The 226,817-nt window shown below is 45.6% G+C and overlaps 8 protein-coding genes across 13 annotated transcripts; 3 read left to right on the forward strand and 5 right to left on the reverse strand.

Annotated features, from left to right (window-relative positions):
- Positions 1 to 1,373: 1,373 nt before the first annotated feature.
- LOC141971006 (uncharacterized) lies at positions 1,374 to 9,572 on the forward strand. Its single transcript, XM_074928047.1, has 5 exons — positions 1,374 to 1,425; positions 1,507 to 1,609; positions 5,357 to 5,800; positions 8,180 to 8,320; positions 8,833 to 9,572. Exons 2-5 carry the CDS (start codon positions 1,543 to 1,545, stop codon positions 8,889 to 8,891), a joined length of 711 nt encoding a protein of 236 aa, XP_074784148.1. The 5' UTR covers positions 1,374 to 1,425; positions 1,507 to 1,542; the 3' UTR covers positions 8,892 to 9,572.
- A 1,433-nt stretch (positions 9,573 to 11,005) lies between these two features.
- On the reverse strand, positions 11,006 to 24,250 carry LOC141971013 (phospholipase A2-like). Its single transcript, XM_074928062.1, has 4 exons — positions 24,151 to 24,250; positions 19,924 to 20,089; positions 14,280 to 14,386; positions 11,006 to 11,169 (listed from the first exon to the last, which is right to left on the reverse strand). The coding sequence occupies exons 1-4, from the start codon at positions 24,194 to 24,196 to the stop codon at positions 11,006 to 11,008; spliced, it is 483 nt and encodes a 160-aa protein (XP_074784163.1). The 5' UTR covers positions 24,197 to 24,250.
- Positions 24,251 to 41,104: 16,854 nt separating this feature from the next.
- CLDND1 (claudin domain containing 1) lies at positions 41,105 to 48,983 on the reverse strand. 3 transcript variants are annotated; one of them, XM_074897551.1, is made up of 6 exons: positions 48,899 to 48,983; positions 48,224 to 48,395; positions 44,162 to 44,463; positions 42,867 to 42,974; positions 42,449 to 42,586; positions 41,105 to 42,347 (listed from the first exon to the last, which is right to left on the reverse strand). In XM_074897551.1, exons 3-6 carry the CDS (start codon positions 44,448 to 44,450, stop codon positions 42,127 to 42,129), a joined length of 756 nt encoding a protein of 251 aa, XP_074753652.1. In that variant the 5' UTR covers positions 44,451 to 44,463; positions 48,224 to 48,395; positions 48,899 to 48,983; the 3' UTR covers positions 41,105 to 42,126. The 3 variants fall into 3 exon arrangements, with proteins under 3 accessions (XP_074753652.1, XP_074753659.1, XP_074753643.1); XM_074897558.1 differs by having other exon boundaries at positions 44,162 to 44,460; positions 48,823 to 48,962; XM_074897542.1 differs by having other exon boundaries at positions 48,823 to 48,960.
- A 7,152-nt stretch (positions 48,984 to 56,135) lies between these two features.
- Positions 56,136 to 57,245, forward strand: GPR15 (G protein-coupled receptor 15). The gene has a single exon (XM_074928073.1). The coding sequence runs from the start codon at positions 56,136 to 56,138 to the stop codon at positions 57,243 to 57,245; it is 1,110 nt and encodes a 369-aa protein (XP_074784174.1).
- Positions 57,246 to 76,700: 19,455 nt separating this feature from the next.
- LOC141971024 (apovitellenin-1) lies at positions 76,701 to 78,131 on the reverse strand. Its single transcript, XM_074928086.1, has 3 exons — positions 78,017 to 78,131; positions 77,453 to 77,612; positions 76,701 to 76,800 (listed from the first exon to the last, which is right to left on the reverse strand). The coding sequence occupies exons 1-3, from the start codon at positions 78,075 to 78,077 to the stop codon at positions 76,701 to 76,703; spliced, it is 321 nt and encodes a 106-aa protein (XP_074784187.1). The 5' UTR covers positions 78,078 to 78,131.
- A 3,340-nt stretch (positions 78,132 to 81,471) lies between these two features.
- ILDR1 (immunoglobulin like domain containing receptor 1) lies at positions 81,472 to 101,058 on the reverse strand. The gene is made up of 8 exons (XM_074928098.1): positions 100,986 to 101,058; positions 97,953 to 98,123; positions 95,618 to 95,767; positions 94,797 to 94,916; positions 94,498 to 94,644; positions 89,366 to 89,497; positions 86,801 to 87,609; positions 81,472 to 85,605 (listed from the first exon to the last, which is right to left on the reverse strand). The coding sequence occupies exons 1-8, from the start codon at positions 101,044 to 101,046 to the stop codon at positions 85,564 to 85,566; spliced, it is 1,632 nt and encodes a 543-aa protein (XP_074784199.1). The 5' UTR covers positions 101,047 to 101,058; the 3' UTR covers positions 81,472 to 85,563.
- Positions 101,059 to 101,937: 879 nt separating this feature from the next.
- CFAP44 (cilia and flagella associated protein 44) lies at positions 101,938 to 147,718 on the forward strand. The gene is made up of 34 exons (XM_074928110.1): positions 101,938 to 101,953; positions 107,468 to 107,560; positions 108,421 to 108,598; positions 109,633 to 109,795; positions 110,817 to 110,919; positions 111,234 to 111,450; positions 113,002 to 113,116; positions 113,624 to 113,788; positions 115,031 to 115,186; positions 115,732 to 115,779; positions 116,839 to 116,938; positions 118,169 to 118,263; positions 120,736 to 120,945; positions 121,898 to 122,008; positions 124,455 to 124,607; positions 126,410 to 126,631; positions 127,110 to 127,252; positions 128,138 to 128,408; positions 130,360 to 130,415; positions 130,836 to 130,998; positions 131,354 to 131,484; positions 132,430 to 132,623; positions 132,977 to 133,142; positions 134,070 to 134,247; positions 137,550 to 138,041; positions 139,375 to 139,578; positions 139,999 to 140,194; positions 141,135 to 141,242; positions 142,760 to 142,890; positions 144,044 to 144,160; positions 145,053 to 145,254; positions 145,956 to 146,116; positions 146,393 to 146,527; positions 147,678 to 147,718. The coding sequence occupies exons 1-34, from the start codon at positions 101,938 to 101,940 to the stop codon at positions 147,708 to 147,710; spliced, it is 5,226 nt and encodes a 1,741-aa protein (XP_074784211.1). The 3' UTR covers positions 147,711 to 147,718.
- A 1,571-nt stretch (positions 147,719 to 149,289) lies between these two features.
- On the reverse strand, positions 149,290 to 210,939 carry BOC (BOC cell adhesion associated, oncogene regulated). 4 transcript variants are annotated; one of them, XM_074928148.1, is made up of 19 exons: positions 210,834 to 210,939; positions 177,898 to 178,065; positions 176,602 to 176,880; positions 167,433 to 167,579; positions 166,182 to 166,325; positions 165,514 to 165,807; positions 164,460 to 164,732; positions 163,163 to 163,461; positions 160,357 to 160,516; positions 159,471 to 159,581; positions 157,011 to 157,217; positions 156,048 to 156,229; positions 154,856 to 154,961; positions 153,755 to 153,877; positions 152,901 to 153,122; positions 152,289 to 152,515; positions 151,267 to 151,346; positions 150,467 to 150,660; positions 149,290 to 149,891 (listed from the first exon to the last, which is right to left on the reverse strand). In XM_074928148.1, exons 2-19 carry the CDS (start codon positions 177,980 to 177,982, stop codon positions 149,707 to 149,709), a joined length of 3,318 nt encoding a protein of 1,105 aa, XP_074784249.1. In that variant the 5' UTR covers positions 177,983 to 178,065; positions 210,834 to 210,939; the 3' UTR covers positions 149,290 to 149,706. The 4 variants fall into 4 exon arrangements, with proteins under 4 accessions (XP_074784249.1, XP_074784233.1, XP_074784240.1 ...); XM_074928132.1 differs by having other exon boundaries at positions 160,351 to 160,516; XM_074928139.1 differs by having other exon boundaries at positions 160,357 to 160,519.
- Between the last annotated feature and the right edge of the window lie 15,878 nt (positions 210,940 to 226,817).

Raw genomic sequence — 226,817 nt, forward strand, 5'->3', positions numbered from 1 at the left:
AGATATTTCGGTTTTGCTCACTAACACAATGGCAGTACCTCCTTCAGGAGACACAATCTATTTTCCTGCTTTCTACTGAAGTGCTATGTTTCTCTGAACTGGATCCCAGTTCCCGTCTTAATGTATAATCTACTTTGGAGTGATTCCTTCCTGGTAGTCCCAGGTATTCCCATTCTCCCAACCCATTTCAGAGAAGAAATATTTGCCCTTCGGGTTCCTTTAGCCATACTCCCTCTAGCCTGTCCTGCTTTCACTGATACAGGTGTACCACACCAAAGCTAGAGCCACAAGTGGTCTCTCAAGGAATGTGTTTCTCCTGACATTGTTTGATCACCAGAGTTTTGCAAGTCAGATGTGGAATTTCTTGAAGCAATTACTACAGAGCATCCACATGCAAAGATGCAAAGATGCAGATCACATTATTTATTGAAAGAGTATTCAAGAAAGCCATATGACAGTAGCATGATGACAGATTTCCTCATGCTATGATGGGAGCTTTTTTGGGGTCCTTTTTGCTTTCAAATATTAAAGCAGAAATACTCGTGCCTCTCTCAGCTGAATTGTGCTTTGTGTTTTAACAGGTGTGGAATCGAGTCTTTGCTGGATACTCAAGTACAATTCTGTTATCTGAAGAGTCTTAAAGATAAGAAAAACCATTAGATAAAACCAGCAGGCTTCTGGAAAGGTGTGCCATGATCCCTAATCCCACAGATGAGGGAAAAGGAGTCAGAGAGTCAGCGAGAGTGGCATGTGCTTGCTACAGCAGTAGCACTGCTGGCAGGCCTGGATGCTACAGCTGAAGGTTCGGGGCTGCTGGAGCTCTTTCTACAAGGCAGTGCTGTGTATGTACCTTGGTGTAAACCCACACCTTCCGTTCTAGAGTGCACCTGCCAGTTTTGCAGATAGGCCACCCGCTTTCACAGTTTCCCCCTCCACCCTGGTGGCGTAGATGAGCTTTAACTAAATGAAGTTTAAGTAATCAACTTTTGGTGAAGAAGGGTTTGCTCTGCACTGGAAAAAAAAGTACTTTGGGGAATACGTTTTACTTATAAACACCATGGGCATATAGCCACAAAGATACTGAATTCCTAGAACTTCCTTTCATGGTGAATTAGGATGATAGGAGTCTGGATGCTCAGAAAATCAAGCCAGTACTTTCTCTTCTCACCTCCACTAGGAGGGGTTCAGCAGAAGAGAAATCTCCTTTTGCATATCTGGATATTCTGTACTCAGCCCAAAGTTCTGGTTTATACAAGGACAAAGTGAGAAACAACAGATTATCTTCCCTCTGCTCTCAGAGCATTTTCAGAATCTTCTCTGAGAGAGACCAGAACACCCTCCGGGAACTCATTGTTGTCACTTCAAACATGGCTGTCAGCCAGGCAGCAGGCAGAGCTCTGTGAGCTCAAAGCTGTGGTAACTTTAGTAAGTGTGACATTTGCTGGGCAGAATGTGAGGTCCTGTTGCAATAACACTTTTTTTTTTTTTTTTCCCCCCATATTACAGGAGGGAGAGACAGTGAGGCCATATACTTCAGCAACTATGAGCCAGCACATAGGGAAGCTCTATAGATCTGCAGTGTCTTCATTCCTCCTCTTCTTGCTGGTGGGTGAGTACTAAACCACCTTCCTTAATTAGAAGAAATATTGCTTATTCCCAAAGTTTGGCTTGAGAGGTTCTCTTCTTGTTTTCAAAAAGCAACTTTCCACTGTGGTCTTCCTCAGGATGCAGGAACACTGTATCTAGTGTACGTGGCATTAAAACATGCTTTTCTTTATAGATGCATTCCTGTTTAGCTAATATAAATGTTCAGAAAGAGTATGTTTGCCTGTCTTTTTCAAGAAGAAAGACTGTGTATTATCATTGCTAGAAGCTTCATTTCTATTTTGGTTCTCTGATGTATTAGCAACCGGTTATTGTCACAAGGTAGTTATTCATATCCATTTGCGAAAGCCAACCTCAGCCCAGGGCAAAAGATATATAAATTAAGATGACCAATGTGCAGTCATTGATCATTTAATCATAGACAACTGGGAACTGGGTACAGTTTGTATAGCACCCTCATGACACCAGCTGAGTGTGAAGTTGAGCTCTAAAGCCAACAAAGCCATCTGAAAGCATTCCAGCATGAGAGGATTTTTATGTGGGTTGGAATTCAAGTCCTATTTGCCCTCAACCTCTTCTCCATCTACCGAGTGTGAAGAAATGTGAGGAGGCTCAACTAGAAAGGTCAAATTTTGCACTGACCTCCAGCCACCATTTTGGTTCCCCTGTGCTGTTGGCAGCTGGCAGAAGCAGCTTGCAGGGCTGCCTGGTTTTACTCCAGGCACCAAGAGTAAGTTAGAGGCTCTGGGACTGGAAGAGAGCACAGGTGTGTTTTATTCTTTCCTTTTGGCACCCCGCCTCCTCTAGCCTGCCTTGTGTCTTTCTCATTCACAGCCAACGACATGGACTTACATGGGAAAGTATCAACCTGCAGATTATGTAAAGGGAAAGCTGATGGCTTAGTAGGTGCCCTATTAGTCCTGGCAAATGTGGAGCACACTGTCACATTGCAGGGAGTCCCAGAGAGCTTTCTCCCCACATGGTTGAAAACTGGCCGTGAACTGCCGACTTCATATGACAATGACCTATTAGATCATCTAATCATTTTTCCCGGTCAAGACAAGATCATCTATGCTGTATTTCTCTGTCTAGCTCAAGTGCTTTCACCAAAAAGCCTTGCATTCCTCTCCATCGGGGATTGAGCCCTGCAACCCGCATGGCAGAGGGCCTACACATCACTCTGCTAATGAAGTGATTGACTTAAAAAGAGCTTTGAAGCAGAATCAACAAGGCATTTGGCATGCTATGCTCCCAAATGCCAATATGATAAGGGCATTGTTTATTTGAATACCAGTGAACTAGTATGTTCCAGTTTTGCAACCTAAGGAAGGAAGGAAGGAAGGAAGGAAGGAAGGAAGGGAGGGAGGGAATAGATGCTGTGGTGTGACCTTCTCAGTGAAACCCCCAAACAGAGCTGTGGCGAAACAATACAGCCTACTCTTCTTGCGTTTTGATTTTTCTAATTAACTTTAAGTGACATGATCTGTACTGAATCAAAGATGTGGGATAACACAGATGACAAGGCCAGTTATTTCATGACAGGAGGGGCAAATAAAACCCATGATGAACAGATGCAACATCAAAGCACATTGTTCCTGCTCAGTTCTGTTCTTTATGTCACTAAGTGTCTGTGTAAAAATGATACCTTTTACATCACCAAAAGAAATAAAAACTACAGTTGTGTTGCAGGGGGTGCGTATGGAATGGAATGCTGGAATACTTGTAGTGGAGAAGAAATTCAAGGAGAAGAAAAGCAAGGTAGCAATAGCACTGCTTTAGCTAAAGCAGCAGTATCCCATGGAGATAATGGTTAATGAACAGAGATTTTAAAAGAGTACTCATAATGAAACTGCTCAAATTCACTCTAACAAATAACCAAATATATCCCATCAGAATATTGGATGCACAGACTGTAATATGTCAAGCTCCTGTCGGCTTAGTCAAGTATTTCAACTATACTTTGTACTTCAATGATACTTTCAACTTTGCCAAGATACTTAAACTTTTATGACTGATGCATCAATACATTGTAATCTAACTAGAAAGTGAAAATCTGGACCTCAGATTCTCCTGAGAACCTGCAGTGGTCTCATTGGTAAGATGATGTAGGAACACGAGGATAGTATCTCATCCAGCATCTTTACTACTCATTTTAGGGGACCGGATCCAAAACTACAGTAATATTTGGGTACCTAATTCTCAGGCATCCAATTCCCATAGATCGGTGTTCCAAACACAAGGCCAAAATTTTCACTTTGAGGTAAAAGCACGGAGCACCCAACAGCTCTGAAGGTTTTTCACATGCTTTGTTGTTGCCTAGTTTCATAGCGAGCTTGTATTTTCTCTATTTTTGCATCCATGAGTTATCTGACATTTAAACTGTAAGCTCTATACCCCATCCTTTTATAAGGCACCTAGAACAACAGGGCCTTGCTGTCTGACAGAAATTGTCAGTGCTACTCCCACACAAGTCATAAATAATAATAACTATGAATACAACTGTGATTTTGTGTACAAGCACTCCAGGAGGAGCCTTTCAAGTAATAATCTCAAACCAATAATCAAGAAGTTTGGTTTTCCACTGCCTCGAGACTTTCGTCCCTGAGCTTAGACAGGCCATTGTCATTGTGAAGTTTTACCAGACTCAGACTATAGAGTTTCACACCCTTTGGATGGCAATGAAAGACTCAAGACAATGGAAAATCAAGACCTTTGTTGTGGAATGGTCTGCAGTCCTTGAGAGAGCACCCACTAGTACGAAGGGAGACTATCTCACTCAAAGAAAATAAAAAAAAAAAAGAAGAAACTAAAACAACAGAAGAAACTTTTCAAAAAATTGGTCTGAACTCTTTCTTGGTGACAGCCATTGGCTTATTTTTAAGAGTTGTTTTTTCCCTTATTTTTGAGACAGCAACTATTCCTCTCATCTTCTGAGCCCAGGCTTGTTCCCAGAAATGAGATCCACTCACACTACTCTTAGCTCAAGGCTGTTTGATACTATGATTAGCAGCTGAGTGAGAGAAGGCAGGTTTAATCCTCTACTATAGGCATGTTGTCCATATTCTTCTAACAAAGGGCAGCAGGACAATGTGGTCCCTTCACAGAGAATACACGTCACCCTCAGTATCAATGCCCACAGAATACTAAGGTGCTATCCCCCATGTCACGGATAGGATCTGCAGGGAGTTCAGTCTCTGGCAATGAAGATTCTTCCCACAATTTCAAGATTTCCTATTCTGAAACTCAAAGTGCATGCCAAAACTTCTAAGAAGGTCACATTATGTTTTTGGACGCAGGCAGTTGCATTAGGATCTGCACATATTCACTGTATTTGTCAGAACAGAACTGCCTGTGTGTAAGGTTAAGTACATTTTTTGCTTTGCCTCAAAAGTAGTTGAGGCAGGAACATCAGATCCCGAGACTTTTTGGGGTGGGAAGAAAGAGGTGAACGTTCCAGGTGGAAATGTGGCTGAAGAGGCTCTAAATTTCACCAAAAGCATTGGGCAATGGCATCAATCTTCCTCTAGTATGGCAGTAGAAAGGAACTGAGGATCAGGAAAAGACCTGTCTGTACACGAGTGTAATCTAAGCAGGATCTAGGGAGAAAAAAATCCCTATTATCATAATAGTGAGTACCTCAAGTCCTAATTCCAGGAGGCATTCTTTGTGCTGGTTGGAGGTGGGGAGCAGCTGGTAGGTTTATCATCCTATCACCCTCAGCCTTCCTCTTCTTTCTTTTTTCCTGTTATAGATGTTGGTGTTAGTGGTGGAGGTGCAAGCAAGGAGAATGCAGCTGTAACTCATATAACAGCACAGCCTTCATTGTGGACAACACCCAAGCCGTGGCACCTTTTGGTGACTCAAACACCAGCCAAGCAAAAAGCCAAAGAGGGTGAAACTGTGATCTTAAATTGCCACTTTAACAGTGCACGACCTCCCTCCCTGCCTGACCTGATGGTGAAATGGTACAAAGAAGATGAAAAGGGGCAGATGGACCTGCTTGAAAACAATGTGACCATCCTGCCAAATAACTCTAGGATTTTCATGAGTGGAGACTTGTCCCATGGGAATGCCTCCCTGGTGATCCTCAATGTGACAACCAGTGACCACGGTATTTATTTCTGTGAGGTTACACTGCCGGATGGGAAGGTGGTGACAGGAGATGGCACAAAGCTCAGGATCAGGAAGGCTCTGGGTAATATTTGATGTAATTTACTTCTTTTCTTCTTCTTTCTCCTCCAAAGCTGGTCTACACCCTTGCAGAAGGAGGGAAGTTGGCCTGTTTGGCCTCTAGCAGTTAAGGCCTGGTGTCATGGATTGTGATTGCTCTGTAATATTTCTCACTATTTTCTTTAGGCCAGCTAATTTTGATTGGCTTGCCTCTATAAACAGTCACACAGGTACTATTATAAGGATTTACAACCAAAAAAAGAAGGAATAATTTTATCACTAAAATCAAAGTCAGTGCCAAGGATGAAACAGATAAGTTCTTATGTACTCACAGCTCTTTTTGACAGAACCCCCATGAGTGACAGGTGTCAAGATATCAGCTCAGGGAACAGCTGCAAACTACTTTTTTTTGGACATTATTTCTCTTCAGCCCACTAACTTGCATATTCTTTCCTTAACTCTGGATGACATAGGTAATCCCACAATAAACACGAGGATCATGTTATATCATTTCTGCTTAACTTCATTCAAATTAAAATCAAAGTAGCATTAAAAGTGCCATGCTATGTTTTCTTAGCCTCACAAATAGACACTAGACATACTAAGTAAGGAGATAACTTGCTTTGCCTTTACCAGCTGAAAATGTCAAAGCAGTTTTCCTTTCTATGTAGGCTAAATGCATTCCAGTCCCAGCATATCAACACATCAGAAGGTGTATTATCTTATTATCTGATTACCAAAATGTAGCACCTTCTGTGTCAAGAGTAAATTATGCAAGTGCCATTTTCCCCTTATTCGTTACCAAAGCTTACAGCTCACTGAGATTCACTAAACCTTTGCCCTCTTCAGCCTGAGTTCTTCCATTACTAATTTTTATAAAACTACTTAAACTGTAGCACTAACAAGGCAAGAAAACCGTGTCCCACTGCAAAGGCTTGGTGATGTGTCTAATGAGGTCTCCCATCAGCTTCATCTCATAGTCTCAGCAGCACAGGTTACTCTTGCAGTGTCTGCCCCCCGGCCTGGGTAATTGCCTTTCTGTGTTCCTGAGAAGATGAAATACATAATTTCTGCACTATGCCTGAATTAAAGGGACAAGAGAATATGAGAAATACAATTCATAAAGTAATGTTACGTGCCACAAATCCAGCCTGTCCAAAAACTTCTCTAAAATTGAAAAGATAAATTAGCTGCCTCTGTTAACTTATCCATTACGAAGAAGCAAATTACATATTTTGGAGTAAATGGTTCTACAGCACCTTCACTGCCCTCACTTTCCTGGTGAAATGAACAGCCCCACAAAAGCATTTAAACTACAGGATACTGCCCTGTATGTGGGAGAAGGGAGTGGGTTTTTACTGGTGAGCTACAACTGCTTTACTGGTTGTCCATCCATTCCTCTAGGTAGCACAGAGTAGTGGCTGCTGCTGTGAACAGCTGGCCCGATGCTTGGAAATCTGCATGTGAATATAGTAGCAAAACCATACGTTTTTTAGTGTAGCTTAAAGATAACCACATAGATATACGTAGTGAATGCCTGATCATACTGTAATTCTAGATAAAACTGGAAGGTTTTTAATCATTCTTTTATGACCTTTTCTGTGTGAGTCATGTGGCAAAACGACTACCATGAGCATGAAGCGGTCACTTAAAATCTGATCAGATCAGTGGTGTGTATTGCCCTGTGTATTGCCAGTTTCCCTCTCTCTAAAGAGACATTTGTACTTTAGCAGACTTGAAGCTACAAGGCAGATGCTCTCCATGCTGCATTCCATAACCCTTGTAACAGCCCATCCTACTGTCCTCACCTGACCAAAGGCTTTTCCTGAATCATCCTTCAGCCCCAACAAATAATAAAGCCACAATGCCAATGTGTTCTTATCTCAAAGAAAATGGAATCATCCCATCAAACTGCAACAGTCCCAAGGAGCGACAAATCAGAGAAAGAACTTCAGCAGAGCTCTGCCCACCTTCTGGTGCTGTCTCCTTTGGAGATCAGGGAGACTGATGACTTTCTCAAAATTGTCAGAGTATTTTTTTCTGTTTGAAAATAAAGCATACAGGCAGAAGTCCCATTAATTCAGGCAGCAGCATGTCTTGCCATCCCATAGCATTCAGTTCTTAAGGGAGATTGCCAGGGAGATGGGGCTGTCCTATCTCTAAATCCCCAGAAAGCGTAGCAGCTTCCTACATAGTAATGAAAAAAGAAAAAAAAAATCAATAACTCTGTAGTGCAATACACTCTCTCCCCTGTAGAAGCCCATGATTTCATGTCAGACAAGACAATGACATAATCAATACCACAGTTAAGTAGCTTCCTCTGCAGAAAATGTGCTGGCTGTGTTGCATATGCTTTCCTGGATGATTTCTTACCTTACTCTCTCTGCCTTCCCTTCCTCCCCAGGATTGTTTGGTATAGAAGAATCCATTGGAACCATCATTGGGGTTGTGGCAGCTGGTATTGGGGGCATAGTGGTTCTGATCATTGTTTTCACTCCGCAGCTGAGGAGATGCATACTCTGCATGAGACAAGGCTCTCGCCAAGGTAAGGAACACAAACAAAATCCTGGAGTCCCTTGCTTGGAAGATGAATGCAATCGCCTATTTCCAAAGCTTGCCTTTTTTTTTTTTTTTAATTTAAGAAGGAATTGGCCATTTACTTACCTCTGGTCAGGCATGGGATCTGATTCAGGAAGTAGTGTGGATGAAACTCTCACAGGGCTGGCTCTATATTCCATCTCTTTTTCAAATAATTCTTTGTTTATGTTGGGTAGAGCTTCATACATAGGCCTAATGAGTTACCTATGAACAAAATGATAGGATCTTCTTTAATTGCCACTTTTGGCAAAGAGTTGTTCAGTGAGATGCTGCTGCTTCTTTTAACAAAGCCCTGGGTCTTTTTTGGTTCTTTTAGGTTTATGCTGAAGGATGGGTCTTCCTCCCACCAACCACCTGCTTACATCTGTATTCTTGTAATGCTTGTGTAGAGAAAGCCTATGATGGCTAAAGTGTCTGTGTGAGGTGTGGTTTGTTAAGCCCAGTAATATATTTTATTAGATCAGCTGATTGAGTTGGGAAAACTAGACCTTTTCATCACACATGAGCCAAAGAAATGACCCAAGAAGAGGCTGATGTACCCGAAGGCTCACCTGCTTCTTCCAGCTCTTACGGCTGGTCTAATTAGAGCCGACTGACACTGGAAGCTGGATTTGGAGACAAGCTTCGTTCCCATTTTGTGCAACTCAAGATGTGATCTGCGTTTCAGACCGAGCTCAGCTGACTTTTTGATTTCAGTGGGGAGCCGTGTGATTTGCGCCTCCCGACGCTCAAAAATCTTGCTCGGTCCGCTGAAAAAAAAAAAAAAAAAAAGAAAAAAAATCCCCTGCCTGAAGGGATGAAGGCAGAGCTGCTCTTGCCGTTCGCTGGAGCGCTGCCGCCACCCGATGGCCATCCTGACGGGGACAGGCACACGGCCAGGGGCTCTGCCCCGTTTACCGGGGGGGAATCTTCCAGCCGCACCCCTAGGCTGATGCTGCCCACACAGCAGCATCCATTTGCATCCCTCTGCATGAACAGAGCTCACAACTTTACTTGCCAGAAAGCCTTGGAAGAGTTTTTTGTGTTGGACTAACTTGGTATTGCTCACTCTCTCCCTCTCCTTTCCGTCTTGCTCAGTGTAGTTTGAGGTGCACCGTTATAGGAGTCGCAGGAAGATGTGAAACCTACAGGTGGAACAACTTCTGATGCCCTGTAAGCCAAAAGTGGAGCTTTAGATGGAATAAAAACCTTTGCTTCTATACGTGTTGCCTTTGGCATTTTAATTTTTGTTAGCCTGTCTCTTTTTTCCCGCAGCTTTGATGGCCACAGGGGCATCCTCCTGCAGCAAGGAATAAAATAGCCTTCTGTGAAGAAATCTGTGTTATCACCTGCCAGTACCCCACTTGGTCTCTGAATCTAGACTCTGATGAGGTACCTTGGGTCTTTCCCTGCCATTACTTCTTATTTTTGGTACTCAAAGTTTGTCAGCTGTGCTTCAGAAGAGACAGAAGGAGCCTGACCTGCCCAGGCCCCTCAGCTCCCCACCTGAAGAAAACAAACCTGTGACTTCTCGGGGTGCAACTGTGGCTCCCATCTGTCTGCACCTCTCAGTATAGAGGCTCCTGTCCTGTTGTCTCGCTCCAGCCTACAAGCTTGGAAAAAAGAGGCAAAGAAGGCCCACTTGAACATAGCTGGAAGAATGGGATTTTGTTTTACTCTTGCCAGAAGGAAACATAGTGTTTCAATAAAAGCCTCCAGTACCCTTAAAAAAAAAGGAGCTATGAAAGATTTGCTTGACGTGACTAATGTTCTCCATAGCCCATGTTTCCTGACACAACAATAACTGATTCCCAGGCAGTCAGTGACTGGGGATATGCCAATATAGGAGAGCATCTCCTGTAAGCACATCAGCTCTGAAGCATGTATAGCAGGTGAGGAGTGTGTTCTTTTGCCTACTAGTAAGTAGAAGTCAGAGATTCTTGCTGGCTTTGCAACAGCAATAGCCTGGTGTAACTCCACTTACCTTTGAAAACACCTCAGAAGTGTCTCTGGTGCTGTGAGGCAGGAATGTGAGGGATAAGACATCTGGCTATATAAGCTAAGAAAAAAACCCCCACACACAAAAGAAAGGGTGGAGCCCTGCCTTGGGCCAGACTTTGCTTTTCCTTCTGGTAGGAATTCTGCTTCCTACCTCTAAGCACAAAAAAGGAATAAGGAGACATCATCCCTCTTTGTTGTTTCCTCTCCTCCTGCAGGTCCAGGAAAATAAAATGAGTCACTCCAGACTGGCATGCCTCAGGTCTTCAAAGTCCACTGTATCTTTTCACAGAGATGGAATATTTTTTTTTGTTTGTTTTGACAAATCAGTCTAGCAGAAGCCTCTACATATTTTCCAGATCATGTGCAAATGTGTGGGAGTTGAAGGGTTGAAGGTCAGGCAATGTGAAAGGACAAAAAAGCCATTTGGTGACGTATGATGTGTTCCCACGGCACTGCAGACCAAACCCTCTGTTTCTGCACAGTCAGAGCAGGATCTTATCCTTACTTCAGCATTGTGTTACCCTGTCTCTCTTCCCCATAAACACTGGCCTGATAGAAATTCTCTCACACCATTGATAGCTCTGGTAAAACAGGTAAAATTTTATTCCAGCACCTTCAGATTCAAAGGGTTGGAAGAAAGGTCCTAAAAAGACTATTCTGCTCCCTCATATCTGAAATGGCAGGTGGGATGAGTCTGTCCACATAAAAAGTCTGGCCACAGGATGAAGTGTGGGTTGTATGGGGCTGCTCCCCAACACTTGGCTGCTTCTTGGTCACACAGGCACACCATTTTTTCACACTGGTCTGTCAGGTTATCTGCAAAAGAAAATGTGGGTGGAGGATGACAGATTCTGTATGGGATGAAGGCGAGAAACAGTTTTAAGAGGAACAATTCCCTAATAAAGCAATTCTTAAGGAACAGGTGCTGTGGAAGCATGAAGAGAGAAGCATCAACATGTTGTGTTGTGTGTGGATCTGACCCTCCCCTCTCCTGTCCCTGTCAACTGACCTTAGCTGTGACCAAGAGCATCAGAAAGTAGCAGCTAAATGTCAAGAGACAATAGTTACAAAAATTTGCCTGGCACAGACTACTCTCCACCTCTAGAGATGTGTGAACAATGAGGCTTTAGTTCAGTGGCCGAAGATAAGGAAGAAAATTATTTTAGTTTAGCATGAGCTAAAAATATTCCATCTTCCCTCAGTCAGTCAACTTTTCTTTTACCTCCTCCCTCTTCACATCAGACCAATTTCAAAAGAAAAAAAATGTTGCTTTGAAAGGAACAATCTCCTGTAGGAACATTTGGAAACCTGAGTGTACATAAGCACCCACCGGGCATCCTTCACTGGTGCTCTGTGAGTTGCTCTTACATCTCTCTCATGATGGCAGAGGAGCCAAGGAACTCCACAGCAGGGTCAAGTACCTGATTTTTATGAATCAGAAGCTAATGAAGCTGATCAAAACCATACATATGGCACTATTTCTAATGCAATTATATGACTATGTGACTAGGTAAGGACCACAAGGAACATCAAAGCAACAGGCTCAGGTGGCTACATTGCAAATGACTGATTTGGGGTTAATAAGCCCCATCCCACCTACAGGCAGCTTAAATGCAGTCATTGGGCTAGTATTATTTCAAAGCACAGTGCCTTATTTACTTGAGGATTGTCTAACATCCACCAAACCCTGCACTAGGCAAAGTTTAAGGTATGACTTCATACCAGTGCACATGGGCTTTGCTCCAAAACTAACTGCAAAGAGGACAGGAATCTTTCCATATTTCAGTGGACTTTGCTGGATCAACCCTGTGTCTGATAAATAAGAAGAGACCATATTTCTTAAGCTTTGCTGAAGAGAGTCACATGTTTCCCAGTGAAAAGTGTTTCAAGGGTCCCACCGATGAGGACTCAGCACTAAGTCAATTTTTTTCTTATCTACCAGTCTTGCCTGATTTTCTCATTGCCCTCTAATCCTTGAGTTCTTCCTGTGCTGTGCCAACCACTGTCAGTTTACTGTGAGTACAAGAGTCTGGGCTGGCAGTCATTTCTGTTAGAGCAGAATGAGTTTTTTGACCAGCTCCCACAACTTACAGCCTTTTCTATATTCCAGATATTTATCAAATGGAATTCACTTACATGTGATGGCATATCTGGACTGAAATACATGGTTTTGCCAATTTTTTTCATTCCACAAACAAAACTGCCTAATAGTAGCAAAAGGAGAAGTCCCGGGTAAAATAAGTTTCTGTTTCATTTACCTGAAAATATCCGTGTTTATGATACAGTGCCAGGCAACAGGCATTTATTTCCTTTTGCATAGAAAGGACAGTTCAAGCAGTTCTGCTTCTGATGTTTCCGGACATCACTACCCTAGGCCCAGCAAGCATGCCTGGAAATTTAATTCTTCATCCCTTTTGTTTGAATGGATCAGACATTAGACCTTCACACCTCAGTAAAACCTGCTGTGCTGTAGCCCAGGGTAGGACATTTGCCTTCAGAACCCATTCTATTGTTCTTCCTCATGGGGGATGTCAGGGGAAGTGAAGCCTGCTGAAGGCTTTCAAAGAACAGTTGATGGATGCTCCTCAGGCCTTGCCTGGACATTAGTTAAGGAATTAATGGCATTGGTTTAACTAATGCTTGTTAGCCAGGTTGGAATAACTGCAGCCCAGTGCACTCTGCAGGATATATATTGTCCATGTCTCCTGGACTCAGTGGTACCCCTCACATCCACAACTAGGATTGTTCCTTCACAACAAAAAGAAACAGGATTTTTTTTTTCTCATATCAAAATAGCTAGCAGAAAATATCAGCCAGCTATGGAAATACGGGTAGGAGGGATGGAGAGCAGTTACACGTTAAAGCAATACATTCCTCAGCCAGTGCTTTGTATATAATACGTTGTTCTGGCACTTGGAAAAGAGCAACTGAAGATGTGTTGTGCCACATCCTGTATCTGCTGGCACATTCTCAGCTGCTGGAGAGGCTGAGGACTGCACCAGTAGAACATGGTCTTCTGACAAGGTAGACATAGTTTTTTAATGTTTAAGCAAGTAGCGTTGATGGTATGGGGACAACTTTCACTCTCACACGTTGCTTTTCAAACTTTCAAAGTGTTCTACAATGGATTTTACCATCAGGGACTTTTTGGAGACATAGCAATAGAAGTGACAAATTTGAAAACTCATGTCATCTGGTGTATGTCAAAACAAACTGGTGTGAGCCACTGATGGGTTGTGACTGCAATTCCAGACCTTCCTGACTGTGTACCAGCTGTAGAGCTGAGCACAGCTTACACTTGCTGTATGCCTGTGGCACTTGAGAGCATTCGACTCTGCAAGTTTCAAAATCTCTGCTGGAGCCCTCAGGCTTTAGGCTGGAGTCCCACATGAGGCAAAGATTCAGACTGGCACCCTATTTAACCTGTCTCAAAGACATGTATAATAGCATGGCCCTTCTCTAGCGTACAATGGTAAGTAAATCACTGAAGGGAGGGCTTAAACTGCCACGGGAAGACCACGCCTGCAGCAATGGCCACAAGCAGACCAGGACTTTGGGAAAGGTGTCAGCAAAGAGCAGGTGTGCTTAATGTGGGTGGCACCTGCACCCCTGCCAAACTGAGATGGCTTGTTGGCTCCATGGCCCCTGCTCCCGCTCTTCAGCATGGGGAGGACTCAGGTTGCCTGAGACAAATGGTGCTGGGGCTCCAGCCTTCCTCCCAGCTCCAACTGGGGCCTCCTGGTGAGCCTAGTGACCCAGGCAAAGCATGGAAAGACAGCTCGGAGAACAAACATTACCCAAAGCAGCTTTAAAACCATCTCAGCGTACACAGATCTATTTCTGAAGCCCACAAAACTCTTAGGTCAGCCTATGCCCCTGCAGAGGAGGGAGTGGAACGAACCCAAGGCGAGCATTTATTTCCTTACCACACCGCACGGCATTCTGCTCACATGCCCACTGGTACCGCTGCGCCTTGGGGCTGCAGCCTGCCTTCTCTGCCTTGTCATAGCAGCAGTCGTGCCTGTGGCAGCACCTGGGACAGAATAAAAGGCAGAGTTTGGACTCAGGCATCCTGCATATTCTGCTCAGGGGTGTTTGCACATACCCCAGGAGCTCTCCACTCACGCACCACTTACAACAGCAATGTTTGCCCCAGCCTGTTGATGAACCAAGCATTGTGCCATCTCTTTGAAAGCTCATATGGCTCTGGAGCTCATTAATGTTGTATCTTCTCCCATGACCACTGTGCTGCTTCCTGTGAGCTTTTGCCCTCAGAAAGGCAGGTGTGGTCCACACATGGTAACCCCATGTGCTGAAACGGAATTGAAGTGTTACTATGAGGTGCATGACCATGGCTTAGACTTAGACCCATCTCAGAATTTGCAGTGGGAATGGGTTTTGTCTTCCTCAGCAACACCAAACAGCTTCATCTCTTCAGTTCACCTGGATCTGCCACGTGCTCTTTGGCTCATCCAGTTTCTGAGAGCTGGCTACAGACTCATCAGCCTCAATGGTGGGATTCATACCAATTAACTTCAGATCCTTAAATATAAACATCTCCATCTCAGATATTGATCTATACTGCCTTTATGCATGTCTGCAACACAGCTCATATTATGGTGCTGCAGAGATCTAACATGGGTGAAAAACATTGCATTTGAACATGCAATTGCTCTTCATTTACCATAGAGGGAGCTGAGGGTGACAAGCCCAGCTGATGATACCTGTCCTGTAGATTAACCAGTGAGATAAGCCCCACTGTCTATTACTTCAGAAAACTTGATAGAAAACTTGGTCCCACTTGAATTTTATTCTGGTAGTTTATGACTCAAAATACAATGAGAGAAGATTCAGGACTTAGAAAGTTTCTCTTCCAGATAACCAAGGTTGGTTGAGCAAAGATATGAGGTCAGAGGCTGGAGGCAGAGAGAAATGAGGTCTTGCATTTCTGGAACTTGTCCCTGCAAGATCACTGGGACTCTACAGAGAAATGGTTCTACTAATCGTGAAGCATTGAGGCAGGCTGATCTGAGGGGTAAATGAAGAGCAGACAGCTTTTAGAGAAGCTCTTGAGTCCTAGATGTGAATGTCTTCAAGAAGTGGAGGAGCAGGCCAAAAGGGAGCATGGCTGATCATCATCATCAAGGCCTAAGGCCAGTGTACCTGAAAAGCCAATAAAAGTCTGTGATCCACCCTGGAACCCACTATCCCTCTGGAAAAGTGGAAAAACCCTGCAAGAATGATAAAGGTCGCTTGTGCAGGAAGTGGGGCTTCTCCAGAGACCCACTGGGAGCTGTCACTACCTTACCCAAGAGGTCAGGAACAGCATGAACTTCATCACCCTCTGCTGCATAAGGATTTTGCTATTTTAGAAATTGGTTTATGGATATGAGTGCTGGTGGGCTGTGTGAGGTATAAAGCCCAGGAAAAAAAAAAAATTTTTGAAGTGCAAAGAAGAAATTTCACCACTGATGCAAATTCTGAAAAAATGAACTGGAACTAGATCAGGTGAATCATGTGAAAGAGACAACAGAATCAGACCGGTCAGATCAAATTCAGCCTTCTAGTAACCCCTGTGATTACACAGAAGCTGAATTTAGTCCAGTGTGCTTTCCCTACCGACTGAGCTCCCAGTTTAGTAGTTAAAGTAGCAATTTCATCCCACAGATGAGTCTGCAAACTAAATGCCTTTTTTTTTCTCAGCTTGCCAAGATGAAACCTGTGTGATGATTATGACCACACTACTCACTGCTCTGTGAAACCTAGAAATGTAAGTTAGCATTAACAAGAGTAGTATCTCCCTCCATGTTGACTCCTCAGAAGAACTTCAGAATGGGACTAAATGCTATGGGATATAGGTATCTAAAAGATGCTTTCCCATGAGGAGTTACAGCAATTGCTGTAATTGAGGAGACCTTATTCAGCTCATGGAACCGGTTCTGTTGGACATGATGGCAGTAACAGGTTGTAGGTCAGATCTTTGTTGGTTCAGTAACACCTCACTCCTGCACTTGTCCTGAAGATGTTAGACATGAAGGGCCAAAGGAAAGAAGAATTCACAGCCTTGGGGAAAGTGTGAAAGTCCCAGCTTTCTCAACGTATGAGTCTATGCAACGTGCCATGGGATGGACTATGGCACTGAGCTACAACTGGGGCACGTGTCATCTGGAGGAGTTGCTGTAGCCAAGAGCTTCCTGGCTAGCATACCTGAAGCTGCAGCACAACCTCGTCCGTCCTCAGGGAGGTAGATAGCAGAGCAGCCCCATCATGGGTGTCTCATATACGGGACAAAGAGCACAAGAGGCCACGGTGGAGAGCCACGAATCAGGCTGATTTGAGGCAGAGGGGCAGATGTAGAAATTATAGGGCTTATGAGGTCTGAAGAGTGACTCCGCAGTCAAATCAGTTGGCATCAACAGTGGAGAGTGTGGGGAGGAGGAAAACACAAAGGTAGACAGACAAAGGGAGGAGTTAGCAGCCTGCGGGCCAAGGGAATGAAATTGCTCTTTAGAGAGACCCAGAGGGAACAAATACAAAAAGAGATAGGAAAAGAAGTGAGAAAAAATCTTGGAGGGGACGAAAGATGGTCTGTGAATCAGGCAGGACAAGCAAATAAGTACTAGAGAGGTGTGATAGCTAGCGGTGAGAACTCACTGCTCCTTAGCTGGCTTGGCAAAACCAGGGGAATTGCATAAATTCTGCAGGGCTGAGGGATTTGGGGCACAATTCTGCTTCCCCTTACACCACCAGTTCCTCCTGATGACACCCATGACTGCAGAGGGGTGATATGTAGCTTACACCAACAAAAAGCAAGACGACTTTGGCTCACATGTTACAAACATCTCTTTCAGGTGCTCTGAAAGAACTGCCAAGGATTGAAAAGTGAGGAAACCTATCGTTGTCCTTTGCCACCTCTGATGGTCCCATCCTGTTTGGAAATGCCTTTCTCTGCACCTGGGTCAGAGCATGGTGTTAAGCTTTTAATAAGCGGCTAATACTGAGTTAGACCAACCCAAACAGTCAACCAACACTGGCAAAGCACTGGTCAACAGGTATGGAAAAAAAATACAACCCTGTCCTCTCACTAGTAAGCAACCTATTCATCACATCTGGGCTACTGAGACAGCCCTAATGGCTACAGACAGCTCCAGCTGGCCCTCAGGGTCCAGCTGGCCAGACCCCTGCCGTTGAGCAAATGCCATTAATGTAAGAACTTGTCACGTTGCGTTTGTCACAATGTGTTACCAGCACAGCCACCACTGTCTGTCTTTTTGTTTTGATTTAACTCAGCAACTGAGGGGAAATCTTACTCTTCCTCAGGAGTTTGCCAGGACTGAGCCATATATGCCACCTTGCCTTTGATGGCATTTGGTGTTTTCAGGGAGATGCTAAGCACCTTCCAGTCCTGCCTTAAAAAAATGGGTTCTGCAGCAATCCAGGGAAACAGAAAGGGGAAGGAGAAACAAATCTACTGACTTTATGTGGAAGAGGTGCATTTATGAATTGAAGTGATGGGCCTGTGAGCGTGGAACAAAGGGAAAAGGTAATTACTGACAACTCCACATCAAAGACAGTGTGTGAAATAAACCTTATAAAAGGATTACCCACTCCACAGCTTTTTTTTTTTTTTCTCTTCCCATAAAAGAGAGGTCCTTAGAAGCACTCTAGCCCTGTCTAGACAGATTGAATTACTCATAAGAAAATTACTCCTTTTGTAGGGGTCTCAGTAACAAACACAGAGGTGTCAAGGGGGTGTCATTTCAAACAGTGTTTGTCACTCAGGGCCAGTAGTTTTGCCACTCTGCTTCTCTGTTTTTTAGAATGGCAAATATAGAAAATAATGTGGTCACTTTGATGGGCATAGGGTACTCAACCACACTGATTTTTGCATCAGTTCTCAGTAACAGATATCAGGAGATTCCTTTAGGAAACATAAATTGGGAAATTTTAGGGTTAAATCTATAGTAGGGGCATTCTTCCTACCTAAGAACCTAACTGAAAATGTTTCTGGGGAGCTTTATTGCAGCTAAGGAATATTAATGAAAGCACTTAAAGGATCAAGCTTCCTCTTTGCAAACTATCTGGTATTGTGAGGCATTTCCAGTTGCAGAGTCTCATTTTCTGCCATTAGGATAAAATCCACATCCCATGGAAACAAAATGGTGGTAGAAACACGTGGCCATATTTTACTCTCTGTCTCTTTTTCAGCAGTGCTGACCACTCATATCTCTCAGAGTCACTTAAAATTGGGGGTCACCCAATATCTATGGAAAACAGCTTTTAGGTGACTCTTCCATCCAGCCCTTTGGTAAAAGAAGTACTCCAAATTAGTGAAGTCGTGTTTTACTTCAAAGATCTGATTACCAGAGTTGATGAAGGGCTAACAAAAGTAATAAATGCATTTACAGACACTGCTGTAGGTGGTGATAAGCAGATCAAGAAGTATTACTAAAAATTAAAAGTCTCTACACCTGAAAGCTGTGGCCCTTTGGAGGCAGTTACTCATTATTTGTAAGTCCTGTATTGACTATTCCACAGACTAAATGTTTCATAGGTACAAACCAGGGATGTGACAAAGGGCTTTGGGTGAAATGTCTCGCTACATTAATGAAGACATCTCTGCTAGTTTTAGGGGACACTTGTTCCTTTATGCCCACAGAGGAGCTGGCTTTTAACGTTGGCATCTTTTCCTCCTTTTTTTTTCCTTTTTCTGTCCTGCCAATGCAGCAAAAGTTTGGTTTTGTAGCAATGCAAAATGTCTCCAACAGCTGGATACTCTGGAAAGCTCAGTTCCCTTCCCAGTGAGCTGCACGCTGCCTTCACTCCTGCCTCTCGGTAGCACCTGGCCTGCTGACTGTAGATAAACAAATAGACTTGTGTGCTCTGTCTTTGATGTTTAAAACCAGACAAGTCTGCAAATAAAAGGCTCAGGAGCACACAAAAGTCCATCATGCTCAAGATTTACAAGTATGCTAACTGCAAAATACAAGAAAGAAACCTTTGATTGCAACACTTCCTAGAACTAATTGCTTTCAGCCTTGGGAATAACAAGCACAGCATCTTCCCCACTAACAAAGAAGAGGGGAAATAACACCACACTCTTCCCTGTTGCTGTTCTTCTTGATTCAATGTGAACTAACAGGCAATGAGGGCAACAGGTTTGATTACTCCTTGCAACGGTCTGAATGTCTTCCACAGGATAAACAGTGATATTCCCATCGCTGCCATTTTCAGGACCTGAGTGAAATAACTCTCCAAATGCTGCGGTCAGTCCCCTTTTTCTCAGGCAGGGCTTGCTATCCATGAAATCATACCCTGATTCCTCCTTCTCCCTCCACCGTACAGACTACCAGGTCCCAAGAGCTCTGCTCTCATCCAGAAGGTGGTTAAACCCTCACTGAAGCCCCAAGTGATACCTGAGTCCTCACTCACAGTTCCCCAGTGCTGTTCATACAGACTAAATTCCCCCTCCTCAAGGCAGTAACGGGCCCATGGAGGCACAAGACTATGAACAGGGAAGAGTGGGGAGATCTGCATCACTTCTGGATGCATAGCTGATGTTCTTCTTACCAGTCTGTTTTATCTTTAGGCCAGCCTTGTCCTCCCAGCCCGCAGTAGCATCCATAGCCAATATATGCCAATGGAGACCGTCCTGTGCCACACGATATGGCTCCTGCCAATTCAACGATTCCTCGGGTGTGCAGTGAATGGGATTTTCCTGGAGCACCCTTCCAAACTGCGAAGACAGGACAGGATTAAACACACCTGAGACTAAACTCCTTAAATGGGGACTTTTTTGGTTTAGACTGGTTGGTTGGAGCAGCCTTAACAATCGAATTAGACATGAGATTTGGCCTGCAAAGGGGACTCTCTGCAGGGGTCTTACCTGAGGCCTGAGATGACCAGGAGGCAGATTCAGAAATACCGAGTGCACCCTCAGTAAGTTTGCAGATGACACTGAGTTGGGTGGGAGTGTTGATCTGCTCAAGGGTAAGGAGGCTCTGCAGAGAGACCTGGACAGGCTGGAGCCATGGGCTGAGCCCAAATGGAGGAGTTTCACTAAGGGCAAATGCCAGGGGCTGCCCTTGGGCCACAACAACCCCCAGCAGCACTACAGGCTTGGGGAGGAGTGGCTGGAGAGCTGCCAGTCAGAGAGGGACCTGGGGGGGATTGATAATGAGCCAGCAGTGTGCCCAGGGGGCCAAGAAGACCAATGGCATCCTGGCTTGTGTCAGCAATAGCGTGGCCAGTAGGGACAGGGATGGGATCTGACCCCTGTGCTCAGCACTGATGAGGCCACCCCTTAATGAGTGGGTTCAGTTTTGGGCCCCTCACCCCAAAAATGACATTGAATGACTCAAGCACGTCCAGAGAAGGGCAACGGAGCTGGTGCTGGGTCTGGAGCACAGGTCTGATGGGGAGCGGCTGAGGGAACTGGGTGGGGTTTAGTCTGGAGAAGAGGAGGCTGAGGGGAGACCTCCTGGCCCTCTACAGCTCCCTGAAAGGAGGGTGCGGAGAGGGGGGATGAGTCTCTTGAGCCAAGGAACCAGCGCCAGGCCAAGAGGGAATGGCCTCAAGCTGCGCCAGGGAAGGTTTAGACTAGATGTCAGGAAGTATTTCATTGCAGAAGGGGTTGTTGGGCATTGGAATGGGCTGCCCAGGGAGGTGGTGGAGTCCCCATCCCTGGAGGTGTTTAAGAGTAGGGTCAATTTAGTGCTTAAGGACATGGTGTAGTTGGGAACTGTCAGTGCTAGGTGAACAGTTGGACTGGATGATCTTCAAGGTCCTTTTCCACCTAGATGATTCTGTAATTCTGTGATACTCAAGCAGGCTATTTCTGCAGAGAGTGCTTGATTTAACTAGCTCTGGTGCACTAATGGGTGATGGTGGCCTGGAAGAAGGTTGCCTGGTTTTGTACGTCGTGGAGCCTGAGCTGTTAAGCTTTGCAGGGCCTATGCCAGCACCGAGCAGAGCCAGCTGGGCTTCACTGCACCCCAGAGTTCCCAAACCTGGGAAAGCTGACAGCTATGCTGTGCTCCCAAGTGAGATGTGAAGCAGCAGAGGACAACCAGACCTAACCTGGGCTCTACAGAAAAAAATAACGCTTCCATATTGCCCAAGATGTCTTATATTATCCATGTTTCTCCTGTTATTCAGGGTATTTTAACCCATGCTCCAGATGGCAAAAAGCTGACAGTGTTATTAATTTGTGTAGAGGGATAGCCACGGGTCCCTGAACATGTAAGGTTTACTTTGGCAAGGATAGGATGCCTATGTTAGCCAAGATGTATGTGTATCAGCTTTCTTTTGAGTGTTTGGAAATGCTGGCAACACTTACAACCATTTCTGTTATTACATTCCATTTAAGTCATAACATCAGGTTGGCTGCATAATTTGATAAAAAAAAAAAAAAAAGAAAGGAGCTCTGTGTCAGCTGAAACAGGTGGATGGCCACCCAAACCCATCTGGGGTTTTTTGAGTTACAAGTCTTCCAAACAATGTTGTGATTTCACTTTGATTTGCTTTTTTTTAGAAACCACACCCTCTACCTTTAGTAACTGTTACAGAAACCAAGAGCACCCTACCGCTAATAGTGCAACCCCTGTGATGCTCAGCTGCAAACACTGATGCTCACCATGTTAACGATGGTGACAGGTCAGAGTATTTCTTGCCTGGGTTTACTGTGAAGGACGAAGCATGCTTTGCACTGCTCTATGGGCCATGGCAAAGCTACTCAGCCATAGCACCAAACCCCTCGGAGCAACTCTCTAACCCATCTGTTCATCCCAGCCGTGCTCAGCCGAAAAGAAAAGCCTGCAGAAACAGGGACACTTTGTGGCACACTTGGATGGAGAGGGAGGTGACTCCTGGGAGCTGGGAACCCGCCACTGAAGTTGCCACCTGCCCCTGGCTATTGCAGCACGCTTGACCTCCTCAAAGTGCTGTGTAAACACAGACTAATTAATCTTCTAAACCACCCGAGGACTCAATACTACTGTTAAAACAGTTGCTTTCCTTTTAGAACCTAATCCCCTTGCTCGGGCCTCTCCCTGCATCTCCTGGGCCGGCTCCTGCTCCTAGGCTGATCCAAACCCCAAAGCAAAGACAAGGAGGATCTCTCCCCATGAAGGACAAGGCTGGGCTTTGCTCCTTCTCTGCACCCCGAGCCCCCAGCAGGAGAGTGTTGCCCTCCACCATTTCCTCCCACCCCAAGTGATCGGCACCTCGGGCTGTCCTGGCAGTTGGGGTTTCCTCACAGCCTTCTTATGCTTCCCGGGGCATTCCTCGGGGATTAAATGCACATTCCTGAGAAAGTAACCTCACTGTTCACCTAAACACTACTTGAGTGTTCGGGTTTTGTGCTAAAAACACATTAGAGGGGTGTTATTCGAAACTAAAGAGACGACCTATTTCCCTTCTCTAAACAGTGGGGCTCTGGAGTTAGAAAGGGGCTCTGCTCTCAGGTACCCCTGGGGAAATCACAAGCAGCGAGCTGCTCTGGATTTTGGGTTAAAAATCATGCTTTTTCAACCTGTTGCAGTATGCAGACCCTGAAAATGTTCCAATGAAGACAAAAACGTCTTTGTAGGCATCCAGGCCTCCCAATGAGCAGCTTTCTGCTTTTTGCTGTCTCTCATTGACCTCTTAAACCAGGACTCAGCTGGACTTCGTCTGCTGGCCCCTGGCTGAAAGCAGACGAGGGTGGTGTAAGGTAACTGCACCTCACCCAGAAGAAGAAAGGCCATTCTTCTTTTGGGGATATCTCTGAGGATCAAGGAACTGTAATTACAGCTCAGATCTGCTCGTGAAAGCAGAGAGAAAGCCCCAAAGGGAATCGAGCCCCAAAGAATCAATTAGTGTGCTTAGGGCTGCGGGCTCTGCAAGAGCTTGAATTAACGTGGACATCCAGGCAGCCTCTGATGTTCCTGTTTCATTCTTTGAAAGCTGGCTGGGTTTTGAGCTGATGGTGAAGCACTGCAGCTGAAACATCAGCCCCAGCAAGCACATTTCAATATGCAGGGGCTCAGCTAATAATTTGACCAAGAACTGAAATTGCTTTTTTTACACCAGGCAGCCAAGCCAACGCAGCTGGGAAAGCCTTGGAAAAGCCTGAGTCTCCACAGCAGCCAGCACTTAGCCACATCTCCCTTTAGGAGCATGTTCAATCATTAGTTATATTACTAATGGGGCACCTTAGCAGAGAACATACCTGCAGGGAGTTGAGTGGAGGTGGATCTGACAACCTCCACTTTCTATTTCCTGCTTAAAGGAGCTGCCTTTGCTGTAGGTTAAGGTGAGGGTTTGGGGTTTATTTTAAAACTGTACAGCAAGTATAACCTCAGACCTGCCAGTTTAGTGTCATGTTGCTGCTGTGTGTAGGGGCTCTATGTTAGCAGGTATTTATGGGGGTTTTAAAAATTATTTTATTTTTTTAATTGAAAACTGCTTAATCCACGGTCCTGTTAGAAAAAAAAATAGTATTTAAGAAGGTATTTTTATGAAGAAACACAGACGCCAACAACTTTGTAGTAGAAAGCTATTCAAAAAGAAAATCTCTCGTGTTTATAGAGCCCCAGCTATGTGCACTACCAGGGAAGTGAAGCGGGCAGGCAGCTCACTTGCACAGCCCCCCACCATTAAGTTGAAAAGAGTTGAGCGGTGCTTTTTTTTTCCTCACTTGGCCAAACCACACCGAGGTGACTGCCACGAAGCCCACAAGGCTGATGGCGAGGGGAGAAGCCGTCCTGGGCTGGGGTGAGGCATGGGGAGGTAAAGGGACCGAGAGGTGTTACTCACCTGCCTGGAGCAGCAGCAGCAGCAGCAGCAGCAGGTGGGAGCCCATGGGCAGATCGCTCCGTGCTCCCTCCCGTAGGCTGGGGTTCAGCTGCCAAGCGAGCCGAGGTGTGGTGTGTGCTCAACAATCCTCCCGGGCGGCTGCTCCAGGGTTTATATATACATGGCTCTGAGCCCATGTGAAATGAAACACCCTCTCCCACGACGCCCCCGAGCCCCAGCCCGTGTCCAGTCCGTCCCCACAGCGGGCTCCTTGCTGCGCGGGGAGAGGGCGAGGGCTGGCTCTGTTTGCTGAGCATCACCTTTGGGAGGGAGGGAGGGGCTGCTGGAAGGGCATTAGGCTGGCGGTCCCGAGACATCCAGGCACTAAGCTGGGCTCCTTCTTTAAGGTGTTTGCTTACAGACCCTGGTTAACCTCTGAGGAGATGTGGAAAAGGGAAGCCTGCGACTGGGTTTTCTGTGGCTTGGGCTCGCTGCTGTGGCAATAATTTTCTCTTTTTATAGATCACTCTTTCCAGGGTAATTATTTAAAAAAAAATATTTTAAGACTGATTATTTTTCATATTTAAAAAAGAAGAGACAAAACTATAAAAATCCAACAGAAAGAATACTGTTAGCTGCAAGTATCTAAACTGACCAACAGAACTAATTCTGCACCACTCCCAAGGGGAAAAAAATACCCTCTCAGCCTGTTGCTGCACCTGACCGAGACCTGATGTCTTGAAGATTCATCAGCATGAGAGCCCCAGCCATGGCAAGAGACCAGGGGTTGTCACCCCGGGGGCCAGTCGTGCTCTGATCACACAGGGCAGAGGGATTAGTGAGGTGACCACCCTGTCAGGTAGCCTGTGCTTGTACGGAGCAGCAGGCAATGGCTGTTTGGCCTTTGGGGTTGAAACAACCTCACCCAGCACTCCAGGGCTTTAAACACCTGCCTTTCTTGGTACAGCAGCCATCCGGGCTCTAAGCAGCTGCCCCTTCCCCAGCGTGGGCCTGATGGGCAGGGTGAGCTACTCTGTTGGGAGAGGGAGAGGAGGGGATGAAGGCTGCTCGCCCCTTCCCCTTGCCCAACCTGGCTCCTCCTCAGCAGCAGCACCCCTTTGCCCGAGTTCCCCATGGTAAAGTTGTGCCTCCCTTCTTAACAGCGTGGGTTTAAATATTTGCTTGCTAAATATTGGTACTCAAAGGTCAGCAGCAAGTCATTTATGGGGCTGCCTTCTGCTGAGACCAGCCCCGCCGCAGCAGCTAGCACTGTTCACCGAGCAAGTTTTCAAGACAGAGCATATATCAGGTGCCTTTGATACAGGGCAGAACTGGGTAAATCTCATGACAAGGGTGAGCCCCAAATCCCATGTGCTGGCAGAAGGGGAAGGAGGAGGGCGAGGGGAACACAGCTCACCCAGGTGCTCCAGCCCCAGCTCCTCCGCAGCATCAGAGGGGCTCAGGAAGAGCTGCACAGCTGACACCGCCTCCCTAGGAAACTCCCTTCAGTAATAATACATTTACTCAAGTAATAATGTCAAATCCTATGTACGTAAGCCGGCTAATATTTAACCTGAAGAATATAAGTTTGTGGAAGGAGGGTGCTGGAGAGTGGGTGTGCTGTATTCAAGGGCTCTGTGGATGCAGGGCCTCAAAATTGGAAGGGCAAAGAAGGAGGCAGGCCCTGAAGCACGGTGGGGGGCCTGGCTGAACAAGGCACTTTGTTAGAGTAAGCTCCTTGATAGGTACCTGGTGGGCCCCGTTCTTAAGTGGGGACCAAAGGGAAGTTGTAAGGAACCTCTGCAGATCCTTTACAGGATTCTCGGGGTCCCCAAGGGAACTGCCTTCAAGTACCAAAAGTGTCTACTCTATGACTTGGATTTATCAGTCCTTTGGGTTTAAAAACCTATGTTTAATCTTGTTCTTTCAGAACCACTCCAACAGTAATATACAGACTCATTCAAGTTGGAAAAGCCCCTCAGGATCATGGAGTCCAACCCTCAGCCTGACTCTACAAAGTTCTCCCCTACCCCACATCCTCCAACAGCTCATCCAAACGACCCTTAAACACACCCAGGGATGGGGACTCCACCCCCTCCCTGGGCAGCCTGTTCCACTCTCTGACCACTCTTTCTGGGAAATATTTTCTCCTCATGTCCAGTCTGACCCTCCCCTGTTGCAGTTTAAAGCCGTTCCCCCTTGTTCTGTCACTAATCCCCTGTGAGAAGAGACCAGCACCAACCTCTCTACAATGTCCTTTCAGGGAGCTGTAGAGAGTGATGAGGTCTCCCCTCAGCCTTCTCTTCCTCAAGCTAAATAGTCCCTTTCAAAGTCTTCCTGAATTACAAACTTAATCAAAAAAGGCATTACACATTTCCAGACCATGAATTAATTCTGCTCTACCCTTTCTCACAGCCCCCTGTCACCTCAGTAATACATGAAGGTTTTGTCCCCAGTTCAGCAATAAACACAAAATAAATACATACTCCTTTGACAGCCAAATGTATCTGTAACGTTTGAAGAAGACTTCTGCAGGATATCAGGGAAGGATGCCCAAATTCAGCCTTAAAATTCAGCAGAACAAATGTATTGTTTCCTTATGATTGTTTCACACTACTGACTGGTCAAGTCTGTCATTTATCTCTGCAACTACTGTTGCCTAAATGAATCAGCATATGTATTAAATAGTATTAAGTGACAATTCTGGTCTTACTATGTTATGGCAAGGGCACTGGGGTCATGAGGGCATTTTTACTACTCTTTAGGGAAACAAAATCAATTTTCTGATCCCGCCCCTTCACATGCATATGCATGTTACCTGCTTGAGCTCCATTTCTCACCAGTAGCACGAGGGTGTTTCATATTTTCTCAGCAAACTCAGCTGTACAGACTACTGGTTCCCCAAAACTTCAGGCACAATAAACTGACTTTGAGCCTTCCTGTTGTTGAAAGACACCAGTAGGGAAAAGCTTTCAGTTGAAGGAGAGAAGAATTTTATAAGGACTCCAGAGTTTTTAACGGCATTTACCCTATGAGGTTCAGGATGTCAGATCTCCCTGTAGAAGCTGGGCTGTCCTTCATCCCATAGAGGCTGTTCTTTCTCAAATGAAACACCCAGCCATCGCTGTGGATGTCATCACCAACCACAAGAAGAGGTCTCTGCTCAGCACCAGCAGATTCAGTGATGCTTTTGCTGCCCAGGCCAAGGGTTTTCCCAGTGAGAGGCAGAGGAAGCTTTCTTGCAAAGCCATGGGTGTTAGGGTGCCCTAAAGGAACTGCCCCCAACACCCCCCCACCCCCACCCCCCCCAAATGGTTTCTAGGAGAATGACTAAAGGGATTCAAGGATGGCAGTTTGGGTAGCGGGAGTTAGAAGAGAAAAACAGTTCTAAAAAGAAACTCCACATTACCTGACCAGAGGGAAAAAAAAATAAATCTAAGACTGTCACATGATTTGTGGTGACATAATCAGTTACAGAAACAATAGAGTTCATATAGCAACATAATAAGAAGCAGTCTAATTTAATACTGTCTTGCATGAAGGGTCTGTCTGTGCTTTAGTGATGATTTTCAAGACTGCAATAGCCCTTGGCCACAGGTAGGCAGGACATCAGGAGCACAGCATGCCCTGGTACTCTGGAGAAAACGCTGCCATCACCACTTTAGGTTATGAGACCCACCAAGAGGCTGGGCTGCTTCATCTCACAGGAAGCCCAGGGATCAGGAAGCCCATTCTATTCCCCAGCAGCCTACAGGCTTGGGGAGGAGTGGCTGGAGAGCTGCCAGTCAGAGAGGGACCTGGGGGGGATTGACAATGAGCCAGCAGTGTGCCCAGGGGGCCAAGAAGGCCAACGGCATCCTGGCTTGTGTCAGCAATAGCGTGGCCAGCAGGGACAGGGAAGGGATCTTACCTCTGTGCTTGGCACGGGTGAGGCCGCACCTCGATTCCTGGTTCAGTTTTGGGCCCCTCACCCCAAAAATGACATTGAATGACTCAAGCACGTCCAGAGAAGGGCAACAGAGCTGGTGCTGGGTCTGGAGCACAGGTCTGATGGGGAGCGGCTGAGGGAACTGGGTGGGGTTTAGTCTGGAGAAGAGGAGGCTGAGGGGAGACCTCATGACCCTCTACAGCTCCCTGAAAGGAGGGTGCAGAGAGGGGGGATGAGCCTCTTGAGCCAAGGAACCAGCACCAGGACAAGAGGGAATGGCCTCAAGCTGTGCCAGGGCAGGGTCAGACTGGCTCTTCTGAAGTATTTCTTTGCAGAAGGGGTTGTTGGGCGTTGGAATGGGCTGCCCAGGGCAGGGGGGGAGTCCCCATCCCTGGAGGGGTTGAAGAGTCGGGTTGACCCAGCACTGAGGGATCTGGTGGAGTTGGGAACTGTCAATACTAGGTTAACTGTTGGGCTGGATGATCTTCAAGGTGCTTCCCAACTGAGATGATTCTGTGATTCTGAACACACACACACACACACACAAATTCTAAAGTGTATGTTCATCTTCAAGACAAGTTCCTGAAATGCCTCTGAGTTTCCTGAAAAAGGATGGCTAAAATAAATGCCTGTGTCCATTTAACAAGAACCCCTGTCACGGACAAACCTGGAAAACCCATGATACCAGACACCAAGATTCATGATCCTCCTGAAGACTCTGAAGCCCACAAAAATACTTGTTTTGATGTGTTGGTGTTTTGAAGTCTGTTTTTTAAATTAATAGGCAGTCCTCAACGGAGCAAAATCACATTTTCCGTTTCTAGTTGTAAAGATAAAATGTAAATAGAGGTGTGTTCACAGCTCTTTCTGGGAGACAAAGGAAGGGATGGCTGGGGTGGGGAAGGTGTAAAATTCTCAGTCCACCTTTACAAGTGAGTAAACCCTGAGTACTCTAACCCACCACCTTCACACAGCTCTGCCAGTACATTCCAGTGCTGCCTACCCATGCAGCGCCTGTACGCACTGAGCCATCTCCTCCAAACGCTGTCTGCTTCAGCTTCTCATTTCCCCACTGCTCAGGCTTCATTTGCCTCTTTTCAGTTGCTTCTGTACTTGCCATCTCACATCTCTCTCCTTCCACCTTTTTTCCCAACCTACCGCTTTCACCGACAACATCATCAATAGCTTGAAGACTCACACCGGTATTGTCTCAAGCCTCAGGTACCAACAGAGACAGAAAAGTGCTTTTTATTTAAGGCCTCTATTCACAACACCAGTTGGTCCTGTCTAGATCATGGAGCACTTGGGAGCTCTGAATATTCCAATTCTAAGAGGACAGGCAATTAGAGACTCCCTAAAAAACCTGAGGATATATGCTCCATTATCCAGACTGCTTTCTTAGGATGCAGCCAGGTACAGACTAGTGTCCTTTTACGCTTGATATCAGAATATATAAAGACAACAATGGGCTAAATTTTAGATGGTGTTGCTCCTCCTACAGGAAATCAAGCATTCCTTGAAGGTACTACTGGGATGATTCATAACCTGCTTGTCTGTAGCCCTGTTGAAGGTTGGCCATGAGCTAAAGGTTACTGCTGCAGATTTATTAGAAGAGAGACTGGAGAACAAGGGTTTAGCTCCTCTCTTCTCTTGACATCAATCAGCACTGCGCAGGGCAAGTTTTTAAGCATTCCTGGAATCCCTCTGCTCTTCATCAGACTAGAATTTTGTTAACCACACAGAGACATACGACCAAGCTTATATTGACTATTGGGAAACTCTTCTTTACTATTTCCTCAATCACAATCTGAATTACCAAGCCTAAATGCAAATACTACAATTTAAGACAGCTAATATCCTTCCACAGCCCTTCAAAACCATTCTCTTTGTATACATGTATACACCCCTGCTCCAACACTCCTATTTGCTACCACTGCTTTGTTTTTGTTTCATGACTCATCACCTCTTCACTGCTGTGGAAACTGTCTTCTGGGTTTTGTACTTGTTATATTAAAAGGTTTGGCAAAAAAAAAGAAAAGGTAAAAACATCAGGACAGAGAAAAGAGCTCTACCTTTCAGGAAGACGAGAGGAAACAGCTCCGCAATTTGTACTACTGGAGTGGCAATACTCTGAGCTGGTTGTTATGGTCACCAAGCTGGTTTGTGCTTCTTTCTCCTGTCTGCCCAGCCCCCAGCTGAGGGCACACTGTGTGTCGTACATCTCATCTTCAGGCTTTGTGCTTGTCGTGGGTAAATTACCACATTTGTGGTTCCAGTGCCAGTCTTTTTCTTCCTTACATGACACGGATTTATCTGATCAAAGCCTGTACCTTTGCTCCTGAGGACAGGTTAGGTGAGGGCTGGATGCTGCTGTGCTCTGAATGCTGAATAGCTTAGTGCCTTGTGTGACCAACAGCCCTCAAGCCACAGTGAAGAACACGGGAAGCTCTTTTACCCCCCAGTAAACTGCCTCTTTTGTGTTCACCAAATAATCCTGATGAGACGTTTTTGTTATGATTTCATGTAGCCTTCCTCTTACAAGCACAGGAAAATTTCAACCTCTACCTGCCTGTTTCTTGTATCAGTCCCAGTACCAACAGGACCATGCTGAAGGAGAAAGATAGCATAATTATGAGTGTTAATTTATCATTAGAATGTTGTGGTTGTGGAATGAGATATCATGCCTTATCACTTCATGGATGACAGTTACCGCTTGGGAGTTCAGGAGTTTACCCAGTTCCCAGCACACTAAGAAATCATCTACAGTAAGAATATTCATGTAGTGAGCAGGAAAAAGATCTGCAATGATAAAGAAGTGGGTAAATTCATGTAGGGTGTTTGGCCTTCTAGTCTGGGCAGCAAAGAGCAGGTCAACTCTGTATAGCCTTAGTTTAAATGGCTACATTCAACTTCAGTGCATTTTCCCACAGTTAAGCCACTTTGCTCCATTGTACACTTGGAAGTTTTGTATTTAAACCATCTCGTTTTGTATCTTGTCCCTGTGCACATATCCCACTGGACATCAAGTCCCTGATCTCTGCCACAGCCCTATTTGCACAATAAGCAGCATGCATCTCTGCCTGAAGACATTCTTCTCATTCTGTGTTGCAACCAGCTCCTGAACTCTCTAACGTATGATTTATTGAAGGTTTTAATATCTTCATAAGTGATGCTATATTGGACACTAATCCACAGTGGTATTTTGGGACACAAGAGAAGATGAAGCTTCTCTTTTCTCCAGTCAGAAGAACAAGCGTGATCACTGGTAAAGCTCACACCACTTCTTTGCCTACTCACAGTTTCTTCCTGGCTTCGGCCTGGAAATCAGCTCACAGGGGGCTCAACTGATATTTATTCCTACTTCTGTTGGAGTGAGGACAGGGACTTGTTTGGTTCTCAAACTCTGCTGTTGGGCAGGCAACATCTGACAAGAGCTACAGACACATGGGCTTTTCGTGGTGACTTTTCCAGACTTGTGTCACAGGCCCTGGTGATGCGCAGGTCTGCCACGTGTGGTTTCATTTTTTCCTCAAACATTGTAGTTTTGCTTTGTTGTTTGCTTTTTCTAGGAGACAAAAGAGTCATTCAACCAGTTGCCCTCAGAGTCATACAAATTTTCATGGTAGGTGAGATTCTAATGTAACAGCCACTGTGCTGTGAGGGTTCATACAGTCCCTAAATCAAGTCCCCAGGGGCATTTTCACCCCTCTGTCCTGTTACTAGTGTTCTTAACATGATAAGGGAGCATTCTATCCAAACTGCTGATGCTAATTTTTGGCACTAAATTGTAAGAATATTGTGGCTTTTCCCCAAATCAGATCATATTTCTTTCGTTTCATGCATCCAGCAGTCAACTCTTTAGGGTGTTTTGTTTAAATTTTTTGGGTCTTTGCAGCAAACATGCATCTTGGCTGAGTTTCCCAGGTCTATCCTGGCTTTATGTATTTCAGGACAAGGATTCTGTCTATTTGCTTATTTTTTTCCATCACTTTGGTTATTGTTTTTTTTTCTTCAGTAAGTACTATGCAAAGCTCTGCTGGACTGAGTGACACGAGCAGTCTACTTCTTGGAGTAGCTCATCCAGAAGGTATTACTCGCTTTCTTTCCAAAACATTTTTTTGCAGCTTTGATACAGAAAAGCCAAAATTGCAGACATGCTCCTCCAGAAGCACTTGTTTTGTTTGCAGATCTACTGAGGGCATCACTTGACACTAGTTTAGAAAGTTTAACTGTAAATAAATAGATCCATCAATCAAAATGTATTTCTCAGTAATCTCTACAATTCCTGGTATTTTAACCTTTACACTTTTCCTTGGTATTACAGCTTGGCTTTCCCTGGCAGAGTGATAGTTAGGCCACACATTTGGCTTAGCAAGTTTGTTACCCTCTTGCACAGTGCTAAGCACATCTTCACACATTCAACCACTGCCAAATTGCATGTTTGGGGCTTTGTTTCTTGTTTTGCCCAGGGAGTGTTTTTTCTGAGACTACTACTGAATTAATTTTTGCTTATCTGCACTATGTTAATGCCAAACATGACCAAAATATTGTTTTCCGAGTCACTACTTACTTTCTATTTTTAAAAAAAAAAAGTTTTTCTTTCATATTTTTTTCTCCTGCTACAATTACTGTACTTGGCTAGCAAAAGCACATTTCTGAATCTGCATTTCTTGCTACTTACATGTGGGACCAGGGATAGGGCATCAGGTCTGAGTTTTTGCCCATAGCTGTAGTTCAGTACTTGTGCATTTATCTTCCCTTGTATATTCAGAGCTCCTTTATGCTATTTGCTCAAGTTATGAGCTATAGCTATGCCATTACACACAGCTTTAACTGGAAGACTGATATTAACCCTCTAATGGCAGGGTGCTTTGTGAAAAAAGTAAGGACTGGAAATGTTCAACTGACTGACACTTTCCCTTCACCAATATTTTTGGAAGTCTTCACAGGATAAAGCCTCAGACAAAATAAATTTGTCAACCTCAATGCACTATGGCAATCTACAAAGCAATGTGATCCTAGAGATTAAACACGCTGGTGCAGTGATCTCTGGGGAGACATTTCTCTTACTTAGAATTACATACTAAGATTTTCTTTGCCTCAAAACCAAACAAAAACTCAAAACAAAACAAACTCCATCAACTGAAAACCACAACATGGTTTCAAAACAGCATTTCCTTGTAACTTCTGGATATGAGAGCTACTATATCAGCTGCATATAACCCACAGAGCACATTGTCCACTGCACAGAGATGCTAGAAACCCTCTTCAAATTTGATTATTTCTAGTTGGACCTGGCTATTCTCTCTCTGGGCTTATTTGCTCATGATTTTGATGTTCTCTTCTCATTTGTTAAATTTTGTGACTAAGAGATTTGTGTTCAATAACATGAGCTGTAAAGAGTTCAAAGAACTCATCTGACAGAAGCCAGTCGTAGGTTAGAAAGAATTTTACTTAAAAATAAAGACACAGAGAACAAAGGATTGAGGCACCTCTGGTAAGACACAATGAATTCAGAAATGGCAGAATCTATTGTTAGAGGAATAGTACGATGAGAAACAAATATTTCCAATTTGAAAGAGAATTAATTCTGTCTTAGAAATCAGAATCAAGGAAAAGATCTTGCTTAACTAACCTCATTCTCAGGGACAACTTTCAAAGAATTTTTTTGAGGAACCATCTGATAAGCACTTCTGTGTGAACAAGCTCAGAACAGATATTCATGTATCACTAATAAGAAGCTGTCTTCTTTTCTGCAAGGCCAGAAGGAACATCAGCTTTATTATTTGCAGTTCAGACTTATGTTCTAAGCCTTGCTTTTGTCAAGTTCTCTGCCATTTCTAATTTCTGATGCTTTCCTTTGATCCCTTCCATTTAACCTGACTCAGCCTAACAAACATCAAAAAGAAGTCTCACGCCATACCAAACATCTGCCCTTATTCTCCTATTTATGACAAATTTTCAGTGTCCCTCCATATGAACTAATTCATCAATGTCTAAAAGACAGCCATTCTGGGCTACAAATAAGATGTGTGGTTTCATGTTGCCCCAGGAAATGCCATAAACGGGACAGGCATCTAACGCAAGATGTACTGTGAAGAGTGAATTGGTGCTTCTTTGTTGCATCAACTGACAGACTTAAAATGCTGCACCAAGGTTCAAAACAGTTACATGTACATGACTCCAAGCTTTACAGACTGGATCTGCACGACATCATGCAAGTGTCTGCAAGATTTCAAGGCTAGTCTTCTGTTTGTTCTAAAACCAGAAGTCCCAATGCATTTCACTCATCCCTTGCAAAATCACCTAAAAAAGTCCCGATACATAATACCTCTCATTCATTGTAAAACGGTGACATCAATGATTTAAAAAAAAAAAAAAAAAGGTGAGGTGGCTATGAACTGTAATCTAGAAAAAGGATTATGTCTGTTTAGTGAACACTGAGGTGACGATGCTTCCTTCAGTGGAAGCACTAACAGAGTCCCTGTCATCTATAAGGTCTCTTTACAGGAAACTTGTAAAAATGAGAATTTCAGCAGCTCTGGCTTGAACTGGCCACTAGATTCTGAAGTTATAAAGGGGAAGGAAGGACAGTATTCATAAACACATAGACATAGTTTCCTCAGGCTTGTCTCACTGAGAAACTAGATTAAATAAGCCTCAAACTAAATATACCTCAAACAAATACAATAAATGAAAATTTTAGGAAGATCTACATAAGTGACTTTCTGGAACATCTTGAGCCACTATCTCAGGTAAAATAACTGGATCTTCACCAAATTCCACAATACTCCTTTAAGAGTCCATGTTCAATTACCTTTTTTTTGGTATTTGTATTTCATAAATAATTCTGTGAGAGAACAAGCCAAGAAAGTCCCGCAGAAATAGTGTCTCTTGGTAACACTCAGTAGGTGAGCCCTTGGGTAGGTGAAATTTTTTCTTGAAGATGGTTTGGATGAGGAAGATAAGTGTAGGGCTGAAGGGACAAATAATCATCTAGCTCGGGATCAAGCATACCCAGACCAAGATATTTTTTTTCTCCTGTCAGTCAGCTTAGTTCTCCTCTTCTACAAGCTAAGCTGGTTACCTCTGGTCCTATCACCAGTGGATGTAGAGAACTAGACACTAGTTACTACTAGCCATTGTCTGTATCAATTTCTTTTGTAAAAAAAAGTTACTTGCCCCACCCAGAGTCCTTCTTTCTACATAATGGCTCCACTGCTCCCTATCTTGTAGGTTATCGTTTCTAGACATTGTAGAGGTGCTGTTCTCTCAGGATACCCCCAATTATCTACAGCTTCAACACACAATGTCAGCTAAGGCTGAACACTGTCAAGCGAAGAAGAACAATTATTTCCTGCATCTTTTATTCATATCTCAAGTTACTACATCCCAGAATAGGAAACCTACAGAAAACATTAACTTTGTCTGAAATTCATCTTCCTGAATCTTCATTAATCGGTGACTTTCTGCTTCAAATAACCCTCAGGACCTTCTGCTTTGTCAGGGAGCTTGAAATCAGTGAAATCTATGTTAAAAATCTTCCTTTTCAGTTAGAAGACAAAGGTGACTGCTCTTATTTCTAGCACTTAATCTAAAAATTACCAACAATAAAGGAAAAACTTGAGCTGAATATTTGACAGTTTCTGAAAAATAGGGAAGAATATTCCCCCAAAACTGTCTTTACCTATAGACTAGAATCTTTGTATCGTGCATGATGCCACCACAGGCGTTTTCTTTACTGGTTGATCCCCGTTTCCTTGCCAGCTTGTTGAACATGAACAATGCCCAACTATCAAGAAGCTATCAGTTCCCCTACTGGCATCTCCTGGGGTGAAGATGACCCAGGGTAGGGAGCATAACAGAAGCAGACAGCTGGCAGGAACAAGAGCTCCTTTAGCCCAGACTACTACGATAAATCTTCTACTGCAAATTAAGCTCTTATTTCTCATTCTGTACACACTGGATACAGAGAATTTAAACCATAAGCTGAGCACATGGCAAAGCAGAGCCAACAGCATCCAGGCCACGTTAAAAAGGGTGCTGATGTCTTAAAGGCATTCACAGCCATAGCTGCATGCCCCAGCAAATGTTCCTGTGCCCAGCATTTCCAATTAGCCAGCTTTAGGCTTCCAGACGCACCCAACTGGGTGTGTAACAGGGATGGGGACAGACTGAAGGTCCTCTGAGTATGGCCCAACATATACCTCTGAAGTAGCTGGTTTATTTTGTGGTAAAAGAGGCTAGGAAAGAGTGAACAGAGAGGGGAGAATCAGTGCAGGAGCTGAGAGAAGGAAGCAAGGAGACACAGAAGGGGAATAACAAGGCTGTGGCCTGTATGATGACACTCCTGTCAGCTCACAAAGGTGGCTGGAGGTAAAACACACCTGTCTGCTCCAGAATAGGTTTTCTGTGGAAAGATGCAAATCAAAGTTAGCTACTTAAATACGCCGCTTGAGTGCAAGACAAAAGGGATCTGTTGCAAAAGGAACTACTGCAGCAGCCCCAGAAAGCAAAGCTTATTTCTGGTGAAGTCGAACCCCACTCCTTTCTCTACCAAAACAATTTAATAAGGGTTGGAGAAATGATTTAAGTCACTGGGATCACACAATCACCCACACAGGTAGTTTGTTTAAATGAGGAAATCAGCAGTGGTAAGGGAGCACAGTCCAGTGCAGGGCTGAGACCCAGGAAGGATTTGGAGAGGCTGTGGAACCAGTTCTCCAGCATCTGCTATCAGTACCACCTGTAGGCAGGAAGGCTCAGGCAGAGCTGAGGGATCACAGAAAATTATCACTCGCTTTGCACTGCACACTCCTGCTCTCACCCAGCCAGCACTCCAAAACACACATCAATTTAGTGATTAGCTAGTGGATTTACTAAATGACTAAATCAACATCAGTGTAGATATATCGGATGGTCAGCTTTGATGCTCTTTACATGTGTTTCTCACAGACAAATCCTCTGAAAACAAGGGAAGTTTCTCCGTGAATTTACATAGAAACCATTTAGTGTAAAAAGGGATTGCCATGGTCACTTGGCCAACAGCATCAGACTCTGCAGGGAAATCTCCCAAAGAATCAAATCAGCTAAAGGTACTTGGCCTCAGAGGAAGGAAAAACCCTGTATTCAGTGCAGTACTGATTTGGTGGCTTAGCCCAACAGCATACTCATGGCACATCATGGTTGGACACTGCTGGGAAAGGCTCCACTCACACTCACTTAACACAGTGCAAGGGACACTGATCGTGAAGGTCCAGACACATGATAGGTCATAACATAGGGTAGAAAGAGTCCTTGCTAAGGAAGTGCTCTGGAAACACTTCCTGATTATTTACTTTTTTGAAAGGCTATTAAAAACCAAGGCTGATCCAAACATTCTAAGAGATACTCCAAATTTTTTAAAAAATATGCATGTCTAATATTGAGAACTAGCCCAAACAAGAGATGCAATGGGTAGGTCCATTGAAAAGTTACATATGTAAAGGCTTCTTCTTCAGAGACAGTGATATAAAATACAACAGTATATCATCTTCTTTGCAAACATCAATTTAAAGACAATATTCTAAAACCATTTAATGTAAGGGACACTTTAAAAGAGGCAGATGAAAGACTTGAGAAAGCTGAAAAAACAAAGAAGGTTATAGGGCAAAATCACTAACTTTTTTTTAAGGAGGATTCTGATTAAGTAATAATTTTCATTAAATGAAAGATTATAATTTTCTTGAAAATTTCCAATCTTCACCTCAGAAAACCTAAGACTAGAAAGATGCTTGGATCCTCTGCAAAAATCAATTATCATCTTCACCTTGTCTGTACACAGAAAGCATGGAGCAGAGAGATATCTCACACTCATTGCTCTAACCTGGTCAATAAGTAAAACACTGTCCCTATGGTTATTTTAAAAACTGGTAATTTTAGAAGGGAAAAGGAGGGAGAGGCATGGAACACATTACAGTCATCAGGTTTTTTAGTGGTCATCCATTTGTATAAATGTTTGGCACTTATTCTACAGCAATAGAGTTAGTAGTAAACACACAAACTTTTTGACCCTTTCCTATTAGAAACCAGGTTATAAAGAAAGTCTTAAGAGCACAAATCTCTAGCTATTCCTGAGGAAATGGGGAGGTTAAAAAAAAAAAAAAAGGCAGCTTCAAGATGTTATCCCCTCTCTGTTGAGATACACAATCTACTCAAGCAGGAAATACACACAGATAGAGGTAGACAATCAGCCCAAGATATAATGATAAGCTGCTGACATTTCAGAATTTCTCTTTGAATAGCAGGTGCTGTCTGAGTACACACAGTGCTGGTGAGCAGGAAAGAGCTTTTCAGAAGTCATTGACTTGAATCACAAAACTAAGACAGCGCTGCAAGAGACTAGGGGCTGGGACAGAACTTGGTGCCAAAGTGACAAAGAACAGGGGAAAAAAAAAAATATTCCACAAGCCTGAATCCCTTTCTCAAAACACACTTCAGAGCCTTTTAGATGAGGGGAGAGGAGGCATTCCCTATCACCACAACAAAAAGACTGCAGCAGACCTTCCATGAGGAAAGGACCATGGGGCCAGCACACAATCCAGAAGGAAAACTAGACCACCACATGGTTTCTGGTATGACAACAGATTAGGAGGGTCTCTTGGGTCATTCAAGGCTCTGCTATCACTTGCACCCACAACATATTATTCCTTTCGTAAGTGGCAAACTGTCCCCTTTACACAAAGCTATTTTTTTGTGTCTACTCTGTACTGCTTTTTTATTGAAGTAAGGACATGGGCTTGACTATTCTCCTGTTTTCAGCACTCTAACACCAGCAGGAGAGGTCTTTACAGCCACAATAATAACACCCCCCCCCTCTTCACAGCTTCATTGACCAGACCCTTCTCAGAGCTGTCTGAAGCAGGGGGAGAAGACAGGGAAAATGCCACTCTGAGGAAAAAATAAGAGGCTGCTACCTAAACACTTCATTGATCTCGTGCAGCTTTCTGTTAGTCCTGCTTTCCTAGAGTGTTGGCAGAAAAACACACCTGAGCCTGTGGAGAAGAAACAGTCATATAGGGGCATGTTTGAAGGACAAATGCAGCTTGCCACTTTCTTCCAGAGTTGGAGCACTCTTCAGTTTTTTGAGCAAGGGTATCCACATTTGCATATATGTACGTGATCAAACATACACACATGCCTTGGGCCTCTCTGGAATGCAGCTAGCCTCTGACTGTGGCATGAGGATTTGCCAGTGAAGGGCCTGTACCACACACTCCAGGTTACTCCTCATTATCTGTTGGTGTGCTTAACCATCTCTCTAATAGAATTACTCCATCCTCAGTGTCTACTCTGCTTTTCCTTCCTGCAACACCATTTATGGACCCAAGCAAGCAGTGCAAGAACACTTCTTGCTCCCTTGACACCTTGAGCAAAGCACAGTTACAAAGCAAGATAGTTAACACGCAGATCCATCACCCCAGACAACGCAGAGGGATAGTTATTTTCCTATATGAAATCTGCCTCTCTCTGAAATCCATACTGATGAAGAAATCTTAACACAAGAGTGAAGAAGAGAAAAAAAACCCTGAAAGTGACCCTCATTTTAATTAAATGGTCAAAAACAAGGATAAATTAAAGCCTGTTTTCTTCAGGGCAGAGAAAATCAGCAGCATTTATCTGCTGCTGATAAAAGCAGACAATCTTGGTTTTGCTGATACTTAAAGTGATCAAGAAAGGACTGACAGCACCTCTAACATTCCCTTTTTTCTCCATAAAAATCCTTCTTTTGGAAGCAAGAATATTATCATTTGAAAGCTGAGATTTACACTTCAGAAAAATAGGTGTCTGATACAAGAGGAGAAAGCAAGTGCACAGGATTCCTATTGCTCAGATTAAAATCACACAATATGATTATTCTGTCAGCTCCTGAATGAAGGAAAAAAAACACCCTACCCCAAACTGTACTAGATAAAATAAACTGCAGTGTTTCCTCTCAAAATTCAGAATAGCCCCTTCCAATCCTTTTGACTGGAGCTGAGGCTTGCATGCCCTAGTATTTCTGACAAATGAAGAACAAGACAAGCTGAGCAGTTAGGCCTTTATCTACCTAAGTCAGAGATAAGTGATGACTCTGAAAAAGCACCATAACAGTACATATCAGCAGCACAGATTTTCATTTACTCTCAGATACTGCTCAGAAGTACCACATGCCCTCACACAGGGTTAGAATTGGCCCAGATTTTGTAGAGAAGGAAAGAAGTTGTTTTAAGAGGAAAACTCAACAGCAGGAGAAAGAGGTTTATCTTGAACAGCCCACTGCTGCTTCTTCAGTGATCCTGGTTTTCATCATCCTTGTTTCATTTTGTAAAGATTCCCATGATGACAACAAAAGGAGAAGTAGGTTGCTCCCTATCACACATGATTAAAAGAACACTGATCCTAGCAGATATCCCCAGTCTTCAGGGAACTAGTGACTAAGGCTGTTTGCTGACCCAGCAGAGACCGCCTGGGTAGAAGAAGCACCTACTGAAAAAAAAGCAAGCAAGCACAAAACAAAATTTAAAAAAAAAACCAAACAGCTGTGACAAAAATTCCTGTTTCTGTGTCATTCTCTTCAATAGTATCTCACAGAATCCCTACCATCAGAGACTTACTCATTTTGTCAGGACTTACTTCTTCTAAGACATACTTCTATTAAGCATGGAGTAAGGAAACGAGGGGAGTTAAGGCTTCAGAATTAAACAATTTAGTCTTGAAAGACTGTTTTCTAGATAAGACACGCCACCCAGTCTGGCTAGAGTTGCCAAGTTTAGAAGAAATATATGCAGAAGCTGTGAACTACAGAAATTATGGGGTGTTGCGCCCCCCAATGACGAGGAGCAGAAAATTTAAAGTTAGTAGGAGCCCAAGAATTTAAAAAAAAAAAATCTAACCAAACGTCCTTGTTTCTTGTGACATCCCTGAAAACAGAGAACAATCTAGACACTGGCTTTTCTTTCCCCAAGTAAAATTCGCTTTAGACCATTCCCTCACCCTCCCATCAGATTCACGCAACACTGAGAATTTATGAGCTTTTTTTTATTATTTCATTGAAACCATAGGTTTTGGGCAAGATGGGAAAAGAGCAGCACCTTTGAAGAAAACCCTGTTGTGTGCTATATAGGATAAACAGGTGAGCTTTAAAAAAGCCCCTAAGTTTATATATGTACATATACACATATACACTAAACCAAATTAAAAAAGGGTCATTTTCAACACCAGAGAGAGAAAAAGTCTTATTTCACAGCAAGCAAAAGCACCACAAGTTAAGATTAGAGTGCACAACCACATGTAGTGCAGATACCAAACTAGCCTGGGTCCTGGAAGCAGCGTAGCTAGAGCAGCACAGAGCTCCACAGGGGCCAACTTATCCCACTCCTCAGCAAATGCAAGCACAGAGCCCACTTTGGGATGGTGTGCTGTGCAGGCCCGCCCACAGCCAGCTGCTCTGCCTGCATCAATTTTGGCAGATGCCACAAAAAGTAGCAAACGAGCGAGAAGAGAGCCAAGCGAAGCTACAGGACTGATTTAGCTACTCTATTTCCGTAACAGACGTTTCTGAGTTCCCTCATGTCTCTTGGGGGCTCTCTGTAGGTATTACCTGCTTGGGTCACACAGAAGAGAGCTCCTGATTAATTTGTGCACTAAAGTTCTCCTTCTTGCCTACCTGCATCTTTCCTTTTTCTGTCTCTTTTCCACACCACAACACCAATCCTATTTCCTCCAGGCTGACAGGGTAATAAAATTAAGAGGGGGCATGTACATCTAACCAAGGGGACAGTCAACAACCAAATGTAGCTTAAAAAATAATTAATAATAATTCTTAAAAAACCCAAACCAATTAAAAAACCTGTTCAAGTTCTACAGACTTCTGGCACAGTTGGGTCATTTAGCCCAGAGGTCTTTGTCTTCAGCGCCTACAGGCTAAATTGTCTCAGCTGGCAAGAAGCACGCAGTACAGGGTAAAATTCTGACTAAAAGAAAAAAGTAGTAAGGGTTAGGGATAGAAGAGGCTCTAACAGGGAAATACAATACTTCAGCAGCAGCACTTATGCTACACGGTAGGCTTTCAGGAGAGTGAATTCCTTTCTGTTGGTGCGAGCTGCCCAGATGAAGAGAGCAGCTGCCATAAACTGCAAAGGTGCTGAAACACAGGCCAGGCAGAAGGACCAGCCAAATTCTCCCCTCACATCATCAGGCAGGGGCAGCTTCTTATGGAGCAGCTCAATCCCAGCTACATAGCAGCCAACCAGGCCCAGCGTACAAAGCCCTGGGGAAGGAAGGAAGAGCAAAGCCCAGTGAGATGTGCTCTGGCTGTCACTGTCAGCTTCTGGAGGAGGAAGGGTAAGGGGTGGATGGCAGGAGACCTACCTGCTAGGAAATGGAGGACTCCGGTGGCAATGGCAGGGTAAAGGCTGCGGCAGGCACAAGCACAGAGCCCAATCAGAGCCCCAAAGCACATGAGGCCAAGGCTGACAAAGGGCAGGAGGAACTGTAATCGCCAGAGATCTGCACGTGAAAAACACACAAGTTCGTTGCAAGAGTGCTAGAAACTGATCCTCTCCCACCATCGTATATTCCCTTCTACACACACTGCTTCTACTTTATCAGACACTCCATATTCACAGCTAAAAAGGACCAAAGGCCTCACTAAAGTAAGAAGAACTTCATTTATTAACTCCCAAATTCCTGTACTGCATTCATGGGCAAAACCTTTGCTAAAGCACTTAAGTCTCCCTTTTATACTGCGCTACTGTGAATAAAGAAGGAGAAAAGAAAAGACACTTACAAGTTCGATTCAAATCCGTGCCACTATTGTGATTTCCAGGCTCTATATACTTCTCCATAAACTGATCAGAGAGGGAAAAACTGATGCAGTTTGTAGTCATATCAGTTTCTAGGGGAAAAAAAAAAAAAAAAAAAAAAAAAATTACTGTTAGGTGTCTCCCTCCCATCCCTCCCCTCCAATTTCACCTTTCCGAGCCATTTAAGCTGGGAAGCTCCTCAGAGCAAAAAAACATTCTAGATAAAAAATTATCTCTCAGAACAGGTCTGTAGGATGCCTTATAATAGTGCAGTTAGCATCATGTAGCTACTACAATGAGGGGCAGCATTCAAACATGCAGAATCTTCAACCCTACCTGGGTTACCCATGGAGGACTGACTGGGCCACGCTTGACAGACTGGGAAAGAAATGTGTCATATGATGCTCAACTATGTTGTTACATATTTTTGTACTCAGAGTCGCTTAACTGAGCTGTGTTTATCTCCATGTGCAGAATGTGGTATCATACTAAACACCTCATTCAAAAATGGGATAGAAAGGACTATTTAAATAACAGAAAATATTTGCCTCTTTACACTAAATTTCTCCCCTTTTATGCCACAGTTATATTTTGTTTTGAGAATACTATTGAGCAGAGCTGGTTTAAGCATCTTTCCAAATAAGTATTTTCATTAAAGAAAAAAAAAAAAAGTATTTCATGTAATGTTTTTTCTCCAGAAAAAGAGGGTGAAAGTACATTTTTTTTAAGAGGGTTCAAAACAAATGGCTTCACACACACAATGTGTCCAAAATCTACTTTGAAGCAACTAAAATAACTGCTCACCACACTTTTTTAGCCCCCAACCATTGTGAAAAGGAACATAAATATTTAATTCTGTATCCAGCACTACAGTACAAGGAGTCTGAAATGTGTGGATGCAACAGTGACATGTGAGCAAAACAAATGACTGGGTAAAAAGGAGGGAGTGTCTCCTTGATAAAATAGTATTTTTATTCTATTGCTGGATCACAGGATCTCTCCTAAAAAGACAGCAACTGGCAGAGCAACTATAACTGTATCCCCAGTTGGACAGCAGATGCAAAAGAAAATCAAGTTATACCAGACTAAATTTAGATGAAGTATGATGTGTCAAATTCAGATTCTGTAGCACTTACAGCCACAGAGCATTTTGCCTTCCGCTTCTTTAAAAATTTAGACTGTCTGTGAAAAAACATCACATAAGCTAGAAATAAGCCTTCTGGAGGAACAAAGTGGCATGAATGTGAAGCCAGGGAAGTGTTAATTGCTCTAGAGATACCTGGTGGGCTGTACCAGTGAGAGTTTTTGGGTACGGTGATACACCTCCGCCACAATCCAACCGTGCCATTGCAGCGGAAGAGCGCGTCCGTGTAGGTCTTCTCATCCGCCTCTTCACTGACAAATTCCTCCCAGATGCTCCTACCAGCTTCACTAACATTCTCAGCTGGGGACAGGGTGTGGTATTCGTACCAAAAGTCAGTGCCAATGGAAGCTGCCATATAGATGGTGGAGATGAGGCTGAGCACACAAGCAATCACTAGCGCCGTAGCAAAACGGTTATCCATCATTGCGCCCTCGCTGCTGTGAGGAAAGAGAGGGACAAGTAACTCCTCTGGCAGTAAACACAAAGTGATCCTAGCAGTGTCAAACTTGTGACATTCCTCCTACACAACCTCAGGATACACGTATCTTCCTTTTCCAACATGCTGGAATCAAAGGAATGCTGAACAAGCCTACAGTACTGGTCAGCATCCATGGACCCACGAGTTCCAGGCATAGATATCACCCTTCTCTCAACCACGCTGCACTAGCTGCTCTCTCCAAGACAACAACTGACAGAGCAACAGCAACTCTATCCCTGAAGCAGATGGCACAGCTCGCTGCCATTTGTGATCCTGATTGTAGGGAACTGCAGAGAATCCATCCACAGCGCCCAGGCAGAAGACTTATCTTTCCTTAAGAGATTACCAAGAGTGGAAGTTATTTTTAGCCTCTCATCCCATAAGGTTTTCACAGCTTGTGTTTACAGCAAAGGTAAGAACCACAAGCATGTCAAAAAAGCTCTTCCAGGCTGTTCACAAAGGGCAGCCATGCCAAGGTGCTGGAATGCCTTTAGGGAGGCAGAGAAACCTATCTGGGCACTGGAGACAGAACACAAAAGAAGCACTGAAAGACAAATTCAGAAATGATGATAAATGCTGCAATGCCACAATACAGACAGTGGTAATTCTGAAACACTAAAACAATGCAAGGGGAGGTGCCCTGTTCCATGGGAAGATGGTAAGAGCTTCCAAAACTGAAAGGCCTTCATGTACTGGCATGAGGACTTTGCTCTGGCTCCCTGTATTAGGGGTCATTTATGCCCTCCTTTGCAGGTAGTGCTCACAAATGGCATAAATTCAGGGTGAAAGGAGGCATGGGAAAATACTGATACCACATATGCTTACACTTTGCGACAATACTGTGACTTTAATGAGTAATTGATTGCTAATACATGGAATGTTTTGCAGATAGTGCAATATGTCAGAGGACTCTCAGATGCCTGTTGTTCTCAGGTGTTTTCTGTGCTTGATTAAATTTATGGATTATGATGAATCAGGCTTGATGCACTTGCCGAAAAAAAAAAAAAAAAAATCGACTGAAGTTAACTCAGCAGCTAGAGCTAGTCTGGTGACATGAGCTACTATCTAATCAGCTCTTGCCTACTGCCTGCTCTGCCACTCTTCTCCCACATACTTGGATCAAAATATTTTGGTCTAGTTTCTTTGCAACTGAGTGGAACCACAACTGGAAACAGAAAATGCCTTAAAACACAACATTCACAAGGAAAAACATGAGTGTTCAAGTCAGACCTGCCGGCAAAAAACTCTGAACTATGAAACAAGGTGCAAACTAAAGCAGGGAGTTTCAAAGGCACTGATATTTGCTGCTAACAATGCCATTCTTATTTCTTTTCCCTCCCATCTGTTCCTCTACTTGGTTGAAACTGGCTAACAGGGTTGAGGAGGAGATATTATGTGTACCCATATCATTCCCTGTGCTTAATTTCTATATTAAACAAAGCACGCTTTCTGTAATGTCCATCCCTGAACTGCATCCTTAGCAACGAGCAAGAATACAACTGATTTTTGGTGAACTGATAAGCAACACCTATTTAAACGATGTGGTTATGTACTTCCATTCTCCTTTGATATCCAGCATCTCGAGGTACACAGGACACTGGATGAGCAGAATAGGGAGAGAACAAGTTGCCGTATAGATGTGACCTCAGTATTCCTCCCCACTGAGTTCACTGAGGGATCCCCTCCCTTTCACAAACAGGACAAGTAGCAGCTCAGAGCTGAGCAGATCCTCTGGGAACTCACTCTCACTCAGGGCAAGCAGCAGAACAGGCTGGCGAGCAGGCTGGTCTGGATTTTCCACTATATTGCAGTCACATTCACTGCAAGAGGAACCCTCTGCAACAGACTCCTCTCTTTAGAAAGGGCTCTCTCTGCAAGGAGGAACTGTGAGAACCTACAAGTTCCATTCTCAAAGTAACATCTGGCAAAAAAGAACGTAAGCAGGATGTTATTGGGCCACCCAGTTTGCTACCACTGCCCTTTAATACAAATGCTTACAATAACAAGGTCTGATCAACTTTGTACCTAACATACAGAAAGAAAAGAACTGGCCCAAAAGTCCTACTTTCAGATACAACATCCCAGGTGCAGAACACTGGTGCTGGAAATACTCCTATCAGAGCATCATTAAAACACAACCAAACACTTCTGGCCAGTCTTCTGCACGTTGGCATACAATGAACTTGGCAGAGTTGATGCCAGCTGGCAACCAAGTGCAGCTCATAATCAAAGTGAAGGGTTAAACATCAAATGGTAAATTAAAGCACTGCCCTGTGTTCATTACTCGCTGGCTATCTAGTGACATTCAATCCTGTAAAGTACAGCTGCAGGGATAGGCAGAAAGCAGCCGAGGTGGTTACAAGTCCCAAAAATTTAGGCTTTGCGTGGCATTTGTCCCAGAAAAAACACACGTGGGTTTTCAGTGTGGACAAGACAGTGCCAAGGCAAGAGCACACCCCCGATTCCTTATAATAAAGGTCCCCTCAATGCTTGTGCCTAACACTTCAACTACTTACAGAAAAGATGAAGAACTCCACAAGACTGTAGGCAAAATTTGATGTTCTTCCTGCCACAGCATAGTAGACTTGACTACCCTGCCCATGCACTGTGTATACCCAATGCATCTTCATTTACAGTAGACACACCCCAACTTAAACAAGGTGTCCTCCACTCTGTTAAAGAGAGAACCATCCTTCCAGCCCCAGGCAGAGCTCAATGGGAGCAGTAAGTATAGTCAGCAAGAAATAGTTACCAGAGAAGACCATGAAATAAAGACACCGCATGTTCAAGATTATGACGCACTTTGCAAAAGGTTGTATGCAGAACAGTATGTAGGAGGTGCCTTAGAATAAGCTTACTGACCAAAAAAAATAAATTACTACTACCAAAGATAACGTTGATTATAAAGACATAAAGGTTGATCACAAATAGAAACACTTTGCTTTTACAGGCTGTCAGCAAGAACCTTCACTGTTTTTACAAAAGGTTTGTTCATGTGGCACTGCCAACACATTTTATTCTAACAGTAGAAGCTATTTCAAACAAGTTATGGCTGAAACTAAGCTACAAAACGAATGTAAGGCAACACAAGGCAGTAGTAAACAGGCACTCAACCAGAAGTGCTTTACAGGATATTGTAGTTGTACTCATTTTTGAAAGAAGTGAAAGACATAAAAATTTCAAAGCACCAGCTCATAAAAGAGAAGGCAAAGGCCAAACTAGCAGCAACATTCAAAGGAATGACTAGATGCATGTACTTCATAGAACAGGGGCAAGTCAGTAAAGTTGAAAAAAGGGCAAGTCAGTAAAGTTGAAAAAGAAAAAACACAGAACAGCACAAAAGCAAATATTCTGGCAAAAAATCAACTGTAAGACTAAAGAATGGATAAGCATTTTAAGAAACCACTGTACCACGGCAGAAAAGAATATGGATACTTTTATTTTGTTACAGTGATCACTGCTTTCAGCCAGCAGTGGGCCACCACATTTAAGAAACTCCTTTTACCTGACATCACAAAAAAGGAAGGATGCTTTTGCTGGCATTTTCTAAAAAAACATCCTTGAGATCTGACTACTCTTTGGGAAAACAGAACAGGCAGGAGGCCTGAAAGAATGTGTGAGTGTGGGGAGAGGGCTGGCGACACTAGCAAACTGGATCCTCTTTATCATACTCAGGGTCACGGAGGGTTAGGAAAGAATGTTACCAAATGCTTTTTTACCTTCAGAGGTCCTCAGACCCCTCAGGACACACAGCTCCAGTGATTCCAGGTCACTTCAGAGACACGGCGTTGTTGGTGTCTTGCGGTCAGCCGAGAGCATGAAACACAAACTTCCCATCTGCCCTGTTCCATTCATTCAGTTCTTCAACGCCACCGGTTCACAAAAAGCGATCTGGAAGCAGAAAGCAAACCAAACCGTTTGAGATCATAATTTCACTTTGAAATTATTTAAACCCACCAAAAAAAAAAATTGAAAAAAATAGAAAAAAGTATTTTAAAAGGGGGGTAAAAAAACAGAACGCTGGAGCCCTCTGGCTCCAACCCGGCACACAGGCGGACACCAGTGGCCGTGCGAACGCGGAGCCCCGCGGCCGGTCAGCTCCCCGGGCCGCGCTCCGGCACCGGGCGCCCAGGCGGCGCCGCCACGCTTCACCCCCCGCCGCCAGGCCGAAACAGGGGCCAGGCCGACCTCGGCCGCGGTGTCTCAGGCGCCAGCCCTGCGAGGGAGGGAGGCGGCGGGGATGGGGGGGGAGGGACCGCGCGCCCCGCGGGGGCACCGGGGCCGCTGTAAGGCAGCACAACCGAGGAGAGCGCCTCACCCCTCTACGCCCTCCCACACTCGGCCACCGCCCCCTTCAAGGGTTACGACAGGCGCGGCGGCGCCGCCGCACCCACCGCCCGTCACCAGCGCCTCCGCCGCCTGGCAGCCCCAGCACACCCCGGCCCGGCCCCGCCGCTTCCGTCCCGCCGTGCCCAGGGCAGCGCCCGGCCCCGCCCCCTCCGCCGCGCGGGGCACCCTGGGGGATGGAGTTTTCCCGCCGGCGCCGTGCCCGATGGGAGTTGTAGTTTCCCGCCGCCTCCGGGAGGCCGCCTTTCGACGCCCAGAATCATCTTGGTTGGAAAAGGCCTTGAAGCTCCTCCAGCCCAACTATGAGCCTCACCCTGACTGCTCCCAACTCCGCCAGATCCCTCAGCGCTGGGTCAACCCAACTCTTCAACCCCTCCAGGGATGGGGATTCCCCCCCCTGCCCTGGGCAGCCCATTCCAACGCCCAACAACCCCTTCTGCAAAGAAATGCTTCCCAATATCCAGTCACACCTCACACCCACAGGCATCCCCAGCACCAGGCAGCACACCTCACCCTCTCCCCTCAGCCACTGATGTGGCCACTTGCACTCCGGCTTGGCCCAAACCACAGCAGTGCAGCCTCCTCCACACCTCGTGAGGCGTGAGGCACAGCGCTGATTAACACCAAAATCACACACCTGCAAGATGTTGTTGTCCCAAGGTCCCATGCCTGCTGCAACAGCCACGAGTTTTTACAGGAACGCAAAAAAACCCGCTTTGCAAACTCTTGTTTCTGAAATTTCAATTATTTGGTCTCCCCCAGCAGCTATAAGGCTCACATTTCTTTCTTTTTTGCTTGCTTGCTTGTAAAAATGGGGATGCGATACCCTGGCTGAATGGCTTGGGAAAATACTAAGTAAGGAAAAAAAAAAAAGATTTAGTAAAAATTGCAAAAATCAGCTCCGCTCCCCAAATCGGACATTTCTCCCCATCCCTGGAACACATACCCACACAAACCAGGAGGACTCTTAACAGTGGTTAACAACTCCCTAGTTGAGAGACCACCACACCCAGTTTTGATTTTACCAACCTCTCAACTAGCAAATACTCAGAAAAAACAGAATCATGTCTGAGGTTTTCATGTCTCTGAGGATTTCTGGGGAACAATCCTGTCCAATTCCTTTTCCAGAGCATCCAGGAAGACTTTTGCAACCAGGTAAGAAGCTAGGATGGCAAAGGTAAAAGTGATATAAGAAACTTCTCTGACTTTGTGCGACAAAATGGGTTTTTCCATTTCGAAAAATAATTAGAAATTATAATTTAATTAAGTAACCTCTGCCTATATGCATCTCATATAGGCATGGAATGATCATGGAACCATCATGGAACCATCTCACCAACACCTCATAATGTAACTGCCTGCAAGACGTATTTTGGGATTTATGCTAGACTCCAAAATATTTAAAATCCTTATCAATGGCCTGGAAGAAAGCAGAGTATTGCTGATAAACTTCACAGATGACATGAGGCCCAAAGGAAGGGTAAATAATGACATGGAGAGGGCATTGGTACAGGGTGACCTGATCATTTGGCAGCCAGGGGCAAACAAACATGCATTTCAATAAGGTCATTGATGAGCTCTTTCATGTAAGAGCAAAGAGTGGAGGCTACACTTACCTGACATAAAACTTCATCCTGGGAAGCATAACATGAAAAAGACAAATGGGTCACAGTGGGTTAGCGACTGCCAAGATGGTGCTGTGGCCAAAAAAAACAACTTTCCTGCAACCTCTGATGTATAAACAGAGAAATCACAAGAAGGAAAGAAGTTGTATCACATCTGGAGTTGCTGCTGGCTGCTGAAACACTGTGTCTTGTTTTGACATGTTGGTAAAGTGGAGAGAAACCTGAAAAGGGACATGAAAATCACTGAGTAATAAGAAAAACCTCTCTCAGTAAAATATATCGCAGAAGGTCAGTCAATTTGATTTACTGAAGAGAGAGCTAAGGAGTTGCAAGACCACAAATTACATATAATGGCAATAAGGAACAAAAAAATCAGGAATAGTTTTTCTAGTATACCTGGCAAAACTAGAAAATGTTAAAAGAAAAAAAACAAAACCAACAAAACCTCTCTATATTCTAAATCATGGGATAAGCAGAATTGGAACCATTTAAGTTGTAGTGAATTATCTAACACTGGCATGTCTACAGGTTTTTCTCCTTAAAGATCTAATCTCGTAAAAATTAGAATCAATTGCGGAAAATTTTGCAGCCATTGTTACTTCCATTATTGAATTACACTACAGTGGCCTCTTCTTCTTCATGATCTGACCTGATCAATATGATATGTGCAGCTGCTTGAAAACACCCAGAGGGAAGAGATGTGTTTTTATTTTATTTATTTAATTTCAAATATTCTCTACAGATTTCACCTGGATATTTCTTTTTCTGGAAAATCACTCCTCCGAATAATGAGTGACCCAATAAAAACGTTATAAACACACAGTCATTCATTGCTAACACCCATCTTATTTAGTTTTCTCTCCCTTTCACACCTCCTCAGTGTGCCTCAGCAGAACCACTGGGTTGATCAGTTTAGTTACAGAACAGTATCTTTCTGGAAGGTTTTCAAAGTAAAAGTTTATTTTACTGTGCAGAAACTGTGACAGTTTGCAAGCACAAAGGGACTAACACCAATGGCTTAAACGTTGCTTCTGCTCCTTGCAAAAGTGAAGTTTCTTCAGTAGCAGACCTGGACCATGTGCATTAGCACCTCTAACAGAAGTTCTCAGGCGCTGTGAGTTTAATGTCAACATTTGCAAACAAAACAAACAAAAAACGCCACACCCTAGCATGTTGCAAAAAATTTCTGTCATACAAAATTTCTGTCTTTGTAGCTCTCACAGTCTAAGGAAATAAGGGAGCATTTGTAGCAGGCAGCATACCATCTGTATTAAATGAAGCTGATACAGGATGAGAAATTAAATAAACCTTCTCCATATATCACATTCGCTTCAGGAGTAGACCTGAAAAAGGTGTTCAAAAATCCAATATTCTTCCAATACCACTAGTTAATTGACTACAAGATATTGCCTCTCCCAACAAATAATAAAACACTTCGTAATAATAAAACAGGCAGGTTTAGTTTTTGTGTTTTAGGCACCATCTATGAGCATTTCACACAGCCAGAATGAGCAGAAAATCCCATAGATTCCCCTCAGACCTCTTGTATAAAACCAGTCTCCCTGGTTTTATTTCTTCTTTCTTTATTTTTCCGTCTGTGGCACAGAACATGGCAGGCTAAGAAAACTTACCCTAATCAGTAGTTTTCAGAGGGAAGACCTTCTAGATGTGCTTCTTCCAAATATCATGAATAGCACAGGTTTGCTTTAATGATACCCACTTGACCTCTATGTCAGTGGTTTCCAAACCTTTTTATCATGCACCCCATCAGTGAAAACATTTTTGAGCATGCACCCCTATTATATGTATTTTTTTTAATTATATACATGTACTACTGTACTAATATATTATGTACATTATAAAACATACACCAAAAAAAAATTAAAAGGATGAGATAAAGAGGAAAAAACCCCACTATTTTAAAAATATTTATTTCATTAAGTGCACAACAAATGTTCTTCCTGCACCACACTTTGTAGACCACTGCTCTCAGTATGAAACTATCTCAACCTATCCCAATGCATTGTCTCAGTGTCTACAATTTTACCTGAATCAGTTCTACCCTCTCCTCTTTGTTCAGGGGTGAAAATTCTGTTGGTCAGCATTCATCTGGTTACCTCCGAGCCTGCCTTCTCTTAGGTTATAGCACAATAGGGCAGTTTCAGCCGATTTGGTGGGGTTTTTTTGATCTTTTTTAAATTAGATCTGCAAATCTCTATTCCTTAGAGTAGGTTTTTAAAGCACAATCATTCAGAAACTACTACACTTTCTTTTACAGCCAAATGAACCTCTGTTCCGTCTCAGCATTTATCATCATTAATAATTTACAGATACTGAGCTTATTTTATCTAGATGCTTGAGCTTATATAAAAGCACACATACAAGTTGGAATAAAACCACATTTAAACTATCAGTAAAAGGGAGAATATAAAAAAATCTTAAAAAACCACAAACCCACCCCTTGCTACCAGAAATGCTTCAATCGGAGAAATTTGCAAGGGGGTGTGTGTGTGTGTAACAAACTAAATCAACAACCCTGCATATTTCCTGTGCAGATATTTCTGCTGAGCATCTCTTTCACTGATTTTTGCCACAAAATGAGGCAGCTACCGTACTAGGTGTATCACAAGCATGACGGAACCGTGAACAAAGACATGAAACCTTTTCCCTTGCTACTGTTGGAAATACCTCAGCATTTCCTATGAGGAAGACTTAAGGAATGGTACAAACTTCACAAGTGCATTTGAGAAAGGCAGGACTATCAGAGAAAAGTAGGCTCTAAGTGCACGGCCATGGTTACAGTATCTGCCGTGAGCATGTGGTTACCAAAGCTTTAGGTTCACTCACAGGTTCAAAACTACTCAGCACCCAGCAGCTGCATTTTTTCCAGAGCTGTGTCAAGGGCTGGACAAGATGGGTACCCTGAATGGAAGAACATACACCCCAGCCAAGCCAGGAGCTGTTGCTTCAGTGGGAAATTTTTTTCGGGAAAAGGGTTTAGATGTATCTGGCGAGGTCTGTGAGGAGGAAAGTGCTGTGGAAATCTAGGAGGGGGGTGAGGAGAGGGTGGAGGCTGTCCTCCTGGTGACAAAACATGTCACCTCAGCTCTTGGATCTTAGCACATCACGTGCTGAGCTTTCTGGAATATTTATGCAGATGTGTTATGAGGGGAATGTTATGAGTGTTATGTGCTGACAATTTTTGAGAGCTTGGCTCTACCTCAGGGAAGTGGGCTCTGGGAAGAGTAAGACCCTACATGACACCCTAAATGAATCAATACCATATTTTAAAAAAAAAATCACAAGGCTTACAGACTACCAGCAAATACAGCTCCTGCTACTTCTCTTGGATAATTACAGATCGATTCATTATTCATTACAATGCTTCATACTATCTTTGCAAATCTTCTGTCCAGATAAAGAAGTATCACATCTGTAATAAAACACACAGTGACATCCATAAGTCTATTTAGAACATTCAAGAAATACAGAGCGAATTCAAGAGAACAGAGTTGATCCCTGCTGGAAAAGGTTCTATCTAATTTTTTTATTCTAGTAAGTAAGGCTATTAAACTACAGGGAGACAACAAAGTGAGGAAGCCCACAGAAGAATGCACAAACATGCTTATCTTTATGGTTCCTTTAAGCTTTTTAAAACTTTTTTGTCTGCTCTGAGATGGGGAGAAGGAGGGAGTGAATTTCAAGAAGGAGTATGCAGTAATGTGACATGGAGGGAGAAAAGTTAGTGTCTGATTTCTAATGCTTGCAACTGCATGTAAGCTGTTAGGATCTAAGTGCAGAGTAAAATAACATGTAGGTTCATCTTTGCAAGACAGGCAGAACTACTGTATCGCAGACTGTAGTGTTCAGCTGATCTACTCTACTGCTGATGGAAACAGAATGCCTCTATTTCTGAGTGCTTCTTGGAGGAAAAAAAATGAAACACATTCTTTGAAGCAGAAATAAGCAAAGATGACACAAAACTCACCTCTGCACTGAAGTAATCAAAAATCATTTCTGTAAACTGTAAGACACTTGGGCATTTTACCACAACTCTTAGCTGAAAAGTAGGTATATTTTTTGTAATCTTCAGATGGTGAGAAGATAACTTTTAGCCTGTGCTTTCTTACAGGTTCACACTTAACATCTGTGTCAATTTCATAATCTAAACCAGGGTGGTTTTATACCCCTTTATCTTTTTTCAGAGTTTGTGATGGCTGAATTACACCCACTAAGATAATTAAATCCTTACACATTTCCATGAAAAATAGTCAGTCAGAGTCCACTAGTGCCCTGCTGAGAGGAAGGCAGTTGCCTATAACTAGCTCCTTATCAGACATCAGCATGTCCCCAGAGGGACTAATTTGCTGTCCATGCAATTTGGAGTTGCTCTTTGCCTGTGGAGATGTGATCTATCTGCCCCAGGCTCGATCACACTCCGAATTTGCTTAAAGCTTTGAGGATCCCGAAGACTCGTCAGGTCTGTGAACATGCAGGTGGGAGGGAGGGGAAGAAGAAAATCGATTTATCTGCAGAAGAGAGGAAGGATGATGAAGACCAGTAGTAGAAGTTTCAAATTTGTATGAACCGACAAAGCTGCAATGAATTCCGTAGTTTAAAAAGTGAGAATTTTCATTCGATTTATGCAATGCTGAAAGGGCTGTCTGTAAGGTAAGCCCCAGCTGGAGCAATACTGATATTGTGAATGAAAGATGAAGGAAATCAGAGTTGTTTAAGAGCAGTAAGCACTGTACATAACAATGGCTCAAGAGCCATGTGGGCTGCTCAGTCAGAAGGAGAAGGAACAAACAACAGCTCTGGAGACCAGGACTGTGACTGGTAAGAGAGCCTGCGCAGGGATGGGACCATCAAGTCAAGGTTCAAATTGAAGACTATCTGACATGCTGGAAAACTGTCCTCTGAGTTTCTAATCCCTTCATAAAGCTGGGTGTGGGTAGCCCAGGGGTAGGGGAAGTGGAGGGGCTGCAAGGCAGGAGGTGGGCACTGGCAGAGCAGTGGAGAGCCTGGGACTGATACAGAACAACTGACTGCAGGGCAGAATGGAGATGGGGGTTTTAAACGTTTTTCCCTAAATATTTTTGTATGAGAGAATTACTCTCAATGGAAAACAACAATCACAAATGGACAAAGAAAGTAAAAACTTCCAAGCCTCAGAAAAGTTGAACTTGCCCCTAAAAGCAATTTATACAAAACGTTTTGATAAAGAATGTGGCACCTGAATTCACCATTCTCAGACTTTTTCTGAGCTGGTACAATCTCAAACCTCTGCAAACTAGCAATATCCTGTCCTAAAAAAGTTCAGAATCTTGAAAACTACCTTCCCTCCCCGCCAAATAAAGCAAAACCTAAACTTGGTTCTCTTATACAGGCAAATGTGAAATGAAGATAAAATCAGTAAAACTAAACCTGATTTTAAAAAAAAGCAAGTGTTTATTCTGAAGACAGGGCTTTGACTAATCAGAGACTCTCGTCGCTTGTTCGTTGCTTATGTGATTGGCTAAAAGTATATAGATTACCCTCCCCAAACCACTTTTTCCTCCTCCCTCCCCCCACTCCTCCCTCCTCACTCGATAAGTGTCTTTAAAGAAGAGCTGGAGGGGAAGGGTAGGGGAAGCTCAGAGCCTTCCTCAGAGCGGGGATGAGGACCGCTGGGCCAGAAATGGAACTCACTGAGCTTTCTCCTGTGACTACAGTCACTTTCAACTATGAGTACTACTACGATGACAACTGCCAGTATCAGCATCTGCAACATATGGCTACCTTCCTCCCTGTCCTGTACACTGCAGTGTTCCTGGTGGGCATCATTGGCAACTCCATCCTGATAGTGGCCTTGGTATTCAAGCAACGGGTCCAGAGGCTGATCGACGTCTTTATCATCAACCTCGCTGCATCTGACTTCATCTTCCTCATCACGCTGCCACTCTGGGTGGACATGGAGGCGTCGGATGGGAGCTGGAGGGTAGGATCTTTCCTCTGTAAGGCTAGTTCCTACATCATCTCAGTCAACATGTACTGCAGCATCCTCCTCCTCACTTGTATGAGTGCTGACCGGTACCTCGCTATCATGTATCCCTCTATCGCTAGACGGGTCAGAACAAGGTCCTATTCCACTGGACTCTGCATCTGTGTCTGGTTATTATCCTGCTGCTTAGGGATGCCAACCCTTTTGTCCAGAGAACTGAAGAAGCAATATGGAAAGACTTACTGCACAGACAAAGCCATGACAGAAGCCAAACAGATCATGTCACTGATGCTTTTAATCCTGGCCTTCTTCTTCCCGCTGTTGAGTATCTTAACCTTTTACTGCTCCATCACCAGGAGACTCTGTCTGCATTATCAGAGAGCTGGGAAACACGATAAGAAACTGAGAAAATCCATCAAGATCGTCTTCATTGTAGTGGTGGCTTTTGTTATCTCCTGGGTTCCCTTCAATCTTTTCAAGCTTATGGCCGTCCTTTTGGGGCTCCTGAAGCAGCCTGACTGTTTTCCCAACATGGTTGCCCATCTGGGTATGAAGGTGAGCAGCCCTTTTGCTTTTGCCAACAGCTGTGCCAACCCTTTCATTTACTATTGCTTTGACAACTACATCCGCAGAGCCATGCTCCGGTGCCTGTGGCCACGGGTGAAAATCAGCAGCAGCAGCAGCAACAACTCTGATACTCTGGACACTCGCCTGAGCCACTCCTTATCCAATTTTGTGGTGGGGGAGTATGCAGCTAGGAAGAGGAAGCGCTCTCTGTCCCTCTGACTGGGAGCCAGGACTGCGGAGGAAGGAACTTCTCTCTCCAAAGATGGCAGGAAAAGGATAAAGCGAGAGAAGCTGAAAAACTGAAACGAGCAGCAGAGGTGCAAGTGTAACGCAGCCAGCACTTCATGTGGGAGGAACCCTGCTTCCCTTTAAATGCAGATAGATGGAATTGGAAACCTTAACCACAGCATTACTGTTCACAATGATTGTTGTGTCACTGCACAGTATAAATCTGAAACCATCCTGCCGAGAAATATCCACAACGCTTACACTGGAATCCCAGTACAAGTGCTACAAACTACAGAAAAGAATCACATGATTCAGTCAAAGCCGCTTCAAGGCAAGCTTTGAACTTAAATGTATATAGATTTTTATTCTGTGCAGAGTAAGAAAAACAACGCAACAGAAGTGTTTCTTCTCTTTGGTTCCTCACTTACCCACAAACATGGCACAGTGTCCTCAAACCAACCTGATCAATTATGGTTTTTTGGAGGTTTTCTGAATTTAGAAATCCAGCATTTTAATGAATTTGTGTTACCAGTTCTCATAACTTGAGTCTTGTGCATTTTCCTTGATGTCTCAGCTTCTTATTACGGCATTAAATCTTAGTTTTAATCATGATAATTAAAGCAAGTTTCTAGCCCCTGTGATTTTAGAAGAATAACTTGAAGGCAGAGAAACAAGAAGACAAGCAGAAGAAATCCTGCATTTAACCTTTCTCTTAAAGGAAAAAAAACCAACAAAAACAACAAAAAAACCCACTCATGTTTTTTAAGTCTTTTTTGAGGGTCTGACACAATTTCTTACTGCTTGGGTGGTTGTATAATGGAATAACATTGTGTGCCATTCAAAGTCCAGGTCTGCTTTGTTTAGCTGCAACCAGTTTATGTAAAGACACATGCAGTATGTCTACTTTTTTTGTGGGAATTAAGAATTGGTGGTTAGCAAAATGTAAGGTGACCTTGAAGTTAGAAGAATGATTGTGAGAAACTGAGGCAGAATTACGTAACACTATGTTGTGTGAAAAACAGCAGTAAAAACTACCCCCTGCAGAGTGTGGTGAGCGTGTAAGCAATAAACAGGCAAAAACTGAAGGTCAGTAGGATGTAAAAGTAAAAATGAACCAGTGTAAACAGGGGGTAATAAATTGGGAGCTTGCACACAGTGCAGCAGCATTTGCTCTTGGCAATGCTCCCCCTTCAACAAACTGGAGTGGGTTTGTCATGATTCAGTGCATCACCCTGATCCCAGCTGGTCCAAGATCAGCACTTTTTCTCAGTGGAGTCAAATGCAGGTGTGCCTGAAAAGCAAAATTACCCAGAATTTCCCAAATATTCTCATGGAGAATCATGGAGAATGCTGAGAAAACCTGGATGCGGGGATGCTCACAGAAAAGGAATTCAAAAGGATCAATGTTTTTATTTACAGACTTGAACTCGGTAAATAAAACAGCTCTATGAAGTTGGCTCATTCCTATCCTGCAATCTTTGGGAAACGCACAGGCCTTGCATTCAATATGCTGTGGGGAAGATATCATTTGCCCAACTGGTGTCAAGTGTGACAGCAAATGGGGTGGGGAAATAGAGAAAGCTCCATATTTCTAATAGCTCTAGTATCTCTTAGACTTACAATCTGAAAAAATGTGGGGCAAGGAGTTAAGCAGCTCGTCAGAAAACTGGTACTGGACTTTTATAAAGCTAACTACATTGGTTTTATTAAATCTTTTCAGGTTCTTCTAAATGCCAATGATTGATAGAAATGTTTTCTTAAAACAATGTTTTAAATTGCACAGTTAAAAAAAGTATTAAACTTCCAACAGCACAGAGGTATCCCGGCTGTGTTGCAGTATCTCATATTCTGTTGTCTCTCTCATTAAATGTTTAGCTTAATATAATACTGCTTGCCACAAATCTAATAAATCAGTATCACAAAGCATCCAGGATGTGTAATGTGACTATGTCAAATGACTGTTAGAAACTTTCCTTCTATATTTCCTGATTTTTAAAGATTTTTATCTCTCTTCTCTTTTGCACTTCGCCTTTGAAGCTTTTGAACTAGCTTTCACAAAACCCACAAAGGTGTTGACTACAGGCAGAAGGCATCTTGCCACTAAGTGATAAGACGAAGTACATGGAAAAAAATCTTGAATTGCAATAAGTAAACGATTTTTAATGGTATTTACAGTCCTGTAAGATAAAGCCAGGTCAACTCTGCCAACAAAAGAAAGAGTCAGCAAATATACATCTTTGGGTCTACTTGTTAAGAAGTAAAATAAGCTGGTAGCAACGTGCATGCAATCTGTTATACAGCAAACCCGGTATCATTTCACTGGGCAACAGTGTTTCAAGTTAAGTTTTAAGAGTTTGGTTCTGTGTTCCCTTCTCCTGGCTTTGAATAAACCGGCAAACAAATCGACCTGAGGGACAGATTCTTATAAACAAGACCTGCAGCAATAGTCCCTGCATCACTTTGATCACCAGAGAAGAGACTTTTACATTTCACTGAAGCTAAGAATTGTCTTCTAGGCAATCAGATGCAGGAGATTACTCCTAGAATAACAAGGAGGCATTTTACAAATCTATGGAAAGGTACTTTTATTCTAATTAGGGAGTGGTCTAGCTAAAAAGAGTGACTGTCTCCTACTTAAGAAGGGGACACAGTGAGTTTTAGGGTGAATGGTTACACCCCTGCAGACCTGCTAAAAGGCTTCGAATGGAAAACAGCTATACCAGCTAACAAAATTCATGAGAAACAGAGACAAACAGTTCTTCATTGCTGAAGAAAGGTCTTCAGCAATGCCGGAAAACCTGACTCCTGTCTGTACAGGGGAAAAAATGTGTCAATGACAGAAGTATCCCTCTGATGTAACTGCAGCAAGAGTACATTCACTATAGTTTGTCTTTTCACACCTCTGTATTTTCTAAATAAACGGGGATGACTGTTTTGGGTGCAAAAAAATCCTGGTATTTGCATTTCTTACTGAACCCTGCGGTAGGCAGAGAAACAAAACCACACCTCACCCAAGGGCAGTGCAACCCAAGAAAGCAAGGCATGGGCGCCTTGCCCACCTCCCCAGCAGTGCCCAACTGCACCCCCGGGCTAAGGGAGCAAGTCCTCATGTGAGCAGGTGAGAACCTGCCACTACAGGGTCAGTGGAGGCACAAGTGCCTTGCGCAATTCCTGGTGACACCCTGTGCTCTCTGGCACACAGGAGTAAGATACTGGGTTTTGTGCCTGGGCGACAAGGGGAGCATCACAGAGACACACACTAGCTTTTTGCTCTCCCCTCCCTTCACTGCATGCATTTTTTTTTCTTCCCCTCTACCTCTTCTAAAAGATTTGTTTTTTCTTCTTCCACGTGACAGACTTTTCTCCCCACACCTAACGGCCAGACTCCTTTTTCAGGCTTACAAATGCATCAAGAGGATCAACTGCAGTTTCAGACCTTCCAGTGTCTGAAAATCAGAAGTGTCATTTCAAAATTTTCATCTTATTTGCAGTGACCTTCAAAAACTACTCTTAACAGTCTCAATCTCTTATCCTCCCTCTACCTTTACTAGTACATAACAAGAGATTTTTAATTTTAATTACAAAAAGAAGCCTGAGACTTCTATTTCAACTATGATTTTTATTACAGAAAAAATTCCCATCTTGTTTTAAAGAGGGTTTTCTTAGGAAGTCAGACTCATTATTTCCTCAATCCTCACCCAAAGCAGAACAGTATCTCTGGAATATCATCTACAAGACTTTAAACAAATTTAAGTTACAGCTGCCACTATTTTAAAAAAAACCCCCAAACTTCAAAATACCATATCAAATTGGAACATTGACCAAGGAAATCTACCAAGATCTCCTTCCCTTGCCTGAAGCTTTAGTACTGATATCTGGGGAAAAAAAAAAAAAAAGTAAACTTGCTAAATATTGCCAGGCTTCAAGGGAATCACACATAAATGCCACAGCAAATGCTCCACATGAGCAAAAAAAAAAAAAACCAAACCAGAAAGAGGCAATTAGTTCAACAAAGCAAAACTCTCTGGATTCTTTTAGGCTTTTATCAAAAAGACTGTATCCTGTGAAGGTGCTTATTTTACTCTTGTAAACTGCAAATCTATTTGACATTTTCACGACAGTGTAAACAGTATTTTCAATTATTTCTTTCGAAGAAAAGGCAACCTATGTTTGAACAAACTTACTTCTGGAAATGTTACTAGTCCAAGTAATATTAGTTATTTGTTTGGTGGCACTAATACAGTTTAGGATGATACCAAAATTATTGTGATTTTAAGTATTTAACCTGGTAGATTTGAGTAATATAACAGGATGCCTGTTTTATCTGTGTTAAAATAACTTAATGACTGTAAAGTGGTTTGCTATGTGAAATGGAAATGGTGCAATTCTGATATGACACCTGTCAAAGATCTTGGTAGGTAATTTGGACTAGGTTTTTTCCCCCCACTTATTATTTTAAAATAAATCCGATATGATTGCAGCTAAGAAATACAATTTGGTGTTTTGTAATTTAAGTTCTTTCATTGGTCATGAAAAGATAGAAAAGCATTAATAGAAAAATCTGTCAGCAGATCTGGATGGGAACATTGATCTGCCTATCCCACAAACCTTTTAATGATTTCAGAGATGCTTTTGTACTGCCTCAGAACAAAATCAAGCCCTTTTGAGGTTTTTCATGAAAACAGCTACACCACCAGCACCACCCCCAACAATCTAGAGGTTGGTGCACCTCCCTGAGATATGCACAATCAAAGTTGAAGTGCCTCTGCTTCTTGATATAAATCAGGACCTGGTTAGATGCATCTCTTGGTCTCCATTTTGGCTTTAATGAATCAGCATTTTTTTCCAAAATCAAGTATTTGATCTCAACATAAAGAAAAATTGTATTCAAATATGATGCTTAAGTGGGCAAAGAATTTTTGCAACCTTCATTTCAGCACCAGATTTGCCAACATTGACAACTGCACCGCTGATAAATGGTTCTTGGAGTTGCAGAGGGCTGAGGAGAAAGTCACACAGGGAATATCTTCAGATCCAAAATGAGCAGGGCCCAACCTACTGCCCTCAAACAAATAAGGCAAGTGGTGTAGTCACTGCACTGGACTGACCCTCCACAAGTACTGCAGTAGAGGTTGGCTCTCGGAAGCCAAGAGGAAAACTTTCACTGGCTAAGGTGTGTTAGGCTTTCATCTGCAGCTTCTTGTCCTGGGTCTGTCAGACTGGTGGGATGAAAAGCCCCTCACAGAAAGTCTGTGCCTCAAGTTTCAAACAGGCTGAATTATAATAATAAGAACATTTCCTGATTTTGCAAAGATGTTGCAGCCGTACATTTGTTGACTGCTGCACAGGAACAGTAAGGTTGTTGACAAAGGAAGGGTTTTTTACAGGTGTTTGTAAGACATACAGTATGAAGAGATGTCAGCTCATCGGTGGGGATGCACTTAGGTGCATTTTTAGCAGTTACATGCTCCTGGAATACTGATTTGTTATCCCTGTATGATCACTTATATTCATGAGTTCAACAGGGACCTGTGAGTAGCTTTGCAAGAAGCTGTGAGCACAAATCATTACATGTCCCAAAATTTCTAACTGGAACACAGTTCCAGTTCTTCTCCTGTCTCACAGGCTTCACCCAGTTAAGGAGCACATTTCATGGCAAGTGAAAAACAGGAAGCAGTGTCCACAAATGGCCTAAAGACAATCCTGCAATGGGAAATCCATCCACTCAGGCTATTTACCAAATATGTCAGCATTCTGCATATCACCAGAAAGGTAGATCTGTTCATGAACAGGAACAAAGAGCTACCTAAATTCATAACCGACAGAACCACATACTGACAATGTATCAAATGGACTCAGAAGTACTGAATGTCACACACAGAAGGGGCTGGATAGCCTAGAAAACCAGAAAAAGCCCATTATTATCTCATATAACATGTTAATACTATACCACAAAGCCTGCAATTAGTGCACTCTAGGTTTCAATACCAACCAAAGCACCTGCTCAGTTTGCAGGTGTGGGTGTTCAGTATCCTATTGCAGTCTTGCTCCAAGTGACAGGAGGTTTTGGAGTACTCCACTCCCAGTAAAAGCCAGAGGGAGTTTGGCACCAAACATCTAGGCAGCTAAGACTGAAGTTCATAATACAGTAAAAGAATGCAAAATATGGGAGATGAGAAAGCAAGAGCATCGGAAACCAACAGCCTTCAAAGAGAAAGGCAGCCTTCCACGTGTCACCCAGTAAAAAAGCCCTGCCAAAGGCCAGGCTGCTGTGGTTGATACTTAATTTTATGTATGAAATGAATTGTGGGTTTTATTTTCCCAATTCACTTCTCCTAGGTTTTTGTAACAGATTGCAGCAGCTTTGGAAATAAAGGTCACACGTTATGGTTTGAGAGCACGCAATGTTAGGAGTATGAATCATCTAAATAATGCATTGTGACCAAATATCAAAACTTCAAAACAGTTTCCTTATTAGTAAGAGAGCATATTCTTAGTCAGAAGCTCACACTAAGTCTAGTTAGTGAACATATTTCCTCTACTGTTTCCTTTTCACATTTTCTAGAGTGCATGGGATTTTACAAGAGGCATCTCAACAACAGATCCCAGAAAAGAAGAGAAAAATATTTCTCTTGTAATTTAGAGTACATTTTGCTGCTTTGGGGACTAGAATCAGGCACAGAGGAGGTAAGGTAAGAATCTGTGCTCAAAGAAAATGCTTCCTACAACGTGATTATTAAATTCAGAGGCTTTAATTTGTAAATGCCTAGCTTCAGATCCTTTGCAAAGCACTGATTCGAGAAAGGGCTGAGTACTCACTTTCTAAACAGCAAGTTCATCATAAATAAAGGAATAAATATCAGGAATTAACTGGATGCATCCAAAAGTCACTAGTCAATTTTGGAAAAAAAAAAAATCACCTCTGTCTTTTACTGTGCAACGGAGATCCCAGAATCTGATGCCCTATTTTCTTTTTAAACTGATAAACTAGTTAATGTGAATATAAAAGAACAGCTGTTCCCCAAACGATGCCCTTTCTTTTACCCTCAATTTAAGGCAAAGAAAACCAGACTGTGAAACTGTGTGGCACTCTGTTAGAGAACGAAACGTGGTCAGCGGTTTTTAAATCAATCCAAAATTTCAGTCTAGCTTTAAAACTGGTATGCAAAATGACCAGAAAGTCAGAGTTAAAAGGCAAAAAGCAGTTTTTCCACTGAGGAACCCCATGTATAAATAAATACACAGCAAATATTTGAACTATATAGTGCCATGCACCTAACTTGACCACTCACTTGACTTCCCTCTACACACCTGCATGACCACACCACCCATTTCCCCTGTCACCCACTCCTCACCCTCCCACCTCTGGGAACCACAGAAATATCTACCCACGCCTCAGACACAGCAAAACACTCAAACCATTACAAAAAGATTAAAAAAAAAAAAAGACAGGAGGGGGAGAGGTGCATATTCTGTTTTGCATAGCTTTGAACCCTGTGGTAGTTACCACCATGGGTGCAATCACGCCACCTAAGGAAATGCTGCAGGTAAGAGTAGAAGCTTGATGGCTTTCAAGAAACATATATGTATATAAATGCCCACTCTCCTAACCAACCAGGACATTATGGATGGAGAGGTGCTAAGAAGCAAAGAGAGGGCAGACAAATGCCCTGGAAAGTGCAATGGCATGCCCAAGATCTCACAGCAGCTCAGCTGTAGATAAGATGCCAGATATTCTGATTTCTAGGCAAGAACATGGTACTTCAGACCACTTAGGTATACTCAAGTAATTGAAAAACCCATGTGGGTATCTCGACAGGAGAGATAAAAAAGCCCAGGGAAAAATCAAGAGTATAAAGGCAACGAGAGGCCTGCAGAGCACCCTTTTCTTTTTTTTTTTTTTTTTTTGGCAAGAGTAGGATAAAGTATACGGCGGATATGAAATGTTCTAAACCAAGGTACCCATGAGACACTTGAGAAGAGAGAACATTTCAGAGCAGAGTTGCTGCATCAAAAACAGACTAGATCTAACTAGAGAAACCTTGAACAACCTTATAATCCGACAGCTTCTAGGGACAATATTTTGGCAGCATGAATCAGTGGTGCTGTGGCACACTCACATTTGCATGGCCACTTCAGAGGCTCCAACTATCCTGAGGCTATTAAAAATGTCTCAACTCCCTGCTGACTCGAAAGGAGATGTAACCCTCCTACTATTTCAATTTTTAAGAACCCGTGCAACTCAACTAATGATGCTTATAGGTCCTTACCTATACCACTACCACTGTCACCCAAATAAACACCAATTAAAGTCAGTGAGGAAACTGCTGTTTTCATTGAAATCAACTGGAGTTTTATATGATTAACTTCAAGAGAGTTGGGGCTGAATGAGAAGACTGAAAACCTAACCAACAGACTGCCTCCCCAGTAATGAACCCAGATGGATTTGTGTGCCCTCTTTCAGAGTTCATGCTAATGATTCACCTCCAAGAAGTCTGAAGATCCATAAAACTCCTATAATTACATGGCCTCACTCATCCATATAGAGAGGAACCATCTGAACAGATGCTCCCAGCTGTGCTGCTGGACTACATTTCCTGATACTATTAGCTGCACCTTCCTTAAATTTCCTTGAAGCAATTTGGATAAAACTTGGATAAAGTGTAGGGCAAGATCACACCAATTTAGGCACCTGTGTTCTCTGCTAAGGCTCACATGCTCTTCTCTTCTCTTTTAAGAAGGTGAGCCCTCACTGTGAGAGAGCAATGTCAGACACAGGGATCTCCCCCGAGGAAAGGGTAGATCCCTCTGCAGTTTGTGTCTGGTTTAGATTTCATTTGCAAATGTAGTGGTCACAGGCAAGGACAGCAAAGATGGGAATATCAATACGGGATGAACAAGCCTCAGGGGACTGAGACTGTATGGCTGGGTTGCAAGCTGGCACCGAAGTGCATGCTGGCATTTCTCCAGCTGTGAACCAGTCAAACAAAAGTAGCTTGGGTGTCCTAACTCACATGGCTAAAACCAAGCCTGCCACCCTCAAGCGTGAGGTTCAGGGTGGGACAAGGTTTCTGCCATGGAAGGGGACCCAGCTGGGAGGGTGCTGGAGGGAGTGAGCCCCAGGAAGGCAAGCTTGCCACTCTGCTTGCTGGAAGGCCATCCTTCCCCAGCAGCATCTCCATCCCTGCACACCCAGCCCTCCCGCAGCAGTCAGCCACAGGCCTGGCTCTCCAGGGCTCTGGCACAGGCAAAACAGGCAGTGGGGCTACAGCTAATGTGCTGCTCTACCCCTGGATGCATCCCTAGGCCATGTACCCAGACAGTGCCCACTTCAGCCATACTTGAAAGTCAGAGGTGAAGAGTGAGGCTAAGAGACTCAGAAAAAGGAAAACCCCAAAATTTAAAAAACATTCTGTATTTACCTTAAGACCAGATAGGAAAGCATGTGCCCTAAATCAAGTCTTGTGAAAAGGTCCAGAGGAAGCGAAAAAGGAAGATTACAACAAAAACAGGATTTCCAAAATGCTGCACATAGTGAACAAAGAACAAAGTATATATTTTCAGTCTTGCAATTAAACTAAAACAACAAAAAACAACTGTCAGTTCATCTTATGCTGAATTCAGCATTTGCATGGAAATCTCCCCATTTTTATCAGACAGAAAAACAAACCAAGGGCTCCTGCCACACAATGGGCATGATTCGATTAGTGTGTGTGAAACACACACAGAGTGAAGGGGATGAATTGTAGTGTAAAACCACAAAGGCTGAGGTGTCTGCTTAGAGCTGTTACCACTGAGTTTTGACATAGAGTGTCTCGTGTTCACAGAAAGGACAAATAGTGACATGCAACCTTCTTCCTTTTTATTTTAAGAAAGTAAACTTGTATTCTGACTCATGCTTTAACACAAGTGGCATTACCAGTGCAGCACAGCTGGAGGAGACCTCAGGTGATCATCTAGGTCACTAATAGAAAGTACATATAGATGATCCTTGACATGTATCTGTCAAAAACTATAAGGGTAGTCCATCATTTATCCTCAGAATTCACTGAAAGTCATGAGATGCCATGCAAATATATTCAGAGGATCCTTTTAATTGATTTTGAACTTGTAGGTTTACCCATTAACCACATGCTTTCCTTGCAAACAGGAGGAGAAACAAAACATTTAAAAAGAAAGCTGATGGGCTTTGAGGATTATTAGCATCACCAAATTGTCAGTTCACTCAGGGAATGGACACGCTCCCACATACCAGTTTAGATGCTTCAAAAACAGGTTTTTGATTTACTCAGTTATTTAAGTCAGGTCTGTGGTTTACTCATTCAAAGGAGTCAATCATAAACCATGTGGGAGCAAGTGCTTGTGGAGTACTGAAGAACTTTCTGCATTCATGCTCCGTATTTTGGTTTTATGTGTTGTGACATAACATGAGTTAGAATGTCTGCACTACTTGTCAGCCCTCTGTGGTGGATAGCTGTCAACAAGTCACCCAAAAGACTTGTAACAGTGCCCTGGTATTCTTGTCTTTTGTCTTTTGCCACAAGCATTTTTCTCCAGGTTGACAGATGACAATTGCCTGCAGCGTATTTCTAACACTGCACATGAGCTGGCAAAAATTACTGACTTACACCGAGTCAATTCAATACAGAAATACTTCTTTTTCTCCCTCATTCAGTCACCCAGTGCACCCTCCATGATAATATTGAAGTGGAAAATTTTTAAACTTAGCTACTAATAAGAAGTCCTCAGAGGAAGGACAGAGTTTATATGGGCAAAGGATGTTTTTACAAATACAGAAGTTAATCTGGTGAATGACTATTTTGCATGAAGCATTGCTTCTTAATAAATATTAAAGTATTACATGTCATGTATGTGTGTGCATTGATTTAATATAGCAGATCTTTATTTTTCTGAGGTATCAAAGTACTATTTGGGAAAATGGATAATTCTAAATAAAATTATCATTCTCTCCTTCTAGCAATATCTACCAGAGTTGTTTTTACAAAATATGACTTCTATCAGGCCAATCTTATTATCAGAATACTAAAAGCTCCTTTTAAATCTAAAAATCACTGCAAGCTTTTACCTGTCAAAAGAGACTTAATAAGTTATGTAAATTGCTAAAATAGCTGTATAGGTATGTAACTCCAACCATTTTTAACACAAAAAAAGGAAAAATAGGAGACCCCACTTTCACACCAAGCAAAGCAGCTCAGCAGCACAGGAAACCTAAAATGCTGAATTAGCTAACAGCTACAGTGGTAGTTTAACTGACAAAAGACAGTATTAAACTAAGGATAAAATGCCCTGCAACTATTACCAACGTTTCATTTGTGTGGAATTTTTTTTTCCTTTTAAAAAAAGACCTTTGTGTTTGACTGACCACAACTGAAAACAGATTAGTCCTGCAGATCATGCAGCCACGCTGGCTCTTTGCTGCACTCTGTGAGCAGCAAAGCTGACCCAAGCACACCATTTTGAAGACGTCTCTGCGGGGAAGGTTACCTGGGAGGGTCTAGTCCACTCCAAAGGCAGTGATCCTCCATGAGAAGGGCTTTTAACATCATCACCCCAGAGAAAGGCAAGAGACAAAGGAACCTTTGGAGAGAAGAGAAAATGTTACAATTAGGAAAAAGAATAATCTTGAAGTGGTTGTTCTAAACAGAGAACTTAATCCACTTGTTTTCAAACACCGAATTACACATTTTCTCTTGCACCTGCAGCTTTCACCTCTTAAGTGGACTCTGAATAAAGCAGCCTCAAACCCAATATGTGAGCCTGTTTAACAAGGACACTACTGTAAGCCTGGAGATATGAAGCTGTGAAAATAAAAAAATCAGCACTCTTCACTGACCTGTATCACAGCTGTACTTGTAAATATTTATTCTGTTAAGATCTTCAGTAATCAGTGCAACTCGGGGTTGATAGCAACTTATCTTATAAACCATTTCCAGATACCCTGCTGGCACAGCAGTGAGCACATCAGTGCATCTCCCATGATACATGGACGGTACTTGATGATGTGGCACACAAACGCCACGTTTATGGCAACGGGAAGCTTTAATACAGCAGTTTTATCAATCACAGCTACCATCAAGACAGTTAGCTTGCATTTCACAGAATCCCAGAATCACCTAGGTTGGAAAGGACCTTGAAGATCATCTAGTCCAGCCGTTCACCTAGCACTGACAGTTCCCAACTACACCAAATACTTAAGTGCTAAATCGACCCTACTCTTAAACACCTCCAGGGATGGGGACTCCACAATCTCCCTGGGCAGTCCATTCCAACGCCCAACAACCCCTTCTGTAAAGAAATAATTCCTGACATCCAGTGTAAACTTTCCCTGGCGCAACTTGAGGCCATTGCCTCTTGTCCTATCGCTTACTACTAGATTAAAGAGGCTCATCCCCAGCTCTCTGCAGCTTCCTTTCAGGTTCCTTTCATTCCTCTGTAGCTTCTGTTCATTTGTGTTGGAATCTTCTATGTTTATGAATAGCAGAAGCAGAAATGTTCCTTAAAGCATTTTTTGATATGTAACCTAGTGCACTATCACCCCCAAAATCAAAGTGTAAAGAGTAATTCTGTAATATGGCATCATTTGATTTGGCATGCCCTCACTACCCACCAAAAACTAACGTCTGCAAAGCACCCAAGTAACAGGGACTCCCACCTCAGTAATAAAGCATGCATGTAAGCAGTCAAACGTGTGTGAAAAACGGTCTTTCTACATATTACAGAAAGAACATTCAAACCCTCCCCACCCAACACCGCCCAGCCGCAGCCTCTCAACCCCACCTCGGCCCGTGCCAAAACACCCTTCCAGGGATCCCTGGCTGGGCCCTCACTGGCCAGGAGGGAGCGATGTGCCTGTCCCAGCCACATCAAAAAGTGGGTTTATGGCTCTAAATCCGCTCCTCCCTTCTTACAGCCACCTCTGCCCGACTCCTGCCCCCCTCAAGCTTGGGGCTGGGGACCCCCCTGGCCTTCCCAGGCAGGGTTTGTGGCCCCCGGTGCCCGGGGCCTGCAGCAGGACCCCGGTGCTGGCCAAGCCCTGCGGCGCCTGCCCGAGCTCCCCGGTGCGGGCCCGGCGCGGGGGTGTGTGTGTGTCTTGGCTTTCCAAAAACTACTAGCCCCCCCAAATACTTAAGTAAATTTGAGGAGGGGGGGATGCGTCCCAGCGCTCCCGCTGCCCCCGCCGCCCGAGCCTACCTTCGTGCCAGGCCGCTCTCGGCCGTGCCGCCGCCCCGGCCCCGAGCAGAGCGGGAGTGCGGCAGGAGTGGGGCCGGGAGCGAGACGGGGGTGGGTTGTTGCTTTTTTTATTATTATTTTTGGTGATGGGGGAAAGCCGGCGGCATCGCGTGCGAAGCGGGTGGCGGCGGCGGCGCTACTCTGAGTCAGTGCTCGCCGCGGCGGCGGGGTGAGCGAAAGGGAGACAGACGCTGAGTGATCTCTGCCGCCTCGCCTGGCACGCAAGTCTTGCTGTCAGCAGCCACGACACGGCACAACCCTCCGACCGGCCGCCTTCACTCTCCTCGCCCCAGGGGGTCTCCCAAACACCCCGCCTGAAGTGATTCTCCTGCCCTCGCCAGGCGGTGGCCGGTGGAGAGCGGCCGCCGCGGGGCCTCACCTGGAGCCACCTGCTTTTTCCAGGTGCCTGTTTTACCACATCACACACACAGAGAGCGTTTGTGATTATGGTGTTTACTTTTTAAAATTGGAAAAAGCTGCTTTGCTAAAAGTCCGTGGAAAGCGCAGAACCCTCTTGACTGAAGGCCCTGGCAGCTCTGTGCCTCATGGCACGGCCGCCATCTCTGTCCGCTCCCCTCATGGCGGCGGCCTCACCTCTCTGGCCCTTGCCTGTACAGCCGTGCACTGCCCTCACCAGAGCACAAAAAATACCTTCACGTGGAAATAAATGTGCGTGTGTGTAGGGGAAATCACAGTCTCCAAGTGTGACTACCAGCCATAAATTTCAAATATTTTATGTGACGTTTTCCAGTCCTCACCATCTCTTCTTTGGAGGAACAAAACATCTCGCATTGGGGTTTCTGCTACTGAAGGACTTGAGTTCTTTGTTGACAATGATAGCCACCACGGCCCACAGCAGCACAGGTGTGTGTGCGTTAGCATTAATTAATTATTTTTCTGTTAAAAGTGAGGTGAGGGGAAAGTGTAAAAGCTAAACCATTCTGTGCCATCAACACTCTGAGTCACTGAAAACGGTGTCGTTCACCATAATAAATAATTTTTGAAAAAGTGTGGTTTTTCAGAAATCAGGAACATAGGAGGTGTTATTAATCCATCTCAGAAACAACAGAAAACTGATGTTTCTTAAGATTTCATCTCAATGGACTCAGTTGAACCAGTTACACCACAAGCTTTCTCAAAGCTGCCAAATGAATGATGCTTACTCACAGAGAAAGTTTCTGTGACATGAATCTCATCAAAATGAACACTCCACTTACGAAGCCTCTCCACGGATCTTGAAGCACTCAGTGAACTTCCACAGAGACCACTTAGTAAGTGATTTCCATCCCTATTTTACAAAGAAATTACAGATTAAGTTAATTTCCTCTGAAAAGAGGAAGTAGATGTAAAATATTTTAACTCTGAGAGTAAAACGTACGGTCCTCTCATTACCTGTCCCATGAATTTGACCCAGGATTCCTTTTGGGATGAAATGCTTTTTTTACTACTTGATCCTAGCCTGAATGCTGCCTCCGCTGCTGGTTTCTGCCTTTAAGGAACTCACTAAAGAGTGGTGCCAGTAACATCAGGGTCAGAAGTGGCACTGGGAGATTGTCTCTATTGCTCTTTGTAGGTTGCTCTCTTTTGTAGATTGTACAGCAGATTAACCATCTGGAAGGTCTTCTGTTTACTTCTTTTAAATCGTAAAAAAGCATAGATACCTACATGATCGGGAGATTCAGTACAGAGATCTATGAGCTGATTCAGTTTTGCCTGTATACTAAAATTAGTCAGATATTAGACAGCTAATCAGCATGTGGCTGGCTCGGATTTTCTGGAGGTTACGTTGCAGAAGAACAAAAGGGTTATAATTAAGTGCCTTTAACAAAATATCAAAACTTTGTTAAGTTTTAGCATGGAATTTGTACTGCTCCAGCTGTGCAGTGATGCAATACAGGAATGCTGCTGTATTGCACTGATGAAGCCACACAACAGGCTCTAAATACAACATGAGCCCCCTACACTTTCCAACCTTTTTCCTACCCTTTTTGGCAGTGCATACAAATAAAATGAAAAGGCTGAAGCAACGATTTCCAGGACACCAAACTCTTAAAGGCACATTCAGGGTCTTTCATATGACTCATGACTTCCACTCTTTCAGAAGGAAATAGTGCCAAAAGAACAACCTCTATCCTGAGAAAACTCAGAATGCTGAATTATTCCTTGGGGCAAGGTGGGATTTAAGCTGCAGGGCTTCTCCCACAAAGGTTATATTTGGGACAAAAGAAAGATTGAGCAGACATATGCAAAACAAGCAGGTAGAAAATTGTCTCTGTAGCAGAGAAAGATGAAGTTTCTGGCTTTTTCATGTGGCAAACTCTCTTATCAGCCCAAACTGCACTTTTCTAAACCTTCTTCTAAATGTGCACATTCATTGTGACTAGGGAAGCACAGATAGTCTAAGCAAAACCTGGCAGCAATAAAGAAATCTGCAAAAGAGCTCTGCAGAAGTGGTGTGGCAGCTGGAGATGGAAGAACTTGCTCCTCTGCATGGGAACACTCATTTCATTCTGATTGCACATGGTACCAAGCAGCTGTTGAGACACAGAAACTGCAAAATGAGATTTTTTTTATTCCAGGCAAATGATAAGTGCAAGTTTATGTTGATAGCTCATCTGACTGATAATTATAAAACCAAAACAAAACACTGAAATAACCAACCCCAAAACATAGGCAACTAATTTCTGTGAATTTGAGCAATTTGATAGCCTACCAAATTGCTCCAACAGGACAACAGCTACATGTTCACGGTTGTACTGAAGCAAACTGTTCTCAGTAGAAAAGATCCTGGAAGATTAAATTCAGACTGGGGCAGTAGGAAGCTTTGGAGAATCAAGCACTGCTGGAGGTAACTCCTTCAGATCATGGAGAAAGAAAGTGGACACACACATTTTCAGTACCCAGCACTTCAGGCTGGAGAAAGAGCCTTTCTCTTAGCTTAGGGCATTCTTCTCCCACCCCCATAGCTGCCCAAGCAATAGGAGTACTGAAGCTCAAAAATGGCAAAGCCTGCTCTCCTGAGATCGTCAAATACTGTTGTAAAATGTGGAGAATAAGTTAAAGTAAAGGCCTGGAACTGTGTACCTGGGGTCAGGGCAGTTCTCTCACCAATGCTAGTGGATGTTGGCACAAAAATACCAGATGAAGTATAACCTTAATCTGTTAGCTAGGCTTTTGCCAGTTATTTGTGTAATTTCCATAGTTAAACCCAGGTGGGGAGTGGGAGGGGAAGCGATAGCCTTGAGGAAATACATTCAGGTTTCAGAGCAACAGCTGCTGATTCTTTTATTTCCTTCAAACTTTACTGCCTCACCCTTGTCCCTGTCACCCCCCATCTCTCCCTTTGCTCTCTTGCACACCTCCATGGGAAGGGCCAAACACTGACATCCCCAATTCCTCCTTGGGCTTCTCTGCTTTTCCTGCTTCCCCTACTCGATTGTTAATTACCTGATAAGCTAGAAATAGAGTCAGGGGGCAGCAAGAGCTGGGATATTCCAAGAGGGAGGGCAAGCCAGGAGCCAGCAGAGACCACAGCACAGGTCATGTCACAGTCCCACTGTACCCAAGCAGAGGCAAGGTAGTATCATAGAACCACAGAATGGTTTGGGTTGGAAGGGACCTTAAAGATCATCTAGTTGCAACCCCCCTGCCATGGACAGGGACACCTTCCACTAGCCCAGGTTGCCCAAAGTCCTGTCCAACCTGGCCTTGAACACTGCCAGGGAGTGGGCAGCCACAGCTTCTCTGGGCAGCCTGTGCCAGTGCCTCACCACCTGCACAGGAAAGATTTTTTTCCTTATATCTAATCTAAAGCTCCCTTCTGTCAGTTTAAAACTGTTATCCTCATCCTATTCCTACAACCCTGATCGAGTCCCTCCCCACCTTTCCTGTAGCCCCTTTTAAGTCCTGGGAGGCCGCTCTAAGGTCTCCGCAGAGCCTTCTCTTCTCCAGCTGAACCCGCCAACTCTCTCAGCCTGTTCTCACAAGGGAGGGCCTCCAGCCCCCCAAGCATCTTCGTGGCCTCCTCTGGACACTCTCAAGCAGGTCTGTGTCCTTCTTGTGTTGGGGGCCCCTGAGCTGGACACAGCACTGCAGGGGGGTCTCACAAGAGCGGAGCAGAGCGGGAGAATCCCCCCCCTCGCCCTGCTGCCCACATTGCTCTGGGTGCAGCCCAGCACACAGGTGGTTTCTGGGCTGTGAGCACACATTGGTGGCTCATAGTGAGTTTCCATCCACTGATACCCCCAGGCCCTTCTCCTCAGGGCTGCTCTCATCCCCCAGCCCGTATTTGTGCTTGGGATTGCCCCGACCCATGGGCAGGACCTTGCCCTTGGCCCTGTTGGATTCCATGAGGTTCACATGGTCCCCCCTCTCCAGCCTGTCCAGGTCCCTCTGGATGGCACATCCCTTCCCTCCAGCGTGTCTCCGCACCACACAGCTCGGTGTCATCGGCAAACTGCTGAGGGTGCCTCGATCCCACTGTCCATGTCCCCAACAGAGATGTTAAACAGCGCCGGTCCCAACACCCACCCCTGAGAAACAGCACTCCTCACTGCTCAACACTGGGACATATTGCTCTTGGTAGCAACTCTTGGAGTGTGATCATCCAGCCAATTCCTTCTCCATGGAGTGGTCCACCCGTCAAATCCGTGTCTCTCCAATTTAGAGATAAGGATGTCAAGGGGGCCAGTGTCAAATGCTTTGCATAAATCCAGTGCAAAGTCACTAGTAACTATGACAGGGTCCATCAGCCATGCCAGGGAGCCCACACAGGACAGCAGGAGGCAGACCTGGAGGCAAGGCTACAGCACAGGTCCAAGGTCCATCCAGGAAGCACAGCCAAGGATAGATTGAGGCTACCTACAATGTAGGTCCAGCATCCACACAAGGAAACCCACCAGTAAGCCAAGAGAGCAGGGAGCAGCCACAGGTCTAGGTGCCCAGAACCTGAGCTTAGATGTGGCTCCTGGGTCCACTGGGTGCATGGATGAGGGCCCCAGGTGAGGGCCATTACAGATAGTTAAGGGTAATGCTGAAGCAGAACAAAGATTTAGGTATAAGACCCCAATGAGGGGAAAGTAAATGGATATGCACCTTAAAAGACAGTAGTGTTGCTTTTCAGTTATTAGGCAAATCTCCTTTTGCCACCTGTAGGAGATCCTAAGCAGTAGCTCTGCCCATGTGCACGTGACTCAGGCTAGCAGGGTTTTTGTTTAGCCTCTGCCACAGTCTCCCGTTGTGATATCAGACAAATTGCCTAATTGTTTCTGCTTGCTTAATTATAAAGTAGATGGATTTTTTTATCCAATGTGGGCATCTTTGATGAGGCAGTTACACAGGGCTGACAACGACCTCCCAGGTTTTCACAGACAGTCCTGTGCATAGGTGCCCCTCTCATAAGCTGGTCACCCTCCATCTTGAAAATAGTGAGAAATTTTCCCCTTGTTTCTCCTTTTGAAAGGCTATTCTGTAGCCTCACTGGTTGGCTGATGAAACACACTTTCAAAGTCCTCAGATTGATGGGCAGTTCAGTTTACTGGCACTTGTTTTCCCAAGTGATCTGAAATCTTCAGACACTTGATGTAGGTGCACCTGCTTGCTTCTTACCTAACCAAGGAGCACAATCAGTAGGACTTAGATTTCATGGCCTTTCCTAATGTGAGGTTACGGTTGCCATGTTGTGGGTACCCTGAAAGGGGCTTTGGTAGTGCCCCCTCCACCCAAGAAAAACCTGAGCTTAGTTAGAAGTGCCTGAACAGTCAGGGTTGGTTGGCATTGCAACTTCCTGCAAATCACAGCTACTTTCTCAGCAGAATGGGATGCTGAGGTGAGTATGATTTTGTAACAGTCAATACAAACAAGAAACTTAAGGAACTGTAACAACCAACATTTTTTTATTAGAGGGGTGGTGGCCAAGCCATTCAGGAGGAATCAATTTTCAGGATTTGGCTACAGAAGAGCTCTACAATCTCATTGCCTTCCCCGTGCCCAGCTGCGGGTATTTTTTTCGGGGGAGACTTCAGCAGATGCTTTCCATCGTTTGGTCTTTGAAGCTGGGTTCCCTCTAGTGGCATTAAGAGGAGCATCGATTCTGTCTTATTGACTGATCTTGGTCCGTAGTAGGGGCAGGGGGAAAAAGGACACTGCAGGGTGTTACCAGCTCACATCAGGAAATGTTGACTTGTCTTCATTTGGCTAGTAGCCTAGGACTTTTGTGTACCACAGGTTCTTTATTTTTTCCATCAGCTGTTCAGCCAGTATACTGAGTTTAGTTGTTTCTCTGATGAGGAAGTTCCTGCAGGAGACGACAGTGTGTGTGGTAAGATACACAAATATGTGAGGGTAATTCCGTCTGCTGTAGTTATCACACTGCCTGTCACTGAGGGTGCAAAGCTCCTCAGCAGTCCTGAAGGGGTTTTCCTCAGAGACAAGAATAGGCAGTATGTGTTTGCCATGAGTTACGTGAAATTGTAACTCTAGGGTCATCGTGTTTTTCCTTTTGGGAGGAAATTCATTCTGCTTCTTTGAGGAATATGTATTCACAGCTAGAGCCAGTTCTGTGATTTGCATCAGGTGACAGCAGTGTTTCCCAGTACCTTCAGTACTCAGCTCCTCACAGACAGCACTGCAGCACCCTTCCAGGCAGGCTGATCCCCCACCAGCCAGAGGCCCCCTCCCTCCCCAGCCACATAAAAAGAGCAATACCTGCTATTCCCACAGGCACTGTCGTGTTCAGTGTGCATCCCTGGGAAGACCTTGCACTTCCACGTGAAACCATATTGTCCCACCCCGCCTCTATTGTCGTCACATCAGGCTTTGGTTGCTGATTTATTTCCCATTGGATCTCTCCATGTAGCCACTGGATTAATCTCTTCTTTTTTCCCACTCCTCCCTCTCCCTTTTCACCCATGGCTCTTGCAGTGTTAGCACAGAGGATCTTTCCATACCTGGTCACAACAACTACTGGAGTCTGGGCAGCGTCCGCCAAGAACTGACCGACTTTAGGAGACATCTTGTTCACAGTTTCATAGATGTAAGCTGCAATTGCATCGGGGATGACCAACCAGTCACGACGGTCTCTCTCAAAAATGGACTTTGAGTGCACTTCTGAGAAAGAGGAGGCAAAAAACCATGAGGCTTCTCCAGTCACTTGTGTCTCTGATATCTTCCCCCTGGCACAGTGGGAAGAGACTTGTGATTCTGAGATTCAAAGCCTCCCCCAGAATTTGCTTGAGCAGCACCCAGTAGCACCTCATCATTCATTCTGGGGCATCTAGGTCATAGGCCTTACATGGCAGCAGGTACAGACAATACCCATGCCAAGCCCCTACCAACTTGTTTCATGCTGGCAAGCACTACGTGTATATATATATATATATATATATATAGTCTCAAACTGTGTTATTTGGCTTCACTCCTATTTTATGGATGAGTTAGACTTCTCTAAGGCAAGTGAGAACCCATAGAGCTGAGCCTTGTCTCAGGCAGCCAGAAAGGCTTTTCAGACTTACCAGGGGGAGTGGTGCTAAGGAGCAGAATCAGAGCTATCAGCAGTGCCCTGGATTGCAGCATGGCTTGCAGCACCAGTTCCACTCTCTACACCAAGAGACCTGCTGGAATCACCATACAATGTTTTGTTTGTTTTCAGAGAAATAAAACATGTCTGTTAAACACTGGAATTTTGCAACAAACCTAACCAATAAATGAAGAGAACAGGAAAGATCACAGTGCATTTCCTCTGAAGAAGTGAGGAAAAGATAGTGGAAAAATGAAGGTGTCCTTTTATTTGTATAATCACAAATATCCACAATGAATGATAGCTTTCAGAGCTCCAAGAAATATGAGACAATTAAACATACTTCTTTTATATGAAAGCTAAATTTCCTTGTTTCAACACATGATCAAACCACTAAAACTGGCAGAGGTCAGAATAGGTTCCCGCTACATGTACTTACAACTGAAAAATTCATAATGTCGCATTTTTTGTTGAATTTTTTTTTTTTGGTAAATTGCTCTAAAGAACATTGTGCCAGCGAGGTCATCACATACAATGATCATCTTAGTGACCCAGTGATCTGAGTATTTTGTCTTGCTCTAGTTGAGGAAAGATCCAACTACCCAGCTAGGTTCTCTTGTCTTTTCCACACTGAGATTAACAAAGCAGATAGCAGCCCAGACAGAACAAGTTCTCAAAAGGGAGTAAGTGCAAACTTTAGTTTCATCCCCTCTCCTTTATTTTGTCTATTAAAAAAGCCAGAATTGGAGGAACATTTGAAAATTTGGTACTTGGTCCATTGAAAAGATGACTTTATATCTAAACAAGCTTTTCAAACATGCTGCATTAAAAAAGGTGTTTAGAAGTTAAAACTGATTTATGCCCTGAATTAGAGGGCTGCATCACTCAGGGCAACCATGAACAAAACATTGCAGTGTTAAGAATCACAATGGCAAAAAAGGCTGCAAGTCTGTTACTTGTGAACGCTTTGCTAAATCTTGTGCTAGACAGCTACAAGTCAATACTCCTTCTTATCCCATGGTAAAGAAATTTCTATTCATTTTTATTTCCTTCTGTGCACAGATTACCTTCAAAAGCTACCACTCCATTCACTAGAGATTTGCTGACCAGCAGCAGTTGTTCTGTTACCACTCTTCCTTGATTTTTAATCCTAGAGCCAGTTTCTCCCTCTCTAGACAAAAGGTATAATAAATTTGCTTCCCAAGAGCATGAAGAGGTGATCTTACCTACTTTAGAACATGTAGGGGTGAAGGCAGCCGGGGAAAGGTTATGTATCTTCCAACACTGAAACTCTGCAATCCCTACTATGGGCTTGACTCCTATGAGTGTCCTATGGAGCATCCATCACTTAGCCTCCATCCAGGTCACCTCAGGCACTCCCACCCTCCTCCATTTCAGCAATATTCCAGGCTATAGAGTGAGAGAAGGGCTCACACTTTGGCTTGTAATAAGAAATGGGGCAAAACAGAAGACCATCTCCACTCACTTCTTTATGTCCTAGATATATCAGTCATGAAGTCCATACCACCCAGAGCACAGAGTTCAGCTCTTACCTGTCCTGCTTTCTCTCTTTCTCAGGCCGAAGATGAGGTAGATGCTCATCTGAGACACCGGCATTTATGCAGAGCTAATATAGTGATAGCAAGGGGTCAAAGGTCCTGCTTTGAATGCCCATTTGCTCTTTTGCAAGCACAGGCAGCTCAGTGGGACAGGCAAGAAGCTGTGGAGGACTCTGGACCTGTTATTGAGATTTGGTAATGGAGGGTCAGTCTGACCTGAGCCTAAGAGACGTGGAAGGCAGCTCCTGGGTCACTGAGTCCCCCACTTTTGCAGGCAACCATGTCATAGGGGCCCCTTTCATAAGTTGACCAAATTCCACATTAACAATAGCTAGAGCGGGGCTGAATTTTGCTCCCACTGTTCCTGTGGGAAGGCCTGTGCTGTAACCTCTCTGCTCTGACAGTTGGAACTTGTGGCTATTATGCCCATTGGTATTTTATCCTCCATTTCCAACAAATGCATTAACCAAATGGTGCACAGGGATAAGGGTGCGCCCCTCTCACATTTCTTCTTTCCCCAGAAAGACTATGCCCGTCTTTTTGCACAGGCTGACAAGATAAGCATACGTCTGAGACAGCTGTCAAAACTTACTCAGGGGAAACATCCAGTTCTGGGGCCCCCAGCCAAAGAAAGACATGGACCTGTTAGAGCAGGCCCAGAGGGCCGTGAAAAATGATCAGAGGGCTGGAACACCTTTCCCATGAAGAAAGGCTGAAAGAACTGGGATTCTTCAGCCTGGAGAGGAGAATGCTCCAGCTCGACCTTATTGCAGCCTTTCAATACTTAAAGGGGGCTTATAAGAAAGCCAAAGACTGTTTACCAAGGCCTGCAGTGACAGAACAAGGGAAAATGGTTTTAAACTGAAAGAGGGTAGATTTGGATCAGATATAAGGAAGAATTCTTTACCATGAGACACTGGTTGCCCAGAGAAGCTGTGGACACCCTACCATTGGAAGTGTTCAAGGCCAGGTTGGACAGGGCTTTGCACAACCTGATCTAGTGAAAGATGTCCCTGGCCAAGGCAGATGATCTTTAAAGGTCCCTTCCAACCCAACCCATTCTATGATTCTGTGATAACTTCTCCCCAGGCTCCCTGGGGACATGGTCACAGTCAGAAGGTGTCTGCATTGCTGCTGTAGGGCGTGTTTTCCCACAGCTCAAATTCCAAAAGCCCGTTGGGTCCTCAGTCAGGCCAACCATCTGTATTTGGCACGTGCAGTCACTGAGCAGTAGGGGGAAGAGATTGAAAGGCTGCAACGCTGAGCAACAAAGGTCATTAGCTAAGGGGAATGGGGAGGACAAGAGGTATAAATGAGGCCTATTGTGTGAGACCCAACAGACCTTCATTCTTAGGTCAGCCACTTACTTATTAGGTGACTGTCACATGTGGAAAATGTGAAAAGCTCAATCAGTATCTTCATTTACCAACCAGATAAAATTTCTAGAAGACTTTTCTTCTCATGGAGCTCAAAGTACTTTAGAACCAAACAGTAAGCGTTCTCATTTTACAGACGTGGTAGCCAAGTCAGCAATTGATACAGTGGGTCACATCATTAAAGAGGGCTGCCAATGGTTTTCCAGACATTTTTCCACTCTTTTGTTTTTATTATAATTATCTTCTTTCTTAGAAAAACAATGAAAAAAGTCTCACAAAATAAGAACAAAAAAAAAAATCCCCTGTGCAAGCAAACCATTTTGCATTTTTAACCCAAAAATAACAACAAAAAACTCTTACTAACATATAACAAGATTAAATCCAGAAGTAAGAACAGAGGATATTCAGTTCCATTTCTGGTGCAAACACTAAAAAGAAATTTATGGTCTAGGAAGAATACACAAGAGCAACTGGTTGAAAGTTTTCTTATATTTTAATATATATTTGACAGTCATTAAAAGGAATCTCCACATTTACTATCTGCTTTTACAGCTGTAATAATATTCAGAAGACCAGCACAAGGCACATTATAGGCATTAAACTTAGCAGAAATAGCAACAAGCAGTCATTACTTGGGGGGGGTTAATTTAGTATAACCCCAAGTATTATCTCTCTCATGTCAAGCCAACAGATGGAAGGCTTTCACCATATTAAGTGGGTGTTTTAAGCTGGTGTGCTGCTGGAGGTAGTAACACAGAGGGGACTTAGCTACCCTATGTAGTAATAGGTATCACTGAAGAGCTTTGCATTGTGGTTGTTATCACACAAGGTTAACTTTCCCCTCTCTGAAGTTAGCCTAACTTTTAGCTAGTGCTATCATGAATACAATCCCAGAGATAGCAACTGGGCATTTCAGCACTTTCTACTGCCAAACAGGCACTTGCCAAGACCAGATCAATGATTGCACAAGAAGCAGCCCTTCCCCTCCATTCCTGGAACAGCATTCCAGAATGGCAGGGTGCTCTGCAAATAAGCAAGAAAGCCAGATATTGCAAGTCCTTTCTTAATCAAAGAAAATTTACATGATTATTTTAATCTCTTATGAATCTCTGGTCTGAGGTAGAAAGCAGCTGACAGGAGCCGCACAGGCATCCTTATCTGCCCCATGTGGCATGGTCACTCATTACATTATTATTTTAAATTAGGGTAACTCCAGTGGCTATCAAGGCACTTTATCCGAGACAGAAAATTCATTATTGGGGGTATATTCCTTCAACTGCATGACAGGAAGAACAAAAGTCTAGAATGGTAATAAGTCCCATATGTGAAATATATTCAACTTTTTTTTATCACAAATGACATATGAATATCAGCTCTTTTGAATGGCTGAAAAATTAAGCATGAATAAATTGCAACATAGAAAGAATGAGGCTAGGCTATTTCCTACTGTTACTTCTTTCAGTGTGCAGTATTTGAGCTGCTCCATGCTCCCTTTTAAAAAAATCAAAGACTCTGTAATCATACTGGAAAAAAGAGTCCACATAGTATTGTGCAGTGCTGTCACAATGGCTTTCATTTATAGTCAATTAAAAATAGAAATAAGCATTCAAAGCAGAGCCTATTCTCACTTTTCTGTCTTCTTGCAGTTGTAAAGTATGCATATATAGATTTCCTTTGTCATTATTTCACAGTCCACCAACTAGTGTTTTATGAACCTCAGCTGTCTGTGGACCAGTAAACTTGCTGCCATTTCTGCTTCCCTGCTGGATAACCTAATCTACTTCTATCACAGTTTAAAAAGTTACAGAAATAAGACTGAGATACAATAAATTTTCCCCGAAGAGTTTTGTTTAATGTTTCTGTAAATATGAACAAAGTGACTGAAGAAGAGCGCAAGTATGATAAAGATAAAGCTCTTCAGGCTTCACACAGCACAAATTGTATTCACACAATCTACAGTTAGTTGCCCTTGCTCAGTTATGGGGACTAGAGGAACAAATAAAGATGGAGGACTACTGCATAGGATTTAGATTAAAAAGTGCAACCTCTGCAGTTAGTGTGCTCATACCACAGCAGCAAGCTTCAACAGCTGGAGGCATCTGAGTTTTCTTGCTGTGTGAGGGGGTTCTTGCTCTTAAGAAAACTTGCTGGACACATGTTGGCTTATACACACTTGAACGTGAAGGAAAGTGAACTCTCTCCCGTGCTACCATCTTGGGATCTCACCTGTAGCTTCAACAGCCTCTACTCTTGATAGAGAAAGGGGAAGCCCTTCCCTGAAGCCTGGATATTTGGGCTGAGATGGCAGGAAGAAGTTGTCCTGCATGATGTATGAACCTGTTGGAAGCATAAGGAGTCAGATTCCAAGCCAGCAATTCAGCTTCCAAGGGTAGAATCTGCTACCCAGGGCCCTGGGTATCTGCTAAAAGTTGCCACAGGGCAATGCAAAAGTCAAAAGAGGATGCCAGGTTTGGAAGAAGGAGCCCCGTATTTATTTTCTGTCATTGCAGTCACCCTAAACTCCTCTTAACTAATAAAAATACTAGCCTATCATAGAAAATGAGGTGTATAAAATCCTCAGAATGTCATTAAATAAGACTAAAAATGATTCACAGCCAGTGGCTGAGAACCAGAATCAAGGGTGATACTGGCTTTGCAAGTTCTACACACTTACTGCAAGTTCTACACACACTTAATTCCCTATGTTTCAGATGTAACTCACGGGTCAGTTCACAATATTCACAGTTTGGGTCTAATTCAGACAAGAACTATGCTTAATCCAGCCTTCCTTTCTGAATTCACACTTTAGAGTTAGTCTTTTAGCTCTTTTTTGTGCTAGCTGTCAACTGCTAGCAAACAGCTGTCTTCAAAAAGTAGGCCTCCAATTCTGGAGCAAAGTCAATCAGAGAAGCTAGTGGGTCCTCCTGCTTTATCTCCATACACAGGAATTGGAAATCAGCACTGTCAGCCAAGAAACTGTAGGAAAATGAACTCTGTGGTAGCCTTCAGTCAACCAGTAACTGCATCGGATATCCAGATAGGAGCATTTGCTCCAAGTGTGATGTTTCCCATCATTGTCCAAAGAAAAGAAAAAAAGGGAGGTGGGCAAAGTGAAAGCCTCTCCAAGTCAGTCTTGCAAGGGAAAGCGTAGGCACAGCAGTAATTAGGACATTAAAGAACAAATAGTAGCAAGTGTCCCATGCGGCACTGGCTGGGAAATAAACTGGGCAATAGAGCCATTGATACTGGCCAGACTCTAGTGCCTCTAGGTTACAAAATAATTCACAAGATGCTCTGAAAGCTCCCTGACAACAGAAATCCAAGAAGGGCCTTTGGCAAGCCAGTTTCTCATGGAAGCAGCCAGCATCCAGAGAACCTCTCTTTTCCCAGCACATTTTAAATGAAAACAGTGCATGAATCACATCAAGGATAAATGTCGAGTTCTTCTTTGCAACGGGTCTCAGAGCATAGAGAAATTATGTGTTCTAGCTGCAAGGTGAGAGATGAGAAAACCCTGCAATATAGATCAGACGTGCTACATATGCACGTCAGGTTAAAGATCAAGGACAACAGTAAAAATGGTGACTGTAAGATTTCTTCAGAGTCCTTTATCCCATCCCATGTATATGATGCATGGCACAGAATGCAAAGGGAGAATATAAAATGCATGGAAAAGAGTACACGGCTTAGGAAAGCTATATCCACCAAAGCCATGCTTCCTAGAGTTGAAGGAAATTCTGGTTCGTGGTGTGAGGGGCAGTAGTCATACCTTTCTCAGTCTCTGGAGGAGTGGCCAAATCTTGGGAAATTTAGACCTTTAAGTTTACAAATTCAAGTCTGGGTTAAAGGCTAGCACAAGTATCTTTTAAGGCACTAAGGTCTAACTTTGAAGTAGTGTAGGTTGTTTCAGTCAGTATTGGGTAGAGAAGCTGGCAGTTTGCAGATGTGCTAGTGAGCCCTTATTAAGGCAGTCAAATGTCCTTCCAACATTGTGACCCTTCTGTTTGGGAGAGAGGCTTAGTGGGGACAAAGGGAAGCAACTGCCCCAACTATGCTGAGCAGCCAGGCAGAAGCAGGAAACATTACACACACTGAAGCACAACAGAGGGCTTTAAAAAGGAGATGCTGTGCCTCCCTCCACCAAACTCCCACGGGACAGGGTCAGATGACCTCCGGAGGTCTCTTCCAACCTAAATTATTCTACTGTTCTGTGACTTTACAACTCTGATCTCTGGAATCCTTCTCCAGTAACTGGTGTGCAAAGGACCAATATTCTACGGACTGGGCGCCTTGCAGTGCCAGGGCACCTAACAAAGACAGCTGGTTATCTCTCTTTAAAGATTAGGAATATACCATTTACTGAAAAAATCTGCTGTTTCCAATAGAACGTGTTCAACAGACCACAGCCTGTTGCAAACCTAAGTTTCCAAATCACAGTAAGAAAAAAAATGGGTTCTGTATTGCTTTCATGGGCACTAGACATAGATTCTTCAGAGTTGTAAGTCTAAGGGGAAGCTGCTTCCTCTGTTTTTTTCCTGGTTGTCTGTTCAATCAAAAGCAGCCGTCCCAACCTACACAGTAGAAAAGCTAAGAGTCCAGTACTGGCATTAAATGACTATGCTTCTTCCACTGTGGGAACTTCCTCTGTCCTGCAAGAGAAAATAAAAGACTCAGGAACATGGAAGGATGAATGGAAATCATATGACTTCCTACCTGCTCTGAGAATCATAACAAAACTATTCATACATATGACACACATCCCAGATGGGACTAGAACTGCACTTTCTTCCAAACCTTGGAAAGGGAAATGGTGATGTGCACAATACAGCCCTTTGAGAGGACTCCGCACCCTGGTAAAATTCTGCGTATCTGTGATACAGGACACTTAACATTTTTTTTTAATTGTTTAAAAAAAGCCCTTCATTTTTTAAGGGGGAATACACTAATTTTCAAACTAGGAATTGGATATGAAGCTTTTCACACTTAGGTTGCTACCTGAAATCTAGTCCTAGTGTAACCTGACAAGATGAGCTGTGAACAAGAGCTGTTCACTGCCTGTATAATACATGTCCAGTTCTCAGGAGTCCCAACAAGCAAGTCATCCTCTTCCACCTGGCCTGGAGGATCACACATTTCACAGAATCATTCAGGTTGGAAAAGACCCTTGGGATCATCAATTCCAACCCTCAACCCTACTGTACGAGTTCTCCCCTATCCCACATCCCCCAACTGCTCATCTAAACAACCCTTAAACACACCCCGGGATGGGGACTCCACCACTACAGCCAGCCAAGATCTTAAAGCTTATTTCACATAGCTTTAGCCATCTCACCTGGATGCTTTCCCATATGAACCATCTTAAAAATATTTCCAAGATACTATAAAAATTAAAAGTTGGAGATCGATAATAGGAGAATCATGCACATGTTAAAAGAAATCAGAAGTAAACCAACAGCAGAGAGGGTTGCAGAGGGATACTCAGTACTGCTGCCTACTCTGGAAGTGCTTTTTCCCCAGGCAGGGCCAGCAGGACAGCCATTCTAACACCAACACATCCCTAGAGTCCCAAATGCCCTCGGTGGGGACAGGAGTGAGAAGGTGTGACATGTCACCCAGTGTGGGACGTGATAGGGGACCTTCTTTACTGGACTGCTCACTTTGCCCCTGAACACACTAGAGCCAGGCAACCCATGTCTGAAGGCAGGGACCTCAGCAGCCTCTTCCGTTTGGAGTTGCCCTCCGTTTGGAAGACAACAAACTGCAGAAAGCAACAAACCTTCACTCTCACTCCCCAAAACCCACCTCTTCCCTTAGATGGGAAAGCAAAAAAGGCAGTTGACTCACCGAGCGTGGCCCTGCGCTGCCTTTGTGCTTCTTGTCCTGACCCGAGGTGATTTCTAATGAGCGATAACTGGGGGGTTTATCTTCTGGCCATTCCCGAGACCGGTGCTGCCGCCTGCGGTTTGTCGCTGGGAGAGGGACTGGCTCTTCTGAGGAGCTCCACGACCCCCGGCGAGAAGGGGGAGAGTAGCTGTGCCGCCGCTGACCTGAGTTATTGCTCCTTCTGGTGTGGTGCTGGTATTCTCGCCTCCCTGCGGGCTCCTGTCTCCAGCCATGGTGGTGGCTGGAGCGTTCCTTGGCCTCCTCTGGGTAGAAACTGCAGCTGCTGCTGCTGGTCTTGACCCTCTCCACCTGGTGTGGGGGTGACACATCCCGTCTGGAGTGCTGGGGCCTGCCATTGTAACCCGCTGTCCTCTGCCTCTGAGGATGATCCTCTTGCTGCCTGTCCCAGGGCTCCCGATTGTAGCTGGACTGAGAATCCCCACTAGAAGGCAAGGGCCACCTCCGGTTTTGCCTCCTGTCCTCTGCTGCAGAGTCCCAGGCTCTGGGGTTGCGGGCAGCTCTCTGTGGCCGTGAGGAGTTGCTGCTCCCATGGATGGAGGAGATGTGATCAGCGAGAGGAGGTGGCATGATCTCGGAGCCCAGGGAGGACAGCAAGCTGGGCTGCACGGCCTGCCGCTGCTGGGAGGGTGGCCGGAGCTGGGACATGTTCATGTTTTGGATTTCAGACTCCAGATAATCCAAAACACCCTTGTTAGGGGAAAACTGAGCTTGTGGCTGCACCAGTGGAAGACTGTTCTGCAGAGACACATCTAAGGATAAAAGCACAGGAGAATGCAGCAAGTCAAGAAGGAACAATAAAGAGAGGGCCCTCTGCACTAGTGATTCTGGCTGAGCCCCTTCTGAGTCTCTCTTCTCCTGCTGCTCCTCACTGCAAGAGCTGTGCAAGCCTCAAGCACCATAACCAGCACATCCAGACCTCACAAGATAAGGTGCAAAGAGTAGTAACTAATAAATTGCAGCGTTATCTGTGTTTTGGGCAGCACAGAGAGGTAAGAAATCAAAGCCATCCAGCACACCTGGAAATATAGTTTCTATTATTTAGAGAGGAACATTTTTTTCCTACAGCATAGATAACAAATTTTATTAAAAAAATCAGAAAAAGCTCATAGTGTTTCCTCTTGTATCTCATTGAAGAAATATGAATCAATACTGCAAAAGAAAAATACATTTTTCTATATATGCACACATACACACACATGTATGTATAGATGTTAAGTAGAAAATTGAGAAGTTTCTTCACTAGGACATTGGTCCAACTCTGGAACAGTTACCCAGAGAAGTCATGGAACCTCCATCCTTGTAGGTTTCCAAGGATCATCTGGACAAAGCCACAGCTAATGTGACCGAGGTTGGTGCCAGTCCTGCTTTGAGCCAGAGGTAGAACTAGATGACCTTAGAGGTCCCTTCTACCCAACACCTCTAAAAAGCTGGCCTAAACCAAACTTAAGGGAAACTTAAGCACAGGAGGTTTAAGGACTGTGAAAACACAAGCTAAGAAACTGCTTGAGGAACTTATTGCCCATTTTCTGCCAGCATGCACATGGATTTATTTGAGAAAACTCCATGTATTTTGTCTTTAATTGTGGTGGCTCAGTCACCAGATCTTCTTAAGGAAAACTGCTGCCCTGGCTAGGAAAAATGGTAAATGTAGAATTAACTAGCAAGCTGAAAAAGTATATGCTCAAACATCTTGAATGTAGCATTTAAGATGTTTGCAAACTATTTCTTCAAACAATAGTTAAGACTCATCAGAGACAGAGTAAACTTGTGTCTGCTGTATAGAGATCAAAAGCTAATTTCAGATAAAAACTATGTTCTATTTATTTGAGAAGTCATGATGTCAAATTCCCCTATTTTCCTTGGGCGATTAAATAATATTACTGGTAATAAGTTATTTTATTACTTATTTCTCTAGGACTTCAGAGACTCCATCTTCCCTCCTCCATTAAAGTTACAAATAAATACCACTAATACAAGAGATTTTGGGGCAGAACAACTGAAAAATCCTTCCCGGTTCATTAAAGAGTCCTTCGTTTTTTGCTGCACGCAGGCTAGATCTATTGCACAGAAGGCAGTTTACCCTTAATCATTTGAAGACTAGACATTTGATAAGAACTCAAACAAATTGCACCTCACTTGTCATGTCAGTTTTGGCTATAAGGAGTTGACCGTGACCAGCACAGCAGAACAAAGAGACAGTACCCTCTCTACCACATGAGATAAGCTGGATATATTTACCCTGCAGTCACTGGGGTGTAGCACAGATACACTTTAGTTAGCATTAAACTACTAAACCCAGCACTGAGCCTAGCAGAACACTTAAGATGGATAGGCTGTATTTATCCACCCAGGCAAGTCTGTAGTAGCTGGAGATGTAGCAGAGCTGTCATGCTAGAACACCTTTCTCTCTTGTAGTAGAGCAGCTAAAGCCTCACTGATGAACCTCCTGAGAAGTTACCTGTTTCTCATCCTGATTTCCCTCGGAAATGATGCCCGTGGTCTCACCTTGTTGCAGTAGAGGGTTCAGCTGGTAAGAGGAAAGTTGTGAGTTCCTATCGCCACCTCCATAGAACATGTTGGGTGCCATCCAAGGTGCAAACGCCTGAGCCTGCTTCATGAACCGATGCCGTTCCAGTACTGTAAAAGAAGATGATGAAAGCTTACAGCAGCTACCCAGAGAGCACAGCTTGCAGACCACACACCGCTTTGCTTGTTAGACTGTAGCCTTTGGATGTGATCAGACATAGGAAAATTCACAGAATGAAAAACTCTCTTCGCCCTGGAATTTCCGGAGCCATGGAAATTCCAATATGAAGTTGTACAACTTCAAAAAGATACCTACAAGAGAAGAAAAGGGTTACGGCCTGACATTTCAGCTACAGTTCCAGTTACTGGGAACAAATGGCACTGTGATTAAGTCCACAGCACATAACTAAATGCAAGACTTCCACCTGCCCTGTCATTATGAGTACAGCTGCAGAAAGGTGGGAAATAATGTTTCATACAGCAAGACATACCACACTGTTTTCTCTCTTAAAACTCTTTCAGCTCATCATTGGTCCTTTTGGCTTTGATTTACAGCTAAATGAGATCTTTTTTTGCCACTTTCATGTAGGCTCTGTCCAGATCATATTTTCCACACCGTACTCCATCATTTCCTCTCTGTTCCACAAATAGGGCACTTAGAGATGCACTGTCCAGCTTCTCCCTTTCTAGACCTCCAACCACTCTTGTTGTCTCTCTCTGTAGTTTACCTCAGCATGACTGCTAAAATTAAATCCCTTAGGAGAGTGTGGTCAAACTGGTGAACAAACTAAATCTCCTGTTCTCAACAGCAATGTCCAGTGGGCCAAAAGAGCAAACTCAGTGGAAAAACTCCCTCAGTTTTCCCATCACTGTTAAACTCCAGACCCCTACTCATGGGGTCAGGCTCCAATTTCACTTCAATTTTTTCAGCTCTTCCATCTCACTTCTACACAGACAACCTCACCATCCTTGTCTTCAAAAGCATTGCTCATTGCTGCTGCCTTTTTGGGAATACTTAAAAACATCTTACAGAAACTTACTCCTTCTACCACAAACAATCAGATCTTCAGTTTACGAGCAAGTAAATTCTGCAGGCTCCAGACCTTACAAAGCCTGACTCTGCATGGTTTGTCTGTCATTACTGGGTGAAGCTTTTTTGCAACATTTTTATCTAAGGCCTTTGCAAAATTTCTCTCATATGGCTTCTCGGGAGTTTCAGAAGTGGCAGACTTTTACTGCAGCCTCTTCTCTGGTCAGACATGAACAGAACATTCCTGGCTATACACATCAGGAGACAGATAGGAACGTAATTGCCTTTGAGACTTTTACCCCGCTGATAAATCTGGCTGAAGTTGGCTGATGAAATTAAAAGCTATTGGAGAGAAAGAGATAGGGGATAGACAGACAAGTTAACTGCATAAGCCTTGCTTCTTTAAGAAACCAGGCTACAGCTAAGCTCCAATTAATTCTGTCTCCTGGGTTCATCTGCAGCAGGCAGCATTTAGACTGCATGCTCTTTGGGACTGAGCTCTCCATTTCACTCCAGTTATTAAACATGTCCTCCTCTAGCTGTTTCACTGAATTTACAGAGTACCACTTCCAGCAAAACATGGACTGACCATGCCTCTCAACACATCCTTCCCTTTCCCCACAGTTCATATAGCGCCATTTTGTTCTCCACTTCAAACTCCCTCCCACTCCCCAGCCTGGCTCCAACCAGAGGGAACTACAAAGCTGGAAACCTCAGTGTTTTTAATCATAATACTCTGACTCTTCTTCAGAGGTGTGTGGCCTGAGATAGCAGCTTTCAAGCATTTTATGTCAAACTTGCCTCTTCTTCCCCCCCCCCCTCCCCCCCACCAAAGGGATTTTCCTCCAGTTTAGGTTTCAAATGTAGAGGAAGAGAGAAAGAGGAAAAGAAAAAGGATCAAAAGAAAGGAAAGGCCTTATCTCTTCACAGAATCACAGAATCAGCTAGGTTGGAAAGGACCCTGGAGATCATGTAGTCCAACCGTTCACCTAGCACAGTTCCCACCTACAGCATATCCTTAAGTTCTAAATCGACCCTACTCTTGAACACCTCCAGGGATGGGGACTCCACCACCTCCCTGGGCAGCCCATTCCAACGCCTAACAACCCGTTCTGTAAAGAAATACTTCCAAATATCTAGTCCCTGGCGCAACTTGAGGCCATTACTTCTTGTCCTGTTGCTTTCTACTAGGCTAAAGAGGCTCATCCCCAGCTCTCTGCAGCTTCCTTTCAGGTTGCTGTAGAGGGTGATAAGGTCTCCCCTCAGCCTCCTCTTCTCCAGACTAAACAATCCCAGTTCCCTCAGCCACTCCTCATAGGACATGTGTTTCAGACCCTTGACCAGCTCCGCTGCCCTTCTCTGGACATGTCCGAGTAACTCAATGTCCTTTTTGTAGTGAGGGTCCCAAAACTGAACACAGTAATCAAGGTGCGGCCTCACCAGCGCCAAGTACAGGGGCAAGATCACTTCCCTGTCCCTGCTGGCAACACTAATCCCGATACAAGCCAGGATGCCATTGGCCTTCTTGGTCACCTGAGCACACTGCTGGCTCATCAACACCCCCAGGTCCCTCTCTGATTTGCAGCTCTCCAGACACTCCTCCCATTCTTCCAGTTATCACCTTGAGAATGTTCTAGAACCTGCTGAATGTGCATCCCTGGGTTTTGACTACAGTCTTTGTCTGAGGAGTGAAAGGCCCAGCAGCTGTGGGCATACTTACTTAGGGTTCCCCTCCTTAGGGTATAAACAGTAACTAGGACCAAAGTCACCCTGTCATTGTAATTCTCTGATCTCTCCCTACAGCTGAACAAATGCAGAATTACCCTTGGACTTCCTTCATCCCCTCTTTCTTCCCCAGATACTTTGCCTTCCAGTTTGAACCCAATATATAGTCTGGTTCCCCAGCTGCAAAATGGAAGTAAAGTTACATGTCTCTCTTTAAAGTGAACATATTTACCTGAGGAAGGTCAGATTCACCCTAATTCTAAAACTCAGACCTGCTGTAAAGCTTTGGCAGAATGTTGTGTTGTTCCCTTCACATACTGAGAAAGGTTGTTCTTCCCCTTTGACAGACTCTACAGCTGCTGGGCCAGTTATCCAATTATAAAAAAAAAATATTTTCCAACCTAGTCAGAGCCAGGTGTAAGTATATCCTATTTTGCACCAATTCATTAGTGGAAGAAGTCCACAGCAGAAAAGGAACTCATGGCAACAGAAGGAGGTCATATGTATATTTACCCTGGTGAGCTTTTCTCGGAGTTTTCCACGGAGAATGTAATTGGCTTGCTCCTGGAGCATGTTTCTGTACACCAATTCTGAATTACTCAAACAATGCACTTCTTTTATTACTCAGTTCAAAATCATGTTAGTTAATGACCTGACTTAGAACACCTAGAATTACTTTGCCTCAATGACTGTTCAGCAGATCTAGGCTACCCTCTAGTGGCCAACAATTGGGCAGAAATCACCGGTACCCAGCTTGCTCTGTAACTCCTAAGGTTTAGTTGAGGATTTCTGCCTTCTCTTCAGCTGTATGGAACTGTAATTTCTCAGGACTGTTTTTTAAGATGCCCTTTGTATCTATCTCCTTGTGGTTTTTAAGGCCTCCAATTCAGCTGGAGTTCACAAAAGTAAGTCAGAGGCAGGATGAAGTGAAGCTGTGCTACAGGAGGGGAGCAGGCACAAAGATCCCTTGCAAAGTGGGTAAAGAGGGCAGGCAGCTGGGATGGAAATCACAGCCACAGAATTCAGCAGGGATTCAAGGAAGCTGGACTTGTACCTTCTCTTGTGAGCAGAGAGAGGTTTTGGAAACCCCACAAGAATCCCTCCTAACAGTCCTCAACAGGAGGCAGGAAAGACAGCAGCAGTCTGGTGTGTGCTATCATCTTCTACAGCACAGAAAAACAAAAAAGAGCTCACACATATTCTGAATCCCTATTTTGAAACGAACTAGGAAGTCTGGAGGTGTCAGTCTTCCATCTCCATCACCTCTTTCTCCCTTCATGGAAACTAACTTTTCTGCCAAATTTCTATAGCCTCCTCCACACCACGCATTTTACTTGACAGCCTGTAAAGCCCCCAGAAAGTGTTTTGTTTTTAGAAGCAAGAGGGATGCTCTGTTCGCTCTTTGCAAGGGCTAAGCAAATTAAGTTTAAATCTAAAACTCTCACAGCTTACTAACACCTAAGGTATACCAAATAGCTCTTTTGCAAGCAAGGGGAAACTAGAAACACAGCTCCTTGTTCATAAATCCTCTCCTTGTAGCATCTGGGGAAGAAACTGGTAATTTCAGTGATAAATAAATGTATTTGTTGCACTTTGTTCCTGTCAGATTGTGTAAACTGCCTTGTGTTGCCACTAACTTTCAGTTACAGGAAGATAGAGGTTATATGACCTTAGCAGCCAAAATTCAAACAGTGGCCTTATATTATGAGAATACAGCCTGGCTGCAAAATCTTTATTACTGCTAAAACCAACACACAACAAAGTTTCTCTTGACCCAGAAAAACCTCAGAATGCATTTGGATGGCTGACCACCAAGAGAGATGATCTTTCTCCTTTCTTTCTTCTCACTTCCCTCCGCAAAGGAAAACAAAAGCTTTTTATTGTGGAAGAAGCGGCTCTGAAAATAACTTGAAGATAGAAAGTTCCAATTTTTACATAATTACCTGTCAGAACAACACACTTGAAGGTTAAGCCAGTTTGGAGAGTAGTACCAAGGCATTTGCTTGCCTTCCTCAATGCACAGGCATATGAACCACAAGACAGGGAAGATAAGTCCCGAGCTACTCATACAAGGGAGCTGATGGTGTCCTGGTTGACATGAGAGAAGTTGGTATCAAGGTGTGAGTGAGGAGGTACTTCTGAAAGTAGGACACAGAGGAGCAAGATGGGCTCCACATATCTTAGCTCGCCTCCTCTGAACTCAGATAAGCTGGTCACAGAGGTCACACTGGCCAAAGAAACGTCTCAGTCTGTAGGGATTCTGAACTGGAGGGAGAAAGCAGAGCTCAGCAAGCTCCCAGTCAAACTTTTGTCTTGACAGAAGCCACGAATGGATGCACGTTTGCTTGAATCTCACCTTCCTCATTACAGCAGCACCGGGTGGGGCAGCAGACACATGGGACATGGCAGCAGCAATACTGGGGGCAGCACTGGCACCAGCATACTCCAATCAGCAGAAGGAGGAGGAGGCTACCCAGAACGATGAGGAGTACTGTGAGCCAGTCTATGGGAAAAACAGAGAGAGCAAGAGGATCCTGATGTACCTGGGTAAGTTACTGAGCACCTCTCCACTGCTGGAGACATCTTGTGGGGGTGGAGAGGGAAGAGAACAAGAGGAGACATCTGCCACCCAGGCAACAAACCACAGGCACTTACGGAGAACAATCAGCTTAACTTCTTTGTCCGCGTCACCTGAGGTATCTCCTGGTGCTTCCACAGTGCAGTAGTACACGCCATGGTCCCACCACATGACCTCACTGATGACAAGGTCTGCTCCTGTAGACAGATGCTACTTTCAGGCCCCACTCTAAGAGGGCCCTCGGCTTGCAGGTGACATGTGGTACTGCATCTCTCCTCCTCCCAAGCCATCCCCTTCAAACAATCCTATTTGACTCCACTGACAGGTCCTGTAAACAGCATTAACCACCAGTCCCTTTTTTGTGTGTGTTGCTGGAAGGTGATGCTACTTAGAAGCGGGACTAGTTCTGTGTGGAGTGAAATAACCAGCATGCTGCTGGGTGATGGATGTTAACAGATACCAGCTGCTGCCAACTGCAAACCTGACTGGTTTTGGAACACAGATCACTGTCCCCGTTAGGCCAGCCATCCCAACAACTCTTCTGGCAGGAGCAACAGCTATTGCTCTAGGGACAGCAGGGAGCATATAATACACCTGGACAATTATGCAGTATTTCTTAGAAGAACAAACTGTTCTCTAGCCTCTGGGCTCCTCAGTTTCGTCTATGCTCTTCTGCAAAAGGTTCAGGCATCCTCAGCTCAGCCTTAGCTTGTAGCACCTCTAACACCCTCAGGCCAGCTGGGGACAGGGCTCTTCACAGCCCTTACTCCATTGCCAACTCACAGAAGATGTAAGCTACAGAAGACAATAGCCACGTTTATGTTTCTCTTCACTTAGTAGGCCCAGATATTTGATAGTTACTGAGTTCACTGCATTCCTGGGAGGTCAGGTCACTCACGGTTCTGAATGGTGATCTTTCGTTGCTGGTAGTCAATACCCAGCACAGGCTCCTTCTGCCCAGACTTCTGGATGACAATGCGCACCCTTCGCTGGCTGTCATTGCAGTCGTCAGATGGGTCCTGGCCAAGAGCTAAACCAGCCTGGTATGCTACAAACACATATCATCAAATAAGATGCCAAAAGTTATTCCAAAGAACCAATTTCTATCCCCTCGTGAGCCGCAGAGAAACTCTTGAATGCCTGTGTGCATTTGCTTTGGTTTAGTAATAGAAAGCATGGCTCCAAACCAGCAAGGACAAGTTGCTTTGGAGTACTCAAAAGCAAACAGGGGTAGAGCTACAGGAATGGCAGAGATTTTGGGAATGCAGGAGCTGCACAGGAGATGCCTCACAACTGAAAGAACGACAGTAGAAAGAAGCTAATGCTGTTAGCCTGGAGGGCAGCTTCCAGAATGAAGATAAACTGCAAGGAAAAAAGGTCATAAAACTCCCAGGACTGCTGGAACTAAAACAAAAGTGTTTATTTACCAAATCTCCAGGCATACATGAACTGCTGTAGGGATTGTCTCCCTTTCCCTCCTGTATCCCATTAGATGTCATGGAGCTCATAAAAACAGAGAAGAATCCATCATCCTATTCCAGATAAGGATTATGTGTAGAGACACCAGACTGAACTAAGGGAGGACTAGAGACAATTTTCTGTGCAATACTCTTATGACAGACTCACAGACTAACAATGAATTGCCAGGTCTTTGGGATTTGAGATTTGGGGAGACAAATGACATAGTCAGCATTGTCTGTAAAGGGCTTGCAGTGAGGAGAGCAGAGGACTAAGCTTGTCAGAGGCTTCTCCACCACTGTACCTACTATGGATCATGAACAGAAGACCCAACTAAGCAACCACTGTGACCACGCTTTTTGTCCCTGTTGGGGACTATTAGCTTGAGCCTGGGCTCAAAGCACTCACGTTATGCTGGGATCAGCAGAGCCAGGGACCCACCTGCTTGTGGACTAGGCTGTAGAGCACTTGGTAACCTGCCTACCCAACCCATCCAGACTGCATAAAGGAGAGTTTGGGCACTAAGACACCATAGAAGCCCAGGTTCCCCACTCTGAGCTCAGTTGTCAGTGTGCAATTAAGGTAAGGTTGGCCAGCTTAACCGGCCATACTGCAGGGTTTATACAGAATGGGAATAGAAATAGAAATAGAAATTAGGAATAGAAATAGGAAAGGAATAGAAATAGCTCAGTTGGAAGGGAAGTACATCTAGATCACTTTAGGACTGAGCAAAAGTTAAAGCATATTATCAAGAGCATTGTACAAATGCCTCCTGAACACTGACAGACTTGGGGCATCAACATCCTCTCTAGGGAGCTGTTCCAGTGTTTGACCACCCTCTCTGTAGAGAAATGCTGCGTAATGTCCAGTCTAAACCTCTCCTGACACAGCTTTAAACCATTCCCACACATCCCATTGCTGGATACCAGGGAGAAGCACTCAGCACCTCCCTCTCCACTTCTCATCCCCAGGAAGCTGTAGAGAGCGTGAGGATGTCCCTCGGCCTCCTTTTTTTCAAACTAGACAAGCCCGAAGTCCTTAGTCACTCCTCAGAGGACATGCCTGCCAGCCCTTTCACCAGCTTTGTTGCCTTCCTCTGGAAGCATTCAAGGACCTTCATAACCTTCTTAAATTGTGGGGTCCAGAACTGTACCCAGCACTCAAGCTGAGCCTGCACGAATGCTAAATATAGTGGGATCATCACCTCTTTTGACAAGATGGTTATACTGTGTTTTGATGCACCCCAGGATATAGTTTTCATACGATCTTAAACACTCCTGAATGAAGGCTGCACATGACAGAATGTCTGCACATGAAGTGTGCAGAGTGTTACTACTTAGAAGTCCTTCTGCCCTCCAAAATGCACATGTTTCTTCTGCTTCCTAAAATCAATAACAAACTAGCTCTAACCATGGGGTCCCCCATGGAATCATAAAGTCCACTTGTCGCAGAGCCCTTGCTTTCAAACATGCTGAACCTTAAGATGAGGCTGCCAAGATTGACATGTGTCAAACATGGCTGAGCTTCTCTGCCTTCTTAGTTGATGACAAGGACAAATGAGGTGCTTTGGCTGGGATTTCTACAATATCATATCATAAAGCCTTGACACTGTAAAGGAAATCACAGACATGACCTATTTTTTCTTGGAGCACAGGGAAATACCACCACCTGACCTGGTTTGTGGGGAGGAAGAGGTCAAAAGCCTGTATTACACAGTAAGTCTACCTTCCTTTCCATTAGAAGAGGGATTCCTTGGAGGACACTCTGACACTTACGGGCTGAGTAGTAGTCAAAGATGGGGTCCTTGCAGAAGGATTTGAAGCGCCAGGTCACCACCACGTCCTGCAGCTGAGCTGAGGTGCTGTAGTCACACTTGAGGACAACAGTGGCAAATAAGGTGGTGTAACGCTCAACATCCTGCACTGTCACCAGGAGGGAGAGGCAACCTGCAAGCAAGAACACAGAAGGCAGTCAGCCCACAGGAAAAGACCTCACTTTACAACTTTCACTCAGCCCCAGACCAACACTGAAGTACACCTCACTCCGCCTCATCCAGAACCTGCACCTAAGGACCTCACCAGCCCCTCTGGTGAAGCCATCCAGAGCTACAAACCCTGGTGAGTCCCATCTTTCCTTGACAGAAGGCATCTTGAGCCAGCTGTGCTGTCCTGCTTTATAGACTAAATTATTTTCTCCAAAGCAACCATTTGTAGCCATTATATAGCAATCACTCTGTTCTTCTGGCCTGGGGAAAACTGTCCCTCCAAGCTGAGGGATATAATTCATTGGCCCCAGAAGCACAGATGGTGGGATTGCCTTCATCTGTCAAGCTGAAAGTTCTGCAGCGCCATCCATTCATATAAACACCAAATTAATTTTATCAAGGTCTTGCTTAGTCATCAGAATGTCGTTTAGTGGTGACCAGGATTAAGACAATACAACTTTCGAGCTATAGCATCATAGTTAATCTGTTTGTTGCCACTTCAGAACAGCACACATCCATTACCCCTTTTTTCCTTTTTAATGAAGTTCTTGTTATGTATGTTTAGAACTCATTTGTAACAACCTCCACAGCACTTTCTATCCAAGCAGCTGCACCCATTGATGAAGGTTTTACAAAGTTTCTCACAAACCAAGATTTATTTTAGCCACACTCCAGAGACATCTGTATCTTATTTAAACTTTGATAATACAGTAAGTTGTGCTTGTCATTAACAATAGTGAAGTTATCACCAGTTGCCTTCGATAAGGGAATACAAACAGTGCGGAGCAAGTGTGGGATGCCCTTTCTGGAATACAGCCTGGAGAACAGGGCAGGGGCTGCAGTGCTGTGCCAGTTGCTTCTTAACCAGGGAGCACGACAGCAAGAAAGGAAAGAAGGAAAAGGGGAGGCTTGGAAGGTACCAACTGAAAGGGTCTGCATGAGCCAACACTCAATTTTTATTGCATATTCAAAGACTTTCCCTCTACTCCATGTTTTCAAGACAAAAGCAAGGGAACGAGGGACTATGTAGGAGCATCTGGATCACAACTGCAAGCATCATTCTTTCTGTGTCCTCTTAGGTTGCACCTCCACAGTATGTTCCAGGCAAATACGAATTCACCCAGTTTCCCCCCAGTGAGAAACATGCTGCAGAAGTGCAACACCACTTCAACAAGTAATTCTGCTGTAGGATATTCTCAAAGCAGTACTTGCTCAGTTTCTGGTTTGAAACGGACTCCAGGTCAGCCAACTCAAAACGAAGGCAGAGTGAACTCATTTGCCTTAAAAATACCACACAGACACAGAGAGAAGCACGGTAAACTCTGAGTCTGAGGCTTTTTTGAAAAATAAAACATGCACACATGCACTTAAACACAGAAATACCAGCAGCTGTGCAAACCTCTAGCAAAACCAAGGATCTCTAGTTTTTACAATGTTGTAGCAAAGCAAAGTCCGGACTGGTGACAGGTAGTCACAGTTGCTCTTATTTAAGAGCACTGTACTTCAACACATCTTGTCTCGGCTTTCATTGTGAAACAGGATCTTACTGCAGGAAATCATAAGAAACCAACCCCAAATCCAAATTCTCAAGATTGGCAAAACCTTGATCTCATTGTCAATCAAATGAATTCTTGCACAAATTCTGACCTGCTAAGGCTTGTGGAAACACATCAGAATTTCCATGTGTTTCCTACAGCAGCATCTCTCCAGTAAGAATAAAATACTCAAAATCACTACGTGCTTTTCACCTACAGAAACCAAGCTCTTTGTGAAAGGGATCCTTTCTCATTACTTCTGTTCTGAGAAAGAGTCAGAGTTGATAGAGAAGTTCCTTATTTTCTAAAGAGTAGGTTAAAAACCTACTGTTTCCACTGGAGGACAGTTGGATGTCTCTGCACATCCCATGTTTCATACTGACCTCCTCCAAGAAAAGTTGTGAAATTAAGGCTGGTTCCTGAACTCGGACTGCATTAGTCCACTGCATGCTGCCATCCTTCTTATCCTGGTTAGAAAAAACAAATCTGGACACTACCAACCTCAGGCCTCCAGCTTTGTGTTGAAGACACTAACCTTCAGAGGCAGTGAAACCAAGTTTTAGCTAGAACATCACACAGTAACACAGCTGCCAAGCAAGACCATCAACAAGTATACCTCTATTTTTTTGCTTTTTTTAGAACTAGTTCTCTGGAAAACTGAACGAAACTGAACTGTAGCATTTAAAACTACATCATCGGCGAAGACCCAAGCATCCAAGAAGCAAAATGATCGTGAGATTTCCTACAGGAGATCAGAGGCTGTCGGGCAACCCGCAGAGCTTGGCAGGGAGGGTTCTGCTGGCGGAAGGTCGCCCGCGGGCACGGAGGTGAGCTCCCGTTTTCCACACAAGCAGGTCTCTAGCAGGTGCGGCTCCCCGAAGAGGCCGGCTGTGGCCTCAAAGTCTGGGGCGGGCGCTTGTGGCAAACCAAAGGGCAACTCCCCTCCGTGTCTGTAGCCCCTGCTCGTGTCCAAGCCAAACTGGTCGCCCACGACCGATACTGGAGGCTGCCAGGAAGCGGGCGGCCACTTCCTCCTGGGAGAGCAGCTACTCGCACCTCTGGGTAACGAAACTCCTGCAGCCCCGTTCTCCCGCCCGGCCGGGGAGGACACCAAGGTGTTGGGGGGTGGGAACGGCGCTAGTCCGGCCTAGGCCAAACTTTTATCTCCTGGCCGTGGGGCCGCCGCCGCTCCCCCCGCGCAAAACCCGGGGGGGTCCCGCGGGGCGGGGAGGTAGCTCCGAGGGGAGAGAGAGGGGAGGCCGGGACCCCGCTGCCGCCGCCCCACTCACCGCCCGGCTGCCAGGCCAGCAGCAGCAGCAGCGCCCACCGGCAGCGCCCTCGCGGAGCCATGGCGCGGCCTCCTCCGCCCGTCCCGCCGGGCCACCGCGCCGCGCCCACAGGCCCTCCCCTTCCCGTGGCACCTGTCCCAGGGCCGGGCTCTGCCGCCGGCTGCAGTCCCCTCCCTCCGCCGCAAAACCAGACAAAATACACGCCGCCAGCTTCACGAATTGCTTTAATGTACATATAGATAGATGTAAAAAAAGTGCGCACAGGTGTGTGTGTGTGAGGATACGGACACAGAGACGAGGTTTCGCCCGGGCTCTGCCCTCTCCAACTCCCTGAAACGAGGGTGCAGAGAGGGGGGATGAGTCTCCTGAGCCAAGGAACCAGCGTCAGGACAAGAGGGAATGGCCTCAAGCTGCACCAGGCCAGGGTCAGAGTGGCTCTTAGGAAGTATTTCTTTGCAGAAGGGGTTGTTGGGCGTTGGAATGGGCTGCCCAGGGCAGGGGGGGAGTCCCCATTCCTGGAGGGGTTGAAGAGTCGGGTTGACCCAGCGCTGAGGGATCTGGTGGAGTTGGGAACGGTCAGGGTGAGGTTCATGGTTGGACTGGAGGAGCTTCAAGGGATTTTCCAACCCAGATGATTCCGGGATTCTGTGCCCGGCGCACGGGAACACCTGCTTCGCCGTGAGGGCAGAAACTTTAGGGAATTCATTTAACTAAAATTCTTTCATCTCAAAAGAGATGTTACCTTTTAAAAAAAGGCAAAGATGTTACCTTTTAAGAAACAACTATGAACACGCGCCCCCCCCGGCTCTCTAATTCAGGCCGGAAAGGGGATTTTGCGGTGCCCCCCGGCCCCCGCCATCACATCGGGTAGCGGCCGCGCATGCGCATCCCGCGGCTCCCGGAGCGCTCTGCGCTCCGCGGGACCAGTTGCCGGGAAACCGGTAACGCCGCGATGGAGGCGGCTCCAGGTACCGGGTGGTGGGGAGGGGATAAGAGCCCGCTTCGGCTCCCACCGCCCCTCGGGGCGGCCCGCACCCCCCCCCGGGTGGGGTCCCCGCCGATGGCATCCAGCCCGCTCCTCGCGCGCCCTCAGCCTCAGGGCGCCCCGCCGGGTCCCCTCAGGATCCCGCCCTCGCTTCTCCCTGAGGAGTTCCAGGGGTCTGCCCTTCGATGTCCCCCGACAAACAGCTTGTGTCGGGGCGCCGGTGCCTCGCCGCGGCCCTTTCTCGATGTCCGAGCGGCCGTGGGGCAGCGCCGGGCTGAGGCAGGGCTAGGCCCACACCCTCACCTTGGCTTGCCGAGGCCTGTGTGGGACCAGTGACCCACTGGCCTTTTAATCTCACGCTGATTCTTAGCTTCGAAAAAATCAGACAAGGAATGAATGTTCTGCAGCTGAGACAGACCACCCCCTACTTCCTCTGGAGTGTGGGTCTTGTTGCTTTTGCTTTACCGTGTGTGAGGCAGTTAATTTTATTACCCATTGCGTTCGTGGCATTGTTCTCATGTCCATTTTTATGATTTTCCTTTATAAGTTAATGAGTAGCTGTGGTGATGTCACCTGTTCCAGTTTCTGCTTAATAAAAACCTGGTAACCTTTATTCACGGGGCCAACTTTAAGAGACCTGAAACTTTTGCTTTCATCAGACAGAGCTAGGACGTCTTAATCACACAGAGGACTACTTTAGTTGTAAGGTTGGCATTCAGTTAGATTTTATTTCTCCTAATTTTATAGGAAAATATTTTGAATGTGTGCAACAGCAATAGTAAGGTTCTAAGCAGGACTTCCCACTTCTTTTCCCTCACTGATGGGGAGCAAAAGAAACAATGGGGCTATGATAAACAGACATGTCTAGATCCTGCTTTGTAGCTTTATCCTTGATCTTAGTCTCTGATTAGTAAATATTTTATAAATGTAATCTTAACTGCTGTGAGAATTTATATCTTCTGTTGTTCTCCTTGCTCTCAAGTCTTCTAGCTAATGTAAGAGAGACAGCAATATTCTCCAGTGCAAAAAATTTCTTCCTTGAGATTTTGGGTTGATTGCCTAAAATTACTTTTATTACTAATTTTGTAATAATGCTGACTGATAGTGACACACAGCACTGTATAGCGATGCCAAATTTACATTTAGATGTTTTTCTTTGTGTATATAAGCACTAAAAGGCTTTAAATTTTTTCGAATTAAATTAAGTTTTGCAAAACTCCGCTGCTTGCATGTTGCACTCGGCAGCAGCCCAGTAAATTGCTGATGTAGTCTGATGTGGTCTGAAGGCTAGAAGGAGTGCTGCAAGAGTTGTTCAGTGCTGTGCTGTTTTTTGTAAAGAAATGGAAGATTCAGAAAAAGCTGCTGAGGGGACTGTGTCTGGAGATGAGTTAAACAAGCAGGACTTGGCAGATGGGAAGAAATCCAACACATCCAATAGCAGAGCTAGACTGGAGGAAGATGCCTCAAGCTTGGAACAAATGATTAGTGTGTAATTCCCTGTGGCAGAGACCTCTCATGATAGCTGAACGTTGCAGTCATTTTAGGCCAGTGTTACACCCAGGCCAGGAAGTCAGTGGAGAGGAGCCCGTAAGGCTCTTAGTACAGTGCAAAGAGGATTCAGGATTGACAAAAATAAAGGAAAACAAAGTCTTGGGACAAACTGAGTTCCTTCATGTGAAGTAAAGACAGGTAAAGGAAAACACACAAGACAATCCCCCATAAAAGAAAGAACAAGTGACTTTGTTTGTTTGTTTTTTCCAAAGCCCACTGGTGGCCGAAGCTTTTCTACAGAAAATTGCAGATGTTGGAATGCACCGAAAAATGAAATCCTGCAGAAGTAGCACAGTGTAGAGAATTTTTTATCTCTTCCTTATTACTGGTACTAACAGCACCACAGTTATGTTCTGCAGTAATAATTCCCTATTTCTACATATCCTGAATTAGTGGACAAAGCTGATTATCACTCTTCTGTAGGTGATGTCTTTTAAGGACAATCACACAGTTAATGGTGGTGCAGAGACAGCTTAAAATAATAACTACTAGATAGGTTCAGTTTCTAAAATAAAACTATAGGCTGCATTTTGATCATTATTTAACTTGATATATTTTATGCAGTTGAAGCGTCAGTCATGGGATTTATGAAGGCAAGCACTGCATTTATGAAGTTTACACATTTAAACACACTTTTTTTCCTGGAAAGAGGAAAAAGGTAGGATGAGAAAATACAAAGAAAGTGGTATCACCTCAGCGAATTTGTTTACATGTTACCAAATAAACATCCATTTGATTTAATTATCCTGTATTTTGAATAAGTGAGACAATTGTCTGAGATGAGAAATCTTTCAGTGACCAAAATTTAGTGAGATTTTTTGAGAAGTTCCTATATATAAGGATTCTGTGCAGCAGCAAAATTGCCAAGAAACATCTTAGTTTTGAAATAACTCAAAGAATATGCTCAGATGAACACATTTCTCCATTCTGAGTTGATCTGTGGCTTTTGAGAACATAGCTAAGAGAAAGGCAATTTGAAAGAAAATGGAGCTTGGCTGAAATTCACAGCTTATAGCAGTGGCCACTGAAACAAAGAAAACCTGAATTCATTCCTGAGTCAGTTCTTAGAAAGCTAAATGATGGGACTGGTGTGGATCTGTATAGTGTTTCAGGTCAGAATCTTGAATTACTAGGACTAGGGGAAAAGAAATAATACTCTCTTGGTCAGGCATGGTAGCAAAAATGTCTGGTTGCCAACTTGGGGTTTTTTTTCCCACTTCACACCAGTTCTACTTGCCACTATCTCAGTTTTCAGTATGAAAAGCACTAATTCTAGTTTATTGAGGAAAACTGCAGGAAAAAAAAAAAAAAAAAGAACAAAAAACCAGGATAAGAAAATCAGCAGAGAGATGCATACCTTTGTCACAGTGAACCTACACAGAAGTTTGCTGGAGCAGTCAACCCATGAAACCTAGAACCTGCAACCAAAGTAAACGTGTCCCCCCACTGAGTCTCCTGGGTGTCTTTAAATTCAGGATTTTTTGTGCTTGAACACCATCACAGTAATATTCACAGTGAATATTGCAATAGCTTTCTTTAACTAGAACCCAGATATAAGTGCAGGCAGAAATGTTCATACCCTCTTTCAGCCTAAAGCATTTTCCAGATAGGAATTAATTTATAATGAAAACTATGATAGTCTTAATTTTTAGAAGATAAATGATTGCTAATTAGTTACAATAATTTGAAATTTTATAGCACTTTTCTCTGTGGATATCAAAACACTTTGCTAAGATGGGTAAGTATTATTATCTCATTTTTCACAAGAGATAACTGAGACAGGTGGAGGTGAAATGGCTGATACAAACTGTACACGTCATTACTGGATTTGGAATTAGAATTCAGGTCTCTGAATACCCCACTATATATTTATGCAACCTGTCTGTAACCATTTCTTCAACTTCAGTGATATCGGTTCTGTTACCCCGTTAAAACCTCATGGATTCCATTTAAGTATATTGAGATGTATTGCAATTGTTTTCTTTTTATTTGTTTTCTGAATGCAAAGCTTTTTGCATGTCTATTTTCAAGTCTTTCTCAGCACTCCTGAGGGGTAAAAGCTCATTTTAATTTTTAAATTAAATTACGCAGGAAAGCCAGAACCTTTGGATGAAGACTGAGTAGGGCAGGATGACTGTATATACCTAAAATACCTGAGAAGTCTGAAATGCCTCAGAAGATCTTTTCTCAAATGACCCAAAGCCAGAAAGAGGAAATGCATTTTTAGGGACTTTTTCTTGGTATCAGAGTCAGGCTCACACATAAAAAGAGACTTGTTTGCATCCTGCCTGTATTTGTTTCTGAATATTTAGGTTTCTTTACGTTCTACTTGTGAATTTTCTGATTTTGGACAGGATTTTATAGCTGTAGTATTTGTACAAAATTGCATCAATGTTCCTTTTAAGGTGCTTTATTTGGAAATGGACACCATGTTTGAAATCAAAAGGCAGAACAAATATAGGATAAGAGCAATGCTTGTGCTTTTTTGCTTCTTTCAGAGATGTTTATGTAAATGATCAATGTGGTTTTTATATGAAAAAATGTTGATCTTTCCTGCTCCAGAGGACAGTGGTGACTAGTGAAATTGTAGCACTCTGAAAATTATAGTCTCAAAGCTGAAAAAATGCTGAGGGGTGTTACTGAAGCTGTTTAAAGGTTGTTTGTTTTTTAATTCACTTTCCATGAACATAGAGCATTTTGAAGAAAGTCCTTTTTTTCTTAAGGTTCATCTCTCCTGCTTCTCCATTCAAGATGTTAGATGGTCTCAGAATGTCTATCTCCTGGTATTTTTGTGAAGTCCACTAGAAAGGTGGAAGAATAGCCTTGTCTCAAAAACAAAAATTAAAGAGAAGCCCAAAACATGTAAATCTGTCTTCAGCTTCCCCTGTTTAATGTTTAGTCTTTCTATAGCAATGTACACAGAACTTGGAGTCCTAAAACCTCAACCAATGAATTCACCCTGGAAATTGGGACATGTCTTGGGGTTATCCATATTTGTAGTTTACAGGCAGAAGACAAATATTATCTGTGGGAATCTCAAAGTGTTTGGGAGGAAATGAAAAGGGTCTAAATGGCAGATGAAGGCAAAAATACTAAAAGTTCCTCTTCACCACCACCAGGTAAAGATGACGTGCCATCTTCTCCAAGGGAAAAGGAGGGAGATGATGAGAAGCCAGCAGAAGGTGCACAGGCAGATCACAGTGGTGTCCGTGAGTATTTCCTACCATTTTATTGTGATTTCAATACTGAACCTACAGTAAGTTCTGTCTTCTCCCACCACTCTTCCTTACTAGTATGTGTTCATCTTCAGTTGCTGCTCATGGTGTTGCCAAAGTTCATTTTGACTCTGGTCAAAGATGACCCCTTCCAGTGAAGTTCTGGGCTGACCACCGTGTCTGCAGTTCCTGCTGTCCCTCAGCCCACAAAGTCTCTCCCCTGAAAATTTTTGCTGCTTAGACCTGTCTCTGTAGCCAGTACTGCAATCAATTTGTTAACTCCACCAGTGTCTTTCAGTCAGAGACCTGTATTTCTCTTTTTAACACTGTTTTCACCTTGAAATGCCTGTCCAGTGTCTATTAAGAGAGGTCATGTCATCTAACTGCTCGATCTAGGTAGCATGGGTAAAATCCACTAGTGAGTCTCCTGTGAAACTTTGGAAGGATTTTTGATGCTTATATTGCAATACTTTCAGCATTTGTTTGATCTTCCTATTATACCTTTTTCCTGTTATAGGATGTGTTTCTTTCCTTCCCTTAAGTTTTAAAATATGTTTTTTTGAAAGCAAATTTCTCCCCACACTTAATGCTAACTGGCAGGAAGTCCGGTGTTGGGCAGAAGGGATTTTTTTTTTTTTCTTACTGCTACAGAACTATGTGTTTATTTAACATGGCATATATGAGCAAATTAGTCAAAGGAATAAGAGAGTAATCCCAGTTGTCCCTTGCAGAAGAAAGCAAAACTAGTCTTCCAAAGGAATCACCAACTGCAGAGGAAGAAGATGAAGAAGTGGAGCAAGTGGAGTCAGACGCTGAGAGCACTGGTGAGTACTGCTTTCCACTGAGGAGATGTGGGCATGACCTTAAAAATGCCGCTACTTTCTAGTTTTCATTTTTTTACTGTTATTGTTATGAACAGCATCTCAGACAAGTGCCATCGAGTTGCAGTTATTGCTCTGTAGTTGACACTGCTCCCTTTCAGTTGGCTTACCTTGAGGACTTCATTTTGCTCTTTCCCATGGCTGGTGTCTGACCCCTTTGGTTGTTTTTTGTCCAACACCTCAGAGAGAAAAAAATCAAGACAAGGTGTAAAGCTTACAAAGTAGGTAATGGGGATTTGATTTGAGGGATCAAACTGAAAAGTACTTTTTACAAGTGCATATGGCTAGTTGGAAGTCAAGCTGATAGTATTTTGCATTGCTGTCCAGCAAGGAACTACACTGGGTCACACACTAGCAGTATGCCATTTTGAGTACAACGGTGTCTTATGGTGGTCTGTTATATGTGTTTTTATTAATTGTTTTGTGTAATGATGTGCATTCAATAGCTACTGAAAAAAGACACTTAAACTATTTGGATTCTAAAGCTGAGACGCAGACACCAAACAAAGCTGAACTGGACTACTTTGGTAGGCCTTGAGTTTTAAAACACTCTCAAAATTTTTCTTCTTTAAATTCTTCAGTTTTGAATATTCACAGTAAAGTTTTTAAAAGCTTGAGGGAGGGCTTGTTACAGGCTGTTCCAGGACATGGTACTCCTGGTTTGAGTTATGGAGTGCCTATTAACTCTGTTGAAGGAGTTAAGGAACATGTGAATCCTTCCCTTTTGCAGTTAGGTGCAAATATCAGCAAGGAGCCTAAAATTTATGGTGAATATAAATTTCTTTCATGTTCCCACTTCTGAGATGCAGAAGGTGATTTGGAAGAGCAAGATAATAGTGAAGTACCCTTGGAGGCACAAAAAAGGCCTGAGAAGGTAGAAGAGAAAATCTCAGACACTTTCTTCTATAACTATGAAGATATATATTCACGGCCACTTGTCACTGAAGACTCTGGGATACCAATTAACCTCCTTACTTTTAAGTATCCTTTCTGTTGAGGCTGTGCAAATTTAAAGCTAAGGATATTTAATATACGTTCTTAAAATTGTACTTGTCTAATTTGGAGTAGCCTATGTGGCATTAGTGGGATACCTTTGGTTGAGACACAGATAAGAACCAGTTATGGTTCTGCATTAATTTAATTTTAAACATTGCCTTGACCTCATAAGCATTTCTTATTGGACATAATTCTTACTGTTATAAGTACTCTTGTAGAACTAGATTGTGGCCAAGTTAATGTGACCAGGCAGAAGACCAGCATAAGAATGTCCCCTGCAAAGCTTTACCTTTCTGTGTAGCCACACTGGTGTTCCCCAAGAAGCTGAGGGGAGGGCAGGAGAAGAGCAGCTGTGTACCTCATGCTTCCTCACAGAACTGCTAAGAGAGAAGTGGGGAAGAAACCATGTAGATTTGTAGCCTGGTGCTCAGATGATCTAAACTGGTAGAATGAAGGAAGTGATGCCCATCAGTTAAGAGCTGCAATAAGTTCTTTTCTAGGTATGCTCAAGTAAGATATGATATGTGACTTTCACAAGTGCTGGTGGTTTTCTCTGCAGACACAGTCAAGTTGATATTGAGTCTGGATCTTCCCCTCTACATCTGCCTATAAACATTTAAGAAGTGAGTCGGAGCACTTCTTTGGTTTGATCTCTTGTCTGTAGCTCAGTTCCTAGTAATCTGATGCACATCTTGTGCATTTTGTTTGAAAAGAGAACACCAGTAGACTACGAATTCCTGCAGCCTCAAAGAATCCAGCAGAGGCAAGTGTGCCCTGGAGTGGAGATGAAAGGATGAAAAATGAACTTTAGAAGGTCTTCCCTTGTGCCTTCCCCTCAGTTAGAGAGGCTTGATATATTTTACCTTCACTGTATACTGAACAAAACTACCTCCTACATTAGGCTTTTAGCCACCAAATTCAGTATTCCCATTTCAGTTTTGGCTTAGGTGTTTCTGTCCACTTAGTAAACTTTTCTAGAAAGCCAGCTTCAAATATTTTCCTTATTGAACTGTTCTCAGACATTCTTTTGGATATGACTGCACCAGAAGTGTAAACCTGCTGGTGATGGATAGCCAAACACTGATGTATATAGCAGGCAACCAAGTGGTGTTCCTGGACCTGAAGACTAATTCTCAAAGTTATCTTCGGAGCAGCAGTGGTGGTGGAATTGGGTTTATCCTGGTATGGCTTTTGTTTTGTGTTTTAGGATGTTAATCACTTTCTAGAAGCAATATATTTATTTGGTTGCCTGATGGGACGTGGTGCAGCTGCACATGCATATACATAAGAAAGTATGGTTTTGATGAGGGGCATGTGTAGACCATGCAGTGTAGGCTACTCAGCCTGTCAGCATAATGTGCAGAGGACAAATACCTGCATGTGTAAATCCCAGGCTCAGGGACTTAAAGGAATGACAGGTCCCAGTTGGGATTAATTTTTAGAACTGTTACATTCTTATTTTGGCTCATATCAACTTGTAATTTTTTTTTTTTTGAACATTCATCTCTCCTAGTCACAGCAGATATTAGAGTAGTATTTTTTCTGCAGTTAAAATTTAGAAAATCAAGTTCCTAGATAAATGAGGAGAAAAAAAACTGATTTCACTCTAGTAAGCTCCTACCAAGAGCTTGGACTCTCAAATGCTTCCTCTGGATTTGAAGCACCTTACATTGTGTAGGGCTCTGCCATCTCTCAATTGTATTCCACATGAGCAAGGCTTTCAGAACACCAGCCTCAGACTGTTCTGCTCCGTTGTAAGCAGCCTTTTCTGGGGAATGATGGTACATCTTTATGTCTTCAGACCAATGTCATGCAGGATGTCTTTTCTGCAGCTGTCTGCTGGAGGAGATGGCTGCTGACACAAATACTGCTCATGGAAAGATCAGCTAGTGGGTTGAGTGAGGTAGGAATGGTAAAAGGATGCATGATAAAGCAAATTATTTCAGTTTGTCATGGTTCTACATGATATGTGCAATATACAATTTTGTGTGCATAATGGTTTTACCATTTTGTGTGCATAGCAGCTTCATTCTGATACTGAACAATAGATTGGCAGTTCAGAGTAAACACACTGAAAAATACAACCTAGTGTTTACAGCAATATCTTTTGAGTAACGAGTAAGTAAATACAATAACTCAGTAACTGGCAGGATAGAGACAAATGTGTCATTACAGCATGCAACAGGACTTTTGCTTTTTCAAGGCACACCCTACTAAGCAGTACTTTGCAGTAGGAGAAAAAGGAAAGAAGCCAGACCTCATCATCTACGATTATCCTTCACTGAGGCCCTACAGAATACTACAAGGTAGTGTAAAAAATTCTGTTTTCATTTTACACAAATGAGCCAGTGTTTATAGATCCCAGCAGATGGAGTAGTGGGTCACTTCAGAAGTTTACAAGGAAATACAACCTTTTGGTCCTTCAAAGCAAAATAGAAAACAGTGGTTAAGCTTTTTTATTATCACATAGGAGAAAACTTATTTAGTAGAAATAGCCAACTGAGAGCTATTACCTAGTGAAAAAAATAGTTGCAGTGAACGTTGAGCTCCCTATAAGTAGATTTATTGTTTCTTTCTCTTTTCTGTATGTGTGTGTATTGGGGCTTCTATGTTTCTTCAGGTGGAACAGAGAAAGCCTATGTTGCTGGTGATTTCAACAGTGCTGGGACTTTGCTGGCCAGTGTTGGGGGCAGCCCTGACTACATGCTGACTATCTGGGACTGGAAACAAGAAAAAATTGTGTTGAGGTCCAAAGCTTTTTCACAGGATGTTTACAAGGTCACATTTTCAGCTGATAATGAAGAGCAACTAGCTACATCTGGAGCAGGTCACATCAGGTAGGTTTACTGATTAGGATTAATACATATCACCTCTGAAGTCATAATATGTGGAAGACAACTAAAAGGAATGTATCATTAGCAAACATGGACCAATGAGGAATACTATTTTACCTGGCCATTACAATTACAAAAATGAGAAAGTTCGAGTCCTTCAGCCAGTCAGCCAAGTCTTTTAACACCATTGCTGTGTAAAAAGGATGATGCTTGATGTTGACTGTTGGTACCACTGGCTCCATTCTTGTAATTTCAACCAGCATCGTGGACAATTAATAAAAAATATTTATATATACATGTCTTCTAGCTGATAACATAACATATATGCCTCCTGTGCCTTCTGGGCTTTCTACTTGTGATTTCTTGGACTCATCTGCTCTTTGGGCAGCTGTTAGCATGACTGGTTGCCAAGTCATGGATCAGAAACCTTCTGATAGCACCAAAAGCATGCAAGGAAGCTTTACAAAATATATGCTTCCATACATTCCATTCTCTGGGAAGTTCATGGTTCCTTTTTTAATAAAAAATAAACCAGAACTTTAAGCTCTTTGGGACAGGGATTAGCTCTATGTTCTGTATTTATTCAGTGTTCAATGTTAAGACAGCAGAGACCTAAGATATGACTTGGATGCTATTCTAAAGGTATCATTTCTATTATAAGTGTAACACATCTAAAGTTTCTCTGAATTTTAACAGAGGAATCAGATAAAAATCTGAGATTTGCTCTATAGTTTGGTTGCAAGGTGGTCTGAAATAGTAAATGGCTTTAGACCCAGAAAAAATGTGGTTTAGAGGACATTGTTGATGGAAATCTGACAAAACAAAATCTCTTACAAAATTTCTTTTGAGCTAAAATCTATGAATAAACCTTGACATAGCTTTTATAACATGATAAACATGACCCTTCACCCAAATGTGGTCACAAATTCCAATTTTCAATACCTGTCTTAAATGTAATGTCTCCTGCACAGACAACAAACCATTCCTAATTGCAGTATATGTTAATTTTTCTGTGATGCAGTAATTTAAAGTTATGTTTTATACTGCTAAAAATATAATGATCAAATAGAAATAGCTGTAAAGATCTAGGATAAAACCTTTGGCTCAGTGAGATTTTATAGTCAAGCTCAAGTCCATGGGGGTACTTGGATGAAATTCAGTGAAGACCTTGGTCTGTTGGATTTACGCAGTTGAGCATCATACACAGAAGACAGCAAGAGTAAGATAGGTATCCCTAACTACGTGTTGTAGCTGGGAAGATGCAGCTATCTATTTTACACTTACTAATTTTAAATAGCAGTTTATTCTTCATTCTGCCCACCCCAAATCCTTTTCCTCGCTTTTTCATAGGGGTAAGTAGAAGGAAATGTTTGTGTCATTACAAAGTTTTATCTCATTTTAAAAAGAAAAACCCAAGATCTCCTGTGAAAAAGAATGATAACTGAACAGCTCTTACCTCAGAGGCATCCCTGGTAAGATTATTACAACGTCTGAGCGGGACTGAAGAGTGTGTTTAGGAAATGTGTCAGAAAGTGATGTTTCTTCTGTACTCAGGTTCTGGAAGATGGCTCTCACATTCACTGGTCTCAAGTTACAGGGAGCTTTGGGCAGGTTTGGAAAAACAGCAGTGACCGACATTATAGGCTATGTGGAGCTGCCAGATGGGAAGGTAAGTAAGAAAAAGTTTAATTGACTTTATGTTCCCTTTCAGGTTTTGATACAAAACCTAACTGAGTAAGTTGGAGAGTTACTATTTACTTCAAAGTGATTTGAATTAGTCCCTCAATGCACTGCTCTGATAAGGTAATATTGACATTAATTTGCCAAAAACCTGGCTTGCTTTATAATAATTGAACAGTACAGCTAGTATTGTAATTCCCAGACAAAAGATCTCTGTTGACTTAGAGCTGTGACTCCTCCAACAGGGTAATGAAAACGTTACTGTAAAGAAATACAAAGACTGTTAGCCCTAACCTTTAAGCATTTCAGTGCATGTAAATGATGTCACATTGCTAAAAAGTTGAATCTTCTAATCCTTTACATTTTCTTTTGCAAATATCTGTACACTGCTATCGATTTAATGCTTTTGTGGAGGAAAGCCACAAATGTTAACTAGTTTCTTGCCATTTCTGCATATGGTTAAGTGCAGGTGCTTATGTGCTTATCTTCATTGTAGGTTATCTCAGGGACTGAGTGGGGCAACTTTCTGCTTTGGGAAGGGGACCTCATTAAAGTAGAGCTCTGTCGAGCTGGACACAAGCCCTGTCACAATGGCACTGTCAGCCAATTAGTTCTGGATGAAGGAGAACTTGTCACTGTTGGAAAAGATGGCTTCATTCGGGTGAGTTTGTCTTCTGCTCTGCCTTTAGGTGTGCAAATTTATGGTCAGCAGGTAAATGTTACATTTTTTTCTCTACAGGGGCTTGCTTATGAAGGTGATTTTGTAGTGCAGTTTCTTTCTGAAAACTAATTTTTAGAACAAACTGAATAAAAGCACATCTCCTCAGTATATATGTTTGAATCAGACAGGTTCATGCAACATTCTCTGTTTAATAGTAGTAAATAAATCATCTTTTACTCTGTGAAATCAAAATAATTTTCAGTGATTGTCTAACAACTTGGTTCTTGCAATTCTAACATTTTTTTTCATGTGTACTTTTGGTTAATCTTTGTAATTTTCAGGCCTATTAATACATTTGGTGTTATTTCAAAGGATAAGCTACAGCAATATTTGAAATTAATTTTCTGAGTATTTGAAAGCTCAGATTATTAATGTTAAAATTACATAGAAATTAACTAGCATCTCAAAGATACATATACTGAAATAGAAGAATAATTAAAAGAAAAAGCATCCTGAAGTTAACATACAATTTTATAAATTAAGGTCAAAAAGTTTTTCTTATCCATACCACCAGTTTCTGTTCTCACCTGTCAGTTATCAAGGATTTTGCCATCTTGTTTGCCTGCTTTTTAAGGGAAGACATGATGTGTCTTCTGCTGATGTGAGAAAGACCTAGATAATCAATGAGAAGCTGACTGTTGTAGAAAGCAGAGGGTTTGAAACACCCTGGAGTTTTTGTTGTTGCCTTGTTTTATAAATTGATATTATTCCATTATGAAAATTCACTTGGTTATAAGGGTGCCAACTGATGTCTTGGTCTTATCCCACAGAACAGAACATGGATGTGTTACATTTCCCATTGTTTCTTCTGTGCTACCTCAGTATGAACAATGTGGAGAGCAGGCAGTCATCATTTACTCTCTATAGTTCTGAGGCTGCCGTGCATAGCTCTTCTAGGGACAGGGCTGGATTTAAGCCACCATTGTTTCAGAATTGGACAGAGAACTTTTACATATATTTTGCGTTGCACCTGAACATATCAGATAGCAGTTGCTGATTGTCACTGTTGTAGGTTACATTCTAAGCAGCGAGGCAGATATGACAGGTTGGAGACTCTACCTGTAGAATCCACACTCCCCTAGTTTTTTATAATTTTGAATTTTTATATTAATTGTGTATGAAGACATAACCTGGCCTTCTAAAACCCCTTTTTTTTTAATTTATGCTTCCAATGCCATGAAGGTGTGGAACTTGGAGACAATAGATGCTGCTGATTCTATGGATGACACAGGGTTAGTGGAGGTGGAGCCTATGAATGAACTTCATGTTGGCCGGAATGTCAGTCTGAGTTTCATGTCAAAAGTTCATGACTGTGGGCAGCCCGTTTGGTATGCTCAGGTAAGGTACACTCAAGTACATACGCCCCTGTGGGTGGTGGAATACATTACAAATCAGTATGTTTCTTTTTGGCAGAGTTCAATCTTCTATATATATAAACATTATCGTCTTTCAAACACTGGAACAGGCTTCCTAGAGAGGTGCTTGATGCCCCAAGCCTGTCAGTACTTAAGAGGCATTGGGACAATGCCCTTAACAACATGCTTTAACTTTTGGTCAGCCCTGAAGTGGTCAGGCAGTTGGACTAGATAATTGTAGTTCCCTTCCAACTGAGCCATGCTATGCTATATTTTTAGTGTATACTAACATGTCAGACTGTTTTTTCAGAGCCAGAACTGCATAAGAGAAGGAGAATATCAAAAGGTATTCTCCAAGTTCTTTTATCTTGGACTGATGGAAAGGACTGATAGGACCAACATCACCACATTCAGTCAGTTCAGTTTCTCAATGATAATCATTAAGGAATTTTGAAGGAGTCACTGTGGGCAGTTTTATTTCCAAATTGTTTGGAAATATTCAAGTTACATGTTTTGTTTGTTCTTCAGGATACTAATGGGGCAATCTGGAAGCTGGATTTGACTTTTTCAAATATGGTAAGTTTGTTTTCTTTTTCTTTCTTCTGATTTGTTCAATTCCTTTGCAATAATTTCCTTTAACTATTCTGGATGCATCTGCAATGAAATTTGTGTTTATGAAGCTGCACGATTGAAAATTTTAGCATTGAAACAGATATTTTTTTCCTTAAAAATTTATTTTATATTGATTATAGTGATTGTGCAGGATTATAAAAAGTAATTTTATATTTGATTCCTGATATTTTGGCTGCCAAATTCAAGTTACCTGAAAGGAGTTTTGTTCTCATAAACTGGTAATAGAAGTTGCATGGATGCAGGAAATGAGTTCAAGGAGTATTACTATAGCCGATCTAGATAGGTGTCTGAAACAATCCTTACTGTTGTCTCTAAATGACATGAAGAACTAGGAAAAACAGAGAAGATGAAAGGCACTTTACATGTTTTATCCTACTGGTTGCTAGTGTTACTGCTAGAGATGATTTTGATGGAGAAATAGATGGCACAGTTAAAATGGGGTAATTTAATTTTTGCTCCCAAACATGTTAAAGTAAATGGGAACTATCCTTCTGAGTGAAATAAAGTTCTGTGGCAACAGGTAAAATTACATTTCAAGTATTTTATGGTAGATGAAAGATGTACAAAATGTACTATAAAAACTCATGTAAAAAATGTATGTAAAAATCTGGAATTCCTTGGAATGAAATTATTTCCCAGGCAGCATAAGCCCTAGGCTTGAGAGCATTTTCTTTTCCTTCACAGCGACAGCTCTTTGTTTAAAATACTAATTCCAAGCATGAAACCACTTAATGAAAGGCATTTCCCTTTATCTTCACATAGAAAATTATGGGATTTTAAATGAACTTAGTATTCTTACATTAACTTTGCTGATGATCTTCTTATGAACATTTAACTAAAGAAAAAAAAAAAAGGGAATTGCATATAGGTACCTCATGCATGCCCAGTTTTGTTCACACAGACAGCACCTGTCTAGATTTTTCAGGTTTGCTGTTGGTATGGCTGGTAATACCTTGTAAGTGCAGCTCCAGAATGCAGCAGAATTTCTGTTTTGCATTGCAGACCCGTGATCCAGAGTGCCTGTATACCTTTCACTCTGGCAGGATTGAGGCCATGAGTGTCTCTCCCGTTACATACCTTATGGCCACCACTGCTCTTGACCGTAAGTACGCTATTCCTTTCCCCTCATACCACTGTTAATTATTGTTTTTGAAGGGCAATGATGCTTGGTTTGGCACTATTATGTTTTGAACTGAAGTTGTGTATTTGCTCTGGAAAAGTCACTTTACAGACAACTGTTATTCCTGGGTTCAGTTCTTTAATAGTTAAGACAAATCATTAATGTTTTGAAATAATGCATTAAGGCTGCTTCATGTTAAAAGCCTGGGATTTTAATGAGGGAAACTTTGTAAATTCTTTCATTCTGAAGAAACGGCTGAAAAGATGAAACATTTGGTTTGAATCACAGCACTTGTATTCAAGGCTCTGAATTGATAAGTGTTGGGATTTTTGTTTTGTAAGGAATTACATATATCTCTAGCATTGTGTAAGTCATTGTGAATGCTAATATTTGTGGCTTTTTTAGAAAATGCAATAGCTATCATGCTCTCAACAACAGCTAAGATGTAATTACAGACATATTTATTTAACTTATATAAATAGTGCAATTTAGGTCTCTCAGTTAGCTTTATCATCCTTTGAAAGAAGAACCACTGGCCAGAACATTAACAATGTCATTTACACTTCTCAGAAAATGCTACAAGGTCTTTAACTCAATTCTTGTCAGCAGTGTCTTGTCATTTGTCTGTGTTACACAATGTACATGGTATTCTAGCTTGAAGACAAACTCCTACCAGTTGAGCAAATGACACTTAAAATTCCATTCCAGCTGGCATATATTCTATGCAGACCAATATGTGTGCCTATGAATCTGTTAATTTTACCTCTGATGAAGCTGGCTTTTCTTTGGACAATATCCCATTTTCGTCTATTTAAATATTTCCCTCGCTAGGCAGTCCCAAGTAGTAGCATATCATCTTTTCCTATGCTGTCAGTATGGATTTTCCTTATGGTATGCCACAATTCTGTGATTACTTGAAAATTGCACATGGTGGTCAGCATGGGACTTCTTATTACAACCCTCATCCCCGACAACTCTTAGGAGCGTGTAAGTTAAAGAGTGAAGAAAGCTTATGTTTTGTTCATGAGTACCATGCTAGCTGTGGTACTTCATAACCATCAGCCATGTCTTTCCAGGTGGGCATTGGATACTCAAAGAGAAAAATTAATCACATTCTATCCATCTTTTCATTCAAATAGATGTTCCTCCATAAATTTTAAAATGTTAGTGACGTTGCAGGAAATAAATTCTTACTGTCTCCTTTCCACACAGGGTCAGTGCGTATCTATGATTTCATCAGCAACAGTCAAGTGAGTGAAATTAAGTTTAAACAAGGAGGAACAGCACTGACGTGGGCACCTCCTGTTGTGAGTTTTTGCTAGTATGGTAATAAAAATTCATAAGGGGCCTATGAGCCTGCCAGCATCAAGAAAGTTGCTCACCATACAAGACCTTATAGAAGTCAGTGTTAGGCCACGGTGGAATTTACTCTAGTATTATGTATATATAAGTCTGTGGAGTAGTATGTATGTATATAGTATGTGTACAGTTTGACTTTACAGTGGATCATCAGGTATCCTACTTTGTGTCTTCCTGAGATTTTAAAATCACATCTCAGTGTGCAGTCCCAGGAAGTAGTCTTAGTTTATAGACCAACAGCTTTGATTTAACCCATGCAGAGTAATTGTCAATTAACATGAGTTAGTTAACACATTTTGAAATGACAGTCCAGACAATCCACAAACATTTGGAGATAAATCATTAAAAAAATGTGCCAGAGCTGATCATTTGTGGAGTGTGGAGTCTATCACTTTTAGACATATTTGCTAATTTTAATTAAAATGGTGTCTAGTTATGTTCTTGAGGAAACGTAGCAAGCCTGGTGGGTTAATTATAAGCAAATTTATGGAGGAAAGTGCTTACTTGAATTTCTAAAGTGAGGGTAACACTGGGACAGTGCTCTTGTAATTCTGGCCATGCAGAGTTTCAGGAATGCTGTTAGGTGATGACCTATACATTCAAGAGGGAAGCTGACTGCCACAAAAAATTGTACAGCATTGCAAATGACTCAATTTGGTTTTACAAAAGTTGGGACTAAACAGAATCTGAAAAATCAAGGGTACTTTGTCTAGCTGCATTTAAAATCCCATTAGCTACTTACACATAGCTTAAGGTGCTCAAATATATTTGAGAACCTGTGCTATTAGTCTAAGAAAATTTCATCCAACATAATTTGAAGCATCTATATACCATAATGTCCTCATAGGCAAGTTAGTTAGGTAAGTGAACAGTGACATGGATTTCAAACTTCCTAAATGGCTGGGCCCAGGGGGTAGGGATCAGCAGCACAAAGCCCAGTTAGAAACTGGTCTCTAGTGGTACCCTAGGGCTCATCAAGGGTGCCAGTTTTCTTCACTGGTTACCTGGACTCTGGAAGAGAGTGCACCCTCAGCAAGTTCACTGAAAAACTGGGCGGAGTGGCTGGTACTCTAGAGGGTTGTGCTGCCATTCAGGGGGATCTGGACAGGCTAGAGAATTGGGTTGAGGAGAATCTCATTAATTTCAACAGGGGAAAATGCAAACTCCTGTATCTAGGTAGGAATAACCCCAGGCAGGAATACTGCCTGGGGGCCCACCAGCTAGAAAGCTGCAGAGAACAATCTTGGGATGCTGGGGGACACCAAGCTGATCATGAGCCAGCAATGCACCCAAGGAAGTCCAAGAGCATCATGGGCTGGATTAGGAAGGGCATTACCATCTGGGTGAGGGAGGTGATCTCTTTACTCACATCTGGAGTGCTGGCTCCCTAGTAGAGGAAAGATATGGAATTAAGGAGGGTGTCAAACACAGAGCTATAAATTTGAGGTCCATGAGTGGCTTTTCTTGGTCATTTACTGAGCAATGCTATCGTACACCTGCTTATTACAGGAGATTTTTAAGATAAGACGTCATGGGTTGATCTCCCCAGATAAAAGGAAGACAGTTACCCCTAGCTCCCTTCTGAACAATAAACTTTTTCATACCTAAAATCACACTTTTTCCAGTTGCTTATGGAGCGTATCCATCCACTCCTCTCTTCACACAGCAATTCTTCTGGTCTCATTTCTGGTGTGCATTAATATTGTTTTGTGCCATGTCTGGAGCTGGCTCAGCGTGTAAATCATTTCAAGACACTACCATGTATGGCTAGTATCAGCTAAATCTGCAAGTCCAGCTAGATCCAGCTAAACCACAGACCTGTTTCTGCTAACTCTTCTCTTTCATAAGCCTGTCTACACTGTTAGCAATTGGCTTACCTACAGGGCCTGTGGTAAAGGTGACATAGCCTCCACTTGCTATCTCAAGTAGCTGTCCCTGTTGACAACTGTATTTTACATGGAGGCAGCCAGACCCAAGTCTGTGCCCTCACCTCTTCAAAAATCATATCCCCATTTGATGCCCAGTATTATATTCAGGGTAATACAATAATTCCTTTTTTGAGTTCCAACTCTTCTCCTTAAGAAGCTACTGATATATTTGTATATCAGTATGAATTACCTCTTCCTCAGATGTGACAATCACATCCTCATTAGCAGTTCCATTCTCAATGACATGTTATCAGTAAAAAAACCCCAGCCAATCCAAACCAAAAAGTAACCCCCAGTCCTCCCACTCCCTTTACAGTAGTGTATTAAAGAGAATAAACAACATTTCCTATGTATGAATCTTTCTTTTTGCTTTAGCAACACTTCCATGTAAGATGAGTTACAGGTTAACACCAGAGCGTGTGCCATACAGAGTCTTATTCTAAGCTCACAGAGGTACACTGTGATTTTTTTTCTTCATTCTTCCACTCAAAGGTAAATCCTAAAGGAGGTCTAATTGCCGTGGGGTTTGAAGATGGTGTCGTCCGCATAATTGAAGTTTATGATCTCAAAGGACTGCCAGTTCTTGCAGGACAGACTGATACAGAGAATGCAGAGATAAATCTGAAACAAGCTTTTAAACCTCATACTACTGCAGTTACAGCCTTGGCATATGAACGAAATGGAGAAGTGCTTGCCACAGGGGTATGTGTCATTTCTTTTGCTTATTTTTATTAAGCCACAAGCATAGAGATTATTTAAAGATAAAGTTTGTTTACTAACAACACAGACTTCTGTTACTGCTGGTGATTGCTTCTTGTTCTCTGCAGTGGGGTAGGAGAAGGACCTGTTTGCACTCACATTTGTTTTCTGAAGGAAAGCAACCGTGCAATCCATACAATTAATTTTATGAATTACTGGACTGTTCTGTGTGAGTTCTGTAATCCCCTTTAAAGATGGATTTGATTCTTTTTGGAATTAGTTTAGTAGTATCTTGGAGTTAGTAAAAGCAGGTCTGTTCATACACCACCTTGGCAGCACTCCAGCTGCTACCCAGCACTGCTTGGCCTCACAACAGATGAACCAGTTGGTTTGTCAGTGTGCCTGCTAGTCTTTGAGATGATTTCCAGTCAGTGTGGTCTCTCTTCTTAAAAGCTGGCCTTTAGCCATGATCAGTGCAATTACAGTTACATGTTCCTTGAGCTGATTCACTGTGTGTTTCACTTAATGAAGGATTTCAGCTGCTGTGTTTCATGTTGTGCACCAGTTCTGGATTTTCTTGTTATCTGGAGAAATCAGTCTTTTTTTTTTTTTTTTCTTTTTTTTTAAAATTTGAAAATCAGACCTGAGCTTTAAAGGAGCTCCTGGGGCAACGGGCAGAAAGCACATGGCTGGGGATGATGCCAGGTGAGACCATTCCGGGCAATTAAGGGCTATGGGTGCACTCAGGGCCCTGGAGCATGATGGCCAGGATTTTTATTTCCTCCCTATAATCACCATGGGATTTGGTGATCACCATGTAAATTCTAAGTCACTTCTAAGTCCTCCTGTTGAGCCTCAAAACATTGGAAGTATGTGTCTATGTCATGAAGTACTTACAGTCTTTAGAATTTTTGGTCAGCTTTGATTCAGTCTTTTTTTTTTTTTCTTTCTTCAGAGTAAAGACAAAACTGTTTTCTTTTTTGCTGTTGAAAATGAATATGAACCAATTGGATTTATCTATGTCCCTGGGCCTGTGCAGGCATTACAGTGGTCTCCACCTTCTCATGTGAGTAACGCACATTTGTTTTCTTTCCTTCCCTCCAGTGTTAAAATATTTTAAAAAGAACTTCCAATGAAAATAGATGAAGATCTGTGACCTAACCATGTTCCCTACAGGCAGTGCAAAAGATGTTCTGCTGCTTTGTTCTTCATGCTGCTTCAGCATGACAAATAGGTTCTGTGTAGCTGTACCTCTGGTTCAGTCACTTTGGACATATTTTGGACTCTCAGTAATAGAGCAGAAATATGCTGATACAGAGAAATGATTACTTGTTTTGACACTTATTTACTTACAGCAAACTGCTTAGCAACTTATTTACTTACTTATAGCAAGTTACAGCGTTACTTGTAGTATTTTTTAATATTGCTAAGAATCCTGCTTGCCCAGACTGTTCTGTGGAATTTTACCAAGGACTACTGTGTTCATCAAAACATAGCAGTTCACTGTGGAAATCTAACAAGAACTATATTGCTCAGCAAAATATTATGGTTTTGTCCTTGGGGAACAGGTATGCTCTAACTAGTTGGGTCTTGGTAATGAGTAAAGATAGCCATGTACGGATGGTAGAAGTTCCATTGCTTCTCTTAGATAAGATAAAATGAATAAACCAGCTGAAAAACACTTTTGTTATTCAAGAAATTGGCCAAGAGAATCTGTGCATGCTCCAGGGAAAAGTACAAGGTGAGAAAGACTATGAGCCTTCCTCCCAATGACCCCCCTAAAGATGCCCACCAGGAGGCAATGGGCAGGTGCAAAGAGAACATCAACTGCTGACACCAGCCTGTAGAGCTAACCCAGCCTTACTCATGCATATGTATGTTTGTGTTATGTAATCCAATGAATATGTATATACACACTCTATAATTTTTTGGTAAAATGTGTGGTGGGTGTGCAAGCTTTGTGGAGAAATCCCCTTGCACCCTGCCGCCAGAGTAAACATCCCTCCTGTATAACTCTAATCAAGTTGTAGGGTCTTTTTTCCATGAATCAATACAAACCACAAAATTTTGCTCAGCTTTTTGAGCTCCTGCCTTGAAGAAACAAGCTTGTGCCTTAGCTTTTGGGAAGTATTCTTTAATAACAGTTATGTGAGCATTATTGCCTGTGCCTCTTGCCCTTATTAAAACAGGCTTTTGCAAAGCTTTCAGACCACATTAAGAAAGCTTTTGGGTGCTTCTTGCAATTCAGACTCTGTGCTTGAAGTGTGTCAGTGACATACTCAAATAGATTCTTGCTAGCAGAAGTTCTATAAGGTTAGAGTAACATCCGAAATTTTGGTTGGTGCAGTATTCTTATTTAGAGGGGAGATTGTTCATTATATTTAGATGTTGGCAAATGGCCAGCAAGATATGTTATACTGGTGCACAATGGGAAGGTGTAGCTATTATAACTTGTTCATGGGAACTGATAAAAACTGTGCTGCCAAAAGAACTCTTGCTGGTATGAACTCTATCTTACTGCAGAAATGACAGATCTTGATCTGACAGTTGCATTTTGAGTCCTTTCCTGAGGACAAGGTACTCCTACTTACTAAAAAAGCACCCATCATGTCTTTGATATGTTAGATTCTGCCTGAGTAATTTTGTCTACTGGTATCAGGTCTCCACTGCTAGATGTGAACACTTGCTAAACATAATACAAGCATTTGAGTGTTACACTATTATTTTTTTTTCTCTTTAAAAAAAAGCACCTTTGTGATTAAATACTATACATTTAATGAATACATTGGTAAGACTTAGATTTTATGGACACAAGAGCTGTATCATTCTTAGTTAAAGTTTCCATAGCAATTCTAATATGCCCCCTTTGCACATTTTTAGGGATGGGTCAGATAAAATAAGCCTCATTCTATTCTCAGATAGCTTTGAAAATTGAAACTAAGCACAGATTTGCTTTTTAAAATCTCAAAACACTAAATAATTATTACCCTCACCTTGCCTATTCTTCCAAAGTTTGCATTTTAAAGCACCTGGCATGTACCAGCAAAGAAAAAACAAGCTCAAAGCTAAATAGCATTTGGCAAGATTTTGAGCACAGCCTTTAAGGTAGAAAGGCTTTATTAATATAGAAACATATGAACTTTCAAACAGTTACCAAACCAAAACCTCAGCTCCTAACTCTTGGGTCAGATCCATCCTTTCATTTAACAAAACACCCAAAATATCATCATGCTGCTTCCAAGCCAGGGAGTGTCAGAATGATAGCTGGTTTGTATATGGTGAGGACTTCTTAAATTCTGTAGCTTTGCCTAGCATACATAGCAGAAAAGAAGCTCACTGATTTCTGACGTCCATTTAAAAATGTCCATTTAAATAAGAGCACAGTTAGAGTTAATGGCTCCTGGCTGGAGCTTGGCTTTGTGCCTATGCATATTCTGCCTAACCTTTTCCAGTTTCTCTCAGTTCCTTGTATACGTCTGCCCTGTACTTGTATTTTTTGTGTTTCTGTACAGATGAAGAGCACACTGCTCATCCTTTGTGAGAATGGCTTTGCTCTCCAGGTTCCTGCACCTCTCCCTGAGGAACAGGATAGAGCATCCACCTATCAACTAAAAAACCTTCCAATGCAGTACTTCCATTTTTATAGCATTAAATCCCGAATCAAGGTAAAGAAATCTCCTGTGGCAGAATTTAACGTTCTTCTTTGTGCCAGAGGACAAAACTACTTTAAAAGGTTTCTTGTCCCTGTATAGCATCACAGGATTTTTGCTAACTATCTTGAAGGGAAAGGCCAGGTAGAGTCCATGTGTGTCTGAGTTTCAACATTTTAAATTACAAGTCATTGTTTGTTTATTCAAATAGAACCTACATCACACTGAAAGAATGATGTGCGTTTTGTTTATAGTTAGAAGATGGCATTAGTGAAAGGGAAAGGTAGTGTAGCACATTAGTTCTCAAAATATCTTCATTTTGGTAACTTTCACAAAACGTATGTTTTTTGTGGTTGACTTAGCCCTGTTGGAAATTCCTCTGAACAGTTGTAAAACACCCGTGTGGTCACTTTGAGGCAAACATGAAACTTTTTTTTTTTCAGCAGTTAAATATTTGTGGTTGTTGTTTTTTTTTTTTTTTTTAAATGTTGTAATAACTTTAAAGGTGTGGTTTTTATTTCTGAATGAGAACTAGCATTTTAGAAGATATGCAGAGCCAAAGGCAAAGAGTTGTGCCAGCTCTCATCTATAGTTGATTTTGTGAAATTAAAAAACAAGCTGATGTTAGACTCAGGAGCAGGACTCCAGTGAGCAGGCTTTTAGTCCCATGCTCAATCCAGCACAGTCCAACAACCTCTCTGGTTCTATTCTTAACCTGTGATTTCTCTGCTTTCTCTGTGAACTGCTCCTGTCTTCTGAGTGGTGCATTTCGGAATGTCAGGCAAAGCCTCATTTCTTGTTATAACTAGGAGGAAGTCAGTATTCAGGAGAAAAATTTCATGATGTTTTTCTCACAGGAGGAACAAGAATGATCACAAAGCTAGCATACATATGTAAGGAAAGGTTGAAAGAACGTGTGTGGAGTTTTGTTGGTTTGGTTTTGTTTTCAGTCAAAAGAGAAAAATATCATTGGGAAACACTATAAATCTTTAAGAATAGAAAAGGTTTCTATAGAGAGAAAGAATATTAATTGCTCTCTCTTACCTCTAGGAATAGATCAATATTTAATAAATTGCAACAAGGATGTTTTAGCTAAGATGTAAGGAAAGATTTCTGAAGGTAAGGGTGGTGAAGCACTGAAATAGGCTGTAGAGTCCCCATAGCAGGAGATTTTTAAAAGGTAGGTCTGACAAACATTGGCTGATTCTACTTTCAGGCAAAAGAATGCTCTTTTGAGATCCTTTCCAGACCTTTCTCTATGACTTGATATCTAATATCTTCTTAGGAAGATCCTGTTTTAGAGGATGTTTGATTTTTGTTCATGCTAAGGTAGGCTTGAATGGAGAGGGGGTTTTAAAGGTTTGACAGATCTGCAAATGTCCTTGTTCAGAAGTGAAGTCCATTACAGCTTCTCTCTTTTACTCTTTTACAATGATGCACTAGAACTTGGGAATTTGAGTTCAGCTTTCCAGTGCTTTTCTTCCTCCTGGGCAGGCAGAGGACAGGGCTTAAGAGTTTTGCAGAAGTAGTATGCTAATAGTTATAAATATTGGGAATAATCTCTCTGAGGAAATGCTGAAGCCTGCTTCTCGTGCGGAGTGGTTTCTGTTTCAAAGGCCCATGAGTTAAAATACTTCAGAGGAGGGAAGTGGAGGCCTTCCACTGGAGACTCCCATGAAATCTGGCTGATCTCTGCTTAGCTGATTGAATAGAGATTTCTCTAGATATTCTGTATATATAATGCCAGGACCACCTTGGATTTCATGTGCAGAGTGCCTTGGTTTCCTGTCTCTGTGTTTCTCTGCTTGTTGTAATAGCTGGAAGAGGAGATTGCACTGAGAGAGAAAAAAAGGGAGGAGCTGAAGAAAGCAAAGCTTGAATGGATAAAGCAGCAACAGGAAATGGGAAAGGAGATAGAGGAGGAAGAACCTGAAGAGGAACCTGAAGAAGAGCCACTGCCACCTCTCTACATACCAGAGGAGCCCAGTCCCATCCTCTGTGGGTTTTATTCAGCACCAGGAAGATTTTGGCTTTCCTTGGTAAATCAATTTTTATTTCATGTTGATGGGATTGCAAGATGTGCAACTCTCCCTTCACATCTGGGTGCCTTAGAAAACTGATTATTTGAAACCCGCCATCTCTATGACATGGCATTCCCTTCATACTTGATAGTTTCAGTGGTTTTTGTGAAGCAAACCAGTAGAATCACTCCAATTCAGATTGTGCAGTAAATTTCCAATAGGTATGCTTCTTGGTGATGCCTGAATGGGCACAAAGACTAAGCTGTTCCCTCACAAGCAGAAGATAGGATCTTTAACATATTGGTAGGATGGCTTGTAATGTTGTGATAGCTTTTTCTCTGTGGGTAAATAGGATCTCTAGATGTTTGGAAGTAACATTCTCTAACCTATTGTAGATCCATTAGAAAGGAAGAATTATTCTGAAAATTGCATTTACCTGGTCAGCTGCTTCAGTATTCTTTTGTCACCATTTCCTTATGGTCATTCTCTTCTTCAGGGTGGTTATGACTCAGGGTTCCTCTATCATTGTGAATTCTCACATGATCACCAAGATGATCCTGAAAACAGGAAAGATGAACCCTTTGAAGTGATTCCTATTGGGGACACCAACAACAATCCCATCCACCAAATCTCCTTCTGGTAAAACACTGTAGTGTAGCGGATAACTTTGTGATAAAGCTCAATGAAACTGAACTTAGAAGGGAGGAGGGTACACTGCTTTGTCCCTTTTTAATTGTGGCTCAACTCTAGTATTCAGGAATTCTCTCTGGTTTTCCTGGCACCGAGTTTCACTTAAAATTCCTAATGGAGACAGTTGGGCACTGTGTCTGACAGAGTAATTTAAAAAGCCCTTCAAAGATTTTAAATGTCTGATTTCTAATTAAGTACTGATTAGGACTCAAGGTTGTAGAACTCCAGGAGAACCATTAGAAGTCTCTGCGAATTGTGATTACCAGAACAGCAGTTCTTTTTGTAGTTAGCAAAGAGAGGACACAGCCCTCAAGGAGAACATGGAGGGATCAGTCCACCTCTCTTGTGCAAAGAATACAGGCTTCTCAGGATATTTTGTGAACTGGATGAATGGAAAGGGTGAACTATTTTCAGACTCCAAATATTGGGTTCCCTGTAAGGCTAGGCATGTTCTGCATCTATGGAGGGAGGTTTAGTTCATGCTTTAATTTACAGCTGGCTGCATTCACCACCACCTGTACTAGGTGGAGAGCAGGGAGGCAAAACTGCTTTTCTAGCTCTGAACTTGGTGTCTGCTACCCTGCAGGCCTGAGACCAGTTCCATGATACCGAGCAAGTGCTGGAACATCCCTGAGCAGCCAGTTAGCTGGAAAAAATTCTATAGTAGTATCACACATGCTTTAAATGGTCTTTGCCTCCCAGCTTGCAAACTTGGGAAAAAAAGCCCTTTAATTTATTAAACTAGATTAGCTCTTTCAAGTATTGTGTGTTGAGCTGTGGCCTTAGTTGTTACAAGTTGCCTGCTATTACTGTTTCTCATTGCTTATTTGACAGTACCAGCAGACTACTGATGTTCTGTGGAATGCAGAATGGTGCACTGCGTGTTTATCCTCTCCAAGATCAAGACCTCTCAGTGAATACCCTGAAGAAATACTGGTGCTTCAATGTACATGACAATGATTATGGCCAGATCAAGGGAATCTGTTCCAGTTATGATGATAGATTTCTAATTACCTGTGGTGGAGATGGAAACATTTTTACTTTCAACATCTTGTCTCCAGAGGATGTTCACAGAGAGCTAAAAGCCAAAATCCCTTCTCCTAGGGTAAGTCTCTTTCTTTCACTGGATTAGGCCTGTTTACTATGCAACTACTGCAGATGGGCAAAATGCAGTTCTGTTATTTGGCATCATAGATCTTTCACAGCAAAAGCTGAGGTTTTCCCAAACAATTTGGAAGAACAGCTCTTGCAAAACATTCCCTAATGAACAGGCACTATGACTGCATTGTTCCTTTTCAATACTTTGTGTTTTTCTCCAAATAAACATAGTATGTGTTGTCCATATGTAATGTTCTACTAGTCTTTTCCCACTCAAAGGTGTAATCATGCACATTCCTAGAATGAAAGAACCACAAGGGTTTGTCATACTTAATACTTGTCTTATATTTAATTCCAGAATGATTATGCTCTGAATGGGGATTCTAGAAATAATGTTGGAGAATACCGAATGTATAGTTTCTCCATGCATCTAGTACCATTCATGTGCAATTCACAAGTTGGATTTTTTTAAAATTTGCAGAATAGCACAGCATGATGCTGGTCCTGTTCTTCTTTCACTCTTGGACAGCATTAGTAGTAATGATTTTGCAGGTGTTGTGTAATTACCATAGAGCTCATCACCTTCAGCATGTCTAAACAGCTGACACTAGAACTCAAAAACAGTTCTACTGATAATACACAAGAACAGAGAAGTGTCAGCTACACCACTGAAAGTGTTCAGACTTTACTGAATTGTTAAAAAATCTCAAGTGTCTGAGTTAAACAAATATAACTTGAAAGAAGCAGTGATACCTGTTGAGTCAAGAAGTGCTATCGTGCACACTGAATTGAGTAGCTAGACATTTAGTACAGTTTAAAAATCTTGAAAGTGTCAACATAGAACAAATTAAACTTTTTAATATTTGTTGGTAACTATGTTTTGAAAGATGCTTGATGAGGGAAGACAGAGAGGAAATTGTGATTTTTGGTCATTTAGTTAAATTGTTCATGGAATTCTTTACCAGTATCATGAGAATATATAGCACTGAGAATAGACTCAAAATTATTTTATTTAAATTAAGTGAATGATTGGAACATGTGATATCAGAGCCTTGCTAGCTCCAGTATTACAAGCAGTGATTAATGTACAATTATAAAGCATATATACAGGTTTATCATTTTGAGTATGTAAGTAGCTCTATATAAAGATCTTTATGGTCGATTTCTATTATTCAAGCTAACAACATTCCTTAATGACCATCCTAATAGAGTTTTCCCTTATCAAAGTATATCTTCATTAAGTATCTATTCTAGTTTTAAGTCATGTGGAAGATTAAAAAAATTCCATCTTCATTAAACTTAATGAGATTCTTAGAGAATCAAATACAAATCCTCTGAAACTAATTGAGTTAAATTACAGATCAATTTAGTATGACTGTATTCACTGTAGGGTGATAGGCCTCCCCCCCCCTTTTTTTTTTTGAGCATGATTGCCTAGGGAAATGAGGCTTGTGCGACTGCAGTGTCCATCCATCTGTCATTCTTCACAGCTAATAATTGTGAACCCCATTATGCAGTCGGCAGAAGCAAACCAGATTAATTACACATGTAACTTGGAATTAGCCCAGGATATGTTGTCTCTTGTCAACGTGGCAGTGAGGGGAGACAAGAGGATTGGGTTTGGGGGGTAGAGAACCAAAGATGATATGGGACAGAGTGAAGTTAGGACAAGCAATGATGTAATGGTTAATGTTCATGGGGAGGATATAGGATTTATATTCTCTGTCCCCAAAAACTATGCTTCATTAATTCTTTTACATGAAAACCAACTTATTTGCTTTTTCTTCTTGAAACATTAAAACCTGCTATTTAAGGCCCATGTAGCAATATTGATCATGAAGGTTTCTTTTGGTTCTGGAAGAGGCAATGGGACTTCTGTCTTAATGTTTGTAAAAGCTTTATTGTCTGTTGAAACTCTTATTGCTTGTTTAAAGGCAAGACAACATTTTTTATTCCAGAGTGGTCTTGAGAAGGAGAAGGCTACTGAAGACATTGAGGATCCCAGTGCTTACAAGTAAGAGTTGCTTGGATAACGATGAAAGAGATTTTCAAGTATTGGTAGCTCTTTCTTCAGACAACATATTTCTTTTTCCCTAAGAGGAGGGAGAAGTTGATCACCCTGAACTTGGGTCATTTCCTTGTTACACACAAAGCTTTTTCAGCCTTTGCCTCCATTTCATTTATTTTTCTGTGGTGCTAATTCGGATATGGTACTCTGCTCACTTCAGACTACAGAGACAACACATGGTCAAGGTCAAAGCCCCACGATGTTAGGACTGTACAAATAAACAGGAAGGTGATTCCTTTCTAAGTTATCCTAAGAGCCATTGAGTTCACTGGGAGTTTAAGGCTGTCAAGAAAATCTAAAAGGTTACATAAATTGTAATCTTTCTTCTGTTGAGATAACACTATTTCCTTTTGTATGTATTTTCAGTATTGAGGAAGTCAAGCAGAAAAAGGAATATGAACGGATAATGAAGGAAGCTGAAAAAAAAAAAAAGAAGAAAAGAGAGGAGTTAATTGTACTGAGGCATGAGTTTCTCTCTCTTCTTCAAAAGAATCAGGAATTGCCCAAGCACATGCAGCTGCACAAAGAGGTATTTCTGTTTTTTATAAGGGTTGTTTGCCTTCAGAGGCACCTTCTAAAATGTTCCTACCCTATGTGTTGGCACCAAAGATGTCCAGCTCTTTGCATTAAGGTAGTTCTGTGATATATAATATATTAAGGTAGTTCTGTGATATATAATTTTCTGGGATTTCTGAATCACAGCTGATGATTTGTGCCATTTAAGAAGTAAGCGGGAAAAATGTGCTTCTCTGTGGAGATGTGAATAGCTTTTGAAATAAAGGATTCTGCTGATGTGCATGGAACTCTGTCACTGGGAAAAAATATTTATTACCAAAACCTAGTAGCCAAGATAATAGGATGCTGGGTTTTCTGTCTTTCTGCAGCAGTATGAGATGGACCATAGGATCTTTGAGGAGCTAGACAGACAGGCAGCACAGAGAATCCTGTTAGTGCAAAAGGAGCTGGCTTGGGAGCATGAGAAACACTTGATTGGACTGCAGAAACTACAAAATCAGTAAGTACCACTTCTCCCTCTAACCTTGCATGGGACTCATCATTTACAAAGTTGTACCTGCCACAAGAAAAGAGAATGTGTTGGGTTTTCTTTTTCCCCTCATATAATCAATATTTCTTCTGTTATGACTAATTTTACTTTATTCAGAACACACACCAGAGCATATATTGATATTTGGGTGTACTTACTTCTTTTGAATCTTTGATAAAAATTAAGATATTCAAATCAAGGAAGGAGCTTAATTTTGATTCGCTTATATATTTAGAGAACTTATATGTTTAGAAAATAGGTTTTCTGAGACTAAGTTTGCCTGGGTTTTTTCCAGCAGGTTCAGTAGTAACCAAGAACTCTTACTGAAACTTGAAAGAACAACCTGTGAAGTGAACCCCTGTTTTTCAGGCATGTTGCATGTCTGTCAGATATTTTAGTGTCATTGCTAACAGTGTTCCCTATACAGTTTAAAGTTGTGAACTGAACTTTCTCAAGAACACAAGTTTAAGCGCAAGGTGCATTTTTGGTTTGTTTTTCTTAAATCTAAGTATATGCCAGAAGATGAATTCCTAAAAATAAATACACAATAGAAATGATACACAATAACAAAACCACCTTAGGCACACGATGTGTGATTGGGAAAAAGACTTGAATGAATATGGTTTTAATCAGTCCTTAATGGAAGATGGAAGATATTCTCATGAAGAACCTGGTGTAAGTTTTAATATTGGGAGAGGTCTTAATATGTTTATTCTTGAGCAACTCCATTCCTAGATTGGATAAAAGTCAATAGGTAGTGTCAGATGTCATATTATTACTTACTGACTTGTGTATTTACATATAATGATTGTATGTGCAATAAGTAAACTACATTATTCATGTTCTTTTAGTCCGGGTAAAATGGTGGGTTGTGCCTACTGACATCAGACAGTTTTGTCTAATTTGGCTTTTCAGGTTTCAAGACTCACTGGAATTTGACACTGTTGTTGTTCATGCTATTCAAAGCAATCATCAGATTTCCACCTACAGACTTCTAGCAATGACTGAGAAATGCTACCAAGATAAGGAACACCCATCGTGGAAGAGGACAATACTTAAATGGGCATGTAAACCAGCAGGAAAAAGGGAGATCGTCACAGAGACAAGGCGTACGCATAGGGCTAACGATGACCATTTCAGGCTTATCAGTATTGTGGTTTCTGGCTTTCATCTGTTTGTTTACTGAGTCCAAGCTAAAGAAATTATAATTATTTTATATATATATATATATATATACATACACATAGTTTTCCATGTGTGTTTCAGCAATTGTCTGTTAATTCCTCGGGTAGAATGTGACTAAGAGTCAAGTCAAAAGACCCAAGTATGTTCCAATCATCCACTACACTGGAACTATACTGATCAACACCATCTCTACATGAACCATCCCAGGGGGTTTCCAGTAGTTGGGACTGTGTTGTGCTGCATGGTATTTATATCTTCACCTTATTTTTTGGTCCAGATGATAGAATTTTTGAGGGCAAGAATGAAAAGCTGAAAATGTCAGAGGTCCGAAAGCCAACAACACATTATATAGAAAGCAAACATGAGCAAATCAGAAGAATTGTTGAGAAATCTGATGAGATGGAAGTGAAGATCATGAAGAGGAAGGCAGAGTGGGATGAACTGTGAGTCTTGAAATGGACTCTGTGCCTTTTTATTTCTGCTTTTGGTCTAAGGTCAAGTAATGCTATTTAGCTGTCATATGGCACTATAATATCTCTGCCTAGACTTTATATTCCTAGTGGTTGTAATTAAAATAGATGTTTTAATGTATTTCTGAGTCTCAATAGAGCATTAAAATCTTTCAGTTAGTTTCTATGGTTTTTCTAAAATATTAAAAAGCTTCATCTGTGTAGCTGCATCTTCAGCTAGGGAGTAAAAAGGTATCTAAACTGGACATGACTAAGGGAAACCTAGACCATTAAGTCAACTGTGTTAACCCTGCTGGCACCTCACACAGCAGATGCTGTTAACAGCTAGGCTAGGTCAGCTGTGTTAACATCACTGTGTGAGTGTTTGTGTTATGCCTTTGTGCTCTGTGCTGGTCTTTAACTTGAGAGGCAAGAAAGGGGGACGAGACACCTTTGAATGCTCCTGGAAGTAAGAAGTTCTTCATTACGAGATGAATGACAGGGAATGGAACCAATATAGGGTCAGAATACAAGGTTTTTAAGGTTATTAAGTGTTTAACAATATAGAGTAGGGTCAGGTATTCTGTGCTACGGGCTGGTGGAGTGTTGACACATGGCTCCCTGAGATTGAGAGCATCATGTACTCACTAAATCCAGAACTCAGTACAGTTGTAAAGGTTTAACCTGTCCCATGGTGGAGCTATGTTATAAGAGTTCTTGGGGGGAAAAAAAATCTGAGGTTTTCATTCAAAATGTGCAAGGATATTCTTCCCAAAGTAGCTGTTCTTTTCTGAAAGAGGTGTGTTGATCCCTAGCTCACCTCCCAAGCCTTGCTGCACAAATCAGAAGGTATGAAATGACTCTGTTTGTTCATCTCTATGCTTTCTCTCTTAAAGTTAAGCTTTGTTTTGTACCTACCAGGTACAAGAGCAAACCTAGTGATGACTATGAGAATCCCAAAGATGCTGAGGACATCAAAGAAGCCCAGGAAAATATGGGATGTTATAAGCTGAAGACTGCCCCTAACTACAGAGTCCCTGAACACAAGCAAATGAACACTGAGAAGAAGGTGATGCAGCTTACATCCCTGGAAATGTTGGTATGTAAACTGATTCATTGATGTGTATATTTCCCCCTTTTTTGGGGAGAGAGAATAGTGTATTAGTCACTGAAGAAATTTATGAAAGGAAATCAAAGTGTATGTGGGGAAAGGCCTTAAAGGACAGACTGTGCTGAGGCAGCTTTGGTTAAAAATCAGCCTTTCTCTTGTGAACTGTTAGTGCTTCACCAAACTCAAACCGGAATCAATCCAGGATAACTCACAGCTGGCTCTTTTTAAGTGAGAAAGAGAATTTGCCTTTTCTAGTACTTCAGCAAGAACATCTGTCTTTGAATTCTTCAAGAAGTCTTATTGTCTAGTAACTGGTATGCTTTCCTTAAAACACTGAGCTAAATAACCCCCGCCATGAAATAACTTTACAAAACCAGATGTGAGCAAGGACAGGTGTTTCTAGTGCGGCCTCTCCATATTTGCACTTTGGCACTCGCTGCTGCTGTGTCCTAAGCATTGATATCTTCCAGAGAAACCAGGTCTTTTGGAGCCACCTTTCTGTGATCAGACTCCTACAGCTACAGCACATCTTTTAACCACAAAGACATAAGAAGCTCAAATGTTGTGCAGTATCTCTCTTGCTTTGCTTGTGACTTCTTTCCCCTGTCCTTCCTCTCACAGGAACTGTTTTTTTGCACTCCAGCCAGATAAAATGAAAGAGTGAAAAATTTCTTTAGCTAAAAGAACAATGAAGAAATGTATCTACTGAACTTCAAACTGTCTAGTTGCTTTTTGGTAGAAAGGCTTATTTCTTGCCCTGCTTACTGACAGAAGAGCCTCTTCACTGCATGGTTTATATTTGTCTGGTGAAGTGTAAGTTATGCTTTCAGCAGCCCTGAATTTTCTGCAGTCTTATCCTCATGAACTGGTTGCTTAATCTCAGGCAACCTCTAGGCTGAGTTGCTTTTATAGCCAGGTCTAAGCTATACAGAAGCAATGGTACAGTCTCAGGAGATTTGTTCATTGTTTTAATCTCATACTTGGGCTCCAGTACTTCATTGTTGTGCTGATGTTACCAGATACCTAGTGATTAACCTAACTCAGTAGGACAAACCAGTACAAACAAAGGGAATAGTTCTTGTTGTAAGTTCCATGTTTATGCAGATGAAGAATTCCAGTTATTTCAGGTGGTTGGTTTATAGGGTTGTTTTCTTTTATAAAGATCAGAGAATTTTCTGCCAAATATAATAGTTAGACCACATTCAATTATTATTTCATGTGAAAAGACTAAATTAATACAGCATCTCCTTTTCACAGAATCACAAAGATGATTGAAGTTGGAAGATGCTTCTGATGGTAACCTAGTCCAAACCCTCTGCTCAAGCAGGACCGTCTAGAGCAGATTGCCCAGGGCTATGTCCAGATGGCTTTTTAATATCTTCAAGGATGAAGACCCCACAACCCTACTGGGCAATCTGTGCCAGTGCTCAGTCACTCTCACAGTAAAAAGTGTTTCCTGATGTTCAGAGGGAACCTCCTGTGTTTCAGTTTGTGCTCATCTCCTCTTACCAGTCACTGGGCAACACTGAAAAGAGCCTGGCTTCATCCTCTTTGCACCCTCCCTTCAACTATTTATATATGTTGATGAGATCCACCCTGCTCCAAGCCTTCTCCAGGCTGAACAATCACAGCTTGCTCAGCCTTTCCTCACAGGAGAGCTGCTTCAGTCCCCTAATCATCTTAGTGGCCCTTCACTGGACTGTCTCCAGTAGCACCATCTCTCCTGTCCTGGGTAGCCCAGAACTGGACACAGCATTCCAGCTGTAACCTTGCCACTGCTGAGGAGGGATCATCACCTCTCTTGACCTGTGCCAACCTTCCCTAAGGCACTACAGGATAGTCTTTAGCCCTCTTTGTGACAAGGACACATTGCTGGCTCGTGGTCCACTTGGTGTCCACCAAGAGCCCCAGGTTCTTTTCTGCAAAATTGCTTTCCAGCTGCTCTACCGGTGCATGGGGTTGTTCCTCTCCAGATGCAAGACTTTGCACTTCCACTGGTTGAACCTCATGAGATTGCTGTCAGCCCATCTCTCCAGCCTGCTCCTCTGGACAGCAGCACAACCCTCTGGTGTGTCAGCCACTTGTCCCAGTTCTGCATTATCAGCAGACTTGCTGAGGGTACACTTTCCCCCATCATCCAGATAATTAATGATGTTTTACAGAATTATTATTTCTGAATTCTGAGTACAGAATTATCGCTGAGGTCTGCCTATGGGCCAAGCAATATGCAAACGAATTGTTACAAATAGGTTTTACTGCACTTGGCTGTTTAATTCCCAGCTCTGACATCTAAGTGTCACTTCTCAGATTAGTGCATCTTCATCTTGAGTTGGAGAAAAAATTATTCAGCTGATACCGAAGTTTTCTGAGTTGACTTTGGGACTCTGGTTAGCTGGAGGGCCTGGAGAGAATTTGTTTTAGACATCTAATGGCTTGTATGAAATCCAAAAGCATCCAACAGAACGTTACTTTCTTGCTCTTAATATTGTTATCTACTATACTTTGAAAATTCAGAACTTTGTTCCATGTCTAACCACCTGCAGTAGCTGTGATTTCAGCTTCATCATCACATGTAAAAGACAAGAGTCACATCTGCCTTCCAGAACCTATATTTGTAGAGGACTCTTTCAGTATCTTTGAGGTTATGTGGTTATGTGAGATAACAGCTTTGCTTCAATGACTGTGTCAAAGAAGTGTAGATTTCTGTGCAGCTGTGTTTGGTAGTGTGTACAGTAAAGGGCCTCTCAGGTTTTTTTGTTTTTTGTTTTTTTTTTTGTCTTGGGGATGGAAGCTTGCTTTGCAAAAGTCTTAAATCTGATTTTCTTTAGCAGTGTATTGTTTGTGCTATATGCCTGAAAACAGGGCCATATATCAAAGCTGAGGTACTCTCTGTATTTGAGAGACAGCCCAAATGACTAATCCTCTAAAGCCCACAGCTTGCTTTCACAGCCTCTGTCTGCTTTTTGCACTGCTTCAACATCTCATGTCAAGAAACTCACAATCAAGTCAGGAACTGAGAGAATGGGGAAGCCTCATTTCCTTTCTTACACCTTTGCTGTTTTCTGTCAATGAGAGGAAGAGGAGTGGTTCCAAAGATTTTTGTAAAACCACAGACTGAAAGACAGCTGTTTAAAAATGCTGATGTGTGGAGACGGTACAGAAAAGAAAGCTAACATGGAAAGAAGGAAAGTCAGTACAAAAGCCTCTTAACCATTTCCTGCGTTGGGGAAGACCAGGTACTATGTAAGTGTTCCTGGAGAATCCTACTGGAATTGTTTTTTCCTTTGCAGATCCATAAGAGGAAAGCGAATATGAACAAAGAGATCATGTCTTTGAGGGATCTCAAGATTTCTATTATTGATGAAATCAAGCGTTTAGTGCAAGAATTGAAATCCATACAGACATCCTTGGATTTATCAGAATGTCTCCCTCTTCCCCTGATCCCTCAGTTACACCCAGATGAGGTTCCTGAAAAAAAATTTGAGTATGACAGTGACACCCTCCTGAAGTTCCAAGAGGAGCAAGAGGCCAAGGCAAAGCTCCAGGAACAATTGGAATCTCATGCATTTAGGCATGGGATTCTTCGAGCTCCTTCCATTAAAGAGATTGGCCCCATGGCACAGGCTGCAGGTGCACACCCGATGAAAACAGCATCGTCTGTGGTCACAGAGCAACGAGAGGTTTTTGAGGTTGAGAAGGCAGAGCCAGCAGAAATGGAACTGGAAATTTTAAAGAGGGAGAAGATAAAAAATCTATACTTGCAGGAGACCTTGATTAAAAAGGTAGGAAACCAAAAAATTGTTTTTATCAGTTTGAACAATACCACTGCATCAGAAATAAAAACAAAACCCTTTCCATCTCAGGATTGCAGCCACTCTTGCCTTTCCAAAGTTGAGGAAGATGCTATCTGCTGCAAATTTACAGTGTACATCAGTATAAATCCCTAACTGTGACCTGTGTGCTGACTATTACCACTTGAAAAACAGATCTTAGATTTCTTATTGATTGCTCTATAAAACTAAGAGCTTAGTGGGCAATAAAGACTAGTAAAATGTTAGAAATTACTTGAAAAGTGATGAAGAGGTAAAAAAGGAGCATCCCTACAACTTTGTAGATTCATGAGCTCTTAATAACTGTAGTCCTGACCCTTTGGTCTCAAAAATTATTTTGTAGAATTAGAAAAGGTACAAAAGAAGAGAGTAACCAAGATGCTTAGTTGTGGAAAGGCTTCTTTAAAAGGCACGTCTAAATGGATAAAGTATCTTTGGCCTGGAAAAGGGGCAACTGAAAGGGTTGTGTTACACAGGTGATAAAATTATGAATAGCATAGAAAAAGAGAGTGGGAATCATCTCGTAAAAGGAGAGATATCAAATGAAATGGTCACATAGAAAGCTTGAGACACGCAAATGGAAATAATTTTCCTATCTGACAATAACTAAGCTTTGGAACTCAGTGTTAGGATGTGGGGGAAGCTACAGTGTGATAAAGTCTCGAAGAAAAATCCATCTAAAGTTGTTGAACACAAACATACTGCTTCAAGCTCAGGATGTCCCTGAGTCAGAGTTGAGGATGGCACAGAGAGGAGCATGGCAACCTCTCTTCACGTCTTTGCTTTGTTTCCTACCATCTTTAACTTCTACTATGACCATTGACTCTGTGGTCTACCCCAACACAGACACCCTTGTGTTCATGTGTGTGAAGGTTTTGAGAGAATATCCAAAATGCTGCTGGTAAATCTGTTAAATATCTAAGGGAAGAGCTGGCAGGTATTGTGACAGAAGTCTGTGAAGGCAGAAGATGTATTTACTGCTACATCTGGGGTTGTTACATGAACTACTTCAGGCTACTGTGAAATATTCTCTGAAGAGTAAAATACTTGTGGGGAGGAGTGGGATGCAGTGAAACATTCCCGTGAAGCCCTGGTGATTCTTTTACTGTTGTGCTGAGAATGAAGACACCTTTGCAGTTAACTTTGTCTTTCTAAGAACTTCAGTGCTTAGTTGTTGATTTGGCAGAGAGAATTTTTCCCTTCTGCTCCTTTCTATAGCTTCTCAGGTTTAGCTCCACCCCTGATACTTTCCCTGTTCCTCATTTGACTCTCTCATATGCTCCAGATGAACGCACTGGTGATCAACTTTGATGCTGAACTTTGCTTTCTGCGGCACAAGAAATTGAAGCTGGATGTGCAGATGAAAAGTGCTGATCTGCGCTATATCACGTGGTATGAAGAGCTGTTTATCCTGAAGAACCTTGAGAACCTTGAGAACCTTCTCCAGGGGCGTGTTAACACCCTCATCAGTGAGCAGGAGGCCGTGCAAGTAAGTAGGCCCCGTGTCTCAGGATTTAGCTACCACTAATGCATGGTGTGAAACAAAAGCAAGCCCTAAAGTAAATGGTGGCATTTCTTTGCTCTATTTTAGCACTGATCCAGCATCCAGTACTAAATTTTGAAAAACAAGAAACTCTTGATGATCAAGCTAGGATGGTTACTTTTAACTTTCAAAAGTTAATCTTTTCCTAATCTTAACAGTTGTATTTTCATAGGTACAGCATGATGTGGAACAAGTGACAAATCATATACTTGAATTTAAGAGCATTCTTATAGGTTTTTTCTTGATTTAAGCATGGGTTTAAAGAGAGAAAGGCAAGATTTGCATTTCCAGATCTTCACAAGTACGTCCTGTATACACATATGAGGGTTGTACCTTTTAACTAAAGTGGTTTTTTTATTTGTTTAGTCAAAACTGAACAGCTACCTTGCACAGATGGAGGATAGAAAGTGTGAGATTGCAAAGCTTCAGGAATGTGAGAAAGCTCTTTATGCCAACTTCCAAGCATCCCTTGGAGAAAACAATGAGTTTGCCCACTTTCTGACCAAGGTTCTGAAGAAGAAAATCAAGTGCATGGAAAAAAAAGAAGGAGGAAGAGAAGCAGGTTGGAGATACTGTTCCTTTTGTTTTATGGATTTGTTACACATACGTCCGTGTGGTCAAGTAAATGTCTCAGTCTAGCTAGAGCCCTGGGTACCCGCAACACTGAACTCAACTCAAAAAACCATAGGTCAGACCTACCGAACTTTGGTTATACACTGACCCATGTTCTGTGGCAACCACCTTGAATGATAACGATGTAACTCAGTCTCTAACATAACTACGTGACAACTCCTGTAATTTATTTCCTGTAAGTCACTATTGAGGACTGATAATTGGTATGAAGAAGAGCCAAAGCTTTAAATAGGTACTTCCTATGCTGTGCCAATGGGAGCTATGGATAAGTGATTAGTCTGCCACGTTCATGACATTCTCCTTTAATCTGTCCGTTGACTAATGAGAGATCATAGGCCTAATCTGAAATCATCTATTAGTCACAGGACTAAACATATCATGAAAGGGTTTCATTTATCTCAGTGACTCGGTTTTAAACTGTTAAGGCTAGGCAGTCTTACTGAGCTAAAATACTTGTGCTGTTGCTCTGAATTGGCTTTTGATTTCAAGTGGGACATGATTAGCAAAAAGCACAGACACTAGTGATGCTTTTGTGACAGTTTTGTGCCTCCATTTTGACTGATTAATCTCTATAGCAGAATGGTAAACCCACAAGGTTTAAATTCCTAGCACACAAAGAGAGGAAATATTATTGAAGGAAGTCACAAAAACATGCCTTTGGCACTACTAGGTGATCTCTCTCCTTATTTTTTTCTTCTTTCTGTGAAATGGTCAGATCAATGCAATAGGCACAAGGTGCTTGGATTCACATATTACCATGCTGACTTTTTGTGGATTAATGGGATTGCGCTCACCAACACATGGCATAATGCATAGCTAGTGGGTCTGGGGATGTTCTGCAGGCCAGCAGTACTGTTCTTTTCTTCCAGGTGAAGAAGATGAGAATGAAGAGAATGATGAAGAGCCCACCTTGGAGTCTGATGAAGAAAATTCTGGATCTGAAGATGAAGTCTTTGATGACTCTGTTTGCCCAAAGAGTACCGAAGCCATCATTTCCTTGGGTTTTGCTATAGGGGCAATATTGTGTGTTTAAAACCAAAATGCAGAATTTTTCATTAGTCATTGTGTGTTAATGCCATTAAGGGCCAGAATGTGTGTACCCCTCCTGAGTGCAGCATTTCTCCCCAGGAAATCTTGGTGAAGGTAATGGAACTGTTGGTAGTGTAGGGTACCCTCATTAGAAAGTTTGGAAAAATAAAACTTAGCTGATCACTAAGAATTAACGATTTTGTGTAAAGAACTATTCACCATGTCACGGTTGTTTTCTGGAGAGAAAAGGCTCCTCTCGGGAGTGGAGCGGGAGTGAGGCTGTAGCTGCTCGCTGGAACCCTGCTGCCTGGCCTGGCTGGATCCCTGCTCGGTGGAGTTCTGCCGGGACCCTGCCATGCTCTTAAATTAAGCTCTTTGTTACCACCTCGTGGCTTTATACAGCAATTGCCTGTTGCTAAGGCTGTTCTCTTAAGGGTATCTGAACAGTTAGGACTTTGTAAAATCTTCTTCATTCACTCATTCAACAAAGGCAAGCAACTCTTTCCCCCCCACCCCATTTTCTTTTGTATGACTTCAACTGATTTAGGATGTTCTTTTAGTTTTGTTTGGTTTTGTTTTGACATATCACTCAAATATTAAAAAAACAATGACCATGTAACAACACTGCTTTATTTTCAGTTAGACGTTACCAACAAATTACTTTATCGTATTTTTTTAATTGGATTCTAACATCATTTCCCCAAATTGAATTTTTTATTAACTCCTCATTCATCTCCTTTCTCAATGAAATGTTGGGAAGAAATGAAGATTTTTACTTTTTATTAGAAAAGTCCAAATTACTAATTTAATAGAGAAATTATATGCTGCATTAGCCTCTTCATATTTGTCTCTTTGTGTCAATTGCTTTGCCTTTATTGGCCTCTTTTTTTATTATGCCTGCTGATTTGGGCATAATTATGGACTTGATTAGTAAGACTGAAATCACTGTTAGATAAAAATTCACAGATATCTTCCTTATCACGAAACAAATGAAACAGGTCCTAGGAACCACAGCTTTGTTTACAAATAGAGCTATAAATGATCCCTACAGCAAGTTCATCATTTACAGTGAAGGGTGCTATGGATAAAAAAAATACATGCTCACATAATTGAAGATTATACTGTATTTTTTACATATATTAATTCCTGGGGCTGCATTACTTACAAAAGCTAACTTCTGAGCACTTGGCTTTAATATTGGTTTTGATGCATTTAGTCTTATTTCTGGAAACAAACTGTCTTGACTGAATGTAAAGAAAGAAAGATTCATCCTAGACACTCTCCTCCTCATGGAGGAATGTGGCCCAAGTGGTTTATGTTTGAGAAGGCTCTAGGGCACCAAGAGCATGGTCATCTTATGGGGGACATTGGGCAATGTGCACACTAGGAGAAGCTACTAGCTCGAGCCTGTAATGTAGTATAGTCATAATGAAACTAAGCTGTTCCTTGACTCTTTCCTTCTCAGAGTGCATTGGGGCGCTTTTCCAAAACACCATCCAGATCCGGCAGAAGTGGTTAGACATTGAGAAAGCTTTAATGGAGGAGAAGAAAGTTGCTGCAAACCTCAGAAAGAAATACAATGCCTTGGCCAAAAAGGTATTGCAATGTTTTCTTCTCAGCAGGCACCGTCTGGCTCCATTATGGTGAAAATGTTGTGCTAGTGATGTTGGCTAAGATTTAAAAACAAAATGCTAACCCTTTGAGAGGCCTCAGTTTGGGTAGAGATATCTGTGGTAGGTAGCATGGAGGCAGGAGGCAGCTCCACTGGGTCACGTGTCCTCCTGAAAAGATAAATCAAAGCAATCCGACCTTAGCTGCTGTGAAGCTGGATCTAGGTTTTAGGACCAGTTCCCCCCCCAGCTGATTAACCACCGGGCAGCAGCAGAAACTGGATTCTCTGCTTTAGATGAAACACCTGATGTAGCCTGGCCTATCCTCTGTGCATGCGTGTGGGGATGGAGAGATTAAAGATTACTTATTTTAACCTGAATTTCTGTATAAATAAATGCCTAAAAATGCTATTCTTCCATCTGTTTCATTTGCTTTTAGTTATTTTCTTTTCCTCTTTGTCATAGTAATCACTGAATTAAACTCTTTTGGTGCAAGTTTTCCTTTTAGATTTTTTTTGAGCTCCTGCATTCATCAAGACATTTGATTTATATTAATGCAAAAATATCTTAATTTGAAGGGTTATCCGGGATAGAGAGATTCTGCCAAAATAACATTATGCAAGTCTTGCTTTTATTGTGTCTCAGAAATGTTCCATCAAATATGCTTAACTTACAACATTTTTTGTTTAGTTTTTAAAGGCTTTCCTAAATGCCAGCTGCCACATATTCACCCTGGGGTCTGACATTTGAGTCCGAATTGTTTCTTTCTCATGCAGAATCAATAAGCATTTCCAGGCATAACACAATAAAAAATTATCTTGCAGGCTCTGTAGATCTAGAAGTGTTTTAGACACTAAACAAAGCAGCTGTCTCTTGATACATACAGGGCTTCTCTACTGAGGAGATGTTTCTGACTGTACACGTGTACAGAGGTATTCAGGGTAGAATCTTGCTTGAATATATAGATGAGTCTCATATTTGCCTATGAAACTCATCTACCATAGTATGTTAAAAAAAAAAAAAAAATCATTTTTTTCTATACTTTCCCTTTGGCTCAGTAACTCTAACATAGAACCTTGCTGCCTTATGTGTTTGAGTACTATGGGGTTTTTGTTTGTCCACAATTTGTCTTTCTGCAGGCAAAAGTAGTGGAAACCAGTCTGGACACTGCAGACAGGGAACTGGAGACCTTTCAGCAGGAAAAGCAGCAGAGACTGAATGAACTATATGTAGTTGTGCCTTTGAAACTCCATCAGGTAATTCAAGATGTGCAGCTGCAGGTGCAGAATGGCCTGTGTATATCTAAACAATGATGTTACTGTTCTTTGGGGCCCTTAATTCCTGATTCATCATAGTCTCCTGAGAGTGAAATGCCATTAATTGAACTTTATGATGCTATTTCCTCTAGATTTTTTTTTTTTTTTTCCTTCTTCTATACTGACAGGCAGGTCAGTGCATTGCTAAAATGTGCATAGTCATCAAGTGTTTTATAGGTTTGGCATGGGATTTTTCTTCAGGTCCATACCAGCTGATATCTTCCTGAAGAAAAAACACCCCAAAAAGCCAAACAAAAAAAAGCTCTGAACTATTGAAACTAATGGGAGCTTTGCCCAATTCAGAAATGCTGGACTGGATGCAGTGCATTCATCTACACAGCTGTTAGCATGGGGATGATAAGTAGAAACTGAAAACTGAAGACAATACTGTTATTTCCTCTAGGCTGAATCTTGTCCTCGGAGAGAGAAGGTAGTCCTCTGCCTGCTCTGGCTTATATACCTCTGAGGCAACCTCAGCTCTCTCCATTTGTTCTATCTCCCTTCATTAAAAGGTTGGTAGTAAAGGGAAAAGAGCCTAAGGCCTGACTGCAGTCCTGCAGCTCCCAGATCATTTGAAAGTACAGTTGACAGGGAGTCCCTTTCTCCCCCTCTGTTCCAGGTAGAGGCTTTATACACAGGCAGTCATCACAGCTCTAGGTAGTCTTTGAGCTTTGCTGAGTGGGAGTGACTCCCCAGCCTAAAATGTGAGAGTTGTGCCTGTGCTTGCTGTTACCTCATTCATTAGTTCTCTAAAACTCCTGTGTTTGTTCTCCAGAGAGATCACCAACACCTTTGATAAGTAGTCAGCCTTGCTTATGGCTGTTTCTTGCAGGTAGAGTACTTGGTTAATGGGGAGATGCCCAGCAACTTCTCCCAGGCTCTGGTATTTACCAACCAGTCTTTAGAATATCTGCAGAAGAGAATTGTGGACCTACATAATGAAAAGATAATGCAAAGAGAGATCTATAAGAAGGCCCAGGAGCAACATAAGCAGCTTATCCAGGACAAAAAGGAGATGGAGATACAGATTCGACGTGAGTAACAGAGATGCTAAACAACACAATGTTCTAATGCTCAGTCTGTCCCCCTCACTGGTTGGGGGTAACTCACCAGATGTCTGTCTTCACACTCACACAGATGTCACAGCTGGTTACTGCAGAAAATAAAACAGAAAGAGATCAAGTGGACTGTTTTGATGAAGTACTGGTAGTTCTCCAAAACTGCCGAGCCATTAGGCTGTGTGAAGTAGTTTGGGAAGTTAGTATAAGGAGAATTGACTGAGATGAGGCACCAGAAGTCAGGACACACGATTGCTGTTTCTGGCTGTAAACCAGAACTGCTAGGAAAAACGTACTTTCCCTAAAGCACCATAAGCTTTTTTGGCAATTTCTTCCTCTGTGTACCATAAGAAGAATGAAACAAGCCCTATTCAAAACACTTTCCCAAGGGCGAAACCTGAAGATGTGTCTGGCACCACCAAACCTGCAGAGAGCCTATATAGCCTCTGGTGTGGGAGTGGCTTACTAGGACGGGCTTAGAGTGTGGCTTAGTGACCACAAAGACACGGTCCTGGGCAAGGACAAACAGCAATATTCAGTTGTGAGCTCTGCGTGGTTTTGTGTGAATTATTACGGAGCAAATACCAAAGAGCTCAGACAAAAAGCTGGGGGCCAAGGCAGAAATTCTTAACCAATGAAAGACTGTGCTGCCACTTGTGCCATGCTTCTTCCGTTAGGACTGGAAGAGAAGTGCAGTCATCTGATGATGGAGAAGTTTGGGCAGCTGGTTGATTTTGAAGCAGTTCAGGCACACTCTGTTAATATCCATGTGGAACAGCTGAAAGTGCAGATAATGGAGAAGGAATATGTGTGCTCCCAGGAGCTCAAAGAGTGGGAGGTAAGGAGCAGGGAAAAGAGGGAAATGTGTGTTACGGTGGACTGTTAAGGCTTCATTTCCCTGGGGCTGAATAGTTACACTGAAATCTGTTTGTGAACATGTTCATGTTTGGGGTTTTTTCCACCTGTCATTAACAGACCATAATATCCAGCTCCCATTTCCCACCATCTTTCCTGCCTCTGCTTCAGTTGCTGACACGCATCCTCTTTTCTCACGGAGGTAGTTGATGACGATTTGTCCCCTTGCATCCCAGTCCAACCTTTTGTATCTTTTTAGAAAAGAATCTCAGACCTGCAGCAGCAGCTAATGAAGCTGACAAAGGAAAACACCAGCAAGCTGCAGCAGCTGAACTGGTTCTGCCTTGAAAACCAGCAACTTGAAACCAAGCTGGATTTGCTAAAGGACCAGCTGGTGAGCCTTTTTGCCGGTGTTTTGCATGCAGGTTTGGGACTGTCTGGAGATGGGGAGGGATGGTGTGGCCCTCGTCAGGTCTCTGCTCTCACATCCTGCCCTGCAGCCAGCAGCTTGGGCGAATGCTGCCTAGTGCACAGGCTGGATGCTGCTCAGGGTCTTGGAGAAAGGGAGATGGATGAATCCCAGCATCATCTCAGTTGGAAAAGCCCTTGAAGCTCCTCCAGTCCAATCATGAACCTCACCCTGACTGTTCCCAACTCCACCAGATCCCTCAGCGCTGGGTCAACCCGACTCTTCAACCCCTCCAGGGATGGGGACTCCCCCCTGCCCTGGGCAGCCCATTCCAACGCCCAACAACCCCTTCTGCAAAGAAATACTTCCTAAGAGCCAGTCTGACCCTGCCCTGGCGCAGCTTGAGGCCATTCCCTCTTGGCCTGGCGCTGGTTCCTTGGCTCAAGAGACTCATCCCCCCTCTCTGCACCCTCCTTTCAGGGAGCTGTAGAGGGCCAGGAGGTCTCCCCTCAGCCTCCTCTTCTCCAGACTAAACCCCCCCAGTTCCCTCAGCCGCTCCCCATCAGACCTGTGCTCCAGACCCTGCACCAGCTCCGTTGCCCTTCTCTGGACACGCTTGAGTCATTCAATGGCCTTGCTGGGGTGAGGGGCCCAAAACTAAACCCACTCATCGAGGGGCGGCCTCACCAGTGCCGAGCACAGGGGTCAGATCCCTTCCCTGTCCCTGCTATTGCTGACACCTCCAGGGATGAGCTGATCCTGAAGTAGGCCATGCCTTACCTTCTCTCTAATGTCTTGCTCAGCTGCTTTCTAATATTGAAACAAACTCATCCTATTTCTAATTAAAAAATGTCTTGCAGCAAGTCAAAATTATTCCTTTGTTACATGGAACCAGCCAAATGAATTAAAGTGTTTTCTTTGCTCTGTGTTAGGAATAAGGCAGCCACCTGTGTCAGTCTGAGTCTAAATTACTGGTCTCCTCACTCTGACTTCCAAGTAGTTCTGACTGAGGAGTGGAGCAGCTGTGAAGCTGTCTGACTTCTTGGAATGTTTCTTTTTCATGCTTGAAGTGCATTTCCACTGTTCATTCTCTTATGTTTTATAGATTATTTTTTTTTTCCCCCTCTCCTTACAGGGATTGGAATTTCAGGGGAACCCGAACTACTGACATCAAAGAGAAGGCCAGGCTGGAGTCACAGGGCTTGTGACACAGCCCTCCTAAGAGAAGAAATCAATCTGCTAAGCAGAAAAGGTGGGTGCTTAAAAGAACTCACTCTCCTTAGCAGAAAAGATGGGTGCCTCTTTCCACAGGCTTCATCACCACGGGACTCTTTCTTACAGCAGGAATGGTAACTAATGTCCCTTAAAAACAGACATGGGTAACTCTGGGAGTGCAATGTGAATCCCTTTGGCCACACAGGGGTTGAGTTCTAAAGGGCTGTATTTGTTTCCCTTATCAAAGTATGACTGTAGTGACAGATACAGAATAAAAAAAGTGCAAATACATCTAGTAAATGCTGTTATCGGTCCATTGCAGAGATTTGCCCTGGGTGTGTGCAGACGTGTATGTTCACTCTTCAAGCTAGGGGCTGTTGATGGCTGGATGGTTCCACATGGGCAAACGCAGCTTTGGTGCCCGTGTTCCTAAACAACATGGTATGAGACATCTGCCTTAGGGGTGCATTTTGGTATTTGCTGAAGAGCTGAGCAGCAGTGGCACTTCTTTGCCAGCTGAGCTATGCAGAGTCAAGGGAAGCATGATTTGTTTGGAGAAAGCAAAGGGCCCTTTCCCCTCAGATGGGTGTGGAGCCAAGTCAGTACTTTCCCACTTGCCTCTGCTCCATAGTGGTGGAAAACTGGGCTGTAGCAGGGGCACGAGGAGGGCAGAGCCAGTGTAAAGGCAGTCTGTAACTCCACTGGCTTGCACTGCATGATCAGAGAGCATGCCAGGCTCTGTATGGTTTCAGGTTTTATCTTTTTTTTTGCCTCTGGCATGTGGCATGGTGGCAGTGTGTAACCATTTACAGCACTTACCCTGTCTTACTGAAAACTTCCTTCACCCCCAAAGCAGAGGGGTTGTGTTGCACTGTTTTTCCACTGTAAAGTTTCTGAGGGTGCAGAGAGCGCTTTGTTGCTAATTTTTAATTTAAACAGATTGAACAACCTGCAGCTGCTCTTGCTCCTCCTCCCTGCCCTTTGCTCCTCTGCCTGGCGAATGCTCAGCCAGGATCCAGCCAGATGCAACTGAATAAATGGTACTTGTGCTCCCCCCTTTCAGCAGGCCCCGAGGAAGCTACTGAGCATCCCCTCTTTTTCCTTAAGGGGGGAAAAAAACCCCACCTTTATCCACAGGCCTGGATGCTGAAAGGTTTTGAAGCTGCAAAACCATAAGGCAACACAATTTGTGGAGATTTCAGTCTGCCTCACTCCCCATCATCAAACTCGTGCAGTTGTCTGTGGAGATAAATGAGAATTCCCTCAGGCTGTAGTCCCTCCCTAGAAGCTTTGTGTCACTGAACTGGCACAGGCAGCAGCCATCCCTCTTGTCCTGAGCTCAGCATTAAGATTTGCATCAGTGGCTAACTGAAAAACTGTAACTGCAGGAAAATGTCACCTTTCCCCAGGTGTCCTGCTCACTGTGTGTCTGCAAGTAAAAAAAAAAAAAAAAAAGAGTAGGTTCATTTTGGGGGAGGATTTAGCATACAGTCAGCCACAGAAAAGACTAAAGATTTTATTTTAGATGTTAAAGCGTGGGTTTGTCTTTACAGAGAGGTGGCTGCAGACAGCGTGTATGTGAAGGGTTAGGCAGAGCGTAACTCCAGTCTGTTCACAGGAGGGTGTTCCTGTTCCCCTGTGGGGGGACAGGGAAAAGAGCTTTTTGACAGCGTTCTCTTTTGTGAAGCCCTCGCTGCACGAGGGGGCTGGATCTCGGTGGTGGCAGCTCTCTTTGGCCCCGTGTCCTGCAACGTTTTTTGCATTGCTGCTTCAATCTCCTTGTTCCCTGGACCTTGGCCAGGAGGCTTTCTGTTTCCGTAGCATTATAAAAGGCACATATACATCTATATACAAGTGCATAAATATATAAATAGGGGTGTTATACAAAAATAAATACCCATTCTCTTTTTCTCTTTAGAATAAGTCTTTTGCAAAAGGCAGCTTGGTCCCTAGCTGGTGGGGGAATGAGTCTCTGAGGGCCTCAGTGGGGGTGAGCTGCTGCTGAGGTGTCTGGGTAGGTCTTGGCCCAGAGATGTGATCACTGGATTCTGGGGATGGAGATCTCCTCTGGACTGGCAGCAGTCTAGTCTTTCTACCTCTTCAACTGGCACCAGGCCTAGGCAGCAAGGGCTTCCTGAAAGGGAAAGGAGCAAGAAACAATCACAATGCAGACAGAAATAGGAAATGCTGGGGTGGCTTTGTCGTCAACAGTCCACTTGATGAGTTTAGGTGCTCTGCTCAAAGATCTGCATCCTGAACGTCCTGGCTCCACAGGAGTTTAACCCTACACTTGCACACAGCAAGTCTGATCCACACAACAGGGGTGGGTCGATGGACCAGGCTGTAGGGAAATGGAGTCACATAATTTTTCAGGCCCTTTGTTGTTTTACTGGTGGGCTGGAAAATGCAAAATTAAGGACTAAAGGGCAGCATCTCTGCAACTGGAGGTGGGTATGTGCCCTTCCGGCAGCATGCAGCTAAGCTTCTGGGGAAATGACAAATGTGTCCTCTAAAACTGATTGAGGCAATTTAGTTCCCGACTTCTAGCACGGCCTTCCCAGGCTGTTGTTCTATGCAGCATTAAAACTGTCCTCACAGATGGAAGCAAGCAGGAACGGAGCCATCAGAAAGGCTCTACAGTGAGATTTCCCTTCAAGATCAGCCTCAAACACTGAGATGAAGCAAGCACAGTTTTTCCAGACCACTGACCTTGGTGGAAGAGGGGATCCCGCCGAGCATCCAGGCTTGGGCCCCCCACTTTGCTGCCCATGACCGGATGATGGAGGCCAACAAAGTGCTCTTGAAGGTGAGGACAGTCATCCTGTGGTTGAAGCAGCTGGTGAGTGGAGTCATCCGGGAGACTGTAGAGGAAAGAGCTGTCTTCTGTTCTTGAGCTGGGTAATCTGGGGAGGCAGACAAAGAAGTTTAGCAATAGTAACAGCTCTTTCCTCCTTGGATAGTAAGACCTATGTACCATCTCAGCCAGCTGTGTCAATGCAATGACACAGAGCATTCCTAAATGAAGGGAAGAGCAGAAATCAGGATGGGAATGAGGTGATGGGACAATTCAGCACAATTCAACATCTATTGAGGGTCACAGGAGCTGGGAGGAGGGGAATAATAACTCCATGTCTGAACAGCGAGACACAAAGCGCCTGCAAGGGACCCTAGCCAGATTCTGGGGCAGCTGTTTGTCAGAGTCCAGTCACAGATGTTACCTTCTCTCATCCTACTTTTCTGTTTCCCACTTAGGAGCAGGAGGAGGAAAAGGGGGTGGGGGAAGTAGGTCTTGGCCACCTCTACAATTAAATTATCCCTCCCTCAAACCATAGAAGAAATGAGCTGTTCAGAGAGAATTAAGACCAAGCAGCCCCATGCTAGAGCATGGATTTATTTCCCAAGTGACCTGGGACAGATGGGAGCATGGTGAGGGCAAACTTTTGTGAGCGTGTAATCTCGTGGGTCCCAGTGGATTGTTCCACCCTCACCCTGCACGAGCCAGGACTAACCTGGAGGGCTGGTAGTCTGGCTGGGCAGTGCTGTTCTGCAGCACTCTCGCCTGCAGCAAGGCGTTGGTCTCCTCGTGTGACTGCAAAGAGAGAGAAGGGTTCTCAGCAGATCAATGCCACATGGCAGCAGGGACAGGCAGGTGCTGATTGGGGAGGTGAAGATCTTATGACAGAAGGCAGAGAAAGCTGAAACTGCCTCTTTTTCTACAGAGGATGGTGGAATTGAGCACTGAAAAATTCATTTCACACTTAATACTGACTCATGGGGATGATAATCAGTTTATAGTCTCTTTCAGGAGCCGCTCAGGGAACTGGGGGGGTTTAGTCTGGAGAAGAGGAGGCTGAGGGGAGACCTCCTGGCCCTCTACAGCTCCCTGAAAGGAGGGTGCAGAGAGGGGGGATGAGTCTCTTGAGCCAAGGAACCGGCGCCAGGCCAAGAGGGAATGGTCTCAAGCTGCGCCAGGGCAGGGTCAGACTGGCTCTTAGGAAGTATTTCTTTGCAGAAGGGGTTGTTGGGCGTTGGAATGGGCTGCCCAGGGCAGGGGGGGAGTCCTCATCCCTGGAGGGGTTGAAGAGTCGGGTTGACCCAGTGCTGAGGGATCTGGTGGAGTTGGGAACGGTCAGGGTGAGGTTCATGGTTGGACTGGAGAAGCTTCAAGGGATTTTCCAACCCAGATGATTCTGGGATTCATCTGTGGCACTGCCTTGGCCTGTGTAACTATTTACACACAGTCATCAACACTGTCAGTCCAGTAACCATTCCCAGAAGAGCAGCCTTTGCTCACTGCGTCCTCCAAACCACTCCAAGAAACCACCTCTTCACCAGTGTTTTGGAGACCCTACTGTCCCTCCCATGTCTCAAGACTCCATTGCAAAGGGGAAATCTCTTTTTAGAAGCCAGTCTTGCCACTATCTACACGCTGAAAAGGCTGCCAGCCCTGCCTGGAGAAGCCCCCTCTCTCACTGCAGCTGTGGCCTCCAGCTCCTACCAAAGCAACTTTTAACCACGGGTGTGGACATACCAGTGGTGCTTCATCTGAGCTGTAATCTCGAGGCTTGGTGCTTGTGTACCCCACTCCTGCAGAGGGGCAGAGGCCGTTCAGATGTGCCCCGTTGGCGTAGGGCTGCCCGTTAACGTAGGGGTGTCCGTTGGCACGAGGAGCGGAGATGCCTCTCAGGGGCACCATGGTGTACTGGCAGGATGACACCAGCAGCCCGGCTCCTGGGAAGCCCATGTCAATGGTTTGCTCTGCCGAGGGAAAAAAAAAGAAATCTGAGGCCAAACTCAGAAGTGAAGTTGAGCTGCTTGAAGCTCAGCAGGGATAGACTAGGCTGAACTGTCAGGCAGCTGTTTTGGCACCCTGAAGTGCCCTTAGAGACAAAGGGTGGGAAGGGGCCCTGCAGGAAGGCAAAGGGAGAGCCTCTTCCCCCTGTTCTAGTCCCAGGGCTCCTTCCCAACAGGAAGCAGGACAAGGGATTTTGTGGGATTTTTATAGGGTTGTCTTAGAGGTTCCACAGCCCTCTGCCCACCCTCTCCCTGCTTCCCAGGATGTGCAGCCCCCACGTTTTGGGTCAGATCTAACCCCCAAGGCAGAGCACATCTTGTAAATCATCCTGTGAGAACAAACCCTTACTCTGCTTGGACCAGGCTCTCCAAAGGCAAAAGGGGATGAAAGCCACGATGAGGAGCACGATAGAGCCCAGCACGACGCCTACGATCAAGTAGGGCAAGTCACTGGAACGGGCCACCATGGCTCCTGTCCCCAGGCCGCTGTGCCCCCCACTGAGCGGGGGGTGCTTCTGGGGGGGCACCGTGGAGGGTGGAAGACGACCTGGCAAACCAAGAGACTTCCGAGCTGCGAAGGGGAGAGAGACAGAGCACGTGTTAGGCACAGGGCGCAGCAGCCCGCTCCAGGGACATCTGTGCTGCTGTGGAGGGGACACGCTTCTACGGTGGCTTTAAAGAAGTGATTCTGGGTGACAAATGATATCCTAGGCTGATGTGTGTGACAGTACAGACTTGGCTTACAGATCTGCCAGGCTCTTGGGCTGCTAAAGCAAAAGGAAAAAGAAGCGCTTCTCCAAAAGGCACACTCGGACTTAATGCTGTTCCCATCATGACAGTGCCACTGCTTGGAATACAGCGTGGGACCTGCTTATAACCAAAGCCAGGAGTTTGGCACAGCAAGGGCAAGTCAGCCCTTCTGGTGCCAGTTACCATTTCTGTGACACTTAGGAGAACTACAGGGAACTAATACTCTGAGGGAAACGGTGCTGGACTCTGCACAAGGGGTCTGTGAGTACTGCTGTGGGTATATACACATACTGACCAACAGCATCTACAAACCTAGGCCTCTCTTCTCCACTGTGCTGCCTCCACCACCCTGCCTGAGCTCGGGTGACACACATCAGGCAGGGCTAGTCCTGCCTTGCTGTGCTCCAGCAGCCGCAAGCAGGGAAGGCAGAGGCACCCTGGGAAGCTGGTTACCTTTGGTTTCACAGATCATCACGTTGCTGAACTCGCTTTCGCCGCCCTCGTTGAAGCATTGCATCTTAATGTCGTAGGACGTCTCCGGCTGCAGGTGGCTGATGGAGTGCCAGTACCGGTCTCCTGAGGAGGGAACAACCACGTGGGGCCGTCGGCTCCCTCGGGCTACGCGCGGCTGGACCAGCTCTGCAGCAGCACTTGCTAAGGCAGGTCCAGGCAGCAGCAGCAGCCCCCTTGTGTGCACAGGGCTCCTTCTGGCCACATACTCACAGAAACACAGAATCATCTAAGTTGGAAAATCCCTTGAAGCTCCTCCAGTCCAACCATTAACCTCACCCTGAGTCAACCTGACTCTTCAACCCCTCCAGGGATGGGGACTCTCCCCTGCCCTGGGCAGCCCATTCCAACGCCCAACAACCCCTTCTGCAAAGAAATACTTCCTAAGAGCCAGTCTGACCCTGCCCTGGCACAGCTTGAGGCCATTCCCTCTTGGCCTGGCGCTGGTTCCTTGGCTCAAGAGACTCATCCCCCCTCTCTGCACCCTCCTTTCAGGGAGCTGCAGAGGGCCAGGAGGTCTCCCCTCAGCCTCCTCTTCTCCAGACTAAACCCCCCCAGTTCCCTCAGCCGCTCCCCATCAGACCTGTGCTCCAGACCCTGCACCAGCTCCGTTGCCCTTCTCTGGACACGCTCGAGTCATTCAATGGCCTTTTTGGGGTGAGGGACCAAAACTGAACCCACTCATCGAGGGGCGGCCTCACCAGTGCCGAGCACAGGGGTCAGATCCCTTCCCTGTCCCTGCTGGCCACGCTATTGCTGACACAAGCCAAGATGCCATTGGCCTTCTTGGCCCCCTGGGCACACTGCTGGCTCATTATCAATCCCCCCCAGGTCCCTCTCTGACTGGCAGCTCTCCAGCCACTCCTCCCCAAGCCTGTAGCGCTGTTGGGGGTTGTTGTGGCCCAAGGGCAGCCCCTGGCATTTGCCCTTAGTGAAACTCCCCCAGTTGGGCTCAGCCCATGGCTCCAGCCTGCCCAGGTCTCTCTGTAGGATACTCTTACAGGAGGAACCAGCAGCTGGGAGCAGTCTCTCAGTATCTCCTACCTTCCACCACGTCCTTCTTGTAGTCACTGTCATTGTCGCTGTCCGTGGGGCGGTAGTAGATGTAAAAACCGTGGATGGGAGTGTTGTTGTTGCTGGCTGGGATATACTGCAGAGAATGGGAGGGAGAGCAGAAGTTAGCAGAGATGTCTGTGCTCCATATTGTACCTAGTGGGGATAAATGGGACGAGGCAGGAGGAAAACACAGCATGGGGGGATCTTCCTTGTGTTGCCATGGGTTTGCCCAGTTAGCGCAATGCAGAGCTCGGTGCTATTTCACACCCAGCTTCCCTCAGGGAACAGACAAGCCCTGAGTCTGGTGCTGTCACCCCAAGCATCCCGTACTCTGCTCCCTGTCAGCAGCCACAGCCAATGCTTCAGGGAGAAAATTCCTCAATTCAGTGAGAAAATGTCCTCAGCTAAGCAAGGACAAGCACACTTTTGCCTTGACTCTGGTAGGCTCACAGCTTCCAGACAGGCTGCATCTGGTGATTGCAGAAATCCTGTGCTTCTGGAAACACCTCTGTTCCTCCTGCACCCAGGGCACTACTGTCCCAGCTCCATATGTTCTTGCTGTCTTTCACCCAATATTTTATCAGCTACTGTTTGTGAACAGCACTGACCATCCTGCCCTGAAGCAATTTCTGGTCAGACACAGCTAGAAGGGAAAAGGGCAATGAGTACCTCTGAATAAGCTCCAAGCTGTTGGAAACACTTGCATTTAGGCTTGGGATCCAAAAGATCCTGCACACTCCTAAAAATGCTCTGGGGTGGACCGCTATAAATGATTATCGGCACTTAGAACTGCTATAAATGACTATCAGCACTTAGAACTCCTACCCAGCAAGTGAGAGTGAAGGACCTATCTGCTGGAAATTACTAGGATAGAGGGGACAAAGGTGCTAATGAATTCCAAGAATTGGCCCAAGCAGTGGCTCTGTGTATTGTTGAACGAAATGCTCAAGACCCTGAAGTTATCTGCTGAAATGCCTCCTGCATACAGTGTTGGATTCAGGCAAAAAGGGTTTCCTGAGCTTTCTGACCTCCCCTACTTCTACAAGGCCCGAGCTCCATCCCTCATTTGGCAGAGGGATCTAACGGATCCCAGATCCATTTGTGCTGGTGACAGGCTCCGTGCGGCGCCCACACCCCTGGTTCCTGCATGTTGGGAGATCTCTGCCCCTCCAAATCTTACCATCCACTTCAGCATGATGGTGGTCTCATTGATGGCATCTGTGAAGGTGATGTATGGCCCAGCCACGGGGCGCTCGTACACTCGGTTGCTGTACCCAGACACCACGTATGGCCGAGAGGCCGCGCTGGGCTCACTCTCTCCCAGGATGTTCAGTGCCCGGACACGGAATTTATAGGACATGCCTAGGGAAAAATGGGAAATAAGACTTGCAGAGATTGGAGTCTTCCAAGATTTCCACTGATTTGACTGTGCAGAGGGGCTACATCTTCTCTAGAAAGCAGAAAGCCTTTTGATCAAAGGACCAACCCTGAGTGGCCAAATTTCAGCCGTATACTAGATGCAGCCTGCTTTTGTGTGCCTTCCCCTGTTCCTGCCTGGATAGTCTGGGGGTCAGTTCTGGAATATGTGTGAGTGGATTCAAAAATTCCTGAAAGGATGTTCTGACCCAGAGCAGGTAGGAGGAGGCAACCTTCCTCTACCACATGCAAATTAAGTAGATAAACATCCGTTAAAAGCTCAAAGCCTAAATAATTTTTACCCAAACATCATTTTACTGGTCTTTAAGTTGGGGTAACAAATAATGCCCTTTTAAGCTGTCCAGCTCAGTGATGCTCTCTTTTCTCCTGCACAGTGCAAGAGAATTGCATGCCCATCTGTCTTGCCTGTGGCTAAGGAAAGTCCTGTCCTGTCTAGTAAATGGCAAAACCAAATGCCTTTAGTAACTACATCCTGTAATATAGAAAAGCATGTGCAAGCCTCCCCGAGGGAGGTCAGGTCTATGCTGGTCTCTGCAGCTGGAGAAACTGGAGAAGGCTCTGCAACTTTTCCCCTGTGCATCTAGGGCTGGAGCTGGGCAGGCATTGTTTTGCTCACACAGGCTATGACAGATGGCTGGCCCTCCTTCGGGGACCCACCAGCTTTCCTGCTGACCTCCAGGAAGCCGGGAGGACAACACCTGCCTACCTTTCTCCAGGCCTGGAATTTCCACAGAGAGACGAGAGGGAGGAATGTCACTGGTGGCCAGGACCCAGTCTCCCAACTTCTTCAATTTCTTATATTCCACACGGAAAGATTGAATGGGGAACCCACCGTTCCCCCGGGGGATCCAGGTCACATACACAGATGTCTCTGATGCCATGGAGATGGTTGGACGGTCTGGTGCCTCTGGAGCTGCAAGGGGCACAGAAGGACGTCAGGACATGGAACACATTCCTCTGGCCCTGTCTGGAGGATCCTGTTGCTCAGAGGTACGTGGGAGCACTGCACCCACCCACATGCTCTTTAAGTCCTGAGTGCTCACTTCTGTCTGTCTCTTCATTAGAGCTGGCACCCCCAAATCCTCACGCCTTTCAGTTTGTGCCCTGCAAGCATCTTGCTCCTTTTCCACTCAAGTAGGACAAGAGGAGGTGCGAGGTGTGTACACCCATCACAGGAGGGCGAGCAGTGAGAGCTGTGGGTGCAGGGCTGGCCATAGAACAGAAGGCCTGGCTGGTGTGGAAGCAGCGAGCCTGGGGAGACTGACACTGGGAACAGATGAATGTAGGAGATGAAAACAGGAGAGATTGAGAAGAACCAGCTGAGGAGGAAATAGGGAAAAATTCTAAACTGTAGACATGTCATTTGATAAGAAAACAAAAGCTGGGAGGGCAAGAGGTGAACGGAGCTGTGGAGATGAAAGAAAAGGCAACACATGAAGGAGGGTGGGAGACTGAAGGAGGGGACTTCACAGAATAAGGATTGAAGGAGAGAATTTCACAGAAAGGGTAATGGCACTGGAATAATAGTAATCACAGAATCACAGAGTCATTCAGGTTGGAAAAGCCCCTTGGGATCATCGAGTCCAACACTCAGCCTGACTCTACGAAGTTCTCCCCTACACCACATCCCCCCACAGCTCATCCCAACGACCCTTAAACACACCCAGGGATGGGGACTCCACCCCCTCCCTGGGCAGCCTGTTCCACTCTCTGACCACTCTTTCTGGGAAACATTTTCTCCTCATGTCCAGTCTGACCCTCCCCTGTTGCAGTTTAAAGCCGTTCCCCCTTGTTCTGTCACTAATCCCCTGTGAGAAGAGACCAGCACCAACCTCTCTACAATGTCCTTTCAGGGAGCTGTAGAGAGTGATGAGGTCTCCCCTCAGCCTCCTCCTCCTCACACTGAACAGCCCCAGCTCCTTCAATGGCTCCTCACAGGATTTATTCTCCAGGCCCTTCCCCAGCCTCGTTGCCCTCCTCTGCCCTCGCTCCAGCCCCTCGAGATGTCTCGTATTGAGGTGCCCAAAACTGGACACAACACTCCAGGTGTGGCCTCACCAGTGCAGAGCACAGGGGGACTGTCACCTCCCTAGTTCTGCTGGTCACACTATTGCTCACACAAGCCAGGATGCCGTTGGCTTTCTTGGCCACCCGGGCACACTGTTGGCTTCTGTTCAGCTGCTAAATGGCAGGCACGAGGTGGGAAAGAATGGATTGGATTAACCAGGAAAGAACTGATGTTTCCTCCTGCACCCCTAGAATGGGCACTAACTGCTCCCTGTCAAGGCTTGGCTGGGGGGAGGAGGATGCCAGGACCTTCAGGGTTCCACTTTCTCCCTCACACTCCCCCAGCACCTGCTGGTGCACAGCACCTTGTTGGTCCTATGCACTGCACATTCACAGACTCCATGGCAGGGCTTTCTGAACTCCACATGAAACTCAGCAAGAAACAGAGAGCCCCTGACAAGTCCCTGCGTTCATGGTGGGGATAGGCCTGCTCTCCTAAGCCGGGCTGCCTGCCAAGTGCAGCAGCAGGTGTCACAGAATCATCTGGGTTGGAAAAGCCCTTGAAGCTCCTCCAGTCCAACCATGAACCTCACCCTGACCGTTCCCAATGCCACCAGATCCCTCAGCGCTGGGTCAACCCGACTCTTCAACCCCTCCAGGGATGGGGACTCCCCCCCTGCCCTGGGCAGCCCATTCCAATGTCCAACAACCCCTTCTGCAAAGAAATACTTCCTAAGAGCCAGTCTGACCCTGCCCTGGCGCAGCTTGAGGCCATTCCCTCTTGGCCCGGTGCTGGTTCCTTGGCTCAAGAGACTCATCCCCCCTCTCTGCACCCTCCTTTCAGGGAGCTGTAGAGGGCCAGGAGGTCTCCCCTCAGCCTCCTCCAGACTAAACCCCCCCAGTTCCCTCAGCCACTCCCCATCAGACCTGTGCTCCAGACCCTGCACCAGCTCCGTTGCCCTTCTCTGGACACGCTCGAGTCATTCAATCCCTCTGGGTGTCCCACAAGGACTAGAGCTAGAGACCTGCCATCCAGCTTTGCACAGCCTTGCTTTACCCCGCAGAGCCTTCAACCCCAGCACAGCCTGGCTGCTGCCACCCCCAAGAGATCCAGCCCCCCCTCACCCTCCCTCCTTCCCCAGTTCAGGGAGGGCCTTACGGGACAGACGGCTGTTGTCAGACTGGTTACTGCTCTGAGTGCTCGTGCCTGGGTCGTCCCTCTGGATTTGCTGCTCTTTGCTGGCAACAATCTCTGGTTTTGGGCGCCGGCCTGTGCAGAAGGGAGAGGTGGCATCAGTGACACGGAGAAGTGGCGCAGAGTTAATTTTTGCTGTGATGAGCAAAGAAAATATTCCTAGCCACAATGCCAAGGTAAGTACAATCTGGACTTCAACGGCCCTGGGGGTTCAAAGCACTCAACCTGCAGGTAGGAACTAAAGCTGAAGGGGCAGGTTTGTTAAACTTAATAGCTTCTCCTCATATTTAATTTTCTAAAACTTCTAATTGGTCTTGAAATGCTGCTACCTTTATGCCTGAGAAGGAGGTAATTAGCACAAGGGGGACTTAGCATAGACATGTGGGACATCCTTTTAGTGGCACCAAGACACCTTGGCACCAAGCAGACTGTGTGGGAAGGCTTGGAGCTTCCTTTAGTGCAGGACAAGCCTTTAAGGACAGATTAGACACACACCTCTTGGGAACAAGCCCTGTCTCCAGGCAGAGGATGGATTAAACGACCTCTTGACATCCCCACCAGACCTATTTTCTACGGTTCTGAAGGTGTCCAGCTGACACCGAGGGAGGGAGGGACTTACTCCAGCCCAGGCAGAGGGGAAGGCCTGATTTTCCTCATCCCATTTCAATCCCACCCTCCACTTTTCCTTCTGACAGAGCCCCTCTAAGCTGAGGGCAGGCAGGTTTCCAGAGCAGAAACAGCCCTTTTGTCTGAAGGGCTGGTGCCTGTGCCTCAGGGCTGGTGTGGGATGTCTTGAAGGGGCCCTCCCCTGACTCAGAGCAAAACACCCAGGGAAAGGTTTGACCTTTACCAGTCCGGAAAGTCACCATGGCCGTCTGTCCCTCGCCAGCACAGTTGTGAGCTGCCATCTCCACCTCGTAGAGGCTCCCGGGGTCCAGCCTGGTGAGAGTCAGGCGGTGCTGCGAGGCTGGGACGTCCCTCACTGCCCAGCTCTCCGAGGCGTTGGTGACCTGCTGAGAGACCAAGGCAGGCTTTGTAAAGCTGGGGGCAGGCTGGGCTTCTTGCCTGTACCAAGCTCAGAAACTTACATGACAGTTTGTGACCAACTAGGGCTACTTTCCATGTCTGGAGTTCCTTCCCTGCCTGCAGAGGAGATGTTTCCAGCCTGATTTTGCAAAGCTGAAGGATTCAGGTATCAGCAGAACAAGTCACCAAGCACCAGGGTGTTTCCTTGACCCCAGAGGTTGACTCAGCCCTGTTCTGTCTGCTGGTTCCCTCTGATTCCACTGCCCCTCGGTGCACACAAAGCTCAGGAGCAGAGCTGCCCACAAAAGGCAGCAGTAGCCAGAGGCTCGAGTTGCTTTAGGAGACAAATTTCTCCTGCAGAGATGCTGGCCATTTCCACAGGATGAGCTACCCAGACACCACTTTGGTCATCTGGACCTAAATCTGGACTAAGAACTTTTTATCCAGGTTTATCCAGCCTTACCACTGGCGTTTTCTGGCTGAAATGAGGAACCATAACGTTGGAGCACAGGTTTCTGCAGAGAAGAGACCATGTCTGGCCGTGGTCCCCAGAAAGGCTTGGAAACACAGTTCATTTTTTGGTGATGCCTTGATGCCCCATGCAGAGGGGGAGGGAAGGCGAGACCTTCCTCTTTCTCCCCAGCTGCAAGGATAATATTTTTGCAGGCAAATAGGCAGGACACTGAAGTGACCCGGTGCCGAAAGGAGCATTAGCAATGCAGGCAACGCAACAAAACGGAAATGCCAGGACTCTGCCGTATCATTCATCTTCCCCAAGTGTTTGACACTGACTGATTAATGCCTGCCTCGTTTTATTTTTATTCCCGAGCCTACAGAGTCGTGAGGCCAGGGAGGGGAGCCCTAAAGACTGCTAATATCCAGGAAAGAAAAAGAGAAATTCTTAAGAAACAAAGATAATGGCTGCATGGCATCTGAGTGCTTGTGGGCTGCTGAGGTTTTAGGGTCGGCTTAAGAGCAGGAAAAAAAAAAGAGACATCCGCAGATAATTTTCAGAGGAGAATCAGACCCTTGCCCAGTACAAATGTAAGCCTCCTCTCAGTAGGTTTTACTTTCCTTATAGTCATTTTTCACACAAAGAGCCTCTTCTTTTGTTGCTCAATTGATTCCTTCCCTCTCCGCACACGTGCTTTTCCAGTCAGAGATGTCAAAAACCAGATCATTATATAGTTTGATCCTAAGGATCTCTGATAGAAAGAGACTCTTTTTAAACAAGTTTAAGGGTTATTGGGTCTAATTCCTTTCCACACAATCCTTAAGCATCCCAAGAAAGAGTCTCCAGCTGAGAATTTGGACTACACTGAAAACATATTACTGCAAACTGCAGTGACCCATAGTGCCCTCCAGCCCCTTCCAGGTGAAGCACTGAAAAACAAATAAAATATGGACAAACTCCAGCCTGCAAGTTAAGATCGCATGCAGAATTGGTAGTTGCACTATACACCATTGGGGGACAAATCTATTTTTGCCAGACAACCAGAGGCAATAGTCTGGTGAGGCTTTGGGCATCTTTTGGTATTTATTTACTTTTGCCCTATTGTGTTCTTGTGTTGTCATCTTCTGCCTTTGTTTTAAAGAGCTCTTTACAGACACGGTTAGCTGGAACCCTCAGCTTAAGCTTTGGTTAGAAAGAAATCAAGGGTGTGCAGGGATTATAACAGCCTCCTATTATACTGTATTTTCACAAAATCAAACAATTCCAGGAAAATAGATACATGTATTCATGTATAATTGAAAATGGTGCCTTGCAATGGCTGGGAATCCAAAACATGCCAGATCTGGAATGTACTCAAACCTCAAAGCAAAATCTTGCCTCCCTACTGCAGCTCCTTCCCTACCCAAAGGAAATACAAGCAGCAAACAGATAAATTCAAGCCCCTTTTTTCCCCACTCATCCCCAGCAAAATGGGAAGAAATGCTCTACACCTCAAAAGCAGAATTTTTGCCTCAGCAACGCTTTGTTATTTAGAGAAACTGCTGGGCTCCAGCTCTGCCTGCAGTGCTGAGAAGCGCTGCAGAGAGCCCTTTGGCTCAGGCAGAGTTTGGTAGTGCACTGCCATTCAACTTCCAGAATAAAACCCTTGGTTGAAGACCTTCCCAGAGGATTTAGCATGGCTGTGCCAGCTCTCTGGTGGCTCCTCACAGTTACGGAGCGTGGGTGCTTCAGTGCTGCTGAGTAGGTGCAGCAGAGAGAGGCTGCAGCAATGTGTCCTACAGCCCAAGCTTTTCAAGGCAGAGATGTCCCCATGGCTTGTGCCAAGACAAAAGCATTAAGGAGCAAGTCACTACACAACCTGCCCTTGGGACTTCCTACTTGTATAAGTACACAACAGGGAATTGCAAGTGGAAGCTCTTCAGACTGGATACACGCCCTCTGCGTAATTGGGCTTTTCTTGGACAGCTCAGCAAAGCTCTCGAAGCCAGTACTGTCACACCTCAACAGCCTGAGGCTGCAGCTGAGGAAGCCCCACCAGCCCATGCCACCAGTGAGCAACAAGTGCCCCTGACCCAAGGCACCTGCTCAGGAGGTGTGAAAACATGCAGCAAGGCCACCAGCCCACCTGAGGAATGGCACAGAGGGGAAAGATGGGAGCGGGGTGAAACAGCGATACCTTGCGATGCTTCACCATGTAATAGAGGATGGGGGCTCTGCTGTCAGGTCGGGGTCTCCACACCAGATCATAGCTGTCTGTCTTGGATGTCCGGGGAGAACTGAGGATGATGGGGGCCTCAGCTGGAGATACCGGCTCCCTGTTGGCTGCGCACTGTGGAGATGCTGCCAGCGGGGTTGTTGCAGGCTCGGGCAGTCCTGCTTTGTCCAGGGGCAGCTTTAAGGCACTGTCCCTGGAAGGTGGTGTTGGAGGCTGAGTCGAGCCCAGATGGGCATCTTGCCCCGAGTGGAGTGTACCTCCTGAAAGACAAGGTGTGGAGGCAGGGTAAATGACTGTCGCAGTCTGGGGTGAAGGCAGAGCTACGAGCCCCTTCAGCCTCAAAGATGACCGGTGCTCTACACCCACTGCAGCACAGGTACCTTAGAGGTATCAGGTCCCATGGTGCTGCCTGCTGTGCCACTCAAAAAGGTGTTGGCAACAATCTCTCTTTCTCCTGCTACAAACCTAACACACCACACTGGGGCCTCTCCGAGAACAGGCCTTGGCCACATGGGATTTCCTGCCCCTCTGAAGCCCCTTTTACCCTGGATAAGTTCAGCAGGGTCCAGGAAATCAGGTGGTTTCTCTCTTACCCCAGGTGGATCCACCCACATCAGTGTTAATTCCCTTGCTCAGTATAAACTCAGAGGCAGAGCTGAGTAAGCCCTGAGGTAAGGCCCTACACCTGGATGTCCTACACCTCTCCAACTCCCTGAAAAGTTGTAGAGAGGTGGGGACGAGTCTCTTGGACCAAGGAAGCAGCGCCAGGACAAGAGGGAATGGCCTCAAGCTGCACCAGGGCAGGGTCAGAGTGGCTCTTAGAAAGTATTTCTTTGCAGAAGGGGTTGTTGGGCGTTGGAATGGGCTGCCCAGGGCAGGGGGGGAGTCCCCATCCCTGGAGGGGTTGAAGAGTCGGGTTGACCCAGCGCTGAGGGATCTGGTGGAGTTGGGAACGGTCAGGGTGAGGTTCATGGTTGGACTGGAGGAGCTTCAAGGTCTTTTCCAACCGAGATGATTCTGGGATTCTTATGTAGAGACAGTGTGAGTACACACAAACGGCGCTGCGCTTACAAGCAAAACCACTACCAAGCTCCTACAGGGAGATGTGGAGATCCCAGCCAAAAAAGCACTCGAAGCGTAGGGTAAAAGGGAGGGAAGAGCACAGGTGGGAAGGTTACACACCAACCTTCTTATCTGGCTTTCTCTGTCAGTTAGGCTCTGGGATTGAATGGTCCCATGCTTGGAGAGGGGCACTCACCCGGGCGGGCTGTCCTCAGCTGCACCATGGCCTGCGCGCTGCCAACCTCGTTCTCAGCCATGCACTGATATATGCCGTCGTCCTCGGGCCCCACGCTGAGCAGGCGCAGCGCCCTGCGGGACAGCCGCAGCCGCTGGCTGCTGGACAGGGGCACGGCGTTGCGCAGCCACACCACGGAGGGCTGGGGGTTTCCTCGCACCTCGCAGGTGAACTTGGCACTCTGGCCCCAGGGAATGATCTGCTGGGACACCTCCATGGTGACCTCTGGGGGTTCTGTGCAAGGGAAAGAAAACCATGGCTGGTGAGTGCCCCTTGGCAGGGAGCACAGTGTGGTTGTGGCTTTGTGCTTTTCTCTCTGGCAGGGACAAGGGCAGAGTGATGGATCCTTACCCCACCCCAAGTCCCACTCCCTTCATGGGGGCCCACAGGAGTTTGCTTCCTTGCACTTCCCCTTCAACATCCACATGAACCACAACGGGAGGTGGCCCAAGGCCATCTGTCCCTCTCACAAGACAGCAGCCACCTACAAGTCCCATTTTTCTGATCTGAATTGCTACTCTGCAAAGACCGTGCTTGTGCCAAAACAACGCATTGGTACATCCACTAAAACCAGGCTTAGCCTCCCTAATGCTTGTGAGGAGGAGAAGGATGCACGGGAGAAATGTCTAAGGTGTAGTTTCCCACTCCATAAAGAGAGTTTCCCTACAGAACAGAACAAAAAGCAAGAGACACTGATGTCTTCCCTATGGCAATGTGAAATATGTCTGAGCAGCAGCCAGTCCTCCACTAGAGAGTGTCAGAACAAACCCAGTGCCACAAGCAACAAGAGAATCTTTTCTGCAGATGTAGGGAAGATCCACCATCTCCAGCCACGGTGGGAACTACCACCCTCAAGGAAGAAATTGTCCCAACTCCTAGAAACTGGAACCACAAGTTTGCAGTGTATTGTGGTTTGTCCACGGAGAGGAAGAGTACAGCAGCACCAGTATTTTTCCCTGATAGCAGCAGAGAAAGTCCAAGCCCTTCCTGAAACAAGGGCTACAGCAGCACTCACCAAACACCTGCACATTGTAGAAGATGAACGCAGCTCCGGCCTCCCCGACCCCATTGTCAGCTGTGCAGCTGTAGGTGCCTGAGTCCTCCTCGCTCGTGGGGTCGATCAGGAGGTTGCTGAGCAGGAATCGTGTCTTGTTGTACGCAGAGACACTGGAGCCATCTTTGGCCCAGGTGACCCGTGGGGGGGGGATCCCGCTAGCCACGCACTCCAGGATGAGGCTTTGGCCCTTGGTGACGATGATGGTCTGAGCTTCGGGGGGGTAGATTATCCGGGCTGCCTCTGCTGTGGAGCCTGGTGAGGAGAGGAGGAGGAAGGAGGTGGGTGGGAAGGCAGGCAGCCGGTGGGACGGCAGGGAGGGGTGACGGTAGGGGTGGTGCACTGCTGCCCTACCCTGGGGTGGATAAATGGTAGCACAAGCCAAGAGGGCCATTCCTTAAGGGCTGAAGGCTTTTGCTCACCCATCCCCAAGAACAAATCCCGAGGAGCTACAGCAATCCTAGGGTTGCACATGCACATACCCCAGGAGCAGAGCTTGGGGCCTTCTGCTGCTGGAAAGGAGTTGTCCCAGCAACTGTTAATGTTGGTTCCCAGAGAGAACCGCCTGTGAGAGCACACATACGTGCTCCCAGGGCTGGAAGATGTGCAGTGAAGGGAGAGCAGCTTACGTCTCACACGGAGCCGCTCACTGGAGACTGAGGTTTTCACCTCCTGCGTCACAGGGTTGTAGGCAGCACATTTGTATGTCCCCTCATCCTCTTGGCTGGCATTGACAATCTGAAGGTTCCCAGATGGCATGATGAGGTAATTGTCTGTAGAGAGAGAAGAGGAGGTGGCACCGGGTCACAAGGTTTGCTCCTGTCCAGCCTCCTGGAAGACATGCAGTGCCCTGAAGAAAAGGTTGACAAGTGGGAAGGGAAAAAACAGCACGGTAACACTGATGGCACTGAAATGACCCCTTTTGGTTCAAATATCAGGGAGAGCAATGATGCAGTGATAGAAGGAACAGAGCCTCAGGCCAAGCTAGCTTGTCACAGGTATGTACAGGAGCAAAGCTGCAAAATTCAGATCCAAATTTTTAAAATTTCCCCAAATGCAGAGTTGACTTTATCCAGGCTGGGCTAGAAGAATGCTTCATGGAGACGCCCAGTGAAGAGTGACATTGTGCATCACTGAATTCTGCCTCCTTTTGCCTTACCGCAAGCTGGCATTACGCATGGCTCCATGCTCCCAGACATCAGGTATCTTACCCCTGTACTCAGCACTGGTGAGGCTGCACCTCGATGAGTGGGTTCAGTTTTGGGCCCCTCACCCCAACAAGGCCATTGAATGACTCGAGCGTGTCCAGAGAAGGGCAACGGAGCTGGTGCAGGGTCTGGAGCACAGGTCTGATGGGGAGCGGCTGAGGGAACTGGGGGGGTTTAGTCTGGAGAAGAGGAGGCTGAGGGGAGACCTCCTGGCCCTCTACAGCTCCCTGAAAGGAGGGTGCAGAGAGGGGGGATGAGTCTCTTGAGCCAAGGAACCAACGCCAGGACAAGAGAGAATGGCCTCCACCTGTGCCAGGGCAGGGTCAGACTGGCTCTTCGGAAGTATTTCTTTGCAGAAGGGGTTGTTGGGCGTTGGAATAAACATCCCTAGAGGGGTTTAAAAGTAGGGTCGACTTAAAGCTTAGGGGCATGGTATAGTTGGGAACTGTCAGTGTTAGGTCAATGGTTGGACTGGATGATCTTCAAGGTCTTTTCCAACCTAGACAATTCTGTGATCAGGGGGACCTGGCAGAGGCCCTAAGCCAACCTGTGCTCAGACCGGTGGCCAAGGGACAAGGAGGCAGCAGGCAGAGAAAGCTACTGCTGATAGGGAAGGGTAAACCCAAGGGTGGTGGGAGGGGACCCAGCAGGCCAGACCCCTGTGGCACTCACCTCGAGAGGCCTCTAGCCACTCTTGCTTCACGCTGTAGCGGACCTGAGCCTTGGGGTGACTTTCGGGCAGGTCGCAAGCGATCACAGCCGTGTTCCCTTCATCCACCTCGATCACGTGCTGGCCATCGAACTTGAAATCTTTGAGATCTGCAGAGAAAGGGAATGACAGGGCATCTCAGCAGCTGGCTCATCACCTCAGTGTCAGCTCATCCTTTCCCTGCCGACCTGGGGCTGTTTCATTGCTGTGCCGGCAGAGGACTGCTCTGTCCTCAGCAGCTAGGGAAACTAGCCAGGTTTCAGAGCCTTATTTTTTTTTTCCCCTCCTCCTTCCTACAAAATGGGTTACTTAAAACACAGCTCCTGGAGAAACTGCCGGCTCCACAGCTGAGAAACTGGGTGCAAAAAATCCTGGCCTGAGAATAAGAAACAAGCCAACTTACTGCAGCACTGAAGGGTAGCCAAAAATGGACTTTCTGACACCTGCTAATACAAACGTAGCTGCCATCCTGCTACTGAGAAGCTAACTTGCTACTGAGAAGCTAACTTTGCAGTCATAACTCAGAAAGCCCAGCCTGCTTCAAGGGTGTACAGATTCCCAGGTGACACAGCAGAAGGTGTGTGAATGCTGGATGCTCCCAGAGCTGCCCTGAGCTTCTCCAGCACCTGAGCAGTCGGTGTCTCCGCTCCAGGCGCTCTGGATATATCTCATGGCCAAAGGCTGGTTAACCACGATGCCAGTTCAAAGAACAGGGCCTTGCAAAGAAAAGCAGCTTCTCCTCTACATGGCACAGCTGCCCCCTTCCTAAAACGCCGTGAGAACACCCCATCCCAGCACAAGTTCCCCTGCAAGGCTGCGATGGGGGTCACAGGCAGGATCAGAAGCACTGGGGCACAGGGAAGGGGTGCTTGACTTTTTGTTTCTTTCTCCTTTGCTTCAAAGCAGGAGCAGAGAACCGCAGCGAAACCCCGTGGATCTGGCAGGGCAAGGGAACAAGCCAGCCTAGCCTCGCCAAGCTTCCCAGGGATGAAACCGGTTCCCACTCTCCCTGGGCACGATGGCAAATCTTGCTGGGGCATTGCAAGCCCAAAGTTTGTCTTGGTCAGCCAGTGCTCGGAGGAAGAAGGTTTTGTGCCAGGAAAAAAGTCCAGCGCATGCATTTTTACAGTGCCATGCACCAGCCCAGGCGACCACTAGTGACAACTGCACATCCCACAGTCGGTTGCAAGTCATGTTGTCGCATCAAGGCTCAAGCAGGCCCATCTTCCCCAGGACTCAGCACTAACACACGTCTCCCAAGCCACTAAAGCGGGATGAGACCGCACTTTCTTTTCAAAACCCCACGCTAAAGCAGCACGTCACACCCCGTCGCCATGGCACGGCCATGCGCTGTCAACAGCTCCCTCGCCCCCCAAAACCCATCCCAGGACGTGGCGCCCGCAACCTCGGGCAGTTCGGAGAGCTGGGGGGAAGCAGGAGGGCTGGCGGCGGGTGGACGGCAGGCAGCCTCCCTTGGCAGCCCCAGCCAGCAGAAAAATGTGTTTTTTGTTCTCTGGGAAATGCAGCAGCACTCCAAGAGCAAAAGACAACTCTGGCTCCAAGCTTCTCCCACCCACAGTCATGGAAAAGTGACATGAAATTTCTCAAGCAGACTTTCTGATTAAAGCAAGATCCTTTATGGAGTTTAAATAAAAACCAGCTCTCTTGGCAAAGCGGCGAGAGAGCCTCCCCGAGCGCGGTGCGGAGGGGCTGCCGGGTGGCTGCCATGGGAGCCAGTGTTCCCGGGCCCAGATCTGAGGGAAGGGGAGGAGGTTGAAAAGAAAAGGGGAGGTTTTGCAATGTCATAAAAATAATTTGCAGCAAACATACTTAATACTTCTGGAATTTCTTGGCATCGTTCAATTAAAAAAAAAAATAATAAAAAGAAGGAATAGGGGTGAACTTCAGAAATGTGATTAATCCTTTAAGACAAGCCGAGAAGGGGAGCCATGTTTCCACTGGGTATTAAAGCCAGATGAAGGTTAACTCTTAACTTGTGAAAAGCTGGCAACGCCTCACGCTCCTCTGACAACGAAAGTTGCTGCTGGGGAGGGGAAGGGTGCTGGATATTTTCTCCTCTTTGCTTTTTATATTTGATCAAGGAATAAAATAGTAAGGGCTATAGAAATGGAAAGAGGTGGAGAAGAGGCGAGAGCCCAGTGTCTGCTTGCCCACATCACGCATATTTCTCTGATCAAAATATAAACGAGCATCAGGAAAATTAATGTGCTCCTTGGTGGTCTGGATTCATCACAGCCAAATTAAGATTTCAGAGCCAAGGCATAGGCTCCAGCACTGCTGGCAGAGATCTGCACACACACATATGCATACACAGAGCCTGGAGAGAAGGGGCCCAGGAGCCCGGAGGAAAAGCACAACAGAGCCCATCGGTGAGCACCATGCTGTTGGAGCTGGAAAACGATGTTCCCGTGCTGGGGGATCCCTGAGATGACCTTGGGCTGGGTGGACATGAGGGTCCCTCATGTGCAGCCCCTGAGATGGCCGCTCAGCCCACAGCTGAGTGCTGCAGCCCCATGGTGGGGAGGCAGGACCCCCAGATCTTCCTGCCTTGCCCTCCCAGCCTGGCCACATTGGACGAAGGGCGAAGCTGTGGATGGAGGGGGAAAGGACAGAAGAAAGGGATCCTGGGGTGGCTGGGGGAGAAAGAACTGGGCACTGCTGGAGCAAAACAAGGACGGGAGAAGGGAAAAACATCAGGTGGGCACTAGGACAAGCTGTTTTCCAATATGCAAGTGTACAAGTTTCCTGCCAAACTACTCCCTAAATTCCTGCTCCCCCACAGCAAACAAGACTGGTTTATTTGCCAGTGGATTTTGGCCACGGGTGGTCTCAACCACCCTGCTCCCCGCTGGTGCAGGCACATACAGCCATCCATTAACATCAGTGGGTCAGCCAGAGCTGGTGAGGGGTGCTCAGGAGTACCCCCAGCCTCCTCCATGCATGGGACAAGCCCCCTCCCCCCCCCATCCCATCCCACTTGGCCGCAGCACAGAAAAATGGAGGGTGTGTCGCTGGGCTGAGACACCCAGCTTCATCCTGGGAGCTTCAAACGAACCGCCCCTGAGATGCAGGGGGCCAGGCACGCCTCCCCCCGCCAGGCAGTGCAGTGCAGAGGGGTGGAGGAGAGGGTCAGCGCCAGCGAGAAGGCAGCAGCTGAAGGGGCGACCGCTCGGCCAGCAGCAGCCATGCCTCTCATCTAACATGCAATTTGCACCCCGAGGCCGAATTCCGCTGCAGCTGGGAGAAACCACATCACCTCTCTGCTGGCTGGATTTTCCTTTTCATACGGTGGCACCCAGTGTGCCAGCCCGTGTCCTTGTCCTTAAAAGACATGCTTGATCACAGGGAAGCAGCAAGTCCTCATCCACCAGCCGCTGGCCGGGAGGTGCTGCAGACAGACAGAGTGCTGTCCCAGCTGGGCTGGGACAAAAGGGCATATTTTTTAATTATTATTTTTTTTCCCTTTTTTGTTTAGAAGGGAGCGCAAGCAAAGGCTGTTGCTTGTGTCCATCTGCGCGCCACTCTGAGGCACGATGGGGTGAGCTGGGGCACGGGGAGGGTCAGCCATGTGACGAGCTGCATCACTGTCATTGGGGAGGGAAACCAGCTGAATCCTAGGGCTGGAGGCCAAGCAACAATGCAGGCGAGACAGACTGACTTAAATGAAAGAGAGACCATAAATAACTTTGGAGAAGAAGCAGTAGTAAATAAAATGCTGGCCCTCAAGGTGAAAGTCCTCCCTGCTGTAGGGAAGGGTGAGGGAGGGAAGGCAGGGACCCCGAGAAGGGGAATGGGCAGGGACAGGGGTCCCCTAGCCTGGGGGAAAGCACCTTCCACTAATCCCCCTTCAGCTGTCAAAGCAGCCTGGGGTTACAGCTTTCTGGTCAGTCTGCTCAAGATTGCAGGAGCCTGAGCACTGGTGCTGACACCACCAGCTCCCTCCCACTCCACTGGGACAGGTGCAGCCCCCCCGCCTCCCTCCTGCTCACACATCCCCAAGCACATCCCCCCACCCCACTCCCATCTAACAGCCCTCGGGCCACAGCTCTGCCGGCTCACAGAATGCCACCTGTGTTTTCCTTCTCTCCCCTCCTCACGCCACCTCTGCCCTCGGGGCCAGAGCCCCCCAGTGCCTGCTCAGCAAATGCTTTTCCAACATGCAGCCACCCCCTTTCCTCCCCTCCCGCCATTGCCTCCAGGGAGCCATCAGAGTAGAGGCTCTGGCAGAGGAAAATGAATGAGGCTGTCTTCAGAAAGCAGCTGCAAATTCCTGGGGGATCCCCAGCCCGACGAGGCGCGGGGTCACTGCTCACGAGCGCCGTGTGCTGAGGCCCAGCTTCCCATCCATGCTGCCGCAAAGCCAAGTGCACCCATGGAGGGCCATGGGGCAACGAGCCTCCCTGGTCCCACAGCATCCCTGGGACCCAGCCACCCTGTACTCTTCTCATCCCAGACCATAGGGGATACACCGCAGCAGGTGGAGTTCCCCTGCTGCACCCCTCATCTGCTTTTTTTGTTCTGTTTTTAAATGTCACAGCTACCCAGGTCTGGCTTGTTGTTGTGCTCACTGCCATGATTTTCCACGCATGCAGCTGAACGCTGGGAGTTGCACGGCTTTCGCCACCCCAGTGCTGTGGTTTGTGTCCCTGGTGGATTTATCTAGCCCCACCAGAGCCCACTGCAGCCACACCTTTTTCATCTAGCATCTTCACCCAGGAGAGGGGCTGGAGCAGGACTTCTGGCACGATGGCAACTTTGCTACCTGGCAGAGAAAATACTTTTCCTTGCAGCTTTCAGCTGTATGAAGGCTTAGGGCCTGGCTTGGAAAACCAGGAACACCCCTGCCCTGTCCATTCAAACTGTCCCAGACTCCAGCCCATCTCCATTGGCTGAAGAGCTACCTTGGGGCCATGGAGGGATAATCCTGCACAGCACAGTCAGGCCAGCAATGATGATGTAGGTATCTATCTGCACTGATGTGCCACGGGCTGCCAAAGTTGAGTGTGGGATCATGGAGCACCAGGCTGGCTCTAACTGGACGTAAAAAGTGCCCAAGTAATGCTTGAAGTGCTGCTCCTTTCGTAGCTTTAAGAAATCCTCCCCTTTCTGTAAATCCCTCCTTCCTCCACGCCCTGGCTATACAATAGCTATTTTATCTCCGCTGGAGGAATTAATCATGTTTCAAACAGCCCCCTGAGCCAGGGGGAGCAGAGATGGACTTGGCGCTGCTGTGCCACGGACGGGAGAAGGAGGTATCAGACCCAAGGCTATGCTGTGGCTGTCAGTGCTGCAACAATGGTTATCTGCTTGCTGACTGTCAGCAAAACACAAGGAGGCCCTGAGGGACTGGGCACACACAGTCTGGGGCACCCAAGGGTGTTTCCTCCAAAGGAGGCAGAGAGAAAGGAGTGGAAATAGCCTAAAAGTTGGCCAGATGATGTTACCAGCATGCCTTGAAACCTAGCAAGACGCTTTTTTCAATGACTCCAGGTCCTCTTCCAAAATAAGCCTAAATGTTGAAAATATTTCCACACCACCCCTGGCTGCTTTCATTCACATTCTAGTTTCACACTTCCCCTGGCCCCCCAAAATAATTTCTGGATGGGGCTAAGACTTTCAGAGGGTTTTCTTTCAGCCTGGCAGGTGATCTGGAAGAGACATTATCAACTGTGATGCCAACCTGCCAGGGTCTTCCCTCTCCACCCCCAGGACCATGGTCCCCACTGAAGCATCTCAGAGCAAAACCCTGTAGAGGAGAGGCTGGAAAGTTCATGGCACATCTGCTACCAAACTTGGTCCCACCACACATAGGTGCCCCCGGTTATTTCAGACTGCTGCAAATCCATTGTGGCAAGCAGCCTCTAACTCATGGACATGGAACTGGTTATTTGAACCCTTCCAGAAGGTTTCCCTCCTACACCTTCAGCCTCATGTCTTTCCTGGGCTACTTTCTCTCTTCACTTGTTGACTGTCTCTTCCCCACTTGGGTGCTCTCCACCACCCAAGGCTCTCTGGGTGCGTGGGACATGGCCTCTACCATCCCTAGCTCGCCTTGAGGACAAGAGACCCATGCAGCACAGCACAGGGGTCCCTCCACGATGGATCAGATTGCTTGTCCAACCTCTGGTTCCAGTTTTGTGAGCTCCACTGAACAGTGCCCCTGACCTCCCCTCAGCAGCAGCGCTTTTGCCATGGCAGGGACCACAGCAATGGGCAAGTCTCCCTCTTTTGCACCCTCATCCCCAGGTGCAATCTGGTAGCTGAAGGTGACTTGGCCCCTGGACAGGCCTGAGAGTCACAGCTTTCATTTGCCCTGAGGGACACGGTGGGACTTTCTGGTGCTCTAGGACCTGTCTCCTGTCCACCACTAATGCTAGACCAAAGCAGACAGATAGGCCAAACAGCCATGCTTTGTCCTAGGAGACAGAGCTGCTGGTGGTAGGTTGGAATGAGAGGGGAAAAAACAAAAAGGGGATCAGCCTAAAAAGGAACCGATCAGGCTGAGGAGCTGTGCACACCCTCTTCTCCTAAATGCAAACCATGCTCTTGGTAATCCCATTCACCTCTCCCCTCCTCTTCTTCCCTCTATCAGGCCACCAGCATAAACACAGCCCCCTTTCTGCTCTGGAATGTGTTCTCCGAAACTTAATCTCAGCACGGGGCTCAGGCCAAACCCCCTCCCACCCTGCTTCAGAGCTCAGCAGCTCTCCCCTCTCTTTCCCTCATCTCCTCCTCCCACCCAGCCTGGCCTAAACATTTCACTCCTGATTAATGTATCAGTAACAAACCAATAGCTCTTGGCTTTAAAGCAAAGCCAGCCCTCACTTTGCACAAACATCTTCACCACTTCTTTGTTTTCTTAAGACTTAGCCCCAGACTCCTTCTGGCTGGGAAGATGAAGGCCTTTCCATGCCCAGGGGCTGTCACTGCCCGGGGATGGTGGTCTCCTCTGCACACACTTGCTCCACCAAAAACTGCACGGGTCTCTGAGAAGATCAGCCTCTCCATTGCCTAAACAAGGGTGGTCCACGCAGGGCCTCCCCATCCCCAAGCAGGCCCTGGGCTGCCCTTTCTCAGATGCATCCAGATACAGCTCTTTCTCACATCTGAGCAGAACATCTGGCCAAAACCAGGCACTTCTAAGAGAAGTTCCCCACTGTAAGACACCTCCTCCCATGCACACATCTCCTTGGTCTGGGGCCAATGCCAGAGGACAGCAGCAAGGAGCATGTATGTAAGCTCAGAGATAGGAACAAAGTCCCTCCCTCAGAGCTGTGGCTCAGAAATAAGGTGTCTCTTTGCTGCTGTGCCACTGCAGCCTCGTAGGAAGAGGAAAAGCACTGGAAAGGGGGAGCATGCCCCATCCCAGAAACACAGCAGTGGTAATGAATACAGCCTCTTGCCCCTTCAAGAAAAAACCTCATTACGAGTGCTTTTAGGCACTCTGCTCTCCTCTATCCTCCTCCCATCATGATCTGTGCCTGCTTTACTAAATGAGGACAACTCAGTCTCTGCCTTCAGCGCCTCCATGCAACCATTCTCAGAATCCCAGAATCATCTGGGTTGGAAAAGCCCTTGAAGCTCCTCCAGTCCAATCATGAACCTCACCCTGACCGTTCCCAACTCCACCAGATCTCTCAGTGCTGGGTCAACCCGACCCTTCAACCCCTCCAGGGATGGGGACTCCCCCCCTGCCCTGGGCAGCCCATTCCAACGCCCAACAACCCCTTCTGCAAAGAAATACTTCCCAAGAGCCACTCTGACCCTGCCCTGGTGCAGCTTGAGGCCATTCCCTCTTGGCCTGGCGCTGGTTCCTTGGCTCAAGAGACTCATCCCCCCTCTCTGCACCCTCCTTTCAGGGAGCTGTAGAGGGCTGGGAGGTCTCCCTTCAGCCTCCTCTTCTCCAGACTAAACCCCCCCAGTTCCCTCAGCCGCTCCCCATCAGACCTGTGTTCCAGACCCTGCACCAGCTCCGTTGCCCTTCTCTGGACACGCTCGAGTCATTCAATGGCCTTGTTGGGGTGAGGGGCCAAAACTGAACCCACTCATTAAGGGGTGGCCTCATCAGTGCCGAGCACAGGGGTCAGATCCCTTTCCTGTCCCTGCTGGCCACGCTATTGCTGACACAAGCCAGGATGCCATTGGCCTTCTTGGCCCCCTGGGCACACTGCTGGCTCATTATCAATCCCCCCCAGGTCCCTCTCTGACTGGCAGCTCTCCAGCCACTCCTCCCCAAGCCTGTAGCGCTGTTGGGGGTTGTTGTGGCCCAAGGGCAGCCCCTGGCATTTGCCCTTAGTGAAACTCCCCCAGTTGGGCTCAGCCCATGGCTCCAGCCTGTCCAGGTCTCTCTGCAGAGCCTCCCTACCCTCGAGCAGATCAACACTCCCACCCAATTGGGTGTCATCTGCAAACTGACTGAGGATTCTCCCACCATCCCTCTCCCTCACCTTGCCTTTTGGCAAGGGATCTTCCTAATAGTACACAGAGGACCACCAGTCACTTAATGCAAGTGCTCAGGAGCACTTCCTCACCACAATCAGACTAACCTTTCCTTAGTGTGAGTGTAGGGACTGGTACTTTGGCGGTGACGAACTCAGGGGCAACACAGAAAAGTGCAGTTCCCATCACAGCACAAACAGGGCAAGGGACTTCACTTTCTGTGAGTCAGGAAGGCGGTAAAACTTCACGCATACTGAGCCAGGGCTGCCAACAGCCCTGCAGCAGCCCAAGCAGCAGTTTGGCTGTCAGCACCAGCAGGTGCTTTTTGGTAACCTCAGTCAAGAATTCAGCAACGAGATGAGGCAGCACAACAGTCAGGAAACCAACCATGTACACAAATCCCAATGTTCAGGTATTTCCTGCTCTCTGTGGTCTTGCAAAAACTGTCACTGCAGGACAGGTCTGCAGCCCAGCACATGGGAGGGCTGCTCGTGTCATGGCTGGGCCACAGTGTGACAGCCAGTCCATGATTAAAAATACTGCAAGATAGCCTAAGCCAAAGGAGCTCTCCCTTGATGCCAGCGTGAGCAAGTAAGAATGGATGAGCCTCTTGAGATGCACAAGTGATGGCCCAAGCAATGAAGGGGATGGTAAAGGACTAAAGCTACTCACTAGCTAATGTGACCACGGCAGGGACACTAGCAATGATTCCTTCAGGCACACGAGCGATGCACTGGTATCGCCCCACGGTGTGGTTGTTGAGAGCTGTGATGACAAGCTTCCCTTGCTCGATGTGGATACCCAGCACCTCATCCGATCCAGGCAGCTGCTTCCCATTCAGTCTCCAGGTAAGGTTCACTCTGGGGGGGTCCACCACACACCCCAGGCTGACTGGGCCCCCCAGCTTTTGGACAATGGAGGCAGGTTGCACTGTGACCTGCAGAGATTCACCTGCACAGAGGAAAAAAATGTGAATAGGAAAGCTCTATGAGACTCCACAAAAAAAAGACAGAGAAAAAAAAATGCAGGGCTGGTACATTTTGTATTCCCTGTTGCTTCTGTCTGTGCTGCAGCTTCCCCTTAGCTCCCCACACACCCACCTGTTTTGCCAGTTATTAAGCCTAGCATAAAGGACACAGCCAGCATAAAGATAAAGCAATAACCAAACTGTATTTGATACAAAAGTGTCAGTACATGGGCGAGCACTGGGGGTACAAACAAGTCAGTCAGATTATACATAATCAACATCAATCTCACTGACCCCAACAATGACACCCCACGACCAACAATGGGTGGAATAAATGGTGAAATGCAGTTTCCCATAGAAGGGATGGGAGACAACCGAGTCAACAAGCCAAATACATAAGACCAAGGAAGCCACATACTGGATCTCTACACAGCCCACATTTACAAAAGCCAGACCTGACTGGAGCCCAGTTCCAGGGAGGCAGGAGGTCCTTCCCCAACAGGGAACTCTGCAAAGAGCATCCACCTCACAGACAGACACTGCCCCTTCCTGCAAGTGGTCCCAGCTTTTATCCCTAAGTGGGACACCTGACCTTGGGTTACTTAATGCGGGACACTGGGGGCTCATTTACCCAATGGCTCTCCCTGCAGGGCCGGCCGCACCCTGGAGGGAAGCTTAAAGGCAAACTCACCCCCCCTTTGTGAAGGGCTGTGGGAATCACCCATATGTCAACCTTAATTTGGGGCCCAGCATTTCACCACCCTAGTGCTTGGAGATGCACACCAGCCCCATTTCTTCTCAGCATCGCCAGACAGAGCCATCCAGCTCCGACTGTATCCCCTTCTCCTCTGGAGGAGTGTTTGAACCTAGACCTTTGGTCAAGGATATTCAGGAAGCAGTGGAGAGAGGAAACCACTTTGTGCTTCAGACACGGCTGCATTAAACAGCACCAAGGCAAAACAGAAACTAAATGGAACAAATAGGTAAAACCAGAAACTCACCCAGTTTGGCAAAATAGCTAGCAGCTGCAAGGATGAGGCAAGGGATGGGGGACATGGGTCTCTTCTTTCCACATGTCATTGCCATCCCATGCGGTGTGTCCTGGTGTGCCCAGGGAAGGGTCCCATAAGCTGCCTCAGAGGATGCAGTGGATTTGCAACAGCAGGTTCCTGTGGATGACAAGAGACACGAGGGATGAAACCCTCAGATTTCCCTCTGCTTTCCAGCCCTGCCTGACTTCTCTACCAACACTCCTGAACTCCCAGGGATTCACCAAGCCAGTGGCCTGAGCAGGCCACAGACACTGAAGCAAACATTTCTCTTCTCCAGCCTCTCCCCAGGCATGGCTGGGAGTCTCCCAAGACATCCCATCCTCAGTTCTCGGTACAAATCTACATGTGCGCACACACACATCCCCTTCCTCATTTCAGACTTGCCTGTTGTGTGCCAGCAATGCACACCAGGCAGTTTTCAGGAGCAAAACACAAACATTTCCAAGAAAGAGTCACTGGAGATATTCGCTAAGTGTTGCTGCCACTTCTTGGCTGGGTCTGGAATACATTCTAGACTGAACAGAAAAGTAAATGAGTAGTACAAGTCCCAGGCTACATGAAAACAGAGGTGATCCTGCAGTTTCACTGTGTTCCTAAGAAGCTGGTCACGCGGCTACTGGGCATACCTGTGTTTCAATCCAGACGTGACTACTTAGGAGATGTAAAAGTTTTTGAGCACATCTCTGGAAGGAATTGTTCTGAAGTGGAGCGGACAATTTCAGGAGAAAAAGAGAGACCTGGACAGGCTGGATCGCTGGGCTGAGCCCAACTGGGGGAGTTTCACTAAGGGCAAATGCCAGGGGCTGCCCTTGGGCCACAACAACCCCCAGCAGCGCTACAGGCTTGGGGAGGAGTGGCTGGAGAGCTGCCAGTCAGAGAGGGACCTGGGGGGGATTGATAATCAGCCAGCAGTGTGCCCAGGAGGCCAAGAAGGCCAATGGCATCCTGGTTTGTGTCAGCAATAGCGTGGCCAGCAGGGACAGGAAGGGATCTGACCCCTGTACTTGGCACTGATGAGGCTGCTCCTCGTTGAGTGGGTTCAATTTTAGGCCCCTCACCCCAACAAGGCCATTGAATGACTCGAGCGTGTCCAGAGAAGGGCAACGGAGCTGGTGCAGGGTCTGGAGCACAGGTCTGATGGGGAGCGGCTGAGGGAACTGGGGGGGTTTAGTCTGGAGAAGAGGAGGCTGAGGGGAGACCTCCTGGCCCTCTCCAACTCCCTGAAAGGAGGGTGCAGAGAGATGGGGGTGATTCTCTTGAGCCAAGGAACCAGCGCCAGGCCAAGAGGGAATGGCCTCAAGCTGCACCAGGGCAGGGTCAGAGTGGCTCTTGGGAAGTATTTCTTTGCAGAAGGGGTTGTTGGGCGTTGGAATGGGCTGCCCAGGGCAGGGGGGGAGTCCCCATCCCTGGAGGGGTTGAAGAGTCGGGTTGACCCAGCGCTGAGAGATCTGGTGGAGTTGGGAACGGTCAGGGTGAGGTTCATGATTGGACTGGAGGAGCTTCAAGGGCTTTTCCAACCGAGGTGATTCTGTGATTCTGTAAAATGCCCAGTTATAAATTTGTTTAAATTCAGTGCAGTGAGCTGAGGGCAGATCACACTAATTTGGCCTAACACACCTTTATTCTAAACTAAGAGATCCAATCAGTGGAGATATTTCAGATGAACTGTTCTGACTGAAACACACTGCCTATTTTGAGTTGATCTACCCTGTCTGGAGAAACCACCAAGTTCATACTCAAGAGCATCAACAATCTCCAAGCCCAAGGCCACCCATCACAACCCAGGTTGCTGTGAAGAGCTGCACACCGCAGCGGCTGTTTTGGAGAGATTGTCATGGATGAATGCTAAAGCAGACAGGCCAGTTCAGAGGGATTAAAGATCTAGGGGGCTGCCTCAAGCAACATATCAGATGTCAGACTGAATTCAGCTTCAACCAAGGGCAAAGGGCTTAAGTCAAGAAGAGACTTCCCTCTACAGACATCATAATGCAGCTACAGGACTTTGAGCTCTCTCCAGCTGCAGCACTAAGATGACCTGTGAGTCTGAAAGGCATTTCAGAATTGTTCCTGTGGCAGGTCTACATTAGCAGGGGTGAAGCCCAAGACCAAACCAGCCATGGCAGCCAGCCCAAACAGCAGTTATATTGCCTGCTCCCCCTGCAGACACACAACTAGGCCAGTCGCAACCACCATCCTCAAGAGCACTTGGACTCTGCAGAGCAGCACTTCCTACTTCTACTGTGGTAACTGCTCAAGCCATCACCTGTTTAAGCATGTCCTTACCATAGCCAGCTCGGTCAAAAAGAGCAGACAAGTCCCTTTAAGCACAACCTCCAAAATTAAACCTCCCAACTCCTGAAGTAAGGACAGCCACAGACTTCCCATGAGATGCTCGGTGAGTTGTTCCTAGCAAGGAACCAGAGCATTTGAGAAAATCACACCAAGCTATTCTCAGATGACTCTGCTTGGCTTCTAGTGAGAGCAAAGGTGCTAGAGTGCAGTAGGGGGCAACACCCATGGTCAACTATGCTGAGGTCCACATCATGACAGCAAGAATCCAGCTAGCTAGCTTGCATGCATCTTTGCAAATTGTGTTGACCCTCTGACAGCCTCACAAGCTGCCCCCTTTCCCCCCACCATGCCCCAGAGCACTGCTTGGGGGAGAAGTCATGGAGGAGACATTCATATAAAGCTGAGAAGAGATAAGGCTCCTCTGAGAGTGTGATTTCAAAAGGAAGCAATGCCAGGTGACCTGCAGCTGAAGCTTTGCAAACACCTCAAGGAGCATCTTTATGTGGCACTTTGCGGGCTGACATGGGCTCACTTGTCTGGCCTGCGCAGGGGGCTCAGGACAAGGCCGCTCTTTCCTAGGAGTCACACAGTCATGGATAGTGTGGCTGCAAGGCCAAGATGACAAGCCCTGCTGATAGGCAGGGTAAACTAGGTTAAGCTTAACATGGCTCCATGTCAAGAGGAGCCAGGAGCACCGACAGAGCTTGGCTGTTGGGCATTAGGCTGGACATACTCTGAAGGCACCCAGAAAGATCAGCTAGACTCATACTCCAGCTACTGCAGCCCACAGCCCTGTTACAGGTGCAAATCCTCTGTGAGTAACCTCCAGGTGCCAAAACAACAAGACAGCAACCTCCCTCCTGCTCACCGCATCCTTCCCAGCATTCACTCTCCTCACCCAAGGAGAGAGTCTCAAGAATCTGTCTTTGAAGAGTTTCCCGCATCAACCAGCACATAGCGTTGTACGAGATCCTTTAGCTATTGACTTGGGAGACCATCTGAGTTACTCAAGTTCATTTCTCCATGTAAGACAGCCACCAAATGCCACAGCCATTGTGGGCAAACCACCACTGACCACAACCATGAAAGTACCTGAGGTCTCTCTGTACCAGAACATGCACTATTGACCCCATCACTGATGTGCAAGTTGATGTGTCACTGATTACACTCATCTGGAAAAGACTTTGAGTTAATTTAGGCTTAAAACCACCTCACACCATAAGGTTTGCTGGAGATAGAAAACCTTCCACCAACATACAAGAAACATTTTGGGATAGGGCTTATCATCTTGATCCTCAGTGCTGGAAGCCTACAGAGCAAAGCTGACTCATTCGCCCTATCTGGATGAGTTTGGCAGCAGAAGGGAAAAAATGTTGGATGGAAAAGAGTTGCTCCTTGGAGCCCACGCTGAGGAAGGGGATAGGCAAAGACATTCCCAGTTCCCAAAGAGACCTCCCTGCAGCTACACGTCGCACAGAAGCTCTGGCCAGAAGGCCAAAGCCAAAGGCACAAAAACGTGTAACGGACCTTCTTGAGGTGGGACCACCCAGGCACGTCGATGCAACAACTAAACTGGCTGCCCCCAAGTCTGGAAAAAAAGATGAAGTGCAATAGGTGGGGAGAAAAAAGGGGAGATCAAAAAATTTGCCCATGGCCCTGAGCAGATTGAACAGTACTGAGCAGAGACTGAGGAGAGAAGGTGTTGCAACAAGTGTATGGTACCTCCCCAAACCTCCAGGCAGAGTATGAGCTCTAAAAGAGGGACATGTGGCCATTTCTTTCACAGCTGAGTGAAGTACAAAAAGTAAATCACCAGCATAAAAATAATGAGGAAAATGAATGAAAACATCAATTCCAAAAGAACTATTAGGATCCAGGGCCAGATTTCGAAATTCTCAGCTTCCACAATTGAAGCCAGATTTTCAAAAGCATTCAGTTCTTGACATGCTGAGCTCTCCTGAATAGGCAACCAACTTATTTCGATGCCTAAATGGGAGCTGACCTCTTTTGAAAATGCTGCCCTTAAGCAGCCTGCAGTAGTGCACAGCAAGGAACTTTATTTATCAGGCAGCTTTCCATCCACCCCGCATTCCCGCAAGCACTGCCAAAGTGGGCTGCAGTGGGAGAGGCAGCAGAGGTGTGGAGCAGAGGAGGAGCTCCAGTTGCCTTCCCAGAGGTGGTGGTCCTGGGCTATGGGCTGCACTGGGAGCCACAGGGCTGCCTCCTCTCCCCAAGGCAGGTACACTACAAGACACTCAACACTTCTGCAGCCACTGTCACCACCAGCCTCAACAGTGCCTGCTGAATTGCTGCCTGGGAAATGAAAGAGTTAAAGTAATTTAAAGAGCTTCAAGGGGAGAGGGCAAACAAAAATTATTTGTTTATTTATTTTTAATTCTTTCCTGCCAGGTTAAAATAACAATTTCCTGTCAGTGGAGTGGGCTCTAAGTCCTTTCAGACAACCCAGTAAATCAAAGGAGGGGCCATTAGGAGAACAAAATTAACGAGAGCTTCATCAGATATAGAGGCGTGCTGGGGGTGTAAAATCTGTCGGCTCGGCTTCCCGCCACACACCTAAACCCACCGAGGCCCCCATGCACAGCCCCAGCTGTACCACAGGGACAGAGGGCACTGCAAAGGCAGCGGAGCAAGAAAGAAAAAACAGAGCTGAAGATATAAAAGGGAATAAAGGCGTGCGCATTGGGGAGGGGGGGGGGGGGTGATAAAGCTCGAAAGGAAAAAGGGATCTGAATTAAGCACAGGCAGCAGGAGAGGTGTATGCTGATTAGAAACTGAAGGTTTTACTGAGGAAATGCTGCTCACAGCCCCAAGCCCCCTCCTGCTTAACAAGAGCTGACCCAGCAGCCCTTGTTACTGCCACCTGTCTGTGATTTACAAGGCTTCCAAATAGGAACCAGCCTCTGCCCTGACTCGGGGGCAGCACCCCCATACCACACACCCCAGCTCTGTGGGCAGGCCAGTGCAGACTGGGAGACAGCAAAAACTCCATGATGCATATGAGGGTGGTTTGGGGTTGTGTCAGGTGGCCAGAGTCCTGAGCAGGGGGTTTGTGCAGGGGAGGAATGGCAGGAAGGGGAAGGGGCTGCTTTGCACTAAGGCAAAGGCTGCAGCAACTCAGGGCCAGCTACCAGCTGGGGACACCCTGGGTGACTCTGGAGAATTCACTGCAGCTGGTCTCTGTTTCTGACAGGTCAAGTAGGGACAATGATACTCCCAGTTCTCTGTTTTATACATTGAGACTTAAGCTCTTCAGAAAAAGCAATGTCTTACACAGTAGCATGCACCAATTTTACTTGTAATCATTAGTTTTTAATACAAGGCAATATTTTTTGTTGTTGTTGTTCCATAGAGCTTAAAATGCTTCAAAAGAAAACATAAAAAAGAGCCACAGTTACACCTTTGCTTTAGAAATAAGGGAACCTGAGGGCTAGAAGAGGAAACCAACCTGGCCCAAGGTTACAGAGTAAAGTGGTGGCAAGGCCGGAAATCAAAACCTGACTGACACCTCCATCCCATCAGGCAAGTTGTTCTTGGATCCCAAATCTTTTGCATCCTGTCTGAAAAAAGCCATCATACAACTGTATAATCCTCTAGCTGAAAAAATACTGGTCAGCTGCAAAGTCCCTTATAGATGGCAATCTGGGCACCCCTTCACTGCTTCTCCCAAAACAGTAACACCCCAGAGGGTAAAATTAACCTCTACCAACCCTCATCCCTACTCCAAAGTATTAATTTCACACTGCTAAGTGGTACTCACTCTCTCTGAAAGGGTTTAGAAAAGGACAGGTTTGCAGCAGAAGAGAGGGTCTCCCTCCCGTGTAACAGCGTGGGCATCCATGGGATGGGGGTGCAGATGCTGTAGGGAGAAGCAAGATCAAGCAAGATCCTGAATGGAAAGTGAGAGATGTCAGGAGGGGGCAGAGAGAGACAGAATCCAACGTTACACCACCGTGTTTAAAGTCAAGGACGTAGCACAGTGTATGTGCAAACAGGGATAAAAGCTTGCCCACTTCCCTCTGTAGCACTGAAAGCTCCCAAGTTCCCCACACACACACTTCTAAAGTGATTAGGCAAAAAAGACTCTGACTACTTGTAAGCTCAGTGAATCCATCAAGAAGTCACAACAGAGAAAGCCTGCGATAAATTCATGCTCATAACTGGGAGAAGGAAAATATCCAGAGCAAAACCTGGCACAGCACTGCCACCAGGCAGATGAGTTGAGTTCACCTGCAAACTACATAATTGCGTTTGGACTGTCAAAAAGTGACTCTCAAAAAGAACCACAGGTTTTCCCCAAGTGAGTCTTGAGCAATTCAGTGGCGACAGACACCTCTCTCAAAAATAAAAACTTGCAGGTAATCCAGCTCTTTTTCCTGGAACAGAACTGCTCATGCAAACTAAACCAGCAACAAGCCAAAACAAACATGCAGCGATCTTTGTGACTTTTTTTTTTTTTTTAAATCTTCCTCAACACAAAGCTACTGCCCTGAGCAGCTCCTTTCCACACAACAGCCTGTGGTATCACCAGGGAGAGGACTGGGTGTGCTGACTTCAAATTAGCAACGGGATGCAAAGCCTTCTCCTCGCCTGACTTTTCCTCGCACCCCTGAAGCCCCAATGCCTACAGTTTCTGGCACCTCTCCACCTGACAGTTCCTCTGAAATGAGCACCACTTCCCAGCTGGCATTGATCAGGCTGACTTTGCTGAGCCCCAGTGAACCCCTTCACGTTGGCATTTCCTCAGCCAGCGAGCATGAGGCTTCTTGAAGAATGAAATGGTACCCGCATGCTGGCCACGGGCTCCTCAGTGCCACCACAGGGCTTGCCTCAGGCGATGCTTGCAGCACGGTGGTCCCAGGGTGGCTGGACCCACCAGCCAGAGCCAGGCCTGCTGCAGGCGGGCCAGGGGTGTGAGGATGGCCTTGCCCCGCAGGATACGCCTCCTTTTTCCACAGCTGCAGGGAGAGGAGCCCTGTGCTAAACCAGAGTATGCAGGCCGGCTTTCGCTGCCCCTTGGCGCGCCCCGAAAACAGCCCCAGCCCTTGAAAAGACAAGGCTAAAGAGTAAGAAAGAAAGAAAACCCACGTCCTTTCTTCAATATCGTGCTCCCCCCATGCCCTAGACACTTAATTTCCCTCCTTCCCCCCTGGCTTCCCCCTCCATTCTGAGTAAATTCAATTTGACAACCCTGCTAATTGGATAAACGCTGCTCCCTACGCTCCTTTAAGGCTGCCCGCTTTTCTCTCCTTGTTTTTGGAGGGCGATTGTGGCTGTTCTTTAACATGAATTCCATCTGCTTTATTTCTCCTCTGCCCATTCAAGACCCCTCCTGAATATGTATGAGGGGCTGCGCCCCCCCCCCCCCTTTCTCCTCCACCCCACCTCCCTCCCTCATCCCCCCCCCCCATCCCTCTCCCATTGCCCGGGACAATAACCCCCCAAATGCCCCCTTCTCCCACCCCAGCCCTTTTTGCTTTAGATAAACACAGGCAGTGTCAAGTGTGAGGAGGGGGGGGGAAGGATGGGGTTCAACTGCCAGTCAAGCCTCGGGCCCTCAATGAAGCCCGGAGGCCTACCCTAATCTGCTGCATGCTTGCCATATGGGAGCTGTGTTGCCCTGGGAAACACTAACAGGCAGAACGGAGCTTAATAGAGTCCATATTCATTGTAATGCAGTGAAATGGCTCGAGGGACTATTGCCCCTTGGGTCTGTTTTCATTCTTCTGTTCCCCCTCTTTCTTTTCTCTCTCTCTCTTTTTTTTTTTTAATAAATTTTTTTCCTCCCCTCCTTCTCCCCCCCCCCTCCTCCTTTCTTCCTTTCAAAAGGACCAAGTCCCTGAAGAGCTCTAATCTGGAGAGGCTGGGGGCTCCCCGAAGGGCCAGCGGGACAGGAGAGCTGGAAGGGGGAAGGGAGAGGATGGAAGTGGTTACAGAGGCGAAGGAGAGGTGGAGGGCAAGAGGAAAGTAGCAACTAATAAGCATGCAGCCGGCCAGCTGTCAAGATGCTGACAATGCTGCTTTGGGTGCAAAGAGCCCAACAGCCAGCGCTGGCATGGAGGTTGGCGCAGGGTCCTCCCAGGGAAGCGCTCGTCTCCCTTAAGAGCCTCCGTCCTTGTCTGCTGAACGCGCCACAAGTGACAAAAAAAAAAAAAAAAAAAAGAAGGGCGCAGATGGAGCATGCTGCGCAGCCTCTTCAGAAACAAAGTGCACCTAGGAAACAGATGTTGTTGCTGCAACAAGCCCGGAGCTGCTGGCTGCTCTCTGGCTTCTTCTCCCAAGTGTGCAAATGGGGAAAGCGGCCCACAGCAGCCGCTGGGGCTGCCCTTACAGCTGGGACAGGATGCCTCTCCCGTCAAAACCTTTCAGTACAACTTCAGTCCCAAGCTGGGAGGGCTGCCCTAACTTTAGACCAACTTTTCCTCTGCATTCCCCAGCTTTCTCAATCCTTGATCCACCTGTAGACTCTCCAGCCTCCCAGCTAACATCCTAATTTAGAGAGCTGAGGAGTCCAAGGGAGTGCACCCCTGCAGCACTCACCAAGGGGTGCAGGTTGTGCATCCACGAGGGTTGAGCATCACATGTCTGAGAATCAGCAGAACTGCTGGTATCAAGGTCCTGCGAGACCCCAACCAAGCGTACAGAATGTTGCAGCTCAACCTACTCTCATGCCAAAGTTGGCGTCAGGAAAAAAGGTCAGGATTCCCTTGGAAAACCACATCAATGTAGCCACACATTTGTGGAGATCAGTTACCAACTCTGGGGTGTTTTCAGTTTGCCCCATGCCTGCTACAAACTCAGCTCACGGTGCAGCAAGAAAGTCTGATTTATCTGAGGCTTTGAAATGGGGCAACGTTGCATCTTCATGATAAAGAAACACGTCAGAGGAGGCAGCAGGAAAGGGGTCACCCACTGACACAAGTGTGATGTAAAAACACACCTTCAGTCTTAGAAGCAGGGGATTTACTGCACTATATTACTTGCCTGGAGCATCCTATTTCTTGCCATATGAAAACAATACCCACTTTATCATTCATGTCACAACTGAAGCCAGAGATCAGTGTCAGTGCAGACAGAGCTGCAGACAAATGCTGTGCTAAACACAGTGAAAACCATCTCATGTCCTAGAGACTTCACATCACTGGCTAGAATAATTACTCACTTCAGGATGTTTGATACAAGTAGAAACAAAATTTATCTATCTAAAACTTCTCCTGTTTGGACAGAGAGGCAAAGGGTGTAGCAAGGAGCTGGGAATGAGGGAGAGGATGCACCTGGGCAAGGGAAGCCCAGGGAATGCTCTGCTGGGGGCTGATGCTGTGGGACCTGCAAGACAGGCAGTGAGCATCGGGCAACGCTCCTGGCTCTGGTCTGGGCTCCACCACAGCACCAACACGAGCTGGGTGTCAGGTTGTTCCCCTCCCTGTCAGCAACTGCAACGGAGGAGAGCGCCGGGAGGGATGGGCAGTTCCCACCAGGAGCCGTCATCATGCAGGCACAGATGTGGCTAGTTTACATTAGTCAGGGCACTGCTTTTGTTTTTCCTTTCTCATCCTTTCCAAACAAAAAATCCTCCAAAACTCAGAACTTGAAGTCTGAGGTTGAGGCTCTAATCGCCTCTTGGATTAGGGAGAGGCCAGAGAGGAGGCAGGTCCGGCAGACACAGGGAAAGTGATGATGGGCAAAAACCCTGTGAGATACCAAATGAAAGTGGGGAATAAAGATGGCAGAAAGGAACAGGCAAGAAAATTAAATTAAGATGAGGGGGTCAAGAAAAAAGGAGGAATCGGAGAGTTGGTATTTTGGCCAATTTCCTTACACTGCATTTATCCCCACGGCTCCAGGGCAGGCAATGCCACAGCTCAACTGCCACATGTGTGCCCAGGCTCAAGTCCTTGCCCTGCCTTCCTCAGAGCAGGGGCTGTCACATCTCAAGCAATCTCTTTCTCCCCAGCTACCACTCTTCTACTTTGTTTCAGTGTGGGTTACTCATGATAGCAGCAAAACCACTCCTGCTCTCACCAGAAACTCCATCCTGCTTTCTAAGTCAACGGTTTAATCAACAGTGTGCTCTGGTCCCAGCAAAACAGCATTTTTCCACAGGGAGAGCAGGATGTTCTCCAAAACTGTTTTCACTCAGCTCTGCTCTGTGTTGCTTTCCTCAGCAGCTCTCAGGGAGCACAAACACCCAGCCAACCCTCACCCTGCACACTCCCAGGACACTCCCACATTGACCAAAACAAGCATTTTGCCACTGATGTGGCAGCAACGCTATAAATCCCACATCCCAGGCTACCTAATATCACCCTGTGGCCTCTCTGCAGCTGGACCAGTGGTCAGGAACAGGCCCCGGGGAAGGAAGGCCACAAATCATGCCAAAGGTGTGACACGGAGCTGCCCTGAAGGGACCCATCTCCATTTTATTGTCTCCATCACGTGATGGGGTCAGGCTTGCAACAGGACAGACAATAAATATCAGTGTCCATTCATGTTGGTAACCACCAGATGAAACACTCCTCTCTCTGAAAAGCAGAATCCATATAATACAAATCAAAGCACAGAGGAGTGATACACCAGACAAACAGTGCTGGTCAGCATCTGTATGAAGCACTGCAGGAGTGCCCGGGGAGCGTTTCGTTGTGTCTGTCAGCTACAGCCACCTCTGAACCAGGATTTTTAAGGTCCCGTTTGCAGAGTGGATCACAAGCCAGAGAGACAGCAGCTATGGATGCTTTTTGAGAGAAGCCCACTTCTTTATATGCTTAAGTATGAACCTACATCTAAGTACCAAATTAAAAAAAAAAAAAAAATCTTTGTCTAGGAACAATAGAAAAATCTTCTCCATGTCCAATTAGGAAGAATAATAGAGCGGAACAAACACACAAAAACTACCAGCAAACCAGAAAAGCCCACAGAAACTGACACTGTGAAGCCTTCCTTGGGGGAAGTTGCAAGGGGGAAATTTCCTGTTGGAGCTCAGCAAAGACTTGGGTAGCTTTCCTAACTTTTCTTCCAGTGTATATCTGAAGAGCAGGGGCACCTACAACAGTTGCAGTAAAAAACTGACCAAGCTTATATTAAATATAACCAGTGGCACAGCAGAAATACCTGCTAAAACAACATATCCAGAAGATCCTAAGAGAGGACTTGATTCTGCTGCCTCCATCACCAGCCTGATCTTTACCATGACTTCAATGGGAGCAGACCCAGAAACTGCATTAACAAGCACGAGGCTAGTTTAACACAGTTGACATCGAAATCCAGAAGAGCATACAAAAGAGACAGGACAAAGTGCTTGCCAGTAACGTCAATACAAAGTTTAATCCCCAGATGGCTGGCTTTAGAGACATCCCCATCACCACCATAAAGAGAAACTGCCTTCTAGTTTGCACTCCTTTCAGCAATGACTTGTTGCTGGGATGCAAAAGAGCACAAGCCCATTTTTCTTGTCCTTTGAAGATGGTATTTAAAAGCTGGTTTTTTTTTTTCCCCTTTTATAAATCTGGGAATAAATGGGAGTTTTTACTCTCCATAGCTGTCACTTAAATGCTTTTCACTAACAATAATCATTTTGGTTATAGGAACAGGTCAAAAGCCTCTAGGACTCTCTGCCCGGACAAATTTTCCTTGGAAGACATGTCACTACTCCAGAAAACACAAGAGGAAGCTCAAGGCCAGCAAAACCAAGGGACAGAAATGACTGCCCACAGAAAACGCTTTGGCCAGTGCCAAAAGCCTAGGTGGGGTGTGGGGGCTCAGTGCCAAGAGCCAGCACCCAGACAGACTGAGCCAATCGTGACATGACCAGCAGCCACTACGCTGTTCCAAAATCCCACAGGACCCACCTGGAAGTGAAAAATGATGGGGGACACACTCACAGCAGGGTGACAGATTTCCCCTGCTCCCGAAATTAAGAGATGGACATACCTCTTGCACTTTTATAAGATTGTGTCTGCATGTCACCTGACCTGTTTCATCATCCCATCAATAAATATGCCTCTCCAGAAATGATGATCTAGTTGAGGAGAGTAACCCAAACATGGGCAGGAGATGGAGCAAGACCTCACATCACCCTGCAGAGACGAGCAAGGCCAGTACTACTCTTGGCAAGGGGATCCTCCACAACAAATGATGGCAAAAAGCTGCTGCCTCAGATCCTAGGAAGAGAGGTTTACCTGCCTGTGCCCTGGCCAGCCATTAGGACATGCTGGCAAAATCCACAGCCAGTGCCCGACAGGGCAGAGCACAGACCCATCACCGGCTCCCCACTCTTCACCCTTGCCTGTTTACTCGCACCCATGTCCAGACCGTGAGCATGGAGCTGGAGGCACCTCCCCAGGCCCTTCTCACAACAAGCACCAGCAGCAATTCCAGCTGCAAAGTTTGCTTTCCTTGACACACAGTTTACTTTCTCCATTCCCGCACATCCCACCCCTGCCACTTACCCCTCACTCCAAAAAGGCTCTCTCAAACAGGCTTAAGCTTTAAACAAATAAGGGCTTGGAAAGCAGCAGCAGCCTGCTCCTGTTTCTCTCCCCACCATCCCTGATCTCCCCCCGCCGCCTCCACCTCTGAGCCACGGCGCAAGCGGAGCTGGCAAGCGCCGCACAGGCACAGAAAACAAACACATGGACCAGAGCCAGCTGTGAAGTCGGGTTTGGCATACGCTGCTTGCAAGAGGCATAAAAGCACATGGGAGAAGGGGGAAGGGGAGAAGGGGGGTGGGGCGGGGAGCTGGGGGTGCCCTGGCCTCAAGGGGAGAGCGCGGCTCCGTTACAAAGCCCCGGCGCACGCCCGCGGGAGGGTCTGCAGGTATGGTTGCTGATCTTGTGTCCTGTGTGGATGTGGAGGGGAGAGACCAGCCTACAGCAACATTTCCAGAGCTATTTGGCATCACTCTTCCCTGCTCCTTTCCTAGAGAGGTGGACTGGTTTTTTTGCACACGCTTGACCTCCCTCCCAAGCAAAACCAGTGTGTTCTGATGCAACACTCGAAAAATAAATACACTTTTACCTCCTGGGTCTTGGAGTTCTCCCTGTTTCTTTCTTAGAATTTCTTATTCCCCGTGCACAGAAAGCTCCAGGTGCCCACAGTGCAGGAAACCCCGACCCAACTTCCCCATCACCTCGGCTGAGATTACATACGTTGAGGGCACGCATTTACACTAATCCTCCTCCTTCTCTTAATTTATTTATTTATCCCCTGCTCCCTCTCAACTGTCCCTTTCTGGGAGGACTTCTGACAAAATAACCCTTCTCCTACACCAAAGCTCCCAGGGGATGTCAGCTCAGGTATTATTTTGCCCTCACCAGTCTGGTCTAGCCATGGGAATGGCACTCGCAGGCTTTAGGAATAGATCACCTATGGCCTTACATCAATGCTGGATCCATGCAAGTTTTCCTCCATCCCTCACCTCTCCTGGTCATTTCCAAGTGAAATGAAACAGAAGCCCATGCACTTTGCCTGGTTTGGGGTAGAATCCAGTGATTTGACGTGGTTTGCTTGTGGTTTCCACCCAAAACCATAAACCAACCCAGGTTTGCTTAGAAGGTCCTCAGCTGTGTCTGGAGGTGGTAAGAAAAGCACCAGTGTCCTACCTGGTCTTGGACCTCATCCAAAACAGGGCAGCAGCTGGACAGATTAACAGTCCAGGCTGACCACCCAACCACCTGCAGACATGTTCTCACCAGTCTCATTACTACCCCTGAAACACAGCAAGACCTTTCCCTTCTCTGGGCCTGCCGTAAACACTTGTCCCTCAGCATCTCTCCAAACCATCAAACTGACAACAAGAGACAATATTTGGATATTGCTCTTCCTCTGAACTACATTATGGACCCCTGATTGCAGCCAAGGAAGGCAACTTACCTTTGAGAAATCTTGCAATGGCCTTTCTGTTCTTGGGTGGAATTTACTGAGGTGCCAAAAAAAGCCATGGATTGCTGCAAAAAAAGCGTTGCTCAAAACCAGCCAACCCACTCTGATCTCCTTCCTTCTGTGGGAAAATTAGGTATTGCAAGACAAAGAGAAATAGAAACTCATAGTGATGGAGGTTATGATGCCACATTTCTGAAATCGTTCCTTCATCTATTGGACAAAACATACCCTTACATTGTGTCTCAGCTTCCCAGGTTGTAAAAGCAGGAATAATAAACCCCAGCTGGTACAAGCAGTAACCAGATGAACATGAGTCAGACGATTTCAGATTCTCAGATGAAAGGTGCCAAGACAGGTATGCAGTGTTATTATCTGTACTGCTTCCTGGTAGCCCCAGGATTTCTGGATTAGTAAAATACAGATGTCAGCATCCTGGGGATACAGCCTCAGTAACTGAACCAAGCAGGGAGGGGCAGGCTGATGGCAACAAGGGGAAAAAACATGAATTTGCACCACACACAAAATATTGTGGTTAAGGGAGACTGCAACCAAGAGATTATTGACAACAGAGAACAGGATAATTCAGTGGGGTTTGTCAGACTAAACTTTCTGTAATCACAAGCTCCAGGGAAAGCGTTTGTCAAGCAAACATTCAAACGTGCAGCTGCCAAGAACTAAGTAAACAGAGAAGGAGAAGTAGTAGAGTCAGTGTGGCACCACTTGCAAATGCTCCATGATCAGCTGTCACGGGCCCGCCAAGCCCATCAGCAGGCGCTAGTGAAGCCAAGGGGCTGAGCTCCTACGGGAAGACCCACCACCGGGTTAGAGGAACAAGGAGCAATTCACACCTTCAAAATATTTTCATCCAGCACAGGATCTGCAGACCTGCATCCGTGTAAGTACAGCAGCCTGCGTGGGTTCACCGGACACTTTCCTGCACCAGACATGTACACATGAGACCACCTGGGCAAGTGAAATGAAGCCAAACTCCAGGCTGAAGGAGTCCTCCAAGATAAGTCCTCACAGGCTTGGTGAGGAGTGGCTGGAGAGCTGCCAGTCAGAGAGAGACCGGGGTGGGGGTGGGGGTGTTTGATAATGAGCCAGCAGTGTGCCCAGGGGTCCAGGAAGGCCAATGGCATCCTGGCTTGTATCAGAAATAGTGTGGCCAGCAGGGACAGGGAAGGGATCTTGCCCCTGTACTCTGCACTGGTGAAGCCGCACCACGATGAGTGGGTTCAGTTTTGGGCCCCTCACCCCAAAAAGGCCATTGAATGACTCGAGCGTGTCCAGAGAAGGGCAACGGAGCTGGTGCAGGGTCTGGAGCACAGGTCTGATGGGGAGCGGCTGAGGGAACTGGGGGGGTTTAGTCTGGAGAAGAGGAGGCTGAGGGGAGACCTCATGGCCCTCTACAGCTCCCTGAAAGGAGGGTGCAGAGAGGGGGGATGAGTCTCTTGAGTCAAGGAACCAGCACCAGGACAAGAGGGAATGGCCTCAGGCTGCACCAGGGCAGGGTCAGACTGGCTCTTAGGAAGTATTTCTTTGCAGAAGGGGTTGTTGGGCGTTGGAATGGGCTGCCCAGGGCAGGGGGGGAGTCCCCATCCCTGGAGGGGTTGAAGAGTCGGGTTGACCCAGAGCTGAGAGATCTGGTGGAGTTGGGAACTGTCAGTGCTAGGTTAATAGTTGGAATAGATGATCTTCAAGGTTCTTTCCAACTTAGTTGATTCTGTGATAATGAACAATACCCAACAGATGTTGGTATCATGTGCTTGTTTTTAGTCCCATGGTACCTAGAAGTCTGTGGTGGTAGTTACTGTGTTTATAAGGAGTCAGAGATTCTGCCCAAACGCACCACAGATCTAAAGGCAAGTCAGCTGATCCCAGCCCCGAAACCAGGGGTGCTCGGTGGCACCCCAAGTGAAGGGAAACCCTGGTCTTCTGCTTCCCACCCAAGTGCGTGTCCATCTGTCAGTGCTTTCCACCCACGGTTCATAAGACTGCTGGAAAGGGTATGTGGATGACTTAAGGGGTCCAAGAAAAGGGATGAAAAATATGAAGTTCAGGCATGCTGTGCTGTAAGCTGTGCACATGGAATTTCCAGCCAGGTCTACTGACCTCCATGGGAAAACATTCAAGATTGCACGTCACAAAAATAAAGCTGGAAGGCATCACAGGCAATCCAGCACATGCATCTTCTGTCCACATGCTCCTATTCTTCCCCACCTCATCCTGATGGGTGACACCAGAGTGATGTTACATTCATTTCCTACAGATCAGACCTCTCTTGGCTCTCTAGAAAGAAGCGTGCAAGACACAAGGCATGTTTCAAGGCCAGCATTAGATGCATCACTTCTCTATTAGTCACTGGCCACCAATGCACCCACAGTGGTGCTGCTATAACCAACCCTTGGCATGTCTGGGGCCGGCTGACCAAAAATTCACACACTCCAGCCAAAGATGCGGGGAAGAGGAAGTTTGTGGTCTCCAGCCCAAAGTTACTGACACCTTCTTTGGAGCTGAAGACTGCATTCATGTTCAGGAGGTTCATGGGGGGGATTAGGAAAACTGTTATTCCCCTAGCTAGAGAAAAGGGACTGTGAGAGATCAGAGGGCCAGAGAGACTGCTGGTCCTCATGAAGAAGGGGCTTGCAGGTTTAGTTGCTGTGATGGTCCCTTCCAGCTCTGAGGGAAGAGGGTGACCTTTCCAGGAGAACCCCATTCAGATTGAAGAGGCTGGACCTCCACACCAAGAAACAGCCCAACACCACAGACCAAAACCCTTGGGTCTTTTTAAACAGGAGGTACATGACCTCCTCTGGAGTCCTGACTCCCAAGTACTTACAACCTGAAACAGATCTTAATGAAGAGACAGAGGCACTTTAACTTTCCCTTTCCTGCTCCCCTCCTGTATCCCCACCCTTAGTTTGCTCCTGTGCAACAGCCCCAGGGCAATTAAATCAGCAGCCTATACACCATGCAGTATTTATGGCCCAAGGCAGTCACAAATGTAGCAGCACATGCCTAGGGAGGTCTTCTATCCCCTTTACCCTCCAACAACACTATTTTCTCACACTGAAGACTGGCTCAAAACAGAGGACCCAGCTCTGTGACCCCCCCAGCGGTCCCCAGAATAACCATGAGCTACCTGGGGCTGGGGCTTGCTGCTGCCCTGGTCCCAGCAGTGCAGGTCTCCTTTGGTCAAAGGACAAGGTGTTTCCCAAGCATCTTGCACATCACGAGGCAAATGTACTCCCTGCCCCCCGATGGGAACAGCTGAAGCAGAGCTCAGCAGTGTCAACATGATGATTTTTTTTTCAAACAGTAAGCACATTAGTTCTGGACCCTCACTGATAAGCAAGCACGGATTTCTCATCCACTCATTACAGTTTCCAACAAGAACCTCGACTGTGGTTAGCCCTTACTCACAACAGCAGACTCTGGCTTGAGACCATTCAGGTCACCTGAGCCACATAATAAAACAGAGCCCCATTTTAGGTCCAAGACCTTGGTGTTTCCCTGCACAGCAGAAGTAAGACGACAAAGGGTTAAACCTGGTATAACTTCAAAAACTGCTCTTTGCTTTCTGAAGCAAAAACATCTTTGGCAAGGTCCCCATCTGGGAAATGACATCCCGTTCCCCCTCACTTCCCCCTCTTCTCCCCCCGAACTCAGAACAAAGCACTGCACTGCCCAACATGCTCCTCCACTGGTTTCATCTTGGTCCAAACACTTCTTGCGTTTCAACTCCTGCCAAAAAGAAATGCATATAAAAAAAAAAGTATAAAAAAAAGGCATGTGTGGGGCAGGGGGAGAGGAAGCAGAGAGAGTAGAGGGAAGTAATTAAAAATGAATCTTGATTAGCTACCAGTGGTGGAAAAAGGAAACAGTGGGGAGATGAGATTTTTCTTTTGCAATATGTCATCTTGAAGCTGAAACCAGCAGGCCTAGAGGAGGTAAGATTTCCTCCACTGAGGACCAAACCTAACTTGCTTTGTCTTTAAAGTCCACCATGCCTCCCTACCATCATCAGAAGAGACATCTTCTTCCTCAAAGCAGTTTCCTGCTAATCACCACACGTTTTTCACCACTCACATAGCTGTAGCCCTCCCGGACTTCCCACAGACCACACTGAGCCCCCGTTAGCAGGGCTGAGGACACAGCACAGCTGGCCTGCTCTTGCTGGCCCTTCTGCCTTCGATACCAAACACAAATGCTTGGCCATTGCAAAGCCATAGGGAATCCTAGAGGAAATGAGCCTGGAGGAGATGGCTTGTGTTTGCTCTGTGGATAGGTTGGATGGGCCAAATGAAGAGCCCAGGACTGGCTCTGTCTCCCAAAGAGACACCCTCCAGCCAAGAAAATTTAAAAAAAAATATTAAAAACTATCACATTGGCTAAAGAAGCATTTAAAAGCAAAACAAAAAAACAGTCCAGTTTGGAGAGTCTGTAATAGCTGAACCCAGGGACATGCAGAGGATGTTTTTTGTTCCCTCAGTACAAAAGCATTTGGTTTCCTCTCCTCCTCATTCCAGCATTTCCCCATCGGGGGCGTTAGAGACAGTTCAAGGCCTCCCAGCAGCACAGACAAAACTGGACTGGGTCTTGCTGCCCTGAGGACAAGTGGCTGAGGGGCTGCAGAAACTGGAGAGATTTGGGGAGCTCTGAAGAGCTGGGCAGGCTGAACCTGCTGCCCCTGAAGGATGGCCAAAGGGTCACCCCTTCAGCATCCCTGTGACTTGCCACAGGCTGGGGCTTCCCTCCAGGGTTTGGCTTCCCAAGGTGTGACTTTGGCTCGCAGGCTGCAGGGCTATGCAATTTTGATTCCCCAGGGCTCGCTTGTGCTACAGCTGGCGCTCCGCAACATGTCAAAGACGGGGAAAGATTAACTCCTTTTTTGAAGTATCTCATTACTGTTATATTTTTAAACACAGCTGGCTGAAAATTTTTTGACAAAGCCATAAATAAATAAATACTTTAAGGAAATTTCCTGCGATTTGAAAACGTTACCTACTGGTCTAGCCTTTATCAGATAGTATTCTCTCTCCAGTATGCATAAGCTTCACTTGCTTTTGATTTCTCTCCTATAAAGACCAAATACATTGAACCATCGATTAAATGTCAAGATTTCATTGCCTGTAATATATGAGATTTTAACAACCACCCCTCTGACCAGCGCAGCAACAACATAGTCATTTTTGTCTCACCTAAGGGCTTTTCATCTCCCTTGTAAACAGGGATACCACTTCCCAAGACACAAAGATCCAGACACCGAAAACACATCTCCCAGCTCTGTCTGCAAAATACTTCTTTTCCTGTTCCTTGGAAGAGAGACGACAGAATGCAGCCAACTGGTACTCGGATTGGTTTTCCTCTTTTGCAGGTCACCCAGTGCCTCACCAGCTCCCATGCCTCCATTCTAATCAACTTGATTTAGAAAGCAATCCGTTTCTACAGCTGTGGACAACATTTAAAATATCCACCTGTCATGACATCCTACATAAAATAAATAAGAAAGACAACACCACCCACCACCTTCTATTAGCAATCTGTTAAGGAAAGCAAACAGTAACCCACTTCTGAAGAAGCCTGATACGGGAGGCAGCCTTTCTCTTCTAGCCTATCCCTGGTGCCAGTGGCAGACAAAGCCTGTTTAGCAGAGGCTGTGTAAGACTCCGCTATTACGTAAATAGCAAATAACATCTTGGGGCCAGCTGAGAAAAGGGGCCCCAAGCATGAGGCTCTGCACATGGAGCAGTGGAAGTGCTTGCCCCTAAAAGGCTGCCTGTCTACAGTACTTCTCTTTTTGCCAGGTTGGTGCCCATTTGAACCTCCTTCAACCTTGGAAGAGATGACTTGGAGTTCCCAACCTCTTCACTCAAATGCTAACCCGCTCCTTGTAGCCCAAAAAAGGAAACAAATCACTTCCAGTACTTTTTTTCTAGGCTATTGTTATGCGACTGCATTTGGAAGTAAGGGAGAAAAACAAATACATGACTGTGGTCAGTGTCTGTCCTAGAATATGGGAAGAAAAAAACCAACCCCCAAACCCAAACCTTGTTTTATATGTTTAGTCAGTTTTGGAGAAAACTGTAAGCCGTAAAGAGACCAGGAAGAAACAGTGAGACTAGCTCCTAGGCCTTGGGGGGGTGACAACAGAAGCAGAGCAAAAGCAAATCTACTCTCCATCTATTAACATACACTGTTCAGTCCAAGAAATTCTTGAAAGCCCCAGCAATAGTCCAAGCCAAGAAGTCCACTTCTTCCTCTGTTGCAAAGAACTAAGACGTTTTTGTGCTGTTAATTGATTTATGAATTTAGAAAGCCTTTTTCATGCAAAAATCACCTTTGCTTGAGATTAGTAGGCATTTCACAGAAAAGATTGGATCCTCCTCTCCAGAGACTCACCCAGCAGTGGTCTGGGAGAACATAGCAAACTCTTGACATTTGCTGACTTGTCTACCAGGAAAAAAAAAATATTTAAAACTCTTTGGATCTTCCAAAGATCATTACATTACTGTCTGCTAAAGGAACATAAGGAGTATTTGTTTCTCTTATTTCACAAGGACTCCTTTAAGACCTCAGTATTAGGTACTCTACAAAACCACAATAAAAAGACATCCTCTGCCTCAAGGACATTTATCTCTAATTGCTTACAGAGACTGTCAACGCTTTCTTTGAGAAGGGAAGTCTGTGACTGTCCCATAGCACAAAATACCCCTAGAAAAAACTTTCACTATTCAGTGCAGTCATCTGTAGACCAGCCCAGTCAGTACCTACCCTCCAAATTACATTAAATACTGTCACTTGCTACACACTACAAACACGGTGTTAGAAGTAGAAAGGAATAAGGACTTTCTCCTTCCTGTAGTAACAGGGAAAATCCAGCTATACAAGAGAAATACAATCTCAGAATTACCAACAGGGAAATTACTGACCATTTCTTAGCTTGGAAAAAAACCAAACTCTTTTAGGATAAAAAACACTCCTCAGTTTTGAGGAAATGCTGCTCCATGATTTTAAATCCAGTTGTGCTTGTTGGCACACTCTGCCCTGGGATGGGTAAAGCATGCTGTTCTCATATAGTCACATCCACAACATGCTGCAGGATTTAATAGTCCCTCATGAAAGAGATAAGCTATATAAACATAAACTGTAACAATGGGACGAAAAGCAGCTTCCAGAATTCATTCTGCAAGCCCAACAGGGAAACGATAATTTCCCTCTGCATTTCTTGCCAGCTGAAGTTTGTCTGTTCCTCCACTTTGCTTTGCTGATAACAAACATCTGTCTGGAGTGTCCTTCCCTCTGCAAGAGGGGAACACATCCATCACAGCCTCTGGGGCTTTGTACCCCACCAAAGTCTCTGGAGAGCCTCTGCTGTAAAAGACACAGATAAACTTCTGCTGGTCTTACTTATCAATATAAAAGTGTTACATGGAAAATAAGTCTTTTTTTTGCAGCCCCTGAATAGTGAAGGAGACCTTCAGAAAAAAACACACAAGGAGCCTCTGGCAGAGGTAATCTCTTGAGGTCCACCCCATACGTGACTTTCTAAGGATCTTTATTTTAGGGTCTTCCTTCGCAACCCTTATCTACCACCTCATTTTACTCATCTATTTCTTCATCAGAAAGCTCTAGTGGCAGGTTCCCAGATAAAGCTGTTGATCTGTGGCTCATTAACAGCTCACTGAGGCTTTTTGGCCTGGTGCTTACATGCCCCTTGCAGATGCTGGCACCTTGGTGCATGCCATGTCTGCCGGCCCCACTGAGCTGCTGCTTTGGCTGCCTGTAGGGAGACAGGTCAACACAAAACCCTCCCGGTTTGCAAAACGCTGTGAGATCGGAAACGTTGGCGGAGACTTGAAAACGTTGCCTTTGAACCCCCCGAGCCCCAATCCACCAGCCGGGGGAGGGGGGGGAAAGAAGGGCAGGAGAGACATGGCTTTCCTTTCAAGGATGGTATTTCTCCAGAATAACCTCTGGGGAGGCAGCAGCCTTGCCTGCAACTGCAGGCAGCCTCCCTGCCCGGGCAAGGGCTCCCTGAACCCGCTCTGACATGCCAGCGCCCTGCGTTCGCCCCAGGTCGGTGAAGGCTGAGAGCACCTCTCCGACAGCAGGCTGGCGCCTGGGGAGACACCCCTAGTTGTTCCTTATCAGCCTTCTCCAAAACAAGTAAGGACAGGGGCATCCGGGATATGGCCCAACAAGCCTTTCTCAGCCCCAGCAACTGTTGTTGGCGGCACAGGGACCTCAGGCAGAGGAGAGGAAATTAAAGACAGAAAATGGGAAGAAAAGGGGGATGCGAGGGCCTGGCAGCAGCCCCTACATCCTTTAGGAGGCAGCACACAGGCAGGGAACAGGGGCACGCTAGCAGCCTCAGCTGAAATTCCATTCTCCCTCCCCATTGCCGGGTCTGAGAAAAAAAGAAAAAGCCTCCCTAGCAAAACTGAGAGGGATGTGTGTGCCAGGAGAGAGGAAGATATTATTTTCCCTAAGTGTGAGGAGGGATGGGTGGCACAAACCCATTTTTTGACACCTTCTCCATCCTACACCCTGCCAAATTCAGCTGAACAGAAACGAAGGCAACACCTATGCTGGTGCCTCCTTGCAGTCCTTCATGAACAAGCAGTGACCTGGGACCAACAGAGAACAAAAACCCAGAACTCTGCAGCTGTCTGGCGTCTCCCATCACTCTTCCTTCCACTCGCAAGGCACTGGCTGAATCAGGGAGAAACCATAAGGGCCTAAACACCTCATCTAAGATCTCTTATGTAATTATTTAGCTTGCAGAGGGCAGATCAAACCCATCTGCAAAATGGATGAGTACAGGTTCAGATAGGCTCCTCTCCATACAGAGCAGAGCAAGAAGGCAGCCACAAAGAGCCTTTGGCAACACAGTGCCATTAAAAACAAGATGTTTCAAGGCATCCCTCTAAGCAAAAAGCCTCTGACTGCAGTTCGGGCTGTTATTCAGACAGCAGGCCACAAGCAGCTCCCTAGGAGAGTTTGCCCACAACTTTTTACAAACAGGTGCCAGAAGAGGATACATATGCATCCCCATCTGCTCCCCAAAACAAAGTCAGACAAGAAAGGAGGGGTGAAGGAACCTGCCCAGGTTTCACTGAAGCATCGCTATCCCCCCCTGAGAGATCATTCCCAGTTAGCCCATCAAGCAAGGTTTTGCTCATGTCCTGCCATTGGCGCCCACACAGCTGCTCCCTCCTGGGCTACCTGTGGCCTGCAGGGGCTGGGTTTGGCTTTGGTTACCCCATGCTCAGTAAGAGCAGCTCTTTGTAACCCTGCTGCTCCTCACCCCGATTCCTGCACCTCCCCATGGTGTAAGGAGAGGTGAGCAACATCTCCCTTTGCACCTTAGCCACAGCACAAGCCACAGACTTGGCCTCAGCATCATCTGTGAAGAGTTTATCCTTGGCTTGTGCACTGAAAGCCAGTGCCTCCAGAGCAGGAGCAGCACAGTTCCAGACCCCCTGAGAAAGAAGGCACACAGTCTTTATGTAATGAGATTGTTTTACCTGAGATTGCACGCTGCAAGTGAAACCCTTTTATTACACTGGCTCTCTGCTCTCCCAGCTATCTTTCAAAGCACGATGCCGCAACTGCAAACTAGCTGACAGGAGAGAATTAAAGTCATAACTGGCTCCTTTCCTTCCCCTTCAGCCACACACTCTTGCTTTCCACCTGCCTCTCCCCCAGCGCCCCAGCAGACCTCCTGCTCGTTTGCCTTGTGAAGACAGGCAGGAGTTTCAGCTCTGCAAGACCAGCTGCCCACCCCAACACAAGGCATGCCACAGCAGGCAAGATGCTACCAACAACACCTGCAGCACAAAGTGCCCCGTTTGGACAACCACTTCCTGGAGCATTGGAAGCCACATCGCTCTTTATTGACTGATGTGAGCTGAGGGCTGGGGAAGATGAGGCTCTGCTATGGACAGCTCTCAGCTCCAAGGCAGAAAGTTCTCAGTCAAGCCCTAGCAATGCTCAACTTTGGCCTCCTCTTCTGAAGAGCAAGGCAAGGCTGGAGCATGAGACTGGGTATCAGGCTGGTACTAAGCTCCAGTCCTGACCTGCTGAGTCACCCCAAGGCACACATGTCCTTTTCCATACCCTGTTTTTACCTCCTGTTTCGCATTTGTCTTGCTGTTTTGAATGGGGATGTAGGAACCATCTCCCATTACAAGTTAGCATGGTATCTAACATAGCTGGGTCCCAGCCCTGGTTAAAACTTGTAGACACAACTGTAATACAAATAACAATTTAGGTTTTGGAATACAGTGATAGGGGAAGATGGCATGGCAGGTCTTTCTCAGGCCTTCATCCAGAGAGTCAATGTTAAGAAACCTCTACTTATCTTCAATGCTGGAGCTATGCAAAAACTGGGTTATGCTCACATTTTTGTGGCTGCTGAAATTTTTGCTTGTTTGCCTGGTCACTAGTTTGGGAAATTTTTTTAAACGTGGTTCTTTCAAGTGGTTCAGAGGTTAGGGATGTCCAAAGCTATCCCAGGGGAAACAGATTATAGGGTAGAGCGCAGGTCAGGCATCAACGATAAACACAGCTTTGCCACTTTGCTCTTGATGTTGTTCTCTTTGTGCTGCTTTTCCCTCCTCCCCAAATCTGCAGTCTAGGGAATTGTGAGGAAACCTGGGCAACTGTATGTTTAGCAAGTATGTTCCTACCTAACTTGCTACATGGTGTAAATAGTTTACCCTTGCTCCCACAAAAGACAACAGGCTTCATGACCAGTCGGCAGGATCCCACAGCCTGTATTGCATATTTGAGTATCAGGCAAGTACAGCTAGCTCCCAGCAGTAAACTGGTGCCTGTCCTACGAGATACAGGACTGGCTTCTCTTGCTGTAGCCACATAAACCATACTGCTCTACCCAAACTAGCTACTCACCTCCCTACCAAGAGAGGAGTAGGGTCAGCGAACACACACTCAGGCTCCAGCAGCTCCAGCTCTGTGCGTTGGTATCGACCCCCCTTTCTCAGCATCCCTCATCAGATAATGGGCTGCATGGTCACCGAGCACGGTTGACCATGACCCTGAGTCCTCCCCTGTCTCTGCTGGATGGGCAACCATCTCTGGCAGGGCCTGGATCTGGAGTGCCAGTGTGTTAAACTACTCTTGCAACGTTCGCCGCAGCTCAGGCAGCAAGGTCCTCAAAAGGAACTAGCCCTTGTGCTGCCTTGGACTCTTTCTCACCAGCATTACAGAAGTGTTCAGGCACAAGCTGGCATGCATCCAGGAGCTCTGCTCCTCACCTGCTGGGAAGCAAAGACATTTTTCTCTTCGAGGCCAGCCCCAGGCACCCCAGGAGCAACATCAGAGTGATGAAACAGTAATGATGGACGCATCCAGAGCAGCTGTCATGCCTCTCTGAGGAGCCCTTCATGCTCTAGCTTCTCACAGACCTGTCTCACCCTACAAGCCTCCAGCTCCAGATGTGGCTGACAGCTACAAGCCTGATAGATACTCTGCTTGGCCAGCTAAGGGGGAAGGAAGGACCCACAGCGACTCAAAAGCCAGTAGATGTCAAGCCCTCCTCCTGCCAGGGTCCCACAGCTCTGCTGTGGTCTGCCTGGCTGTGCCTCAAGGCCCCATAAGCAGCCAGTGATGAGGTGCTCCTCATTGGATTCAGACCCCGTTACAGCTGGATAATTGAGCCGTCTTATTCTCCTTCTGCCCAGATGGCTCTGGCTTAGAAGGTGCACTTCAATTGCTTGCAAGCCAAGATGTGCCTGATAGCCACTTTTGAAATAAAGAGTCTGCTCCCATGCAGGAGTAGGTGGTCAGGACTAATTTGGGCAGCTCTTACATTGGTGACAGTGAGACTGTCCCACACACCTGCCAAGCGTGACCTTGTACTTAAAAGTGAGGAGAGCACTGTCTGGTCTTTCAATGCACAAGACTCATTGACTCTCCATCACATCATTAAAGTCACCCCAGGTGTTTTTAAAAAAATCCCACCCACCATGTTTTTTAAAACATTTCTTGATGCTGGGACTCAATCCCACCCCTTCAATCTGACACTGCTTGGGTTTATCAAACAAGCTGCTTTCTTCTGGGGGGGGGGGAAAAAAAAAAAAAAAACAAACACATTCCTATCACCATTCAGGGGGCCCAAAGCAATTTCTCACTGACAGCAGCAGGGGCCAGCTAGTCCTTTTTACCACCCATGGCCGAGGAACGTGCAAGGAAGCACCACCTTCCTGCCCCAGAGGGGACTGCCATCCAGCGGAGGGCTGGAGCGATGAGAACTCTTTCCACGTCAGCTACAGCTCAGGGAGCAACTTGGGGCAGAAAGCACTAGATGAAGTAAATTATTATTCAGCATCCAGAATACCATTGGCTTCCAAATAATTGTCTATTTGTGTGCGTGCATGCACAAGAATCCTCGCTCCATGGTCTCTGCCAGCGTATTCCCAGTGCTGTGACTCTCCGGGGACAAGGCCCATACTTGTATTCAATCTCAGCTTTGGAGCTCAAACACTAAGGTTTCAGATTTTGTTTTAAAAAACATTTTCTCTGGCACCTGGGCTGTTAATGGATTTGATGTTTTTGCTCTCGCCTCCTCCCTACCTTTAAAAGCTTGGCACCAAAGGGCTTCTTTGAAGATAAGGCCAAATTTGCAATTTAAGGGGAGGAACTTCATAAAGCTAGATGTGAAGGGATGGAGAGGAGGAGGGGAAAAAAAAAAACAACCCAGGAGCCACTTTGCCTGTTGAGATGTACACTGTACAGTACATAGGATTACAATGGCCTCTCTGTACCACCACTGGCTGGAGCCATAAATTCGCTGCAGCTGCAATGCTACTACCTACACGAGGCTCCCCAAGCGTCACGCTCTGAGAGGGGCTTCTCTACAGCCACATACCTACAACAGCCTACCCTCCAAACCAAAAGCATCACGCAGCCCCTACAGAGGCTACATCCACCCAGCACACAGGGGCAGACACGGCAGGAGCTTCCCCCTGGGCTGCCAACACAACGGAGGCTCTCTGCTGAAACCAACCCGTGGGCCTTTATCAGAGAGGTTTTTGGAGGGCCAGCAAACCTGTGGTCTCTCTCCATCTCCAGCACACCTATCCTCAACACCACAAGGAGGCAGGGAAGTGCCACTTACAGGTTTTGCAGGTGGGAGAGCTGAGGCCAAGAGCAACCTGCCCCAAGCTGGGGGGAAATCTGTGGTGTAGGGGAGAACCAAACCCAGCTCTCTTCACATCCCAGGCTTGTGCCCTAAAACACCAGCATCACTAAGCAAGGTAGCTGCTCTACCTGAAAGTACCAGGATACATTACAGTGACATTATCAGAAGAAGCGGCATTTTGCATATAAATGCTGTATTCCAGGCCAGCGTATCCACATTTAAGGTTTATTTCTCAAAGACGACCTCAGTAGGTTTATATCACCACAAGCTTTCTTAACCACACTAAACTCAACACATTGATTCACAGGGCTCTGTCTAACTGTCTTTTTGTTAGTCAGGAGAGAAATAAAAAGCAACCTCATTTTGGTATTTGAAAGCTGACAACACAGTTCTGACAGGGATCTTTACACCCTTTTCTTTCCACTCTTACAATCTAAAGAGCAGCAGAAGGGCCCGATGCACACACAGTCTTTAGACACACAAGCTTGTTCAGACTCGCTGATATTGCTACCAGTGAACACATCCTTGCATTTGGCAGGGCCCCAGGACTGTGGCTCCGCATATGAGTATGACCTGCTGGCTAATCTCTTTGCCAGAGTGGACCTTAGGGAGCCAGAATGGTATTGCCACCACGGGCTCAGGGTGAAAGACTTACTGCCTACTCTGGGCACAGAAGTTAATGAAAAATGACCGGTTTCCAAAACACCATCTGGCTTTCACAGACATATATAGAGACACCACAGCCCAAAACCTCTGTGAACTCGACAACAGGGGGTTTTCATAGGGGCAACAAGCTGTAGTGTGGTTTGGACTTTACCCAGCAAGCCTCCAACACGCCACACGGGAAAAAGGTGCAGTCACCATCCTCATGTCTAAGGGGAGCTCAGGGAAGGGTTTCGGCCACAGGGCAGCAGCCTCCCCAGAGCAGCTGAGCAGAAAGCAAGGGTAAAGTTTGGCTCTCACCCCTGTGCTGGCACACTGCCCTCAAGGAGGGCGAAGAAGCTCGAGCACGTCCCACACGCTCCCTGAAGCACATTTCCCTCCATTGATCCCACCAGAGCCAAAATAAATTGGCACTGCCTCTTACTCAAGAGCTCCTACAACACACAACAGCAGCCCTGAGAGCCCCTCTCAGGCAGCCTGTCTACACTGTGCCAGGTGCTCTAACAACCTCATCAACCCCATCAGGCACAGCTGAGCCTCCCACCCCGTTTGTCCTTTTGCAGGGAAGAGGCCATTTTAATAAAAGGAGCATGCAGCATCCTCAGGGCAGGGATCTGTTGTTCCCTGTTTATGCAGAAAAAGCTCTGTGCTGTCTGTGGCAGCTTTGGGACTATGTCAGCATTGAGTGTTTTATTTTTTTTTCCCCTGCAACAAATATCTTTCTGAGCTTTTGAGCCAACTTGCTTCCACTGCATCCATGCTCCTTTTGTCTTAGCTTCCCACAGACACTCATACAGCTGTGTTGCTGGAGCACACGCTTCTGTGGAGAGTAGATTTTTAAAAACCACTTACGCACAAATATACATATAAAGAAGATTTTGAAGACTTCCCATCCTGCAAGCATTCCCTCCAGAAACCTGACCTCAAGCACTACGTTCAGCTAACGAAGCACCAGAAACAATGTCTTATGATTCAGGGCCAAGAGGAACTAAACCAAATACCAGGAAATTTTTTAAAAAAAAAAAAAAAAAAAAAGATGCTTGTGATACCTTTTGTTGAACAGCTAACCAAAGTACGTTTAGAAAACTGGAAGATGATATTCACCTCCATTCTACCTAAGGACCTGCAATTCATTTAGTCATTATTCACCTTAAATTGTTCTCGTGGCCTAGGAACTGGAATATGTAACAACCTCTTAAACTGAGACTGACCACAGGAGCACTAAAATACACAGCAACAGGTTTTTCCCTCAGGATGTTTTCAGTCTAACCAGAAACAGGAAGTCTCCGAAGATTTTTGCAAGAGAGCTTTTTCCTTGTGGGATATCCCATCCTAACTGTAGACTTCACACTGCAACGTTTTTAGACCAGGAGGTAATGGTTTAAACCAAAAGGTTTGCAAGCCTTGGTCCATAACATGCCAGCAGTAATACATGAAGTTATCTTTGCACATAGAAGAAGTCCAAGGGAATAGCGCCTCATACCTCTGAGGCACTCAGCTTCAGGTATTAAAATGAACAGTCCACCATTATTTATTGCTACAGAAGCTTTTGTTAACCTGGAGTTGGCCTACTGCTGCTGTAACTTCTTGCAGGCTGAGCGACTAAACTGAGACTAACTGAGCCCCAGATCTCTGAAAACCCACCTGCAGGCCAACCTGGGCTAAAAAAACCAGTGTGGTCCCCAATTCACTCTTCCCTGCCTCTGCTCCACTCCGTTGTAAGGCACACAAGGGGGGGTTTGGGAGACAGCCTGTCTTTTTATGGAAAATTGAGTTATTTTGGAGGAGCGGAGGTGCTTCTCCACCCCTGCAGCAGTCCTGGGGAGGCTCAGCACGGCAGGGCGGGTCCTCCCTGGTGCACCTGAGCTCTGCTCTGAGAGACACAACGGTGGGTGCCAGTCAGCTGTCAAGAGTCAACATGGATGGCAATATCTGCCCTGCTGCAGCACTCACCCCATTTCTCAGGGTTTAGCCCCATTTTCTGCAAGGGGAAACTGAGGCACAGGGCTGCGGAGGAAATTCTTTAAGCTCACACACGGCATGTGAATAGGCTGAGGACACAGTCCAAACGCTTCCACATCCAAGCCCATGCTGAAGAGTGTCTGTCCTGCCCTACCACCCATGTTCCCTCCCACAGCCTGGGTAGAAGAAGTAATAGTTTTTGGTTTTGGTTTTTTTTTTGCTGTGCACATTATCAGACTGCGAGGTTTCTGTGCTCCTGAGGACGTGTGATTCAGGAAGAGGCTGGGAAGCACTGGCAGGTATATTTGGTGGTGTTTCAGTCAAGTGTGGTTGTTCAGTAACAATGATGAGAAACTAAAGAAATTCATGTCTGCCCTGAACAGGCTAGTTTTCTTAACTCAGGAAAGGGAGCTTTCCCTCTGCATCACTGGGGAGGATGGGGACAAAGCAGGCTGCTCGCTTTACAGCCCCACCTGCAACGCTGCTTGCTCCGAAGGAGGCTCCAGCTGGCTCCCAAAGGGTCAACTCTGCCAGCCCTAGTCAGGTGGAAGGAGCTGTACCAGCATCCTGAAAGCACTGCGGGGCTGCCAGTTGAGTACTGAAGGCTTGGAGGGATCTGTCTGCTCTTAGTTTTGAGGACAGAGCAGAATTTCAAGGAGTGAGGGGGACTGGGCAATGATTCACCTGTCCTTCAACAGAGCAAAACTCCAAGCGGGGAGTCTCACACCCAAAGGGCTGGAAAGACCTCTGCAAACACTAGGCACTGGGTTTTACTTTGCAGTCTTCAAGAAGCTCTCACTCTGTGCTTCTGTTCTGTATCATGTCAGGACAAGGTACGGAAAAGCTGCATTTTCCAGACTGTAGGGATACAGACCACCCATAAGACTTACATGCCAGTTTGTACACATACATTCACCTGTAACACTTTTTTGCACCAAGCCGATAAGAGATTTGTGTGGATTCAGCTACTTGTACTGGGGTATCTCTCAAAGAAAGGTCCTGTGGGTGTGCCTCTGTTTGAGAGGGAGAAAAGTAAACTTGCCTTTCAAACCTGCACAGGACCCTTGCTCACCCTTCAGATGAACAGGCCTCATTTTCCCCAATGGGAACTACACCAGCAGGGAGGACTGTGATGTATCTGACTTCAACCCTCGCAGCAAACACCTACTGGGACCTCGTCTGCATTGTACACGCAGGATGAGTCCCTGTGATTGTATCTGGAGGGGAGGGTTAAGAAAAGTACATGGAACAAAACTCTATTTATTTATTTATTGTCAGAGAATATCATGCACCCAGCAGGGAGCTCACAGCTCTTCCTAATTGTCCTATTTACTTCAGAAGATCCCACAATGACTCCTATTAGCATGGGAAGTTATTTCACCTTCATTTCTTTAGGTCACTTAAATAAACAGAACAAATCTTCAGTGCAAACCCCTGCGTTTCCCCTGAAATCCTTCCCGAGACATAACCCTCAATATCCAACCCATCAAGTAAGTGTCTGCATGTACTTATATATGCCTAAATATGCAAGAACCCTACTCTAAACGTATGCACACTGAGGTAGTTAGTTTCAAAGAAAAGAAAACTAAGATAAAATCCGACTTACAAAACGCCCACATTCTTCTAATATTTTCCATGGTAGTTTTTTAGCCCATGGGAAAAGAAAGTTTAATGGCAGATTGCAAACGAACATATCAAAAAGACACCATGCTAGTAATGTAGAAATTAAGAGAACTGGGCACCAAGAAAAACAAGCAATTTAAGACATGCAGGGAATTATGCGCGGGCGCAGAGTGTGTGTGTGGATTCCTGTTATCCCACTCGCATAATGTTGTGGAGAGGTCAAGAGAGTTTCTTTAAAACAAACAAGGACAAAAAAACCCCTTTAATAGATCTGAACTGCCTTTCCCACAATGACAGTGTAATAACACTTGGAGTACCAGAATTAGTTGCACAAGTGTCCAAAGATACAAGGTTTGTATTAAATAACTTTTTGCCAGACAGGAGCACTGGTTAAAGTCTGTTACTATTTTTCAAAGTATTCAGAGCACTTTAAAAAGTCTGGTTTAGACACAGCTACAAAATCAGCATCCCACTTTCTCCCCAGCACATTTTCTATTTACAGTCACCATCCAGAGGACCTGCCAAAGTTGCAGTTTAAGCAGCGAGGCACACATGCACAAATCCTACAGCATCCCACCGCCGAGCAGAAAATTAACTTCCCCTGACCCAAATTGCTCCTCATCCTTGCACCAGGGTTAAAAACTCTACGGTTGCACAAGAGGAGGGCAGAAATTTTACTCGCAGATTACCCACCCCCGCTTTTCTCTGCAGCAGCAGCCCCTTCACAGGGCACAAACCGAAATGCCTTCGCATCTGCAGGAGACGGGTCTTGCCTGCAAACTCCATCAGATTTGACAAGAGTTGGAGCAATGGAGGATGAATCTGGTGTTGATTTTGCACAGTTTTTCGCTCTCCCTCTCTCCCCTGCGCACTGTCCCTCCTCGACTAGCCGGCGACGAGGACGGGGGGATGTTGCGGACCAAGGTTTTGGGGAAGTTTCAGGAAAATGCCGGAGCACCGCGGTTGTGTGCGTGCACTGGGCCCTCCATTAACACCGACCGACCGAGGAGGAAAAGCTGGAGGGAAACAGCCGAGCCCCCCATATCTCACCTGTCTGAGCGAAAACAAGTACTGGTAGGGACCAGTGGGGCTCCACTCCTCGCTTGTCACGTCCCCCGTGTCCCCGCGCAGACCCCCTTCTCCGCATCCCCAGACCAACTTCCCAAACTCTGACACAAAGATTGGCCACCGCCGCCGTCGGCTGAAGAAGGGGGGAAAGCCCTGCACCCCACTGCCCGCCACAGCCGTCCTCCCGGGCCCGGGCCCCCTTCGCTTCACTCACCGCTGTCTCCAGTTGGAGCAGGAGGGGGGAAAAACAAAGATGCCCCAAACGAAGGGAAGCAACAAAGAGGCTTAACTCCAGGAGCTGGGAACTTCCAGGCCGGATCTGCGGGGAATTCAGCACACACACACACAGAGAAAAAAAAAAAAAAAAAAAAAAAAAGAGGGAGAAAGAGAGAAAAAGAGAGGGGGAAAGCCTGTTTTGGGAGGGGAAGGGGAAGGTGGGGGGCCCTTGGTTTGGGGGTGGTGGTTGTGTTTTTTCTGCGGGTTGCCGCTGGGGATGGGGGGCCGCGCGGAGCTCAGGCACGGCGGGAGGAGGAGGAGGAGGAGAAGGAGGAGGAGGAGGAAGAGGAGGAGGAGGAGGAGGGAAGAGGCGCCGGGATGCGGGAAGCCAGACCCTCCATACGGGAGACGGCTTTTGGATGACTGAACTCCCAAACAATTCCCTGCTCTGGCTACTCCTGCCCCAGAGCCTCCCTCCTCCCCTCCCCCTGAGGAGGAGGGAAGAAGAGGAGGAGCCAGAGGAGGGAGAACACGCAAAATAAATCCCCTTCCCCAAAAGCCAGACAGCGGCCGACCCCCATCCCCTTTCTGTGTCCAGTCCCGTACCCCCCCACTCCATAATAAAACAAACCGGCATCATCTGGCCGGTGCTTACCCCCAACGGCGGCCGCCGACACCCGCAGGGCTGCTCCCCGCCAGCCGCCACGCTCCCCCCGGCAGGCGGAAGCGGGAAACTTGGTCCGAAAAGTTTGGCCTGGGCGGCGGGAGGCCGCCGGCCGGCTGCGGGGTACAGGGGCGGTGGGGCCGCAACTCCCCCGGGCCCAGGGGACGGCGGAGCTGTGGCGGGGTGGCAGCTGCCGGGCCTCAGCCACTGAAGTGGCCGCCCCAGGTGGGCCCGGTGGCTGACCCGCACCGGCGGCCATCCTGCCTCATCCCGGTGACGGGGCTGTGGGCACTCGGTCATTAATCTTAATAAAACAGGCTGCTGATTAATATCACTTCATGGCAGAGCTCCTGAGAGACCTTCCCCTCTTCCCAGGAGGGACCAAGCCCAAAGAGTTGCATAGAAATTTCTCCAACCACCTGTCGATCTTCCTGGCAAACAACACCTTTTCTCTCCGTCTGTCCCCGCACCGCCAGGCCTCGACTGGAAGGATGTAGGAGCGGATGCTCTGCCCTCCTCCAGGCTCCGGCAGTGGCACACTGCTGGGTGGGATTAGGCAAGTCCTGTCCTCACTCCCGTGCCTCAGTTTCCCCAGTTGTGGGGCTGAATTTCAAGCATCTGTTTCGCTGCCTCACAGGCATAACCCATGTCTGTGAGGGGACATGAGGTGCTATCACCCACAGGCTCATTCCCTCTGGGAGAGGTTTCCCATCCCGTTTGTCCTGTTGCAAGACCCAGGACAGACCATCTGGATCAGGACCTGATACCTGAAAAAAAAGTGAATGCGGGGAAGGAGAAAAACAAATGACTGTGTAAAGAGCAAAACCTTGCATGCACCCAAGTTAAATGAGCTGTGCCCAAATGTTTACTTCAAGTTGCAGTTTTATCCCAAAACATGGGGGCTAATATTTCACTAAATGATGACAGTCCCCATGGAGGTCAAACAGTCTATTTGTGATTTTAACCAGCTGGTTTTAAGGAAGGTGACTGACTCCTTCTCTTAACCCATAAGAAGTGCAGCTTCTCTGGAGGTGACATGGAGACAATGAAAAGACCTTTTCCTCCAACCATCCCTCCTGGCAGGTGCTTGCTCTCAGGCAAAGTGGCTCAGGCACAAATTTTCAGAAAAAGCAATGGCACCACTCCCTGGGATTAAACCAAACCAGCTCCTGCTCACTGCCTTCCCCCACTCCAAAGGATGAATACATGCCCCAAAACACAAATTTACCCAGAGGTGCAGGGAAATCCTCCATCTTTTAAAGCCTTTCAGTAAGGACTAGCTTGAAACAAATCTGCTGTCACTGAAAGGTCAGGATAGGTTTCTCATATCTTTGCCACGCACAAAGCATTGATGATAAATATGATCTGTAGTTTCTGAATCTGAAGTCCTTCAGTGAGAGAAGAAGGTGAAAAAGTTAAATTTTATCCTTGTGTCATCATTAGGTTTCAGAGTTATTCCTGCTTAGCGGCACTGTAGGAGGGGCCTGTGCTCCTGGATTACCCATTTCCCACACATAAGGATGATTTGGAAAGATTTGGGATTTTCTATATTTGCATTTGGGTTTCTTATTTCCTTGTTTTATGACAGGGGTACTGAAAATGTCAAAAATTATTTGTCTGCAGGGTTTCTTGAGGTCCAAGGAAACATGTATTGATGGCTTCTTCAACTTGCATTCAAATAGGTAGGCTTATCAGGTTGAACACCAACTTCCTTCCTCTGCAATTTTAACTTTTCTATCTAATTATCTTTTAAAGAACTGTTTCCCAGACTCCCAAGTTTTCCCTTACCCTGCTCAGTAACACAGTCCTCAGGTGCTAAATCCATATGTAGACACCTCGCTAAGTGGCCTAATTTTTAAAAGTGCTGAGACCTCTAGCACCTGCCTTGTCTGAAAAACAGCGGTTTCCTAATTTAGAGCAGTCGTAAACTGTCCTAAATTAAAACAGGAATTGAATTAGCCCTGACTAGTTTTAGGTTTACAGAGATGGGAAGAAAGAGGTGAGGAAGCAGAGTTAGTGCTCCCTTGTTCAAAGAAGTGCCCCAGGGCTTGTTTAATGCTAGGGGAAAAAAAAAAAAATAAATATTGCAGCCCTGCAGGATTACATTCCCTGTTTATCCCCAGGGAGGAGGAAACACCCGGTACAGCAGCACCCTTTGTGTGCTGCTCTTCCCACCTGACTGTTGTTAAGGCTGGAAGAAGTGCCCTGGAGACAAGCAGGGTGCTGGTTCGTGTGGTTGTGTCCCCTCAGCATCCCAAGACAAGGCAATGACAGTCCTGCATGCAGGCAGTTGCCCTCTTACTGGCCAAGGATGCCAGCTCTAGGCTGGTCCCCATTTATTTCAAACTACCCACACCAGAACTGACTTCTGGGTGCCACTGGCCTGGCTGAAGCTCGATGGAGTGTGAAAGCTGAAACCCCCTCCTTCAGCCCCATTCCCTCAAGCATAAGGAAACTTTTAACACGGGCATTGATCAGGCACAGGCTGTGGCTGGGAGGGGGACACCTGTCCCCCTCAGGATGTGTCCTCCCAGCCTTCCACTACCAGCTTGTCTGGACCGGCCCCATCCTTCTCCAATCCTGGGCAAAATTCCCACTGCTGCTGCCATCAGATGCAAAGCTCCTCCTCGAGGCTGCAGAAACTCCAGCTGTTTGATATTGTGCGGAGCAAGGCGGGGGGCACGAAGGGACTCTGCATGAAAGGGCGAGCTCAAAGGAAACTGGACCCTGGCATGTCGGCACGATACTCTGTGGGTAACAGGCTCAGTTAAATTTGCTCATTCAGCCAGCTAAGAGGGAGAGTTTTCTCATCCGTCCTGCTATGTTTAATTCATCCACACATGCCTCCTAATTACAGCAGGAGTTAATAAACAGAAAGGGATGGTGAAGGGGGGCGGGCGGCCAGGCCCCAGCCCCCAAACCTAAGCGCCCCAAAAAGATGTGAGCTGCCTGCTACTGGGGTCTGTTGCCTTGGGGGGAGCTCGTCAGCACCCCTGGCTTCAACTCCTTCTAAATTTTAGCCCAGACTCAGACCTATTGTTTGGTTTGGTTTGGTTTTTTTTCTCTCCAGCACACGTTGCAGGAGGCGTGTGCGCAGAGGGATGCTTTCAGGTGTCTATGCCTGGTGCCTGAGTTAGGCAAAACTCCCACCAAAAATCAGTGCAGCATCCCAACCTCCATGGAGAGTCTTGGGCTCATCCCCAGGTTTTCCTAACTCTGTATCTTTGCAAAAATGGCAGATTGATGGGGGGAATTGGGCTATGGAGCCAAAGATGGAGAAAATACTCATTCACAGAGGGAGTTCAAAGCTGTGTGGCCATACTGTGGGAAGTTCATGGTGAATTGGGTGAAAAGAAGGATGAGGAGGTGATGACTAGCTCAGCCCCAGCAGCGGGCTGTCTGAGAGCAGCAGCAGCAGTCCAGAGTGACCAGAAAATCGTCTCTTGTGCGGCAGGAGGAGAGGGGAAAGATTCACATTAGAAAGGGACGTGAACACAAGGTTCAAAGGAGTTTCAGCATGAGTTTTACTTTGTTTACCCTCTTGTAAAGCTATTTGTTACTTCGATAATCCATAGGAAATGGGATCATTTCTTTCTCGGCATGTCAAATTAAATAAACAAATAAAACCTTGTTTGACTGGTGAGAAGCTTAGAAAGAAAAGTGTATTTGTACAGGGATTCAGGAACTAAGCATCTTTTAGGGGCAGAAGATTAGGGAAGAAATCAGAGAAACAAAGGGGAAAGTGATTTCAGTCATCAAAACTCAAGAGAGCCAAATTAAAAGAGTGGAGGGGGGGTAGGATGGAAGGACAAGAGATAGGGCCTGTCTATATTAGGAAATCTATGTTGGTGTAAACTAAACCAACTCAATGTCAGTTTAATTTTACCACTAGGGTACAAGTCAGGGACATAGACTTGGTTGCGATGAGCTCATCCAGATGTCAGACAGAAATATCGTACGTTCACTGAGATTTATATTATTTCAGAATATATACATTACCTCTCGTGCATGTTGGTGCATGAGGGATAATGTATATATTCTGAAATAAAATAAATATCAGTGAACCAGAGCTAGCTCTGTCTTCCGTCGGAGAGGGGTTGGCAACAGGATGGTTTTACTGGTACAATTCCTATTTCAGACATGGTAAAAACAATATAAAAGAAACATATCCCTGCAAAGGTATCATTTGCCTTTTGTGCGGTAATAGGTATATTGGTATAAAATGTGTTACATATGGGTACAGCTGTGTCCATGCTCTGCATCTACAGGGAGTGTTGTAAAGAACTACTGTTCCGTTTGTAGTCAGTTCATTGATAGGAAATAGACAGTCAGCGAGCTCCCAAGTCTATGTGATGACCCAGTTCAGGTCCAATTGTCTTAAAATGTTGAGGGATTGGCAGCCAGAGAGACCTGCTTGTGTTTGGGTAATGTTTTACAATGTCACTATTTTGGGCAGAGGACAGGATCTTTAAAGAAAGGTTTTGTTAATTGGAAATGATGAAATGCAATGGGTAAAACCTTCTCCTTGAGTAAGGAGCTCAGACAAATAAAGCCCTAAATAATTAGCCTTTTCCCTCCTAGGATCCTGCTTTCCTTCCTCAGAACTTTGCAACAACTCTTCTACAATTTAAAGCAGTGAAATCCAAGACACCCACATTTGTGATCCTGAGCACACACCTCACTGCCAGCGCTGGATGTAGGAAGTCCTGAGACCTGGATACAAGACACCATGAACCTTCTATGTGCAAGAAGAGGTAGTACATGCCTTTGGGTTCATCACCAAAATCCATCTCAGAGTAATAATAAGAAATGCTCCTCTGACGGACAGGATGTAAAAAAAACCCAAGACCATGCATGTCACCTTTTGCTGTGACAGTGTTGCTTGTGGTATTAAACAGGTGCTGTGTTTTACCCCAGAGAAGGTAACATTTCAGCAGCAGGCAAGCTAATTCAGGCCCTTGAGTGGGAAATTATTTGGAAACTTTAGGATGCACGTGCAGCGGATAGACAGGATAGGATGTTATAAAGTCATTCACCCTTCCAAGTGGCGATGGGAACTTAGGTAGAAGGTGCTGAAAATAGGGCTTTCATGGGTAAAAATGCAATAGATAGACTGGGTCATTTCAAATTAACAATGTGAGTCTAAAATTGGAGGAGATATATATGTATATATGCAATATAGATAATGTGTTAACATATGCATTTACATTATGCTTGGAATCATGGCAGAGCGCGAGATGCTTGTGCAGTACCAGGTTAGGTGGGTTTTCCTGATCCTTTTTCTCTGCTACCTGCTTTTAGGTTTGCAGAGGTTTGTTGGAAAAAGCAGTTAATTTCTTTTCATGCTAGATGAACCACTTCTTTTCTCTGTGGAGACTCTGCATGGAAACCTGGTGCTACAGTAGTCAATGAGAGTCTTATTCCTGTCAGTACTGACTTCAGTGGGTTTAGGATTTCACACTTCTTGCTTATTCCCTTAATCTGAAGTAAATTATTGGAGGTATACAGACATCAACAGTCAAGATAGGGAGGCTTCTTAAAGGTGTTCCAGGTTAATGATGAAGGCTGAAAAGAACCCTTTAGCTGGGGTGCAGTCCCTGAGTAATTACATCTGTGTGAAATAGCTACCTGTCATGTCTATCAACAGGAGAGCTTACATTTTAAGGCATGCAGAGCTCCCTTTACATCACATTCTCTCTTTGTTGTAGTCCATTTATTCACCTATTATTTACCTATAATCTCTCCTCCTTCACCACTTTCCCACACACCTGTTGCCTTGCCTTCTTTCTTTTTCATTGCTTATGGCTTGTTCTTCTTCCCCTGTCTCCAGAAACAGCCCTCAAACAAGTTCTTAACTTCAGCAAGTGAAAAGGTTGGGGATCCCCAGTCTCCCGGGCCTCCGCAAGCCCTGCATCTGTCCCTGTGCCCCCCCCACCCCTTCCCCCCCCCCCGCCCCTGCCCATCGCCCACATCCTGAGCATGAAAGCCAGCCGGATTAATCCAGCACAGAGCACATTGTGTCTGAGTCATGACAGGCTCACTAAGGCGTGCAGTGCTGATAAAAGGCAGCTCTGATGGGCTCTGTCAGGGATCCCGGAGAAACAGCGTGGAAAAAATCTGCTAACCCACATCCCAGCCTGGCGGCCAGGGCCTGGAGACAGCCAGGCACAGAGGGGAGCGAGGGGAAGCACTTGTGGTGCTGGCAGGTCCCTCTCCAGGCTCAGCCCCTGGGCATGAGCTGGTGCTTCTGATGCCCTGGGGTCAGCTGAGACCTCATGGGGCCAAATCTGGGCTTGCATAGCCCCCCAGGTCCTGAGGATTCACCTTGGGATAGCCCCCCCCGCCCCCCCCCTCCCCAGAGGGACCAGCTGGCCAGAGGACATTCCTGACCTCCCAAGCAATGTCAGAGGTGTCCCTCTCCCCAAACCCACCTTCTTCACATACACCCCAGAAACTAGCCCAAACAGAGGAGCCTGCAGGAGACACTCCCCAAGACAGGGCTGCTCCTTTCACTCTCTAACTCTCAAATCATTATTTATTTTACCAGCCTGCAGTTTCCCTTTTTTTTTTTTTTCGATTGCATTTGAAAGAGCAGGATAGCAAAGCACCTACCAGTCATTTCTTTGAAACTTTAGGAAACAGGTCTTCTTGTAGAAAAAAGAAACAGCTGATACCAAGCCCATAGTTCTCAGGAATTTACAGTCTCTGAGAACACAGGCTAGATGAATTTTTGAAGGTTATATAGTTTTAGTGTTTCTGATCCTTTTTTAATCCAAAGAACAAACTAACCTTTCAAGGAGGAAAAAAGAAATCCACAGATTCTTTTGTGGTGTGATACCACGCAGCAGCCTGCAGTTATAGCCAAATAAAAATCAGTCCAAGCTTTGAAATTCTGCATTTTTCATTTCTGCCAGCTGCTTTTATTTGTTGCCGTTTCATTCAACTGCATGTGTTAGATATTGCATGAGGCATGAGCGTATGGGTGGGAATTTGGAGAAGGATGCTGTAATCCACTTGCAGACCACCTTCTGAAGTCTTGCAAGCCGTCAGCGCTCAAAATACTCATGATCTAGTCTGCCTGCTGTGTGCCAGACCGTGCTAAACCCAAACCCTGTTTAATCCCCTTTCCTGACTGATGTAAGCCATACCTAGAAGCTTCTTGTGGAAGACAGGACAATGGCTTAGGGAATGGATGTTGGCCTGCAATCTTTTCTCTACAACTTAAATTTTACTCTTAGTTCATCCCATTACTTCTGATTCTAATATTTCTGGACCACCCCTGCTTAGCATTTGCAGGTCTTTGATCCTCTCTGTTGGTCAGACAGATATACTGAGTCTGGGCCCAATTCTCCCTCAGTTAGCCGGGCGTAAACGCCGCTGAATTCACACCAGCTAGATGCAATGTAACCTGAGAAGTGTGTGAGGCCCTTTATTCTTTCGGCCTCCCCTCGTAAATCAGTTCCCGCAGCAGCACCTGAAGTCATTTTCTCAAGACCAAAGCATGCACGGAGAAGTTTTTGCAGAGAGTCAAGGGAGATCAAATGGTCTCAGAAGGTTTGCTGTTCCCTACAGCACTGCTTGGCCGGGTTGCTGGGTGTGAGGACCAGGCAGAGCCCAGCTAAGGCGCCAGGAGGACTCACAAAAGAGTACGTTAAGCCACCAGAGAAATCGTAGTTGCTTTCGCTTGTTGCACTGACTGAGCAGTATGACCCCAGCTGAGGGATCAAGCATAATCATATTTCTCTTTCATCTCAGCAGAATACAGAGCCAGTTTATCTTCCTGAGAGGTTTCGAGTTATACTAGCTTTCTGGTAGTGAAGCTTTCCCGTGGGACAGAACTGCAAAGCAGCAGTTTTTTGGTGGCCCCTTCTACAGTGACTCTTGCGTGAGCTGGAACAAGAGTGAAATCCCCTCCCACCAGTGACTTGTGCAGCTCCTTGCCCGTTTCTTTTGATGGGAGAGACAAAGCCAGGAGATCCCTGGCAGCTCTTACAGTGCCTGTATGGGGGATGAGCCAAATACTAATACTGGTCCCAGCATGGTGCTGTGACTCGAAACACATGACACCAAGTGGTACCAAACTTGCCAAGTGCAGCTGTGCTATGGTGCATAGCACCCCGTCCCTCTCTTGCCTCTACCACTGCCTCCACCTCAGCATGTCCTTGTTCATGCTCCTTTCCCACCCAGGGATGTCACTCTCCCTGCTGCAGGAGCAAGAGGAAGGACTGGAGGCAGGTCTCTTCATGTGCTGTCAGAGATAAGCTGTCTACAGGGTCATACCACCACCCCAAAATGTGAGAAATGGTGGGGGTAAAGCTAGATTAGGTGTACCCACACACCAGGAAAATAGAGCAAATGGCAGCCCTGAGGCCCCCAGCATCACCTTATGCTGCTGTTCCTTGGGGAGGGGTGGGGTGTATTTCTTGAGGGGTACTTCATATTTTCTAATCTGGTGCCAAATTCTTCCTCCTAGAGTGCCTCTAAAGCTTTTGCTGACCAAGAGCCCTGCTGAAAGCCTGCAAGCTGCTGCTCAGAGGACAACAACCTTCCTGTGGGCAGGTGACTGGGCTCCCCGTAGCAGCAGCACGACATCAGTATAAAACACAGCACAGCTTGGCCAGTTTAGTTCCTGCTACCACCATTACAGTCACTGCAAAAATAAATACATCTCTACCCAGGAGATATTCGTGTCAATGTTGGTTTTTTTAATCATGTATTTGGGGAAAACCAGAAGCTACCTTGATTTTTGAAAGACAAGTCTGGTTGGTGTCCTATGACCTGCCTGAGCTGTGATTTTTCTAAAAGCCCTGAAGGAGCTGGATTTCCTTATTGAACCTCAGTGGGATTCGGGGGTGGGGTGTGTGTTTCTTCCCTCCCTCCCTCGCATATTCAAACAAGACCTCAGACATCTCTTTCCTGCTTGTCACTCTTTGCCCTGTTTGTTTATTTTTTGCACTTCTCACAGCCTGGACAAGGCAAACAGGCTAGTCTGTTGTTGGTGTGCATCTCTTTCACTGCAAGATTTGTTTATGTCTTAGCACAGTGATGCAATATTTGGGTTGAATGCTTCAAGGGGAAATGTTTATGGAACTAAAAAAATATTTCCATTTGATTTGTTTATAGGAAGTTTTTTCTTGTGGTCTTGGGTTTTGAAAAGGCCTTCGCATGTTTTCTTTTCTTCCTCCCCCACTCCCGCTCCGCAGATTTGAAGTTTGGAGCCAAATTCAGTCATGATAATGCCATGTCTGACTCTTTAGGTATTTCTACCATGCTCAGCACTACACCACTGGAGTATCTTCATCTTGGCCTCCTAGCTCTTCTCAATGGTGCCACCCTTCCCATGTGCTGAGGTTCCCAAAACCCCTCTGAGGGGCTGAAGGATTTTCAGCTCTGGAGTCCAACAACTCCCTCTTGTTCCCAAATTGCCTCTGACCTGGGCCAGCCCTCAGGCAAGGCAGGCTACATGACAGGGGAGAGTTGGAAGAGTTAAATAGGAACGTTGCTTAGAAGGAAAAACAAAAGAGTAATAGGAAAGGCATCTTCGTGTGACTGAGGGCTTAACCGAAACCAGGCCTTCTCCCTCCACCCCAGCCGGGAAAACAAGGGAGTACGTGCAGGCAGCTGCCGGCAGAGCGTGCGCGGGTGTCCTCCTCTGCCTCCGAGCGTGTAGGAAAGGCACAGCCACCCACAACCAGAGGGAGGGTGGACACTCACTCCTGTGGCCCCCTGGGGCATGCGCCCTCCCTTGTCCCCTGCTCCTGCACAGCAGCACCCAGCATGGGGTGAGCTTCCCAGCACCGCAGCTCTTGCGCCCTTTGTTGAAAATCCACTCCCCCCTTTTCACCCCACTCCCATCTACTTGGTCTTCCTCACCCGGAGGAGGCTCCCGGGTGCTGTTTTACACCATCCTTCTGTGGGCATCGCGTGTCCCACTGTTTGGAATTGTTGAGTACTGCAGGGCCGCCTCTTTGTCACATTGAGTGGATGAACAAGGATGCTGAAAGGATGAATGTCACAGCCTCTGCTGTCACAGAAAGTGCTTCGGCAGCCCTGGCTTTGGGGAATTTACAGTGTCTCCTGCCACAGCTTGCTAACAAGAGGCATGGACAGGGCAGGAGGAGGTGCAGGCTTTCTCTCATGCCTTGCATTTCTCCCTCCATGCACCAAAACCAAGAAGAACAGTCACGGGATTTTGTGGAATGGCTGGAAAACAACGGGATCCCTCCAGCCACTTCACTGTTCTGCCAAGCTTTCCCAACATCATCCATTGCCAGCCTTGTTTCTCTTGGCAGGATAAACCATCACCACCTTTACTTTGCTATACGTGTACCTACCAGGGGGGAAAACAACAGAGAACATACCATATAACAACACGTTCCAAACTCTTTGTGCCAAAAAATATTGGCCCTCAATGTTTTTCCCAGGCACCCCCACACCTCTGTCACCACAGTTTCAGGGCTGGAAATCTTCAGAAGGTGGCTGGCCACTGAGCCCAGGTGTGGGTCACTTTCCATGAGCTCATTAAGCAGCAGGGCTTCACAGACCATCGTCTGGCAACAGCCGGTGGTGAAAAAATTACTCTTAGAGATGTTTCCAGCTACTTCCAGCTGCTGCCTGAGCAGGAATAACATGAGATCACTGGCTCAGAGGAAGCCTTGACTTCTCCAGCCCCTGGCCATCAGCAGGTGGCCCTTGGAAGTGGAACGGCCTGTGTGTGCTATGGCAAGTGGGAGCTGGTGTCTGGGTACTGGGATCATACCCAGATGAATAAATAAAAGCCAGCCCACCTTGCTTTGCCAGCTAGTGGTCTCTCCTGCAAGAGGAGACTGCGATCAGTGTTTGGTTTTTCCCCTGAATGTTCCTAGCTTAGTATGCACCATTTCAGAGGCATCCCAACTACCTGCTGCCAGCAGCCCCCCACAGCCCTCAGGGTCCTGCTTCCCAGCAGACTGCTCCATCACCATGGAGGGGCCCAGCACAGCCCCCGGCTCCCCAAAGCTGAGATCTGTGAGAAAGAAAAAGTAGAGGGGAATGAACAGGCTGGGTCTGGGCCCTTTCATAAGGTAGGGAATGGAGGACAAATTAAAGGAAAATGCGCAGTCTATATTTCTTCAGAGATGACAGGGCACAAGCGCACAGGTTGCCAGCCCTTCTTCTGGAGCACGAGAATGCTTTAAAACTCACTCTGGCAGTCACCTTTTCTGATGGTCAGCAGTATTGTAATGCCTCAGGCACACAGTCTGTGATAGCACCATTGTGCCCGTGAAAGAGCAGGACCTTTCTGGGAACACAAAGGCCACACTAAGCATATGTTTGCTGTGTCCTGTTAGCTTGGTACTGACGTTGCTCAAGAGTCACAGCCTGGTGTGCATCCACACACCCTGGCTGTAGCCCCATCTGGCAAGGGAGCAGGGGGATGGCTTGTGCCTGCTGAGAGCAATACCAAGGTTTTCCTCGAACATATCTACAAGGCTGGGTGAAGAAAACTAGGGCCAATATATTTTGCACAGAGTCCTGGCTTGATGATAACTATATTATCTGGGCTTGTGTCTACAACACATGTATGGGCCATCATAACTGATACGTGCTAGTCTATCTTGGCTCTTCAGGTGTAAGACAGACACCACATCATTGTGTTATTAGGGATTTTAGTTGCCCTAGGAGACAGATGGAGCAGAGCATCGAAGGAAGAGGAGGGCAAGGTAGACCAAGGTGCATTTACAGATGCCATAAACACAAACCTTGGTTTGTGAGGGAAAACCAGGAGGGATATCACTCACAACCTGTGGCTAACTACACACCTTAATGCCATCTTGGTACTTTCTTGTACCTGATAACCACATTCTCCCAGGAGGGAAGGTCTATGGGTTACACCGACTTGGTACAGTAACTATGTCCCCTGCAGAGGGCTATTGCACATCCCTTTGTATGTTGCTGTTGGATGCTAGATGGTGGTTCTTAAGAGGGATAGAAATAGCTTATTTATTCTGTTTGGCATCTATATCCATTCCCTCTTATTCCTCTCTTCTCCTCCCAACCCATAACCCCCTCCCCCAAAAGCCAAGCTAATGTCTTCCAGATGAGGTGCTAGAAGCTGCTAATTGCACCCGGATTCGTCCTGATTTGTGCTTCAGTCAGCAAGGCACCTCGCTAATGGATCTGAGACTTGGCAGCGGGCCTGGGACCAGTGTCAAAGGAAATGGATGAGAGGGAAGGAGAGAGCAGAGGGTTAGAGGGAGAGCATGGAGACCCAGAAAGGAAAATGATCCCTCCTCCTCACAGCAAGGGGCTGAATCCTGATAAGGGCTTGTGGTTGTCCCCCAGGGCGAGGTGGTTGTGTGTGGGATGGCAGGCAGCAGAGGCACGTCGCCTTCTCCCGGTGGAGACCCCACGACTATGCCAGAGGGCTGCTCCACGCTCCCGGAGGGAGGCTAGTGCTCGCGTTGGGGTGGCAAGGCAGAGCTGCGACACAGCTGGGCTCTACCAGCTCCTGGACTGGCTGGGGCTTGAGCTTTCCTGATGCAGAGCTGGGAGATGAGAGCTGGGAGCCAGGGCTTGAGCCTGAGCTGCTGCTCCGTGTTGACCTGGGGCATCTGTCACACATCCCTGGCAGCTTCCAGAAGAGGAGACAGCTGAGGTGACTGGATGTGGATCAGAGGTAGAGAGGAGAGAAAAATAAGAGGGAAGGGGGATGAGGAGGTGAGAGCAGGTGGGATAAAAGAAAAAGAGGCTCAGAGAGGAAAGAGAGAGAATAGAAGGTACTGCAAAAGGAAAAAGCAAGGGGTAGAAGGGGAAAGGCAAAGAGGAGAAGTGAAGGCTGGTGAATAAGGAGATGGGGTACGGATCTTGCTCCTGTGCAGCCTGTAGCCTCCCCACATCCCCACACTCAGGGACCATGCGCGCTGTCCTGCCCAGGAGCCCTGGGACCCCACTGCAGAGCTGCAGGGATGAAGAGCTTCCTATCAACACACAAGCCTTTAGGGGCTCCTCTTCAGTGGCCTCCCAGGAACTGCCTGAGGTGCAGGTCTGTTTCTGTATGTGTGAACAACACCAAGACAAAGAAACGTGAGCAAAGTGCACAAGCGGGCAGGAGTCTGATTGGTCCTCTCCTGCAGGGCCATGGTGACAATCCATAGCATGTTCATGGTGACCACAGAGAGGAAATGCTAAGGCTGACAGCACCCGGGCTTTTCTCTCTCAGTAACTCTTCAAAATGGTTTGCCATCCCAGCTTGGTCTGAACTGGGAATTTGAAAATCTCTAGTGCTACATCCTCCAGGACTTCAGCATCTCAGCCTGGGGCTGAGGAAAATATTTTTATTAAGTACTCAGCGGATAGCTTGAGGATGGCATGAAGCAACCTCCTTTCTGTGTGCTGGAGGGCCCCAGGAGACCACACAGTGGTTCCTCTCCAACATGAGATACCCCTCCAGCACTAAATCCAGTGTTTTCCCAAAAGCATTTACAAAAGGGAGTTGGTTATACTCATTTTACTGGTGTAGAAAATGAGGGTCAGAGAAGCAAAGTAACATTACCTGGGGTCCCACGAAAAATCCAGGCCCCATCTGGGAGAGGACTTGTGGTTGTCAGTCAGAGGGTACCTGCTCTGCTAGGCCATGCAGGTCTACCATGAAGAACCAGCAGATCTGTGAAGTCATCAGAGAGGGGAGTAAGGTTCAAGGGCAGAATGGCACCAGGTAATTGGGAACATGCTTAAACCCACACTGGTGCTCTGGATTGATGGGCACTTGGTCTCAACAAGTCCTTTTCATTGCAAAAAAACCCCTCAAACTTCAGTGGAAGGAAATGATCAATCAAGGTGAGAGTGCCAGGAGGGCCGTAGAGGTGTGGTAATCATCTGGTAATCACCAAGACAATCCTGGGGAAGATGCTCCAGGTGGAGGAGAGATGCCAAGCTGAAAGCAGAAACAGGACAACCAGAAGCAACCAACCACAATGGGAACCCAGTTGGTTGGAGCCAGTAAGGTACTGCAATAAACTCCCTTTGGCTGCAAGCCCCATTTTCATCAACTTTGCAATTATTGGCAAAGATTGGAGGGAGTTTCCACTAGACTGATTCGTTTAGTGAAATCTGATCATGGCCAGCAGGGGAAGGAAGTAGACAAACAGACAGACAGATTGACAGAGAGATGGTGCTCTTGGAGTGGAGGCAAGAGTGTCAGGCTTCTGCAGAAGAGGCAGAAAGAGACCTGTTCTGTTCGATAGAGATCTCAGTGGGCAATCTGCTGGGGGAAGAGGCAAGGAAGTAGAAAAGCAAACTAATTACGGACATTACGTGTGCTTGTATGTGCCTACAGACTGATTAGCTCATGTCTCCAAAGCACTTGGGAGATGGAAAAACAATTATCCTTATTAATTTTTCCCCTTTGTGGTCCTGGTTATTTCTGGAGACCATTTTAAACACCACCCAGGTGCTGGCTGCCCCAAACCCTGTTGGAATTCCCAACATGTCTTTTCTTCCCCTTACACAAAGGACTGATGAGAGTGATTCCTTCTTCCTGAAACGAGGACGAATCAAAGAAAAGAAAAAAAAAAAAAAAGGAAGAGAAAAATAACATGTCCCATGCTGGTATGCCCAAATCACATGACACTTGCCTGCTTCTGTGCCTCTCAGGGGCCAAATGTGAGGTGTCTGCCTGCCTCTGTGCTCACCAGGGCCCTGGGATATTGGCAGATGGGTCGACAGGAAACAAAAGCATAATTGCTATGCAGCCCATTGCAGACAGGTAAGACCTAGATTTAGTTTCTTTCCAATTTTGTTGCTGTGGGCACCTGCCACAGGACACTGAGGGAAACCATCGTGAACATCCTGAGGCCATTTCTGACAACAGCAGCATTTCAGGCTGCTGCAGTGCAGTAAGACAAGTCATTTTCTGAGGCAAACCACAGAAACACCTTTAAACTTCATCTGCCACCTAATTCCCTTGTTCCCAGATGGAGGGCATGGCCACTGAGTAACACATCAGCTGTTTTCTTCTATCATCTGTGACCTTCTGGTTGCTTGGAGAACTAGGGAAGGACCCACAAAACCTTTGGATGTGAATGAGGATGCTTTGATATTGAGGATTTGGGGACTGACCGTGCTCTTGCACCTGTGGTCGGTGCACAGGCAGAGCGGTGGCAGCACCAGACAGCCTCTTCCTCGGGAGATGGGTACACAGCCTGATGTGCCTCTGGACCTACGTGGGGCCCCACAGCCACCAGTCCCTCCTGTCTGGCTCTGTCCTGTGGACCCAAATGCTCGCCTCAGCCCTTGGCCCCTTTCTGCAGGGACCCTCTGCAATGGTCTTCTGGACCA

Source organism: Athene noctua, chromosome 1 (assembly GCF_965140245.1).
Source record: "Athene noctua chromosome 1, bAthNoc1.hap1.1, whole genome shotgun sequence".
Classification (NCBI taxonomy): domain Eukaryota; kingdom Metazoa; phylum Chordata; class Aves; order Strigiformes; family Strigidae; genus Athene; species Athene noctua.

What these genes read in the sequence shown, in the direction of transcription:
- CFAP44 (XM_074928110.1), top strand. An exon ending in GTGGAATTGGGTTTATCCTG is followed by an intron (nt 109,796 to 110,816) that starts GTATGGCTTTTG and finishes TGCTTTTTCAAG; the next exon opens with GCACACCCTACTAAGCAGTA. An exon ending in TGCCTTTGAAACTCCATCAG is followed by an intron (nt 144,161 to 145,052) that starts GTAATTCAAGAT and finishes TGTTTCTTGCAG; the next exon opens with GTAGAGTACTTGGTTAATGG.
- LOC141971013 (XM_074928062.1), bottom strand. Translation starts at nt 24,196, where the DNA reads ATGGGCTCCCACCTGCTGCTGCTGCTGCTGCTGCTGCTCCAGGCAG. An exon ending in GCTGCTGCTGCTCCAGGCAG is followed by an intron (nt 20,090 to 24,150) that starts GTGAGTAACACC and finishes CTGTCTTCGCAG; the next exon opens with TTTGGAAGGGTGCTCCAGGA. An exon ending in CCTAAAGATAAAACAGACTG is followed by an intron (nt 14,387 to 19,923) that starts GTAAGAAGAACA and finishes ATTCTGTCCCAG; the next exon opens with GTGCTGCCACAGGCACGACT.
- ILDR1 (XM_074928098.1), bottom strand. Translation starts at nt 101,046, where the DNA reads ATGGCTCCGCGAGGGCGCTGCCGGTGGGCGCTGCTGCTGCTGCTGGCC. An exon ending in GCTGGCCTGGCAGCCGGGCG is followed by an intron (nt 98,124 to 100,985) that starts GTGAGTGGGGCG and finishes TCTTGCTTGCAG; the next exon opens with GTTGCCTCTCCCTCCTGGTG. An exon ending in AAAGATCACCATTCAGAACC is followed by an intron (nt 94,917 to 95,617) that starts GTGAGTGACCTG and finishes ATCTGTCTACAG; the next exon opens with GAGCAGACCTTGTCATCAGT.
- CLDND1 (XM_074897551.1), bottom strand. Translation starts at nt 44,450, where the DNA reads ATGATGGATAACCGTTTTGCTACGGCGCTAGTGATTGCTTGTGTGCTC. An exon ending in CACGGATTTGAATCGAACTT is followed by an intron (nt 42,587 to 42,866) that starts GTAAGTGTCTTT and finishes TTTCACGTGCAG; the next exon opens with ATCTCTGGCGATTACAGTTC. An exon ending in AGTCCTCCATTTCCTAGCAG is followed by an intron (nt 42,348 to 42,448) that starts GTAGGTCTCCTG and finishes TTCCTTCCCCAG; the next exon opens with GGCTTTGTACGCTGGGCCTG.
- LOC141971006 (XM_074928047.1), top strand. Translation starts at nt 1,543, where the DNA reads ATGAGCCAGCACATAGGGAAGCTCTATAGATCTGCAGTGTCTTCATTC. An exon ending in CAGGATCAGGAAGGCTCTGG is followed by an intron (nt 5,801 to 8,179) that starts GTAATATTTGAT and finishes CTTCCTCCCCAG; the next exon opens with GATTGTTTGGTATAGAAGAA. An exon ending in GAGACAAGGCTCTCGCCAAG is followed by an intron (nt 8,321 to 8,832) that starts GTAAGGAACACA and finishes ATATTTTATTAG; the next exon opens with ATCAGCTGATTGAGTTGGGA.
- GPR15 (XM_074928073.1), top strand. Translation starts at nt 56,136, where the DNA reads ATGAGGACCGCTGGGCCAGAAATGGAACTCACTGAGCTTTCTCCTGTG.
- LOC141971024 (XM_074928086.1), bottom strand. Translation starts at nt 78,077, where the DNA reads ATGCTGCAATCCAGGGCACTGCTGATAGCTCTGATTCTGCTCCTTAGC. An exon ending in CCTTAGCACCACTCCCCCTG is followed by an intron (nt 77,613 to 78,016) that starts GTAAGTCTGAAA and finishes CCTCTTTCTCAG; the next exon opens with AAGTGCACTCAAAGTCCATT. An exon ending in CCAGTAGTTGTTGTGACCAG is followed by an intron (nt 76,801 to 77,452) that starts GTATGGAAAGAT and finishes CGTCTCCTGCAG; the next exon opens with GAACTTCCTCATCAGAGAAA.
- BOC (XM_074928123.1), bottom strand. Translation starts at nt 177,982, where the DNA reads ATGGCAATGACATGTGGAAAGAAGAGACCCATGTCCCCCATCCCTTGC. An exon ending in TGCCGTGGTCACATTAGCTA is followed by an intron (nt 167,580 to 176,601) that starts GTGAGTAGCTTT and finishes CTTTCTCTGCAG; the next exon opens with ATCTCAAAGATTTCAAGTTC. An exon ending in TGAGCGGCTCCGTGTGAGAC is followed by an intron (nt 165,808 to 166,181) that starts GTAAGCTGCTCT and finishes TCTCCTCACCAG; the next exon opens with GCTCCACAGCAGAGGCAGCC.